This window comes from Xenopus laevis, chromosome 1L (assembly GCF_017654675.1).
Source record: "Xenopus laevis strain J_2021 chromosome 1L, Xenopus_laevis_v10.1, whole genome shotgun sequence".
NCBI lineage: Eukaryota > Metazoa > Chordata > Amphibia > Anura > Pipidae > Xenopus > Xenopus laevis.
Window position 1 is genome coordinate 216,836,798 of NC_054371.1, and position 288,358 is coordinate 217,125,155.

Genomic DNA, 288,358 nt, shown 5'->3' on the forward strand with positions numbered 1-288,358 from the left:
TCACCCACTGGTGTCCCTGATCTAGTGGTTCACACACCACAGGGTCCTAACACCACTATTTCTCCTCATTGGAGCCACAGCTGCTCTCTAGATACCCTGAGCTTCCTTTCACTCCTAGAGCGACTATCACAGTGACTACTACAACTGTCTAAACTTAAATCTCGAAAAACCAGGGGAAAAACCCAGACCACATGGTGCTAACCCTCTTTATATTATCAAACAATGCCACCTAGTGGACACACTAGAATAATCCCAATGGACCCAAGAAGGGAGACATAGCTGCCTGTGCATACTAAAGGACCACCTAGGTGTCCAAATACTAAAGGGGAACTGCCTGAGTAATTTAACCCAAATCTCAGGGTCCCTATCCGTGCTTTTAGAGAAAATTAGTTTAACTGTGGTTTCAAACAGCTTTAATAAATTGATCTTTAATAGATAGACCTCCCCATGCTCAATTTTCTAAATTTTTTCCTTGACCCTCTTTCCAATCACATCTTATAGCTAATTCCCCATTATCTGCCTAGCAACCCCTGGTAACTCCCCAGCCAATAAATTTACATTTCCTAAATTACCAACAACCCACATTATGGTTGCATACTATCTTCTCATAAGAGGAAATTCCTTAACATGATTTCCCCTCCACATTATGAGTGTATAAATCATTCTGCCATTGAGAAACTATGACTGGGTGGATAACAGTTACTCTTCTTCTGTAACCTCGGACTGTTAAACTGATGTTATCCATTTAGCTTCTGAGACACTGTGTGTGTGACCCAAATGTGAAGTGAAAGATTTGCAATGAGCCTTAGGGAAAATGTGGTGACCCATAAAACACTTCACTTATCATAGTATAACATCTGAAGTTTCATCACCTTTGGCAGTAATTAGAAGGTTCGCACTAGGACAATTACAGTATATTTTACAGCAGAAGGATGTGTTAGGATTAGATGTACATTAAATATGTCCAAATGCCCCTTTCCCCCCTTAAAATGTCATATTTGTATCAAGTTTAATGACAACCGTCTCATCGTTCTGACATTATGCTGTGACTGTTATGGGGAAGAAGAGGTTAGATCTTGTCAGACTGAGGGGTTAGAAGACACAAACCAGCGAGACATGACAAATGATGTTATTGGAATGCAAGAGTTTATTTTCAACGTCTAAAAACTGCGGAGTGGAGTAAAAATGCTCTGCTGATGTTTAAGGGCACACAATTTGCTCACTATGTACTTGATTTAATATATGTAAATACATGTAAATGGACAGGCTATGGGTTCAGGATATAAATATCTTTGCTAGGAGGGAGATAAAATGTGTGTAAAATGTAACTTTATTTCATAATTAACTGTAATTCCACACGATAGTACAAAAGTCATGGAGGAGGGCTCATGGCTAACACGTTTTCTTGGTTCCCATACGAATTACCCATGCATAAGCCCTCTTGGCGTTTGGTACTACCCATTATATTTCTTAAGACATTGCCAGTTAACTTCAATAGTTTTCAATGGATTCCAGTTATTCAGATAATTAGATTCTTAAAATTCTCTAAAGGCCCCCATACATGGGCCGATAAAAGCTGCCGACAGACCGATTATGCAAGGCAGCTTATTGGCCCTGGGCCCACGATCGGATCAGTCCGATATTGCCCACTTCAATGTGGGCATATCGGGGAGAGATCCACTCGTTTGGCGACATCGCCAAATGAGTGAATCTCTACGTCTATGGCCACCTTAAGATTATCCTGGCTCTTAGTCTGACCCACTATACAGCGAAACAAGACAAGCTTTAAGTCTGAATATCCTGTTACAATTGTTTGGGGATTTTATGGTGTCACAGAGGGCATTGATTCATCTTTTTATTCTACGGTACTACATATAACCTTCCAAAGCTCTTCTTGTAAAATGTGTTCTATATTGGGTACTTAGCTATTGTGTGAGAGAGACTGATCTTTAAATTAGTGGTATATTTATTTAGGACATCCATATCTTAAAGGAGATACCGAGCCAATGGGATGTTTAGGGATGAAGCATCTCTTCCCAGTCAAGCAAGACAGATTGAATAGTAGAAGAATCCTATAGAGTCCAATGCTCCAGGTATCCTTATGTTTATTATGCTTTTTTTTGGAACTCTTGACTTTCACTGTAGCGTATCAGTCTATTCAGTTATTAACATCTCTTTGACATTGTCAGGCATGGCTACAGTGGAGCGGCTGGCAGGGAGGAGCCTAGGTGCTTGGTAACATGACGTCTTCATGTTTGGTGTTAGAAGAACCAGAAATACTTAATTAACTGAGAATCAGATTTAATAAGGAACTTAAACAGATGACATTGATGAAAAATATAACCTGAAGATAAGTCCATATAACAAGCCAGACTGCAAGCTGAAGCAATTCTGTGTAAACAGGCGAGAGGTCTTTAGCGGGCTGCAGGTAATACAAGTCCGTGGAACAGGCTAGGGGTCAAAACCAGGAGATCAGAATAAAGGCTGGGTAGCAGAAACAAGAAATTAACAAGACTGAGGCACAAGCAGGAACAAGAAGACAAATCAGGAGCAAGGAACAAGGCAATCAGGAACTTGGACACACATTCTGTTTCTCAGTGCACTTTTGCCGAGGTCCACGCCATGGTTTTTAAAAAAGCTGACCACTGCGTAAATACGCTTAGCTGGTCATCAATAAGTTTTTGTTTGACTTCCTCTAGATTACAATTCACCACTGAGAAACAGCATGTGTGTCCAGGACCTGAGACTCACAACAGGAAATTAAACAGCTCCTTCCTGCCCCAAAATTCAAATATGATAAATCCCTGGACTGAGTACCCATTTTTTTCAACCCTGGTCTTTCAATAAGCACCACGCAAACCCAGAAATGCCCAGATCAGAAGCAACACATGACTGAGGAAGGCAGCAGAAATCCACGCCGCCCCACCAGACCATCAGGTAATTTTTTCACACCAAGCCCATCAAAGTTGATGAAGGATAATAGATATAAATACATAGCAGGAGAGCTATAGTACAGGTATAGAATCACTTATCTGGATACCTGATATCCAGAAAGCTCCGAATTACGGAATGGCTGTCTCCCATAGATTCCATTTTATCCAAATAATCCACATTTTTAAAAATGATTTCTAGTGATGGGCGAATTTCGCGAAACGGCGAAAAATTCGCGAAAAGGCGCCGGCGTCTCGTTTTTGACGCCGGCGCCCGTTTTTACGACGCCGGCGCCCGTTTTTGACGCCGGCGCCCGTCTTTGGCGCCGGCGTCCATTTTTTCGGAAAATTTTTTTTGACGCCTGCGAATTTTTGCCGCAAATTTTCGCGGGCGTTTCGCGAATTTATTCGCTGGCGGCGAAACGCGAAAATTCGCCGCAAATTCACGCCTGGCGAATAAATTTGCCCATCAATAATGATTTCCTTTTTCTCTGTAATAATCAAACAGTAGCTTGTACTTGATCCCAACTAAGATATAATGAATCCTTATTGGAAGCAAAACCAGCCTATTGGGTTTATTTAATGTTTACATGAATTTCTAGTACACTAAAGTCATGAAGACCCAAATTACGGAAAGATCCATTATCCGGAAAACCCCAGGTCCCGAGCATTCTGGATAACAGGTCCCATACCTGTACAGCATTTAGGTATATTCCACAATAAGCAGACATGCATTCTGTAAGTTAAAAAATATCTTGCTTTACCATCTCATTTTCAGAGACAAATTAACTCCAAAGAGTGTGAATTCTTAAACAAATTTCATAATGAACTCATGTGCACCAGGAGACTGGCCATCTTGCTTATTGACTTCTTCTTGGTGATCTCTTTATTGACACAGCTGATAACATCCTAAACCAGTGACTGCCAGGTTATTATTGACTTTGTGAGGCATATAATATTATTATATGTGAGGCAAGCTCTTCCAAAGTATTTTTGATCCGTGCATTAAACAGCTTTTGCCCCGCCACTTCTTTTTTGATAAAATTCTGAATTAATTTAGGAATACATTTCTAGTATGTTTCTAGTATATTTTGTGTGTTTTACGTGGGTGAACTCCTGTGCCCAACTACCAATTTATGCCTGGGGTAAAGAATTCCTGAAGACAGGCCAATTCCACTTCGTAAGCGTGGGATACAATTTTCCACTAAGCATCAGAAGCTAAATTTAACTGGTTTTGAAACTCACAGTTAAATCATCCTTGAAAGTCTCTGAAAGCATAAAAAATGTGCCTCTTAACCTATTGTAAAATGTTTTCCAGCTCTTTCTTTTATAATTTCATGATGGGCTTTGAGTCCACCTAAGGGAATAAATGTTAAGATTTAAAAAGATATATTACATTGTGCAGCCAATGTGTCATTTATATTCATTTAAAGTTCTGAGTCTATAAATAATTAAATGTTGTTTTACTTACTACTGCCTCTTCCTTTGGCAGTCCTCAGTCACAGTCACGTCTAAACTAATTTGTTCCTAACAGGCTCCTGTCCAATGCTTCTTTGTAAAAATACTCCAACCGGGTAGTTGCATTCTGCACTGGAAGTCTGTTTCTTGACCTTGATTTATTGCAGGGCTTCCTGAAACATAAATCAATCTCTCTTTGATACCCACAAAATTTGATTTGCATAAAACTCAGAGAAAATGGGTTTTGGTGGAACAAAACACTAAGGAGCATTTTTTGCTCAATTAAAAAAAAAACAGCAATAACAATGAAATTTGTTTAGTTTTCTGACTGTCCATTTTCAGGGTTTATGAATTTAAAAAAATAGTTGAAAATTGAACATATTTTGCAACTAAAACATGACGACTGTCTGTAGAGGTCAATGAGATGTGTATTTTGAACATTCCAGTTATTATATTTTTTACCTTTTTAACAGAAGAAATGGACCAATCCATTGTTGAAAAAAATACATGCTAGTGATCAAGAATACATTTCCAAAAAAAAAATCTGATTTAAAAATCAGTTTGTTGTCAATTTTTTTTATAAATAAACATTTCAGATCACATATTTCGAGTCTTATGATACAGAATTTTCAAGAACAGTCTCGGAAATCTGAATTGAAATATTAGGTCGCAAAAATTTGAGGTTCTATGCAAGTCAATGGGAGGTGTATTTTTAACATTTGTTTTGAACAAAAAAAGTGATTTTTAGCATTTTTGCATAAAAATGTAATTCCAATTGTGACAAAAAAAACAAATCAATGGGAGGTGTATTTTTAACATTTGTTTTGAACAAAAAAAATGATTTTTAGTATTTTTGCATAAAAATGTAATTCCAATTGTGACAAAAAAACAAATTAAAAAATGTATAAAATGCACTCTAAAAGGGATTTATAGGATAGGATTTACATGATGACTACATTTTTTAAATTAACTTTATTATTAAGTATTAGAAACATTGTTGTGGATGCATCTGCAATAAATGGAGTTGAAAGATTTTAAGGAAAAAACGACTATATATAGAGGAAAGGGTTGTTTTTAACTTCTCACTTTTGTTTTTGTTATGATCCAACATTGAAATATTACCAACAATGATAAAATCACAATATCCACAGAATATTCATGTTCATTATCTCGTTTAATGACCCATTTCTGAATTCCTTGAGGTTTTTAACAGGGTTTATATTTAGATATCAATGTTCCAGACTGAAACAATCAGGGGCATATATATCAAGGGTCGAATTGAGAGTTCATGGGAAAAACTCCCATAAACTCCCATGGATTCAAAATTCTAATTAACAATGAAATTATAAATGAAATTTAAAAAAAAAAAAAAAATCTAATTTTTAAAAATCAGGTGAATGGAATCGAATGGCAAACTTGAATTGAATTCGAATCAAATTCAAATCGAATTTGAATAAAATTAAAATCAAATTCGATTCCATTTTTTTCTCCAAGAACCTTGATTTTCAGGAAAGCTGCAAATAACTCCAAATTAATCCCAGGTCATCCCCCATAGGCTAAAACAGCAATTTGGCAGGTTTAAGGTGAATAGTCAATTTGAATTCTTAAAGGGCCAATTTCAAAAATCAGATTAGAATTCTTTTTGAAAAATCTAATTGCATTTTAACAATGCCCTAGTCGAATTTGACAGTTTTGGCCATAAAAATGTTTTATTCAAAAATTCAAATATTTACTTAGACCCTTGATAAATATGCCCCTTAATGTTAGACTGTAGAATACTGTATTATCTGTGTATAAAAGGTCACAATTTATATTCAGGTCTACAATACTTGGTATATGAACAATAGTACAATACCGTAATTGTGTTAATTAATTAAAAAACAAAAACAAACTCCAAATAGCTGTATATATTAAACATTTCGAAAACTCTCTGTAGTTTTATGACATTATTATTGTTAGAATGTGTTCTTGCACGGATGAACTAAAGTTTGTTGGCAAGAATATAAGGTGGCTGGTTCTAAGGCAATGTGACTGAGCTGTACCATTTGTGTTCTTAATAATGGGCAGAGTTTTCTTGGACACATGTTCATGATTTCCCATGGTTTCTTTTTTCACACGCTGACAAAAATATGTCAGAGGGAGAGGTGTCATGTTTGTAAAATCCCTACAGAGAGAGAAGCATCTCAGTCTTACAAGTGTGTAGCCCATAGAAGCGTAGAAATCAATTTTACTGGTAATAGTAAAGAAATGACTAATACTTTCCCTCAGACATGGCTAATTTTGCATTAAGAGTTTTCACTTGCTGTTCCAGCTGGCTTCGCTGGTATAAAAATCAGAACAAAACCATTCTGGAAAAAACACAGCGAGCAGTCAACATCTCCGTGCGAGGATTTTGCTTAACATCTGCATGGCTTCCACACGTCTCGGCATCTGGTGGCTGCTGGCCCTTCTTACTCTCCCATTTTGCCTTTGTCAAGATGAGCACATGGAGGTGAGGAGAAGATTTAATAAACCGGAGGCCAGAGTAGTTGAAAGTCGTCACCAACGGAAGAGCAATAATGCTCCCAGCAGGGAAGTGGTAGGACAACTGGACCAACTTGTTGAGGCTTTTGCCAATAATTCGTCAGCAGACACAGTGTTGATGAGACACGAGGTAGATGATCTAGAGCAGCCTTCACACAGAGTCCAGGTACTCTGAATTCATATTTTCAGTGTAATATTCTATGAAATGGATTAAAATGAGCTTAGGAACAGTTCTACAGACATGTACCACCTCAATCAAGTTATGGTTTCCTTGTACTCTGTTCAGCATGATGCAGGTCTAATGTTCTTAGCTGTTAATGTCAATTATTAACATTTTTTCTGCTATAAAAAGTTTAAAGCTGGAATTCATTTTCCTTTATATAATTAATTAGATCTTGTGCTATAGCCCATGCGCTCCTGGTAGAGTATATTGAGCTGCTGACCTTATAAAAAAGGCTGCTATAATAACAGTTACTTCTGTTCTTCTAGCTAAAGTTGTTTTCTGTAACTAGATATATATATATCCTGTATATATACACATGCTGTGACCTACCTCAAGGGCACGCACCTGGTAAATTATTAAAAACTATCTTGAAGTAAAGAAGGTCACTTAGGTATAGAATGCTGTGTCTCCTGGAGCTGGATAAGTAATTACAGAATGTGTAAGATAGATAGAGTTTTACAGTTCATGAATGATGATAGACTGTATTCCAAGTAGGTTATGTTTGTGTAGCCCATGACATATTATGTTTGGAAATGTAGATATATAGGTTTGGGGTATTTCTCGCTTCTCTATCTTTCTTTCTTATTAGTCTTCCTCTCTTTATCTCTAGATATACATACAGTATATACAGCAAGGTGTCCTGCCCTGACATTTTAATCCATATTTGTTTCATTCTCAAGGACAAATGACAGTGAATAATTACACAAGTTAATTCTAGTGATGGGTGAATTTCTCCCGTTTCGCTTCCGCATTTTGACACCGACGTTAAAATCAATGGGCATCCGAATAGTGTTGACACGCAATCGACTTTTCCAACGCGAGTCCAACATTTTTTGACTGCCTCCGAATTTTTCCAGGAGTTTCCTAAATTTATTCACCGGCAGCGAAAGCAGAAATTCGCCGAGAATTTTCGCCCATCACTAGTTTATTCCCATTGTTACTGTGTATCAAAAATTGCAGTGCCATTATCAATGACATCTAATCCAAGATAAGAGCTGATGCAAGGAATACATAGATATTATTTTACAGATAGATTGAACGATGGACAGTAGATATAAATATCAACTGCTTTGGCATTTCTTTAACTCCAGACATATTCCCATATCCTCAGCATGTCAAACTCCGAGCCCTCTGGCGGCTTATCAATTCCCAACTGATTTGCGTTTCTCACTGACATTCCTGTCATAGTCAACAGTTAAAATGAAATCAGAGGTTTTTTTTTTCTAAAGAATGTAGCTGTGGAAAAGCTCTATGGTAATTCAGAAAAAAATGCATTATTAAAGTGATACTGACATGAAAAATTAATTCTTCATGTACATTAAGGGGCAGATTTATCATAGGTCGAAGTGAAAATTTGAATTAAAAAATTTTTAATTTTTATTTACTTCGACTAGGGAATAGTCCAAAATAATTTAAAAAATTTGAATTTCGAAATGTATCATGTACTGTCTCTTTAAAAAATCATATGGATGGAGAGATGTTGACCACAACAGTCGTTCTCTGTTTAGGTTGGTTAGCCATGTGCATAAAAAGTGACATCTAACTCTATAAAGTCCTGCAAACCTGTTTGTTTTATAGAAGGCCTGGTCAACATTGTTCTTATTTTTATTCAAAAATAGTATATAGAGTTAATGCTATGTCATACATCTGCTTCTTTATCAGCAGAGTTCCATCACAAAAGCTTATTTCTGGACTGCCAGGGGTTCTTTAAACAGTCCTAGATGTGCAGGAATTGAAGAGATTAAAGTCAAGTTATCTCTGACATCCACCAGCTTAAACACAGAAGAGTTATTGACTTACTTGAACTCTTTAAAACCTGAATTTTTGGGTAAAAACTACAATAAAGTACAGGGCACTATCAATAACAGTCATAACTATATGAAATTGAAGTCTCATCTAATCTACCATCTGATCAATACAAACCCACTTACAATAGCAGCCAGGCACACACACTCATTGACATCGTGTTCTCAGAACTTGAAGTCTACTTATTTATACAGTAGATTAGAACCCATGAGTTATGGATAAACATTGATTAGTGAGGCAGACATCCTGCAACAGGTAATAATTAAATATAATAAAGTGTAATTTATCTTGCAACTGGGGAAGTAAAATTTCAATTAAAAACAGCAATGTGCAAGTTGATTTAAGCAATATTCATTACAGAATCACTCCAGGAAAAAATTAAACTATTGTCTTTTGGAGGCAGCACGCACAGTGCCTTGCCAGAAATCAAATTCGCAATTACATGTGCTTTTAATCAAAAGGTAAAACAATGAAGTCATTCTGCTTTTTTGTTAAATAGGAAATGTTTTCAAAACAGCAAGCTACATAGGATATGCTTATTTGAGGTTAGTCTTTGAATTACTGTATGTGTTATGTAATGTATAATTTTGGAAGATACAGCATCTGAAGATTAGTCTTCAAGGTTCACACTATGAAGTAATACTTTTGTAAATCAATGAAACTTGGGTCTGTTGCAGAGTAGAACTTTTAGAGTACAGTGTACAGTTACATTGGGGGAAGGGAGGAGACATTCACATGTTTTCATTAATAGGTTGCCCACCAAAGATTAATGAACCCATACCAACTACATCAAGCTGCCCTTGAGAACCTTAACCAGAGAAGAGCACTGGCAGAGAGCTCTTCTTCAGCAACACCTTTTTCTAAACAATCTCAGCACCCTAATTAGAAAAAGCACCGTAACTAGAGGAAAGAGTCATCTAACATCTGCCTCTTCAGTGGAGCTCATGGTGGCTCTAGAAGCACTAAAATCCACAAACTCAGCACCCTAATTAGAGAAAAGAGCCTCTTACCATCTACTTCTTCGATGGAGCTCATGGCTGCTCTAGATCTTACTACCTAGGACTATTTAAAATCCACAAACACAGCACCATACCTAGAGAAAAGAGCCTCCTTCCATATACTTATTCAATGGAGCTCATGACTGCTCTAGGCCTTACTTCCTAGGACTATTTAAAATCCACAAAACAGCACCATAACTAGAGAAAAGACCATCCTTCCATATACTTATTCAATGGTGCTCATGGCTACTCTAGACCTTCCTACCTAGTACTATCTAAAATCCAAATACTCAGCACTGTAACTAGAGGAAAGAGCCATCTAACATCTGCGTCTTCAGTGGAGCTCATGGTGGCTCTAGAGACAAACCCAGCACCATACCTAGAGAAAATAGCCTCCAACCATATACTTATTCAATGGAACTCATGGCTGCTCTAGAACTTACTACCAGGACTATTTAAAATCCACAAACACAGCACCCTAACAAGAGAAAAGAGCCTCTTACCATCTACGTTTTGAAATAGAGCTCATGGCTGCTCTAGACCTTACTACCTAGGACTATTTAAAATCCACATACACAGCACCATAACTAGAGAAAATAACCATCTACCATCTGTCTCTTCAGTAAAGCTCATTTCTTCTCTAGATTTTACTTCCAAGGACTATTGAAAGTCCATTCTGCATAGTAGCCCCCACAGTAGCCAGTCAAGGGAGCCTTTTGCTGCACCTGAAATGACACTCACCTTGCCTTTCATAAGCATTTATACAAGGTGACTGGTCTTTAACACACATAACAGTTAATACAAGAAGACTGAATTTTTGCATATGGAGGAATATTACTAATCCCCCAATTTTATAACAAAGGCTGTAAACTATGCGTAGGCTGAGAAATTATGCAGGGCACATACTTACACATATGCAGTCACAAGAATAAATATCAATGAACATTCATTACTGAATGATATCAGACAGCCTGTAGTCTGATATTAATAAAAGTAACAATCAGGGGTTACTAAGCCCTTGTACTAGCCGTCCATATGTATTATATGCATTCTGTTCCCTAGCATATAGTATAAAGTTACCACATGCTAATCCAGTACTGCAAGAACTAGTACCACTAGAATATACTGTATCTCAATATAGTTCCAATAAATTCCATACTACATGCTTATTAACTTCCTTGTATAGCCCTTTACTATGACAGTCAGAGTTTCACAAACAATATTTATATGTCTCTATTCATACTTTGAAATTGGCGTCTTGTGAGGTTTTCTTTTCTGTCAATATTTCATTGGACACACTATTTTGCAATTCAGTTTATTCCTATACTTAAAGATCTCCTCAGTAATGGCTGAGAGAACAAGCAGCACAAAGAGGAAGGAGCTCATTAGACACAGGGCACTTTCTTTCATGAAGAATGCCTCTAAATTGTTTATCTTTCACTGTCTCTTGACTCATAAAGGTCAGTTATGACGTTGGCAATACATTTCACATCATTTGGCTTAATGGTAATGGGGACATAATTAACTGATTAGTTAATTTTGAATAATTTTTAAGGTGGCCATAGACGTAACAATTACGATCTTTCTTGGAAAAGATGTTTCCAAGAAAGATCGTTCGTTTCAACACGGGTTTTCAACACAGGTAGAGCTGAATGGTCAGATATACAGGTACAAACAATAGAATTCTACCTGTATCTGACAATTCAGCACTAACAATGTATGATGTTTGGGTTCCTTCAAGGGCACCCGATCAAAAGTTTCCGTCCAGCCCGATTGACGAGCCGACCGTCATCCAAGTCTTCTGCCGGTATTGGTCGGCTCTTTTCCCACCATACACACATCGAATATCGTATGAAAATTCGTTTCATACAATGTTATCTGTGCGTCTATGGTCACCTTAACATAGAAAAGTTACTGCTTTAGAAAATTTTGCCCCTGCTGACGTGATTATACCCAAATCCCAATAGAAAGCCAATATAATTAATGTCCTTATCGAACAACATATCCACTTGAGTCAAACTTGTATATCTGGAACATCAAAGTCTTGAACTCAGCACAAGATCACAATTTTACTTGTACCTTGACACAATTAAGACCGCTGACAGTCTAATTAACTGCATTATAAAAGTGCAGCCATGCATAGAGAGACCATGTCATGATCAATTAAATTGGGTATTTATTAGATGTATTAGGTGATGCTCAAGTCACAACAGGTTTTTTATTTTGCAGGCACCCTATGGGTTCCTATAATGTGTCAACTTAAGTCTCAGATAGGCATTCAGTGAGTGGATCTAGCAAATGTTTATGGAGGGCTACCATCATTTTAGAGCAAAAAAAGGTTTATGTTTGGAAAAGTGCAAGTAGACATCAGTGTAATTAGCTTAGTGAGAGATGCCATTGCCAATTCTGCCACTGAGATGATCGTGAAGAATATAGACTGATAGAATGTAATGAAAAGCAAGTATGTGGTTATTTCAAATGTTTTTCTGGTGAGACAAGGGTGGAACCTATTGCAAGTAGGTAATGTTCCTCTTGGATTAATGGAAGCCCTTAGACATCCACAGCTAGTGATAACATCCTAATTTTGTACTTATAACATTCATAATTCACCATCATGTCCCATCTACATTTTATAAAAGGAGGGCTCAGCATATTTGACTTCTCCTAACCTCTGAAGGTGCTGGGCTGAAGCAGAGACTTAAATGCAGGAGGTTCCAAAGAGCAAGGTATCCAACAGAGCAGGCCTGTGTGTTCTACAGAGTCTAGCTTTGTATACTTTATCATTTAAGAACTTGGTAAGGTGTCCTATTCAGGAAAAACCAAGCTATTTTGGAGGCAACCAACCATTGCTTACCCAGAAATCATCTTGATAGTGTTATCTCTGTCATGAGTATATCCAGGTGCTGAGTAAAGGGAAGACTTTTATGACAAAGGTAGCATGTTAATAAATGGCAACTGTAACATCAAACGAAAGATCTGTCATGTCTACCATTGAACAATGAGTTATAGCAATTTCATTTGTAACCCCCTTTCATATTAAAATGATCCAATCAAAACTGTATGAACCAAGATTTGTGTAAAGTTGTGCTTTTAATGCAACCTTTCACTTTATTTTTTTTATTGACGCTTAAATAGTTAACTTGGGTGGTATATCTGGAAGCCTTGATGCCTGTAGAGGCCCTCAGCAGTTTTCTATAAACTGCAGGTCAAGAGACATTTGCAAATACTTCTTTGTATGGCCTAAACATTTAATATTATATACTGTATTTAGTCTGACTTGAAAATATGTTGGCATCAAACAGACCAACCACAGGTTTGAGAGTTAGTAATGTATCGGCTGGGCCTATTACAGGTTAAAACCACTGATATTGTAGAGTTGTGTACACAAAACCAAAGAAGGTAATGTCTTTCCATGTTTTTTTAGACACCACAACAGCCTGAATGTAACTGCTGCAGAGGTGAATTTGGATATCGATATCAACAACCAGTTCCTGGATCTCCTGGCTTACCTGGACCTCCTGGTATACCAGGTATTTTTAATAATATGTTACTTCTACTGATTTCAGACTCAGTTGTGCAACTACTATGGATTGCAGTCACATTCTTAGGAAATATTCTACTATCTCCAACCCATCAGCGAAGCAGGTTCATGCATTGGTATAACTATGGAGGAAGTAGATTCTAATGAGGGTTCCAGAAGAATGGGAGAGGCCGGTGCATATTTTCATCTTCCAAATGAATTCTGTCCCTAGAGGTATTTTCAGCTCAGTACCATTTGCTATTCTGTTCATTAAGAATGAACAGCAGGCAGCAGAAACATTTCTATGTAATGTGGTAGTTGTACTAAATTCTTACTAACGTTCTTTCTGGATAAAAGTTGGTGTTTTATTTATTCTTTTTTTCTGGACTAAAGGCTCTACTAAAGGGCTACATGAGGATAGTGCAAACACAAGCTAAAAGCAAAATCAATGATAACAAAAATGTATTTTCCCTCCTTAGCTAAGATTGTTTAGCAGTAATCCCTCCTGTTAGTAATAGAAAAAAAATCTCATACTGCAAAAATTGTGGTTTTAAAATATGGAATTATGTGATCTGACTACTGGCAAAGTAAGGCTAATGGACAGATGTACGGAGATTAAAGGGATCCTGTCATGGGAAAACATGTTTTTTTCAAAACGCATCAGTTAATAGTGCTACTCCAGCAGAATTCTGCACTGAAATCCATTCAGGGCAAACAGATTTTGTTATATTCAATTTTGAAATCTGACATGGGGCTAGACATTTTGTCAATTTCCCGGCTGCCCCCAGTCATGTGACTTGTGCTCTGATAAACTTCAGTCACTCTTTACTGCTGTACTGCAAGTTGGAGTGATATCAACCCCTCCCCCCCCCAGCAGCCTAACAACAGAACAATGGGAAGGTAACCAGATAGCAGCTCCCTAACACAAGATAACAGCTGCCTGGTAGATCTAAGAACAGCACTTAATAGTAAAAGCCCAGTCCCACTGAGACACATTCAGTTACATTAAGTAGGAGAAATAACAGCCTGCCAGAAACTAGTTCCATCCTAAAGTGCAGGCACAAGTCACATGACTGGGGCAGCTGGGAAACTGACAATATGTCTAGCCCCATGTCAGTTTTTGAAATTGAATATAAAAAAATCTGTTTGCTCTTTTGAGAAATTGATTCCAGTGCAGAATTCTACTGGAGCAGCACTATTAACTGATGCGTTTTGGAAAAAAACATGTTTCTCCATGACAGTATCCCTTTAAGATATTTTATGAAAAAGTGTTTCTCCTTGAGATTGTGATTTTCCTGTGAATTGTATGAATTTCCTCATGGTTTCTCTCTTACACTTTTTGGAAAATGCAGGAAAAGCATTTTATCCGATGGACACACCATCATTTAATGTATTGGGGACTTTGGTTTAATAAATGCATTCAGTATGAGCCTGCAGTATATTCATCTCTTGTCTGAAGAATGTCTAGGGTGTCTTTGGGCTTCACATAAAGTGAAAGATTCACATAAAATGTAATTTCCCGAGGGCCCCCCTACCCAAACCACATTGCAGAGGGGTTGAAGAGCCACTGAATCTTCTCTTGCCACTAAATCTTAGACATATTGGAAAATTCCAATATGTGCCACTAATTTCATATTTTTAAACCACAGTTTCTGCAGTATGAGTTTTTTTTAACAGAAGGCATTACTGTTTAGCTAAACAATCTTAGCTAAGGAGAGAAAATACTTTTTTGTTCATTGATTTTTCTTTTAGCTTGTGTTTGCAGAATCATCATGTAGTCCTTCAATCAAGCTCTTAGTCTAGCCCTAGTATTGCAGAAGCATTGAAAGGCACCATCTTGAGCCGCTCAATCTTCTCTCACAAGTCACGCGGAGCATGTGCAGTTGAAGCCATGCCCAGATCAAACTTCAGCTACACATGTTCAGTGTCACACTGTGGATACCCAGCAGACAAGGACCCATCAACACACTGTTGTTGTCTGTGTCTGGTGGAATTTTGAAACCTACCTGATAGATTTCTACCCAGTCTCCAGCTAGATATCAGTCAAGGAAGCCCTCCCGAGGGCTGAATACATGGGCTAATCATCTGTCGAGTCCATCAGGAGGAGCAGATTTATTTGTCTATGAATGACCAGCCTTATTGACTCTGCTTTCAGATTCAGAACTTGGCAAAGACACTGTGCAACTGTTTAAAGTCTAGCATTGCCCGTCCTGTGAGGTCAGGCCACGGGGCAGGATAAACTACCCACTAACTGTCTACAGGCATGTTCCCAATTGACCCTACTAATCAACACATAACCCAATGACCACACATTGGAAAAGTGTAAGAAGCTGTAGCAGCAAAGCATTCTGCTAATTAAAGACGCTTTTGGCATTAATGAAATTAACTGCCACGGGATCTATGACACTAGTCTATTTGCGACAAGGCATACACAGGGGATCTATGTTTTTATTAAGGGGGTGTTACCATTGCTTGGCTCGGGCACTTGGCTCGGGCAGTGCCTCCACAATACAGTATTTGCTCATTTACCAAAAAAGGGTAGTAAAGTGATTAACTGTCAATAGACTGGCAAGGGTTAAAGCACAATTTTGGCCTATGATTGTATTTAAAAGAGCAATCATTATGTTTCTTTCATTGTGTCAGTTTGTTCTGCAAGCTTGTTGCTTACCCACACATCCAAAATTATCTGCTTGTAATAAGTGGTTCACTTTTGATTTAAGCTTCCCCAACTAATCTCCATATTGTCAATTATACAGTAAGTATCTGGAGATGCCCTCACTCAATCCCTAAGGGCCTTTTAACATTTACAATGAATAAAGCTTTTGGCTCCCTCTCTTCAATCACGTCTCCGCTTTTGGCACTTTTCATTAACACCCATTAGTCGCATGGCCTCTATATACCATCTCCCCATCAGACATCTCTCTCTCTCTCTCTTATGAAATTCCTGTTTGTTTCCCCCGAGAGGTATAGCTATTCTTTTGTCTTCTATTTTGCACCAGATTAGGTAATTTTATAAATCAATAGGGATAAAACATACTGCAGATATTGTCTCCTTTGCTGTTTTTCCTCTGGAGAATTCATGAAAATCTTATGAATATGTATTTTTAATAGTAGTAACTGCATTTTATAACATAGCCATAGCCATACCTAGATTATCCACTCTAGAGATGCCCTCCAAGAACACTATTTGAATATGATAACACACAAGCTCATACACACAAATATTAACAAGCATTCCCATTGACATTTAATACAACTTAGTCTTTCAACAACACCATTTTATAATCATCCAGTCATTTCTGATCAAGCAACCTCTAGCTGGATTAAACTTGATTTGAGTTAATCCATGAGATTCAGGCAATTTGGTCAACGATGCTTGTGATCAAAATTGCATTCATATTCATTTAGTCTCAGCCCCTGTGTCCCTGGCAATCAGAAATTAGGGATGCACCGAATCCAGGATTCGGTTCAGGATTCGGTCAGGATTCGGCCTTTTTCAACAGGATTTGGATTCGGCCGAATCCTTCTGTCTGGCCGAACCGAATCCTAATTTACATATGCAAATTAGGGAAGGAGAGGGAAATCGCGTGACTTTTTCTCCCAAAACAAGAAAGTAAAAAATGGTTTTCCTTCCAACCCCTAATTTGCATATGCAAATTAGGATTCGGATTTGGTTCGGTATTCGGCCGAATACTTCGTGAAGGATTCGGGGGTTCGGCCGAATCCAAAATAGTGGATTCGGTGCATCCCTATCAGAAATACAATGTAAGCCTTAATGTGTATTCTCATGCTCATGAAAAGTGAAGAAAAACTAGTACAGGTATAGGATCCCTTATCCGGAAACCCGCTATCCAGAAAGCTCAGAATTACGGAACGTCTGTCTCCCATAAACTCCATTTTATCAAAATAATCCAGATTTTTAAAAATGATTTCCTTTTTCTCTGTAATAATAAAACAGTAGCTTGTACTTGATCCCAACTAAGATATAATCAATCCTTATTGGAAGCAAAACCAGCCTATTGGGTTTATTTAATGTTTAAATTAATTTCTAGTAGACATAAGGCACGAAGACCCACATTACGGAAAGATCCATTATCCGGAAAACCCCAGGTCCCGAGCATTCTGGATAACAGGTTCCATACCTGTACATTCATTCAATGAACGTGAATCTGTGCTTGTTTTTGGACATTTTGTCAGCCAAGGGGGAGGTGAGAATGTAGGACTTTGTGCTTTTATGGATGTCTAAATGGACATCCAAACTTTAAAATTGAACTACTTGGTGACCAGCCTTTTGGCTGGGTACAATAAACTTGTGACTGGTGAAGTGGTAAATGGGCCCTGATATTTTGTGTTGTTAGAAGAGAAATACGTATTTTTTAAAAAGCCCAACCATCAATTGTCCAGTTACTCTAATCATAGTTGAATCATTAGTCAAAAAGTAATTAATAATGATCTCTTGTAGGAAATCATGGGAACAATGGAAACAATGGAGCTACAGGCCAGGAAGGGGCAAAGGGAGAAAAGGGGGACAAAGGAGATATGGGACCAAGGGGTGAACGTGGCCATATTGGTGTAAAAGGAGAAAAAGGTTATCCTGGAGTCCCACCAGAGCTTCAGGTAAGTGACAACAGTCAACTGGCTGCTTGAGAGAAATATTGTATTATGCATTATCTGTCTTTAGTTCAGGATCGTTAAGTTACATTTCATTGCACACACTTCCAGATCATGAATTTAAGAAACACATAACATTATACATCCATGAAAGAGACAGAGACACCCAGTGTAACGTCAAGCTGGATGTTCTTTGATAGCACCTCAACCACTATCAGGGTACATTGAAATATTTCACTTTTGAGTGTTTATCCTTCTCTTTCCCAGTTGCACTGCCTTTTCACAGGAGGCGACTAGTCCCAACCCCTTTGTTTTTCTCCAGATTAATTCTATCTCATATACTTTATACAATGCTTTCCCTGTCTAACCATAGGAAACTGAAATTTGCCTGAGTATTCAATATGGGGTACATGAGAACCCTGTACTTATGACCTGATCAGGGCAAGGTTTAAGTGAAGACCTAGACAGGGTCGGATTGGGCGGGTGGGAAAAAAACCCTGTGGTCCCTAGCATGGCCGCCATCAGGGGGGCACAGGGGGTACTACTGTACCGGGCCCGGACCTGAAGGGGGGCCCGCAGAAGCGTCCACTGAAAAATTTTCAGGGGGGGAGAACAGACGCTCCAGCTGCGTGCGCTCTCTCTCCTAAGGAAGAAATGCAGACTCGCCTCTACTCACTGATTTACGAGGCTGCAGTGACAGCTCTGTCCGTGCTTCAAATACTTGTTGAGTTGCAAACTCCCTCCTCGCTCGATCCTCCCTCCTCAGCTCAGCCCCTCCCCTCTTAGCCCTCCTCCGTGCTCAAGGCTGACACGAAAACCCTAGCTCACAAGCTGAACACAGAGCACGGAGGAGGGTTAAGAGGGGAGGGGCTGAGCTGAGGAGGGAGGGGCTGAGGGCTAAGGAGGAAGGATCGAGCGAGGGGGTTGTTTGCAACGCAACAAGTTTTTGCAGCATGGACGGAGCTGTCACTGCAGCCTCTTAAATCAGTGAGAAGAGGCGAGTCTGTATTTCTTCCTTAGGAGAGAGTGCAGCAGCCAGGGCGTCTGTTCTCCCAATGTCCCAAAATGGATCCCAGGGTCTCCCCCACTCATCCCTCCTCCTTCCTCTCTCTGCCTCACACACTCAAGGCGCATCCAGGGGGAGAAAGTGCCCCCCTTTTGCCCCTATGTACAGGGCCGGACTGGGGGGACCACCGGGACTGCCATCCAGGGCCCCCCGGCCGGCCGTCCAGGCCCCCCCCTCTCCACCCTTCCTCCCCATCTCACCTATTGCAGTGCCCAGGGTTGGACTGATGGGCCCGGGGCCCAACAGGACTGCCGTCCAGGGCCCCCCCACCCCTCCTCACCTATTGCAGGGCCATCGGGCACACAAACGCTGACATCGCTGCCCAGCACACCGCGCATCACTGTGCATGCGCGCACGTTGCCGCACGTCAGGAAATTTTTATTTTTAAACTGGGATTGGGAGAAGGGGATCTGGCCGACGGGGGCCCATGAGGGTTTGGGCCCACCAGGTTTTTTTCATGGTGTCCCGCCGGGCCAGTCTGACCCTGCCTATGTGTGGATGCCCACTGGAGCCCAGCTATGCTGCCCTTTTTGAAATAGCAGGGCCCCCCTTGACCACAGTGAAGCCGCGCCACCTCTTCCATCTGAAAAGCCGAATAGCTGAAGTCCTGAAATTGGCGAAAAGACCCAAAGTCCTGAAGCGGCGAAAAGACCCGAAGTCACGAAAGAAGGTGTAGTTGAAGTCCTGAAGCCACGAGTTCAAATCCCCTGCCTGCCAATGTATTATTGTAATACTCTATAGGCCCCTGCCACCAATGTTTTTTTTTAAATTTTCTCTGGGGCCCCAATTTTTTTTACTTGTAAGGAGAGGCCCTGGCGCCAATGTTTTTTTTAAAATATTCTCTGGAGCACCAATTTTTTTTTTTTACTTTTATGGGGGCCCAATGTTTTTTTTTAAAAAAACTTTTATGGGGGCCCTGGCACCAATTTTTTTAACTTATAGGGGGGCCCTGGTCACCAATTATTTATTTTAACTTGTAGGGGGGCCCTGACCACCAATTTTTTTTTTTAAAAAAAACTTTTTTGGGGGCCCTGGTGCCACAGTTTTTTTAACTTATAAAAAGGGGCCCTGACCATCAATAGCTTTTTATAACTTGTGTGTGTGTGGGGGGTCACCTTTTTTAGTGCTGATGTCTGGGTGGTAAAGTGGGCGGGATCTGGGGTGGGCGGGGTCCAGGGGGCCCCGAAAATTTTGTTGTACGGGGCCCCGTGATTTCTAATGGCGGCCCTGGTCCCTAGTCCTTGTGGACCCCGCAACCCAGACCTGTTCCCTGCTAGAAATTTTGTGTGCTCTGCCTCAACCTGCCTCAAAAGAAAGAAGTTGAAGGTACAAGCGGCAGGGGGAAGGTTGCAGTGGTGGGGGCTCCTGAGGTGGCAGCCCTGATGGACCTGGACAACCCAGTCCAATCCTAGACCTAGGGGGGAATTCACAAAAGTGTCGGGAACGAAAAAATGTCTTTAAAATGTCGTAGAAAGTGTCGTAGCAACAGCCGACAAATTCACAGAGCATTTCTCCGCCAATTTTCCGACATGTACGACACTTTTGAATTAGTGTCGTTAAAAGTGGGCGTGGTTTTTTCGGCGCCACTTTTCCCGACATTTTTAAGAATTACTTGTAAACTCATTTTTTTTACCGACAATTTTTCAGACACTTTAGGCTCTCCAAAACGAAAATGTCTGTCAAATTGTCTTTTGAAAAGTCTTGGTAAATGTCGTTTGTACGATGAAAAGATATACGACATTTTAGAAAATTGACAGACTTACGAGACATTCAGAGATGGTAACATCTGCCTTTGTGAATTTGCCGTTCATACGACATTTTACAAATTTGTCGACCGCCACTTCTGGTTTACTTATTTTACCGACACTTTTGTGAATTCCCCCCCTAGAGTAGGCAAAACCAGCAAATTGGTGCATGGCTCATGTATAGATAAGTGCAAGTAGATGCTATGTGTACAGTGTTTTAATGGATGCAAATCGACACCCATTTATGTACCTAATAATTGTAAGTGAGCTACTGTGTCTTAAAGGAGAACTAAAGTCTAACTAAAGAAATAGCTAGAAATGTTGCACATGATGTTTTGGGCTTCTGTACCAGTCCAAGGCAACCACAGCCCTTTAGCAGTAAAGATCTGTGTCTCCAAAGATGCCCCAGTAGCTCCCCAACTTCTTTTCTGCTGATTCACTGCACATGCTCTGTGCTGCTGTCACTTACTGAGCTTAGGGACCCACTCACAATATACAGTACACATAGAATAGAAATGTCACAATATAAGGCTGATTAGTAATTAATATAGATAATTACTACAGGGCAGCACAGAAACCAGTGCAATTAGCATCAGAATTTAATAATCAGCCCTGTAGCATCATCTTATATTACAGACAAACCTCATTTTCTGCTGGATAATTAGTGACGAGCCCTAAGCTTAGCTTCTCAACAGCCAATCAGAGCCCACTGAGCATGTGAGTGTCACAGACACTTTCCAAGATGGTGACCCCCTGTGACAAGTTTGAAGTCCTGGATCATTGCTGCTATTGACAAGCTCAAACTTTAGCCTCGTGCAATAAGTTCAGTATATAAAATATAGCATTTTTAGCCATATTTATTTTTAGGTTTTAGGTCTTCTTTAGATAGGTGAAGACAGTTTTACTATACTTTAAAAACTATACGTTAAATGGACATCTTACTGAGTCACATGGTTCCCCAGATGCTTCATTTCAATGTTTGACATGTCCTATTGCTCTTTCTGTGGATGTATTTATTAGCTTATTTTGCATTTCTATCATTTTGGAGACTGGTACCCAGTAGTGATGGGAGAATTTGCGCCGTTTCGTTTCGCTGAAAAATTTGCGAATTTTGCGCGAAACATCGAAAAATTCGCGAAACGCCGCCGGCGTCTCGTTTTTGACGCCGGCGCCCATTTTTGACGCTGGCGCCTGTTTTTGACGTATTACCAGGCCTGTCCTTAGCTGGTGGTTTCCAGGCTAGGGCTGTGAACTGCTGGATACCTACGGGTGAAGGTGATGCCATAATAATGAATGGGGGTGTGCGATTCCAATAAATGTGGAACTCATCTGCCCACCTACTGAGCTGGAAAATCTCCAGTCAACAAAATGAATAAATCCGCAAAACGCCCACGAAAATTCGCGTCAAAAATTAGCCGGCGGCAAAAAGAAATTTTCCGAAAAAACGGACGCCGGCGAATTTTTGACGCCAATTTTCGCGGGCGTTTCATGAATTTATTGGCTGGTGGCGAATCACGCAAATTCGCCGCAAATTTGCGTCTGGCGAATCAATTCGCCCATCACTAGTACCCAGTAATGAAAAAGCAATCTCCTTTATGCTGGATCAATGTTCATGACATATTCCATTCATTTTGTTGACTGGAGATTTTCCAGCTCAGTAGGTGGGCAGATGAGTTCCACATTTATTGGAATCGCACGCCCCCATTCATTATTATGGCATCACCTTCACCCGTAGGTATCCAGCAGTTCACAGCCCTAGCCTGGAAACCACCAGCTAAGGACAGGCCTGGTAATACAAATTTACCAGCAATACAATTGCCTATGTTTCCAATTTACTGGCAATACTCTCTGCCCTATGGCCAGATTTAGCCTTGGCAAGGTTATGTAAAACTCTATCATGCTATAGAAAATGTATTCCATGCTTAGCAACTGATTATCATATTCATTCCAAGCCGTGAACCAATGAATCTGCTCTGCAAACCTCTTCTTGGCTGTCGGCAATGGATCCATACAGTTTACATAGAGCTCAAGGTCTGCCATTGATACAAGAAATATTTTTTTTGTAAATAGTCTTATACCAATGAAAGTCATTATGTTAATATAAGCAAATGCTTCTACTGACTTCTAAATATAAATATAATAACTATGTGAGATACAATGGATACTGTACTACATTAATGTTCAGTACGATATCAGTATTAGAAGGTTATTCTTCTAGGGTCAATGCTCTTGTTCTTATTGTTCAAAACAAGTCCAACAAGCAAGGCTTGCAATTTTAAAATATAAACATATTTTTTTATTGGTTGTACAGGTATGGGACCTATTATCCAGAATGCTCGGGACCTGGGGCTTTCTGGATAACGGGTCTTTCCGTAATTTGGATATTCCCACCTTAAGTCTACTAGAAAATCATATAAACATTAAATAAACCCAATAGGCTGGTTTTGCTCTCAATAAGGATTAATTATATCTTAGTTGGGATCAAGTACAAGCTACTGTTTTATTATTACAGAGAAAAAGGAAATAATTTTTTAAAATTTGGATTATTTGATTATAATGGAGTCTATGGGAGACGGCCTTTCCGTAATTCGGAAATATCTGGATAACGGGTTTCCGGATAACGGATCCCATACCTGTACCAAACATTTCAGAATGTTGACATTCAAACACTTCCCTGTTAAAGCCGTTGGCATTTCAGAACAATTCTTCTGCAGAAGGAGAAGGTTTTCATTTACATTCCCCTTCCTTGTTCTACCCTCCTCTATAGTAATGCTGAGCAATTAGGAAGGAAGAGGCTCATTATGCAGAGTTAATTATTTTTCTTTTAACTTATTCTGATGATTGCGGAGGTAGGTTATAAGGATTAAAATGGATTATTGGGGAAAAAAAGACAGAATATATAAGGATTTTCTTTTTTTAATTAACAGATCATAGGGGCCATTACAGAGAACCTTGAGAACTAAGGGGTGTATAACAACACCCCTTAGTGCTCATTTGAAATCTTGGCTGCACTCATTTGTTTGCACTTTAAACCCTGTGCTGATAAATGACTCATCCTATGTTCATTGAATACCCTATTTATTTGACTTCAGTCAGGCAGTTATTTTTGATATCTGTTCTATTCACTATATCCAAAAGGCTGCATCTTTCTAGGCTGTTTAAAGGGGTGGTTCACCCAGAGGGGCAAATTCACTAAGATGCGAAGTTGCGCCAGGCGCAACTTCGCGGCACTTCGCCAGGCATAGTTTCGCCAGCGCTCCGCAAATTCACTAAAATCCGAAGTTGCGCTCAGGGGTAGCGTAAGGTTGCGAAGTTGCGCTAGCGTTGTTTCGCTATGTAAAGCGAAGTTACGCTAGCGAAGGCTAATTTGCATACGGCGCCAAATTCAAATTTCAATGGAGGAATACGTATCAGCACTACAAATGCCAAGAAAACCTTCAAATCATCAAATAAAATTTTTATTTTGCCCTACACATGTGCCCACTGTCTAGGTAAGTTGCCATGAGTCAGGAAATGTAGGGGGGAAGGAGGGGAGCCCCAAAAAAGTTTTCGATCTTTTTCAGCCTATCACCCATAATGTAGAAAACACGCCAGCGTTTTTTGGGACTTAGAAAAATTTTTGACTTTTTTTGAAACAATCCCTATTTACTCTATTGCGCTTCGCCAGGTCTGAGGTGGCGAAGGAAGTCTAGCGTAAAAGGTAGCGTTCAGTACACTGCGCAAGTTAGTGAATTTGCGTAGTTACGTCGCTAGCGAAAATTCGCCTGGCGTAAGGGTGCGAAGTAACACTAGCGAAACTACGCCAGCGTTCGTTAGTGAATTTGCGCAGTAACGAAAATGCCAAATGCTAGCGAATAAACGCTAGCGTTCGGCGCTTCGGCGCTTAGTGAATTTGCCCCTTAGGGTGGTGGCATACGAGGAGATTAGTCGCCCATCGACTACGGGTGACTAATCTCCCCAAATGCCTTCCCACCGGCAAGAATACGAATTGGCAGCGGGATGGCACACAAATCGCTTCGGATTTCCGAAGTCACCCGAAGTTTCCTTGTGAGGCAACTTCGGGCGTCTTCAGAAATCCGAAGCAATTCGTATGCCATCCTGCCAGCGATTCTTATTCTTGCCGGTGGGAAGGCATTTGGGGAGATTAGTTAGGTGCTCAGCAAATCTCCGCGTTTGCCACCACCCTTAAGTTAACTTTAGCATGTTATAGATAAGATTCTAACGTTTCAATTAGCCTTTCGTTATTCTTTTTTTGACAGTTTTTTAATCATTTTCCTTCTTCCTTCTACTCTTTTCAGCTTTCAAATGGGGGGGTCACTGACGCCATCTAAAAAACAAATGCTCTGTAAGGCTACAAATGTATTGTTATTGTTACTTTTTATTACTCATCTTTCTATTCAGTCCCTCTCCTATTCATATTCCAATCTCTTATTCATATCAATACATGGTTGCTAGGGTCATTTGGACCCTGGCAACCAGATTGCTAAAATTGCAAACTGGAGAGCTGCTGAATCAAAAGCTAAATAACCACAAATAATGAAAAAACGAAAACCAATTGCAAATAGTCTCAGAATATCACTCTCTACATCATAGAAGGTGAACAACCCCTTTAAGAAAAGGTATGAATGTAAAATGCTTTTAAGAACATATTCTGAGCTGATACATATTCTGAGCTCCTGTCTAGCAAAATAATTATTTTGATGCCTCAATTGCTGTATACCCATCTCTTTGCCTCTTTTGAGCAAAATCCAAATATTTTGTAAAATATATATATATATATATATATATATATATATATATATATATATATATATATATATCTATATATATATATATATATATATATATATATATATATATATCTATATATATCTATCTATATATATCTATCTATATATATCTATATCTATATATATATATATATATATATATATATATATATATATATATATGTGTGTATATATATATATGTGTATATATATATATATATATATATATATATATATATATATATATATATATATATATATTATATAATATATATATCTGAATTATTTTCAGAAACTGGTCATTCCTATTGATATTAATATAAAACACACAGAATATTTTTTTTCATCTAGTTACTGTTAAATATTACTGCTTTCTTTCTTTGTATTCATTCAGCTCCCCATATAGAGGAATAAACAGGCAAGAACACTCATAAAATATAACAATAATGCAGTTAGACAGAAATTATACAGTAAATATCATGTACAATAAAATGCTGGTAAAATAAAATGAGTAAAGAAACATCTTCATTATTTCGATGAATAATTTTTCTAGGGCTCGGATAATTTCCATACAATTAAGACTGTGTGCGCAGAAAAATAAAATATTTACCAACTACAGAGACCAAATGAAATAACCATCTGTTTTATTATCGATCGCTGTGCAAAAGGACCAGCGCTTGGGATACAAAGCAGTGAGAATTCTACATGATAATTAGCCAGGAGAACCTGCGGGAAATTGTTTCCTATCCGTATGTTTAGGCACAGGGAAAAATGATTCTCAGTGAGAGATAATGGAGATATTTTATACATTTTTTATATATCTACCCGTCTCTCTAACAATTATGGTGATTGTGTTTCCCCCAAGCCAAATAGATTTTATTTTGGAAACGCTTGTTGAGATATGATTTTTTTTTTTTTGTATGAATTTTGATGGCACTGACTGCCCCGTGTTTATTGTAATGTAATAAATATATTAGAGGGTTATTTACTAAAATCAGAATTTATCTCATAATATTAATAAATAGAAACCACAACCAAACTCCCATGCCCAATTTGACCATATTTATTAATTAAAAAACTCAAATTAATCGGATGGGGAAAAAAACTGATAAAATCGAGCAAAAATCCAAATTGTCCTTTTTCCCCAAATTGTTAAATTTTAATGGGGTTTTTGCCCAAAAATCCATTTTTTGTTTTCGATTTCCGGGCTAAACACAGATCATACCACAATAACATCAAATTGAGATAGGTGCCTCTTCCATTAACATATACAGGACCTCGATAGGTCTGAGATGGTGGATTTTCGGATTCAAGTTTTTTGCAGCATTGGGGTATAATAAATATTGAAAGTGTTTGCCCCAAAAAGTCAGACCAGATAAATTCGAGGTTTAGTAAATAACCCCCTGCATGTGGGAGGGTATATATATATATATATATATATATATATATATATATATATATATATATATATATATATATATATATTTACACAGCAGAACCCCCATTTATTTATTAAACCTGTTTATTTTTTTCCTGGTTGAGTTTTTAAAGGGGAAAACTCGAATTTTTAGAGGGAAAAACCCAGCATTTTTAGAGATTTATTATACCCCAAAGCTGCTAAAAATCCGAATTCAAAAATACTCCTGTCGAGGTCATGTAGGAATCAATGGTAGATGTCCATTTTACAATTTAAAGGTGTTGTGATCTGTGCTAGCTTTCATACGACGAGTTTTTTGGGAGACAAATCGAAAAAAAAAAAAAAATCATATTTGGGCTTTAAATTCGAAAAAGTCGTATGATTCGAATTGTCGCAAGATTTTGTGGAAACTGTTCCCGAACTTTTTTTTTTTTTTTAATTTTCGCACTGATTTTTTGATAAATTTGTTGAAATAGTGGATGGGAGTTAGGTCAACTTTGTTTTAATAAAGAAAATTAGATGAATCTGAGTTTTCATAAATAACCCCTTAATGTCTACATGATTTTTCTAGTAGACTTAAGGTATGAAGAACCAAATTACGGAAAGATTCATTATCCATAAAACTCCAGGTCCCCTATCTGTATACTATACAGGCAGAGAGTTATCAGTGTAGACTTAAAGGAAAACTATACCCCCCAAACAATTTAGGTCTCTGTAAAAAGATACTGCATAAAACAGCTCATATGTAAAACCCTGCTTCATGTAAATAAACCATTTTCATAATAATATACTATTCTAGTAGTATGTGCCATTGGGTAATCATAAATAGAAAATTGCCATTTTAAAAAATAAGGGCCGCCCCCTGGGATCATACGATTCACTGTGCACACAAACATACCAACAAACCATACATGTTAGGTCACATGAGCCAATTAACAGACAGAGTTGTGTCTTTTGCTTCCACACTTCTTCCTGTTACAGTTAGAGCTGCAGTATTTCTGGTCAGGTGATCTCTGAGGCAGCACACAGACCATCACGAAATGGTGGCTCAAGGCAAGAGATGTAAAAGGGCAAGATTTACTTAAATATATATTCCAGTTTGGTAAGATTCTTTAATATGCCACTTAATATGATATTAACTATCTGTTGCTTTAGTTTTCATTTTGGGGGTATAGTTTTCCTTTAACTGAAAACATACCCCAAGAATTGGGGCACCACCCCAAATAAGCAATGGATTATAAGAGTAAGAGTGATGTAAATTATTGCGAATCTTTCTCAACCCATAGTCTGATTCATGAAACAGGTTCTTATTGATTCCTTTGTATACGGTGCCATTTCCAATACTGGATTTACTCACTCCAATAAACGGTGGTTTTCATTGCAATGCATGTAGAATCCATGGGGTTGTACTGCCAGTTATTCATGTCTCGAAATCCTTCATATTATTTTTTATAACAGTCTACCCAGTATTGACCGGCTGTCTGAGAGGTTGGACATTGATAATTACATAGGGAAATCTATATTTTGAAATTCTAAAGGGCGATATTCTGTCTCTGGTTCTTGTCAATAAAAGAGTGAAACTTGCATATTCTGGGAAAAGGTAGTTGAAAACCAAACTTCTATTAGTGTCTAATTTCTTGCTTTTTTGGACTGTGTGCAGACAATAAAAACTGGGGGCTTTTCCAGAAGTCTGTGTGATCTTACTTCAGCTTCTGGTCTCCAAGTGTCTTCCTGGTGGCTCAGCCAACTTGGTTGCTCCCTGGCCTATGATGTATAAAGCTACAGGTTGAGATAAGACATTTCATGATGGTTTATTATTACTACTATCTTGATAAATCTGACTAAATCCTGAGCTTAATGTAGAACAGCAAAACAGATTCTGGGTTGCTCCGTCTCACCTTCCAGCTTCATCGTGATGACATTTAAAATGGCATTTTGAAATATTACAGATATTTATGTAAATGTGAAAGATGCATATCTGCCTCGGAGTAAGGACACCTTTCAAGCACTGGGAAATCTCTCCCAAGACTGGTATGTCTGAATTTATAAGGGAAAAAACAACATTCCCGCTGCAACTGTGGTTCTAATGAATATCTGTACAGGCAAAATGGACAGTGTCATCCAGTGTATTTATCCATAAAGAGGGACAAATTGTCTTAGATAGATCCTAAGATTGGTGGATATCCACTCAATGAACAAAACTCAAAGTGATAAGCATTTGAGCCAGGGGTGTCCAGCCTACACTTATTTACTAAAATCCAGATTTATCTCATATTTTATTTTAAAAAAAACCACAACCAAACTCCCATGCCCGATTTTAGCCTATTTATTAATAAATGAACTTGATTTAATCAGATCTCGGAAAAACGCTATAAAATCGCGGGAAAACCTGAATTGCTCGAATTTTTTGGGCTTTTTCCAGAATTGCTCAAATTTTTCGTGCTTTTTCCCCAAATTGATGGAATTTTTTGGGCTTTTTCCAGAATTGCTCAAATTTTTCGTGCTTTTTCCCCAAATTGCTGGAATTTTTCAAGTTTCTGCCTGAAAACCAAGAAAAAGTTGGACTTCAATTTGAGATAAGTTTCTCTCCCGTTGACACAGGACCTCGACAGGTCTGAGATACAGCATCGGGGTATGATAAATCTCAATTTTTTTTATTTTTTCCTCTAAAAATACGAGTTTCTTAGTAAATAAAACTAAAATATTTTGAGATTTTAACATTCTGATTTTAATAAATAACCCCCGCAATGTTTTATGAAAAGGGCTACATAGACATAAGGCTCACCTACAGCTGTAAAGGACATGGTTGGACAATCCATTCATGGTATAAGGAGTCACCTTATACAGTACAGGCATGGGGCCTGTTATATAGAATGCTTGTAACCTGGGATTTTTTGGATAAGGTATGTTTCTGTAATTTGGATCTTGATACCTTAAATCTACTACAAAATCATGTAAACATAAAGGAGGTTATTTACTAAACCACTTAAACACAAAAACTTAAATTTTTTGGGATCTATTATCCCCCGAAGCTGCAAAAAGTCAGAATCTGAAAATCCTCCATCTCAACCCTGTCGAGGTCATGTATAAGTCAGCAGGAGATGTCCCTTTTACAATTTGAAGATATTGTGGTCTGCGCTAAGTTTCGCCTGATAATCAGAAAAATTCAGGGTTTTCAGCCGATAACCCGAAAAATCAAGCAATTCGGGCATCAATTCTGAAATATTGGTCGATTGGTCGAGCTTGGTTTAATAAAAATAGGAGATAAATCAGAGTTTTAGTAAATAACCCCCTAAATAAACCCAATAAGGATTAATTATATCTTAGTTGGGATCAAGTACAAGCTACTGTTTTATTAATACAGAGAAAAAGGAAATAATTTTTAACATTTGAATTATTTGAATAAAATGGAGTCTGTTGGAGACAGGGCCAGAACTAGGGGCAGGCAGAAGAGTCACGTGCCTAGGGCACAGGACCAGTTGGGAGGTCAGAGTAAATTAGAGATCATATCAAGGCAGAGGTCAAGAATCAAAAATGATCAAACAACTAACTTCTCTCCACGAGGCTTCAAGAAAGGAGATTGCACCTTGCTTGGGCAGATAATCTCTTCAGCTTCCAGGTTTAAATAGTTGTCAACAACAAGTACACCAATATAGTTGAGAACTGGAGGAAGCAAATTGCACAAGTGGGGCTCATTTATGAACACTGCACAAATTTGCAGGGCAGTAACCCAAAGCAATCAGTTGGTGATCAGCTTTATGCAGAAAAAAATGATTGATTGTTTATAAATAAGTCTTAGGAGGTTATTTATCAAGGTCCAAATTTATCTCAATATCGGCTGCTACAAACTGCGATCTAACCCAATTGGGTCTTTAACACTTATTTATTATTAAATTTTCCCGAAAATTACCCGACAGCTCCGAAAACATTGTGAAATTGCCCGAAACCCCGACACAACCAAAAATCAATGGGACTGTTCCCATTGACTTTTATGCAACCTCGACAGGTTTGAGATGCCGTGTTTTATATTTTTATAGCCCTCGGGGTTTAATAAATTCCAAAAAAAAGTTTTTAAGCCTATTATTACACAAAAAAATCACAAATTTTTCAGATTTCGGGGAATTTTGGGTATTCAGAGCTTAGTAAATAACCCCCCAAGTGATGCAAAAACCACATCAAAGATGGTCACTAAAATGAAATTGGCAGCCAGCTATCTTTGCTAAATGATACAGCTTATTTAATTCCTCCATGGGATGCAGGAATGTAATCCCATCATGTCTTTCTAAATCCAAAAGCCCCTGCTGCCTCCTGAAACAGCAGGATATTTGCTTACAACATCACTTTGCAGAGCCATATAACACTGTTTTACTTTATGCCCACCTTAAGGTTTGCACCTGTCTGGTGGGACATCCTCTTCTCTTCTTCAACTATGATCCCCCCACTTCACTGACTGACAAAAGCCCAATCAAAACCTTCACTTTTTGCAACTATTGGCAGCAGCATCAGTGTGGATGTGCTAGAACATGCTCTTTGACATGCATGCATTTCCTCTTGGTGGGTTGCTTGTGTGATAGAATTACAGCAGATGTTAAACTGTCACTTCCATCAAGTCAACGTTTCATCTATTAATGATTTTTTGCCATCTGCTGCAGACGCGATAAGATCTTTCATAAATCTGAAGCCAATCCAATTCCTTTCTCCTTCAGAATATATGCAGTCAGGTAAGGGCTGTTGCCATTTCTTAATATCACAACTCAAAATTATTAGAATATTACCAAACGTAAATAGATCATCTGAATGCAGAAATAGGAACTTTATTCAACAATAAGGGCAGAACACAAGTCAGAAATGTCCTTATTGTAAAAATATGTACCTGGGTTTTACTTAGAAGGCAGCAACTCAGGTTTAATCTCCTTCCAACAGTTGATCAAGAAATTACAATATTTTGTACAATTTTAATTTGAAAGTACTGGTAGATCTGCTTTTGGGTGCAATTCATATACATGTATGGGACCTGTTATCCAGAACGCTTGGGACCTGGGGTTTGTCAGATAATGGAATTTTCCCTAATTTGGATCTTCATTATAACCCCAAAGCTGCTAAAAATCCAAATCCAAAAATACCCCACTCAAACCTATTGAGGTCATGTAGAAGTCCATAGCAGATGTCCCTGAAGTTGTTTCTTGACATTGTGATCTGCGCTGGATAATCCGATTATCCGATCCGACAGTTGGGGGCCCATTTACTTAGCTCGAGTGAAGGAATAGAATAAAAAAACCTTCGAATTTCGAATGTTTTTTTTGGCTACTTCAACCATCGAATTGGCTACTTCAACCTTCGACTACGACTTCGACTTTCGAATCGAACGATTCGAGCTAAAAATTGTTTGACTATTCAAATATTCGTTAGTCGAAGTACTGTCTCTTTAAAAAAAACTTCGACCCCCAACTTCGCCACCTAAAACCTACCGAGGTGCAATGTTAGCCTATGGGGAAGGTCCCATAGGCTTTCTAACAATTTTTAGGTCGAAGAAAAATCGTTCAATCGATGAATTAAAATCCTTCGAATCGAACGATTCGAAGGATTTAATCGTTCGATCGAACGATTTTTCGTTCAATCGTTCGATCGAACTATTTGCGGTAAATCCTTCTATATTCAAAGTCGAAAGATTTACATTAACCCTCGATATTCGACCCTATGTAAATCTGCCCCTTGGGGTTTTCATCCGATAAAATCAAGTTTTCATGGCGACAATTCGATACAGTCGAGTTTTCGGAGCATCAATACGAATTGACACTCGATTTTGTTCAGCCTTTTTTAGGAAGAATTATTGATAAATTAGTTAAATTAGTGGATGGGAGTTAGGTCGACTTTGTCATGTGATAATTAAGATTTGGATTTAGGTTTGGATTTAGTTGAAATCCAAATCCTGCTAAAAATGCTCAAATATGGCTTTCCTACCTTTTATACACCCACTACTGTTGTCTGTTGTCCAACTGAAGCTGCATCTGTAATTTATCATTCAATCAATGTATCATTGCATTTGAAGCGTTTGATTTATTGGGGCATTGCATAAATATGTGCCCCTCTGCCCATTATAGACACACAGGGGGATCACAGTATGTCTGGAGCACAGGCCACATAAACACAATTAGGACATCTTATTATATGCTCCAATAGTTATTTACATTACATGTACATTACTCATTATATTTCCAATAATCATCCATCTCCCATTAAAAAAGAATATTACCACTCAGTTCTTTATTTTTTTTTTTTTCACAGATAAAGGAATGTAAATACACGGGAACGCAATTATCATCTGTAGCAAATTCATTTCTATAAAAGCTCCTTGATTAAAAGCCGCGTTTGTGTTTCTGAACAATTAAATCAGCTATTTCCAAATGATATTGTTGGATTGTTGAACGCAGGGTTGGCTCTAACAGAATGAATTAATGCAACTGCTGATTAGACTGAATGAGTTTCATTTCATTGACTCCAAGATCTTTTTTTTTTTAAAGGGAAACTTGCAATAATGATGCCTCTACAATATTATGTATAGATTATCCATCATTCACATTAGTTCCTACCACAGTGGAATTTACAATCTAACTCCCCATCACATACTGAGTGTGACTATACGGAAGTGCAAGGAGCACATGTTGCCACACGTACCTTTAATAATTGGGATTTTTTTAAACTGTGGCCAAGGGCCAAAAGTACTTGTAGTTGTAAATCAACCCTAATATGTTGTTGCACAGTTATTGGGGGAGCCTTTTTTCTATTAACTTTACTGCTTTTATTGTGCTTTTAATCAGAGGGAAAAACACAGAATGACTAGGCATGGCCCATTATACTTCAAAAGAGTAAATAAAATGCTTCCTGATTGCATTATGGCTGTTTGCTGTTGGTAGGTGCTGGGAGTTATACAACCCAAGGCCAGTAGGATGGAAGTCACTTATATAGGGGCAGATTAATTAAGATTTGAGTTGTGTTTTCCTTGAAAATGTGAGTTTTTGAGTTGTATTTTTTGGTCAAAGTCACATTTTTCGGGTTAAATTTCTTTATTTGAGATTTATTATACACCGACAATGGAAATAGCTCGAATTCGAAAATACACCATCTAAAACCTGTCAAGGTCATGTAGGAGTCAATGGCATAGCTCCCTTGAACCATTCGAAGAGGTTAAAGGAACAGTTCAGTGTGAAAATAAAAACTGTGTAAATACAGTAGATAGGCTGTGCAAAATAAATAATGTATCTAATATAGTTAGTTAGCCAAAAATGTAATGTATAAAGGCTGGAGTGAACAGATGTCTAATAAAACAGCCAGAATCCAACTTCCTGCTTTTCAGCTCTATAACTCTGAGTTAGTCAGTGACTTGAAGGGGGGTCACATGGTACATTTCTGTTCAGTGAGTTTGTAATTGATCCTCAGCATTCAGCTCAGATTCAAAAGCAACAGATATGACCCATGTGCCCCCCCCCCCTCAAGTCTCTGATTGGTTACTGCCTGGTTACCAGGGTTACCAGTCAGTGTAAACCAAGAGAGCTGAAAAGCAGGAAGTAGTGTTCTGGCTTCACTCAGTCACTCCAGCCTTTATACATTACATTTTTGGCTAACTAACTATATTAGAAACATCTTTTATTTTGCACAGCCTGTCTATTTACCCAGTTTTTATTTTTACATTGAACAATTCCTTTAACAGTCTGTATGATATTCAAAACTTTTTCGGAGGGTTTTGCCTGAAAACATAAACAATTTGAACTATTCAAGTTTTTCCCCATGGAAAACTCGATTAATTAGAGGTTTCAGGTTTCGGGGCTAGAACTCGCAGTATCGGGTTTGTCCCATTCAAGTTTTTTCTTAAATAAGTTACCTTTCTAGTTAATCTAAGCTCATTCGAGGTATAAAAAAACTCTAACACTTGACCTTTGATAAATAACCCCCTAGTGTTACTATCAGTCTCTTTCTATTCTGTCAACTATTCTTTCTCTGCTTCTAGTTTGCTGCCTATAACTGCTGTAGTGCCGGATCCCAGAATTGAAGGGTCCTGAGCAGTTGCTCCCCTGATTACACCCCTGATAAAGACCAATGGGTCAAGTGTTGAATTTAGGGGCGTGTTTCTAAGTCCTAGAGGAGGACTGGTACTACATAGTCTAATATTCCAGGCTTAGGTCCCTGACTCACACTACGAGGCCAATTTATGAAAGTTCAAGAGATCGACAACGAATGAAGTATTACAATTAGGGGCACATAGAATGTTTGTTTCTCTGAATTGCACTTTTTAACGCAAACTAACACATTTTTCTCATAGTTACTTAATCCACGATTTTTGGTATTGTATCAAGTGTAGAAAATATAAAATCTATGAATACAAAAGTACGGCAATTAAAAGCTGTCGAGGTCAAGTAGAAGTCACTGGATGTTGCCTTTCTTTTCTGGCAAAGATAAACCTTTTGTTGGTGGTTATCGAGGTTTTTCAAAACGCTCATTGTCATGCGAATTTTAAATTAGATCATGAAAAATTCAGTGTTTACAAATTTTTTGACAGCTATTTTGGTTCCTACTTTCATGGCATTGGTTACTAGGTGGCGCACAGGTTTCAAATGTGCAAATGTGGTGCGTCTAGATGCTTAACCTGTGCGCAAGTCACCAAGACCAAATTCTTTTTCTTAGGTCTAGTGTAACGGGACGTCAATATACCATCAGATGGCACATTAAGGGGCAGATTTACTAAGGGTCGAATATCGAGGGTTAATTAACCCTCGATATTCGACTAGGAACTAAAATCGTTCGACTTCGAATATCGAAGTCGAACGATTTAGCGCTAATCCTATGATCGAACGATCGAAGGATTATTCGTTCGATCGAACGATTAAATCCTTCGAATCGAACGATTCGAAGGATTTTAATACAACGATCAAAGGAATATCCTTCGATCAAAAAAACTCAGGCAAGCCTATGGGGACCTTCCCCATAGGCTAACATTGACTTCGGTAGCTTTTAGCTGCCGAAGTAGGGGGTCGAAGTTTTTCTTAAAGAGACAGTACTTCGATTATCGAATGGTCGAATAGTCGAACGATTTTTAGTTCGAATCCTTCGATTCGAAGTCGTAGTCATAGTCGAAGGTCGAAGTAGCCCATTCGATGGTCGAAGTAGCCCAAAAAACACTTTGAAATTCGAAGTTTTTTTAATTCGAATCCTTCACTCGAGCTTTGTAAATGTGCCCCATAGAGTTCTAAGAGTTATAACAAGTTATAGTCAGAGTTATAGGAAGGTGGATTAGGATGTTCTTTAACCTTCATCCAACCATAAACTTTAAACTTGTTTTGGTCTATTTCACCTTATGCCCTATGTTTGTGATACTGTAGCTTCTAAATACCTTGCTGTTCTAGCCCTTTACCATCCCTCTCCTGGAAAGGAACACGGGTGTGCTGGTATGTCTGGGATTCTTTGATCCACAGTCACCAACCAAAATCCAGCTAGCGATTCACTATTTTGTAACAGGTGTTGGTTCCACCTGTTAGAGAAGTGCACATGGAAAATGTCTCAATGTAAAAGTACTACGAGTTATATGGTGGAAATAACAACTGTCTAACCTCAGTACCTTGAGGCTAGGTCCACAGAACACAGATATTAGCCAGCGGAGAAACGAAGGCTAAGAATCCACTGCCCCACTGCTGTTTTTCTTCTGCTTTGCTGCTTTTCTTCTGCTGTGCTGCCTTCACCCAGAATAATAACCTCTGCTCGGGGTGCAGGCAGACATGGCTGATTTTGACACCAAAATGTGAGGTTTTGCATCATAATCCTTCAGGCCTGCAGAAGAGAAGGGGAAGCAGTCGGGCAGCAGACTCTCCACCTGCAGAGAATATGTGTTGTGTGGCCTTCGCCTTATACAAACATATCCTAGAAGCACTGCAAAAGGGTTAAACATTGGTCCATTCTCTTCTGAGGTAGAAGGTCTATTTTTGCCTTACATCCCATGGTTGATAACGATTTTAAACATCTTGCTCTGGCCCTTCCCACCCAACATTGAATCTCCTGGAAAGGAACAAGTCACAAAATCCAAAATCACCAACCAAAATCAAGCTGGTGAATCTTTAACTTGGATATGCCAAGATAAAAAAGATGATTGTCTCAACTTCTTAGTGATTTTTCTTGGAGATAATTTCTCACCACAATGAATGGAACGGCATAATACATGCCAACCCATCTGTACCATGGAAAATAGCATCCAACTACATTGTTATTCTCAGTGCTTAGAGAACACATTGGAAATTAATTTATGCGTTAAGCCAGAACACAATGTTTTATAGATTTATTTAAAACATTTATATGTAGTGCGATAAATTGTTTAAACAAGGACAGAAAGTCATGGAGTCTTCATTTTGCTGAGAAGATCATAGTTCTTCCCATACATATCAATATGCTCCAGGCATGCCTGGGATTTCATTTCCATTTCAATCTGTCTCCTGTGGATTCCCATGTGTTGCAACAATGTAATACATTGGTTTCATTAGTGTAATTTTGTTTGTTGTTGGCTTTCAAGTGCAATGGGGAGCAATTTAGCCCTAGTAAAGCTGTTGGCAAATCAATAATCTCTAATGTATTTTGGTTTAGCTCTAGTCTAGAGGCAGGACAGTACTCACTGGTGTCCAAACCTTGACTAAATGAACCTAAGTGAAACCTCATTATTTATGAACCAACATATTGCTTTTAGTGATAATGTCTGGTAGTGGTACACTACAGCAAAATGATTTTGTGGACCCCCAAAACTTTGTCAACATATACTGAAACTTCTGTGACCCAAGAACTTTTAGGTTTTACATTCCATATTGTTACTTCTCTGATCACAGCATACTTGGTAATTGAAAAGTATATGTATTCATCAAATGTACATTTCCAGTTATATAAGACACCCGTGTGACTTTAAAAGGGGTGCATTTAGTTGACACAGTTTAGGACATGACAGGACATTTTTCTTACCATGGATTAAGTAGGATTAGTGAACATGTAGATCAGAATTTTCCTATAGAGGATTCCAGTGCTTTCATGTCTTCATGATATTCTACTTCTATTCTACATTCTATTGATTTAAACAATTGGACTAATTGCCCTGCTTACTTACTGTCATGTCGTGTTACTTTGAAGTGTTGATGGTTCTTTTTTTACATCTAATTATCTCTCATTCTACCTTTATTCTTCATGGCAGATAGGCTCAGCTTCCCGGATAATAACTCACAGGGAGTTTCATATTTATTGACTTTTTCCGCCCACATTTGAATGATATAGCAGAACGTGGGTGCGTTGTATTGCTCTTTATTTATGTTTCAAGATGGATGCACAAGTGGGATTAAGTGGTGTTAAATGAACTGTCCTTTTTGTCTAAACAATACTATATAACTCATTTAACACTTTCACAGGCAAGTTAAATAATATAGTTTTAACTGTTTTTTGTTCTGGTATTCTATTTCCATTTAGACTGGTCATATATGGGCTGTTACTTTAACTCTGAATGATTGTCCTCCAGTGCCAAATGGTTAGATATTGTCATACTGGGTCATCCACACAAGTGGCTAAATACTATAGAACTGATCCGTTCATTGTGGGCAAAGACTGATACAAACTGACTGGACATGAAAGTGACCTGTACCTGATGACCTATTTACCAGCCCAGAAGAAGCATCAGCTCCCCGAGAACACAAGCACTGCTCAAATTCAGAACTACACTTGCAAAAGTGGCCAAGGCTCAATCAACACTTTCTTCATAACCTTTAGCTTCTCCCACCTTACAGGCAGTTCTTGGGTATTACCCAATACCCCATGGTGTAGTATGGATATTTTCTGTTGCCTCGTGTATAAAATGGGGAGATACCCCATTCTTCTTCCTTTCTTTGTACTTCACCTAAGCAAAGGGTGAAAGTGTTATCAGGTGTGGGGTTGTGGAAAGTCTAAGTACTAGATGATTAAAACCTCTAGGTAAGGTGGCCCAGAAATACCCCTGTGTAAGACAGTCAAGGCAAGTTAGTAAGAACAGTACTGTGCTCCACCAAGAAGAGCTAGTATGGGGTTAGTAATCCCCAGATGACACCTTCCTAGTAAAGGAACCACAGTTGGTTGGACTATTATTGACCCCTGGAAGGGCTTCCACTGGATGGTATCCAGAATCACTGTGTCAACCCTGTTGGTGAGACTAACCCTTCTATCTGTTTTTTCTACCTACCTCATGGAGCTCAATAATCTCATGCTCATTATTTTTGGATCTAATGTCTCATAATTTATTGTACCAAATAAATACCTTGTCCTATTTAGTGTTCAACAGACTTTCATAGTATACTCACTGGTGCCCTCCTCATTTCTACTGGTTCAGAAGCTTCAGTTGCAGTTGAGCTATTACACCTTTCCTCCAAACAATTCTAGCTGAGAATGAAGGTCACAATGTAAACAATGCTCTACTGTTCAACACCTGTGATTTGAAGGGAAATAATGTACTCCCCTCCCCCTAACTTTTATCAAATTAAGGTGCAAATGTTTGATCACAGAATGCAGAGCAAGCAACTGTACCTTCATTTGAATACAGATGTATGACCAATAGTTTACACATCTGAATTCAGTTGGCACACGGAGCGCTTCATTTTCCTAAGTCTCACGTACTTGCCTCATGAGGAAACTTTGGGCGACTTCGGAAAACGAATCGCTCCATGTGCCTGCCGCAAGACAATTTACATTTTAGCCAGCGGGAAGGCAGGGGAAGGCAGATCGGGGATATTAGTTGCCGAGAAGAAGAGGAGATTTGTCACCTGCCGACTAATCTCCGTGAATCTGCTCATCTGGCCAGACCCTAAACCTACAGGACTGTGCTTTGCACTGTTTTTCAGATTCAGCACAAGGTGCAAAAATCAGGGTGCATTGACATTGCACAGGAGCACAAGTGCTTCATGGATGGGTCCCAAGGGTGCAATTTTGCGACCATGGGATTTGTAAATGAGGCCTCAGCTACACATTCTTTTAAAAAAGAACTGCAGAAAACGAACTTCTAATATATTGTTGCCTTAAAAATTACACTCCCCCCATTGAACTTCACTGAAACACTTGCACATAAATACTGCGCTTGTCAATAAACACAGTTCTGCTGATTATATCCAGAAGGACACACATGATACTGACCTCTTCATTCTGGTTAGAGTTGTAAGGCCAATCACTGAAAAGATATTGACTGTTAATCTCCAACCAGCGATATTTACAGATCCATAGTCTCAGCACAATAAGAGAGAGCACTTACTGAAGTTCTGCCTTTTAATCACTACCATGAACTGCACACAATAACGCTGTCATATTAACACTGGCATGAAGCACAGGGAGGTATAAATACTCCTCAGTTCTCATATACGAGAAAAGACAATATCATTTATTGTAATTTTGCACAGAATGTTCTTTTACTGTCTATGGTATTTATGTTCCAGTCATAAACAAAAGGCCTTTTTCATTGTAATCTCAAAAAAATTGTGAAATGTAACTCAATGCATTATGATCAAAATAAATGGATGTAGGTAAATTCTGGTTATTTCATCCATAAATTGTAATTATAGTATACTAATGGGCTTTGGGTTGTTCGTAACTGTATTAAATCAAAAATACGAAAATGTGGTGAAAATAATAAAGGAGAATACACTCACAGTTCACCTCAGTCCCAAGGTGCAAAGACCAAAAACACTGTATCCAAAAGGATGTGAGGATCTCCAAAAATAAAGAAACAAATGTAAAAAGTAGAAAAATTTATTAGAACATGAAGACCTAACGCGTTTCGTGCCTATTGGGGCACTTACTCATAGGCTAAATGGCACACCCCTGTACACATGTTATAAAGGGGCTGTGACCAATCACAAAACTACGAACACATGTTACTACTCCATACAATTATATGTTCACTGCTCTTACTGGGGGACCCATCAACGTTCACAAGAGTGTAGATAAAACCTTGTTCTATGGAAACCCATAGTGAGGATACAATTCTATAAAGTGAGGATACAATTCAATAAAAGGGCTAGCCACATCAACACTTTTCAGCTACATACAGATGGCATTATGTAACCTGTATCTCTTGGATTACTAATCTATTAAGTGAGTTATAAAATTAAATACTCAGCAGGAACATTGCTTCCCTTTAAGATATTAGCTTCTCCTACAGGGAATCCAAGTCTGCTACAAACTATTGGCCTTAATATTATTCACTCTTGGTTAGTTCATCATAACAAGTTACTAGAGCACCAAAGGTCAGACCATGGAAAGGAATTATAATCTGAGCACGTACATATACACATCTCCTGCTCAATGTATTTATCTTTTCCAAGAAGCTGTGCCATATAACATTTATTACCTTATATCATTATTATTATAACATTTATTCAATCAAATGGAGCACTGAGCACCACAAAAATGTTCATTTATTTCACAGGTAGCGTTTATGGCCTCCATGGCAACCCACTTCAGCAACATAAATAGTGGAATCATTTTCAGCAGCGTCGAAACCAATGTTGGAAACTTTTTTGATGTGATGACAGGCAGATTCTCAGCCCCAATCACAGGTGAGTGACCGCTCAACTACAATAGGAGGAAAATATAAATAGAAACTGACTGTCACTACTTATGAAACAGCAGAAAGTATTGAGGAAGAAGGAAAGTATTGAAGGTTGCAGGTATGAGAAGGGTTGTGATTGAGGAAGGACACTGAACTTGGATGTAGAGTAGAGGGATAATAATTTAAACATTTATATGCTATATAGGGTCTTATATATTTGAATCCACATTCTCAGATTATTAGGCAATTTTTGATATCTGGCTGATGTCTGACTGAGCCAACTGTAAAAATTCTGGGCAAATTACCCTGAAAATGTTGCTGACCTCTGAGTGACATGTGGCTGTCAGCTTATATCATTGTAAATACACATTTATTCATTTTCAGCTTCAGAAAAAACTCAAGCATGGTTATATACAGGACCATTTATCTGGTCTCTATTTCTCCTTTTTATACCTAATTGGAGCATTGGATTTCCTGGCATTAAATAATTCTTAAAATGTGCAGTTTGTTTTCTTTTAAACTTTATTGTAGGTGTGAAACATACAGCTGCAGCCTTGTCTTCTCTTCAGCAAATGAAGCCAAGGCATGGAGAGGTCTTACTTCTACTGGTGGACCTCGCCATTAAAGTAATGAGGAATAAGTTATACACTAAATGGCAGGGTGTTGGAAGTTTCCTTAAATGAGAAGGATCTAGGGTTTTTTTGTAGATAACAAGTTGTCTAATTCTGGGCAGTGTCATTATGTGGCTAATAAAGCAAATAAAGTTCTGTCTTGCATTAGTGATTGGCGAATTTGTCTCGCTTCGCCAAAAAATTAGCAAATTTCCTGCATAATTTACAAAACAACTAAAAAATTGGTAAACACTAATTTTGATGGCAGCTACAATTCTGATGCCGGCAACAATTCCGATGCACATTAAAGTCAATGGGCATCTATTAATTGTCGCAGGCGTCAGAATTGCCGCTGGCATTGGAATTGTCAGAATTTCGCTGTGAATTTGCACCGGGTGAATAAATTCGCCCATCACTATTTTGCATAAAAAGAGCATTAACTCAAGAGATGAAAACATAATTCTGCCTCTTTATAGGTCCCTGGTGAGGCCTCATCTGGAGTATGCAGTGCAGTTTTGGACTCCAGTCCTTAAGAGGGATATAAATGAGCTGGAGAGAGTGCAGAGACTAAGTGCAACTAAATTGGTTAGAGGGAGGGAAGACTTAAATTATGAGGGGAGACTGTCAAGTTTGGGGTTGTTTTCTCTGGAAAAAAGGCGCTTGCGAGGGGACATGATTACACTTTACAAGTACATTAGAGGACATTATAGACAAATAGCAGGGGACCTTTTTACCCATAAAGTGGATCACCGTACCAGAGGCCTCCCCTTTAGACTAGAAGAAAAGAACTTTCATTTGAAGCAACGTAGGGGGTTCTTCACAGTCAGGACAGTGAGGTTGTGGAATGCACTGCGGGTGATGTTGTGATGCTGATTCAGTTAATGACTATAAGAATGACTTGGATGATTTTTTGGACAGACATAATATCAAAGGCTATTATGATACTAAACTCTATAGTTAGTATAGATATGGGTATATATTATTTATGTGAAAGTATGGAGGGGTGTGTGTATGGATGCTGAGTTTGATCTCTTTTTTCAACCTGATTTAACTATGTAACTATGTAACATGAATGAATTTTGTTACAACAGTGCCACCTGCTGGTCATTTTCCCACCAGTCTGACCACCAAGTAGTCAAGGAGGTTGTCAGGAGAAAGAAAGAGGCTGCTCTGAAGTTATTTTGCTTAGAAAATATTTGAGAAACGTTTCTATTTTTTTCCTAAGCAGAACACCAATGCAGAGTCTTTCTTTCTCCTGACAACTTCCTTGACTACTGGGTGGTCAGACTGGTGGGAAAATGACCAGCAGGTGGCGCTGTTGTAACAAAATTCATTCATATTAACAGTACATGTATCCTTTAATATCTTGGATTTCAAAAAAAAAAAAAATGAATGTACATTGCAAAAGTGCTTAGAATAGCACCCTCATTAATTTTATATTCACTTATTTTTAAGGTTTACTTATCCTATAAAGATACTTTTACCAAATCTTTATACAGACTTGTCAGTAGAATGGATCTGCAGTGGACGGGTCAGTAATTAAATTAGTTGGCCAATGACCTGCACTGGCATGTGGGTAGTCATCCATTTTTTTTTATTATTGCATTTGTTTAGTTTAACACTCTGTTTCTTGCATCCATCTATCCTCATACAGGTATATATTTCTTCACATTTAATATGCTGAAGCATGAAGAGGTTGAAGATGTCTATGTGTATCTCATGCATAATGGCAACACCATCGTGAGCATGTACAGGTGAAACCCTTTTCTATATTTATTATAAATTAAAAAAAAATTTGTAACCTACAGAGCAATTGTCCCCACCAATGGCTTGTGAGCAATATATTGCTCACCATCCCTTTGAATGTTTCTCCAAGGGACCTCAAAACAGGTGCTTCTTTTTGAATTCTAGGCTTGGAGGCAAGTTTTGGTGGCATTAAACCAGGTGAACTGCCAACCAGAACCTCCTGTAAGCTGCCAGTCTACATAGGGGCTACCAAACATCCAATCATAGCCCTTATTTGGTACCTTCAGGAGCATTTTCATGCTTGTGATGCTCCCCTACTCTCTGACTGACACTCAGTGGATGGAACTGGGCTTACTAAGGTAATAAAATGTAGTCATGCATACTAAATTTGTTTGCCGCCACTTTGTGGATAGGTCTGACCCAGCCATTTGGCTTCTAGGTCAAAAACAATTTATAAGGGGGAAGGGGGGCTTGCAAGTCTGCAATTACTAAAATATGTGGTACTTGCCCAATTGGATATTCTAACCATTCTAATTGTTATCTGCTTAAGCCAACTACAGGTTCCAAGTTCACTTGGACAAAAAACTAAACCATGAACATGTGAGCTTTTAGAACCTTGTCTACTATACAACTATATGAGCAGTTTTAGCTTTAAAAATAATCCTAATAAGATGATTACGTCAAGACAGCCAAGCTAGAAGGCAATGTTGCCAGAATTCCTTCTACATTGCATGAAAAGCAAAAGAGTATCTCCTTGCGCTAAATGTTCTACATGGGAACTCCATCTATGAAACGTGTACGTGTTTCTATGCTTTTTTTTAATTCTTTTGTGCATCATTACTGACCACAAAAATTGGTAAAAAGAAAATATATATTTAGTATGAAATAGAACAGATTGCGGTAGAGTAGGCAAAACTCATTCTCCATAGATTAACTTTGTTGCTTGCTACATACATTTCCAGGTTGATTAGTAACCTCTACCCCCAAGTGTGTGTGTGTGTGTATACAGTATATAACCCTACCTGCTGCTCCCATATAGCAGAGGCTGCCTTAGAGTGAAGAGGTCTACTGTGACCCAGTGTGCCCATCACAACTTGTGTGGATGGGGTGTTTGTTTGTAGGCTGTATCGTGGTATAACAGAAGATGTTGCAGGCACATAATGGTCTGTACCTCTTTCTTACACATAAGGAGCAAGGCTAAAGGGCTTGGACCTTAAGAAGAAAAAAGAGCTCTTTAAAGGCCTACTTCAACTTAAATTACATTTTAGTATGATTGTAGACAATGTTAACTCTATGCTAGGGCCACCCAAATCTAAACTTCCTCCCCTCTTTCCTCATGTTTCCCCTTTCTTTCTGAATTATTACCTTGGCATGTATGAGTCATCTCTACTAATAATGAGGTATTTCTATATCCAAAGTCTTAACATTTACTCCCTTAACATCTGCTACAGGAACAGATGCATCCATCATTGTAACTAAATGCCACTAACATGCCAGCCGCCCAGCCTCAGTGCCAAGAGTTAGTCATTGATTTCATCTTCTCTGCATCACTGCCCACAGTCTGTCTCTCTGTATCATCTACCTGTCCATCATCATCATCATCATCATCAAGATTCAGGATTGTCTTTTATGCTTCCTTGTGATTCCTTTTAATTCTCAGTGCTTCTTGCTATATTCTTTTGCATTCTTAATTAGCCCAGAGTGTCTATTGTCTCCTGTCCCTTGACTAACTACAATTGTCTTTAATATACTGCAATATAACATATGGTTCAGCTGGCATTACATGGTGTAAACCACTTGTTTGGCAAGGTTAACAATTTCTGCCTGATTTGTTTACACATGTGCTGGGACAAGTTGGGCTGATCATACAGGGGGCTTATGGAGACATGTTGGACAACAACCACTCAATGCTTCAATGCAGTCCTCATTCACAGGAACTTTCAAGACTGCCCTATAGATATCTACCTGATTTTTGGCCAGATATTGGTTGGGAAGACTTTCCCATACATAGGCCAATAAGCTGCTGACCCCATCTGGAGGGACTATTTTATTAGGTCATGTATGGCTACCTTGCTAGATAGAGACTTCCATTTTACTGAATAGCTCTTCAGCCACCCTTATCCCTCTCAAATTTAGTTTAAAGGCTTTACATTCAGGGCCGTATTTATATACAGGCACCCTTGGGCCTGTGCCTAGGGCGGAAACTATAAAGGGCGGCCCTTGGGTGGCTATACACAAGAGGTCGGAGACCTGTGAAGAAATCCGGCAGCTTGGCTGGGGGGGGGGGGTCGAGGGGCTAGGACAGCATTTTTTCCACATTGATGGTGATAATGACGCCATACACAGCCCATTCTTCCCTATTCTCACACTAAGCCCCACAGCTTTGCCTTAAAGGGATTCTGTCATGTCAACATATTTTTTATATTCAATTTTGAAATCTGACACGGGCCTAGACATTTATTTAGACATTAATTTCCCAAGTGTCCCCAATCATGTGACTTGTGCTCTTATAAACTTCAGTTATTGCTATAGTAGAGTGATATCACGTACCCCCAACAGCCTAATAATAGAACAATGGCAAGGAAAGAAGATAACAATTGAGTGACACAAAATAACAGCTCCCTGGTAGATATGAGAATAGCACTCAATAGTAAAAATCCAAGTCCCACTGCAACTCCTTCAGTTACATTGAGTAGGAGAAACAATAGCTTATCTAAAAGCAGCTCCATAGTGCAGCACTGGCTCTTTCTGAAAGCACAGGATCAGGTAAAATGACCCAAGATGGCTACTTACACACCAATATTACAACTTACAAAATACACTTGTTGGTTCAGGAATAACATTTTATATGGTAAAGTGAATTATTTGCAGTGTAAACTAACCATGAATATCATGACAGAATCCCTTTAAGGTTTGTGAACCAATGAACCACAGACATGAGGCATACTGTACCTTGCATCTGGCATTTAACATGCCCTTATGATTGGTACTTTTACATTTCTTGAAAGTAGAAAATAGATAAAAGTGATAAAATGGAGAAAATAGGTTTTTGAATGCAGTGTTTCCCTGCATATTATCATAGGACTTGATCTGCTTTTAATACATGACCTATAAAGGGTTAAGGGGTGAGGCAATAACATCTTTTTGTTGTACAGTAAGGGCAAAGACGCATCTCCTCTTCTTTGGGACGACTAATCTGCCTCCCCTGCCTTCCTGCCTGCTAGAATGAAAATCGCCGGCGGGATGGCACTTGGAGCGATTCGTTTTCCAATGTCGTCTGAAGTTGCCTCGCGAGGAAACTTCGGGCGACTTCGGGAAAACAAGTGCTCCAAGTGCCACCACGATTTTCATTCTAGCCGGCGGGAAGGCAGGGGAGGCAGTCCGGGGAGATTAGTCGTCCTGAAGAAGAGGAGATTTGTTGCCGGGCACACAGAGTGTGTATCTGCCCTAAGAATGTCAAGACATCAATATGCCCAAAGTTGACCATTACTTTTGTTATTACTTAACCCTTATCTGATTCCTCTTAAAATATGTTTGTAAATTGTACAATTTCCTTTTAATAATTGCTGTTGTTTAAGCTATTTCTTTTTGAGTGCAGATTTTCTCTGTAGAAATATCTATTTTTGTGCATGCAGAAGTCCATTTCAGTCTGTTCCTGCAAAATAATTGAAAACGTCTTTGTGAGATTGCCAAAGTTATTACTTCTGATGATTAATGCTGACAATATGTATAATGGATTATTAGAGGAGAATATAGGAGGTCCTGGTTCAATCATCTATGCCCTGTAGGAGGATGGTTTCAGCAATGGCCCAGGGATTGTGTGACTGTGTCCTGCCCTTAGTTTGTATAATGAGATGGACTAACAGGAGGCCAGAAGGGATAAGGTCAAAGTAAGCCTCCAATAAGTAAGGAGTCCAGTTCAGCTAATCAAGACTCAGATAAGTTGGGGAAAGGGACACATGAATGAGGTTTAGACAGTGGATAGTAGATAGTTCAGCTTGCAAGGCCCTCATCAGCTTGTCCTAGGAGTACTATTTAGGTGGTAGCTATTCCAACCTTGACTTAAGTCTAGGGAAGCTCAGCTGGAAAGGGACTCGGGCTATTTCTACACCCTGAGGGTATCTGGACCACTAAAGGGTATCTCTCTAATAGTGAGCTTAAGCCAAATTTCTCTCTAATAGTGAGCTTAAGCCTTTACAAATTCTATTGCCTATGGGTAAAAGGCCTTTATCTTTTTTACTCGCTTTATTATTAAATATTGACTTGCATTTTGTCACACTTCCGGGAGCCCTGCTGCTGTTAATAAAACCTATTGTTGGTTAGGACAGCAGAACAAAGATTTCATTTCTGACATCATAAATCAAAAAGTCTACATACAGTAAGCAAAATTCTATACATTTACAAACCGCAATATGTATAAGATTTGTAACTAAGAAAATCTATACAAAACTTTGAATTTTATTTATTTGTAATTCCTTCAACCTAATAAACACTTTTTTTTAAAGTTTTTGTTTTACATCTCCCTATTTTCTAGACCTTTTCACAATAAATTGTATCAAATCATAAAGAACACAAAAAATGTAATTTTGTATGGCCCTTGGAGGCAAATGCCAGGGCACTTAGGGTCAATTCTAAGGTTTGCTGCTCATAAGGCTATATACCCTTTGCTTACAGTTAGTAGAACATTTCCCACAAACACATTCCAAAGTCTCCCAAGCAGTATATGACCAGGGACATTTCCTTCTGACACATTACTCCTTGCAAAATAGTTTTCCCTGCAAATACAGCCATGCATTGTTATCAAAATGTCCCAGGCAATAAAATTATTCAAGTATTTCATACTTTCCTCCATTAACTTGCTTGCCCAATCTTTCAAGGCTAGCAGAACAAAAAGGATTCTAAAACTCCTGTACAACTGATTCCTGAAAAACAATGAAATGTCTCTAGCCCTCGTTTTCCTATCTTGATTGTTTTAGCACTTAGGAAATAAGCAGTAAGAAATATCCATGTCATATCCTGACTTCTTCAGCCTTGCCATCCTTTCTTTTGTCTTTAAGAGCAATGCCCAATTTCAGGCACAACTTTCCCAAACAGCACTCAATACTTGGCTTCCAACTTTTCATGAGCAACTTCTGCTTCTCATGAGGCTTTGAGCTGACCACTGTATATAAATATTGAATAATATTTACAAAATATCATGTATTGGTGCAAAAACTACTATATTGAAAAATATATAAATATCTTATACTTCAACATGGCAGGATCACCTCTCATTTGCAGACCCCAACCAGAACATGGTGGTTGATGCCTCTGAGTAACTACCAAGGCAGCTTTAATATCTTAAGGCTTTGAGATAACCCCTCTCACTTCATCTACATATATATATATATATATATATATATATATATATATATATATATATATATATATATATATATATATATATATATATATATATATATAAACTGAGATACAGACACCCTCTAAATCCTTCCCCTAAAGTGTCCACACAATCCCCACCTTAAAATTATTACCATATTACAACATTAGGATGAAGATCTTTACTCCATTATACAAGTTTCCAACCAACCTGAAAACATACCTAGCCAACAGGTCCATGTGGTTTACCCAACCATAGTCAAGGTCTGGCATTGCATTGCTCTAGGGCCTTTCTTAGTGTGAGGACTGTCCCAAGAATACTCCAACCCAGTGTCATGCAGAATTCAAAAATGAACATTGCCTGTTAGGTTAGAACATGAGGGGAAGACACCCGGGCCAGCTTTTCAGACTTTTTAGGTTTAGGGTCTACTTTTCAGCAGGCATCCCCTCCCCCAGTATAACAACAGCGTTGCTCTAGTTCCATGAGTATCCAGTACACCATACACCATATCATCATCCAACCTAAATATAACCCAAGGAATTTAGAGCTCACTTTCAATCCACTACTTTGCCACCCACCTATATAATTTGCAATCAGAAAAAAGTCCCTTGTTTATCCTATTTACTTCCCCACATTTTGAGCTGTGATGCTACTGACTGTAAGAATCAACTTACCTGGGATTTTTCACATCCTTCACATACAGAAAAGCAAACATCTCTTTTATACTTATTCTATGCTTATTATTTCAGCTTATTTCACTTGTCTATGCCTGGGTTCTTCATGCCAATGAGCTGCTGCGTATGAGGTTTGTTGGTGATTCAATTTAGTTATAATTTATTCAGACTTCAATGTGTCTCTTTTAGAGGACACTTGACTGAATGCTGCTGCTATTCTGGATTTCCATGACTTGCAGAGATGTTTCTCATTATCCTTGTAGATGTTTCTGTGTGTATTACCAATGCAATTTTTTGCAGCATCTCACACAGCTCCAGCACAGTTCAATATATTATTATACCTGTGTGTTCTTTACTCAGTCTTGGCAGATTTTCATATGATTTGTGTAAGATGTTCTAATTCTCAGTGCTTATTTGTCATGCTCTCAGTACAATGCAGGGTAGTCAAGTAAAATGAAAAAGGCAGACACCCATTACTTGCATCCTACTTCCCATACAAACAAATCATTAGTTGGGCATCTGATCCATGGGTCCTGGGTGAATGACTGGAACATAATAGAGGCCTCTGGAGACCTTTCAGGAAAGGACCACATCAATGCATTAGAATGGTCCTCAAACAATGGAATTTTCAACTCTGCCCAATTAATATCCTGGCTAGATATGGACCAATAAGCTGCTGTCTAGCTCAGCAAGGGTTAAGTTGTGTTTTTTACAACATGTTGTTCCAGGATTATTCTACATCACTTTGATTTTGGAACTGATGTATTCATTAGCAACATCTCCATGTTATATGGGCAGAATACTCATGTCAACATACTGTATAATGCAAATATGCAATATGTTCTTGCTGGCTTATACTGAATGGAAGTGTGCAGCAGAGAACCATCTTTGTATATATTTATATATTTCATTTCTCCTACAGTGCTGTTCCCATAAATTCTAGGATTATTATTATTATTATTAACATGTATTTATATAGCGCCAACATATTGCGTAGCACTGTAAAGTAAATGTGATTATACAACTAAATGACATGAATTATATACATAGAACATATGGAGTAACAAACATCACAATCAATACAGGTACAAAAAGGTGAGGAAGGCCCTATGCATAGGCATACAGTCTAAAGGGAAGGGAGTAATACACAAGGTGTGGGAGTGGGCAAGATCAAATTAAGTGGGTGAGAAATGTGGTATTGTATGTGGTGTTGCGTTTGGTAGTTAAGCAGAGTGAGGGTAGGCTTCTCGAAAGAAATGCGTTTTCAGAGATTTCTTGAAAGCAGAAAGGTTGGGAGAAAGTCGGACAGACCGTGGGAGAGAATTCCAGAGGAGGGGTGCAGCCCTTGCAAAGTCTTGAATGCGAGCATGTGAGGAGGTAATGAAAGAAGAGTTGAGTAGCAGGTCAGTAGAGGAGCGTAGTAAGCGTTTGGGTGAGTATATAGAGATGTGTTCAGAGATGCAGGGTGGGGCAGAGTTATGAAGTGCTTTGAAAGTCAGTGTCATTAGGATAACAATAACAAGTCAGCATATATGAGGTTTACTAGATGTTTTTGAGCTGTACAACTCTATTACTAAATGAAATATCAGTTATAAAGTTGAATTGGCTTTACTTGTAATGTTTACATTGGAGAAGAACATACGCATTGGTCCTTTAACATACATCTAAAGCCTAAACATGAACACGGTTAAACATGAATTTTATATAGATGGAGATCTACTGGGGTTATATTATGAGGTTGTCATGTATGGCAAACCCAAACCCCAGGGGAGTGGCTGGATACCTGTCTAGGTGTGCTCTTCTGCCTATAACAGTCACCTTTGGCTTTGGGCCTGGTCCTCAGCTACTTGGGTGCCGCCAGAACATACTGCATGCGAATCCAGTACTCCCACAGGGGCAGGCAAGAGTGCCCAATATATACTCTGAGAAGGAAGTGGTAAGGAAGGAGCTGGATGTAGTCAGACAGGCTGGGTCAGAACCAAAAAACAGGAGTAGAGGCAACTCAAGGTCAGGAACAAGCCGCAATCAGATCCAGGATGTCACCCAGGGGAAGGTAGGAGAAGACAAAGGACCGACATTCACAGGGAACAGAGCACCTAGTACCAAGCAGACTTGACCTATAACAGGCAGGGAGTCAGTGCAGGGGGTTTTATAGCCAGATTAATGACTAATACTGATCACCTGTGGCCAGAAACAGGCCATGCCTACTTGCAAATACAGGGATACTATTAGCAGTGAACCAGGACCGTGGCTCTCTGCTCATATAGGGGCAAATTCACTAAGCGCCGAAGTGCCGAACGCTAGCGTTAATTCGCTAGCGTTTGGCATTTTCGTTACTGCGCAAATTCACTAACGAACGCTGGCGTAGTTTCGCTAGTGTTACTTCGCACCCTTACGCCAGGAGAATTTTCGCTAGTGACGTAACTACGCAAATTCACTAACTTGCGCAGTGTACTGAACGCTACCTTTTACGCTAGACTTCCTTCGCCACCTCAGACCTGGCGAAGCGCAATAGAGTAGATAGGGATTGTTTCAAAAAAAGTCAAAATTTTTTCTAAGTCCCAAAAAACGCTGGCGTGTTTTCTACATTATGGGTGATAGGCTGAAAAAGATCGAAAAAAATTTTTTTGGGGCTCCCCTCCTTCCCCCCTACATTTCCTGACTCATGGCAACTTACCTAGACAGTGGGCACATGTGTAGGGCAAAATAAAATTTATATTTGATGATTTGAAGGTTTTCTAGGCATTTGTAGTGCTGATACGTGTTCCTCCATTGAAATTTGAATTTCGCACCGTATGCAAATTAGCCTTCGCTAGTGTAACTTCGCTTTACTTAGCGAATCAACGCTAGCGCAACTTCGCAACCTTACGCTACCCCTGTGCGCAACTTCGGATTTTAGTGAATTTGCGGAGCGCTGGCGAAACTACGCCTGGCGAAGTGCGGCGAAGTTGCGCCTGGCGCAACTTCGCATCTTACTGAATTTGCCCCATAGAGTAGAGGTTATGCAGACAGCATAAAAACACCAGGTCACTGGTTCAAACCCAGGCAGGATGTTACAGAAGCACAGATTTCAGCCGCTATTGGTCCCTTGTAAGTTGGAGAATTTGTTTCTTTGACAAGAGAATGAAATATATTTTATATAAAATGTTCATTTCCTTTCCATTGCAGCTATGAGACCAAAGGGAAGCAGGACACCTCTGGGAACAGTGCCGTGTTAAAACTGGCAAAAGATGATGAAGTTTGGCTCAGAATGGGGACGGGTGCCTTACATGGGGATCATCAACGCTACTGCACATTTTGCGGATTTCTGCTCTTTGAGACTAAATAAAACAATCCGGGGATAATGGCATTTGTTCTATTACTGATGTGCTTTGTGGACTCACTGGATTAACACAAAGTCAATTAAATGATGTTGAGCATGATAAGTATGTATGGAAATGATGTCTTGAACAATAAAAATGTAAATTTTTGCAAAGCCTTATGTAGATTTTTTTTTCAGTCCATAAGGAATTTAATAATTCATGGCAAACACAAACATTCTGACTAATTTTGCCTCCTTACAAAAAAAATCTGCCCCATCCCTACCAGGCACATCAACATAAATTAGTTTATGAATTGTTAACCTAATGGCTATGGCATATGCTTTGCTTTGTTCAAAACTCCCCAGCTAATATCCCAGGCATGGGATTTCTTAACTGGAAACTCAATATCTAGAAAGCTCTGAATTACAGGAAGGACATCTCCCTTAGAGTCTATTTTAATAATTAATTTTTTTTAAATGATTCGTAAATCTCTGGAATAAAAAAACAATGCCTTTCGCATCATGGTAACAAAGCTGCATATTGGAGGCAAAATAATCCTTTTGGGTTTATTTAATATTTAAATGGCACCTTTCATGAAAAAGTTGCCTCCCAAACTGGAGCCTCCTGCAGTGTAGCTGGGGGAAACAATATTTTTTTCCAAAAAAGTTTTAGCGGTGAGCGCTAAGCCACCTACTCCAAGTGGGAGCTCCCGGTGTGAGTTGCCATGTTGGATGACAGTGTAATGAGTGAGTCACCCAACATGGCTGCCACCAATGTAGGTGGCTTTGCAGTTGCAGAGGACATGTTTTATTGTAAAAATATCTATTGTTTATCCCTATGAGAGTGCGTGGAAATGCAGTGTAAAAACTGAGCAGAATCAGAAGAAAATATATGTAACTTGCAATGGTGCTGAGAAGAGTGCTCTAAGCAAGTTTTCATAATTTTTTGGAGGGTTTACATTTCTTTTAATAATCAAAAACAATGATTATTATTTTCTGGAGTTGCAAATTGTTATACCAATATAGGGGTTTCAGAACCCCAATATTTAGTAATAATTGTTATGACAATGTGCGGCTTAAAGGATAAGTAAACTTTAAAAATAAGTGAATGTAAAATTGATGAGCACTTTTGCATCATACATTCATTATGTATTTATTTTTAACATAAATGAATTTTGTCACAACAGCGCCACCTGCTGGTCATTTTCCCACCAGTCTGACCACCAAGTAGTCAAGGAAGTTGTCAGGAGAAAGAAAGAGGCTGCTCTGATGTTCTTCTGCTTAGGAAAGAGTTGAGAAAAGTTTATATTATGAGAGCACTGATCTCAGCAGCAAATAACAGAAAAGTGTTTTGAAGATTTAACACAATGTCAGAATATATATCCACATAATATGCCAGATGCCAATCTGATGGATTGCTGCATTATTACCTTTTTAGAAAGCAAGAAGCCATTAAAAAAACAATACAAATAAAATGACCTCTGGGCAAAGTACATCATAATCAGCTATAAAATATAGATGAAATGCATTGCATGATGTATACCAAATCCTAATGTTTGTTTGCTCTGTTGCTGTCACTTTGTGCTGCATGGTCTACGAATCAAATCTATGAATCCATATTAATATCTATTAAATATATAATTGCATAAACCATTATAATCGTTGGAAACAAAAATTGTTTCCCTTAAACCTACCATGAAATTTCCTTGCACTGGCTAAGGGTAAAGCTATAAGGTAAAGCAAGATTGGATTCTGTTGTATGCCAGAAAGAAATTAAATCCCCCCTTTTTAGGCTATGTGTTTTTTTCCACCTGCATAGAAGTGCAAGAGGAGATAAGGCCATCCCGCTGGTGATATTGGGAGTGAAATTGCCTGTAGTTATGTAAATAGGACAAACTATGACCTTCAATCTTGAGCATTTTCAGGCTGTCCTCTCTGTGCAATGGATATAATTGAAGTGGTTGGGACAGTGGTCATAGGATCTGCCACATCTGCTTTTAGTCTTGGGGGTTTAAGGAGAAGGAAAGTCTTTTTGCACTTGGGAGTGCTACATGTTAGGCACTCCCAAGTGATTGTATTTACTTACATAAAATCAGGAGCACCAGCCCAGTGAGCATAACAGATTGATCCTCTTCCATCTTCTTCTTTCTTCAAATTTCTCAGGGCAGACGCGTGCGCAGTAGAACAAAATAGCTGACTTTTTAGTTAAAGTTTGGCTTTTCGTTCTACTGCACTTCGCTCCGTGGTGCTCACTGCAAGAACTCCGGGCCAGTACAGTTTTCTGCTGATAGGAGCACCGGCCCAGGGGTTTCAGGTATGTAAATACAATCATTTGGGGGTGCCTAACATTTGGCACCCCTAAGTGCAAGACTACTTTCCTTCTCCTTTGATGTAATAAAAGTTACAACAAAAATAGCAACAAAAAAAAATTAAATAAGTCTAGTAATCTATAGCAACCAGTCAGATATTCGCTTTCAAATACGTTTGTAGAACTGATGCAAACTTTTGGATTTCCTTACATTAACACCATACACTCTTTTATTACATTAGCCCTATAAATTAGATCATTTTAATTCTATAACCGATGATCCTAAATTTGTGATTTTGGGTGAATGAATATAACATAAACCATGCTGTAGTCTGTATTCTCTTGGCAGCTCTAGACCTGGTTTATATATATTCTAATTAGGTATGACTAATCACAATAGCTTAATCAAGCTACCTTTGCCATATTCTAAGGTCCTTGACTTCTTTAATCATCCCCTTGACAATGATTATGGCTTCCTCTGGAGATGTTTATTGCTGTTTATTGAAGTTTTTTTTCAAGAGAACAGAACAACCCTCTTGAACACATTAACTAACCTGGGTTCCAAGAGCATCTGGGGTTTACACTATTTATGATTATGAACAATGTTTAGTTACCCATGAAAGTGGTTAAACTAGATGTCCTAAGGCACTGCTAGAGAATCAGTAGAAAGCTTTGGTTCTGCCCTCCTACTTGCTCAAATAGACGATTTCTTTGAGAGGATGAAGACATGGTTGAAATAACCCTGTCTAATCCATTTTAGGAAGAGACCTTTGGTTAAATGTAAGTTCTATCAGCCTTTAAACTTGTCTAATGCCCCACTAGTGAAGTAATTAGGATTTCCTTGAGAACCTGAGACTCTGGTATTTTCTGCTAACCGATTGATGTCACATAAATGATAAAAGATCTAATAAAAACAACAGAATGGAAGGCACAGAGCACCATTTATCAAGCCACTTAAGGGCACATTTAGAGTCTATAGAAACCCAATACAGAAAAGATTTGCAATATGGCCCTTAGCATCTTGTTGAGTCTAGTGAGCTGCAAAGTGCAAAGTTAAATACACAAGGGTGTCCTGTACCTATTGCATGCCTTTAACCATCCGTTAACCTTGTATCCCATTTACAATCAGATGTACATTTTGCACCATTATTGATGCACTGCATGTGTATGTAGGGGGATGCAAGACTTTGAGGAGCCTCCAAAGCCTCCACTGAAATTTTGCAAAAAGGGAATTCATTTTAACGTGCACCTTATCACCTTTTTTTTGCAAAGGTTATTTTTGCCCGTGCTGTTGCTCCAGTTGGTTTCTGCAGCAAAATTCTTGGGAGATAATTTCCCCTAATCTAGACCAATAACCACGTTCTTCTTTAAAACCAAGAGCACTGGAAAACACTACATATTCTGAATGTCTAAACACAAGAGGATTTGGCTGCATACATTGTCTATGACAAACGTATAATTTATGATGCCCGCTATCTTTATTTTGCATGATGCCAGATTTGATTTCTGTCCAGCCCATAAGTTATTGCAGCTTGGTGCTCAGCACTCTAGAGAAAGCTGAAATTCCAGGAAAGCTGATATTCACATTTCACTGGTTCATGTTAAAACAGCAGCAAAAAATTAGCAAAAGAGTAGCGGAGGCACAAAGCATGGAGAGCAGGATGTGTTTCACATTTCTCATCATGATAGCTATAATAGATGATGTGCTTTTTTAGGGATTGACTCATCTCTTTCAGTTTTAGCAAATCTATCTTTCTGTTTCTTAAAAATGATTTTTCCTTTAGGAGTAGGATAACAGGACAACCACACATTAATCCCATGCAAAAACCCCTTCCTATATTCTCTAACAGGCACAATAAAACAATTGGAATAACAAAACAATATGGAAACCACACAAAGACATATATAAAGATTTACAGGGATGTCAAGTCTGCGAAAGAAATAAGCTACAGAACCACATTGTATAAGACTGGCCAATCATAGTTTTCAAATTAAAATATGTTTACATGACCATAAATAATATCATTTAAATCATATTTAGTTCTTCATTCTAAAGGTTTGATCAACAATAACAAACATATTTGCCTAAGTGTCAAGCAAAGTAAGGGGGCAGCAGTTTAGGTGTCTTTGTGCCCCATTTTTGGGATGCTTAATGCTCATTAGCCCATATCAACAAACTTTGAGCAGGCACTCTGAAAATTAATTAAAATATGTTTATTGAAAATCACGGGGCAGATATATTAAGATTCGAGTTGTTTTTTGAAAATTTGAGTATTCAAGTTGTATGTTTTGGTCAAAACTCACAAAAAATTGAATCGATCGAGTTTCGAATATTTGAGATTTATTATACCTTGACCCTAGAAAATACACCACCTAAAACCTATTGAGGTTCTGTAGAAATCAAGGGCAGAGGTCCCTGGAACCATTTGAAGAGGTTAACAGTCTGCTTGATGTTCAAGCTGTTTTCAGAGGGTTTTGGCTGGAAACTCGAATCTAGAGCTCGATTCGATCAATTAGAGTTTTTTTCCGAAGAAAACTCGATCAATTTGAGTTTTCGGGTTGCGGGACTCGACCTCGCAGATTCGGGTTTTTGCTATTCGAATTTTATATCATTCCAGTTTTGATGTAATTCGAGTTAAATCGAGGTAAAAAAAAAAACTCTAAAATTCAAACTTTGACAAATCAGCCCCTACATGTCCATACGAAAGCCTGACACATTTCATGGACTTTGAGTACATGATTTATAGCACAAAATGCAGCTGGCTTTTTTTATGGATAGGTAATATTCAATATATTTTCGTATATATCGTATATATATCCAGTGTCAGACTGGCCCACCGGGATACCAGGAAAGCTCCCGGTGATCCAAGGTGTCAGTGGGCCCTCATGCTGATAAACATTTGGCTTATTTAATGGCCATTCCCTATTTCTATGAGAATAAAGAGGCTAAATAGATAGAACAATACGTTATAGTATGTAAAGAAAAGAGAATAGGAGAATAGAGGTTGAGTAAGGAAAGGAAGAAAATAATACTTTGAGTGGGCCCCTGGTGTCCCAGTCCGACACTGTATATATCTTATTGAACTGTCAATGTTGGAATATTTGAAATGCCTGCTCACTATTTGTTGACATGGTGTAATCGACTCCCTCTGGCTGTAGGTTTGGGGCAGGGCACTCAAACCCAACAATTTAACTGGCGAGTCACATCTATGGGATCACATACTTATAATCATCCTGGCACACATGGTGGTTTCAAAATGTTTCAAGATAATATTTGCCTATTTCTACTGTATATATACATATTTATTGTATTAAATGACAAGTTGCATGGACTGGATTGGGTGTTATTGATCTGGGAGAAGAAACCACCTTTTGTGCTCCAGCCGAAGAACTGCAACTTTTTCCTACACATAGTAATGGGCTCTTACACTGCATGAAAATTCTCCAATCTCAAATTCATCACTCATCATTAAATTGGGTTCTATATTTAACCCTATTACTAAAAACTGACAAGAGGAATAGGTTATATAAAAAGCTTCCTAAAAAGCTTGAATTCCTGTGTGCTTGAAGGATCTCCTGATCCCTGTCCACCCAGCTTTCCAGATGCCAAAATCATTCCAAGTTCAGTAACACCTCTCTTTCTCATTGAACTTAGATTTGCTATATAGTGACCCTATAGTAGGAAGCCTTGACAAACTTGATGCTCTTCTTTTGTCACATGTAGACCAGGAACACAAATGGATGGTTAAAGCTGGATAGATGTTTCAGACCTTTATACTAGTGAAAATGACGGCAATTGACAGAGAGCAATGGCCTACTGAATGTCTACAGAGTCACAGATACACATATTCAAGGCCACTGCTGGACATGTGGTCTACATGATTTAGCTAGAGCAGTGATCGCCAACCAGTGGGTTGTGAATTACATGTTGCTCCCCAACCCATCTGCTGTTGCTCCCAGGGGCCTCAAAGCAGGTGTTTTCTGTTAATTCCAAGCTTGTAGGCAAGTTTTTAAGGCACAAAGACCATGTGCACTACCAAATAGAGCCTTCTGCAGGCTGCCATTCCACATGGTGCTAACAAATAGCCCTTATGTGGCATTACCAGAATTTTTCATGCTTGTGTTGCTCCCTAACTCTTTTTATTTTGAATGTGGCTCATGGGTAAAAAAGGTTGGAGATCCCTGAGCTACAGCTATTAATGCAGATGGTATGGACAAGTGTGTTCATTGATAGACTAACTGTAAGGATCCCTGGTGGTCTAGTGGTTAACGCTTACCCTGGTGGTCCAGCGGCTACCTCCTGGGCATGCGGGGGCCCTCGCCATGCCTCTGGCGGGGACACCCGCCGCATGCATCTTTCCTCTTCTAAGTCCGGTTCCTCTATGGCGCTTCCTGGTTTACACGCAGGCGTGATGACTTCATCGCGCATAGGCGCGAAATTCAAATAATATAAAAGGGGAATTCAGTTTGTAGCAAATTGCCCGTTGTTAGGTTCTATTTAGTAAGTTCCTAGGTGCCTGCTTAGGTTTATTCTATCTATTTACTGTGTATTGACCCTTGCCTGCCTGCTTTACTACTCTGACCTCCAATCCTGACCCTGCCTGTCTGTGACTACACTGATCTCTCCAATCCTGTTCTTCCGACTTTTCTACGCTCTCCAATCCGATTCCGGCCTGTCTGATGATTCTCTGCTTGTGCTGGCCCGGCCTGCCTGTTCCTGGTGGTGTTCTTCCTTCCAGTATCCTGGTGAGATGATCGTGCCCCTTTCCTCGTCCAGAACCGTTAGCTTTGCTCCTCTCTCAATTAAGACCTGACGGCATCTGATTAGCCGAGGGCTCCTCCTGAGGTGAAAGGCAGCAGTTAAAGGCAGAAGTGAGAGCCGAGACCAAGGAGTTTAGCTTGGGTTATGGATATAAGGTGCGGCGGGTGCCGTAAGTAACACTAGCATTCCAAGGATACAACATTGCCTACAATATAGAAATATAACTGTAGGGAGATGCACAGAATATAAATATGATTTGTAAGTGCTACAAACAAGGCTCTAGATCAAAACAAGATAAAGCCATAAACTGTTCCTGGAGGATGCGCCATAAATATTTAATGTAAACCTGTCCCAAAATTACAGGAAAGTGAAATATACAACATCATTTGTTCCTCTGCAAGAACTAAATTGCAACTGGCAAAACTCTATTGTTATGGCATTACCCCATTAATCTTCAGCTCTTCCGTAGAAAGAAACATGCCTCGCGAAGAAAACTATGCAGACACATCATTCGTCTATAAAGCTTAATAAAGCCGATGAGAAAAAGGAAGATACACTTTCGTAAACTGTAATGGATGGTTGTGTCACTAAACCAGAACAGCATTTCCACCAAAGTACAGAGTTCCATCCTTCTGACAAAATTCTACTCTGAAGTTTCTTCAATAAAGTGGCCAAAGTTTAATGAAATGTGACTATATATTGGGATAATCAATTATCAATTATTTACTAAACCTTGATTTTTTTCTGGTTGGGCTTTTTGGGGCAAAAACTTTTCGTGGGTATTATACCCAGATGCTGAAAAAAGACTAAATCTAAAAACCATGGCAGGTGTCCATGTCCTAATTTGAGGATATTGTAGTCTATGCTGGGTTTAGCCTGATAATACGAAACATTCAGGGCTTTCGGGCGATAACCCAAAAAAATCAAGCGATTCGGGAGTAAAGTCTGATAAATTCATGCTATTTGAGTTTTCGGTTGATTTTATTGAGTTTTTTCCCGACCCGACTTTTTATAATTATTTTATTGATAAATAAGATAAAAACGTGGATGGGAGCATTGTTTAATAAAAAAGTTAGATAAATTTGGATTTTAGTAAATAACCCCCAAGTGATTCAGTATGTTTGAAGTAGATGGGTTTCTGCCTGTTCGATGCTGCTGTCCTGTTAGAAAACTGCTGTTAGTAGACTGTAATGCAGTGATCCCCAAACAGTAGCTCGTGAGCAACATGTTGCTCCCCGACCCCTTGGGTGTTTCTCCCAGTGGCCTCAAAGCAGGTGCTTATTTTTGAATTCCTGGCTTGGAGGCAAGTTTTGGCTGCATAAAAACCAGATGCACTGCCAAAAAGAGCCCCCCGTAGCTGCCAGTACACATAGGGGCTACCAATAGTCAATCACAGCCCTTATTTGGCACCTCCCAGGAACTGCCTGTGTTGCTCACCAACTCTTTTTACAACTGAATGTGGCTCATGGTTGAAAAAGGTTGGGGACCCCTGCTGTAATGGAAGCCATAGATTAAAACAGCACAGAAGCTTAATGAAGCTTATCTCTGAGTATCTCTGAGCGAAGTTTGCCTTTATGGCACCAATTGCATATAGATTGGGTTAGTGTCCATCTTATCTATTGTTCTAAGTATCTGAAGAAACTCTGTGACTCTCTATTATCTTTTAGGCTTCCCAAGTACAAGGGCTTACATTATTGGAAATTAAAGCAGTATTTTCAGATTGTTATCTGAGTTGTATTGATTTTGTAGAATAAATTTACACTACATTAAATGGGAGACACTCTACCTTTTCTTGCTTTAAAGTAGCTAAAATAATGAAAATTTGCACTATTCCAACCTATTATTTTAGTGGTCTAGCTAAAGAAGGATCTTGGAAAAAAAAACAAGCAATTGCCGTGCTACATGGTCTTTTTAAAGAGCATTATGGGGCAAATTCATCAAGGGTCGAATATCGAGGGTTAATTAACCCTCGATATTCTATTGGGGAATGAAAATCCTTCTACTTCGAATATGGAAGTCGAAGGATTTTGCGCAAATAGTTCGATCGAACGATCGTAGGAATAATCCTTCGATCGAACAATTAAATCCTTTGAATCGAACGATTCGAAGGATTTTAATCGAACGATCGAAGGATTATCCTTCGACCAAAAAAACTTAGGCAAGCCTATGGGGACCTTCCCCATAGGCTAACATTGGGTTCGGTAGCTTTTAGGTGGCGAACTAGGGGGTCGAAGTTTTTTCTTAAAGAGACAGTACTTCGACTATTGAATGGTCGAATAGTCGAACGATTTTTAGTTTGAATACTTCGATTCGAAGTCGTAGTCGAAGGTCGAAGTAACCCATTCGATGGTTGGAGTAGCCCAAAAAACACTTCGAAATTCGAAGTTTTTTTGCTTCGAATCCTTCACTCGAGCTTGGTGAATGGGCCCCTATGTGTTCAATTATATTTTATAGCCAAATACCGATGAAGATATATCACCTGGGCAGGAAAATTCTAATATACTGTAGATCTTACTTTATTTGATAGGAGGTTCTAAAATTGCATAGATGCTTCCAGGCATCACATTTTCTCCTATACTATAGTAAGGGTTTGCATGTATAGGTATGGCACCTGTTATCCAGAATGCTTGGGACCTGGGATTTTTCCAGATAAGGGGTTTTGCTGTAATTTGGATTTCCATATCCTAAGTCTCCTTACATATCTTTTAAGCATTAACTTAACCCAAAATAATGGTTTTGCCTCCCATAAGGATTAATTATATCTTAGTTGGGATCAAGTACAAGGTATTATTTTATTATTACAGACAAAAAGGAAATGATTTTTAAAAATGTGAATTATTCGATTAAAATGGAGTCAGTGGGTGATGAAGTTCCTGTAATTCAGAACTTTCTGGATAACAGATTTCCAGATAATGGATGCCATATCTGTATAAAGAAAGCTGAGAAATGTTTGCTCAATTGTAGCGGAATCTTTAGAGCAGATCAAAGATTTAACAAATCATAAATTGTACAGATTTGTAGGGATTTAGAGCTGATTGTGCTATAGTAAGTGAAGAGATGGTGATTGTGTGTTACATAGACCTTCCGTTCTATGATTTAAGAAGAAGAATTTCCATTATAACTGAATAGAGCTTATTCATATGTACAGTATACATCTCAGGCTTTTTATTTATGTAGGAATACAAATGCAAACCATTGCTGCACATACTGTAGCAAAATACCAGCCAGGGACTGAATAAAAAAAACCCTTTTTCTAACCTTGTCATCGAGACCCTAATGAAGAATAACTGCCCCTATACAATATAATCTAGTGACTGTACAATTTCTTTTGGATGGTAGCCAGTCATCAGATATCAGAGAAGATGAAAAGTAACAATGAGTTGACTTTATTTAGCATGCCCTGAAATACATTTGGATAAAAAACAAAACCAATATTGTCTCCTTTACCTAGGAAGAAGGGTAAAAGGGATTGAGAATTAGGCATAGTGTCCTATTAATTATATATACAATAATATCTGAAAGATTGCAATATATTAAAAAAAAGTATATACAGTTATCCAACGGCTTTGTAAGTAGGCATTGCGGCATTGGCTTGGCAGTAGAGTTGGTCTTTGGTTATACTTTGAGATTTCTTGCTGTTTGAAAGACAGTAGAATGGTCCTAAGGTTAAAAAAAGAGACACACACAATGGAAGCAGACTCTATAGTCCTGGTGCCGTCTGCTTCCATGATCTACAGCTAAACAAAAGTAGCATGGGTGTAGATGGTGGCCATAGAACCCACTATGGAACTCAGCTTCTTGCTACTGAAACAGTGGCACAGTAAAGGTGGCCATAGCCGCATATATAATATTGTACGAAACAAATTTTCGTACAGTATTTGGTGCGTGTATGGTGGGAAAAGAGCCGACCGATATCGGCAGAAGACTTGAATATTGGTCGGCTCGTCCATCGGGCTGGACGGAAAATTTTTAGAGGGTGACTTTGAAGGCAAGCTAATATTAAATATGCTACATCTTAGTAACATCCTAACGCTAATGACAAAAAGCAACGTATCGATTCTCCTTGGCCCTAATGAGCCTATATAAAATAAAATTCAAGATGGTGAGGGTTATTTTGCCATTTTTCAAACTGAAAATTTTCAAGCTTATCAATTAGATTAAAACTTTCATTGTTTTATTTCTATGTAAATTAGTGAGAGGTGTATTTTTAACAGTTTAACTATTTGATTTTTCAATTCTTAAAAATTTAAAAATTAAAAAAAAATTAACAATTCTTTAAAATTTTAAAATTTTAAAAATGGAACAATGTGAGCTTTTTGTAATTATGCTGGTAATCAATTTCTTAATTTTGAGCATTTTCAAACATTTGATTTTATAAAAATGAATTGAACAATGCAGTATATGTTGAAAATGAAATTTTATCCAGGTTCTTTTGTTATGTTTCTTAACTGTGTTAGCAATTGAGAAAAGCTTAACTTCAATTTTTATTTACGGTAGCTTTCAAATTCCTAAAGGGAACTCAAATTTCAGATTGAATAATTAGGCCTTCCTGGGGCAAATGTACTAATTTTTAAGTTGCAATTTGATGATTTGTTGAATTTGAGGCAAAATCTGAATAGTAGTGATGGGCGAATTTGCGCCGTTTCGCTTCGCCGAAAAATGCGCGAATTTCGCAAAACTGCGAAAAATTCGCGAAATGGCGCCGGCGTCTCGTTTTTTACGCCGGCGCCCGTTTTTTGACGCCGGCGTACATTTTTTCGAAAAAAACATTTTTTTGACGCCGTCAAAATTTTGCAGCGAATTTTTGCGGGCGCTTCGCGAATTTATTCGCTGGTGGCGAATCGCGCAAATTCGCCACGAATTCGCACCTGCCGAATAAATTTCGCCCATCACTACTGAATAGTTGTATTTCCATAATATTTGTTTATGGAGTATATAAAAAAAAATGAAAATCTTGCTACATAAAACCTGCCAAGATAAAAAAAACAAAGAGCAATCAAAAAAGTGTCAAAAGGAAATCAAAGGAAAAAGGTGAGCACAGATTAAAAAAATATGAGCATGAATAAGAAGCCATGATCTTGCTATTGTAAAATGAAATCATTCGTCCCTAAGAGCTTCCAATTTAAAGCTTCCAAGTTAACCAATCATAGCAATATATTAATAACTAAAAGTACATCTCAGATTAGAACTTGTTACAACTCACTGGTATCCATATTTATATTTTATCTTTTTCAGATAAGCCTTTTGTCATTGTCACTCAGAGTTTGGGCCGGTACCACTACATGATGAAAGGTTTATAAAACATTGGTGGACCATACCTTGTACTGAAAGGCCAACGAAGTACAGATTCTCAAATGTACTCAGAGTTTTGTTGTATAAATTACAATATGTCAACACAGTAAGACTTTTATGTGTAGATTGCTATCCAGCTGGATACATATTGCAATATAACATCTAAATTACTTCCCAGCAGGATGTACATTGGAACAAGATATATTCGGAATTGTTAGCCCATGTGGACATCTAATGAGCTCTGAAGCATAACATTTCTTGTTAGAGTGCTTAATAAGTCAATGCTTAACTGCCAATTGTACAGTATATTGACTCCTAAACAATCTTCATATCCTAATATGCGAATGTGGTTCATTTGGCTCATGCGTCATATGGGAACCATAAGCCATATAAGTTTTCATGTTGCATAAAATATACGTTACTTTGAATTCTGGAGATTACTGTAAACTGCTCTCCGTTGTTTAGTTATTGTTTTGATGAAGTCTGTTGGATCTATCTTGACGTTTTCTTGAATTCTCAAATATTAATTGAATAACTAATGCAAATTCTTTTAGCAAGTCTTAAGTGCAGTTGAATGAGCTCTTAATGGGACTCCTCATTTGCTACAATACTTATTTTAAAATATAAGTAAACCCATTTTAGATCTAATCTAATTAAACAAACACTGCACTGTTTTTAAATTATAGTTTCCCTTGTAATTCTAATGGAAATTATTGGATTTAATTCATGCTGTGCCTAATTTATGCAGGGGAAAACAGACCAGAATATCATATGAATTTCAAACATTTTACCAACATGGTGTCCCTTTGCTTTTGGTGGCATTTTTTTCTACAGGGAATATTTTGCAAAGCAGAAGCCTAAAGGACAAGCTAATTATTTTCCATCAATACATATTGAAGGGTCAGACTCTTTCTCACATTTTCATTAATTAAATGTCTTGCACATGGAAACGTCTTTGAATACTGTCACACTACTCTTTTTTAATTTGTATCATTGTTTAATATCCTCTCATGCTCAAATAATTGTTTTATAGGGGTGCCTGATAAAAACTCTATAAATACAATATGTGTTGAGAATGTTCTTATTCTGACATTTGCTAAATAATGTAATACATTTTTTTAGGAAGAGTCGCACAGAGCTAGAAATAAATCTGTCAGTCTACCGCACACACATCAGTTTTAAATTATTCATGTTCTCTTATTCTAACACTACTAATTTCAGGGCATCTCAAAAAAACTTACTTTGGTTTTAGGAAAACTTTTTGCTGGACAGGAGGTCTAAGATACATATGAAGAAAACTCCCTACATAGTCAGTAAATTAACTGGTGGGATTTGACTTCATTCTCATATGTCCACTTATAAAAGGGACCCTAAACTTTGAAGAAAAAAAAGCAAATTTAACCAGAGAAGAATTCGGTCTTTAAGTAATTATTAAAAACTTTAGTCACTCTTAGGGGCAGATTCACTAAGGGTCGAATTTCGAAGTAAAAAATACTTCGAAATTCGACCCTCGAATTGAAATCCTTCGACTTCGAATATCGAAGTCGAAGGATTTAGCGCTAATCCTTCGATCGAACGATTCGAAGGATTTTAATCCAACGATCGAAGGAAAATCCTTCGATCAAAAAAAGGTTAGCAAGCCTATGGGGACCTTCCCCATAGGCTAACATTGACTTCGGTAGCTTTTAGCTGCCGAAGTAGGGGGTCGAAGTTTTTTTTAAAGGGCAAGTACTTCGACTATCGAATGGTCGAATAGTCGAACGATTTTTAGTTCGAATCGTTCGATTTCGATCGAATTCGAACGAATTTAACCAATTCGATGGTCGAAGTACCCAAAAAATACTTAGAAATTCGAAGTATTTTTCATTCGAATCCTTCACTCGAGCTTAGTGAATCTGCCCCTAAGTCTTCAGATGCCAGGGGGACAGCTGGTTGAACATGAAATACATTTAAAAATGAATCTCCGAGTAAAAAGTTCATCTCTGTCCCTTCCAATAAGCAAATTTGATTACTGTTGCCCATATACGCCCCCTACAGGTCTTTAATGTCAACAGCATCTTTGGCCAGTTTAGCTAACCAGGTAGTGGACTAAATTAGGTTGAGCTGCAGACTGCATGGGTGCAAGTGCTGCATTAATAAGCAAATGTGAACCCCATAAACCGTGTGGAACTGGGGCGTCCGGGGCCCACCAGAAAACTTGAGACCATGAGACTTTTCTGGACTATTTGACTTTTGTATCCTTCCTATCAACAGCCTGAATTTCTGTCTGATTAATCCAGCTATTTTCTTTTATCATTCATATTTTTATTCAATCTGGTTTCTTTTTATATTTAATTTCTAAATATATTATCTGTCTATTTCTTAGTATATTATCTCTCTATTTTAATATTTAATAGATAATAATGAGCTTTTCATTATGGTATAAAATAGCCCCTTGAGTCTGATTGAAAACTATATGAAAAGTATATGTAGGGACCCATGAGGTTAATGTGCCCCTATGGCTTTAAATCTATACACTTCCTGATCTTCCTAGTTGCTGGGCAGATTTCCATGTAGATAGTTGTAATTTGGATAGTTGTGCTATTGGCCAAGAGGTGTTGTGACCACTTCCTGTCACACTTTGATATAGTGAGTGAGAAGGGGTGGATCTTCCTCTTTGGCTCCTGGTGTCTGACCCATGTGGATGTTTCCATTGAGCCTGGGTACACCAAGGCCCAGTACAGCTAAGTTGCCCTAGAGGGACCTGAACCTCTAGAGAGAGAGATATACGTCGGGGAGCAGGGACCCCATGAACGAGGCCAGCTAGAGATAGGATACTGCCTGTAATAGTATTCTCTAGGAGAGTAAGATAGTGAGGGAAGATAGAAAGAGCAGCTTTGTGCTCCATCAAGGATTGTAGCAGGGAGTAGCTTGTAGTTGTACTATACCACATTTCTGTTTCTTCCACTTTGCAAAGGCCCAGCCTTAAGTGTTAGAATCAATTGTAACCCCTTTTCTAGTATACTAGCTGGCTGTTAACCCCGCTGGCCTAAATAGTCCAAAATATAAAACGTTGGTTTCGAAAAAATGAGGAAAAAAAATTTCTTCCTTCATGGCGTACATACAATGAGCAATCTTTCCCTATGTCGAGATTGAAGTCAATTGCAATGACATTATGTTCAAGATTAGCAAATAGCGTTCACTGCTCAAGAATAACAACTGGACAATCAAGTTACCATAGTTATCAAAAAAAGTTCCAAATGATTTTAGAATGTAAAATAAGTTAAACAGAAAATTAATAAAATCAGAAACTACTGTAAAGTAGCAATTAATCAAAAGTACAATTATTCTTTCCAAGTGAAAAGCAAATCCACAAGATGTCTAGTTTTATGATTTTAAGCTATTTTTCCTTCTATAAAGACAAAAAGGTTCCTGTAAGAACTGCGGTATCATTAACTGAAAACTCTCCTTACAAAATATAAAATTAGACAGGACTCATTGTTCCCTTTATGATAAGTCACTTTCATTTACCTTGGAAAAAGTGTAGAGTTTGCTGAAGGAATGGCCTTTCAAAACATTCAGGTTATTGAAGGAAGCATAATACAAAAACATTAACTTTTTTTTGACAGAAAATGCTGATGGTTATTGCACAACACCAGTTTTTTTACACTGAAGACACAGATACAGTATATCTCATGTTTGTACAGTCGCCTGGCTATTGAAGTACAAGTAGATCAGGACTCCAAAGCTCAACCCATGTTTAAAATATTTAAATGATTAGTTCATCACAGAGAACAAAAGAATTTCAGACCAGTGATTGGGTGAAATAGAACTGGGATAATATGACTGGAAAAAAATGTTTTGGTTGAGACAAATGCTGGATAATTTACAAAATATTTCGCTGAATACTGAACTGAATCCAATCTGTATATTCAGGTTGAAGAAATTTACATTATCACATGACTTGAACACTAGGGATTAGATCACGTCCAATACCTCCAGCACAGTGTATGCCTATAAATAAAATAGATTGAGGTATTGTGTCCCAGGAAAAGTAAAAACACAAACGTTGAAATAACATTTTCATAATTAAAGCAAAATATCCTGCATGGGTCTGTTTTTTAAAACCAGCACCCAACCTATACCCGATTTTTCCTGGCCCATGAGTGCTCCGTGTTCTTTATGCTGATATTACTTTTTGCGGAAGCACCTGGTCTTTTTTGCCTTGTTCTAGGGATGAGCATGCTGCTTTTTGGACTCTATTTCTCTAAAACCATGTGTCTCATTCGGCACCCTAAATCCAGAACCAGTGCTGAGCTCCCTGGTCTCAGCTCTTGCTTCTACCTTTAACAGTCGCCTTTTACCTCTAGAGATGCCCTCGGCTAATTGGTTGCCGCCAGGTCTTATTAAGAGAGGAGCAAAGCTACAGGTTCTGGACGAGCAAAGGGGCACAATTGTCTCACCAAGGATACTGGATGGCAGGCCAGACAACACAGTGTGGAACAGGCAGGCCAGGCCAGCACAAGCAGAGTTAGAATAGTCAGACAGGCCAGATCAGGATTGGAGAGTGTAGAATAGTCAGACAGACAAGGATCAGCTTGAAGAGGTCAGAATAACCAGGCAGGCAAGGGTCAAGATACAGAGTACAGAGATAGTCAGACAAAGAAAGGGTCAAATACCAAAATACTGTTTGAATTTCGCACCACAGCGCGATGACATCATCACACCAGCGTTGTTGCGCCTATGAAACCCAGAAGTGCATGCCGCGCGCGCCATAGAGGAGACTGGCGCAGGAGGGAGACAGGCACATGGGGCGGGCGTCCCCGCTTGAGATGTCCCCTCTGGACACTAACCCACCAGGGAAAGCCACTGGACCACCAGGGTAAGCTCTATTCATTACACCATAAAAGATATATATATATATATATATACATATAGTAGTCCACGAAAGCTATTTTTCATCCCAAATATGAAACATATTGTGTGTTGTGCATTGTGCAGATCTGTTACTCTAATGTACCAACGGAGATCTGTCTTTCTATGTGCAGTTTTGTGTCAGAGTCTGTTATTTTGAAAGACAGTTAGCACTAAGACTAGGGTTTAAACACCATGGTGATTAACCTGTTCAAGTTCATTTTTAAATATGCCAGCAATAGAGAGGGGAAAAGTTTTGTTGAGATTTTTTTTTTTGCGATCTGATTTTTTTTTCTAAATGAAAACTGATAAATCGGCCTCTAATAGACAACAAAGAAACTGCCATACATTCTGCAAATTCTGGTGTCTTGTTAATAATCCATCATGATGATATGAGATGATTACTAGGCATTGGGCCAGATTTTTGAAAGTTCGTAAAGTTGGTTCTCCGAATCTTACTTTTTAGTGCAAATGAGCAAACTTTTCTCATAGTTGCTTAATCCATGATTTCTTTATCAAGTGTAAAAACCATCAAATCTAGAAGTAAGTCTTGCAAAGGTCAGCCTTTCCTTCATGGTTTTAGAGGTTTTTGGAGATCGAAACATTCATTGTCGTAATCATTTTTTGTCCGTTCACAAAAATGTTGTTGTTCATGACGGCTGTTTTTGTACTTTTGTATTTGGATCTTAATCAGCATTCATGGTTTTAGAGAAATATAGTAAAATTGTGGTTTCAAAAACCTCTAAACCCACTGAAATTCGACCTTTAATAAATAGGCCTCATTGAGTTATAATCTAATACATTTCAGGAAATGGGAAATGTTAAAAAAATTAATGCAACCAAGACAAAAATCATAAAAAGATTAAAAAAAAACAGATGTGGAACAGAACAAAACACATTGCAAACGGCAGGGCATTAGAAAACAGAACTTCTGTAGAGATGAGCATTCAAGAGTCAGATGAACCAGAAACCAAATTGAATGACTAAATAATTAGAAGTAAAACATTTGGAGGCAATGAGTGGGGATGCTTTATGCTTTTGTATCAAAATATAAATACACCTATTCATTTATTCACATTGCTAGCAAAATTAAGGGTTGCTTCCGAAGAAAATAGTTGCTCACAAGGGGATGTGCTAAAAACAAGCAACACACAGTATATACAGGGAAACAAGGTTATGATATTTCATTTAAATACAGAAGGGGTTCTTCACAGCAAGAGCATTCAAATTACAGAATTCTCAGCCAGGGGATCTCGTGATTTCTATGCATTTTAAAAGGCAGAGTCAGAGTATCCCGTGTTCTTGTAAGTAAATTGTAGAGGAAGGAAACTGATACAGAGAGAAATCAAACTGACATTTTTTTTTAATCCTGTCTCGGGGACAAAAATCAGATTTAAATTAGATCTATTCAACATGAAGATTGAAAGCAACAGAATAATTTAAAAAAAAAAAAAGGTCCTACAAAGTTGTTTAGGCACTTTGATCCTAATAACGATGTAAAAACTGAATTGGATCTATAGAGCCATGTTCAAAAGGCATGCTTTAGGCTATCTCTGATGGTGCTACGGCCAACCGCTAAGCTCCTTCTCAAGCACTTCTCAAAGGCTATAGAATTCCATTTTGAATAAATGACTACTAACCAAGGCTATGGTCTCCATTAACATATGCATGCAAACCTGTGTTGTAGCTATTTCAGTTTGGGGACTGTACAACTGAAATTACTTAAGAAAATGTGCAGTTTTTTATGTTTTTTTTTTTAAATTATTAGCTTTACATTCTGCCTAAAGTAAAACAAAAATGTTTTCTAGGGTCAACCACCATTGGCCTTCAAACAAAGAATGCATGCATTAGTAAGATTCTTTTTAGCAAGAGCAGTGACATATTATAAAAATAATGGTTGTGAGGCAGGTATTACTATAATACTAGCTCAGAGCAGAGGCTTATGAATGATGTTCTCCCATGATGGTTCTTGTATCAATAAACTCATAACATGGTGGACCCAGTGTATAGGGCTGTTGTTATTATAGGTATTGTTTATTAAGGAGGCTTCTGTGTAGCCCAAAATATGTTGTTACTCTATTGCTTTTTAGATAAAAGATTTGCACAAAAAAAAAAAATATTTTGGGGCAAATTTATTAAGGATCAGGTTGTGTTTCCATGAAAATGTTCAAGGTTTTTTGGTCAAAAATCAACATGAACTTTTTGAGTTTTTTTTTCAAAATAATTTTTCCTAATAATTATAGTCCGACCATGGAAATAGCTTGAATCCTTAAAGACATACAGTATAAACCCTGTCAAGGTCATGTAGGAGTCAATGGCAGAGGTCCCTTGAACCATTTTAAGATGTTAATAGCCTTTATGATGTTCAAGTTTTTTGATGATCAATTTGAGTTTTCGGGTTGTTAACTGAGACCTCACTGATTCGACTTTTTTCCATTCAAGTTATTTCTTAAATTAGAAACCATTCAAGTTGTGAGTTCATTCGAGTTTAATGGAGATATAAAAAAACCTCTAAAATGTGACCTTTGATAATTAACCCCCTTAATGTATTGAATTATAAATACAAAAATAAAGAAAATACGAGTAAAACATTGTCATAGGTTGTAACTGTTAGAGAGAAGTGAAGAAGCTCGCACTCACAGGACTTATCAAAATCAAAAATGGTGTTTATTTCAATATAAGTAACTAACGTTTCGGCTTGCACTCAAGCCTTTCTCAGAGTGCAAATACAAACATTCATCAACCTTTTAAACCCAAAATGGCGGGAAATTAGGGGTAGTGACGTCAGCTGACGTGTGTGGGGAATTTCCACTGTGCAGACAGAACATCAAGTGTGGGGAAATTCCACTGTGTAGTTAGTAGTTCAAGTGAATGAAAAGCAATACATAATAAAGATACAATAGTGTCAATTACAGGCAATATACAAATGTAAACAATCTGTTACTGTTGTAGGCAAAAAGTGTCCGTTTACAATAAAAAGTCTAATAACCTGAAGCGCAATAGACTCAATCCTTGTGTGCGCTTTTGGAGAAGAAAACTCAATATACGGCCAATCACATAGCATAATAGCAGTACAGTTACATGTAGAAGCGCAACGTTACCGGCTCTCTACGGAGCATCTGGACCTCTGCATAATGGCGGCTCCATATTCCACGGCTTGCTTACCGATCGCCTTGGTTTTTGGGCGACAATTCGAAAAAGTTGTATGATTGGAATGGTCGCACGATTTTGTCGAGACTTTTCTTGCATTTGCAATTTTTTTTAGTAAATTAAGCCAAATCGTGGTTAGGTCGAATTTTCATTTTAAAGATAACGAGACAGTACCGTAACTAGAGGGGGGCGGGCCATGGTGCGTGACGTGCAGCCGGGCCCCGCCCCCTCCGTACGGCCGAATTGCAGGGATTTTAGTGGCGCGCTGCCGGGGGGCCCTGAGGGGGTGCGGGCCCTGGTCCGCTCGCACCCCCTGCTCCCCCGGTAGTTCCGCCACTGTAATGAGATAAATTCCAGTTTTAATAAATACCCTCCTGAAGGTGTTGTTCATTCTAAGGCAGGATTTTGGTAGGTTGTACTATATACTTTGTTTCTCCAGTGCTTTATTCCCTTCAAAATACCTGGGGATCATAATGATGTATTTACCTTATCTCTAACATGTCATTTAAAATAACAAATAACAGCTTGCCGTTCTCTAAGACCAGCTAAATCAAGTATAATCCCAGTGAGACCTGTAACATAATACAGGTATGGGATCCATTATCCTCAAACATGTTATCCAGAAAGCTACGAATTATGGAAAGGCTGTCTCATATACTCATTTAATCCAAATTTTAAGAAATGATTTCTTTTTTCTATGTAATAATAAAACAGTAACTTGTACTTGATCCCAACTAATATATAATTAATCCTTATTGGGGGCAAAACCAGCCTTTTGGGTTTGTTTAATGTTTACATGATTTTATAGTAGACAAAATCCAAATTACAGAAAGATCCATTATCCAGAAAACCCAAAGGTCCCGAGCCTTCTGGAAAATAGGTCCTATACCTGTAATATATTTCCAAGGTGGCAATAAAGGTGTCACGCGATGATCCCATACACAATATCTAGCCTATAATATCCTTATTGCAAACACTCATCTCGCTCTATCTCTTTTCTGATATCTGTATCTGGGGTGGAATTAATGTTATACCAGCAGTTCCTTAAATGAGGATCACCATTTGTTGACAGGTTAACATTACAAACCTGCCCCTCTTTCATCTAGGGGTTATTAAATTAACATTGTGTTTGTCCTCTATCTAATTAAATTGCAAAATGATGTTGTTTTGTCAGCAGTTAGCAGAGGGTGGAAGCTCCAGCAATTATATTTAGACGGAGAACATGTAGCTTAAGGGGAAAATATCATGGGACAAACAATGAAGACAATCTTTAGGGAATTAGATTAGTGTTAAAACATTTATTTATATTGTTAAATAAAAAAATAAAACAAGTCAAAGTAAATGGATTATATTTGCACCTAAAAACCTTGTATCACTGCCTCATGTTCTGTTAACCAGATATGTGGAAAAGAAATCTATAAAAATATACATTATAACAGGTATAAATGTTATAATAAAATAACTGGGGGTTCATGATTAATTTGAAAAGGTGTTTTATTATAAAGCTTTTTATGTCTTGGTGGCAGGTCCCCTTTAAGGGTATAATCAAAAGGAACAATTCTGCAATGTGACATAATGTGAATGTGGTTTGGTGATTCCTGGGGTATCCAAAGCAAAGGCATTGGGAGGGGACAAAACACAGGGGGGCTTATTTATCAAAATCCAAATGTTTTTGAAAACAATTTTCGGGCTTTTCCTCAAATTTTTAGAATTTTTGCCAGAAAAGTCCAGTCAGATTTTCCAGCGCAGACCTCAGAAACTTCCAAATAGGATAGGGACCTCTCCCACTGACTTATATTCAACCTCGGCAGGTCTGAGATACCGGATTTTGGATTCAGACTTTTTCCATCCTTAGGGTATACTAAATCTTGAAAATGTCAAGTTTTTTCTACTAAAAATTCGGATTTTATACTTTTTTGACTTTCGGACTTTAATAAACAACTCCTACAAACCTCTCCCTATTCAAAGTCAATAAGACATTCCAAAATGGTTCCAAGGCTCCCATGTGGTCCTGTATTTTTCATCCATATGTTTGTTCGATCATTAGGCAGAGCAAGGCGCTACATGTTTCCCCCGTGTGCCACTACCATAAGAAAGAAAACAAACCCATATATTATTGAAACATATACAAGCTGAAAGTGGCTTTTTCATAAATAATTTTACATTGCAACTTAGTAAATCAAATATTCCAACACTACTCCCATTGACTAATTATTAATGTGCCTAAAAATGTACAGCGGAGTATGCATTTAACGTGTGTGATATGGGCTGAACATGATTACCTAGCATAGATAGGGTTAATATTCCCTCCCGGCCGACCATACCGCCCCTCTGCATGCACACGCGCAATCGAATGCACATTTTTCGGAAGCATGAACACGAGATGAGGAAGCGCTAACTAGCGCACATCACAAGAAAGTGCACATGTGCAGAATAGCGCACATGCTGGATTTCTCCTGCAGTTGGGGGGCAACAACTGTTCGAACTAAGGGAAGGTGTCAGAAGAGGTAACTGCCTGACGCCCCTCTACCTGCGCCCTAAGCACATGCTTTTTCTGCCTACCGCTAGTTCCGGCCTTGTTCCCTCCCAATCAGGTAATTAGATGGCAGCTGAGAGCAGAGCAGCTAGTGCAGGTAAAAGGAGTGTGCTCCCACACCTATGGGCTCTTTCTTGAGTGTACAGAGGAGATGGTTCTTTCCTGTGTGTCTGGAGGAGAGGTCCTGGTTGACCCTAGTGTTTGAAAGGAAGCCTCAGAGAGGACCAAGGGACCTATGGAGCCTGAGACAAAAATACGGAGTGTCTTAGCCTAAACTTGAGAGAAAGCAAGTGCCATGTGGACTGTCATTGTGCCTGGAGAGGGGCAGTGTTTGGAGAAAGTGACTTGTAAGTAGACTGGGTGGCCTGGCTAATTGAGATGCATTATCTCTGAACTGTGAGTAACAGGGGGATAACCTTGTGGAGGTCCAGAGTCTGGGAGAGGCCCTGGGGAAGTCAGGAAGACTACAAGCACATTGTCACGGCCGGCACCCAAAACTAGAACAAATGCCAAGGACCCTGGTCTCGGCTCGGCTTCACCAGTAGTGTGACCACCTTTGGGCTTCGGGAGGAGCCCTCAGCTTAATTGGGTGCCACCTGGACTTAACGAGGGGTGCGAGGCGTTCTGGCTGGCAAAGGGGCACAACCGGATAGCAAGAGTCTTTGGGCAGAAGGTCAAGGACAAGGCGTCTGGTGGAAACGGAACAGACCGGATCAGGACAGGCAGATAACAGACAGACTGGATAAGGCAGAAGGATGGTCAGAGAGGCTGGGTCGAGGCAGGCGGATATCAGAATCGTCAAACAGGCAAGGGGTTAAGCAGGAAGAGTTGTCGTAGGCAGGCAAGGGTCAGGATACAGAATGCAGAATAGTCAGGAACAGGCTGGGTCAAATACGGATAATCAGTCAGGATAGCAAATTCAGAAACAGGTAGCAAAAGCTCAGGAAACCACAGGATATGATCCTATAACGGGCACTGGCTACAGGTCTGAATGGGCCTTAAATAGGAAACCAATTGGCGCCAAAACGTGCGCAATTTCGTGCCGTTTTGCGCTGGCGCATTCACGCCAGTGCGACTGCGCCTTTAAGAGGCGCGCAGGTGCGCCGCGCGTGCCCTAGTAACCAAGATGGCGCCGGCAAGGGCAGGATAGGAGCGGCGCAGCGGGCGTCTACGCCAAGGACGCGGCGTGGACCCCGCTGCCCACTAGACCACCAGGGTAAGTTTCTTACACACATCTACTCTATATGAGAGACTGTGATATTTTTAATGTCATGTTGCCATATGAAGGCAAACACCTGTTGATGTGTTTTTTCTGTTGAAAAATTAAAGGCACTGTTTTATTCTTCTGCCTCTTCTCTGCATAAGAAACTCACTTGTCTACCTATATATATATATATATATATATACAGTATATATATATATATATATATATATATATATAATATCAAAACAGGGGGGTTGTGGGAGCACTCTAAAGGCTTTAAAGTATATATATAAGTATAATAAATGCTATTGCATATGTACCCAAAACAGGGGTTATTTTGTTACAAAGTTATGAGGTCAAGGTAAACCCCGAATGGCGGTCCCTAACTTGTTTTATATTTTATGTGCATTTTAGCATTACCTGTAATCAATGTCCATTGAACGCTGTTTTGATATTGTATATTTAGCCAGGAGCTGTGGCATAGCTTGAGTGGTTGTAGCACCCCATACCCCCCCTTTTAACTAGTGGTGATCCTATGCTTTTAAAATTGGGCGTTTGTTTTGGGAATATCTCTCCTTTAAAAGCCTGATTGCTGGCTGGGGAGGATTTAGCCCTAGAAAAAACAGCGTTCAACGGACATTGATTACAGGTAATGCTAAAATGCACATAAAATATAAAACAAGTTAGGGACCCCCTGTTTTGATATTATATATATATATATATATATATATATATATATATATATATATATATATATATATATATATATATATATAATATATATATATATATATATATATATATATATATATATATATATATATATATATATATATATATATATATATATATATATATATATATATATATAGAATTACAGTATATATAGTCTGTTTCCCTATAAGTTATTTATTTGTTGCCATTGGTATGTAAATAAGTGGAAAAAGCATTTGATCAAGTATGTGTCTCTGCGTGTGAAGCTCCCATTTCTTTACTGTCAGTTACTTTTGTTTATCGCTATCTCCTCTAAAAACACATTTACTGTAAGACATTTATCAACGTTCTCCCACTCAAGGGACTGCACTTTATTGCATGACATGCAGACGGGCAAAAGAGAGAATGTACAAAAGCAGAGACAGTGATGCCTACAAAACACAAGTATCGATAACTTATCACTTATCCAAGCTTATTAGCATTGTTCCAATTAAACTCCCCTGGAATCAAAATAAACCAGGCTTAATGCACACACGATGTTGATCTATTTGTGCCTGCCTGGCCTTGATGTATTAAACTGCCATGCATTAGGCAAAGAAAGAAATCATTACTTGCAAGTTATTTATGGATGCATCTGTAAGACATCACCAGCACAGAATATTATCACAGAAATAATTTCTAGCTGCATTTTCCTATCGCTGTTCATTAGACCGACATTTTTTTATTAGACTTGATGCAGGCGATATTATTTCAGCCTGGGCTTTTCCCCCTTGATGCTGGAAGATGTGCAAAAGGGCACAGTTATTAATTCACGAGGAATCCAGCCTCACAATAAATAAATGGACAAGGCAGAGAACCTTGAAAAGGTTATGTTATAAGCAAGCATGTAGTCAGTGATATGAATCTATTCAGATACACAGGTTCAGTTCTTCTTCTCGCTGTGCTCTCCTCTATCCTCAGCCTCCCTTCACTCACATCAGTGGCATTTTCATTGAATTCAGTGGATGATTGCCTTTTTTTCTACATTTGTTATCATTTAGTTGTTCTTTAAAATTGTTTACACCGTTAAGTTCTCCAGCAGAAGAATTAGCTGCAGTTTTGTGATTTTGTGAACTGTCAAGTGCAGATTTTATGGTTGGCTAAGAAACTGTATATACATGTTTATATATCATTTAAAGCCATTAGGGGTCCACTGGAGTGCACCCCTTAGGGCTCATTCCCTGGCTGTGATCTGTCCCTGGATTAAAAAACTGGTGTGACTTGCAGACTGCATCATCAGGGGGGTCTAGGTCAGCTCTGTCCTTACCACTTGCCATATGGCACACAGTGAGTACAAGGTCTATTGTGGCCTACAGCCTCTGCCACTGCCTAATTAATTAGGATGCATACGGGCCTCCCCCCTTGCCCTCCTCTCATGTATACAGTGCTGACAAGCACAGGCATCATTGTATTCATTGGGAAATGGAGTGCAGAGACCTCCAGCTATTGTCCATGGGCAAATAAATTAATTTAGCAAAGTGTATCTATTGTTTTGCACTTTGCACTCTACCATAATATAAAAAGCCCTATTGTGTTACTTAAAAAGATAATTTACCCAACTTTTGGCATGAGCTCATTCAGTTGGGCTTATCCAGAAAGGGTACAAAAACACTGGGGTCCCCAACCTTTTTTTACCCTTTATTTCCATGGGGGTGCCTAATAAAGGCTGTCATTGGCTATTTGGTAGCCCCTATATGGACTGACAGCCTACAGGAGACTCTGTTTGGCAGTACTCCTGTTTGTAATACAACCAAAACTTGCCTCCAAGTCAGGAATTCAAAAATAAGCACCTGCTTTGAGGCCACTGGGAGCAACATTCAAGGGGTTGGTGAGTAACATGTTGCTCACGAGCTACTGGTTGGGGATCATTGCCATAGTGGATAGTGCACTGATTCTCTGAAAAGCAAAAGGAAACTCAAGTCCAGATCCATCTTTTCACAATAGGTGGAGTTGCTCTCGTATGTGAACTCGTTTGAACTATTTACCACGTCAGAGTCTGCGTAATTTAACTTCAAATTTCAAAATTGCCTGATTGTTACTAAACTTACAGTCAGTTTTTATGCATTACGTCCCAGCCTGTGTTTCAACTTCATTGTTGCCAGCCAGTTTTTGGTTTATTATATGACCAATCATCGCTTGATTCAATGCAGCTAACCGGTCCTGTCATTATAACAAAGAATTTCATTCTACTTTGGGAAAGAAGCTTGTGTAGGTGCCGTTTGATGTAGAATGCTGAATACTCCTTCTACATTGGTCTTGCCACCCAACCTACATGCTCCCTTTCAACATCTGGATTTAGAATGTTTAAGAGTGGGCCCATATTTCATATTTATGAGAGCCCCGGTGAGACATTGGTGCTGGGGGATGTACACCAAAATATTCAATGGAGTAATAAACACCACTTTGATTTCTGTACTACAGCCCCACTGCAGTACCCATAACAACCAATCAGCAGCTAGCTTTGATCAGTCCATGGCAGGCAGAATAACAAAAGTATTCATTTTTTAGCTATTGGTTACTACAGTGTATTTCATCCTGACATATCAAGGCAGAGAGGACGCTTAAAGTACTTTTCCTTGCACAGGTATAGGTCATATTATCCAGAATGATTGGGACCTGGGTTTTTCCCGATAATGGTTCTTTCTCTAATTTGGATCTCCATATCTTATGTATTGTAAAAAATCATTTAAAAATTAATTAAACCCAATAGGATTGTTTGCCTCCAATAAGGATCAATTATATCTCAGTAAGAATCATGTACAAGATCCTGTTTTTTTATTACAGAGAAAAAGGGAATAATACTTAAAAATGTGAATTATTTTATCAAAACCAAGTCTATGGCAGATGGCCTTCCCATAAATTCTGGATAATGGTTTCTGGGTCACGGATCCCATAGTTGCATACAAATCCTTTATTTGTATATAACTTGCTGTACATACTTTGTAACATCTCATTATATCTGACCTTGTTTCATCATTGAAATTAGCCATGGACAAGATTTTATAATGTGCCAGACGTCTTTCTCTGTCCTACTTTTCATGCCATTATCAGGTACGCCGGTGCATATACTGTAATAACTGGCAAAAGATGCTACACTCAAATGCTTTCCAGGGTGAAAAGAGAATAAAAGGAAAGCACTTCCCTAGGCAGCTGGTATGCAAGTGCATGGTAAGAAAATATTCTATATATATAGAAAAATAGAAACCAACTCTGTTTAGGGGAAGTACTTTGCATTTCAATTATACACATTTGTTAAAGGGGTAATGTAAACAGAGAAAGACCTAGAGAGTTTGGAAACCCCTGAATCAGTTAAAAGTGCACCTATAATCATAAAATTGATCCCACATTCTGGTTGGGGGAAACAATTGTTTTTTCAGAAAAAAAATACCCCTTGCATTTGCTTAGCCGCTTAGCAGCAGCCATGTTCCTTGATGCGTATGCGCATAATGAGTGGAAGCTGGAACACTAAGCTTAGAGGCCTATTTATCATAGGTCAAATTTTAGTGGTTTTAGAGGTTTTTGAAACCACGACTAAACTCACAAACTCTAAAACAACGAATGTTATGGAATTGATTAAAAGATTCAAATTAAAAAAAAAAATACAAACGAAAAATAATAACTCTTAAACCTCTAAACATTCAAGTTTTTCTAGCAAAAACAAATCTGAAAACTTCTAAAAGTCCGGATTGTTTTAAGAGGGTCCAATAGGATCAGTGCAGCTCCCAGTGACTTCCATAGGACAACTTGACAACTTTTACCTGGCTAAGTTTTGTATTAGTGGTTTCTGTGGTTTTTCCACTTAGTAAATCTTGAATTTTTAGAGCTTTAAAAAAATAAATAAATTAAATAGGAAAACCACAAATTTTTATAGATTTGCAAGAAAAAAACTTTGATTGTTAGTAAATGGGCCACTTAGGGGGTTATTTATCAAAGAGCAGAGTTGTGTTTTTCACAACAAAATTTCAGCTTTCGAGGGTAGTTTCAGTAAAACTCAAATTTTTCAGGTTAAAAGAAACCTCGAATTTTTCGAGATTTATTATGAAAATAAACCATCTAAAACCTGTAGACAGGAGCGATCCAGTCCATTCTGCCGCCCCCCCCCCTCCCCACGGTACTCACATTTTCAGAGCCGGAGGGAGTTGGGCATCCAAGTCGCCAATGTAGAAAGCGCAATTGTGCTCTTAGCACTAGTAGAGCCGAATTTCCGGGTTGAAAAAAACTGAATTTCGGCTCATAGTTACCACGAGTGCCATTTTTGCCGTCTCTGGCAACCTCATCGGCGGAGTGCTCCTGCCTGTCGAGATCATGTACAAGTCAGCGGCAGCGGTCCCTTGAAACATTTGAAGTTATTAATAGCCTTCATGGGTTTTTTTTTTAGGGTTTTGCCCGAAAACTTTGAGCAAATCTATTTTTTTGCCAGCGGAAAAACTCGATCAATTAGAATTTTTGGGTTGTTAACCCAAACTCGCAGATTGGAGTTTTTTCCAATTGAGTTTTTTCTTAAATAAGAAACCATTGAAGTTGTGAGTTCATTCGAGTTCATTTGAGGCATAAAAAACTCTAAAATTCGACCTTTGATAAACAACCCCCTTAGAGTTTGTGAGTTTTTAAAAACCTCTAAAACCAAAAAAAAAAAAAAAAAACCTTTGATAAATAGGCTTCCACAACTGCAATAACCTGGTAGTATTTGTGGCGTTTATGTTGTAAGAAATAAATAGGACAATATGTAAATATGGTATGGGATCAATTATCTGGAAACCCATTATCCAGAAAGCTCCCAATTACGGAAAGGCTGTCTCCCATAGACTCCATTTTATCCAAATAAAGCAATTTTTTAAAAAATGATTTCCTTTTTCTCTGTAATAATAAAACAGTAGGTTGTACTTGATCCCAACTAAGATATAATTAATCCTTATTGGAAGTAAAACCAGCCTATTGGGTTTATTTAATGTTTACATGATTTTCTAGAAGACTTAAGGTATGACAATCCAAAATACAGAAAGATCTATTATCCAAAAAACTCCAGGTCCCAAGCATTCTGGATAACAGGTCCCATAACTGTACATTATATTGCTTTAGGCTAAACCTGTGCTGTAACCTTGGCATGGAATTGCAAACTATAGTTTATATATAACCTTGGCATGGAATTGCTGCAGTTTATAGTTATATAAACTGCAGCAACTTTGTAAACTCAATTATTTTAAATTGAAGGACTCTGACATGAGTTTTCCACTTATTGTTACTGGAAATAAAAATATTTGTCTTATTATATTTTTCTTTCATTATATCGTATATAATTATACCTATAATGGGCTAATTCTGTCTCTCTCTTGCTTTTCAGTGCTAAACCTTTGATTTTGCGCACAAACCTGATAAATGCTTCCCAGGCCACATTTCTGCACAGCAGGATTTGTATTTTACAGATGGCAGAGAGTGCTTTAATCTTATCTACATATAATAGATGGCAAAGAGCCCATTTCGTTGGATCGTTTAATTCCTTTCAAATTAATTCATATCAGTTTTCATTAACGTTTAGCACATTGCTTTCCTTCTTCAGCGAACTTTATCTCCGCCCTCGGTATGCAGTAGGTATATTTGCAATGATTAATTATTAAATGTTCCTTTCCATTAAATAGGATTGATATCCAGCTGTTACAACAAAGTGATTCTGAACAGCTGTTCTTTATCTCTGGTCTGTAGCAATGGCAGCCCTTCTCTTAATCATCCTCCCCATTGCTGGTTTTTATCTGACAGTATCTCACTAATGCTTATCTTCCTTTTGCATTGGGTCATTATTCTCCTCTTCTAAATTTCAAGGTTTACAAATCTAAGAATTAAAGTTTGACAGATACATTTTTGGCTAGTTATGTCAGGCTAATATCACACATGAGAGTTTTCAGTTTTTAATCCCCAACCAGTAGCTTGTAAGTAACATGTTGCTCTCCAACCCCTTGGATGTTGCTCTCAGTGTCCTCAAACCAGGTGCTTATTTTTTAATTCCAGGCTTGGAGGTAAGTTTTAATTGCATAAAAAACTAACTAACTAGTGCCAAGCACAGACTCCTGTAGGCTGCCAGTTCACATAAGGGCTACCAAATAGCCAATCACAACCCTTATTTGGCACCCATGGTGCTCCCCAACTCTTTTTACATTTGAATTTGGCTCATGGATAAAAAAGGTTGGGGACCCCTGCGTTAGATAAAAGACCTGCACTTTAGCAGGTTTCCCATTGAAATTAATTGGAGTAATAGAAGCCGGTCACAGACTTCCCCCATCCATTGTAAAAAGCCTCCAGAGATACTGCTACTTGTAACATTAGCATTAACATTTTAATACGTTATAATACAGCTAATTCAATTAGCCTTCATTTTTTGTGATGGGAGCCGACGCCCGTTTTTTAAGCCTTTCGCCAGCGAATTTTCGCGGCCATTTGGCAAATTTATTCGCACAAATTTGCCGCAAATTCGCACCTGGTGAATAAATTCGCCCATCACTATTCATTTTTTCTTTCTTTTATAGTTTTTGAATTGTTTTCTTTCTTCTTACTCTTCCCTGCTTTCCACTGGGGGTCACTGACCCCATATAAAAAACAAATGCTCTGTAAAACTACAAATTCATTGTTGTTGCTACTTTTTATTGCTCATCTTTCTATTCAGGCCCGCTCCTACTCAGATTTCAGTCTCTTATTCAAATCAATGCATGGTTTCTAGAGTAATTTGGACCCTAGCAACCAGATTGTTGATATTGGAATCTGGAGAGCTGTTGAGTATAAAGCTAAATAACTCAAAAACCACAAAGAATTAAAATTAAAAACCAATTGCAAATTGATTCAGAATATCAATCTCTGTTTAGCTAATTTAAAGGTAAGCTAAAGCCCTAAAAACAACTACAGGTATTTTCAAATAAACAAATGACATGATAAATCTGCCTCTGAAAATCCCATACAAGTGAATAGAGATTAAAACAATACCTTAACTAAGCTGCATTGGTGGCAAACAATCCTAGTGGGTGTATTTTATGTTTAAGGGATAAGTAAACCTGAAAAATAAGTGAATGTAAAACTGATGAGTGTGTTATTCCAAGCACTTCTGCAATGTACATTCATTTTTTTTTAATTCCAAGATATTAAAGGATACATGTACTGTTGACATTAATTAATTTTGTTATAACAGTGCCATCTGCTGGTCGTTTTCCCACCAGTCTGACCACCAAGTAGTCAGGAGAAAGAAAGAGGCTGCTCTGATCTTCTTCTGCTTAGGAAAAATTTGAGAAAGGTTTCTAATTATTTTCCGGTAAAGTTGCTGTACCTTGTTAGCCAGTAAAAATGTTGCACGGTAACCCTTTTGAAATAAAAAAATAACAAAAGTGGTATAAGGTGATACCTTTATTGTTGGTCATTTGACCTATGAGCTGAATGTTGTATATGTACCAGAGAACACCACAGCTTCATTGTAATCCGCTTGAAAAAGGAACTAAAATGTTCTGAAAGTTGCTATGATTATATTAGTTAGCCAATAAAGGTATCACCTTTATACCACTTTTGTTATAAAATGACCAGCAGGTGGCGCTGTTGTAACTGGTGTAACAGTACATGTATCTTTTAATATCTTGGAATTAAAAAAAAATGTGAATGAATGAACATTGCAAAAGTGCTTAGAATAGAACCCTCATCAATTTTTTATTCACTTATTTTCAAGGTTTAAGGTGGCCATAGATGCAAAGATCCGCTCGTTTGACGATGTTGTCAAACGAGCGGATCTTTCCCCGATATGCCATTAACAGGCATGGCTATATCGGGGGTAATCTGATCGTTCGGCCGTATGGCCAAACGATCAGATTACGATGTGCCATGAGCTCCGGCGGGATCGGTCGGGTCAAAATCAAACCTGACTGATCGACCAAACGACCGATCTCCGCCGGGCGAAAGATGTCGGCACACGCCACACACGATCCGAAAATCGAACTAATCCTCGATTCATACGATCGGATCTGTGTGTCTATGGCCACCTTTACTTATCCTTTAAGTGATTTTTAGCAGACTTTAGGTACATCAATCCAAATTAAGAAAAATTCTCTTATCCGGGAAAACCCCAAGTCCTATGCATTCCAGATAATGTATCCTATTCCTGTATATATTTATTTTTGGGAACTGAATGAGAACATGTGAAAAATTGGGTCATTTTTCACTGTAATTCAGCAAGTCCCTTATCAAAAAAACTAAAATCAGATAATATTGAGTTGTTTTTCACTTCACGTAAGATCACTCCATTAACAAAATTCTATTTAAAAAAGAAATGACAAAATCTTTCTTGAAGGTCTATTTCCTAATTTCTGTAACAGACAAGTCCCTAGATATCAATTTATAGTTCAGATTAAATCTGGGCACAAGAATCCTTTAAAACTTCAGCAGAACAATGAATACTGCATAAAGTCAGATAAATCAGATTGCATTCAGCTCGGCAGCATATCAAACTATTTTGCCCATATTTAACTTAAACTCTTTTTCTTAGTTGGAGAGAGAGAAACTGGGTTCGTTATTTGAACGGCAACTCAATTTTCTTTTAGATTATTCATGAAGCAGAGAATTTGGTAGCATCAAAAAGCAATCCATGAACAGGAGGAATAGGAGAAGAATCAGATAGGGCATTTGTTAAAATAGTTTGGGAGATAAAGCAATAGTAGCTATTATATGTTTTTTTATGACAAATTATACACTTAAAATGTAGGGAAGCCATTGGAAAGGTTATTGTCCATACAAGGGCAGAATTAATCTGTTGGTTTAGGCCCTCTTCCCCCTCTGACAGGCCAACAAACTGCCCGAAAATCAGCCAGATCAGGCAGGTTTGATTGATAGGAAACCGTATCGGCTCATTGGTGAGGTCTTTGCTCTAATGGCTCAAATTTCAACCATCGTAATCCAATTGTTGCTTTAGATAAAGCCCAATATTATCCACTTTATGTAGGCATATCAGAATTATAGGTAGGAAATAGGAAATATAGGTAAGAAAGTCCTTGGCAAAAAAAGTGCATCTCATAGTGTATGGTACCCTTTACTGTCACTATTACAATACTAACAAGATGGGGCAGGGGGTTATCAGTAGATTCCTTCCTGAATCCTAGAAGGAAATCTGACCAATCCCTGGATTCAATTTGGACTAAGAGTTATTTTGATAACCTGTATATTATCAGCTGATAAAAAAAACATCCAACCCTTTTGTGAAACTATCTAATGTATCTGCAAGTATGTCAGGGCTTTGGGTATGGTGCAAAGGACTTAGCCTACCCCAAATCAGACCAACCATATTATTATTATTACTAGGTATTTATAAAGTATTAACGTACTCCAGAGTACTCCAGTGCACTGTATAATAGATGGTGTGTACGCTGTACAAAGATTACATATAAAAATATGACTGATACAAGAGAAAATGAGGGCCCTGCTCAGTGTTTACATTGGAAAGCCTTATATTGGTAGTCTTCTCATACAAACATTTCACCCTCCTCCCTATGCAGGCTTGGCACTGAAGGCCAAAAGCATGGTATCTGAAGGATTATATAATTAGTTAACATAAAGGCAATGGTCAGGGCAGGCAGGAAGGTCAGAAATTATAGCATATTTTAGTGACCTCAGGAACTTTGCATGAAAGAACTACAAGTGGGCCATGAACCTATATTCTGAATTTGGTGTTGGCCAGTGTGCTGACATAGTCTTCCTCATGCACACTGGCGACATCACTGGTTTGTGCTTCAGTCAGCTATGTGACATTACACCCCTTCAAGGACAGAATTCCACAACTTCACAGGTCTTAATCTAAAAATCCTTTTTGACTTACCTGAATGGATGCCCTTGTGCCTGCCGGAAGGATCTACTGGCGAACACATCCCAGTTTAATTTACTGACCCTGTATATTTATACAGTACATAGTTGATCATATCCCCTTTGTAAATCCTCTTCTCCTCTGTAAATGATCCCAACCTTTTCATGACAGAGACCTTTTATAGGCTTTATCAGCTTAGCCACTCTTCTTATGTCTTACTCTATTTCATTACTATCCCTTTTGAGCAATGGAGGCCAAAACTGCACTGCATAGTCTAGATTGGGCCTTACCATTGCTTTGTAAAGGGGAGATATGACCATTTATAACTTTTAAAAATGCTCACAACCTTGCTGATTGTAGACTTGGGCCTTCTCCATCAAGGATTTTCTTACTCCGATAAGATGCACCTTACATTTATCATCACTGTATCTCAAGTTGCCAACAGAGCAGATAAATGTTTGTGATATTTATTTATCTATCTCATTCCCAATGAGGTAATCCTTTTCCTACCTTCCAAACTTTTAATATTCCAACATCTACATCCTTTTTAGCCTGCTCCTAAGAAACTGTTGCGGTTTGGCTCTTGTACACAAAACACAAAAGAATAGATTCCCCAGAAGACACAAAAACTCAGTTTTGTAAAGACATATTGTTCTTTCATCCAGCATTATTGCCCCGGTGATAAGAAAGATGAAAATGCCATTTTCAAACCATAAGCAACATCTACACTATAAGCATTGTCCCTCCAAAATCTTAGTAGCTTGTAAGGAAGATGAAAGCCCTTATTGCCCTTGTTTCTTGAGTCTCAGGCGGCCAGCAAGGAAGCATTTCGATTGAACCGGCAACAACTAAATCCTTTTTTTCATTCTCTTGAAGTGTCAAAGTGATTGGATCAGTGGCACCAACACCGGCAATATTTTTCTGTAGACACAAGGGAACAAATTCCCTTTTCGTTACGCTCAAATTTTGCGCAGCTACTTGGAAAGCCAGAGAATACTATTATTATTTTCTTTTTCAAGTTCTTTGAGATAGTAGGATAAAATCTTGTGTTGGTAATAGGGTTCATAGCACAAGTGTTTGTATGACAATAGTAAGCTGCTATTCCACAGTAGAGAGAATAGTGATAAGATTACCATTTTTATCTTTTTCACAGTCACTTTGTACACGTGTGTATCTGAATATAAATGTATACAAGATTGGAGGATAGAACAGTACCACTAAATATTAAAAATAAAAATGCCTTTATTGAAGTACTTGGGGCATTACAGCGATGTTTCAAGCCTCATTCGGCCCTTTATCAAGCTCAACTGACAATACACACGCGCATAAACCTGTTATCCAGAAAGTTCAGAATTACGGGAAGGCCACCTCTCATAGACTCCATTTTAAATATATAATTCTAATTATCAGAAATCACTTCCTTTTTCTCTGCAATAATAAACCAGTACCTTGTACTTGACCATACCTAAAATAAAATTAATCCTCATTTGAGGAAAAACATCTTATTGGGTTTATTTAATGTTTAAATGAATTTTAAGTAGATACGGGGCAAATTCCCAAAAGGGCGAATTTTTTGGCCAGCGAAGGCTCCAACACACTTCGCCAGGCGTAATTTGATTACCACTACACTAATTCCCAAAAAAGAGAAGTCGCGTCTCTGTAGCCGAATGCTGGCGAAGTTTCGGTATCATTAATTAGTCAGCGCAAGCATTTCATAGCGAACTTTCGCTAGCGTTCATTTCTGCCTAGCCGAAACTTTGTTAGTACTCTTACGCTTAGGTCAATTTGAATAGGGTGGGTACATATCGGTCTTATATATAAATTTACTAGAGATGGTGCAAATGCTTGAAGTGGCCAAATGTCCAAGGTAGCAAAATAAAGGCAGCAAAACAATGCCCTAGACATGAGCCCATCCAAAAACAAATGTGGCATGCCCCTCAAATGGTTGTAAAAAAAACGTTAACACAAAAATCTTCAATAGTTAGAACTTTTGAAGGCAATCCCGCTTTAAAATATGAAAAAACTTGTTTTTTTAGAACTTTTATGACTTTTTGGCATACAGGATATAATGTCACTGGCATAAGATTGAGGAAGATGTAGCTTCATCATATCAGTTCGCCAGGTCTAAGGTGGCGAAGGAAACTCTGGCGAAAGAGTTAACGCTCTGTAAAATTCGCACTTTAGTGAATTTGCAGAGTAACGATGATCGAAAATTAGCCTGGCGATAGGGTGCGAAACTACGCTAGCGACAGTCTCTTTCGATAGCAAATTGTCCTCCACCCCTGTTAGTAAATTGTCAATAACCCTGCAGATGATATTTCTGGCGAATTTCTGCTAGCGATGGCCTGTTCGGCCTTTAGTACATCTGCCCCATAAAGTATGAAGATCCAAATTAGGGAAAGATCCCTTATCTGGGAGACCCTGGGAGACCTGAACATTCAGGATAATGGGCCCATACTTGTACTAGAGTAATACTCAGAGTTGCTTGTTTGTTTTGCCTTCTATTGTATAGCAATGTATGGAGAGCAGGACATGGGGAAAGCTGGCCCAGGCTGACTATTAGAAATGCCATTTTTGAAAGCTGAAAGTTGAAATACCATTTGAATTAAAGACCCAGAACTATCAATAGTATAAAGCTAAATGGCGTCATTTGATTGCACAGATGTCTTTTGACAAGCTGTTTCTATATATAATAGCCACCTGTCTAGTACTGCCAACCCCTATTTCTGTAAACAAAAGCAGCCAGAGTAGCCCTTCCAACATTTCCCCTATGTCTGTCCCTATAATTTAGATATCTATGTGGTGCTACCAGTCCAGATTCTGTAGGGGAATTGTGCAGACAGAATTACACTTCCAACCACTTATCCTTGTATTTGAACCTGTACAGTATATTAGTGCTAGTAAATCCTTACCTATTTCCATAGAGGAAATGAAAGCCGAGCAGATCCTTCTAGCACACTCTGGTGTCTCTATCCCTATGTAATAGGCTCCTATTTAATGCTATGGCCCCTAGCCATAAGGGCAAAAGAAAGCAAAGTAGGCAATAACCCTTCCATCTAAACCACTTTCTCTTGGTTCTGTCCCTATATATTAGTTACATCTTGTTATATTTAGTGCTACAAATATCTATTTCTCTAGGGGAAAATGAAAGAAGAACATGAAACCCTTCAAACATGTTTCCATTGATTCTGTCCATATCCATTAGAATTATGAGTGCGATTTTGTCTGTCTGTTTTTAGGAAAACACAACTCGACAACATTCCAGTACAACAAAAAAAGTCACATGCCAGTGAGAATCTTTGTCCCATTCGTTTTCAATGAGATTGAAAATCTCGAATGTTTTAATAAACTGGGAAAATAAATAAATAAATAAAGGAACATTCCCATTGACTTCTATACAACCTTGCCAACTTTTACTTGCTGAGTTTTGTCCTACAGTTTATCAAGGTTTTATTCTTTAATAAATGAAAACAAAGAATATTCTCGAGTATATTCATACTAGTGTTTTTACTCTGTGTTTTTTCTCGAATCCTGAAAAAAACTAAAACTCAATTTTTGATAAACCCGCCCCTAAGATCCAGCAGAAGCTAAAGTGAACCCATTTTGATGCAGTGGAATACTTAGGCAAAACAGCATCCATTTCAAGGACTTGTTTCCTGTACCCCAATGCCAATGAATAAATAAAGACTTTAATATTAATTGAGAGCTGATACCTTGAGTTTAAGAATAATTTCACCTGCATGATACCTGCCTATTCAATGGAACATTCACTTATTATTCATATCAGTGAAGAACAAAGACTCTTCCATCTGTGAAAGCAAATTGATCTAAATAAGGACCTTACCCCTCCTGCCGTCTTCCCCCCTGCCTCTCAAAAACGGCATCCTCAAGATTTTTCATCTGCCGAATGAGGATTGTAATAATGTTACTGAATCTATAATTCTCAAACACCTGTCCGACGCACGCAACAAAGTAATCTCTGCACAATTTTATGAAGCAGCAGATTAATCCCCCTTTAGATTCGCAGCTCGGAACGGGTGTTAAATTGAGCCCCACAGGCACGGGGAAAACAGTGCTGTTAAAATACAACTGTTCCGGTTAAGAAGAGTGATCCTTAACAAGTTGCTTTATGTGACAGATGAAGTGACATTTTCTAGAACTTGTTCCTTGAAATTATATTCTTTTATCTATGTTGCCGATATATGTTTATTTTTAATGGCCTCAGATACAGTACATTATGTGCAGATTGATTACTAGCACTCAAGTCTGTATGTTTGACAATTTCAGACATTTTTACCCAGGAGGATATTTTTATTGACCCAGAACATTAAGGAGCAGCAGCCTTTATCACATGGACTTAAGTGAATGCAAGCTGTTTTCTCTGTGTATCACCATCTACAACAGAGAGTGGAATCAAGGTTTAATATAAGCATTCCCTGGATAGAGTATTTGCTCATCCTCCTCTATCTAGCGGGGGGAAATCAGAGTCATGTCACTGCCATTCCCTGGATGGATGCCATGCTCATCTGATCTATGCCATATAAACAAGAAACCAAGGTTGGTTTCAAGGCCACCTTTTACCCTAAAATATTTTTCCCCACCAAATGTGTGGGCTAATAGAGCGTGCACTCCAGTTTGGCGTAACAGTAGCAGCCATGTTCGGGCACACGCATGCACAAAATAAGTGAATACCATAACTTGCTCATTATGGGCAAGCTCACTGCACAACATGACCGCTTGCACCAGGAGCTTCAGGAGCGGGGTAAATTTTTTTTTAAAGAAACTACTGTTACCCCCGACCGGAGTGTTGGCTCTATTAGCCTGCATCTTTGGTTGTGGCATATATTTTAGGGCAACAGATACCCTTTAAGGTAGTGAAAGGTCTTTGTCCTGGCCCTCAGCATTAGGCAGCCCTTGGCAAGACCAGGACTAGGAGTAGGCATGTACCTAGGGCGCAAAGCGGTGGGGGCACCAGGCACATACCTTTTCTGTTGCCTAACCCATGTCCGGTCCCCTCTCTCCCCGACTGCGGCTGATATTTCTGTCTAATTGCGCTTCTGCGCATGCGTATGCACTGTCTCATACATGCGCCCATGAGTACCATTTCTCATATGCGCGCGCTCAGCCAGCGCCGTGACCGCCCAGGTTGCCTAAAGTGTCTGTCAGGCCTGGCCCGTCTCTGGCCCTTGGGCATAAAAGACAAAGTATATGTAGTTTGACAGTTGTTAGTGTAATAGTATTATTAGTACTGTACATACTTCAGGGATGTCCAATCTCAAAACCTCCCTCCGTTGAAGTTCAAAGGTTGCTTGCACACTTATTGAGGAGATCCGAGCTAAATTCTGCCAAAATGTGCATGACATGTCCTAACCCTCCAAAACACTGTGCCCAAGCCCCACTCATAACACCCAAAACCAAGAGGTTAGCCAGCATATGATTAGCACCTGTGAGAACATATTTTAGGGTTGTGAGACAGACAGGTAAGCTACAAAGAACAGGTTTCACCCAACCAGTGGGAAAAGTTCCCAGTAGGTGCCCCTTCAGTTAGGGCTAAAAAGTTAGAAGAGAATCCAGGGTGGCTTCAGATTAAATGGCAGGTGTTATGGCAGAGATCCATCCTAGAGTACCTGGCAAGGTTTGTGTGATGGGTTCAACCCCATAGAGGGCATATAAATAGAGGTTCCCTTGTGACAGCATTGGAGGCTGATTGTAGAGACTAGACAGAGAAAAACAAACACTAAAAGGCTTATGTATCAAAATTAAAATTAGTGTCATGTTAGAGGTTTTTTTCTACAGGAATTGGATATATTATCCGGAAACCCTTCATCCAGAAAGCTCCAAACTACAAGAAGGCCATATACTTTAAAGTAAAAATTACATCACTGATTATAAATAACGGCATCACCATTTATGAGTACAGGTATAGGATCAGTTATCCGGAAACCTGTTATCCAGAAAGCTCCAAATTAAGAAAAGGCCATCTCCCTTAGACTCCACTATAATGCATTGATTCACATTTTATAAATTGATTTCCTTTTTCTGTGTAATAATAAAACAGTAGCTTGTACTTGATCCCAACTAAGATATAATTATTCCTTATTGGAAGCAAAATAATCAGATTGGGTTTAATACAAGTTCAAATGACTTTTAGTAGCGTTAAGGTATGGTGATCTAAATTATGGAAAGATCCCTCAGGAGTTTTAGTCCAGAAAGAAAAATTGCAGCAACAATTCAAATGCATACATTGATAAATCACCCCTTAAGTGGTTGTGGATATGAAAGAAATGGGAGGAACTTTAATAATGATGATTAAAATAATTGTTTTAATGTGATTTGAGTTCTGGGTTACTGGTAACTGGTTATTCTATGGTAACTAGGCTCTCAACTGTAAATAGAAATTAACCTAATTTATTGTTGGACCTAAGAGAAATATCTGCTGTTTTCAGAATGTCATTAAGGAACGTTCTGTGTTCTCTGAATCCATTATTACACTATTGCCTGACTGCCACAGGTTGTGCAAGATACTCCCCAATTACAGAGCTCATCATGTTCACTTCTTCACTATATTTGTGTACCTGCTCTTGTAGTCATCTTTTCAACTAAATGTATTCTGTGCTGCACCATTTGCACTATAATCTGGGCCCAATGTAAGTATTGGCAGCTCAGGCAATGATGAGATTTAAAGTGATTTCCTTGCTGGCTCTCCTGTAAAGGTTCAGTAATGGGATCCATTTTCAGAAACCCTTTATCCAGAAAGCTCCGAATCATGGAAAGACCATCTCCCATAGACTCAATTTTATCCAAATAATCCACATTTTTAAAAATGATTTCCTTTTTCTCTGTAATAATAACAGTAGCTTGTACTTGATCTAACCTAAGTTATAATTAATCTTTATTGGAAGCAAAACCAGCCTATTGTGTTTATTTAATAATTACATGAGTTTCTAGTAGACAAGGTACAAAGATCCAAATTACGGAAAGATCGATTATCCAGAAAACCCCAGGTCGGAGCCTTCTGGATAAGAGGCCCCATACATGTAACAGTAATTTATAAATATGTAATGTGACAATTACCTATAAAGACTTCCACATATCTTAGTTATTAATGGAAAATATATTTTTAGTGATTCGCGGCTAAATTTCACTTTTCGGCATCCGCAAATTTTTAATCATGAACCTGCAGCAAAAATTAGAAGTGAGAAAAATTTGCTCAGACAAAAAAAGTCACCGCAAGAAAAAACACCCATTGACTTTAGTGCATTTGGACAAAAAGTCGCCAAAAAAGTCGGAAACAAAAAAAAGTCACTGCTAGAAAAAAACCCGCAAATTAACTTTAATGGATTTGGAATGAGAAAAAGTGTTGGGCTCGTAACAAAAATTGACGCTGGTAAAGAAATTTGTTTTCTAATGACTTCAATTCATTTTCCATATTTTTCACAATTTCGCTCATCACTTTATATTTTGGTTAAAACTTTGAAGACAGGAACTTGCACATGGAAAGGTTGTTGGTGAAGGAGTTAGCAGGGAACAGCAGAGGGGAGAGATTAGCCAAAGCAAGTGTCATACAGTGGTTGAGGGAGTGGATGCTAGTTGTCAAGGCTCAGAAAGGGTGGGTGTGCACTGGTGGCTCTTGAGTAGAGTTTGAGTAGAGGGTGGTCAGAAAGGCTGCAATGCCAATAAGTGTTGACTTGAGTACCAGTACTACTTGGCTTGACTCTAGCTGGCCTATAATAAGTTCTATATGTGCTGCCGAAATGAGTGACAAAAAGATAAAGTGGTGCCATGCTTCTTTTATCTAAACACCTCACAAGTAAGAAATCTCCATTACTGCTTCTTCTGTTCTTGATTCTCACAAATGTATTATATCTCACACCAATTTTCTTTTCAAGCTGTGCAAGTTTCCCATAGGATTTTATTAAATGGATTTACAAACCCAAGAACGATCAAAGAAGTTCATTGATTATTTCACTGAGGTCCACTGAATTATTTATAAAAGGGAATAGCTAGTGTGTTCAAAAGATTGAACGCTCCTCTTTAACTCTCTTGATCAGTGGGAGACATGCTTTTAACTAAAGGTGGCCATACATGGGCAGATTTTAAATGTTGATTAGGGTCCTTTAGAATGATTGGGCAGCTTATCTGCCAGTGTATGGGGCCTGATGGGCCTACCAGACCAATATCTGGCCAAAAACGGACATGTTTGATTTGCCCGCCGATCAAGGACCACATTGGCTATTTGGTGTGGTCCACATTCCCGTCGGCTGGTATTCCTGTCCATTTAGGTGGGCATATCGGGGGAAAGATCCTTTCATTTTGGCGATCTTGCCAAACGAGCGGATCTTATAGTGTATGGCGGCTTAAGATGAAACTAAGGGAAAATGTCTCAAACTTTTATAAATTTAAACCTAAGTATCTAAGTTATTAAAGCCCAGTATGGCCTGTGTTCCAATCAATTAATTAGACTTTTGCTGAGGATCACCCTGTTTTTAACAAGGTACTCCTTATCTGCAGGCCAGTTCTGGTATGAGTTGCTTCCAACCTGTCACAAAAGCTTTAGAATGGTTGGGCAGGGGGATAAGGCCCGGCTCACGGCTAGAGTTTCAGTTTATCCTAAAGCTGTTCAGTTGGGTTGGAAGTTGCTTAGTGCACAACTGCTTGGGGGCCTTACCTAAACTGTTGCCACAAAGTAAGACTATTCAGAAGAATATAATTTATTTTGCTGTAGCTGGAACCAGGGGCCCTAGCCTAAACCATGAAAAACAATTCCAATTTTACTGTTGGCATAATGTGTTCAGGCAGGTATCGTTCACTTGGGATCAGCCAAACACCGGCAACAACAACACAGATGCCACCTAATAGTGACACTGCCCTTTGTGCACAGCGATATTCGGATGCTGTTGGCGTCATTAAATCCTCTATAACACAGGTTATGTATCTTTTTACTAAACTTTAGTTGTTGTGGACCTGCAACTTTGGCTGTTTAAGGGCTTCAGGGAGTATTAATTAATGAGCAGCTGGAAGGTCACATGTTGGAGATCCCAAGATCACATTGCTAAGATCACAATAACCATTTCAAGATCAGGCCTCTTATGGGAATGGTTTTTGTATCCTTTAGTACAGTGGTTATCAGACTTTTTTTGTTCAAGCCTCCCAATTAAAGTTCTGACATATTTTGAGGGCCCCTTAGCCAGTTTACAGAGACTAGATAAATCACTGGGTGGTGTTGTTAGGCACCCCCAGTGATAATAGTCACTTACCTGCTACCCCAGGCTGTCGCTCTTCTTCTTTAAAGCGATACTGTCACTAAAAAACTATTTTTCAAAATATTAAAGTGCATTAAAAGTTACCTATAGGTTATGCTGATTTAAAGAGAGCACCAGTATGGGGTACTCTTCACTGAGTAAACTCAACAACACCAATTAGGACTGCTTCAACTCACCACCACTTAGCTGCTTCCCTGTGATGTCGGGTGCTCAATCCGCAGTGTCCCCACTGCCACAAATGTATACACGAACAGATGGACGGCACTCCGATAAGAAACAGGCTTTTTATTGCTGGGCACTGTGGAAATACATAGGCCTTACGCGTTTCAGGAATTATATGCTAATTTGAACAGATAATTGTATGTAATATCCAAGGTCGAAAGGGGTCTCTTTCTTTCTTTTTACCCCCTTCTCCTCCTCTTTTGTTTTATACATTTTAGCAGAGTGTGGTTGTTTTTATTAATACAAATAATATAATAAAGAAATAGAAGATGTGCATTTTTAACTGTAACAATCCAGACAACCAATAGGGGTCGCTGGAAACCTATTGTATATAAGGCAAATTTTCGATTCACTTTGTAAGCCTATGATTAAGGGAAGGTGTTCCCGAAACGCGTAAGGCCTATGTATTTCCACAGTGCCCAGCAATAAAAAGCCTGTTTCTTATCGGAGTGCCGTCCATCTGTTCGTGTACTCTTCACTGAGTGCCTCACTGCCATCTCCCTACCAAGTGCCCTCCTGCAACTCCTAGTAGTGTGGTGCAGTTATTGTAAAGAAGCCCGAGCCCAGGGAAACAGTTAAGCTACTAGAATCACTTAGGGTGAAGACACACAGAGCAACTAGTAGCAACTACTTGTCATGACTACAGTATAGACAATAGTGATAATTGGCTTTGCTAAGACATTACAGGGGAAATGTAATAAAATTCACAAGTTCAAAACTTTGCGAATAAAAATTCGCCTGTCACAATATAATTTTCTTTGTTAGGCTTTTATTGCATTGAAAATCTTAATTGGGCATTGCAAACCTTTAACACCTGCTCTGGAGTTCCCTTAAATATTTTTGTCGCAAAAAACGGTTTGTGATTGTGAAATTTTATTACATACAAGGGACATTTTTACCCATCAGGTGCCCTTTAACAAAACCCCTTGGCCTGCCCCGATTGCGCTGGAAATAAAAACTGTGTAAATAGATCGGCTGTGCAAAATAAAAAAATGTTTCTAATATAGTTAGTTAGTCAAAAATGTAATGTTCAAAGGCTGGCGTGACTGGATGTCTAACATAATAGCCAGAACACTACTTCCTGCTTTTCAGCTCTCTAACTCTGAGTTAGTCAGCAACTTGAAGGGGGCCCACATGGTACATATCTGTTCAGTGAGTTTGCAATTGATCCTCAGCATTCAGCTCAGATTCACAAGCAACAGTTATGAACCATGTGGCCCTCTTCAAGTCTTTGATTGGTTATTGCCTGATAACCAGGGTAACCAGTCAGTGTAAACCAAGAGAGCTGAAAAGCAGGAAGTAGTGTCCTGGCTATTATGTTACACATCCAGTCACTCCAGCCTTTATACATTACATTTTTGCCTAACTAACTATATAGAAACATTATTTATTTTGCACAGCCTATTTATTTGCCCAGTTTTTATTTTTACACTGAACTGTTCCTTTAAAGGTTCCTAAAAGTTTGCAGCCTCAGTAATTTCCGCTTCCTTCTCCTTTAAATCAGATATCACCACAGAATCAGCAACAGAGCTTTCATGAATTATATAAGGAGGAGGCATGTCCCATAGTGAAGCTGTCAACGTAGAACAAACAGCTGGAAATGAAATATAAGACTGGGAAAAGCCATTACATTGAGAGAAAACTGCACAACACTCAGTGAGCGGGAAGAAAGTGACACTGACAGACATTTGCTGGGTCTGGGAGCAGCAGAGAGACAGTGGGTGGGACAGAGACAGGGGCGGGGCTTGTGTTCCTATTGCACAGCGCTGTTTGTCTCTCACAGACGTGACCACTTCCTATGAGAACGAAAGGACACGCCCACCTCTCATTTCAGCCCAGACGCTGAGCAGAGTGATCTTTCCTGCTGCAGCCCTGCTTTAATTACGTGTATAAGAGGTAACACGCGACTAAAACCAGTTTCTTTGCTGCTGCTCTCTGTACTGTGCGCTTCCAGGGAGGGCTTTGTCAAACAAGGCGACGAGAAGGGGGCAAAGTGCCACTTCAAACATGGAGTAATGTCTTGTCCTTGTGTGTGTCCTGCTGGAGTCTGAGAGGGGGGGCAGCTGGAACTATTCAGCTGTATAGGGGTGTCCTGTCCTTTCTGCTCATGTTCTTCTTGTGCTTTTTATTACAATACTTGATTTAGTTGTTGCCTGAGCCACCCCATGCCAGTGCCAATGTAAATGCAGGAAGCAAGAATGGGGGACCCCTGGGGTTTTGGGGGTGGGGGATGAGTTTTAACTGTGCCCCCCTCTCTGTGGTTACCTCTCAGCAGATATATTTACCTACTGGATATGGCTCATATTCTCTCCCTTTTGTCTAGTACAGTCACTGCTATTTCTCTCGAGAGGTTCATTTAGCAGGGGGTGCAAGGTAGAGTCCTGCAGCTGGTCGGGTACCGCAAAAAAAGAGGCCACCCTGCGGAATGAGGGGAGGAGGGAAGTCGCGGGTTGGGTTGCTGGTATCATCTGAAATTTATTATCTTATGTAATATTGTCTATATTTTACTCCTTTTAAAGTTTTACAAAACTTGTTTCTGCCCACTTTTGATGATGACACTTCTGGTTTACAGCACCGTCACTTCCTGTTTGATGGTGGTCGGCGGGTTGCGTGTCGGGTTGTGCATAAGGCAGTTGCGGGTCTGGGTCGGGTAGCGGATCATAGTGGGTAAATATGCGGGTTGCAGTTCGGGCTGTGAAGTTGGGTCCTGGTCTTAGAAATCGGTTCTGCGCAGGATTCTAGTACAAAGTCCTCTGGGTTCTGCGTGTGAACTGTATCCAGCACTGAATTTAAAAGTAGCAAAGAAGAGGCAGTCAGTACAGAACTTCTTTTGCACCCTGTGGCCATGCTATAAATGACACAAGGGGGCCATAGACGCACTGATAATATGATACAAGTACGATATTCGGTGCGTGTATGGTGGGAAAAGAGCCGAACGATATCGGCAGACTTGAATATTGGTTGGCTAATCGATCGGGCTCCTTTGAAGGCACCTAAACATTGGCCGTTGTTAAACTGGCCATAGACGTGCAGATTTACCTTCATATCAGACAAACGATATGAAGGTGCCATTTTCCGACCTGCCACTAACCATTCAGTAAAAGAACAGATCAGACAATGTTCTGCCCCTGACAGCAATCGTGTGAAAGTTATGTCCGACAAAAGCTGGTGATCAGTCTCCCACTGATATTGTCAGATCGGCAATACATGCAGAGATATTATCGGTAGCAGACAGAGATTTTCGACTGAACGACCTATCGACATCTCACGAAAAATGACACTCCACACACAGCCCGAAAATCGTACGTAACGGAGATTCATACAATCAAATCATTGCGTCTATGGCCAGCTTTAGTGCTGAATTGTCAGATACAGGTAGAAATCTATTGTTTCTATCTGTATATCTGACAATTCAGCTCTACACATGTGTATTGAAATGAACAATCTTTCCTGGAAAGATGTTTTCCATGAAAGGTTGTAATTGTAATTTCTATGGCCACCTGTGCCTCCCCCAGCCAAACACAGGCAACAGTGTATTCATGAGGAACAAGTCTTTGTGCTTCATTTTGGAGGGCAGGTTGCAAGTGAGCAAATATTGCAGTTTGTGCCCATTTTTTGCACTTTTTGCCCTGCAATTATGGAGCATCTTGTACATACATAAGGAAAACGTAAAGTGGACATTCATTGGCAAATTTCAGCTGCCAAGTCAGACTGAATCGACAGCTTATCTACCTGTGTATTTGGCCCCACGACACGGCTGATTAAAGGGGTGGTTCACCTTTAAGTAAACTTTTAGTATGTAATAGAAGGCCATTTCTAAGCAACTTTTCCATTATTTATTTTTTATAGTTTAATAATTATTTGCCTTTTTTTCGTCTGACTCTTTCCAGCTTTCAAATGGGCATCACTGACCCCATCTAAAAAGCAAATGCTATGTAAGGCTACAAATTCATTGTTATTGCTACTTTTTATTACTCGTCTTTGCATTCAATCCCTCTCCTATTCATATTCCATTGTCTTATTCAAATCAGGGCATGGTTGCTAGGGTAATTTGGACCCTTGCTACCAGATTGTTGATAATGCAGATCTGCTGAATAAAAAAAGCTAAATAACTCAATAACCTTAATTAATAAAAAATGAAAACCAATTGCAAATTGTCTCAGAATATCACTCGCTAACTTTCACCTTTGAAAGCTAATTCAAAGGTGAAAAACCCCTTCAACCAATATTTGGTAAATCTGTCAGGTTGGAAAATCAGACAGGGCAAGGAGAGTGTCAGCATCTTGATTCCATGTCCGATTGTCTCCGTAGTTCACAATGGTTGACTATAAGGCCAACGATCAAATCAAATTTGGCCCAGCAGCATATGGCCAACTTTTGGGCAATGATACATAAGGTAATTGGAAATATTTTGCTGCCTGCATGATTTCCAGCTCAGCAAGTGGGCAGTAAAATGCTTAAAGTTTGTCTTCTTTTGTCTTGAATGGTATTCAAGGTAGATTTCTTGTCCTGCAAATTAATTGGCCTCTTTAGAGTATTTTCAAGCATTTTGCTTCTTGCCCTTGAAGCTGGAAAATTTAAGTTCACAGTTGCATTCCAGGATCATTGCCCTTATCCAGGCTGTGAATGTTGTTATGCTCGTGTGTTCAGAAAACAACATCTTATTTTTTGATGTGCAAAGAAGTCCCAATATTACTATTGAATAAATAATACTCCTTTCATTTTTCCATTAGCGTGTTGGGTTTCTGTGATCTTTTATTCAGTATGTATAGAATTGAAATTTTGTATTCATTCCTTTTAAAGCACTTTGGTCATATTTCAATACATATGTGCACGTACACAACCTAAGGCATATTAATCATTGATAAAATTGCCTTGAAATCCCTCTCTGCTGTTCAAAGTTCCACATCTGCTGCAATAAAACGGCAACTAATTCCTCACCGGAATTTCTACAGCCCTCTGTGCTCTTAAAAACTTTTCAAAAAATGAATTTGATCATCGCTGACCTATAAAAAAACAAAAAACAAAAAAAAACCAGCAAACAGAATGGGGCTTTTGATTTTCTGTTTGGAAGTATCTTGAAGAAAGAATAAGTAAAGTGGATACTGTCATACGAGAAATGTTGTATTCAAATTTATGTATAATATATATAATATATTATTGTATATATTGTCGCTCGTCTATCGATATGATTCTCCACTAGGGATATATGATTCTCACCCACAATGAGTAAGTCTCTCTTCGATTTAAATAAATACTTACTCAAATCGAGCTGATACTAATTTGTCGGTGAATAAATGCCAGTACAAAGCAAAACACTTAGGTTATTAATTAATTAATGGTTGAATTGTTGTTTTCCCGAAAAATTTGAGTTCTGGAGGATAGTCTCATTAAAAATTCCAATTTGATATCTTGAAGTTGCTAAAAGGCCAAATCTGAAAATACTCCAGCTAAAACCTATCGCGATCATAAGATATAATTTATCCATATAGGAGGCAAAACAATCCTATTGGGTTTATTTAAAGTTTAAACGATTTAAAAAGGTTTGAAGGTTTAAAAATTAGAAACCTTTCTCAAATCTTTCCTAAGCAGAAGAACATCAGAGCAGCCTCTTTCTTTCTCCTGACAACTTCCTTGACTACTTGGTGGTCAGACTGGTGGGAAAATGGTCAGCAGGTGGCGCGGTAGTAACAAAATTCATTCATGTTAACAGTACATGTATCCTTTAATATCTCAGAATACAAACAAAATAAGTAATGCATGTACATTACAAAAGTGCTTAGAGTAGCCCCCTCATCAGTTTTACATTCACTTGTTTTAACGGTTTACTTATCCTTTAAAGGCAGCTGTTAGAATTGATACAATAGTTGCTAATACTCCACAGATACTGCTGAGAAATGTATGCACCTGAATTACTGAGTTTACAGACAGAAAAACCAGATAAAACTTTATACTTTGGAAAAACTGTAAAAAATAAGAAGCTTCTTTCTGTTGATTTAGTAGGAAAAGATCATAGCAGAGTCACATTAAAGTAAAATACCATTATAGAATTTAAACTGAATTAGAAATGTAATTAGCCTTGGCTGCTGTTGGCTGAATGCCAATGCTGGGTTTAGGTTTTTCCTTCCACTCTCAGATTAAGATACTAAGTCTAGCTAACATATAATTTTAACAAGCATTTCATGAAAATTAAAATATGTGCTCAACTCAGAGGATTTTCCTATTGAGTATTTGTATTTCCTCATTTAAATGCTGTGTTAATTATTCTTAATACCTTCTGTTTTAGTATTTGTTATAAATTCTTGCCAGTTTGTAATAATATGTTGCATCTATATTCTTTTTGCAACGGGAAGGTACTGATAGGTAGGTTGAAGACTGTCAGCCTCTCACCCCAGTACATTGCCTCTGACATGCTGCCAGCCTTTAAGTAATAACTTATAAGCTGCATTGTCTCTTTACTTCACTTCTTTGATTAATTTGTTTCCAGATCAAGATTTCTTGACATTTTATGAGATGATGACACAATGGTGATTGTGATGACTGTGCTAAGTAAAAAATGTGACTCCCCTTCCCTGGGCAGTTACCCATAGCAACCAATCAGTGACTGGCTTTTAACAGGCAGCTGTCAATTGAACAATGAAAACAAACATTTGTATATTTGTGTTTATAAACGAGCTCCAGAGTGTCAAAAAAAAAAGGGAAGGAGAGATTCACATTTTTTACTTAGCACAGTAACCATTGTGTCATGTGTAATTTTTGAGACGTCTAGTACAGGTATGGGATCCGTTATCCGAAAACCCAGAAAGCTCAAAATTACGGGAAGGCCATCTCTCATAGACTCCATTTTAATCTAATATATACAGTTTTTAAAAATTATTTTTCTCTGTACTGAGAACACAATGTCTTGTACTGAATATAATTAATCCTTATTGGAGGCAAAACAATCCTATTGGGTTTAATTCATGTTTGATTTTTTGTGTAGACTTAAGGTATGGAGATCCAAATTGCCGAAAGATCCCTCATTCAGAAAACCCCAGCTTCCGAGCATTTTTAAAAGATCCCATACCTGTATCGAAGCCAAATTTAACCTAGGACTGTTTCTATGAAGATTCTCATTTATCCAGGTTATGATATACAGTATCTAGTAGAATTAAGTCAAAGGAAACTGGACATTTAGAGGTTTTTTCTTGAAAACATTTCACCACTCATCCGAGTGGATTTTCCAGTTCAACTGAAGAAGCCACTTGGGTGAGTGGTAAAACGTTTTCAAGGAAAAAAACTCTAAATGTCCCGTTGCCTTTGACTTAATTCTACTAGATACTGACCTAGGACTAACTTTTAAATGTATTTTCAATTCATACTACTTTTTTTCTTTAAAGGAATGGCTTTAACTGGTATTCGTGTGCTGGAACTGGCTGGTCTTGCCCCTGCACCTTTTTGTGGAATGATTCTAGCAGATTTTGGTGCCAAAGTGATCAGAGTAGATAAAGCTGGTAGCGGCACAACAATGGACACCTTGGCACGAGGAAAACGATCTATAGCTGTGAACCTCAAGAGCCCAGAAGGGATCAGTTTATTGAAGAAACTCTGCAAAAAGTCTGATGTCTTGATTGAGCCTTTCCGCCATGGTAAGCTGGACATCATCAATGGATCAGCCCACGGTCCAGACATTTGTAATATTTCTACTCTTAGAGCTGAATGATGTAAGCAAATGTCGGCTAATAAAGAGGAGCAAATGTTACCTATGTTACTTAAAGGGATACTGTCATGGGATTTTTTTTTTTTTTTTAAATGCATCAGTTAATAGTGCTGCACTGAAAGCCATTTCTCAAAAGAGCAAACAGATTTTTTTAATTTAAATTTTGAAATCTGACATGGGGCTAGACATATTGTCAGTTTTCCAGCTGCTCCCAGTCATGTGACTTGTGCTCTGATAAACTTCAATCACTCTTTTCTGCTGTATTGCAAGTTGGAGTTATCTCGCACCGCTCCCACCCCCCACCCCCAGCAGCCTAACAACAGAACAATGGGAATGTAACCAGATAACAGCTCCAGATAACGGCTAAATGCTTGACTGACAGGAAGAATCTGGCACAGTTAAATGGTGTTGTCCGCTTATACTATGTGGCCACACAGGGTAAGGGTTTAGGGTAGGGACACACTGGACGATTTGTCGCCAACGTTTTTAAAAAGCAAATCGCGGCGACATATCGCTTGTTTTGTCTCTGAACAAAACCAAATGAAAGACGCCAGCTCCTGTGCCTACAGCGCGTTTGTGAATCGCCTGTAGCTCCAAAACGCACTGAGACCCTTTTCCGAGCGATTTATCAGAAATAGCATGTACTTAGAAAAGCACTGAAATCTCCTAGACACGCACACACATACAGATAAGTAGCAGCAATTGTATTCAAATTACAATGCGAACGCAATGACGCAAGAACGCAAGCACGTAAAGACGCCAGGTTACAGCGGGAAGCACAAACCGTTTCCGGTTTGGGTGGAGCACGTACCGCACAGAGTAATGGGATACAAATCGCTCTGTGCCAATAGTCGCTGTCAATCGTCTGTTCGAAAAAGACGATCGTCTTGTCGCCACGATTTACTTTTTTAAAACGTTGGCAACAAATCGTCCAGTGTGTCCCTACCCTTACATCCTCCTTATCACAGTGTTGCTGCTTCCTTTCATGTTCAAGTATGTGACTATACAATAACAATCCTCTGCTTGTCCACGGCACTGCAAACCTCCTCCTCTGTGCTGCTCATTTTTTTGTTGTTGTAAGGGCAGAGACACGCTGCAATTCTGGGAGATTAGTCGCAAATCTCTTCTTTGGGGCGACTAATCTCCCCAAACTGCCTTCCCGCTGGCTAGAATGAAAATCGCTGGCGGGATGGCACTTGGAGCGCTTCGTTTTCCAAAGTCACCCAAAGTTTCCTACTGCAGGAAAGGGACATGCATATATAACCTAGTTATAGGGAATGAGTTAAAAACACCATCTGGAAAAGAAACAAACCTGAGCAGTGTGGGAGAGGAGATTTTCAGAAAGAGGAGGCTTTTGTTTTTTGCAGGAGTGGGTGTGAGATAAGCTGAAAGCAGTAGTACTCATCCCCTACAGGAAGTAGTATCCTTCTCCATATGAGGAAGTGGAGTATTTTTTTTTTTTAAACTATATATTTTACTATTTTTTGGGTTTACATCAGTAATTTTGTAAATTAATATTTATTTTTGCCATAAAAGTAGAGATCTAAGAACTAAACTAGAGGTGTCACTATCACTCTTAAGTAGTCAGTCAGTAGTATTGCTAAAAGAAAAGTTTGATGATTTTCCAACCACAGTAAAGTTTATAGCAAGTGTTTATCCATATTATTCTTTAAGGGGGGTTATTACATTAGCCAGATCTTTTCCTGAAATCCTAATGAAGCTGTAAACCAACCAGAAAACAGCTGTGAGCCATAAAATTAACTAGACACAGCCAGATTTAATTGGGGTACACGTGCAGACTATCCAAAATTCTGTCTAGAAACTGCTTTCCTTTAAAGCTTCAATGTATTTATGTTAACTTAATGTGCTATGGCTATGGCCACCTGATTCCAAAATAACCAGCAGTTATCAAGGAGGAGGAGGATGCCACCTGTAGACGGCCATCTTTGAGATGCTCCTGTGAGACGCTAATCAGAAATCGCAAGGCCCTGCATTGAAAATCCACAAGTCTCAAAAGTTGTCCTGCAGCATTCCACATCTGATTGGGGCTGATAGTTTTATTAGCTGGTTTGCTTTCAGTTTCTTAATGATTGAGTGAAGGGGTAAAGTACTTTCGTTTATCCTGAACATGGGCTGCAAGTTTGTAGTAAGGGATGGTGTTCTTCCATTGTATTACAAGACACCTTTTCACCAGGTTTTGTGTGAAGGGATCTTTTTAGGGTTTGCTGTGTCCATCGTTGTCCGTGAGGAAACATCATAAGAAGGTGTTTGATGGTAGCTCCAAGCAAACGAGGCTTCTGAATAATATGAAAATTAAAAATAAAATATAAGGGTATTGAGTAGAATAGTAGGACAACAGCATATGGGGGCTAATACACGAACGGTCAAATTTTTGGCAGTGATAACTACACCACACTCAGTGCCACTTCACCAGGTTCAAAATCGTTACCACTTTGATAATTCACTAAAATGCGAAGCTGCATCTCAGCAGCCGAACGCTGGCGAATTTTCACTAGAGTTACTTCGCCAGTGACAGCATTTCCTAGCGGATTTTCATTAGCGTTCATTTCTGCCTAGTGAAACTTCGCTAGCACTCTTGCACTTTGTTCAATTTAAATAGCACATTGTATGGACATTTTTTATTAGTAATGTTGGTGCAAATGTTTGAAGTGGCCTCTTTTTAAAACAAATGTCCAATGAGCCATAAAAAAGACAGAAAAGATCATTTAATGCCCTAGACATGAGCCCACCCTTATATAAATGTGGCATGCCCCTCAAATTAGTTAAAAAAATTTGTTCACCCATAAGTCTTTAATAGTTTGGACTTTTGAAGACAATCCCGCTTTAAAAAAAGAAAAGTCGCTAGCGTTTTTTTTTTTTTACAACTTTCATGCATTTCCGGCATACAGGATATGATGTCACTGACATAAGATCGTTTTATCAGTTCGCCGGGTCTGAGGTGGTGAAGTAAACTCTGGCGAAATAAATAAATCTGTAAAATTCCCCCTTTACTGAAATTGTGGACTAACAACCTTGGCCAGAGGGAAAAGTCGTCTGGGAATAGAGTGCGAATGAACGCTAACGACGGTCTTGTTCACTAGCGAATTGTCGCCTACACCTGTTTGTGAATTGGCGATGTCCCTGCGGATGAGATTTCTGGTGAATTGATGCTAGAGCTGCCCATTTCGTCCTTTAGTGAATCTGCTCCATAGTGTGTTTCCATTTATCCACCCCTGATTTATATGTTCAGTTAGCATAAAAATATAATCTGCTGTTATTAGTGATGTGCGTGTTGACCCAAAACCTGCAGTGGTCTGAGGGTTGACCAGTGGTTGGGCAGATTTGTGTTGAAATGTGGCCAGCCATTGCAGATTAGGGTTAGATGTGGGTCAAAAGTACTGTGTCCAAAAGGAATGTGAGGGTCTCTAAAAATAAGAAAACAAATGTAAAAAGTAGAAAAATTTATTAGGACATGAGACCTAACGCGTTTCGTGCCTATTGGGGCACTTACTCATAGGCCTATGCTCCTGAAGATTCCCTGTCTTGAAAGCAGAATACAGAACTAACGCCCAGACGAGATGATGTGGGCACTGGGTTCTACAATACCAACATGTTGGTGGGTTAAAGTAGACCTGTCGACCAGACATAAAAAGCTGTGTGATAAGAGCCCTTTTCAAATTAAACATGAAATCCGTATTTTTTTTTTTTTCAATTAAAGCATTCATTTTACTCATTTAAAAATCTCAGCTGTCCATCAAATATTGTCTGCCCCTCCTCTATGCCTTAGGCAATTACATCCACTTTCCATTCGGCACTTACTAGATCTCAGTGCTCTCCCCACATTCCCCCTCTCTCTTCACTATTTAATTGTGTAGCCAGTGCATGGGGGTGGACATCAGGTCCCCCATTCTGGAGCACAAACAAGATTCTGAGATGATACAAGGCTTGCCTTAATAACAATGTCCACAGAATGACTCCTACCTGCTTGCTATAATTATGAATTCCCAGACTGAAGGAAACAAGATTCAAATAATTTATATAGTGTAATTAAAGTTAATTTTGCTTGACTAATGTTATAAAATAGGATTTGGAATACTTTTTTTTGGGTGACAGGTCCCCTTTAAGGTTTTGTGGGTTTAAGGACAGGCGCAGGTTGGGTTTTTCCTGACCCACACATCACTAGCTGGCACTTCTGAATTATACAAACTGCTTTTGAGGTTGATTTACATTCCTTGCTGATGCCTTGGGTATTGTGTTACAGGTGTCATGGAGAACCTTGGGCTGGGCCCCGATATCATGCTTCAAGAAAACCCACAACTTATTTATGCAAGACTCACTGGATTTGGTCAGAGTGGAAAATATGCAAAAGCAGCTGGTCATGACATTAATTACGTCTCAATATCAGGTATAATGAAAATGTTTGGATTTTTTTGTGTGTTGATTATCGAATCCCAACCAGTGGCTCACAAGTAACGTTACTCACCAACCCAGTGGATGTTGCTCCCAGTGGTGCTTATTTTTGAATTCCAGACTTGGAGGCAAGTTTTGGTTGTATAAAAACCAGATGTACTGCCAAACAGAGACTCCTGTAGGCTGTCAGTCCACATAGGGGTTACAAAATAACCAATCACATCATTCTTTTTTACATTTGAATATGGCTTATGGGTAAAAAAAGGTTGGGGGTGTTAAAGGGCAAGTCAACTCCAAAATGAAAGAAAACAGAATCCTAAGTAATTTTCCAATATATATTTATTAAAATGTTTCAGTGCATTTTGCAGCTATTTGCAAAAACTATTGCTATTGAAAGCAGCATTTGCATAACTTCTAGTTGTTAAGAAACAAAGCAAAAGTCTTCATTCCCCAGCAAAGTTCTGGTCTGTTAATCAGCTGCCTTGTCTTACATGGTATCAACAGTCTAATAGATAATAGACAGGGACAGAGACTGCTTTCAATAACAATACATATATAAATAACCCATAGAAAATCTGTAATGAATGTGTATTGCAAAGTTGCTTAGAATTATGTTTTCTTTTATTAGGCACATTTTTATTTTGGGGTTGATTTTCCATTTAATAATAATGGGTAAGTAGGGCTTGTACATGGAGGGGCAATTAAAAAAAAAAAAAAAAAACTACTGTTACCCCCAACTGGAGTAAGGGCTCTATTAACCCGCACCTTTGTTTGGGGATAATATTTTTTTTGACAACAGGTGCCCATTAAGAGAGGACTGGTCTGCAAAGTTGCCCGTTCCACTACAGTGGTTGGACCCTTTACTGTAACCAGAAGAAGCAACTTGTCTGTAAAACTACCTGTCACCCTATGGTGGTACTTCTGTGAGCTGCTACATGAGAGAGTCGTTGGTTCTTGCAGCTGCATCTCGAGAAGAAAGCGCCAAAGAGAGGACAATTGTGTTCCATTAGTTATGTATAAACACTCACTCATTCTAGCATTTCTGCAATGTTTTAGGTTTGCTGTCAAAACTGGGAGATAAAAACAGTCCAACTCCCCCTCTGAACTTACTGGCAGACTTCGCTGGTGGTGGACTCACGTGTGCATTGGGAATTGTCATGTCACTGTTTGAACGCACGAAGTCGGGCAAGGGCCAGGTCATTGATTGTAGTATGGTAAGTCATATTCTGATATTGGTATTTGATACAGCATTGTCATTACTTGTTCTGCTGCTGTGAAAGCAATAGTTTTTGATTACATTATCATGTTATTTTTTGGGTTGAGTGTTTTCTAATATACTTTTTTTTGTTCAGACACTTTTAGCTCACCTCAGTGCTCTCCTCCCTGTAGCAACAAACTCACTGGACCATTTTCCTCTGCTGTCCTGATGAATGCCTACCTCAATAAAAATAGGACCTTAAATGTCTTTTTTCTACTTCTATACCTTCTATCTCACAGTCATTGTCCCTTCCCAGAGACTATTATCCCACTGTTACTATAGGCACCATCTCTCCCTACAGTACCTGCTATCCCACAGTCACACTCCCTTCCCAGAGACTATTATCCACTGTTACTATAGGCACCATCTCTCCCTACTATACCTGCTATCCCACAGTCACACTCCCTTCCCAGAGACTATTATCCCACTGTGACTATAGGCACCATCTCTCCCTACTATACCTGCTATCCCACAGTCACACTCCCTTCCCAGAGACTATTATCCACTGTTACTATAGGCACCATCTCTCCCTACTGTACCTGCTATCCCACAGTCACACTCCCTTCCCAGAGACTATTATCCCACTGTTACTATAGGCACCATCTCTCCCTTCTATACCTGCTATCCCACAGTCACACTCCCTTCCCAGAGACTATTATCCACTGTTACTATAGGCACCATCTCTCCCTACTATACCTGCTATCCCACAGTCACACTCCCTTCCCAGAGACTATTATCCACTGTTACTATAGACACCATCTCTCCCTACTATACCTGCTATCCCACAGTCACACTCCCTTCCCAGAGACTATTATCCACTGTTACTATAGGCACCATCTCTCCCTACTATACCTGCTATCCCACAGTCACACTCCCTTCCCAGAGACTATTATCCACTGTTACTATAGGCACCATCTCTCCCTACTATACCTGCTATCCCACAGTCACACTCCCTTCCCAGAGACTATTATCCCACTGTGACTATAGGCACCATCTCTCCCTACTATACCTGCTATCCCACAGTCACACTCCCTTCCCAGAGACTATTATCCACTGTTACTATAGGCACCATCTCTCCCTACTGTACCTGCTATCCCACAGTCACACTCCCTTCCCAGAGACTATTATCCCACTGTTACTATAGGCACCATCTCTCCCTTCTATACCTGCTATCCCACAGTCACACTCCCTTCCCAGAGACTATTATCCACTGTTACTATAGGCACCATCTCTCCCTACTATACCTGCTATCCCACAGTCACACTCCCTTCCCAGAGACTATTATCCACTGTTACTATAGACACCATCTCTCCCTACTATACCTGCTATCCCACAGTCACACTCCCTTCCCAGAGACTATTATCCACTGTTACTATAGGCACCATCTCTCCCTACTATACCTGCTATCCCACAGTCACACTCCCTTCCCAGAGACTATTATCCACTGTTACTATAGGCACCATCTCTCCCTACTATACCTGCTATCCCACAGTCACACTCCCTTCCCAGAGACTATTATCCCACTGTTACTATATGAACCATCTCTCCCTTCTATACCTGCTAACCCACTGTCCCTTCTTTGATTGATTGCTGATTATAAACCATTTCATATACACAATACACAGATGTCTGAGCGTGTGCGTTTATCTCATGCAAGCTCTTTCATTTTAAATTGTCAGTTTTCATAGAAATCCTGTTACAGACAGCAGCACAGTTTATTAAGCTTAATGGTAGCTAGGTGTCATTCTGTTCTGTATTCAGTGGAGAATGGAATAAATGGCTTTAGACGCAACATTAATGCTGATTGTGGTTATTTCTTGGTGTATAATATAATCCGCAGAACATGTCAGTGCCTAACTATCAGTGTGAACCTTAAAACTCCTATTTGCATTGCTAAGCGAATAAGCTCACAGGTGAGTGACAGCAAAATGTGTAAATGTGTATTTTAAAGACATCTTAACTGATTGCAAAATACCATAATACCACTTCTATCTTGTTGTCAAACATCAACTTCTATTTTGGTTGTCATAAATTCAGACGTGTATTTAATGATCAGTTGCTATGGGCTACTGGACCTGGAAAAATGTGCACCTGTAACTGGATTAGTCTAAAACAGTATTATTATTCTTTCAATACAGGTATGGGATCCATTATCCGCAAACCCGTTATCCAGAAAGCTCTGATTTATGCAATGGCTATCTCCTTTATAATCAAATAATACACAAAACAAAAACTGTGGTACCGTGTTGGCTAGTAGCAAAAATAACAAAAAAACAAACAAATACAAAAAGTATTGTAGAAGTGATACCTATATTGGCTAACAATAAAAATAGATTGCAAGCTTTCGGAGCACCAAGGCCCCTTGTTCAGGCAAAATACAAATGAAAGCTAGAAAGGCACAGCATATATTCTGTTAGATCAGTGAAAGGTATTCATGGGCAATAAATTAGGAAGTTACAGATAGATAGAGATCAAATGTAGAGATAATACAATAATGCAAATTATTAAAAATAATTTCCTTTTTCTCTCTAATAATGTTACTTGATATAATTAATCCTCATTGGAAGTAAAACCAGCCTATTGGTTTTTTTTAAAAGTTTACGTGATTTTCTAGTAGACTTAAGGTATGAAGATCCAAATTACGGAAATATCCGTTATCCAGAAAGCCCTAGGTCCCAAGCATTTTGAATAACAGGTCCCCATACCTGTATTTTGGTACTGGTCAGAGAAGTGGATCAACTGATCTTATATATGTTTTTAGGTGTGTATGTGTACAGGTATGGGACCTGTTATCCAGAATGCTCAGGACCTGGGGTTTTCCGGATAACGGATATTTCCGTAATTTGGATCTCCATACCTTAAAAATAAAACCCTGTATGAATGTTGTGCCTCCAATAAGGATGAACTGTTTCCTAGCTGGGATCAAGTACAAGGTACTGTTTTATTATTACAGAGAAAATAGAAATCTTAGTCTGTGGGAGGTGTCCTCGTAATTTGGAGCTTTCTGGATAATGGGTTTCTGGATAATGGATCCTATACCTGTAGTATAAAATTTACATTCACTTTAGAGACAATATTTTCATTAGGTGGAAGGTGCTGCGTACCTTGGATCCTTTGTTTGGAAGAGCCAGAAACTGGGCCTGTGGAGTAACTCTCCAGGCGAAAATATGCTGGATGGGGGATCTCCTTTCTATAGCACGTACAAGACAGCGGATGGGAAGTTTATGGCAGTGGGTGCCATTGAAACCCAGTTCTATGCAGAATTATTAAAAGGTAAATGACAAAATATATCTATTTGTGCTGCCTCTAGATCTGAGACCCATTACAGCGTTGAATTCTAGATCTCCTGAGATTGTGGTTCTGTTCATGACTCCCCAACAGCGCATGCATGTGACGTGAAATAACAAATACACAAAGGCCAATCTGATATATTGAAACAATCATCTGATCCATGCAAAGTCATCATCCGCGAACTGTGAATTATTCTCTAATAAAATAAAGATAAGGAATTGTTTAAATTGAACTTAGTGAAAGGTCAGGCTGGATGGAGAAAATGGGATTTGCAAGCCTTTGATAATTCTCATAATGCAAACGAAAGTTGATTTCTAATTTTCATTTACTTAAAGTTTGTGTATCATATTTTTCTTGAGAGGAAGAAGGAAGGGAACAGCTGGTGGCATACACTGAATTAAGTTGTGCGGGAACAGTGAGTGAGTAATTGGTGTAGTACAAAGGAAGAAGCAAAAATTGGTCACTGTTTTAAGACCATGTCCACATTAATGGTGGTAGTACACCAAAAAAACTAAAAGGTTGCGGCTCACTGCAGTGATATGACTCATCACTCATATTTGAAAAATGTAAGTCATATTAATACATAACCTTTTAATGCATATGCCTTCTCCTACCCTGTGGATAACACAGCACCCCCCAGCACATGATTAAACACCCTAGGGGCCCCAGGTAGTATTGGGCAGGCAGGGTCTGGCACACACAGGGAGCATAAGGCAGGCAGAGTATGGCACACACATGGAGCATAGGGCAGGCAGAGTATGGCACCCACAGGGAGCATAGGGCAGGCAGAGTAAAGCACACACAGGGAGCATAGGGCAGGCAGAGTATGGCACACACAGAGAGCATAGGGCAGGCAGAGTATGGCACACACAGAGAGCATAGGGCAGGCAGAGTAAAGCACACACAGGGAGCATAGGGCAGGCATAGTATGGCACACACAGGGAGCATAGGGCAGACATAGTATGGAATACACAGGGTAGGAGTAGGACAGGCAAATATTATTGCACACAAAGGGAGCATATGGAAGGCAGAACAGAGCAGGAGACAGGGAAACCTATCCGGACCACTCTAAGATGTACTACATACAGTGACACAGTGCTGGTGCCCCTTAACCATTTTGTATGAGTGACTATATGGGCCGTTTCAGTCTGGGTCTGAGGTGTGAACAGTACAGGGAGCATAGGACAGACAGAATATGGCACACACAAGGTGCATAGGGCGGGCAGAGTATGGCACACACAGAGCATAGGGCAGGGAGAGTACAGCACACAAAGGGAGCATAGGGCAGGGAGAGTACAGCACACAAAGGGAGCATAGGGCAGGCAGAGTATGACACACAGGGATCATAGGGCAGGGAGAGTATGGCACACACAGGGAGCATAAGGCAGGCAAAGTATGGCACACACAGGAAGCATAGGGCAGGCAGAGTATGACACACGCAGGGAGCATAGGGCAGGCAGAGTATGACACACACAGGGAGCATAGGGCAGGCAGAGTATGACACACACAGGGAGCATGGGGCAGGGAGAGTATGGCACCCACAGAGAGCATGGGGCAGGCAGAACTGTGAGACAATGCTGGTGCCCCTCCAGCAGGAGCTAACTGTCTGAATTTGAGGTGTATACAATACAGGGGCCAGTTAATCTCATTACTGATACATTTTGTACTTAAAGGAGAAGGAAAGGTAAAAACTAAGTAAGCCTTATCAGAAAGGTCCATCTAAATATACCAGTAAACCCCCAAAGTAATGCTGCTCTGAGTCCTCTGTCAAAAGAAACACCACCTTTCTTTCCTTCTATTGTGTACACATGAGCTTCTGTATCAGACTTCCTGCCTTCAGCCTAAACCTCATTGCCCTGGGCAAGAGCATGCTCAGTTTGCTCCTCTCCCCCCACCCCTCCCTTCTCTACTGTAATCTGAGTCCAGAGCAGGGAGAGACTCAGGCAGGAAGTGATGTCACACCACATTAATACTGCAGCTCCTATTCTAAACAAACAGAGAGTTTCTAGAGCTTTTTACTCAGGTATGGTAAAATATTCTACAGAATAAATATAGCATTCTAGCTTGCACTATTGCAGCTAATCTATTGGCAATAAAATGCCTCCGTAGCTTTCCTTCTCCTTTAACAAAAGGTAAGCAGTCACAGCAGGCAGTTGTGTGGGGGCCACACAAGGCAGGGCCGCGGGCTGACAGTTGGACAGCACTGGTCTATGGCATCTTTCATCAGCCCCTCTGGCATTCGGCAGAATCTACACATACCAGACTGCAATATATTGATATATTTTCAGCATGTCTTTTAATACTTTTCCATGGGGACCAAAGACTCACAATCGATTATTCTTTAGGATACTGAATTTTCAAGTTATCCGTGCTATCCATTTATTTTTAAGAGTGATTTATTTTTATTCAATTCTCACTTGAATTGAAGAGACTTCTTTCCAGAGAACATTTTGCTCTGTGCTATTAGAACATTTAAAAATCCAAGTACAGTTAGGCAAGTGCTGTGAAGTTAAATGAGGGATTATTCTAATTAAGCCCCACACTGTTACTGCTTGCATGAGTAGGTAGTATATTCATGTATTTATCCGCTAGATTGCGTTCGGTGTTCCAGTGTTCCCTGAGACGAAAGAAAACTTTTCTGTCTGCATTAATAGTAGTTAACAAATAATATGCTGGGGATACAAACATACAACTACTTGTTATTAGCTCTCTCGTCTTAATTGCACATAAGAGTGTATTTTATATAAATACCTTGGTGATAGCTTAAAGGAGAAGGAAAGGTTAAAATTAAGTAAGCGTTATTAGACAGGTCTATATAAATACACCAATAAATCCTCAAAGTAATGCTGCTCTGTGTCCTTTATTAAAATATACACAGCGTTTCTTTCCTTCTATTGTGTACACATGGGCTTCTGTATCAGACTTCCTGTTTTAGCTTAAACCTCCAGGGCTTGGGCTTGAGCATGCTCAGTTTGCTCCACTCTACCTCCCTCCTCCCCTCCCTGCTGTAATCTGTGCCCAGAGCTATGAGCGAGCAGGGGGAGACTCGGGCATGAAGTGATGCCACGACTTCTGCCTTCGACTGCAGAGTCCTGAAGTGCATTGTGAGTAAATTCAAATTATTAACATATTTAATCAGTATTGATTACAAAATACACGTCTTAAAATTCATTATTGTGTCCAAATGGTGTTTACACTTTTATATTTCGGATATGGACATTTTGCACAGCTGGATTTTTCCACATAAAGGCAACATTTGGACACAATAATGAATTTTAAGACGTGTACTTTGTAATCAATACTGATTAAATATGTTAATAATTTTAATTTACCCGCAATGTGGTGAAAGGTCAATGTATGACCTTTGCACACTTGATAAAGGGCCTAGCCGAAACATGAAGTGGAGCATTTTCCCCAATAAAAGCACTGTCGAAGTTTACTGCCTTGGATTTGTCTGCATTCTAATACAATTTTGCTTGTTTTAATTTGGGGTGTGGACACAGGATACCCCTGCAGGAGAATCTATTAATTAACCGGTGCTGGTGAGCTACAGTTACCCTTATTTTTCACTAGGAAGTGATGTCACACCAAGCGACTATGGCAGCTGCTTTCCTAAACAAACATAGAGAGTGTCTAGAGCTGTTTACTCTGTTATGGAAAAGCATTCTAAAGAATAAAAATGGTGTTCTAGCTTGCACTATTGTGGCTAATCTATTGGCAATAAACTGCCGTGGTAGCTTTCCTTCTCCTTTAAGTGACTATGTTGAGAAAGAGTTCCTTTAGCACTACTTATTGACAATGTCCCTCCCTCTCTGTAAAATGCAACTTGCAACTTGCTGGTGGGAAATGTGTGGTGCAAAGTTGCCAAAAGTGTCCTGGCTAAAAAAACTTTTACTTTGGAAAGTAGCCACACCGCTCTTGTTTCCCCACCAGCAAGCTCTGCACTGGTAAAAATGGGCTGTTTGTTTCAGAAAGACTACTATAATTTATATAAACAAGCTGCTGTGAAGCCATGGGGGCAGCCATTCAAGCACAGGATACACAGTAGATAACAGATAAGTACTACTATAGTTTATATAAACAAGCTGCTGTGAAGCCATGGGGGCAGCCATTCAAGCACAGGATACACAGTAGATAACAGATAAGTACTACTATAGTTTATATAAACAAGCTGATGTGTAGCCATGGGGGCAGCCATTCAAGCGTTTCGTGTCTACCAGGGACGCTTAGTCATAGGCTTTAGCCCTGGTTGACACGAAATGCGTCAAGCCTTGGTTCTTCATTATGGAGAATAAAATGTAAGCTTTTTAACCTTTTACAATCTGACTCCAGCTCTACTACTTTGTGGGTCCAGGCTTGTGCCAGCCTCTTCTGATGTTTCCTCGTGCTTGCTCCCTTTGCTGAAGGTCCAGGGTGCATGCACCCTGGCCCACCATGCATAGCGATGAGCTCATCTAACGCACTTAATATACTCCATATACTGGTTTCATATTTGTATAGTTTGCTGGAAAAAAGAGACAGGTTCCAAAGCACATAACAGATAAGCTTTGTGCAAAACATTGATATCTTCTTTGTAACCTGTGTCTTTTCTCATTTTTCCCAGCAGCTTGAATGGCTGCCCCCATGGCTACACAGCAGCTTGTTTATATAAACTATAGTAGTACTTATCTGTTATCTACTGTGTATCCTGTGCTTGAATGGCTGCCCCCATGGCTACACAGCAGCTTGTTTATATAAACTATAGTAGTACTTATCTGTTATCTACTGTGTATCCTGTGCTTGAATGGCTGCCCCCATGGCTTCACAGCAGCTTATTTATATAAACTCTAGTTGTCTTTCTGAAGCAAACACACAGCTTTTACCAGAATTGAGTGCAATTTGATAACTTCCTTCCACAATGCAAACATGACTTTCCAATGGTTTGTGTGCCTACTGCATGAAAGACTGGGTGGGTCACATCAATGCAACATACAGTACCGGGTGCTGTAGAATAAAACATGATCGGATACTTAGCTGAGTTTACCGAAAGTATTTTCCCAGTATTTTCCTTATTCTACTCCTCATTGGCATCACACTGTTGATTTCAAATGCCTGTTATAATTGAGGTTAATGTTTTTAAACAGGACTTGAACTTGATGCCTCTGAATTACCCCATCAGATGAGCTTCTCTGACTGGCCCGAAATGAAGAAAATCTTTGCACAAAAGTTCAGAGAGAAAACACAAGCAGAATGGGGCAGAATCTTTGATGGAACAGACGCTTGTGTTACTCCAGTTCTTTGTTTTGATGATGTTGCTTTGCACCAGCACAACGAGGAACGTGGATCTTTTATATGTGATGATCAAGGGGAATTAAGCCCTCGGCCTTCTCCTGTTCTCTCTAGAACACCCGCAGCTCCCACTTCCAGCAGGGATCCCTTGGTAGGAGAACACACACATGAAATACTTGCAGAATATGGCTTCAGCGAAAGAGAAATTTCTGATCTCCAAACCTGCGGAGCAGTTGCAAGGAACAAACCCAAAGCTCACTTGTAAAGAACATCCGTATCAAGGTTAATGATTCAAGCTTAAATTGTGATATAGGAAATTACTGATTGACGGTAATCAGCATACAATTCATTATTGAGTTTTAATCTACATTGTCTCTAATGACGTCCTTTAAGGAAAATCTGATGTTTGGTGCGCTCCATAAAAAAGACTTTGCAATATTCTGTTGTAAGAATAATATTTAATGACAAAATTAAATGAACTAAGAACATTTTGTAAATCTAGGCTCTCATTGAATCTTTCTTTGGCTTTTTTTTATATATAAAATGTTTCAAGGGTATATTTATTGAGGGACACGCTCTCGCTTTGAATCATTAAGCCTTGTTGGCTAAATAACACATATTTTATTGATCTTCTTAAGTCAACCCAATTGAAATGTATAAATAGTCGTGGTTGTATTGGAGATGTGCTGAATCTGGCATTTTTGTGTTTGGTCAAACAAAGAAACCATTCTGATAGCACTTTACTTTTTCATTGTACTCCTGTGCAGGCCATTCAAGTTCTTCCACTCTTCTTACTGCAAACCAATTCTGCACGACCCTCATTTTGTGCATGGGGACGTTATTGTGCTGAAAATTAAAAGAGCCTTCCCTAAACTTATGCCCCAAAGTAGGGAGCACAGAATTGTCAAGAATATATTTTTGTATGATCTAATGGCACATTTGTTGGTAATAATGGGGTGCCCACATGTTTTTGGCACTTTTTCCCATGTAGCACAGGGATAGGATCCCTTATCCAGAAATCCATTATCTATGAAGCTCTGAAATACGAGAAGGCCATCAACCCATAGAGCAGTGATATCCAACCAGTAGCTTGCGAGGAACATGTTGCTCTCCAGCCTCTTGCATGTTGCTCTCAGTGTCCTCAAAGTAGGTGCTTATTTTTGAATTCCAGGCATGGAAGCAAGTTTTAATTGCATAAAAACTAAGTAAAGTGCCAAGTAGAGCCTCCTGTAGGCTGCCAGTCCACATAGGGGCTAACAAATAGCCAATCACAGCCTTTTTTTGGCACCTCAAGGACTTTTTTATGCTTGTGTTGCTCCCCAACTCTTTTTAAATTTTAATGTGGCTCGTGGGTAAAAAAGGTTGGGGACCCCTGCCATAGAGTCTACTTTAAGCTAGGGAAGCCCCGAATCCAGGATTCGGTTGGGGATTCAGCCTTTTTTAGCAGGATTCGGATCCAAAACCGAATTGTAATTTGCATATGCAAATTGAGGCGGGGAGGGAAATCGCATGACTTTTTGCATTTCACCATCTGCAAAATTTTTCACGAAACTGCAGCAAATATTTGCTGCAACAAAAGAAAAGTTGCAGAGACAAAAAAGTTGCCATAAGAAAAAAAAAAGCCCATTCGTTATGCATTTGGACAAAAAAAGTCGCCATAAGAAAAACGCCCATTGACTTTAATGTATTTGGACAATAAAGTCGCAGAGACAAAAAAGTTGCCTAAAGAAAAAACTCCCGTGGACTTTAATGCATTTGGAGCGAGAAAAGTTGTTGCACGCGCGACAACTTTCTATGATAAACTTAACTATGATAATAGATCATACAGCTGTATAGTAATTTAGGTTAGAAAAACACATATTTCAAGTTCAATACAGTCCTATGAAAAAATTTGGGAACTCTTAATTCTTTGGAGTTTTGTTTATCATTGACTGAGCTTTCAAAGTAGCAACTTCCTTTTAATATATAACATGCCTTATGGAAACTGTAGTATTTCAGCAGTGACATAAAGTTTATTGGATTAACAGAAAATATGCATTATAAGAAAATTAGAATAGTGCATACATTTGGGCACCCCAACAGAGATATTACATCAATACTTAGTTGAGCCTCAAATGTAACAGCCTCTAGACGCCTCCTATAGCCTTCAATGAGTGTCTGGATTCTGGATGGGGGTATTTTTAACCATTCGTCCATACAAAATCTCTCCAGTTCAGTTAAATTTAATGGCTGCCGAGCATGGACAGTCTGCTTCAAATCATCCCATAGATTTTCCATGATATTCAAGTCGGGGGACTGTGACGGCCATTCCAGAATATTTTACTTCTCCCTCTGCATAAATGTCTTTGTAGATTTCCAAGTGTCTTTAGGGTCATTGTCTTGTTGGAATATCCAACCCCTGTGTAACTTCAACTTTGTGACTGATGCTTGAACATTATCCTGAAGAATTTGTTGATATTGGGTTGAATTCATCTGACCCTCGACTTTAATAAGGGCCCCAGTCCCTGAACTAGCCACACAGCCCCACCGCATGATGGAACCTGCATCAAATGTGACAGTAGGTAGCAGGTGTTTTTGTTGGAATGCAGTGTTCTTCTTCCTCCATGCAAAGCACTTTTTGTTATGTTGTGGCTGGTCTAAATGAGCTTTTGCATACAAAAAGCGAACAAAGAAAGGGCTTCTTTCTCATCGCCCTGCCATACAGATGTTCTTTGTGCAAATTTTGCTGAATTGTAGAACAATGTACAGATACACCATCTGCAGCAAGATGTTCTTGCAGGTCTTTTGAGGTGATCTTTGGGTTGTGTGTAACCATTCTCTCAATCCTCCTCAAATGGCGCTCCTGTATTTTCCTTGGCCTGCCAGACCTGGGTTTTTCAGCAACTGTGTCTGTGGCCTTCCATTTCCTGATTACATTCCTTACAGTTGACAGTTTAAACCTCTGAGATAGCTTTTTGTAGCCTTCCCCTAAGCCATGATACTGTACAATCTTTGTTTTCAGATCTTTTGAGAGTTGCTTTGAGGATCTCAATCTGTCACTCTTCAGAGTAGAGTCAAACAGAAGCACAACTTGCAATTGGCCACCTTAAATACCTTTTCTCATGATTGGACACACCTACCTATGAAGTTCAAGGCTTTACGAGCTAATCCAACCAATTTGGCGTTGCCAGTAATCAGTATTGATTGGTTATATGCATTCAAATTAGCAAAATTCCAAGGGTACCCACATTTTTGTACAGCCAGTTTTTCACATCTGATTTAATATCATACAACTGAATACTGCTTCACTAAAAATCTTTGTTCAGAAAACACCCCAGTACTCAGATGTTACTGGGAAATGAAAGACATACCACTGTTATCTTTTTTGTTGAAAGTGGAGTAAATTATTATGCAGGCTGAGAGGGGTTCCCAAACGTTTTCATATGACTGTATACATTTTATAGCTTTTTGGAAACCCAAGATGAGAGGTCTAATACTGTTTCATATATATACTGTATATATATATATATATATATATATATGTATATATATATATATATATATATATATATATATATATATATATATATATATATATATATCTTTTATAAGGCACCTTCTTGGTATTTATGACCCATCTGACAATAAAAAATGAACCAAGAAACATCCTCAGAACAAAATATCCCCATTTGAGGAATGAGTTTAATTCTAGTCTGACGTGATTTATAGTGACCTGAACCCTATCTCCAAACTTGAATGCTGACTGATCCATTCCCAATAGCAATGCCTTTGTAGACTTAATACTTTGCTACTAAACACTTTTCAGAACCTTGACAGATGTGGACCATTCTAATAAACTAAAATAGGGCTTTAAGTACTGCACGTGGATGACAATTAATTAACCTCTTATAATTAAACAGGTCGCACAATGATATTCTAATGAACTGGCCTAAATTTAAAATTGCTTCCTTTTTACTCTGATCTGTTTTACATGGTTGGCAACTTTTAGCTCATTTTCACATTATGAAATAAGACTACTTGGTTTATGCTTACAGTATTTAGAGACATTATTCCAGTTCCCTCATACAGTGAAGAAACCAAGGCTTAGTTGCTTGCTGTCAGGAGTTTTCAGACCTTGACTCTTTTCTCTACTATTGTTATTGTAGTGGGGCTTCTTCTGTTCTTCTTTACACAATTAATGCCGCATCCTTTAATAAATTACTTAGTTATTACTATTTTAGCGCATTTTTTTTTTCCTAAGCATTTCAGTAAAAAAAATTCATTTTCTCCAAATCTCTTCAGACACTAATATAGGAGAGGTTTCTAAGAGAACCTATTTTTTGTAGGTCTTTAAGCTCCATCTATTCTGAAAGAAGGCTTGAGAAGCATGTCCATTAAGCTGTTCCTAAATACCAGATCTGTACTGTTGTGAGAGTATAGAGCTTTCTGCTAAAAACCATTGCCTGATATTTTGTCTGGTAACATAAAACTAGGTCTTTAAAATGTAACTTATCTTCTGGAGTGGGGAAGAATTGATTGTCTAAATCCACCCATGTGATTTTTCTAGAAGAACAAGAATTCAGAAGAAGCATTACCTCCCCACTCAGCTGACTGGTGTTTAATTACTCAGTAGATGCACACATTCTGGTAAACCATCAACTTTGATTTCTCTGTAAAAATGTTTTCAAAACATTCCTCACATTAAGGAAAACGTTAATACATAGGAAAAATGTCAAAATGATGGGAATCCTTTTGGATTCTAGTTAGATATGAGCTAAATCAGCCCCCTTCAATATATGAAGTGTTGGACTGGCCCACCAGATAACAGGAAAACTCCCAAGGGGGGGGGGGGCAGGTGCCAGTGGGCCCTCATGTTTCTAACCATTTGGCTTATTTCATGGTCATTCCCTATTTCTGTATGGGAACAAAGAGGTAAATAGATGGAAGGGTTATAGTTTAATATGTAGAGAAAAGAGAAGAGGTGAATAAAGAGGTTGGGTGAGGAGAAGAGGAAAAATAGTTTGGGCCATGGTCTAAGGTTTTCTGAGTATACTGAGTATATGTTTTAGTCCATCCATTTCATATCAAAGGCTTGGGCCTGCTCTATTGCTCTTTAGGGAATCTACATTCCTGAAATGCTTCCAAATGACTAGGAACCAAATACTTGTTGTTGGACCAACAGTTTTATCTTTTGTCAACAAGAAGTTCTTTAGTAAAATCTCATGTGTTAATAATTTGTAAGTAATGTATCAGTGTTTGCAGATGACACAAAACTATCCAGCCCAATTAATTCCATCCAGGATGGGGCCTCCTTGCAACAGGATCTTGACAAACTGGCAATCTGGGCAGCTAAGTGGCAAATGAGATTCAATGTTGATAAATGTAAAGTCATGCACCTGGGATGTAAAAATATCCCCTTATACCCTTAATGGGACTGCACTAGGCAAATCCATTATGGAAAAGGACCTTGGAGTCCTTGTAGATGATAAACTTGGCTGTAGCAAGCAATGCCAGTCAGCAGCATCAAGGGCAAATAAGGTCTTGAGCTGTATTAAAAGGGGCAGAGATTCACGGGAGGAGGGGGTCATTCTTCCACTGTATAGAGCACTGGTAAGGCCCCATCTAGAATATGCCGTACAGTTTTGGTCTCCATCACTCAAACAGGACATTATTGTATTAGAAAGGGTACAGAGAAGGGCAACTAAGCTGGTAAAGGGAAAATCTTAGCTATGAGGAAAGACTGACCAAATTGGGGATGCTCACGCTGGAGAAGAGGCGCTTATCTATAATAACTATGTATAAATATATAAGGGATCATATAATAATCTCTCTAATGCTTTATTTACCAGTAGGCACAAGGTCACCCATTCCGATTAGAAGAAAAGAGGTTCTGGCTAAATATTGGGAAGGGGTTTGTTACAGTGAGAGCTGTGAAGATGTGGAATTGTCTCCCTGAATCAGTTGTACAGGCTGATACATTAGATAGGTATAAGAAGGGGTTGGATGGTGTTTAGCAAGTGAGGGAATACAGGGTTATGGGAGATAGCTCATAGTACAAGTTGATCCAGGGACTGGTCCCATTACCATTTTGGAGTCAGGAAGGAGGCAAATTAGAGAGGCTTCAGATGGGGTTTTTTTTTCCTTCCTCTGGATCAACTGGCAGTTATGCACATAAAAAAAAGTTAAAAGGTTGAACTTGATGGATGTGTGTCTTTATCAACCTAGCTTACTGTTACTATGTATTTCAGGACCTACAGACATAAAATAATGGTTATGTTTGTATGTTACAGAGTTTAAGTCAGTATCAGACATTAATAATGCTGATTCCAAAAACTCTTAAAAAGAATGCAAAGTATAAGATTTCCATAGGGAAACAATTAACGAAGCAAAAGGACCAGGACTTCCTGTAGAAAACAGAGGGAGATACAGTATACTAGTAGGGCATTCAACCCTATGGGTCTCTATGTACTATATGAGGTTTAACATATCCAGATTTCAAGTGTTCTGGCACTTATTTGGTTCACTGGGATTATAAAGCCTTTTTTTAAGACGTGATTAATTTATGAGAACTACGCGATTCTTAAGGAAGGAACAAGCCCAAGAGGCAATTTACTGCAAAGTGCATTTATTCACACGAGATGTTTCAGGTGTCGAACCCTTTATCAAGTGACACTTTAAATGCACTTTGCAGTAAATTGCCGCTTGGGCTTGTTCCTTCCTTAAGAATGTTGTAGTTGCACTATTAACATCTGGACGGGACGTGGAAGGAAAAGCCGAGCATAAAGGAGAGCTGTGCATGGGCTAATAATTGTCTAATTTATGTGAACATGCTTATTTTATGATTTTTTTGGTAAACACTTTATTGATTTCACTAGGGAGCCTAATAAGGGCCCCAAACTAGCAATGCCGATACAGATGTCCTCATGTTTATACTAACAATGTGTCTGCCATATAGAACAAGCATCATCATTAAAGGGCCAACATGCACTAGGCTTGTTCCTCCCCATTCCTGAGTTTTGCTCCAGGTTGCAGATACTGGCCTAGAACTAGCCATAGACAATCTTGCTGCCAGTCCCTTCATTTTGGTTTCATTCTCATTTTTTTGCACTTTGTTTAATAAAATCTTTATCAGAGGGCAATGGAAAAAGTAAATCTACATATTCATACTGGCACATTAGGTCCTTCACTGACTGAGATAAGTGGAAGCCTAACTGTGTAATATTTACAAATCTGACCTGCTTTAAACATACAGCAGCACATTGAGAAGTGCCAGGCACATTAGCAGGAACTTTCATGTTTCTGCCGCCGGTAACATTGCTATCAAGCACATTAATCATTTTCAAGAGTGATTGAATCACCTCAACGATAGACTGATTAACTGCATTGGGAATGATCCTTGCTGTATACCCAGAGCTCTTATAAGAATAAAGATAGAGGCTACGATTGCAGCCTGTGTGTCAGCAGTTTTAATTAACAGTATCCCTTGTTGTATATAGATGTTCCCCCTGTATTTTCATCCAGGCTTCCTTTTGGATCACAAGATGAGGTATGGTGGAAGGAGCACAAGTCCCTAATGTTGTTGCTTAATATGGCTTCTTCCTCTCAGCGTTGAGTTTTTGGGAAAAACCCTTCCAAAAAACTTGAACATCATGAAGGCTATTAACTAGGGATGCACCGAATCCACTTTTTTGGATTCGGCCGAACCCCCGAATCCTTCACAAAGGATTCGGCCGAATACGGAATCCGAACCCTAATTTGCATATGCAATTAGGGGTGGGAAGGGGAAAACATTTTTTACTTCCTTGTTTTCTGACAAAAAGTCACGCAATTTCCCTCCCCGCCCCTAATTTGCATATGCAAATTAGGATTCGGTTCGGCCGGACAGAAGGATTCGGCCGAATCCGAATCCTGCTGAAAAAGGCCGAATCCTGGCCGAATCCCGAACCGAATCCTGGATTCGGTGCATCCCTACTATTAACATCTTCAAATAGTTCAAGGAACCTCTGACATTGACTTCTACATGACCTCGACGGGTTTTAGATGGTGTTTTTTGGGATTCAAGCTATTTTTAGGATTGAGGTATAGTAAATATCCAAAAATTTGAGTTTTATTTATAACCCGAAAATGTTTTGACCTAAAAAAAAACCTTGAAAGCTCGAAGTCTCATGGAAAATACAACTTAAACCTTAATAAATAACCCCCTAACTGTTACCCATAATCATGATCATCAGTGACTTAGTTTAGTAATGGGAAACAGCAATTCTTTCATATCAAACACAGGAGTGGTTGTAACTTGCAGAGAGAGATTTAAAGAATTGTCAGCTATATGGGCAAGATATGTCAAAATGACCAGAAAACTGGGATTCCGCAGAAAAACCCTTAGATTTTCTTTCATTTTGGGAGGAGTTCCCCCATAACTACATGTGCAGTACACTTTCATAACTTGAGCTTCTATTATTGGCAGTAGCGATGGGCAAATTTATTTGGTAGGCGCAAATTTTTGGTGAATTTTTTGCAAACGCCGACGCCAGTGACAATTAAATGAACGGCCATTGATATTAATGACCGTCAAATTGTTGCCGGCTTCGGAATTGTCGCCGGCTTCGGTTTTGACGCCCCGCGAATTGATGTCTTGTTTCGCAAATTTTTCGCCATTTTGCAATAAATTTGCACATTTTTCAGCAAATTGAAATGGGACAAATTCGCCCGTCACTAATTGCCAGTGTTCGAAGGCTAAGGGGTATATTTATCAAAGAGTGAAGTTAATAGTGAAGTTCCGCCACTAGAGTGAAATTCCGCCACTTCCCATTCATTTCTATGGGGTTTTTAAAGACATATTTATCAAAGGGTGAAATTTCACTTTCACCCATTGATAAATACGCCTTTCAAAATACCATAGAAATGAATGGAGAGCTGCGGAATTTCACTCTAGTGGCGGAACTTCACTCTTTGATAAATTTACCCCTAAAAGGGAAAGTCGCAAAGCTGTATTGCTTCAAGTTAATGAGCAATTCAGCAGGAATGCATTACATGGCTTGTATGAGCTTAGGGACATATAAGGCTTTTTCTGCTGAATCCCAGTTTTCTGGTCATTTTGACATATCGTGCCCATATATTTTGTGCGAAATGGCGAAAAATTAGCGAAACAAGGCATCAATTCGCGGGGCATCAAAACCGAAGCCGGTGACAATTCCGACGCCGGCAACAATTTGACGGTCATTAATATCAATGGCCGTTCATTTAATTGTCACTGGCGCCGGCATTTGCAAAAAATTCACCAAAAATTTGCACCTACCAAATAAATTTGCCCATCGCTACTGCCAATAATAGAAGCTCAAGTTATGAAAATGTACTGCACATGTACTTTAGAGCCCCAGGTGTAGTTATAGGGGAACTCCTCCCAAAATGAAAGAAAATCTAATGTTAAGCACCTTTTCTACTATACATCAGTTAAAAAGTAATTTGTAAGTGTAGCTACTTCTTACTACCCCAGAAGTTCTGAATACACCAGAGCAACACCTTCTGTTCACCCCTGGCATGCTGCTAAGTAATACAGAGTGGGACCATTTGTAGCAGCCTCAATACATGCAGAAAAAGTGATTTTTTTTCACTATTTCAGAAGTAAAACATTGTTTCTAAATCTATGCTATCTTACACATTTTCTCTTATTGTTGGTAGAGAAAGTAACTCGTTTTTGGCATTAATAACTAACAACTAAAGATTAAGGGGCACATTCACCAAGCTCGGGTGAATGAATAGAGGGAAAATAGCTCGAATTGCTAGTAGTTTTTTGTGATCCTCGACTATCGAATTGGCGTAAATTCGCCTGAGTAGAATGATTCGCATAGATCGAGCGGAAAAACGCTGTGACTATTCGCCCATTCGATAGTCGAAGTACTGTCTCTTTTAAAAATCATTCGACTGCCTACTTCGCCAGATTAAACCTACAGAATTGCTTTAAAAGCCTATGGGAAAGTCCCATAGGTTTCTTTTCTAAGTTTCTGATCGAATAAAAACGCATTAGATCGATCATTCGACCGGATGAAAATCCTTTGATCGAATATTCGATCGTGCGACTATTCGCCGGGCGAATATTCGCCCATTCGACTATTCGCCAGCGCGTAAAAAGGCATTCGATCGATCATTCGATCAAATGAAAATCCTTCGATCGAATATTCGATCGTGCGACTATTCGCCCATTCGACTATTCGCCAGCCCGAATTCCCTATTCGATTCTATTCCCCAGTCGAATTTCGAGGGATTTAACCCCTCGAAATTCGACCCTTGATACATCTGCCCCTGACTGTCTTTTTTTTTTCTTGTGATATTGTCCTTTAATGCCTGTGAAGAGGTTTATCTATACTTAAAAAATGAATTATTAATATTGCTATGTGTTATAACATGAAGCATTAAAATATTAGAACCAAGATGCAGAGTGCAAGGAAAAAGCAGAAAGGCATGAGGAAAGAAAATACCATTAGTCACTAGAATAATAAGCAACTTGTATGACACACTAGGGATACATATTGTACAGTGTGGAGTGGGAATAGCATTACACATGACTTGGTAATCAGTGGGATGTCACATTACGCACATAACAATTTAAACTTGCTTGGCTTTCTGCTGGGCAGGTCCATCCATTAGTGGGTTGAGTTTGTGCTCCTGCTGTTGATGCAACCCGTTTAGTGAAGCTTTTAGTTATAATCTTTATTGTGGTGAAAGGTATTTTCAGATGGCTTTTAAACCAAACAGTTGTGGGTTCCTTGGTTGAGTCCATAATTCAGGGGAAAGCAGCACTCAACTAATAACAGTTATTTCCTGAAAGATCTTCCTTTGTAAAAGAAACCCCTTTATAAGAGGCCACCAAAACTCTACATTGCATAGTTAGATGTCTATAATATTGTCATATGGTCACCGTTTCTCTAGCATGAAACCGCTTCATATTGTCAGAAGCAGCAGACACTCAGTTGAGGTCCAACATGTTCAAACTTTAGCTGAAACGATTCCAACCTAACGTGTAGCTGATTCAGGGGAACATGCTCCAATTTGCATCTGAAGGGGAATACATTCCTTTCTTTCTCAGGGTTTATGGCACACAACGTATAATTTATGTCCACTATGTGCAGTCGCACAACTTTGCCATAGTCTCTTGGGCATTTGTTAAAAGGTGCTCGTGTGAAAAGCAACAAAACAACCTCTGCATAGTTGCTCTCACATCTCGTGATCCATGTCCTCTTGTGTATCCTTCACAGTGCGGACAAAGTAACATAGTAAGTTAGTGTAGGGACCCCTACTGGGTAATCTGCCCTGCAGCTTTAAGGCCCCCACCTTTTTTCTTAGAGTGATCTGCCAGGAGAGAATGACACTTCCCTGCTACACTGCTATATAGTGTGTGTAGGGAGTGGCCTCTTCCTCTTTTGCCTCTGGATGTGATTCCAGCTGGATGTGCTCAGGGGGACTGAGTGCAATAGGCCCAGAAGAAGTCATGTGTCCAAGTCGGGGACCAGGTAACCCCGTGAATGAGGAACAGATATACTAGGGCAGACTTGTCATAGTCTCTCTAGGAGAGAAAGGCAGAGAGGATAGAGAGAAAGAGCAGCTGAAGCTCCAACAAGGATTTGCAGTAAGGGAGTAGCTTCCCAGAGGCTCTGTGTGTTGCCTCCAGTCAGGGACCTCAGTGAAGAGGGACTGTAGGGTAGAAGCTGCTTTCCTGACAACTTCCAGGAGGGAAAGGTTGTACTGCATTTGCCTGTGTACTCTCTGTGTGAGCCTTTGATCTGTGTGAACTCTCAATATGCTGTTTTCCTCAACTCCTGCGTGACTACTGAAACCTGTGGTCATTTGCCCTTTTTGGCAAAATAAACCGTTTCTGTTTTACTGCAAGAACCTCCTGGCGCCCAAGTTGTTTTTGTGTGCACAGTAGCCTGGGGGGATGTAGTTGCACTACACCATAGAGGGAACACTTCCACTTAGCGAAGGCCCTGCCCTGGGTGTAAGTCGTGTGTAACCCATGCTCTAGTGTTCTAGCTGGTGAATTATCCCGAGTGGCCCAAATAGGTGTTACATTAGGTTGAAAAAAAGACGCATATCCATCATGTTAAACCTTTTAAGTCTGTATAAAACCTAACTGCTAGTTGATTCAGAGGAAGACAAAAAGCCTCTACAATTTGCCTGAGAGGAGGGAAAATCCATACAGACTCAAAGATGGCAATAGGACCAGTCCCTGGATCAACTTGTACTATGAGCTATCTCTCACAACCCTGTATTCCCTCACTTGCTAAACACCATCCAACCCCTTCTTAAAGATATCTAATGCAGGGCTGTCCAACTGGCGGCCCGCGGGCCACATGTGGCCCTCCATATCAAATTCTGCCTGCTGTGTCTGTTTACCATTTGTGAGATTTAAAAGGTATCACTACAGAGATTAACTGGCCCCTGCATTGTTTAATCAAATTCAGACTCTAACCCCCTGTATTGTTCAGACCTGTGATCCCCCTGTATTGTTCACACTTGTGACACCTCTATTGTTCCTAAAGCCTTTACTGTTCACACCTGAGACCCAGACTGAAACTGCCCACATTGTTCACCTATTCACAATTTATTCAAAATGCTAATGGGGCACCAGCACTGTGTCACTGTATGTAGTACATATTAGACTGCTCCTGATTTTCCTGTCTCCTGCTCTGTTCTCTCTTCCCTATGTTCCCTGTGTGTGTCATACTTGGCCTGCTCTTTGCACCCTGTGTTTGCCATACTCTGCCTGACCTATGATCCCTATGGAACATAAGCCTGGTATTTGTTCTGGGGGTTTGTTAACATTTGAAAATTGTTGTATGGGGCCCCTAAGGTGTTTAATCATATGCTGGGGTACTGTATTATACACAGGGGAGGAGGAGGCATATGTATGTCTTAATATAAATTAACTTTTTTCACATATGAGTGACATCCCTGCTGGTGCCAGGCCAAGGTAGTTTGGCACCCCAGGCAAGAGGTTCAATCAGATGGTTTTTAAATAAAGCAAGAAAATGTACAACACTTTCATTTATATTACTGCCCCCTGTACCTGTACCAGCAAGCCCAGCAGCCATCCATCATACAGCCCTCCATCAGCCATCATATTGCCCCCAATCTTTACCTGTGCCAACAGCAGCCAAAAATAAATTAGATCCACCGGACTAAGTGACCATGATTACTGAAACAAATGATTAAAAAAACGCTTGAAAAAAAAAACCCCATTAAAAGTGTGCCCCAAAATGATAGCATCCTAGACAGCTGCCTACTCTGCCTGCCTAGTTCCAGCCCTGATCCCTGCAGTGAATACTAATAGTGATGGGCGAATTTGCACCGTTTCGTTTCCCCTAAAATTGTGCAAATCTTGCGCGTAATGGCGAAAAATTCGCGAAACAGCGCCGGCGTCTCGTTTTTGACGCCGGCGCCCGTTTTTGCCGTGAATTTTTGCGGACGTTTCGCAAATTTATTCGCTGGCGCAAATCACGCAAATTCGTCACAAATTCGCGAATGGCGAATAAATTCGCCCATCACTAAGCACTAACCATTTGGTTTTTTGGTGTGCTATTAATGTGGACGTGGTCTTGCGGTAACATGGGTGTGGTTTAAAGTGGGTGTGGTCTAAAAATAGGGCGTGGCTAACACTGGCTTCCATTATCAGCCCTCCTCCATGTAGAATAGAAAAATTCCGGCCCTCTGTACCATATAAATTGGACAGCACTGATCTAATGTATCAGCCTGTACCACTGATTCAGGGAGAGAATTCCACATCTTCACAGCTCTCACTGTAACAAACCCCTCCCGAATATTTAGGCGGAATCTCTTTTCTTCTAATTGGAATGTGTGACCTTGTGTCAGCTGGAAAGACCTACTGGTAAATAAAGCATTAGAGAGATTATTACATTATCCCCTTATATATTTATACATAGTTATCATATCTCCCCTTAAGTGCCTCTTCTCCAGTGTGAACATCCCCAATTTGGCCAGTCTTTCCTCATAGCTAAGATTTTCAATACCTTTCACCAGCTTAGTTGCCCTTCTCTGTACCATCTCTAATACAATAATGTCCTGTTTGAGTGATGGAGACCAAAACTGTACGGCATATTCTAGATGGGGCCTTACCAGTGCTCTATACAGTGGAAGAATGACCCCCTCCTCCCGTGACTCTATGTCCCTTTTAATACAGCTCAAGACCTTATTTGCCCTTGATGCTGCTGACTGGCATTGCTTGCTACAGACAAGTTTATCATCTACAAGGACTCCAAGGTCCTTTTCCATAATGGATTTGCCTAGTGCAGTCCCATTAAGGGTATAAGGATATTCTTAAATCCCAGGTGCATGACTTTACATTTATTAACATTGAATCTCATTTGCCACCCAGACTGTCAGTTTTTAAAGATCCTGCTGCAAGGATGTCACATCCTGGATGGAATTAAAGGAAATCTATACCCCCCAAACAATGTAGGTCTCTATAAAAAAGATATTGCATAAAACAGCTCATATGGAAAACCCTGCTTCATGTAAATAAACCACTTTCATAATAATATACTTTTTTAGTAGTATCATCGGGTAATCATAAATAGAAAATTACCATTTATAAAATAAGGGTCGCCCCCTGGGATTGTACGATTCACGGTGCACATAAACAAACCACATGTTAGGTCACATGAGTCAATTAACAGACAGAGTTGTGTCTTTTGCTTCCACACTTCTTCCTGTTACAGTTAGTGTTGTAGTATTTCTGGTCAGGTGATCTCTGAGGCAGCACAGATAGAGTCACGAAATGGGGGTTCAAGGCAAGAGATGTAAAAGGGCAATATTTACTTAAATACTGTATATATTCCAGTTTCGTAAGATTCTTTAATATGTCACTTAAAATAAAAAAAAATCTGTTGCTTAAGTATTCATTATGGGGGTATAGTTTTCATTTGATTGGGCAGTATGTTTTGTGTTTTCTATTGATGCAGTGGAATAGACTGTTAGGCAAAGACATCATTTTGACACCAATTGCTGGAAGTGACAAAATCTGAATACCAAATATTTTTCAAATTCACGTCAAAGTGCTTTGGTCACTTCACCACCTCATGACCACTATTACCCTGGAATTATGAGGGAAATTGCTGCATTGTGGGTAAAAAACATGGAGACATTGCAGTTTACACACTGCGTTCATTTTAACTCTTAAATGAGCTCTATGGTGTTTCAGTGGAAAAAACACCACTACCACTAAGAATAGCTTTATTTTTGGTTCTTTTTTTTTTTTAGCAATGACTAGTGATGGGCGAATTTGGGGCATTTTGATTCGACAAAAAATTCTCGAATGTCTCGCGAAACAGCAAATGTCTAGTTTTTGATGCCTGCATCCGTTTTTTGATGCTGGCGAATTTTCACCAGCAGCGAATCGCGGGAATTCGCCGCAAATTCGCGCCTGGCGAATAAATTCGCTCATCACTACCAATGAAACGAATATCATCCATCCCTCACTTGTCACATGGTGTAGATTTTGGCCTGGAAATGTATATCGAGCATTTTTGCCTTGAAATAAACTCCATGTGGCAAGATGCCACTCATGGCTTTGCTTAAACAACAGGGCTTCCTGCTTTTCAGCTCTCTTGGTTTCTACTGATTGGTTACCAGGCAGTAACCAATCAGTGACTTGAGGGAAGGCCACATGGGTCATATCTGTTGCTTTTGAATCTGAGCTGAATGCTGAGGATCAATTGCAAACTCACTGAACAGTTATGTCCCATGTGACCCCCCCCTTATAGTCACTGACTAACTTAGAGTTAGAGAGCTGAAAAGCAGGAAGTAGTGTTCTGGCTATTATGTTACACATCCAGTCACTCCAGCCTTTATACATTACATTTTTGCCTAACTATATTAGAAACATTTTTTATTTTGCACAGCCTATCTATTTAAATATTTACTATTTTTACACTGAACTGTTCCTTTAAATAGATAGTGCGGCTCATTTATAAACATTGGGCAAACTTGCACCTGGGCAGTAACCCATAGCAACCAATCGGTGATTAGCTTTTTTCAGCCAGTTGCAGGTTGAGAACACTGAAATCAATCATCTCATTGGTTGCCATGGGTTACTGCCCAGGCAAATCTGTCAACTGTTTATAAATAACACCCAGTGATGTCTTACAAGCCACCGGCGTGTGGCCCTAAAACTAGAATTCATCCATTCCCTGGAGGAACCTTGTATTTTTTTCCCTGGCTAAAGCTTTTAAATATGGTAAATACATTACCCATTGTGTCCTATTTAAACAAACTATGTTTCCATATGACTAATTTGCTTTTTTCTCTGGAAAAATAAGACTGTACCCTATTTTATGATCACTAATATGGTATAAATCCATGTAGGTGGCAAAACAATGCTTTTGGGCATGGTACTCTATTTTAAGGAAAAACTTATCCCTTTTCTGGAAAAACCCAAATTTATTTCATCAAAAAAAAAGCTTGTCACCTAAAATCTGTAAAATGAATTAAAGGGAAACTATTCCCCATTTCATATGAACTCATTCAGTTGGGGCTAGGTATAAAACACCATCATCTGAATTGCCACAAATAAATATAGATTTTTTTTTTACACAGACTTACCAAATTACATAGGCTGAAAGGAACCCATGTTAATTTCGCAACCCCCCTAACCGTTAGCTCACAGTGTAATGCAACCCCTCCTTCACCTTGTTCCATTGTAAAGGGATGGATTCTGGGAGCTGAAGCCTCTCAGCTTTTTCTGTTTCATGTGCAGATTCTCTGGAAAGCAGAGATACTTCAAATCCCAGAATCCTTCACTTCACAAAGAACCACGGAGAGGGAGGGGTTGAATGACTACATGAGCCTAAGGCAAAGGGTGGGGAACTGGTCCCTGCAGCACAGGCAGACTATCGTGCTTTCCTTTTTATTGTGAAATCAGGTTTGTCTGTGTCAAAAAATAAATGTTTAATTAAATCTATTTTTGGCAGTATAGTGTTTATTCACCTTTTCTACATAATCCCAACTGAATGAATTTATGAAAAAAAAACAAAAAATATACACATTTAAAGTAAGTAAGTGAATGTAAAATTAACGAGGGTGCTATTCTAAGCACTTTTGCAATGTACATTCATTATTTATTCTTTTTTAATTTCAACGTATCAAAGGATACATGTACTGTTAACATGAATGAATTGTGTTACAACAGCGCCACCTGCTGGTCATTTTCCCACCAGTCTGACCACCAAGTAGTCAAGGAAGTTGTCAGGAGAAAGAAAGAGGATGCTCTGATGTTCTTCTGCTTAGGAAAAAAATTATAAACCTTTCTCAAATGTTTCCTAAGCAGAAGAACATCAGAGCAGCTTCTTTCTTTCTCCTGACAACTTCCTTGACTACTTGGTGGTCAGACTGGTGGGAAAATGACCAGCAGGTGGCGCTGTTGTAACACAATTCATTCATGTTAACAGTACATGTATCCTTTAATATCTTAATTATTTGAATTAAAAAAAATAAATAATGAATGTATATTGCAAAAGTGCATAGAATAGCCCCCTCATTCATGTTACGTTCACTCATTTTAAAGGTTTATCCTTTAAATGCATGCGGATGCCTTCTTGATAATGAAAACAAGTAGATATTCATATTTAATGTTGCGTTTGTAATTGAAATGCAATAAATGAGAATGAAAGTGATAAGCTTTGTTAGCTAACTGAATAGATTTATAATTGCATGCTTTCAGTACCATTGTTCTACTAAAATATGGCCCATTGATCAGCCATGTTTATCTGCAAGCAGAATGAATATCTTCATACAAAGTGTTCTGGATATCTTCGTGGATCATTTTCCAGGCATGAAACAATGGAATGCAACCATTAAAGTTAGTATTCATGGGAAATCAGTATTAACTGTGTGCCAATATTGCATTGTATGATTTCCAGAGGGGAAGGAATGTGCCCAGGAAGAACACTTATTACATTTGGGTAGAATGGGTCAGAAAAATAGGTGTGGGTTCATGTGGCAATTGCAAGACTTCATTATCTTTAATTCAAATACAGTTTTGTTTTGACCAGTGGCTCTTGAGCAACATGTTACTTACCAACCCCTTGGATGTTGCTCCCAGTGTCCTCAAAGCAGGTGCTTATTTTTCAATTTCAGGCTTGGAGGCAAATTTTGGTTGTATAAAAACCAGGTGTAATACCAGCCTCCTGTAGTCTGCTAGTGCACTAAGGGGCTACAAAATAGCCAATTGCAACCCTTATTTGTCATCCTCAGGGACTTTTTTCATGCTCGTGCTCCCCAACTTTTTTTTTACATTAGAATGTGGATTATGGGTAAAAAAGATTGGGTATCCATGTGATACAAAGTAGGCAATGGTCTGTATATAATACGCACTGCAGATACCCAGAAGAACCAAGGAAAACAAACAACATTAAGCATTTTTTTCTTTAGGCTGCCCAAAATATTTCTCCAAGCAAGGAGTAACTCAACAATGTGCTACTATGTAGTAGAGTGGTCCATGTTAGGAACATAAGAAAAGTCCTTAGCCAAAACATCTGCTCTCAGTCATACAATCTCTATGTAATGTGCCTGTTCTGTATCTTGCCTGTGTTTGTAATTCTTCGGGAGGCTGCTTGCTCTTTCCTTTTCTGGTTACCCCATTTCTTATCTTACGGCAGCTGAGAGAGATCAAACCGAATGATTAACTCCTATGTTTTAATACCATGATATAGTGGATTATAGGACTGAGCTAGTTCGTTGCTGTTGATTTCTGATGTCTGTGATAACTGTGATATGCAGAAAAGTTTATATCAAAAACGATATAAGTCCCAAGGCCTCTTCAAGTAAAAAAAATTAATTTATTGTTATTCACATTAAAACAGTATCTAGTACATACTACCCCACATATCCCACCTTACGCGTTTCGCACCCTCCGGCGCTTAGTCATACCTAAGGGTGCGAAACGCATAAGGTGGGATATGTGGGGTAGTTTGTACTAGATACTGTTTTAATGTGAATAACAATAAATTAATTTTTTTTTACTTGAAGAGGCCTTGGGACTTACTGTATATCGTTTTTGATATAAACTTTTCTGCAGTTGGAACTGGGGCGGGTCCCTTGGACCTGGTTGAATAATTATATGGACTCCCGATTTTGAATTGAAATATGTGATAACTGTGATATCATATTCACATTGACGAGGCAACAAGCGTAGTGCTGGGTGGAACTATTTCTAATTAGGCTTCATTTAGCTGTTTCCATCGGACCCTGCTGTTCAGCACCATGCTTGGGATCAATGAGCCTAAGACCAGTCAGGTCCCTTTTATTGTCATTCTGTCTTCTTCCCTAACAGACTCCTCTCCTTTATAACTGCTGTGGGTATTTTTCCCATCCATCAGCAATGAAAAATAAATATCTGTATGGCTTGTAGTATATTGAACATAAGAGCAGTGCTGATCTGCTACATACCCAATACCAGCGTTTTTTATTTTCTACTGTGGAATTGTACCCTAGGGCCATAAAAGTGTCATTTAAAATGCCAAAATTGCTTTCTTGTTGGGGCTGCCTGTGGCTAAGGGAAACATTCCACCCATGTCATTATCCTGAATTATACAATTCTACTGCTGTTCAGAGGCTAGAATGAAGGACTGGCTGATTAGAGTGCAATTAGGCTCTAATCTATATAATATAATCTGTCTACAGTGCACAAGAATCATAAATATTTTATCAACTATAGTATATACTCATTCATGGTGCCAAGTGATGCCATCGTTTATAATCAGTGATGTACTTAAGCAGGGTCGGACTGGGCCAGCGGGACACCAGGAAAAAACTCAGATCCAGACCTGAACCCCAGCCGGTGCTCCCCCCGGTCGCTGATCTCCTTCTCCCGACACGCTGCAGGTAGGTTTTTAATTTACAAGCACTCAGGGAAGGGTGAGTGCCGGTAGCCCTTGTAGTGGGGTGTGGGGCACGGCAGGGGCCCTTGTAGTGGGGTGTGGGGGGACCCACTTACCAGCCATGACCCTGTACTTAAGGTATGAAGATCCAATTTTTTTGGGAAAACCTCAGGTCACAAGCATTCTGGATAACAGGTCCCATACCTATCTAAGGCGAGTGGCAGCAGTCCCTGTAGGTAGGTGTGGGACCCCTTGGGGGTGCATGGGCCCCTGGGGTGGCAGCCTCTGTGGGTCCTTCACCCACCAGCCAGCATACCTCTCAACATTTTGTAAATAAAAAGAGGGACAAAAAAGTTGCCGCTCGTAGCACACCCATTTTTGTGGCCACATCCCCTAATTACCATGTTCTTTTCATAAAATTTGGCAGGTTATAAAAGTTTCAACACATTTCTGTGTTTTTTTTCCAGTTATTACAGTTTTGTTAATCAAGGTGAATTGCCCTCTAAGCTCTGAGTCTAACTTCTCCCAAGGGACCTGTTATCTTATATTCTTACAATTACTTATTTGCTTATCTCAAAATTGTTACAAAAGTATCTTATATGTTGCTGTGGCTGTTCTGGGCTCTTTGCCAAAAGCCAATTAAGTTAGAAACATTGTTTCTTTTTCTGGCTGTTCAGTGCAGAGAAAAACTGGACTTTCCAGTACAAATGTGGGACTGTCCCTTTAAAAATGGGACAGTTGGGAGGTATGAGCCAGACCCTGTACTTAAGGAGTACATGAAGATCCAATTTTTTCTGGAAAACCTCAGGTCCCAAGCATTCTGGATAACAGGTTCCATACCTATATAAGGCAAATGGCAGCAGCCCCTGTAGGTGGGTGTGGGGGGTGCATGGGCCCCTGGGGTGTCAGCCCCTCTGGGTCCTTCACACACCAGCCAGAGCCTGTACTTAAGGTATGAAGATGCAATTTTTTTCTGGAAAACATCAGGTCCCAAGCATTCTGGATAGCAGGTCCCATGACTGTATAAGTATATTAGAAGTCACCTTGGGGTTCCATGGCCTTCCACCTCATCCCTTTATGTAATCATTGAACTCCTCATTGACTATGACTATATTTTATAGCAGGAGGTACACCATAGGGCAGATTTATCAAAGGTCGAAGTGAATTTTCAAATTGAAAAACTTCTAATTTCAAAGTAATTTTTGGGTACTTCGACCATCAAATTCGACTTCGATTCGAATTGAAAAACCTTAGAAAATTCGACCACTCAAATCAAAGTACTGTCTCTTTAAAAAACGTCGACTTTGACCCTTCGCCACCTAAAACCTGCCGAATTGCTGTTTAGCCTATGGGGGACCTCTTGAACCTGAGGCTTTTGGGCAAGTTTTGAGAAGTCAAACTTTTTTTTTTAAAAAAAATCCTTCGAATTGTTTGATTCAAAGGTTTAAATCGGTCGATCGCACGATTTTACTACGATCGTATTTCGATCGAATACGGCCGTTTTCGATGGAAAAATTACTTTGACTATCGAAGTACTCAAATTCGATGGTCCAATCTCGAAAAATTCGATCCTTGATAAATCTGCCCCCATGTGTCCAGGCTAAAACTTAATTCAGTGACTCTAATCCATAAAATAATGACGGAATCCCTTTAATTATAATGATAAATGAATCTTTTTATTGTATTCCATCAACACACCTGGCTTTGTTTCCAGAGGCTTTAATCACTGATACAGATGAATAAAATACGCACACAGTTAAAGTGCAGTTTGAGCTCCTGGCAATGCAGCAGGAGGACACACAAAACACAAAGGGAATTAGCACTCTATCTGCAGGCACATTTGGAGCCCTTTAATTACGCATTTATTAGAAAAATCATCTCTGTCTCATGATTGGCTTTGAGAATTTCTCATGCAGCTCACACATCACAGGGATGTTATAACATGAGATATTTATACTATAATGCACTGACTGGCAACTCTCCAGCCACGGTTATTACACTACGGGTATGGGACCTGTTATCCAGAATGCTCGGGACCTGTGGTTTTCCGGATAACAGATCTTTTCATAATTTGGATCTTCATACTTTAAGTCTACTAGAAAATCATGTAAACATTAAATAAACCCAATAGGCTGGTTTTGCTTCTAATAAGGATTAATTATATTTTAGTTGGGATCAAGTTCAAGCTACTGTTTTATTATCAATTTTTAAATATTTGTATTATTTGGATAAAATGGAGTCTATGGCAGATGGACTTTTTGTAATAAGGAGCTATCTGGATAACAGGTTTCCAGATAACAGATCCTATACCTGTACAACTTAATGCAGTACCTGAGAGATTCAAGCTTGTGGTGGAATGCTGGGACTGCCAGAGCTACCATTAGAAACCCAAGTTCTCTTCTTGGGCCCCTTGTTATGGATCTCCAGGTCATGGAACTCCATTAGAAACCCAAGTTCTCTTCTGGGGCCCCTTGTTATGGAACTCCAGGTCATGGAACTCCATTAGAAACCCAAGTTCTCTTCTTGGGCCCCTTGTTATGGAACTCCAGGTCATGGAACTCCATTAGAAACCCAAGTTCTCTTCTGGGGCCCCTTGTTATGGATCTCCACCAGGTCATGGAACTCCATTAGAAACCCAAGTTCTCTTCTGGGGCCCCTTGTTACATTTTTTAATGCAACCTACATTCTTTAACTATTGGCTCTGACAATGACTGGATCACGTGCAGTTGTACCACCTGTACCCACTCCCTGGTTTGCCTCTATGTAGGTCCAAGAGTTTCCCTTGCCTGCTGCAATGTCATCAGCTTCTTTGTTCTATTAACTGTATACAGGTATGGGACCTGTTATAAAAAATGTTCGGTACTTGAGGTTTTACAGATAACAGATCTTTCCAAAGTTTGGATCTTCATACCCTAAATCTACTAGAAAATCATGTGAACATTAAGGGGCAGATTTATCAAAGGTCGAAGTGAAAATTTGAATTCAAAAAATTAAAATTATCAAGCTATTTTTTGTGTACTTTTCAAAAAAATTGAAAATTCGAATATCGAAATTTATCATGTACTGTCTCTTTAAAAATTTGACTTCGATCATTCACCATCTAAAACCTGCAGAATTGCTGTTTTAGCCTATGGGGGACCTCCTAGAACCTATTTGGAGTCAATTGGTGGACTTTGAAAAATCAAAGTTTTATTTTAAAAAAAAAACTTTGAGTCGTACGATCCGAATGCAAAATTACTTCAATTCATACGTTTCGAATTTGCCCGAATTCGAACGAATACGGACTATTCACCAGCAAAAAAAAAAACTTTGATTTTTTTAATACATTTCGGTTGGCCAAATTTAGACATTTTTTTATACAGGTCATGGAACTCCGAGGTAACTTCTAATATCCTCATATTTTACAACTGGGGTACTTTATTTATTATAATACACAAATTTCAATGAGTCATGTGACAGAAATGACATCAGAACTCACCGTTTATAACTGATGACATCAGAACTCACCGTTTATAAGGATATAATTTACAGGATATTCATGGCTTTTGTGTATTATAATAAGATATTCATGGCTTTGTGTATTATATAGTGGATAATGTGCCCCCTACTGTAATTTATAAAGATATTACAAGTCACCGAGGAGTTATGTAACCATATAACCATTTATACAGGTCACATAACTCCGAGGTGACTTCTGATATCTTTATAAATTTCTAGTAGGGGGTACATTATGCATTATAATCTACATTTTGTGGGGGGTTCGGAGTCGAAACTTTGGTCGCCGGTGTCCGTTTTGGGCACACTGGCGTCCATTTCGGACTCACGGCGTCAAATTCCGACACAATGCGTCAAAATTCGGCGGCCCCTGTTGTAAACGGCGTGAATAAATATAAGAATAAAGGATATTAAAAGTTAAATATAAGGATATTAAAAGTTACCGAGGAGTTTCATGACTATATAAAAACACGAGGCCGAAGGCCGAGTGTTTTTATACAGGTCATGGAACTCAGAGGTAACTTCTAATATCCTCATATTTTACAACTGGTGGTACTTTATTTATTATAATAAACAAATTTCAGTGAGTCGTGACAGAAATGACATCAGAACTCACCGTTTATAACTGATGACATCAGAACTCACCGTTTATAAGGATATAATTTACAAGATCTTCATTACTTTTGTGTATTATAAGTAAATAATTCTAATTTTTAAAAATGATTTCCTTTTTCGGTGTAATAATAAAACAGTAGCTTGTTCTTGATCCCCAGGTCCTGAGCGTTTTGGATAACAGGTTCCATACCTGTAAAGGCATAAATATACAAACAAATTAATAATGAAGAATATTTGTTTAACAGATTTATTAAACATCCACTATTGTTCAATTGTAAATGGTCATCAGTTTTCTGGCCCAGTGGCCCCTCTGATACAGGGGCCCCATGGTGTATGTCTTGCCCTTGGCTTTTTGAGTTGTCTCAGTGGTAGAACGGGCTGCTTCCATAACAGAGGACGTAATTATAAGCAGAAAAATGATGGATTAGCGTAGAAGATTATATCTCCCAGCACAGAGATCAAAGGGCCCATTCAGTAGAGCTATGAACGCCTGATAGAACATTTGTATACTGAATGAACTTCAACAAACACACACATGGGTTTTTGTAGCCGTCACAATGAGTTGCAAATCTGTGCAGCATGGTCACGCGTAGAGTTCTTGGAGTCAGGCTGGCCAGCATCCTCCTGTTCTGTCTTTAGGGTAAGTTTTAAGTGCGTGATCAAGGAGAATGGTATTTGGACATATTTTGGAGGTCTCATGATGCTCCTCTTGACAGTCAGAAGGAGAGAAGGAGGAGGAGAAAAAAAAGCCATTGATCAGAAACGTGGAAAAATACTTTAATTTTATATGGCTAGATTTTCCTTCGCCCTACACCTTTCAATGTTTAAAGAAGTAAAGCTCAAAAAGTAGGCTAGAAATTCATTCTGTACCAGCCCAAAGCAACCACAGCCCTAGCGGTAAAGATCTGTGTCTCCAAAGATGCCCCAGTAGCTCCCCATCTTCTTTTCTGCTGATTCACTGCACATGCTCTGTGCTGCTGTCACTTACTGAGCTTAGGGACCCACTCACAATATACAGTACACATAGAATAGAAATGTTACAATATAAGGCTGATTAGTAATTAATACAGATCATTACTACATGGCAGCACAGAAACCAGTGCAATTAGCATCAGAATTTAATAATCAGCCCTGTAGCATCATCTTATATTACAGACCAACCTCATTTTCTGCTCAATAATTTGTGATAACAGCTGCAATCCCACAGTTACAATCCCTTCCCAGAGACTATTATCCACTGTTACTATAGACACCATCTCTCCCTACTATACCTGATATCCCACAGTCACACTCCCTTCCCAGAGACTATTATCCACTGTTACTATAGGCACCATCTCTCCCTACTATACCTGCTATCCCACAGTCACACTCCCTTCCTAGAGACTATTATCCACTGTTACTATAGGCACCATCTCTTCCTACTATACCTGTTATCCCACAGTCACACTCCCTTCCCAGAGACTATTATCCCACTGTTACTATACTGTAGGTACTACTACCATCTCTCCCTACTATACCTGCTATCCCACAGTCACACTCCCTTCCCAGAGACTATTATCCACTGTTACTATAGGCACCATCTCTCCCTACTATACCTGCTATCCCACAGTCACACTCCCTTCCCAGAGACTATTATCCACTGTTACTATAGGCACCATCTCTCCCTACTATACCTGCTATCCCACAGTCACACTCCCTTCCCAGAGACTATTATCCCACTGTTACTATAGGCACCATCTCTCCCTACTATACCTGCTATCCCACAGTCACACTCCCTTCCCAGAGACTATTATCCACTGTTACTATAGGCACCATCTCTCCCTACTATACCTGCTATCCCACAGTCACACTCCCTTCCCAGAGACTATTATCCACTGTTACTATAGGCACCATCTCTCCCTACTATACCTGCTATCCCACAGTCACACTCCCTTCCCAGAGACTATTATCCCACTGTTACTATAGGCACCATCTCTCCCTACTATACCTGCTATCCCACAGTCCCTTCCCAGATGCAATAATTATCCACATTGCTACTGTAGGTGCATTATTAGATAAGTTAAAGTTGGGTGATAATGTGGCATAGTATAAACTCCACAGGCTTTCATAAGTACAAGTTGGTATGAATTCCTGCTTTGTAGCTCAAGTGAGTATAAAAAAAATCTCTCCTATAGAATAAAATAAAAACCGTGTCCCCTAGTGGCTAAATTATAGCACAATGTGTCAGGATGACATCTTATCTCTCTCACATAATCACTCAACTAATAAATTAAAAGAACTTAATTCACTTAACCGGAATAGCCAAGCAACATATTTTCCCAAAATCTAAAATTGATCAGTCTAATGCTTTTTTAATACACCCGTTATGTTCCCTTCGCTCATACAATGTATTTACATTTATTACACTGCTTGTGTTTTGGTATCAAGGATTTCTGGAATCTGAGGCATGAAAAACTTTGTAAAAGGAGCAAAGTGGCTGCCAGAAAGTTAAATCGTTTAATCCGGGGCTCTCACATGATTTTGTAATTGTCCCCCCCCCTCCTCTAACTTGTGATCTGTCAGTAATGAAAGGATTGGTGTCTGGCTCCTTACAAAACCCTGTGTTGATCTTACAGTTCCTTCTACAAGTGGCAGAAGATCAATCAAGTACTGCAGGGAATTTCTCCAGCCAAAATGACTCTCTCCAAAGAAGTGGAGTATCAGACTCCACAGAAACAAGTTTCCAGCACCGGTTTGTACCCCAGTACCAAAGATGTGGAATTCAGTGCTAGTTTGGAACAGATGAATGGGGAAATTTTCCAGTCAGTGGAGCCTCCCAGAAGATCTACGGGCAGGTTGATTATGCACAGCATGGCTATGTTTGGAAGGGAATTTTGCTACGCCGTGGAGGCAGCCTATGTAACCCCTGTGTTGCTCAGTGTGGGTTTGCCCAAGAGTTTGTACAGTCTCGTCTGGCTCATCAGCCCCATCTTGGGTTTCATTCTCCAGCCAGTTGTTGGATCTGCCAGTGATCATTGTCGGTCTCGATGGGGGAGAAGGAGGCCTTATATCTTATGTTTGGGGATCATCATGGTGCTGGGCATGACCCTCTACCTCAATGGAGACACTGCAGTAACTGGTATGGAATATCTGGGGGTAGGGAGGGTGTTCTCTATTCAAGGGTCAGTTTTACTCATCAACAATCAATGAGAATGTTGTTGTTTAATCCCCGTCTGATCTAGTTCATTTTTGATTGGTTGCTAGAGTAAACCCATTAACACCACGTTGCCCCAACTACGGCTTCTTGTTTCCTTTTCTAACTAAAAGTCAGGCAATAAACCCCTTTCTGGCAAAGTAATAACAAGTGCAAAGTTTGCTCCAAGTCTATATTACCCCACTTTCTTTTTGTTGAACTCTGATAATGTGCAAGTAATGCTGATTTACAGCTTTAAAACTGGACACACATAAAGGCTAATTAGCAGCTCATTTAGATGCACAATGCTTGGGTTTGATGCAGTTTAATTGCTAATTCATATTGCAGACTTTATGCATGACTGGTTTTAAAGGCAACTAATCGTTGGCTTGATTTCATGTCTTGGCATGGAATGGGTTTATAAAATTTAAATGATGGCCCCATTCAACCCCCCAAAAATATTTATATCCACCAAAAACAATAGTGATTGTGTGGAAAACACAAATTGAAAATGAGAGACAATTTGACTTGGTAGCAGGCACAGAGCAGAGGGTTGTACCAGCTACTACAGAAAATGTGAGTATAAAGGGGAGACTAATCATATACAGTACCTAGTGACTCTCTTGCCAAAAATACTACAGGTATGGGATCTGTTATTCAGAAACCGATTATCCATAAAGTTCCAAATTGCAGCATTTACATTCCCTATAGAGGACTATTATAACTAGTGATGGGCGAATCTGTGGCGTTTTATAACAATTCTCTATGTTTTTCTCTATAATAATAAGACATTACTTATACTTTGGTACCTTGGTAAGTATGATGCATACATCCACACAGTTCTACATAGTTCTACATAGTTAACTCAGTCCCTTTAAATTGCAACATGCTGCAGCTCTGTACACCTGACATGCATTCAGATTATGTCAAAATAGATAAATGCAGGCTGAACTACAAAACAAAACACTCGTGTTTAGTAGTAAACTACCAAACAACCAGGATTTGGATTTCATTATTCTAAATGCAGTAGACCAATCAGCATTAAGTTCACAGTCGGCACAGGTTTCATAGTAACTAGTAAAAGGGAGAGGGGCAATAGTGAAGCAAATGGAAAGGCCACTGGAGCACTTGAAAAATCTGGGAATCTTATACACTCACAACACCCCATTACTGCTTCTTAGGGTCTAAAGAGAAAATGTAGCCACAGGCCCGGATTTCTGGCTTGGGCGCCCCTGGATCCTAACGCACCCCCCCCCCCGCGCATTCCTCAGGAATTTCACGTCCCCAGGGCTCCTTGGATTACGGCTGGGCTGCATGCAGCCCCTAAAATGTTGCTTCCCTCTGCACTAATCTGGGTCTGTGTAGCCCCACCCCCAAAAAAATCCTGGAAAATAAAAACTACCCGGTGTGCAGAGCACAGAGCAGTTAACTCCTGTATCAGGTTTGGTGAAACATGCAAAAAAGCCACAGCTTATATTTAAAGGAGAATGAAAGGCTTGGTGCATTTGGGGGTGCCAAATGTTAGGTACCCCCAAGTGATTGTATTTACTTACCTGAAACCCCGGGCGGGTGCTCCTATCAGTAGAAAACTGCACCAAAAGAGGATCGCTCCGTGATGCTCACTGGTATAATACCGGGCCAGTGCAGTTTTCTGCTGATAGGAGCACCAGCCCAGGGTTTTAGGTAAGTCAATACAATAACTTGGGGGTGCTTAATATTTGGCACCCCCAAGTGCAGAATGCCTTTCCTTCTCCTTTAAAGGGCACAGGCACATTAGAACCAAGTAGGTCCACCCTGTATAAACCACTGTCCAGCAACACCCACCATTTCTGGATCAGCAATGCCGGCTGAGCTACCTGAACTGTAACATCTCCAGATCATGGGAAATGTCTATTAAAAAATCAGTTTTCAACCAGTGCTGCCAACCAACTTGCATTTATTGGCCCTAATTCACACCCCTCATTTCTCAAAGAGCAGGTAACCTTACAAGGGGATTGTAGTCCATGTGGTTTGCCCTAAATAACACAATGAAAATGAATTGATTACCCTGGTTTGTATCCCACATGCTAAACCATAGGAAACATAACTTAATGCACCTGCCCAGTTCTTGTTTGTACCGGGGGAAAAAAAATATTAGGCTGAGCAAGCAGTCCAAAAATAATTTACTGTATATCTAAAAAAAAAAAGGCATTTAAAAAAAAAAGCAATTATTAAACATCTAATATAGTTTGGGTGCATGTTTTTAGTTCAATGGCAGTTCCCCTTTAAAAGTATTGTTCACGTTTAAATTAACTTTTAATAAGATGTAGAGAGTGATAGTCTGAGTCAAATTGCAATTGGTCTTCATTGTTTAATATTTGTGTGGTTTTTGAGTTATTTTGCTTTTTATTCAGCAGCTCTCTAGTTTGCAATTTCAGCAATCTGATTGCTAGGGTCCAAATTACCCTAGGAAACCATGCACTGATTTGAATAAAAGACTGAAATATAAATAGGAGAGGCCTGAATAGAAAGATGCGTAATAAAAAAGTAACAATACATTTGTAGCCTTACAGAGCATTTGTTTTTTAGATGGGGTCAGTGACCCCCATTTGAAAGCTGGAAAGAGTCAGAAGAAAAAGGCAAATAACTATAAAATCTATTACTAGGAATAGGACATTGTGTAACATACTAAAAGTTCACTTAAGGCACATGTGATCCAGATCCCTGTGCTTTTGGGAGCTCACTGTCACTAGACTTTTTGCTAGAACTTGGAGCTTTACAGTTCTACTTTTCATTGTACCTACAGGCCCAGTCACTCCTTCTTAAAGGCACAGTGAGCAATCCCATATTCCATTTGTTGCCTACAGGGGATGCTTGACAGAAATGGCTAAAAAGCTGAAAAAATGCAAATTAGTGATTATGAACATAGGTTCTAAAGTGCACACGTGTGGTTGTCAATGGCTTTTTACTTTTCCAATATGTAGTAGGTTTCTTCTGGCAACTGTGTAAATGAGCCTTTATATGTCTTTTCTGCCTAACTCCATCCTGCTGTTTTAATACCTCTCTGGTTGCTAATGTCTGTGATCCTAGTGATGATAAACTAATCTATATGATTATTTAATATATTGTTTTTCCATAATCCAGTATATTGCCCTTGTTTTGCTCACTGCAGCCTTTCAGTAAACCATGCAAATCTGGTTGTTCTTTAATTTCGATGTTATCATTAAAATGCTGAGATTAAAAATTAAAGTGAGCATCTGCATACATCACTACTTCTCCTTTAGGGCAGAGACACACGAGGAGATTTGGGGAGATTTAGTCACCCGGTGACAAATCGCCTCTTCTTCGGGCGACTAATCTCCCCCAACTGCCTTCCCGCCAGCTAGAGTCTAAATCAGCGGGATGGCACTCCGAGCACTTCGTTTTGCCTCACGAGGAAAATTCGGGCAATTCGGCCGCAGATTTCGATTCTAGCCAGTTCGGGGAGATTAGTCACCCGAAGAATAGGTGATTTGTCGCCGGGTGACTAAATCTCCCCAAATCTCCACGTGTGTCTCTGCCCTAAAGGAGTGCATGGGCAATTAAGAATCCTTGGTTATTTATTTACAGCCATTTGTTGCCCGCAGTCAAGTCAAGAGCTGGTCAGACAAATCACAAGCCCCTTGTGAATCTTTTAAACCATGTGACACTCATGTGATGCCAAATTCAGCCGATTTGGGAGTCAGGGGAATATTTTTTTTCAGTAACACTAAAGCCTTGTCTTTTTTTTTTTTATTATTATTTAAATGTTTTATTGGTTTTCAGTAACAATTAGTACAGACATAAACTATCACCAATATAGACTTTGTAAAAACCCCGTTTGGTTAGGTTATGCAAGTCAGCAGTCTGATTTCTTCAAAACATCATAGTGTCATACAGCATTTGATGCCTGGTAGGAAATTGATAGACTATAATAGAATAAAATTAGGAAAATCAAATTCTTTTTTTATGCTGCAATGTTTGTAGTAGTCTTGAAGTAGCCTTTAAAGTAATTTTGGTGTGTTGTAGAGAGTGATATTCTGAGACAATTTGTAATTGGGTTTCATTTTTTATTTGTGGTTTCTGAGTTATTTAGCTTTGTATTCAACATCTCTCTAGTTTGTCATTTCAGCAGTCTGGTTGCTAGGGTCTAAATTACCCTAGCAACCATACATTGATTTGAATAAGAGACTGGAATATGAATAAGAGAGGCCTGAATAAAAAGATCATTAGTAAAAAGTAGCAATAACTATAAATGTGTAGCCTTACAGAGCGTTTGTTTTTAGATGGAAAGAGTCAGAAGAAAAAGGCAAATAAATTAGAAACTATAAAAAAGAAAAAATGAAGGCCAATTGCAACGTTGCTTAAAATTAGCCATTCTATAACATACTGAAAGTTAACTTAAAGGTGAAACACCCCTTTAAAGGGGTGGCTCCCTTTTAAGTTAAATTTCATTATGGCCAAATTATTAAATTAAAATTATTAATTGGTCCTCATTGTTTTTTAATTATTTGCCTTCCTCTTCTGACTCTTTCCAACTGTCAAATGGAGGTCACTGACCCTATCTAAAAAAACGAATGCTCTTTAAGGCTACACTTTTATTGTTATTGCTACTTTGTATTACTCCTCTTTCTATTCATAACTCTCCTATTCATATTCCAGTCTCTTATTCAAAACAATGTATGGTTGCTAGAGGAATTCAGACCCTAGCAACCAGATTGCTGAAAATGAAAACTGGAGAGCTGCTGAATAAGAAGCAAAATAACTCAAAAACCACAAATGATAATCAGAATATCACTCTCTACATCACACACACATGAATACTAATAGTTAAATTAAAGGTGTATAACCCCCTTAAAGTCACAGTGTTCCACATTAAAGAAAGATCCCTTATCTGGAAAACTGCAGGTCCCAAGTATTTCAGATAACAGATGTAATTTTTTTTTTTTTTACCTTATTTAACCTTAAATGGAAAAGAGTATTATTTATAAACATCTCTTGGCATTTAAGGGGTTAACGATGGGGTTTATAAACCTTTTCTCTGTTCTCTTTCAGCCGTTCTCGGGACCAGTGCAGAAAAAACGACCTGGGCGATAGTGATTACTATGCTGGGAGTTGTCGCCTTTGATTTTGCTGCGGATTTTATCGACGGGCCAATCAAGGCGTATTTGTTCGATGTGTGCTCACACCATGATAAGGAAAGGGGGCTTCATTATCATGCGCTCTTCACTGGTAAGTGCTCCCCTCTAATGCCTTCCCATTCCCAGTGCTGGATTCCTAATCATTTCATCTTCAGCCGGAATCATGTGCCTGAATCACAAGCCCCTGCTCGGTATAGCAACGCTGCCACTCATGAGCCAGTGAGTCTGACACAAGTAATAACCACATGCTTTGAAGACGAGTTGAAATGCTGCACCTACTTGAACACACAGCTCTTTGATGTGTTTTATATTTAATAGGATATTTTCCATTTCCCAAAGCTTCAATTTCATTCCCATCTGTTGTAGCCTCTAGCTGCTCTATGTCAAAAGCCGTACATAGCGAATCCTAAGGCCACACATTGGTCATAGATTGACTCAGAGAGGTGATACAGCAAGTGGGTGTAAGGTACAAACCTTAAAGCTGGCCATAGATGCAAAGATTTGATTGTACGGATCTTCGATTTGTACGATTTCCGGGCCGTGTGTGTCCCGACATTTTTCATGCCATGGCAATCGGTCGTTCAGACGATTGGACAGGTTAGAAAATTTCTGTCGGCTACCGATAATATCTCTGCATGTATTGCCGATCTGACGATATCAGTAGGAGACTGTCACCAGCTTTTATCGGACATAACTTTCATACGATTGCTGTCAGGGGCAGAACATCGGCTGATCTGTTCTTTTACTACTTTATTTGATCTGAATGGTTAGTGGCAGGTCGGGAGATGGCACCGAACTCCGATATGAAGGTAAATCTGCACGTCTATGGCCAGCTTTAGGCACCAAGCTTGCTTTTGAGCTGTTAATGGCCAGATATTAAATATATTGTGCTTTTAAGTAATCTTTACTCTTTACATGACATAGTACATGCATTGTGCTCCACCCTGGGCAGCCCTCCAGCTGCTGGTTTTCTGGAAGGGCAGGAATACTGTTTGCTTTGACTTTATACAATCTGGGTGGTCCCTGGGGATGGATATGGATAAAAGTCCATGATTTTGTGTAACGACTATATACAGAGCATAGTTGGCCAAAGGGACATAAATGAGTGATTTGCATGTCTCTGCCCATGATGCCTTATGGGAGAATCAAAACTCTTATTTTGGAATCTAGGCAGTGCTGTGTGTATGGCATGAGACAAGTAAATACCTTCTGATTACAGAAGACTTCACTTTGCATGCAAATTGCTAGTGAAGGGCTTTTTGGCTCCTTTTAGCCCTACTCACCCAGAGCAGGGATTTGCAATCTTCACCACTCCAGACCCACAGTTCACACTCTAAAATTCACACTCTTGTCCAAAGACATTTTGCAGGGGCCCCATACTTTCACCACTGATAGAATCACTCAATTTTTTCCCTGGTCTGGTGATGCCAGTGGCAGGCCAACTTTCATTGCATGCGTGTGCCGACGAGCACCAGTGGGGAGACCCCAAGGGTCCAGGGAACTATTGAAACTGCCAGGGCCTGAACTAGGGGAGCGCAGGCAGAAGAAGTACGTGCCCAGCACCCCGGGCACTATTGTGCCCTAGGAGCATGCCTCTTCTGCCTACCACTTGTTCCGGCCCTGGGTGATGCTCTTTGGAAAAAAGTGCACTGGCCTGGGGTTTTGTCTATTGCACTGCTGCACAACCTTTGTACCCTTCTTACCCAGGTAACGATGCACCTTAGTTAGAATTGTGCATGTGCACATGTGCATGTCTACAAGTCTAAAGGCTCAAAGTAACCCTAGGAATAGGGTTGCCACCTTTTCTGCAATAAAATACCGGCCTTTCTTTATATTTATCTTTTTTCCCTATTAATAACATTGGGATCAGCCATCATTTTTACCGGCCAGGCCAGTAAAATACCGGCCAGGTGGCAACCCGAGCTAGGAATTGTACCTTCCCAGGGCAAAAAGTTAGAGATTTAATGCACTTGAGGTTAGTGATTTAATACACCTAGGGGTGCATGGCAATATTTGTACAAGATGACTTGAGATCAAAAACACTTTACATGACTCATATGCGAATATAGGTGCTAAATTGTACAGTTGCCAATAGCAAGCATTCATGTTGTAACGCTTTTCTGGCCTAATCTGCCAATTAGGAGTTAAGGGTGACCAGCTAGATAGTGAGCATGGGTTACAATGCGAATCTTCACCCAGGGCAGAGCCTTCGCCAAATGGAAGCTTCCCCTTTAAACTATAGTTGAACTACAACTCACAGGCATTTAAGTGCAAATAGAAGAATGGACGCCAGGAGGTTCTTTTAAAAGGGTTAAACAGGAGCAGATTTATTATGCCAGAGGCAAATGACCACAGGTTTACTTACAACAGTTCTGAGGACACAGCAGATGGAATCACTTTGGACAGTAAAGGTTCACAGTCAAACAGATGCGACTCCCAAAAGATATTGCAGATAGGTGTATGTCAACTCCCAGTTCAACCGACGTTGCACAGTGAGGGGATCGGGATCAATCAGGTAGGGGTCAGGTAGTCCTTTGCTCACCTACTGCCCTAACAACTGAGTTCCCTGCTCTAAAGGCAAACAGGCCTTGTGGGAAGCTACTCCCTACTACAAATCCTCGTTGGAGCGACAGCTGCTCTTTCTGCTACACCTCTCTGTCTTTCTCTCCTAGAGAGAACTATAACAGTATCTTACTATTTTAGCTGGTCCTCGTTCACGGGGTTACCTGGTCCCCGACTTAGCACTAAAGGTGTCAGGTCCCTTTAGGGTAAAGGCTTTACTGGGGCCTATGGTGATCCCAGGCTCAATGGAGATTCACCTAGCAGCAGCACCAGGAGCCAAAGAGGAAGAGGACACTCCCTACACACACTATATAGCAGTGTGGCAGGGGAGTGTCATTACACTCTTTGTCCAATAGGTGTGGGTGTTACACTTTGCCAGTTACAAGGGCTTGGCCCAATAACAAGGGAAAAGAGAACTACATACAAAAGGTAGGGGATTAACTCTATAGGGATAGGATATCCTATAGGTCCCTACATACACCCGGGGGAAAAATCCATTTCGTCCCGACAATGGTGAAACGATATAGACACAATAGTAACAAAGTGAATATATAAGTGCAAACCAACAATACCATTGAACATCACTCTTCTGGTATCCTCTCCTGAGGAATACCTGGTAACAATGGGTACTGTGGAGAAAAGAACAGTAAAGAGCAAAAGTGCAATACTGTATTGGATAAGTTTCAGTGCAAATAACTTCAGTTGCATAACTTTATTACATTCATGAGATCCTTAAAGAAACACTCAGGCACTTAACTTACGACACTTGAACCATCCATAGTGTATCAGGAGGTCCAGGCACAGGCTTGGCTGAAAAGAAAAATTAGCATAGATTTCTTTTCACACATGAACACTCATTTTTATTGCAGTTGAGTTACATGACCCCACCATAACCAAAAGCTTTATTCATATCACACCCCCCCCCCTACCCAAGTGTACAAAGTCACTGAGAGCCACTTGGGGAGTAGTAAGGTGAAGAATAAAGGTGCTACTCAGCGAGTAGTTAGAGGTAGAAGAGTTTTTGGTGGGGGCTCAGCAGTCTTTGTCTCATGAACCCAACTATGTACAAGTTCCAGACAATGTTCAGAAGTCCAGAAATGGAACAATGAGTGAACAAAACAATGAAGAAGGCCCAAAACTTGGGGCATCAATCTTGAAGAACATCAGGAAATGAAGAAGGCCCAAAACTTGGGGCAATCAAACGACGTCCTCAAGGGTAAACAAATCATCTCTAAGAGGAATTCTCACTCTTAGAGGCATACTGAAAAGTTACAACACACAGGGTCCAGCCGGATCCACTGTGGACAGCTTAAGAAATCATCCCATACTTTTCCAGGGTATGTTCATAGGATAGATAGTAAGAAGGGTGAGGCTTATCTACCTTCCCTCCATTAGGCAGAGTGGTTGACAAGCTGAAGAAGCGGTCCTCTTGAAACTTCCCACAACTTTTAACATGGTGTTTTAGGATGGTACGCCCATACCACCATTCGCTGAGGGTGTCACAGAGGAAGACCATGTCACGCTGCCGCTTCTGTGGATCGCTTTGAAACAATCCCTTGGGTCCCACATCTGTTTTCCTTAGAAGTTCTCCATAAAGCCATTCTTCCAAATTCTTCTCTACTTCGTCATAAACCCACTCAGGTGCATAGGGCATTGGATATCCCCAACGGTCACGCACACGGGCATTGATGATGCGTTGCACCCGTGAAACTGTGCGTGCCTTCTTGGGGTCGGCCCTTCCCTGAGCGACCCAGAAACCTTGTGCCTCTGGAGAAAGCAAGGGTGTTGACAAGCAGGCAACAGGCTGCTGAGAACTGGAATGCTCTGATGGAACCACTGTGGATGAAGCCTCATCCTTTGGTGCAGTGGTTGGCTTTGGAGTAGCAGACCTAGGCATGGCAGGCTTGGGTGTGGCCGGCCTAGGAGTGATAGGCCTAGGTACAATATCAGGGTTCCTGCGCATAGTACTCCCCCTCCCTCTGGGTGGAACACGTGTTTCCCCACTCTTTGGGGCTGCATCCCCACTAGCGCCTACTCCAGGTGAAATAGACAAAGCTTTTATAGGAACGATCAGGCTTTGCTTGCTGGGTGGGCACCCTGAGGAGAAGTGAAGAGGATATGCGGGAACAGGTGCAGGAGCAGAGTCTCCTGACACTGAAGACAGTCCATCTGTGTCTGTAGCGATGGATTTTGTCTTTATGCCCTTTTTAGGATCAGCATAAAGTACATAGGGACCTAACCAGCACTCGTGAAAACAATGGGGGCACGATGAGTGGAAATTACAGGTCTCTGTGGATAGCTCACGGGTACAGTGCCCGCAATAGGGAACAACTATCCGGTTATAGTGGACATTTAGTTTTTCTCCATATGTCCCGGCCCAAATATATCTAAGGCCAAAGTCTACTTCTTCTATGTCCTCATCCGAGAACAGCGGAGCCCCAGATAGGTTTTCCTCCGCATCCGCCCAACCTTCCCAAGAATGGTCAGCCATAATAATAGGGAAAAGTGTTTACCGGTATGAAGAAATGTAGACAGTCCTCCACTATGCCCGCAGCCGCAGGGCAGTCAGTAGTGAAGTCCGGAAGGTCTGCACGTGGATGGGCCACAGCCGTGGTCCGTGATGGTGCAGCACCTTGAACAGGAGCGATGTAGAAATCCTCCGGTTTGCTGAAATGAGAAAACGGTAACAAGCAGGTACCGCTTGGAGTGAAGAGTGGAAGTGCGGGGGAAACTTCGAGGCAGCCGCCGGAAGTCCACAGGCACAAACAGGTGGAGTAGTGAAGCACACGTCCTCTCTCTGCAAAGTCTCTTCACAAAATGGCGGCGGGACGTGACGTCAAGGACCGCCTTACTCCCAAAGCGCGCCAACAGTTACTGCGCGGGAAAAAGATTGGCGCCAGCGAAATCTCGCGCTCGCGAGACTTGAGCTATGGCGCAGGCTCGTGTATCGGGAATAGAACCTCCAAGCCCGAACCCACGGCCCTGAGATACTAGGGGAAAAATACCTAGCAAATTTAGTAGAAAAAGATGTGCAGGCAGCCTTTTGCCAATCAGGTCCGCCGCCTGTCACGAAAATTTAAAGCGACAGTGCACAAAAACACTAAATCACAAAAATACAAAAATAGCCTGGATTTAGGGGCGGGGCCCCACGTTGGGCGCCAAAATGTAACGCTTTTCTGGCCTAATCTGCCAATTAGGAGTTAAGGGTGACCAGCTAGATAGTGAGCATGGGTTACAATGCGAATCTTCACCCAGGGCAGAGCCTTCGCCAAATGGAAGCTTCCCCTTTAAACTATAGTTGAACTACAACTCACAGGCATTTAAGTGCAAATAGAAGAATGGACGCCAGGAGGTTCTTTTAAAAGGGTTAAACAGGAGCAGATTTATTATGCCAGAGGCAAATGACCACAGGTTTACTTACAACAGTTCTGAGGACACAGCAGATGGAATCACTTTGGACAGTAAAGGTTCACAGTCAAACAGATGCGACTCCCAAAAGATATTGCAGATAGGTGTATGTCAACTCCCAGTTCAACCGACGTTGCACAGTGAGGGGATCGGGATCAATCAGGTAGGGGTCAGGTAGTCCTTTGCTCACCTACTGCCCTAACAACTGAGTTCCCTGCTCTAAAGGCAAACAGGCCTTGTGGGAAGCTACTCCCTACTACAAATCCTCGTTGGAGCGACAGCTGCTCTTTCTGCTACACCTCTCTGTCTTTCTCTCCTAGAGAGAACTATAACAGTATCTTACTATTTTAGCTGGTCCTCGTTCACGGGGTTACCTGGTCCCCGACTTAGCACTAAAGGTGTCAGGTCCCTTTAGGGTAAAGGCTTTACTGGGGCCTATGGTGATCCCAGGCTCAATGGAGATTCACCTAGCAGCAGCACCAGGAGCCAAAGAGGAAGAGGACACTCCCTACACACACTATATAGCAGTGTGGCAGGGGAGTGTCATTACACTCTTTGTCCAATAGGTGTGGGTGTTACACTTTGCCAGTTACAAGGGCTTGGCCCAATAACAAGGGAAAAGAGAACTACATACAAAAGGTAGGGGATTAACTCTATAGGGATAGGATATCCTATAGGTCCCTACAATGTCTTTATTTTTATTTTCCAACTTGAAATAGATTGTTTTAAACTAAGTGCTGCCTGCTTGCTACTGGCAGCTGCACTTGTGCAATCAGTGTCATGTCACAGCTTGTTGAGGACTCAACCATAAACAGGGTTGGACTGGGCTGGTAGGACACTGGGAAAAACTTGGAAAAACTTGAAGGGCCCAGATTCGCTACCTTGCCGCTCCCTGATCTCGTTTCATGGCCCTCATCACCTCACTTCTTATAGGAAATAAGGTATGCGCAGGGCAGGGGGTTACTGAAGGGTGTTTGGGCCTGGGGTTCGGACCACTGGCAATCTGGCATGGCAATCCAGTGGTCCCGAACCCCCAGTCCGATACTGGATATTGTGATCTCTAACAAACCAGCGTAACAGTAATACTGCAAAATGCAAACATTTTCTGGCTCAACAAAGAAGCAAAGTTTCAGGAAAGTGAATTTTAGTACCTTAAATATTAACATGCCAGTGCATAGCTTAATTGTTCTCCGCTTAAAGCACAGAATAGAAATGATTCTCCTTAAAATGATATTAAATCGTTAGTCAGATGGGACATGTGCATCTTTTATTACCTATAAAATTAGAAATTAGAAATTGAATTTATCTCTTCACTTGGAAACTAGAAAGAATCCTGGACCTAATATTTCCATTTTTATGAAATACCCTTATAGCCTAAAGACCCTCGCTTGAATTGCTTCTTATGTGGATCCACTTCCCTTTCTCTAGAAATGCTGATCAGAAAAGTCTGCCCTACTACATTGGTGAGCTCCAATGATGATAAAATCAGTCTGTAGTTCGGATCGGATCAATAACTGCTCTGGTTGTGCTTTAAAAGCCAGTGGGTAAGCTTAAGTCTAAAGGGTATTCTGTGAAAATGGACATTTTTGGTGTGATATTGGGTTTCCTTCTAAGGATCCCTTTTGCTTGTATACAAAGGAGGAGAGGGCAGCCTCACTCAAAATGCATTTCTTGTTTCTTCACTCGCAAAGACTAATCCCCTAAATATTTATTGGTGGTAAAACTAAAACATGTGGGCTGAAAGTACAGTTATTGGAAAATGTTTTCAGGGGATACCAAAAAAGCAAATGTGCTTAAAGGAGAAGGAAACCTACAGAGGCATTTTATTGCCAATAGATTAGCTTCAATAGTACAAGCTAGAATTCTATATTTATTCTGTGGAATGTTTTACCATACCTGAGAAAAAAGCTCTAGAATCTCTCTGTTTAGGATAGGAGCTGCAGTATTAACATGGTGTGACATCACTTCCTGCCTGAGTCTCTCCCTGCTCTGGGCTCAGATTACAGCAGAGAAGGGAGGGTGGGGAAGAGGAGCAAACTGAGCATGCTCACGCCCAGGGCAATGAGGTTTAAGATGAAAACAGGAAGTCTGATACAGAAGCCCATGTGTACACAATAGAAGGAAAGAAATGCAGTGTTTCTTTTGACAGGGGACTCTAAGCAGCACTACTTGGGGGTTTACTGGTATATTTAGATGGACCTTTCTGATAAGGCTTACTTAGTTTTAACCTTTCCTTCTCCTTTAATCATTTTTCTCAGTATATTCAATAGAGGAGCCAGCTTTACATGATGCACCCTGTAGTAGTAGTACAGATGGCTGTGCTCAAAATATTTTTCTTGAATGTTTCAGCAAAGTCAGTGTAAACCTGGCCCCAGATCTGATGGAGAGCTTAGTTTAGTTTCAGACAGGCCATTATTTCAGATTTTCTCAGATTCCCATGTACCTAGAATGGCGCCAGTGGATTAGATGATAGTTGATGTAATTCCAATACCAATGCATGACCTCAAACTGGTAATTATGGGCCTGTCCAAGGAAACGTCTGTAAAGAGACCACCTTTAAAGGAGTTATTCACCTTTAAATTATCTTTTAGAATGATGTAGAGAGTGATATTGTGAGACTATTTGCAATTGGTTTTCATTTTTTATTATTTGTGGTTTTTGAGTTAATTAGCTTTTTATTCAGTAGCTCTCCAGTTTGCAATTTAGGTTACAATCTGGTTGCTAGGGTCCATATTACCCTAGCAACTTTGCATCAATTTGAATAACAGACTGAAATATAAATTGGGAGAGGCCTGAACTCATATTTTTAGTCAGTCTGCACAAATGAGGAACCAGCTAATGAAGGTTTCCTTTTTAATAGTCCCAATTCTAGTAATACAACTAATGATGCATGGTTCACATATGAGGAAATTCAAAAGAGACTAGAACATGTTAAGATAAACAAAGGTCCGGGGCCAGATGGTATTCATACCGGGATACTTAGTGAGCTTAGCTCTGTGATTGCTAAACCTCTTTACTCAATTTTTCAGGATTCACTGAGATCTGGCATAGTGCTGAGAGACTGGCGAATTGCTAATGTGGTGCCTCTATTCAAAGGGATCCCGTTCTCAGCCTCAAAACTATAGGCCAGTTAGTCTGACGTTAGTGGTAGGAAAGCTTTTCTAAGGGTTAATAAAGGATAAGATACTTGACTTTATAGGAAATCATAATACGAGTGTATGCCAGCATGGTTTTATGCGTAATAGATCTTGCCAGTAATAGATCTTTTGTAGATAACAAGTTGTCTAATTCTGGGCAGAGTCATTCTGTGGCTACTAAAGCAAATAAAGTTCTGTCTTGCATAAAAAGGGCATTAACTCAAGGGATGAAAACATAATTATGCCTCTTTATAGGTCCCTGGTGAGGCCTCATCTGGAGTATGGGGGCAGTTTTGGACTCCAGTCCTTAAGAGGGATATAAATGAGCTGGAGAGAGTGCAGAGACTAAGTGCAACTAAATTGGTTAGAGGGATGGAAGACTTAAAGGAAAACTATACCCCCCAAACAATGTTGGTCTCTATAAAAAGATATTGCATAAAACAGCTCATATGTGAAACCCTGCTTCATGTAAATAAACCATTTTCATAATATACTTTTCTAGTAGTATGTGCCATTGGGTAATCATATATAGAAAATTGCCATTTTAAAAAATAAGGGCTGCCCCCTGGGGTCGTAGGATTCACTGTACTCCCAAACATACCAACAAACCATACATGTTAGGTCACATGAGCCAATTAACAGACAGAGTTGTGTCTTTTGCTTCCACACTTCTTCCTGTTACAGTTAGAGCTGCAGTATTTCTGGTCAGGTGATCTCTGAGGCAGCACACAGACCATCACAAAATGGTGGCTCAAGGCAAGAGATGTAAAAGGGCAATATTTACTTAAATATATATTCCAGTTTGGTAAGATTCTTTAATATGATATGATATGAACTATCTGTTGCTTAAGTGTTCATTTTGGGGGTATAGTTTTCCTTTAAATTAGGGTAGACTGTCAAGGTTGAGGTTGTTTTCTCTGGAAAAAAGGTGCTTGCGAGGGGACATGATTAGATTTTACAAGTACATTAGAGGACATTATAGACCAATAGCAGGGGACCTTTTTACCCATAAAGTGGATCACCGTACCAGAGGCCTCCCCTTTAGACTAGAAGAAAAGAACTTTCATTTGAAGCAACGTAGGGGGTTCTTCACAGTCAGGACAGTGAGGTTGGGGAATGCACTGCCGGGTGATGTTGTGATGCTGATTCAGTTAATGACTATAAGAGGGACTTGGATGATTTTTTGGACAGACATAATATCAAAGGCTATTGTGATACTAAACTCTATAGTTAGTATAGGTATGGGTATATAGAATTGAATTAAAAGTAGGGAGGGGTGTGTAAATGGATGCTGGGTTTTCATTTGGAGGGGTTGAACTTGAACTTTTTTTCAACCCAGTTTAACTATGTAACTATGAATAGAAAGATTAATAATAAAAAGCAGCAATAACAATACATTTGTAGCTTACAGAGTATTTGTTTTTTGGATGGGGTCAGTGACCCCCATTTAAAAGCTGGAAAGAGACAGAAGAAGAAAGCAAATCATTTAAAAACTATAAAAAATAAATAATGTAGACCAATCAGAAGTTTTTTTTTTTTTTTAGAATGGGTCATTCTAAATCATACTAAAAGTTAACATAAAGGTGAATTACCCCTTTAAGAGGTATTAGTGGAGGATGGCATTATAAGTAGTAATTAGCATGGCTTTAGGAGGTAGGAAGGAGGAGGAGTAGTGATAGGTCGAATAAATTTGCCTGGCACAAATTTGTGACAAATTTCCGCGTTTTGCCGCCAGCAAATTTGCGAAACTCCCACAAAAATTTGCCGTCTAAGATTTGCTGGCATCAAAAGAATTTGGACACGCGTCAACACTATTTGGATGCCCATTGCAGGGCCGGAACTAGGAGTAGGCAGAGTAGGCACGTTCCTAGGGCTCAAAGGGGGAGGGGTGCCAGGCACGTACTTACTCCTACCCCTAGTCCGGTCCCTTCTCTGCCGACTGCCCACTTGTTCCCAATTCGCGCATGCGCAGAAGCGTTTTCTCGCGCATGCGCAGAGGCGTTTTCTCGCGCATGTGCAGAATCGTCTTTTCGCACATGCGCAGAAGCGCTCAACCAGCCGGCGCAGCAGCCGGGCAGGCTGCCTAGGCCGCTTGGCCCGGCTCTGGCCCATTGACTTTAACACTGGTGTCAAAATTGACACACAAACACACTCACGTGCACACCCGAGCCCTATGAAGTAATAGACCCTGTGCTCGGACCCTAGGAAGTCGGCACTTCCGCAATACAACAGGAACGAAGAAAACAGGTACCGGCACACAGATGCAATTCAAGTAGGGGACTAGACCCTTACGTGTTTATTAAGTCGACACAACGTTTCGGGGGCAATTCCCCCTTCGTCAGGTGATGACGAAGGGGGAATTGCCCCTGAAACGTTGTGTCGACTTAATAAACACGTAAGGGTCTAGTCTCCTACTTGAATTGCACCTGTGTGCCGGTACCTGTTTTCTTCGTCAAAATTGACACAGGCGTCAGTTTTCGAGTTTCACAGATTTTTCGCTGTTTCACGAATTTCGCAGGACATTAGCAAATTTTCCAGCGAAGCAAAACGGGAGAAATTCGCCCATCACTAAGGAGGAGATAATGTCAGTGTTTTATTTTATGAAGTAAGTAGGAATTTGGACAGAGGGGTTGCAATGTGTGTGATATACAGGTTCCTTGCCTTTGCCAAAGCATTTGATGCAGTGCCACAATGTTGTCTACTTTCTAAACTTATTTACGGACATATGTACTAAATTGCACAAGTGCAGCTGCCAATAGCAATGAACCAGCCGTTTGTCTTGGACAGTCTAATGCAAGTTAGAAAATGAATGCAAATACCTACTGGCAATCTGGAATTAAATGATGAAGCAAAGCACACAAACCCTACAGTATATTTACATAAATGATGCCTGACATGTGAATCCTAATGGCATTTGTGCAATTTCTCAATTTTCTCATAACACAATGTCAAAAAGGAGCATTTCCATATGTAATACTGATTTTATTTGTCTGTAGTTGTATTTATTTGCTTGGCACCTAACTTGGGTATATGCTAATATTGGCTTTCACTGCCCTCTGGCACGGAATATATTTAGATAGACAGCTATATTATGTTTATTGGAACTCAGTACATACAAGCAATAATTTCCTGTGCAACCGTTTATCTTGCTTCATTATGTCGGCTGCATCTAATCTGCTCTTATAAAGAGATTTTCAGAGGTGCAGATACTCAAAGCCTGGAAACAGACCAATGCTAAATAGAAAAGACAGTCCCTCTACATCAGCGATCCCCAACCAGTGGCTCATGAGCAACATATTACCCTTGGATGTTGCTCCCATTGGCCTTAAAGGAACAGTAACACCAAAAAAATGTTTTTTAAAGTAATGAAAATATCATGTACAGTTGCCCTGCACTGATAAAACTGATGTTTTTGCTTCAGAAACAAGACTATAGTTCATATCAACAAACTGCTGTGTAGCAATGGCGGAAATTTCAAAAAGTCTATATGGCACAGGCTAAATAGTGGATAACAGATAACACCATTATGTTCTACAGAGCTTATCTGTTATCCTTTTCTCCTTTGAACGGCTTCCCCCATTTCTACACAGCAGCTTACAGTATTTATATAAACAATAGTAGTGTTTCTGAAGCAAACATACCAGTTTTACCAGTGCAGGGCAACACTGTATTATATTTGTATTACTTAAAAACACTTCTTACTGTTCCTTAAAAGCAGGTGCTTATTTTTGAATTCCTGGCTTGGAGGCAAGTTTTGGCTGTATTAAAAACAGGTGTACTGCCAAACAGAACAAATTTTGCACCACCCAACATTTTTCATGCTTATGTTGCTCCCTACACACGGCTGTTTTCTCCTGAACTCCCCTGCGTTGCGTTTTCTTCCATTCAGCCGCAGGGGAGCACAGGAGTAGACGCACTCAATTATTGTGAAGGGGGCTGTACTCCTACAGTTGCATGTAAGCGGCAAATGCAGGTGGCATTTCACAATGCTGCGGCGCATACATGCGTCTGTGTGAGTACAGCCCCCTTCACAATAATTGAGTGCGTCTACTCCTGCGCTCCCCTGTGGCTGAATGGAAGAAAGCACAACGCAGGGGAACGCAGGAGAAAACGGCTGTGTGTAAGAGCCCTTACTCTTTTTACATCTGAATGTTGCTCCCGGGTTAAAAAGTTTGGAGATACTACATGTGGTGCAATTTACTCAGAATAGACACCAAGTGGTAACAATAGAATGCAATAGCGGAATTCACTAACAGAGTTTTGCAGCAACTGGTTGACCGCAATACACTTGGGAGCAGCATGGTGCCACCTTCAAAACAAATCTCAGATCCTACCTGTAGAAGCTAGTATCTGGTCTAACCTTTTATATATGTATTAATAATTTTATTTGTAAAGCGCTGTTAAGGAGCTGCAGTGCCATGTAATGCATAAAAATACAATATATAAAATTACACCAAATAAAATACACACAGGGAGGACAAGTCACATAATAGATATAATAAATATGCTCAGTACACAATGCTAATATAGGACATCGAGCTTAAGTGCTATGTTGTAAGAGACACAGTAGGAAGGAGGTCCCTGCTCCGTAGAGCTTACAGTCTAAGTGGGTGGATGGCTAACATACAGACATAAATTGGTTAGGAAAAAAGTGCACAAGGTAAAGGCATTATCCATACCTCCCAACTGTCCCGTTTTGAGAGGGACAGTCCCGATTTTAACAGCTCAGCCCATAGTCCTGGATTGTTACTGAAATGTCCCGACTTTCTCTTTGCTCTCCTGCACTGAACAGCCAGTAATAGATATAAAGTTTCTAAAATTAAGAATTGGCTTTTGGCAGAGAGCCCAGAATAAGTGGCAGGTGCACTTGGATACATTTGTAACAATTTAAGATAAGCAACTATTGTAACTATTTAATATAAGCAAAGAAGTAATTGTAACAATTTAAGATAAGCAGGTCTCCTGGGGAAACTGACTTGCAGCTTAAAGGGCAATTTCACCTTCATCAGTAAAACTGTAATAACACATAAAAAACACAGAAATGTGTTCAAACTTTCATAATAAGCAAAATTTTGTAAAATGAACATGGTAATTAGGGGGTGTGGCCACAAAAATGGTTGTGGTCAAAACATTTTTACTGCAATTTTCTATTTCAAAAATATAGGTACCAGGACTAGACTAATGTTCTTATGCTACAAAAGATAGGGAGGTCTATCAAAGGGTAACGTCAAGTCATTAGATCTATTAATGTTTTATGCCTGAGATCATAGCTATTTTTCTAACAACATTAAGAATAGAGAGGTCCAAGATCTGAAGCCCATTGCTTAGGTTGCAGCAGCAGAATTTTAAACCCTTAATAGGATTAATTAGTAGGGTAATTTAATTTACTTAGCAACGCAAAGGTACGAAGCCCTCAGCAGTTCTCCATAAGTCATATAATGAACTAGACCTTCATACTCAGTCCATCTAATTAGAGCTGCATAGCAAATGAGAAGACCATAGGGGACATTTACCATCAGATCCTGGGTTGCAGTAGCTTCAGGGTTTTCTAGCTTCAAGGTTCCACAGCTTCAATAAGCGAAGTTGAGTATCATTCATCAGACTAGAAGGTTGGAGTCAGCTTGGACCTTAATTAATTGCTTCAGAATGTGCTTTTCATTCAGTACCTGCATCTGCTGGCATGTAAATGACCCATCATATTTAGATATTGTAGATAACCCTCTCAATATCCACCCTTCATTTTTTTTAACTAATCTCCATAGAAATAATTCAAAGAATTGCTTTTATGAATTCTTTTATGAATTACGTGGTTTTGATCTTCAACTATCAGAATAATATTCTGTTGTTTGTTAGACAGGGTAACGTGTTCTGACGGGCTTGTTTTTTTTGGCCAGTGTGAACGTCTGCTCTGTTATTCGATATACTGAAAACATTTGGACATTTTTTGCTTCGCTGCATTTCTGAATATAGAAGGTTGCTAGAAAAGTTGTCACTGCCCGAGGCAACTTCCCTTTGGAAAATTGTGACGATACACTTGTTTCATGGACGTTAGACCTGTATCAGCACTGAAATTCTCTCCAGTCTGATGAATGGAATTAACATGTATCCTAATGTATACATCTGTATGTTTTAGTTATAGAGCAGGTGTGAGTTTTTCATAGAGGAGTCCGATGTAGTTCAGCAACATCTAAAGGGAGGTATATTTTAATATAGAATATGGGCTATTAAAGGTCAACTTGCAACACAAGGACATTGGTGTTAATTCCAGGGTCCCCTTTGTGTAGTGGTTGTGCACACTTTTCGATTTAAGCCTCCTAAAGGGGTTGTTCACCTTTGAATTAACTTTTACTATGATGTAGAGAGTGATATTCTGAGACAATTTGCAATTGGTTTTCATTTATTATTGTTTGTGGTTTTTGCGTTATTTAACTTTTTATTCAGCAGCTCTCCAGTTTGCAATTTCAGCAGGTTGCTAAGGTCCATATTGCCATAGCAAACATGCACTAAATTGAAGAGACTGGAATATTAATAGGACATGGCCTGAATAGAAAGATGAGTAATAAAAAGTAGTAATAAGAGTCAAAACATAGTAAGTTAGGTTGAAAAAAGACACACGCCCATCAAATTCAACCTTTTAACTCTATTTTAACCTGCCTAACTGCCAGTTGATCCAGATGAAAGCTAAAACCCCCATTTAAAACCTCTCCAATTTGCCTCAAATTCCTTCCTGACTCCAAAATGGCAATGGGACCAGTCCCTGGATCAACTTGTACTATGAGCTATCTCCCATAACCCTGTATTCCCTCACTTGCTAAACACCATCCAACCCCTTCTTATACCTATCTAATGTATCAGCCTGTACCACTGATTCAGGGAGACAATTCCACATCTTCACAGCTCTCACTGTAACAAACCCCTTCTGAATATTTAGCCAGAACCTTTTTTCTTCTAATCGGAATGGGTGACCTTGTGTCAGCTGGAAAGACCTACTGGTAAATAAAGCATTAGAGAGATTATTACATTATCCCCTTATATATTTATACATAGTTATCATATCTCCCCTTAAGCGCCTCTTCTCCAGCGTGAATATCCCCAATTTGGCCAGTCTTTCCTCATAGCTAAGATTTTCAATACCTTTCACCAGCTTAGTTGCCCTTCTCTGTACCCTCTCTAATACAATAATGTCCTGTTTGAGTGATGGAGACCAAAACTGTACGGCATATTCTAGATGGGGCCTTACCAGTGCTCTATACAGTGGAAGAATGACCCCCTCCTCCCGTGAATCTCTGCCCCTTTTAATACAGCTCAAGACCTTATTTGCCCTTGATGCTGCTGACTGGCATTGCTTGCTACAGCCAAGTTTATCATCTACAAGGACTCCAAGGTCCTTTTCCATAATGGATTTGCCTAGTGCAGTCCCATTAAGGGTATAAGTGGATATTTTTATATCCCAGGTGCATGACTTTACATTTATCAACATTGAATCTCATTTGCCACTTAGCTGCCCAGATTGCCAGTTTGTCAAGATCATGTTGCAAGGATGCCACATCCTGGATGGAATTAATTGGGCTGGATAATTTTGTGTCATCTGCAAACACTGATACATTACTTACAACACCCTCCCCTAAGTAATTGATGAACAAGTTAAATAAAAGTGGACCCAATACCTGAGGGACCCCACTTAAAGAAATAAGATCACACAAAAGAAGGCAAATAGTAAAAACTGAAAAAATGAAGGCTAACTGAAAAGCTGTTGAGAATTAGCCATTCTATAACCTGCTAAAAATGTGTAAAAAAAATTGCATATTTTTACACATTGCATTGTTGTAGATGGGACAATTTGCCGCAACATTTTGCCCATGCTGAAATATTAGAGCAAAATTTTCCACCTTGTGTGAATGGTGCATAAGTTGTATCCTCATCGTTATGAGTATCCTTACTCAAATAATTGGCCAATGTACTAGGGGAAAGCCTATAATACTATAGACTTATGCTATGTCTGTGTACAAGCTAAAGTATATAAGAAACAAATCAAGTTGTCAATAGAATGAACCATGCTATAGACTGGTTCAACTGACAATGCCTCCAATGATATCGTGCCAAGTCAATGCCCCCTCTTAGCTTCTTTGAATAATACTATATACATAATAGTGGCACCATTGAATGGGATAAGAGCTTGTGGGCATTGTTCTGTAGGCAGACTAGGCTTCTCAGGCGAGGCTAAGGAAAATGGCATAGGGAGGGTTGTTTTCAGGAACTTTCAGCACTGTTTTCAAGCTGCCAAAAAACATGAAGCTTAAGAACCCAAAATTACCCTCCAATAAACTGCATCATATTCAGCTGAAGCTCTTCTGCAAGCCCAGGTACTAAGCCAATGCCACCCGACATGTGCCTGTAGAACCACTTTTACGTCAAAGGGGAGTGACTATTGGAACTTTGGTGCCACATTTTCCAGCTTCTTCAAAATGTTCAAAAGTGGCTTGTCTTCCCTTTGAAAACACCAAGATGAGCCAGTAGTTCAGATATAGGACTTGTTATCCAGAATGCTCTGAATCAGGTTTTCCAGGTAAGGGATCTTTCCATAATTTGGATCTCCATACCTTAAAGGGGAAGTAAACCTAGTCAGCGCAAACCCCCCACCCCCCCTCCCGTTTGTTGCCCACCCTCCCTCCTCCCCCCTGGCCTACCCGTCCCGCTGGGCAAATGCCCCTAACTTGTTACTTACCCTTCTGCGCAGGTCCAGTCCAGGGAGTTCACCGACGACATCTTCTTCCACGCGATCTTCTTCCTGCTTTAAACGGCGCATGCGCATTAGGATCATTTCGCCGGTACGATCTACTGCGCATGCGCGTGACTTTTGGCGCTTGCGCAGTAGATCCGTACCGGCGAAATGATCCTACTGCGCATGCGCCAAAACGCCGTTCACAGCAGGAAGAAGATCGCGTGGAAGAAGATGTCGTCTGTGAACTCCCTGGACTGGACCTGCGCAGAAGGGTAAGTAACAAGTTAGGGGCATTTGCCCAGCGGGACGGGTAGGCCAGGGGGGAGGAGGGAGGGTGGGCAATAAACGGGAGGGGGCGGTGGGGGGTTTGCGCCGACTAGGATTCCTTCCCCTTTAAGTCTACTAGAAAATCATGTAAACATTTATGATGGGCGAATTTGCGCCGTTTCGCTTCGCCGAAAGTTTGCGAAACGGCGAAAAATTCGTGAAACGGCGCCGGCGTCGCGTTTTTGACGCCGGCGCCCGTTTTTCCGACGCCGGCGCCCGTTTTCGACGCCGGTGCCCGTTTTCGACATTTTTTCGGCGAATTTTCGCGGGCGTTTCGCGAATTTATTCGCTGGACGCGAATCGCGCAAATTCGCCGCGAATTCGCGCCTGGCGAATAAATTCGCCCATCACTAGTAAACATTAAATAAACCCAACAGGCTGGTTTTGCCTCCAATAAGGATTAATTATATCTTAGTTGGGATCAAGTACAAGCTACTGTTTTATTATTACAGAGAAAAAGGAAGTAACTTTTAAAAATTTTAATTATTTACTTATAAAATACACAAAAGCCATGAATTTCTTGTAAATTATATCCTTATAAACGGTGACTAGTGATGTCATCCGCTATAAACGGTGAGTAGTAATATAACTTTTGTCATATGACTCACTAAAACTTGTGTATTATAATAAATAAAGTACCCCTTGTTGGAAAATCTGAGGATAGTAGAAGTAACCCTGTAGTTCCATGACCTGTATAGAAAAACTTGTGCTTTTATATGGTCATGGAACTCCACTGTGACTTATAATATCCTTATATTTTACAATAAGGGATATTTTATTCTCTATTTAATGGAGTTACTGATGTGCGGGCTGACCTGATACCCGCGGGACCCACGGGTTTACCAGCGGGTCGGGCAGGTTCGGGTCGACCTTGCAGTGCTCCTCGTGCCACCTTCAAATGCCGGCATCCGACTTCCGGGTTCCGGTTTTATAGTCTTGCGTCTACTCCCCTCGCCCCTTTTGTGATGTCATTGTGACATCATCGGCGGGTCTACAAAAGGACCCCGGAAGCAGGCGGGCGAGGGTTGTTGCAGGGCGGGATAGGGTCCATCACTAAATGGAGTCTATTGGAGATGACCTTCCCATAATTCAGAGCTTTCTGGATTACAGATTTCCGGATAATGGGTTTTCAGATAATGGATCACATACCTGTTCATAAACATATAAAGAGTCTTTAGAGAATAAAAGCAAATGTAAAATAAATTTAAATCCAGCTTTTCATATTTCCATTGGGAAAACCAGTATGGAAAACAGAAAATGAAGGTAATGGCAAGAGCCCAGCACTTCCAATATTGTTAGCAAAAATGTACTTTATCTTGATATTCTCATTATTCTCGTCAATATTTTCTTCTCTCGTGGCAGAATCTAAATCCGAATTGAATCGTTATCGACTTTACCTCCTGGGCCAGTTTCATTAGAGGCTAAATCAGGAGTTTATTTATATAATCTACATGTTTATATATTATTGTCAGGGTGGATTTATTCTACATTTCTATTAACCACACTATTGATTTTCTATTTCAGCTTTCGCTATATTTCTGCTGAACATTCTTATCTGTTTTGTGTAATCCCCTAAACCTTTATCTGCTTATACTGGGCTCATGGTAATTTAAAGCCTAACAAATTGAGCGTACATTAAGCTTGTCATTGGTAATTGTATTGCAATTTTTCAATGACTTCAGGCAAGGTTACCAATGAGGCATATCTGATGCACTACTTGATTTAGATGCAGATTATGTGGTTTATCATATTCTTGGGAAGAAGAACATCTTGATTTGTTATGGTTGAAAACCATGCATCTCATTTACTAATATCCAATATGTATGAAGTGTCTCCAAGTTTGAGAAGGTTCTGCAGAGGTGGTAGAGCATATCATATATATCGATAGAGATGCAGAGGTTCCTACTCATTAGAACTGGCAGTAACAGGAGACCAGTGGCTCATACAGTGCCATACTGCTTGGCTAACCTTGGTTTATTATTGCTAGTGCAAATTGGACAGTCTATGTAACATCTGGATACATTGCACTTGGATGGTTTGGAGATTACCGCTATTGGGTGGCATGGCTGCTCATGTGTTGCCTTCTTCAATTGGTGATATGTACTGTAATTAGGGAAGCACTAAATCCATATTTTATGGATTTAACCTAACACAGAATCCCTTGCAAAGACTTCGACCAGCTGCAGCACAAAGCAGAAGTGCTAAAGATGTTCTAATAATAATTTCTCCAGTTTGCCATTTCAGCAACTTGGTTGCTAAGGTCTAAATTACCCCAGCAACCATGCACTGGTTTGAATAAGAGACTGGAATATGAATAGGAGAGGACTGAATAGAAAGATGAGTAATAAAAAGTAGCAATAACAATACATTTGTAGCCTTACAGAGCGTTTGCTTTCTAGATGGGGTCAGTGACCTCCATTTGAAAGCTGGAAAGAGTCAGAAGAAGGCAAATAGGGAAAACTGTAATAATGAAGGCTAACTGAAAAGATACTAAAAATTATTATTAACATGTATTTATATAGCGCCAACATATTGCGTAGCACTGTAAAGTAAATGTGATTATACAACTACATCACATGAATTACATACATAGAATATATGGAGTAACAAACATCACAATCAATACAGGTACAAAAAGGTGAGGAAGGCCCTATGCATAGGCATACAGTCTAAAGGGAAGGGAGTAATACACAAGGTGTGGGAGTGGGCAAGATCAAATTAAGTGGGTGAGAAATGTGGTATTGTATGTGGTGTTGCGTTTGGTAGTTAAGCAGAGTGAGGGTAGGCTTCTCGAAAGAAGTGCGTTTTCAGAGATTTCTTGAAAGCAGAAAGGTTGGGAGAAAGTCAGACAGACCGTGGGAGAGCGTTCCAGAGGAGGGGTGCAGCCCTTGCAAAGTCTTGAATGCGAGCATGTGAGGAGGTAATGAGAGAAGAGTTGAGTAGTAGGTCAGTAGAGGAGCGTAGTAAGCGAGTGGGTGAGTATATAGAGATGAGTTCAGAGATGTAGGGTGGGGCAGAGTTATGAAGTGCTTTGAAAGTCAGTGTCATTAATTTGAACTTGATTCTGAAAGGTAATGGAAGCCAGTGCAGGGATTGACAGAATGGCGAGGCAGAGGAGGAGCGGTTGCTGAGGTGTATGAGCCTCGCAGCAGTGTTCATTATGGACTGGAGAGGTGACAGTCTCTTGAGGGGGAGGCCAATTAAAAGAGAGTTACAGTAGTCTAGACGCGATATGATGAGAGAGTGAATAAGAATTTTGGCAGCGTCTTAGGTGATAAATGATCGTATTTTGGATATGTTCCTTAGGTGGAAGTGACATGATTTAATAAGTGACTGGATATGAGGAGTGAATGACAGGGCAGAATCTAGGATAACCCCAAGGCACCGGGCCTGGGGAGAGGGGGTGATAGTGGAATTGTTAACTATGATGGATACTTCGGGGATGCTACTGGTGTTAGTTGGAGGAAAGAGAACCATTTCAGTTTTAGAGAGGTTTAATTTAAGGTAGCGTTGCGACATCCAGGTAGAGATTCACAGTAATAAAGGATATCAAAGGCTTCGGTAGTCCGCTCCCTCTGCCGGTTCCCAAAAGGGTCTGTTCTCCCTCAGACTTGTATAGAAATCCAATCCAGAATTACGGAAAGAAACCAGCGCTCATCCAGCACGAGGTATAGACAAACAAAGGGGCAAGAAAAATGATTCCCATATAGTGTAGTATTTTTACATGAATTTAGTACACCACTTTGTGAAATTAGAGTACTTCTAAAAAAGTGCCCTTTTCAAATTATATTATTTGCCGTGTCACTTATTAAAATCCACACAGTGAAGTGAATCTTATGTGAGGGTACTCACGAACGTTTAAACGGAGTTTAGGCGTTTAGAAAGATAGTTTAACGATCATCTTCCCAATTCTCTCCAGATTCTGTGGCTTTAAAACAATGCGCTGACATAGTGTAAAATCATCACTTTTTTAATCCCAAAATAACATTGAAATCACACTCACAATGTTGCTGTTAAAATTTTCGCATTAAAAGAAAGTCACCACTTCGCCGTCTATTGGAATCACCAGGCAGTCAGTGTAGATGGTTTAGCCGGCGTCTCGACCGCCTCGTGTATCCCAGTGCGCTCGTGGATGACGTCACTGCCCGACGCGTTTCGTCTTCTGACTTCCTCAAGGGCTTCAAAGCTGTCAGTGCGCATGTCGCCTTATGAAGAGACGGCGGATCCGGTTGCGTGCTCCTCCCTTCCGCTTCTCTTGTTCTATTTGTTTGCATGTTGCTATAGTAACGTCTTCCCGGCCCAAATGTGTCTAATCTTCTGTACGTTACCATGACACCCAGCGGATTTCTTCCATCGTAGAGGGAGGGTTTTAATTTCCCTCACTGATGGATCAATATATCACTATGACATATACCTTTTTGCCCACTTCGCTATAAGAATATTCAAAAGATTCCCACATACAGCATGAACAACATATTTGTAACTCTAGGACATTTAGGCCATTTCATTCAGATATTATAATACAAATTTCCTATTCCCATTGGATTATAGAAAGGCTCTCAAATTGATGTCTACATTAAGTCCTTTAGGTGTAAAGGTTTCTAAGATGTAAATCCAACGGCTTTCACACTGTAAGGTGGTTTTTACTAGATCCCCCCCCCCCTCTCCATCTATTTCTCACTTCTTCCACCCCCCAGTATTGTAGACAGGCAGGATTCATTCCGTGGGCATCCTTAAAGTGTTTAGAAACGCTATGTTTCTCATTCCCTTTTTTTATGTTATTAACATGTTCTCTAATCCTATCCCTCAACATTCTATTTGTTTTTCCCACGTATTGTAGTCCACATGAGCATTGTAGGCAATAGATCACATTTTTTGTTGTGCATCTAATGCTTTGTTTTATTTCAAATTCCCTTTTATTTACTTCTGAAATAAATTTTTTCTTTTTTTTCCCATATCTACAAGCCGTGCACAGAGAACATGGGTAAAAACCGGCCCATGTATGTCCCTTGTGAGTTTTCTTTGCCCTTTTGTGGTACAGTGGTTGTTGGTTAAAATTTGTTTCAGATTGTTCGCTCTTTTGAATACCACTTTGGGTTTGTCTGGGATAATGTTTTGCAATTCTATATCGATATGTTGGCCGGACATGGTGTGTATGAGGAATGTTGGCCGGACATGGTGTATATGAGGAATGTTGGCCGGACATGGTGTATATGAGGAATGTTGGCCGGACATGATGTATATGAGGAATGTTGGCCGGACATGGTGTATATGAGGAATGTTGCCCAGACATGATGTATATGAGGAATGTTGGCCGGACATGGTGTATATGAGGAATGTTGGCCGGACATGGTGTATATGAGGAATGTTGCCCAGACATGGTGTATATGAGGAATGTTGGCCGGACATGATGTATATGAGGAATGTTGGCCGGACATGGTGTATATGAGGAATGTTGGCCGGACATAGTGTATATGAGGAATGTTGGCCGGACATGGTGTATATGAGGAATGTTGGCCGGACATGGTGTATATGAGGAATGTCAGCATGACATTTTGAGCCAGCGCTGCTCTTGGATATATAAAATGAACCCTCCAGCCTCTAGTCCTGAAGTCTCTAAATCCAATGATCTGGCAGAGACAAGACCCACCGCTGGGGTTTGAAAGACAGGAATGTTTCAATTGAAGGGCTTTAGGGATCACGTGCTCATGGTCAGAAGGTTGCAGCCTTTGATCACATGAATAGCAGATGATTCGTCTTTAAAAGAATTCCCTTGTGGCGTTTGCATCAAGGGAAAGAAAGGCAAACTAATCCAATGAAACAGCTACACACGTGTCTTACAGTCCTTTTGCTTTGCAATTACATTGAGGCACATTTATCAACGGTCGAATTTCAAGTTCAAGTTATAAACCCCATGAACTCGAAAAAGCGACCAACCGAAATTTATAAGAAAATCCTAATTTTTAAAACTCAGGTGAATAGGATCGACCTGAAAACTCGAATCGAGTTTTTTCTCCAAAAATAACTTGAATGTCAGGAAGACTGCAAACAACAAATTGATCCCTGGGCATCTTCCATGACTCAAACAGCAATCCGGCAGGTTTTAGGTGGCGAATAGTCGAATTAGAGTTCTTAAAGGGCCAGTGTAGATAAATCTCGAAAATTGAATTTGAATTTTTAAAAAGCTTGAATCTAATTTTAGTCGAATTTGACAGTTTTGGCCATAAAAAACTGTCAGCAGGCACAAACTAAGAAACTGTAAAACAGGAGTCTCCTGCCGCAAAGGGGACAAGCTACAGCTCCCCCCCTGCAGCTTAACTCACCAAATTGTATCCCAATCGCCATTGGCAGTGCAAAAGACCCTAAAGCTGTGACACAAAGGGGCATATTTATCAAGGGTTGAATTTGAAAAACTTCAAAAACCAAGGTTTTTCTTGGCCAAATAGGTCAGTTTTTGATCGGATAGGTCCGTATTCGGCTGAATCGTATGAATCGAAGTTATAGTGCATTCAATCAAATTCGTATCTAAGTTTTTCCCAAAAAAAGCTTGGATTTTTCAAAGTCCACCAATTGACTCCAAATAGGTTCTAGAAGGTCCCTAATAGACTAAAACAGCAATTCGGCAGGTTTTGGATGGCGAATGGTCGAAGCTGAATTTTTAAAGAGACAATACACGACAAATTTCTTTATTCGAATCTTTAAAGTTTTTTTCAAATTCAAATCGAATTTGGACTATTCCCCTAGTCGAGGTTCAACAAAATAGCTCAAAATTCGATTTTTTTTTTTTTACTTCGAAAATTCACCTCGACCTCCACCTCGATAAATCTGGCCTAAAGTCATGAGAGAAAAATTGATTAGCTATAAACATACCATTTTTTATAAACATCAGTACAACACATATTAATTGGGGCGGATGGGAGGAAAACTGTTCTTCCTAGGCTTTATCATGCCCAACTGATGTGGCCAGCTTTGCTGTCTGGTAATCACTCCTAAGCCCGCCCCCACTGGTGACCAATGGGTTAGAGCAGCCATTTACACCTGGGTTTCTCCCAGCATCCATAGTCCACCTTCATCCACTTGGGGATTGGTGTTGGTGTTAGTTTTCCAGCTTTCAAATGGGGTCACTGAAAAAAACAACTGAAAAAAATAAAAAACAAATGCTCTGTAAGGCTACAAACTTATTATTATTATTATTATTATTATTATTAAGACTTTTTATTACTCATCTTTCTGTTCAGGTCCTTTCCTTTTCATAATCCAGTTTCTTATTCAAATCCGTGCAAGGTTGCTAGGGTAATTTGGACCCTAGCAACCAGATTACAAATTGCAAACTGGAGAGCTGCTGAATAAAAAGCTAAAAAACTCAAAAAAACACAAATGATAAAAAATGAAAACCAATTGCAAATTGTCTCAGAATGTCACTCTCTACATCATACTAAAAGTGAACTCAAATGTGAACAACACCTTTAACCATTTTGTTTTCTTTTTTTCCTAAGCTTACCCCCTCCATTTATTTCCCTGCATCCAAGTGTGGCATGGCACAAATGGATGTGTCACCTTTACTCAAGTAAAGAGATAGGGCTTACACTTGTTAAAGGAAAACTATACCCCCAAACAATGTAGGTCTCTATAAAAAGATATTGCATAAAACAGCTCATATGTAAAACCCTGCTTCACGTAAATAAACGTAAAATAATAATATACTTTTCTAGTAGTTTGTGCCATTGGGTAATCATAATTCATAAATATAAAATTGCCATTTAAAAAAATAAGGGCCGCCCCGTGGGATCGTCGATTCACTGTGCACAAAAACAAACCATACTTGTTCGGTCACATGAGCCAATTAACAGACAGTTGTGTCTTTTGCTTCCATACTTCTTCCTGTTACAGTTAGAGCTGCAGTATTTCTGGTCAGGTGATCTCTGAGGCAGCACACAGACCATCACGAAATGGGGGTTCAAGGCAAGAGATGTAAAAGGGCAATATTTACTTAAATATATATATATATCTGTTTGGTAAGATTATTTAATATGTCACTTAATTTGATATGAACTATCTGTTGCTTAAGTGTTCATTTGGGGGGTATAGTTTTTCCTTTAAAGGACATGTAAATCCCCTACAAAAATGAAATCAGTGAACGACCTCTTTGAAATCTTAAGATACCTGCCACTCTGGTTGTTAAAAGGTTAACAGTAAGGCTGCAGCGTCCCCTGTTATCCAGAATGCTCGGGACCTCGGGTTTTCTGGATATCGGATCTTTCTGTAATTTGGATCTTCATACCTTAAGTCTACTAAAAAATCATTTAAGTATTAAATAAATCCAGTAGGCTGGTTTTGCCTCCAATAAGGATTAATTATACTGTAATTGTACATAATTGTATATGGCGGTAGGTAAGTTCCAGCAGGTTCAAGCTCCAAAAGATCCCTGTACCTACCTAACTGTGCCAGGCAATGAGCACCCGTATTGCCCTGAACTTGCGCATTGGGCACAATTTTACATCCTTCGTGCTCTTGCACTTTTGTTCGGGGTATTAGTAAAGTAAGGGAGTTAAATATGGAAAATTGAGAGTTGTGTAAATGCCAAGTTCAATTTAATCAAGAGTAATAAGTATTGTTCAAATAGTGATAGGCGAATTTATTCGCAAATGTGCCGTTTCAAAGTTTTTTCGGAGATGGTTCCGATAAACGGACGCCCATTGACTTTAATGGGCGACGGCATCCACTTTGATGCCAGCACCCATTTTGATGCCGGCTAATTGTTGCAGGCGTCAAAATCGCCTTTTCGTGAATTTTTCTCCAGTTTCCCGAATTTTGCTGGAAATTTGCGAAATTCGTGGCAAAACGGGATAAATTCGCCCATCACTATAAAATAAATTTACTGGCAAAAGTGAGAAAAAAATAATCTCTGGGTCTCATCTGGTGTACATTAATTAATGTAGCTTGAAGCGGTTAAACCGATGGTGACCAACCATCCAGAATTTAATTCTTATTCAAGTACATTCCATGAAGCAGAGACTGAATGTTCCTGCGAGGAAAGAGTTCTCAAATAAAACAAGAAAAAGTAATGAACGTACTTCCTTCATACAAATATAGCAAATGATCCATTTAAAGGAACAGATTGCAGAGATGACCCATGGTGTACAGAATTCCTTTCTTTTGACTTCAATGCATTTTTTTTGCCGTTTTGGGATTTTTATCTTAATTCAAATCTGTGAATTGTTGAGGTTGTTCTTAAAGGAGTGGTTCACTTTTACATTTAGGATGTTATATAATGGCTAATTCTAAGCAACTTTTCAATTGGCCTTCATTTTTTTTTTTTTTTTTTTAGTTTTTAAATTATTTGCCTTCTTCTTCTGACTCTTTCCAGCTTTCAAATGGTGGTCGCTGACCCCATCTGAAAAACAAATGCTCTATAACGGTAAAAATGTTTTGTTAATGCTACTTTTTATTACTTAACTTAATATTCAGGCTTCTCCTATTCATATTCCAGTCTTTTATTCAAATCAATGCATGGTTGCTAGGGTAAGTCGAGAGCTGCTGTATAAAAAGCTAAATAACTCAAAGACCACAAATAATAAAAAATGAAAACCAATTGCAAATTGTCTCAGAATATCACTCTTTACATCATACTAAAAGGTGAGCAACCACTTTAATTTTAAAAAAAAAAACTTGAATTGTAAAAATCACTTAAATTTTGCTAGGACAACTCTCATAGACTTTTTCATAAACTCCCCAGTTTTTAGTTGCTGATTTTGTGATCAAGTTTTTTTTGCTCTTAATAAATCTTGAACATTCAAATATAATATAAATATAAACAGGAACTTACTGCACCAGTAAACAAATGATTTATGCTTTCAAAGTTGGCCACAACGGGTCACCGTCTTGTAACTTTCTTAAACATCTTTGCTAGACCAAGACTGTGCACATGCTTAGTGAGGTCTGGGCTGCTTAGGGATCATCATAAATGATCAAAACAGCACAAGTCAAATAATATCTGCCAGAAGACGATACAGCAAGACTGATTAATAATCAGAATATTCAGACTGCACTGGGTCCTGTGTTGTCATGTAATCTAATGTGGATTTTATAGTTTTTGTATTGTTTAATAGAAACTTTCTCCAACTCTGCAGAACCAGTGGCTGCAGCAAAATAATCCTCCAAATAGAATCCCAGTTTATCTGTTTAAATCTGGCTCCATGATCTTTGTCCCTGCAGCTGGAGTTGGAAACAGTAAAGGGGTTGTAAAGGCAAAAATAAAATCCAATACAAATCTTTACACATTCGCCGACAGATCTACAGGGAAACAAACAAAGCTGCTTGAGTTCTGCATGGCTGGGAAGTAAGGTGGGGGCTCCCCCTGCTGTTCATAAGTATGATTGTTTCCTTGCAGAGCAGTTAGGGACCGTCTGACAATTACTATCCACAGCAGTAAATGAAGTGAGAATTTCAGGTTTCTTATAAAAACGGTACACATTTTTTAATTAAAGTATATTGGAGATTTCTTTTTCATTAAAGAAAGTAAAATTGGGATTTTATTTTTTTGCCTTTACATGCCCTGAGTTTTAGAAAACTCAGATTGTGAAAAAAACCTTTTCATTTGAAAGTTATCTCCCCCCTCCCTAGTGTGAGCTCAACAGATAATCATGAATATCCATTGTTAGGTCACAAGATGACTCATATGACCATTTTGGGTTATCCCATAGCTCAGGTTATCTTGATTGATGTGACATATGTAGGACATTCTGTAGGTTTTAGGGAAGGCATGTCGATAGGTTTTAGTCCAACAAGAAGCCCATCACTGCACGCCTCACCCTACTGACTTATACACATGTATGCACAAATACTGTAAACACGCTTACTGATCTACTAAAGCCTCCCTGTTTTAATGTAATTTGTTTTTTCATTGATATCATTTAATATACAATGAAGGAAATAGGAAGCGTTTATGTAGGTCTATTAAACCATTTCAACCAACTGGCTGTAACATTTTGTAGCCCCTTGCAGTCAAAAAGTAAGCAAATATACAGTAAGATTGGTAGTTATTGGCTACATTTTAATGTAATGTTATGGCTTCCTACAGTTTTTGCTTTAAGTGGCAAAGGTTCTTTACGTTTTAACTTTTTTTGTGCCCTGCAGGTCTTGGAGGAGCTCTGGGTTATCTGACTGGTGCTATGGACTGGGGTTCAACTTTCCTTGGAAGGATAATGGGATCCGAATTCCAGGTCATGTTCTTCTTTGCTTCCGCAGTCTTTCTGATTTTGCTTGTGGTGCATTTGTGCAGCATTCCTGAAATCCCCATTGCAGACGAGAAGCAGGAATCACAGATGCTACTGAAACATGACCATCTGGGGGCTTACGGGTCAATCGATAAAACCCAAAATGGCATTTTAAAAACAAAGACCACAAGATCATTATCTCAGGTGGAAGAAAATGACTCCAGTGACCGAGAAGAACAGGTGAGTAGCTTGTTGTTTCTTTTGGTTTATTACGATTTCCTACAAAGGCAATAAATGTATTTCAGAGAGAACTTAGTGTTTGAATACTGGAGGGCAGCAGGGTCGCTAACCCTGTGAAATGATTACAAATATAAACCGTGGTTTTGGTATATTGCATAATAGATCACTGCGGAGAATCCTTATAGTTTTCTCAGAGCTAAACTCGAAGGGAGATTTTGTAGGATGGTGTCGGATCGACAAAACACAAGTCACATTAGTCAATATATAATGGGACTGATAGAAAAATCTGTGTAAACGACATGGACTTTCTATCCAGTGCAACACGACTGTGCGGATGGGAATGCAGTATGCCGTGCCTTCATCCGACGAGATAAAATCTGATGGCGTCTTACCGCTGATTTTTTCCCCCCCAATTTTTCCCACTGACTGTCGGATGTAGATGCACGAAAAAACGACACCATCTGACTTTACATTCTAGCTATCGGGATAAGATTTCATGACATCCTACAAATCTTGTGGTATTACATTGTGTTCAGATAAAATCTGACCCACAAAATCTGATCAAAATCCCCCATGTAGTTTTACCCTTAGTCCCCTAAAGGAGAAGGAAAGCTACAGAAGCAGATTATTTTCATTTGATTAGCCACAATATTGCAATCTATAAAACTATATTTATTCTGTAGTATGCTTTACCATACCTGAGTAAACGGCTCTAGAAGCTCTTTCTGTTTGTTTAGGATAACAGCTGCCATATTAGCTTGGTGTGACATCACTTCCTGCCTGACTCTCCCTGCTCACTCATAACACTGGGCTCAGATTACAGCAGGGAGGGGAGGGGGAGAGGGAGAGAGTAGCAAACTGAGCATGCTCAAGCCCACAGCCCTGGAGGTTTAAGCTGAAACCAGGAAGTCTGATACAGAAGCCCATGAGTACACAATAGAAGGAAAGAAATGTGGTGATTCTTTTGACAGAGGACTCGGAGCAGTATTACTTGATTTTAGCCTTTCCTTCTCCTTTAACGACTAGTTTATTGCTCATGTGTTTGATGTTCATCACTGGCCAGAGGCTAACAGTGGACCTGGATGATCAGCATTCTTTCAGCCACTAACAATGTGGTGTTTGGGTTTCTTTGCTGCAGTAGATTAGAAGGGATGGTAACCCAGTAGATGGGACCCCTGACTCAGATCAGTAACAGAGTCACAAACCAGCAGTTCATCACTCCAGCATTGTAACCTACAGCAACCATTCAGCTATTAGCTCCTATGGAATGATAGCAGTAAGACTAGTCAAAGCAAAATAATGATTGACGTGAGACTGCCTACTATTTTTATAAGTACAGGTATGGGATCCGTTATCCGGAAACCCTTTAACAAATTCTATATACCCATATTGTTATTCATACTACGAGGTACATATCCACAGTATTTCCCATATATCTATATATATATATATATATAATCCATGTAAATTGGATCCTCAAAACTACTAGAAAATCATGTAAACATTAAATAAACCCAATAGGCTGGTTTTGCTTCCAATAAGGATTAATTATGTCTAAGTTGGGATCAAGTACAAGCTACTGTTTTATTATTACAGAGGAAAAGGAAATCATTTTTAAAAATTTGGATTATTTGATTATAATGGAGTTCACGAGTGATGTACTAAAAAGACTTTGGAGTGCGGGACCTCTATAAGATTTATACACTTAAAATTGACCCATATAGATATATATGTATATGTGTGTATGTATGTGTGTGTATATATATATATATATATATATATATATATATATATATATATATATATATATATATATATATATATATATATACTACTACAAGAAGGTCCGCTCTCTCAGGACTTATAAAAATCTTAATATTTATTATAAATGACTAACGTTTCGGCTAGGTCCCTAGCCGAAACGTTAGTCATTTATAATAAATATTATGATTTGTATAATTCCTGAGAGTGCGGACCTTCTTGTAGTAGTTATGGATAATTTATTGGCACTCCACCCAGGCAACCCTTGTGTGTGTGTGTGTGTGTGTGTGTGTGTGTGTGTGTGTGTGTGTGTATATATATATATACAAAGTCAATTGTGGTGAGCGCACTCTTACCGGATTTTTTTAGATGATGGGTGCGTTGGTCAAGTTTTTTGCATATGTAGTAAAGAATGGACCCGCACTCCAATGTTCTTAGTGAAAAAAATGATGTGTTTTATTCACAATGCATAGGATATGCATTGTGAATAAAACACATCATTTTTTCACTAAGAACATTGGAGTGCGGGTCCATTCTTTACTATATATATATATATATATATATATATATATACACATACATACATACATATATATATATATATATATATATATATATATATATATATATATATATATATATATATATATATATACATATATACATACATACATACATACATACATACATACATACATACATACATACATACATAACAAGGGAAAGTTGTGCTCACCACTAATTTTTAAAAACCATTAAGCGGGGTGCAATGAGGCTGTGACCACAAAATACATATAGTCAAATACAAGAGTCCTCTGCACTCAACCCATTATCAATATATTTAAGACAGAGACATTTTGTGCATACTGCTACTGAAAAATGCCTTACCCTTTAAACAAAACAGGGATTGTTTGTCCATATATTGCAATATATTTAAACTGGCCAACTACGTCAAAGTCATCCCATATCTGGCCCGTCCTACGCTTAATTTTGATCTGATTCATTAAGAATTCTATTGCTTCATTATACATTTTACAAAGGGACTAAGTTTTACCTGCAACTCACTTGCTGCTTTCAAAGTAAAACTCCCAAACTTGGCTGCCCTTTTATTAGACACCAGTGGGATCACCTGACTATAGCTGGGAAGGGTGGGAGCTACAACATGGAGCTGGTCACTGCTCCTGTATAACTATAACAAACAAGGGACATAGTTGGCCAGCTTAAATATATTGCAATATATGGACAAACAATCCCTGTTTTGTTTAAAGGGTAAGGACTTTTTCAGTAGCAGTATGCACAAAATGTCTCTGTCTTAAATATATTGATAATGGGTAGAGTGCAGAGGACTCTTGTATGTGTTTGTGTTTATATATATATATATATATATATATATATATATATATATATATATATATATATATATATATATTGTATGTATATATATATATATATATATATATATATATATATATATATATATAACAAACAAGGGAAAGTTGTGCTCACCACTAGTTTTTAAAATCATTAGGCGGGGGTGCAATGAGGGTGTGACCACAAAATACATATAGACAAATACAAGATTCCTCTGCACTCAACCCATTATCAATATATTTAAGACAGAGACATATAGACAAATACATATAGACAAATACAAGATTACATATAGACAAATACAAGATTCCTCTGCACTCAACCCATTATCAATATATTTAAGACAGAGACATTTTGTGCATACTGCTACTGAAAAATGCCTTACCCTTTAAACAACACAGGGATTGTTTGTCCATATATTGCAATATATTTAAGCTGGCCAACTACGTCAAAGTCATCCCATATCTGGCCAGTCCTATGCTCAAAAACTAGTGGTGAGCACAACTTTCCCTTGTTTGTTATAGTTCTACAAGAGCAGTGACCAGCTCCATGTTGTAGCTCCCACCCCCTCCAACTATAGTCAGGTGATCCCACTGGTGTCTAATAAAAGGGCAGCCAAGTTTGGGAGTTTTACTTTGAAAGCAGCAAGTAAGTTGCAGGTAAAACGCATTCGTCCCTTTTATAAAATGTATAATGAAACCATAGAATTCTTAATGAATCAAATGAAAATTGAGCATAGGACTGGCCAGATATGGGATGACTTTGACGTAGTTGGCCAGCTTAAATATATTGCAATATATGGACAAACAATCCCTGTTTTGTTTAAAGGGTAAGGCATTTTTCAGTAGCAGTATGCACAAAATGTCTCTGTCTTAAATATATTGATAATGGGTTGAGTGCAGAGAAATCTTGTATTTGTCTATATATATATATATATATATATATATATATATATATATATATATATATATATATATATATATATATATATATATATATATATATATATATATATATATATATATATATATATATATATATATATATACACACACAAAATCCCTCCAATGACGGCACTCCAGAATCAGTCACGCTTGAGTCAGTAGATAACGATCATAAAGGTTTATTATGACGAAGCTTTATATACCCTGACGAAGATACCTGTGTGGTATCGAAACGTTGGTCCACCCTAATAAACCTTTATGATCGTTATCTACTGACTCAAGTGTGACTGATTCTGGAGTGCCGTCATTGGAGGGATTTTGTATGTGTTTACAGACTGGCACCCGGCCCTTGCAGCATTCATGGTCGTGCGTTCCTGCTCGTTCAGGTATATATATATATATATATATATATATATATATATATATATATATATATATATAACTCAATGAATGGACCCGCACTCGTTCATATTCAATGAAATAAATGTGTCTTTATTCACAGGGTCATTTCCAACGTTTCGGTCCTCTCTGGGACCTTTTTCCTTGAAAAAGGTCCCAGAGAGGACCGAAACGTTGGAAATGACCGTCTGAATAAAGACACATTTATTTCACTGAATATGAACGAGTGCGGGTCCATTCATTGAATTGTACTATCAAACATTGACCAACGCACCACCATCGATTGAATTATATCCGGGAGGAGTGCGTTCACTGTACTGACTGAATATATATATATATATATATATATATATATATATATATATATATATATATATATATATATATATATATATATATATATATATATAGTGTGTCATGTTTGCTGTGTGGCAGAGCTGATGGCAGAGAGCGCAAGCACCAGTGACCAAGTGACGTAATGAAGCCAGGGGTGGTAATGAAAAAAAAAAAGGCTATCGGCTACAGGGAAATGGAGGTGATATATGGCGAATGGCTACATGAAAATAAAGTGACAAATGGCAAGTCCTGCTCTTCAATATGTTCTCTGTACCTGGATTGCAGGCAATATACTTTTTGGCATGTTACAGCCGAGTGGCCCACCTGGCCGGTCTCACAGTAAGTTGTAACTGGTGGGTTACTCTTTTTATCCACACTCACTAAGGGCTACTATCCCCGACTTTCGTTCATTCACTTATCACAAGGCCGGTTTGTCTATGATTACTTGTTATTCTGATGAATGGGATTCACTGGGAGATTGGCACTGATAATGTAGGTGACTTGCTCACACCCACCACCTACGTCAGTCAAGTTTTGACGCTTTCTTTTTGTTTGATGTGGATAAATATGTTTGTTTGTATATAACCTGCACAATTCTGAATCTCTCACCTCATGCTATTTACTTACACAGCCCTTCTATCTGAAGTCTAGGTAGCCCTCTGCTCTTCCAGTGATGGTTAATGGAACTCTACTAATCCGTCCTCTGCCTTCATAAACAAGAAAGCGTTTTAGTAGGTTGGAATGCCCACTAGGTTTTCAGTCCATCAAGTGGACATTTCTATTAATAGGTATAACCAACATGTAAACACCATAATTATTATAAATGTGATAAGATGCCTGGAAGCTTCCACTAAGTTAGCCCAGTATATGAAATGCTAACATTGTGTCACACAACCTTTTACATTTTCTAATTATGAACCTTGCTGGAGGCTTGGCACAAAGTAAGATTTCATTTGTTCATTTTACAGATTAAAACACGTTAATAAGAAACATTAAGAAGGTCTTTATGGTTAAGAAAAGTCTTAGGCGTATACCAATTATTAAATTCAAATATTTTCAAGACTACATATCATAATATAATTATTCTGAAAAAAAATATATATATATTTTTTTTAAATTATCTAGCACTTGCGTTTACTGCTTGTGTTTTTATCAGTGAATATATTGCACTCCTTTTTAATGTCTGTTTGCCATGGTTTCCCAGCTGAACCTTATGCTAGTGCTGGTATAATCTTTTAAATTACTGCTTTACGGTCAAGAAAGGCCTTTTTAATCCTTGCAAGATTTATAGTTACATAGTTAATTTGGGTTGAGAAAAAGAGACAATAGTCCATCAAGCTCAACCCCTCCAAATGACCAAAAGTCACTCTTGTAGTTATAAGTAGAATCTGCCAACACAACATGGCAGGGAATTCCCCAACCTCACTGTGTCCATCATGGAGAACCATTTTCTCTGCTTCAAGTGAAGGTTCTGTTCCTTGTTCTAAAGGGGGACTTGTTCTTTTTTTGTGGGAAAAAATAACGATTCATATTAATAATATCTTCTCTGATTTTGAGGCCACTCCTACTTCCATGGTTATCAGGTGTCACTTTACAACACTTCAACTATCTGTACTGTGTGGATTAGTTGGAGCCCTTTTTATGCACTTTTTTTTTTTAATAAAATAGTGGGCAATGGAAAGTTCTCATTGAGCTGGTGGAGTGATCCATCTCAAAACATAATTGACCCAGTTCCTCTAGTGCAGTTCATGAAAAGCATCCCGGAATGAACTTGATTGTTCACTGTTACAGAGAGCCGCTATCACAAAGCACGGGAAAGTAATGTCGGCATCGAACCGATACTTTATTCATTGGGAACAATGAGGACATCTTTGCTGTTTCAGTTCTTGATTATACGTTTCTGTGGCTGGCTTTGCTGAAAGCACACAAGTGTAGAAAATGCAATTGCAGGCTATTTTATTAAAAAAAAGAAAATCTCAGGGTGATAGTAAAAAATGATACCCCTAAAAAAAAAAGGCGCTGTTGGAACTTTTACAATGGAAACTGTTTGATCAACTACAGTACATACCACTAATATATCTGTAATCCTTGCTTTAATTTGCATGCAATTTACTGTTAATTGTTAGGACTTCTGTACATGTGTTGTCATTTGTCATCTGAATTCTTATTTTTAATTCAAGATTAACACAATTTACAACTACTAGTTTACACTGGCCCAATTATTGGTTAATCTTTACAAACTAAAGGTGACCATAGACGCACAGATAATATTGTACGACACAAATTTTCGTACGATATTCGGTACGTGTATGGTGGGAAAAGAGCCGACCGATATCGGCAGAAGACGTCGGCTTGTTGATCGGGTGCCTTTGAAGGCACCCAAACATCGCCATTATTAGTGCTAAATCATTAATCGGTAGAATTCTATGGTTTCTACATGTATATCTGACGATTCAGCTCTACATGTGTGTATTGAAACTAAAGATCTTTCTTGGAAAGAAATTGTTACATCTGTGGCCACCTTAATAGTCAGGGTCAGACTGGGGGGCCCGGGGCCCACTAGGGCTGCTTTCCAGGGCCCCGCTCTGCCCACACCCCCTGCTGCGCCGCTGCACCATTGCCGCGATGTGCATGTGCACAATGTTTTACACCAAGCGCCGGCAAAAGCGAAGTTGCGGCAGGAAGAGTCCTGCAAATCCGGGTGCAGATCCAGGCCGGCGGGGCTCACAAGAGCTGGGGGCCCACCAGGTTTTTTACGGTGTTCCGTCAGCCCAGTCCGACCCTGCTAGCAGTCCACCCCCATTATCTAGGCCAGTGGTTCCCAAATGGACTTGAACAGTGACAGAAGGATGCTCAGCCTGAAGGCCTTTTATGATGAGAATTGGAGAGAAGGGAATGGTTCTCTCCTAGACACATGGCAGCCGAGTCTAAAGGTCATTTATAGTAAGATCTTGTGTAAATGTTCTTGGAGCTATGGCTATGACATTTTCCTATATCTGTAACCATCTGATTAGCCAACAGGGGCCTTGGTCAAAGGTTTGAACTTCAAGTAGGGCCCTGAGCAAAGGTTGCACGTTTAAGGGGGACCTGGACAAAGGTTGTAAAAGAGTAAATTCGCCAGGCACAAATAGCGGTGAATTTCCGCATTTAGTCACCAAGGAATAAATTCACAAAAAGTTTGCCGGCGAAAAATCCGGCACATAAAATTTTTTTTAGCTCGTGTCAGAATAGTCGAATACATAAAAAATGCACGCGCTTCAATATTATACAGACACCGCTGACTTTTAATGCATTTGGACCAAATAGGCACGTGTATAAAAATTGTTGCGGGCGTCAAATTGACGTGCGTTCATTGACGCGGGCGCCCATTGACGTCAATTCATTCGCAAATTTTTTGCCATTTCATGAATTTCGCGGTAAGCGGGACACATTTGCCCATCACACTAGTTGGACCTTCAAGATGGGCCTTGAACTGAAAAGGTTTGACAGTCACTGCTCTAGGCCATATTCAGAAGTGAAAAGCCAAAGGCAGGTCCAAAAGAATACCATGAACTTGATGCTATGTCTATACCATAAAGACAAAACATGATTGCATTGTTTCCATGATTTATTTAAATAAAAATAGTAAAAAAAAAAAAAAAATGACCACCTAAAACCTTCTGAGAACCACAGAAGTTAAATGTGAAGTGTAACTTTAGCGTTCAGATTGATTCGTTTGATTTTCCCTTTCATCACAATTTTTTTTTTTTTGTTTGCTATAGCAACTTGTTTTCATGACTAAATGGGATTAAAAGAAATGTGCAAAAAAAATTCTCGATTGCCGGGAAAAAATGCTGTTGTGTCAACGTGCAATTATTAATGATTCTGCCTCTACTTTTTTTTTTGTAGTAGTAGTAGTATTTCAACATTGTAGATGTACTGTATGTGATAACCTGGAAACCCATTATCCAGAAAGCTATGAATTAGAGAAAAGCCATCTCCCGTACACTCCATTTTAATCAAATAATTCTAGCTGGATTTAAATGTGTTTTCTGTTTGCTTTAACACTCTAAGGGCTCTTACACATGAGCGTTTTTACCTGCGCTCCCCTGTGTTCCGTTTTTTGGCGTTCAGCCGCAGGGGAGCGCAGGAATAGACGCATTTCATTATTTCAAATGGGGCTGTACTCACACAGGCGCATGTAGGCGCCGAACGCAGGTTGAGACGCAACATGCTGCATTTTTCCTGTGTTCGGCGCCTACACGCGCCTGTGTGAGTAGAGCCCCTTTTGAAATAATGAAATGCGTCTATTCCTGCGCTCCCCTGCAGCTGAACGCCGAAAAATGGAACGCAGGGGAGCGCAGGTAAAAACGCTCATGTGTAAGAGCCCTAAAGGCTATATATATATAACGGCCTGAAGACGGCTCGAGTAGAGGAACTGAAACGTTGAAATAAACTTTTTTTTTGTATTTATTTGAAGTCCTTGGAGTGCGGTTTGTGATTATTGATAATATATATATATATATATATATATATATATATATATATATATATATATATATATATATATATATATATACATACATACATACATACATACATATATATATATATATATATATATATATATATATATATATATATATATATATACATACATACATACATACATACATACATACATACATACATACATACATACATACATTAAACAAAAAGAGAGATCAGCACTCGCAGGTCTTAGAAAAATAAAAAATGATTTATTGAAGAGTTATGGACTGACGTTTCGGCTCCACCAGAGCCTTTCTCAAAGTAGCATAACAAACAGTGAAAGTTGTTTAAATACACTTACTGGCAGGAAGAACACAGCAATGATCACATGTGTGCATATTAAACGACTCATTAAATCAACACGCTGATGTTGCAGTCTATAATACTGAAAGAGTTAAAATTTAAAATGGACCCATGTCAACCCTAAGCAAAAAATACTATGGGGTATATTTATCAAAGACTGAAGTTAATAGTGAAGTTCCGCCACTGGAGTGAAATTCCGCCACTCTCCATTCATTTCTATGGGATTTTTATAGGCGTATTTATCAAAGGGTGAACTTTCCCTTTCACCCATTGATAAATACGCCTTTCAAAATCCCATAGAAATGAAGCTGCGGAATTTCACTCTAGTGGCGTGATAAATTTGATAAATTTTGATAAAGTTACCCCTATATGTATCCAAGTTACAGGTAAGAGCAAGTACGAATAAAAACAAGAACAATATGTAACATTATCATCACTAATCATTGGTAACTTTGTATCCTTTTCGTAAAAGATCCCACATTGTTGATAAACTCTGTGACTTTTAAACACAGTGTTTGAATTACTACTGGCTAAGGAAACAACAATGGACTTCACAGCAACGGACATTTCTCTCTGATCCTTGATGAATTGCAGCAGCCTGAATGCACACTGAGGATACACCATATTGTTCATCTATTCAGATTTCCCAGAATGTTCAGCGACTAAGCGCCATGATTATACCCACACAGAGCTCCGGCACCTTTCTAAGGAGGGGGCCCTAGAATGCGAGTTGGGCATCAACTCCCTTTATGGTCCACTATACCCTCACATGAAGGGACACCAGAGGAGTATACCAGTGGAGAAATGACGGAGATGTTGGGGCAGAGGTGGACCACGTGCCGAACCTAACAATGGGGTGCTCCATGGACAGACCCACCTCCAGTGCAGTCCGGGTTGCATCGGGAGTGATGATTCCAAGCCAGGGTATGTAAACCGGGACAGACGATTGTTCCTTGGGCGCTGATCGGGCGCGTCCGACACACAGCAGGCTTGTATATAGTGGACATAGTGATTCACTGACATGGGAGGACTGTTGGGGCTTTTGGTCGCGCTGCAGCTTGTGACAAGAGATATATGCTCAGGGAAGGAGTAAAACCGCACTAGCAGACACCCGTGCGGTGTAATAATTACATGACTCACACTTTAACCCCTGAAGGCGGACTGGGGGACTCCATATGTACACATGAACCTTTAAGGATTTACCATCTGATCTGTGTACTGATAGCAGACAATAGTGTATCAATTATTTGATAACTTAATAATTGCTTCATACACCCACAAAAGGGGTTATATTGATTTAATCCTTTTTCAGGTTTTGATTTTTAATCTCTACACAATTATTGTTGTTCTATGTGTTATAGGTGACCTATTGGGTGGTATCACATTAACTAAAATTATGGGGAGATCACGGAGTTAATATTTGTAGCTGCAGAGGGTGATATATTTATTTATACTGAGTTTGTATAAAAATGATTTTTTAGCACTTATTTTGATGTACACACAGTGGGTAGAATGACACCTTTGGGATATAGTTTTAGATAAAATAGAGTAAAGGACTCAGCACACATTGGTTAATTAAAGGGATACTGTCATGGGAAAAAAAATTTTTTTCAAAATGAATCAGTTAATAGTGCTGCTCCAGCAGAATTCTGCACTGAAATCCATTTCTCGAAACAGCAGATTTTTTTGTATTCAATTTTGAAATCTGACATGGGGCTAGACATATTGTCAATTTCCCAGCTGCCCCAAGTCATGTGACTTGTGCTCTGATAAACTTCAATCACTCTTTACTGCTGTACTACAAGTTGGAGTGATATCACCCCCTCCCTTTTCCCCCCCAGCAGCCAAACAAAAGAACAATGGGAAGGTAACCAGATAACAGCTCCCTATCACAAGATAACAGCTGTCTGGTAGATCTAAGAACAACACTCAATAGTAAAAACCCATGTCCTACTGAGACACATTCAGTTACATTGAGAAGGAAAAACAGCAGCCTGCCAGAAAGCATTTCTCTCCTAAAGTGCAGGCACAAGTCACATGACCAGGGGCAGCTGGGAAATTGACAATATGTCTAGCCCCATGTCAGATTTTAAAATTGAATATAAAAAAATCTGTTTGCTCTTTTGAGAAATGGATTTCAGTGCAGAATTCTGCTGGAGCAGCACTATTAACTGAATCATTTTGAAAGTATCCCTTTAAGGAAGACGTATATTGGTTGGTTATCTGTTAGTACACGAGGGAGATGAGTGACAACAACGTGTGAGCGACCTGTACATGCAGGCCCCCAGTAGTATAACATTGTAATTGCATTATATAAAAAATCATTCACAATACTGAAGCAGACCTCCCTAGAATTAGGAAAAGGGCATAAAAGTTTGGCAGTATTAATATGTATAGTGAATATATTTATAAGAGAAGTTTAGTTGGGCAATAAAGATTTTTTAGTGAGCAGAGAAATCGAGGATCAGCAGATGAATACCCATGAGCCATTGATTAGACCCTTTTTTTCTCATTTTTTAACATGTTGTAACACAGGTCACAGGGTTTATCAACAATGTGTGATCTTTTACGAAAAGGATACAAAGTTACCAATGATCAGTGATAATAATGTTACATATTGTTCTTGTTTTTATTCGTACTTGCTCTTACCTGTAACTTGGATACATATAGTATTTTTTGCTTAGGGTTGACATGGGTACATTTTAAATTTGAACTCTTTCAGTATTATAGACTGCAACATCAGCGTGTTGATTTAATAAGTCAAGAATTCTGAATAACAGATTCCATATGTATATAAATACCAATGCAAAAATAAGTGTTTGCGCCAGGATAAATCTTCTTATCATAGACTTTTATAGATGATGGCAAATATGTTCTCAGCCCATATTCACAGAGGACAAAAAATGTGCCGCAGTTAATTGCAAAAATACAATAAATTCCACATCTACAATTTTCCAAATTTAGACTATTTTTTTTTTCCAATTACAAAAATAAAATGGTGCCATTTTCATGCAGGTTAATTTAAAACAATGATATACAGACTAAAAAACATAGGATAAAAATTAGCAACAGTAAATTCCAAAAATACAATTTGCCCACTTAAAATACGGGGAAACATTTAGAATTTTTAAACAAAATTTTTTTTTTCCAATTGTAACAATAAAATTGGTGCGTTTTCATGCAGGCTACTTTAATAAAATGATTTACAGACTGAAATACTTGGAAGCCAAATATACTATTTCTTCGTCTTCTAAACTTATTGCTGTATAGCTTATTGTTTATATGTCTGAGAGGAGTTTGAATTTTCCTTTTAGAAACAGTAAAAGGAATATTCCCCAAGGCTGAGAAATGTTTTTGAGTGAATAAAAATAGTCACCTCCAGAGATCTAGAAAATCAAGGAACAAGCTGTTTTGCCGTTTTTCTTGCTGATTAATTCCCCCACCGTTCCATGTTTCTTTTTTCACATTTCCTTGGGTGTCCCCTGTTGTTTATACTATAGCTGCAGCGTGACATTTTCTGTCCTTGAAGATTAGCCGTAGTCTTCAGTTACTGTAAAATAAAAGTCACCCTCTCCATACTGTACAATTGCCTGTACAGATATTGAATATTGGTATGTTCAAAAGTAAATCTGAATTGAAAATATTCAGTATGTGCTCATAATGAGCTTCTATGTAGCTTAAAGGAAAACTACACCCCCAAAATGAATACTTAAGCAACAGATTTTATATAAATTATATCATATTAAGTGGCAAATTAAAGAATCTCACCAAACTGAAATATCTATACTAAAGTAAATATTGCCCTTTTAGATCTCTTGCCTTGAACCCCCATTTCGTGATGGTCTGTGTGCTGCCTCGGAGATCACCTGACCAGAAATACTGCAGCTCTTACTGTAACAGGAAGAAGTGTGGAAGCAAAAGACAGAACTCTGTCTGTTAATTGGCTCATCTGATCTAATTGTATAGTTTGTTTGTCTGCACTGCGAATCATATGATCCCAGGGGGGCGCCCTTATTTTTTTAAAATGGCAATTTTCTATTTATGATTACCCAATGGCACATACTACTAGAAAAGTATATTATTATGAAAACGGTTTGTTTACATGAAGCAGGATTTTACATTTGAGCTGTTGTATGGCAATATTTTTTTAGAGACCTACATTGTTTGGGGGTATAGTTTTCCTTTAAGGCAGGGCCGGAACTAGGGGTAGGCAGAAGAGGAACCTGCCTAGGGCACAAAAATGTGGGGGCACTGGTAGGTGCCTGTACAAGGCTCTTCTGCCTACCCCTAGGCCACATAGGCCCGGGCCTAGGGCGGCACATTTTTGGGGGCGGCATGCCGCCCACCCGCTCTGTGGGGAGCCTGTGCTCCCCAGTGCTCCGGCGCTTGCACGCTGGTGCTTTTGCGCCAGCGTGTGGTAGTGCGGGTGCTAGGACCGCGCGGAGCGCTCGGCCTAGGGGCGCCCGCCCAGCGAATCCGGCGCTGCCCCTAGTTTAGGTTCACTCTCATCTGCAGCTCTTGCCTACCCCTGTCAATCGCCCCTTTCTCCTTCTCTCTATCCCTCCTCTTTCGGTTGCCGTTCCTGATTTTATGGCGTGCACACACACGCGCGTGCAGAAGGGGGGGGGGTCGCAGATAGTCGACCGGGTTGCCTAGGACTCCCGCTCAACTTGGCCCAGCCATGGCTTAAAGGAGAATTCAGCCCTTAACTAAAAAATACCCTTCCCCCCTACCCCACACAGATCCCCCCCCCAGCCTTGCTGTCCCCCCGGGGAGATGTCCCTAGCTTTGTACTTACCACTCGGTGCAGGGATTGCAGGGATCGGAGTTCACAGCAGCCATCTTCTGGGTCTTCGTTTCTTCTTCTGGTGCTTCAGCAATTTCGGTCCATTTCGGTGCATGCGCAGTTGTCGCAAGCTGGGAAATTTCTCCAACTACACATGCGCTACCACACCGTTCTCGTTGTCAGATTACCGAAGACCCAGTAGATGGCTGTCATGAACTGCGACCCCTGAATCTGCACCGAGGTGTAAGTAAAAAGTTAGGGCCATTTCCTGGGGGGGGGGTAGGTGGGCTGGGGGGGAGGAGGTCTATGTAGGGTAGGGGGTAGAGTTTTTTTAGTTAAAGGTTGAATTCTTCTTTAAGGACAAGCTCTAAGGCAGTGACCCCCAACCATTGACTCACAAGCAACCAGCGCTGTTCCTGTATATATTGCCACCTGAGGCGGCTCCAGTAATGCCGCCCCCCCAGCCCGAATCCATTTCCGGGGGGAGGCAGCAACGCTAGTGCGGAGAGTGCAATTGCGCACTCTCGCCCTAGTAAAGCCTGAACATGTTGCTCAACAACCCCCTGGATATTGCTCGCAGTGGCTTCAAACCAGGTTCTTGCTCTATTTTTGAATTCCAGACTTGGAGGCAAGCTTTAGTTGCATAAACACTAGGGGGCAGATTTATCAAAGGTCATGTACTGTCTCTTTAAAAATTCGACTTCAACCATTCGCCATCTAAAACCTGCCTAATTGCTGTTTTGACCTATGAGGGACCTCCTAGAACCCATTTGGTGTCAATTGGTGGACTTTGAAAAATCAAAGTTTTTTTGTGGAAAAGCTTTGATTTGAATTCGATCGAATGCGATATTACTTCGATTCGTACAATTCTAATTCAGCTGAATACGGACCTATTCCATTGAAAACGGACCTATGTCAAAAAAAAACCCTTAATTTCAGTGGGTCTTTTTGAATTAGAATTCTGAAGTTTTTCAATTTCTAAATTCGACCCTTGATAAATATGCCCCTAGGTGTACTGTAGGCTGCCAGTCCACATAGGGGCTACCAAATACCCAATTAATCCCTTACAGGAACTTTTTTCATGCTTGTGATGCTCCCCAACAAATAATTCTGGCGAAGATGGTGGTTAACTCCATTATGTCTAATGGCCACTCATATTTAAATCATTCTGATGAAGAATTCCTCCAGACCAGTGGTTCTTTGACTACTTCTGTTGAAGCCCAGCTTGGAGTTTCTTCCAAGAAGACCTTTAAATTCATGTTCTAGGTATATCTAGGAAAGCAAATAGGAATTCTACCCACATCTCAACTTAACTGGCCTTCAGGCTGAGCCCCTGCCACTGCTACAGGTCTGCCCCATCTTTGGAAGCAACTGTAAGGCTCATAGGTAGCATTTGTTGTACCTGGTTTGAGTCTACAATTAACTTACCATCCCTAGACTGCTGCCATTAATCTGAATGGGTAACATGCTCCCCATGGCAGATGTCGTGATTGTAGAAGCCATTCTTCCCTGACGGCACCATCTGATCTGTCCTAGGCAGCCCAATTCCCATTCAAGCAGTTGTAAGCAGCAGAGATGAGAACTTTGATCACTGTTATATATCTCTATGGGCAGGTGGCCAGAAGGTTGATCCTAAAGTAGCATGCAGAAATAAGAAGCAGCCACTGAAAAAAACAAATAAGAAACTGATTATGAGCTGTGCATCCTGGACTATAGAAAGAAGAACCTGAACTATGTTTCAGACTCATAACCACTTGTACAGTGAGATGGTGTTCCTGCAACTGTAATTGGAGAATAAAATTCTTGGGCTTGGGTCACTCCACTGGACACAATACTTTATTATGATGAGGGCTGGGGTTAAGTTCACTAGTAACCAAATAATATTTATTTTCTGGTACGAAATGGGATTCTGTACCCACCAGTGATTGGAGCATTTGTCCCGTTTCGCCGGAAAATGTGCGAACTTCGGGAAACGGTGAAAAATTTGCGCCTGTGTCAATTTTGATGCCAGCATTAAAGTCAAATGTCGTCTGAATAATGTTGACGCATGACGGTTCGAATCGAGTGACTATTCCAAAATTTTTTTACGCTGACGAATTTTCGCCCATCACTAGTACCCACCACAAGGCAAATGGAAGCAATTTGGTTACAAAGTTTTATCACTAACTCAACAGAAATAAATGCCTCAATACACACACAGAACAATTCTGCCAGCAATTACTAGAATATCTATGCAGAGAGCAACAGGTGTCAAATGTGCAACCATTCATAAAGACGAATCATTATTTTATATATTATAATATGTCTGCTCATACACCCACAATGACCCCAAAAAACATAAGCTATTACCAAGAATGAGGAATAAATTGTGTGTTAGTGCTCATATGAGTCGCGGGTTATGTCCGGATTTTTACAGTTATATACTGTACATAGATATGACAATAATAATATATATATAGCTGTAATCAGATTGCACTCTCTCTAACTCATGCTGCTGTAATATGGCTGTATGTCAAAGAACAATAAATCAGTAAAAGAGGCAGCAATAAAGGCTGAAAGGTTGCGAGGATTGTGCTCCGATAGGAAGAACTGTCATTTTGTGAAGGCTAGTCTTAATAACAGGGAAAAGTGATGGTTTTCATAAGCCATTAAAACTAATGTTCATTTGTAGTATGACAGCCGGCAGCACTATTCTGAAAAAAAATGGCATTTTTTTCTTTTTTCCTTTTAAACATTTACATTTTTTGTTCTGCGGCTATCTGTCTTGCAGTGTCAAACCCTATTGCTGGGGAGTTTTGATCAGGGGCGTAACTATAGAGGAAGCAGACCCTGCGGTTGCAGGGGGGCCCAGGAGTGTAGGGGGCCCAGTGAGACCCTAATTAATTAGCAATTTTAATATATTCTTGGTAAAATAGGCCAACTTATAAATATTTTGGGGCCCTAAATTGAATTTGCTATGGGGCCCAGTAACAACTAGTTGCGCCACTGGTTTTGATGGTGTAATACTCTTTGAGTATTAATAATGGACTGTAGGCAGCCATATTAGTTCATTATGCATGTGCTTGCAGATTCACCAGTCAGAGGCTTATTTATTATATAGGCCTGTGCCTAGAATGTCCAGGCCCGGATTTGTAGCAAGGCCATGAAGGCCCGGGCCTAGGGCAGCAGGATTTCAGGGGCGGCATGGCGCCCCAGCCACGTCAACTGCCAATGCACTGCGCGCATGGAAAATTGCAGTGCAAATAGGGACAAGTGAAGTGTGCGAGTGGGCGTGCGCGCTTACGTGTGTAAGCTACATTGCCAGTAAATTTGTTATACCGGCCCCGGCCTTGGCAGGTGTTTTACTGGCTATGCCGGTAAAATACCAGCCTGGTGGCAACCCTAGTTGTGCCATGACATCACATCCGCTGAAGTCATGCACAAATGGGCGCTCACAGGTCCCTAGGGCAGCACCAGGCCTAAATACACTACTTACACAAGCACAGCATCATGCAAGTACTTTAAGGCACCCATTGTCTCAGTCATTCAATTCTCATCCCCGCTGTCCTCAAGGACAAATCTTTACCTCCTATTCTCCCGCTGAATGATATTCTGACATCAGCCACCAGGTGGCACATTAATGCATATGTAGTGATGCTCTACCCGCACCCGACTCTAACACACTGCTCCTCCACCCAAATATGACCCTAACCCGGCGCACCTCTGACTGTATAGATCCGCCCCCGACCTGTCCCACCACAATGTCACTTTAGAGGGCGGGGCCAAGCAGGCATAAGTCTATAAAAGACACACACTGGAGCCAGCACAGGAAGGTTTGCAGGCAGGGAGAGTGGAAGGAAAAAGCTTAACCCGAACCTGCCAGCGACCCAACAATGGTGTGTGGAAGTTTGTCAAAACCTGCCCAACCTGCTGGTAAAACACCTGACCTTAATTTGCAGCAGTCCAGAAGATTTTTAAAGGTGGTTGTTTACCTGTAGAGACGTTATTTAGCTTTTTATATAGCATCTCTCTGCTTTGCATTTTCTTATCAATCTGGTTGTTAGGGTCCAAATTACTCTAGGAACCATGTATTTATTTGAATAAGAGACTGGAATATGAATAGGAGAGGCCTGAATAGAAAGATGAGTAATAAAAAGTAGCAATAACAATAGCCTTACAGAGCATTTGTTTTTAGATGGGGTCAGTGACCTCCCCCCCCCCATTTGAAAGCTGGAAAGAGTCAGAAGTAGAAGGCAAATAATTAAAAAACTATAAAAAAGAAGGCCAATTGAAAAGTTGCTTGGAATTAGCCTTTCTATAACATACTAAAGTTGACTTAAAGATAAACTCTAGATTTTTGGAAAGATAACGGAGGCCTGGCCTGTCTTTACTGCCTGCCATAGGGTAGTTAGGGGGAAATAGAGGAAACACATACATGCCTTTCCCAGCCCACTGCCTAATGCAGGTAGCTCTCTAGCCATAGTTCTCTGTGCCCTGAGAGAGAGCAGACACTAAAGGGCAAATTCACTAAGATGCGAAGTTGCGCCAGGCGCAACTTCGCCTCACTTCGCCGCACTTCGCCAGGCGTAGTTTCGCCAGCGCTTCGCAAATTCACTAAAATCCGAAGTTGCGCACAGGGGTAGCGTAAGGTTGCGGAGTTGCGCTAGCGTTGTTTCGCTATATAAAGCGAAGTTGCGCTAGCGAAGGCTAATTTGCATACGGCGCGAAATTCAAATTTCAATGGAGGAACACGTATCTGCACTACAAATGCCTAGAAAACCTTCAAATCTGCAAATAAAAATTTTATTTTGCCCTACACATGTGCCCACTGTCTAGGTAAGTTGCCATGAGTCAGGAAATGTAGGGGGGAGGAAGGGGAGCCCCAAGATTTTCGATCTTTTTCAGCCTATCAGCCATCATGTAGAAAACACGCCAGCGTTTTTTGGGACTTTTTTTAAACAATCCCTATCTACTCTATTGCGCTTCGCCAGGTCTGAGGTGGCGAAGGAAGACTAGCGTAAAAGGTAGCGTTCACTACACTGCGCAAGTTAGTGAATTTGCGTAGTTTCGTCGCTATGCGAAGATTCGCCTGGCGTAAGGTTGCGAAGTAACACTAGCGAAACTACGCCAGCGTTCGTTAGTGAATTTGCGCAGTAGCGAAAATGCCAAACGCTAGCGAATTAACGCTAGCGTTCGGCGCTTCGCGCCTTAGTGAATTTGCCCCTAAGGGTGTTATTTACTAAACTCCGGTCGCACTTTTTGGGGCAAAACCCAAAATCTTTTTTTTATTTTTAAAACTCGAATTTTTTGAGATTTATTAAAGCCCGATGCAGCAAATAGCCAGAGTCTAAAAACCTGGCATCTCAGACCTGCCGAGGCTGTGTATAAGTCAATGGCAGAGGTCCCTACCCTATTTTTAAGTATATGTGGTCTGCGTTGGAATTAGCCCGTAAATCCAATCATTGCAGACTTTTCGGGCAAAAATCTAAAAGTCCGGCTTCTCAGGAAAAAATCAAGCGATTTTTTTTTTTTTTTAATTTACAAAAATAAGATAAATTTGGATTTTAGTATATAGCCCTCCCCGTGTGGAAAGCAGAAATGCAAAAAGTACAGATTTGGTGCTAAATGTTTGCACTTTGTATAGGCTTTGTAAATTACCCCTACTATAAACCACAGCTAAGAGTGTGGCTTAATTTGTTTGTAGTCGAGGGCTGCAAAATAGGAGAATAAAAGGGGAATAAAAGCCGCACTCACAGGACTTAAAAAATAAAAAATTGATTTATTTAAAAATTGAGAAAGGCCTTGGAGGAGGCCGAAACGTTGGTCATATATATTTTTAAATAAATCAATTTTTTATTTTTTAAGTCCTGTGAGTGCGGCTCATCTTTTGTTCTCTATTTGGATTTTTCTGATTCTGCACCCAGGCATCTTTAACACTGTTGTCGAGAGTGCCGGTATCTTTGTGTGTGTGTATATATATATATATATATATATAAAGAGCACTTTGAGAAAGGCTAGAGTGCTAGCCGAAACGTCAGTTTTTTGTTTAATAAACACCTTTTGTTTTTCAATTAAGACCTGTGTGTGCTCGCCTGTTTCCAGATATATATATATATATATATATATATATATATATATATATAATTTGCATTTAGAATAATGTATAAGGCAGGTTCACCTTTTATTCTCCTATATATATATTCATCCATCAGTTGACATAATTGCACGGCAGGTGAAACCTGAGGTTCTTATTTTATAATTGCGGTTATAATGAGTTTTTTCTATATTTCGCATTTATTGGATTTGTGCTCTGCAAGACCATAAAATTGTTCTATTCTGTGACTGTGTAAAGCTACTTATTGGGCCTAAACCTGATAATCCAAGGGCACTATACACATTTAAGCACATTTCTATATAATAGACATAGTTACAATAAATTCATGATTAATGGAGGCTAAAAAATATGTATGTGAAACTTTTAAAAGAACATTATACAGGTATGGGACCTTTTATCCAGAAGGGGTTTTCCTGATAAGGGGGTCTTTCTATAATTTAGATCTCTATAATATAAATTTACAAAAAATAATTAAAACATTAATGAAACCCAATAGACTGGTTTTGCTTCCAATAAGGATTAATTATATCTTAGTTGGGATCAAGTACAAGCTACTGTTTAATTATTACAGAGAAAAAGGAAATCATTTTTTTTTAAAAATGTTAATTATTTGATTAAAATGAAGGCTATGGGAGTTGTCTTTCCCGTAATTCGGGTTTCTGGATAACAGATCCCATACTGTTACTGCAGTCTTCTATGTAGGAGTGTAAAAGTTTTGCCGACCTTTACGTCCTTTGGTCCCGTGGACATAACTTAGTTGGCTAGATTGGGTCCTCATTCAGTTAGAGAAGGTAAACTGTTTAATTTTTTTTCTGTGTGAAAGTATTGTACTGACGGTTAAGTGACTGGCCAGTAGATGTCATATATTATAAAAGGGGAAGACCTCATGCGCTCAGCCTCTTTGGGCTGCACACTTGCAGGGTTGGAATGGGCTGGAAACAGGGAAAAAACCTGGTCAGCCCTCGCTCTTGGGTCCAGGGTCAGACTGGGCCGGCGGGACACAGGGGAAGGTTCCAGAATAGGTGATGTAAGTGCAAGGGCAGATCTGTTATAGACTCTATGGGGCAAATTCACTAAGTTGCGAAGTTGCGCCAGGCGCAACTTCGCCGCACTTCGCCAGGCGTAGTTTCGCCAGGGCTCCGCAAATTCACTAAAATCCGAAGTTGCGCACAGGGGTAGCGTAAGGTTGCGAAGTTGCGCTAGCGTTGATTCGCTATATAAAGCGAAGTTACGCTAGCGAAGGCTAATTTGCATACGGCGCGAAATTCAAATTTCAATGGAGGAACACGTATCTGCACTACAAATGCCTAGAAAACCTTCAAATCATCAAATAAAATTTTTATTTTGCCCCACACATGTGCCCACTGTCTAGGTAAGTTGCCATGAGTTAGGAAATGTAGGGGGGGAGCCCCAAAAAATTTTCGATCTTTTTCAGCCTATCAACCATCATGTAGAAAACACGCCAGCGTTTTTTTGGGACTTAGAAAAAAAATTGACTTTTTTAAACAATCCCTATCTACTCTATTGCGCTTCGCCAGGTCTGAGGTGGTGAAGGAAGTCTAGCGTAAAAGGTAGCGTTCAGTACACTGCGCAAGTTAGTGAATTTGCGTAGTTTCGTCGCTAGCGAAGATTCGCCTGGCGTAAGGTTGCGAAGTAACACTAGTGAAACTACGCCAGCGTTCGTTAGTGAATTTGCGCAGTAGCGAAAATGCCAAACGCTAGCGAATTAACGCTAGCGTTCGGCGCTTCGCGGCTTAGTGAATTTGCCCCTATGAGAGGGAGACAGGATCAGGAGTTATTAAGAGAGCAGCCAGATGTTCTGACGAGGAGGGTTAGTACCCTGCAGTGACCAGGCCACCAGGTTAGGGACTCAAGTGGTCAGGCTCAGGGATAGAGAGATCTTTGGAGAGTGGGACCCCTGTAAGATTTGCCTTCCGCACCAAATGCAGGCAATACTACCTCTGGGGTGCTGGGAATACCCATCCTAATAGTTGTGAGTATTTGTGGGAAGCACTTACAGATCATTTGTGTGACTACAAACAGCACAAGGGGGGGGGGGTATTACAGTTCAGTCTGTCCTGACCCTGGGCGGAGGCACGCCATTTTATAGTTCACCTGCTCTCCCATATAGCGGAGGCACAGGACTCCTGTAGCGCCACATGCAAGAAAATGCGTACTAGACAGGGTTGCCACCTTTTGCAACAGTGGAGACTGGGCAGGGCTGTGACGGCTGTGATGTCAAGGACTGGGGCCGTGACGTAGGTGGGAGTGTCTGTGATGCCAGGGGAGGGGCTATGACGCCGCGATTGGCCGATCGCCATGTCAATCAAGGGGATCCTGCTTGGTTTTCCAAATAAGGAAGTAAGGAAATAAGGGCTGTCCGGGTCAAAACCAGACAGGTGGCAACCCTAGTGCTAGATCTCATGCAGTAGCAGAAGAGGACTATATATACATTAGGAAAATACAAAGGGAATGTCTAATAAGAGATACAGTAATACGGGTTGAACAATATTGCTCTGGTGTTGCACCTCTATAACTGCTTTATAGTTTTTATCCTATTTACAACATACCAAAGGCTGGCACCCCAAGGAAGCGCCCTATATAGCAAATACTGCCCTGCCCAAGAGAGATGATACTTGAGATGACTGCTATGATGCACTTAAGGTGGTTAAGACTGTGAAGTGCAGCATTTAATGTCCGACATAGTAATAGACCCATTTGAATGTGATTTAAATTTAGAGTACATATTCTCTAATAAGGAAAAATATTGCTTTAAATTTTCTCTAGATGACTGTATAACAGCAGGGTCTACGGCAGCCACACAAGTAGGGTTGGTAATGCCTCTATTTTGTTGCTTTTACAGTTATGGCTCCTGCACTCATGTTGTGCACTTGTATCTCCCTCCCACCAATCATGGACGTGTTTATAGAACCAAGAATAACATTGCCCAGCTGAGAGGCTCCATCCAGCATAAACTGCCCGCACTTTCAATCACGGCATGTTCTCGGCAATAGCCATAAAACTGATTCTTCAGGCTCAATAAGGAGAGCAATTTGTTCCCTGTTTATTGCAGAAATATCATAGTCAAGTCAAGATTCTGGCAGTAAAAATTATAGTTAATGCAAAAAAAAAAAAATGATAAGCTAAATAAAATCACTTGTAGAATGTTTATTATAGCCACAGGAATGGGATGTACTTTACAGAATTATACGGGAATCTATTTCCATTACGGTCCTAGTAACACATTTGCAGTGTAAACCATATCAGCCAATCAGAGACGGGCTTTTTTCAGCCAGCTGCAGGTACAACAATGAATGCAACAATTTGATTGGCTGCCTTGCGTTACTATCCATGGGTAAATTTGCCCATAAATGATCCCCATTGTCTTCATTTTCCTGATTTTTTTTTTTCCCCCTGTAATAATGATTTGTATTTAATGGTAACCAACCTAGCATAAACCAGTTCTTAAGGGTAAACTAGTTGTGGCAGATGCAGTTTGCAGATATGCTGGAAATTTGGGGGAAAAACCACTGCATTATGGTAATTCGCATTTACTAATAAGCTCCATAGAAAAATCCAGTTTGCAAACTTTATCCAGCTTGCATGTCTCATTACAGTGAGCCATATACTGTATCTTGAAAAAGATAAATTTTGGCCTAAAAAAGTGTTTTAATTTCCCTTTTACTACAGTGTAGTGATGGGCGAATTTGGCCCGTTTCGCATCGCAGAAAAATGTATGAATTTCCAGTGAAATGTGCGAAATTTTTAGTGATGGGCGAATTTATTCGCCAGGCGCGAATTTGCGCGATTCGCCGCCAGCGAATAAATTCGCGAAACGCTTGCGAAAATTCGCTTGAAAATTTTTTTTTTCGGAAAAAATCTGACGCCGGCGCCCGTTTATTACGCGGAGAATTTTTCGGGTGAATTTTCGTGGGCGTTTCGTGAATTTATTCGCTGGCACCGTCGTCAGAAACGGGCGCCGGCGTCAAAAACGAGATGCCGGCGCCGTTTTGCGAATTTTTTGCAATTTTGCGCGAAATTCGCGAATTTTCCGGCGAAGTGAAACGGCGCAAATTCGCCCATCACTAGAAATTTTCCCAAATTTATTTGCCGCCAACGAAACAAGTAAATTTACCCGCAAATTTGTGCCTGGCGAATAAATTCGCCCATCACTACTACAGTGTCCTATAGAGTCCAATCTCTTTTTTGTTTTTCTAATATACAGTTAAAAGTAGCATCGGACTGGGGGCATTTTCCTAAACAGGTATGGGACCTGCTATCCAGAATGATTGAGACCTGGGGTTTTCCGGATAATGGATCTCTCTGTAATTTGGATCTTCATACCTTAAGTCTACTAGAGATACATGTAAACCTTAACTAAACCCAATAGGCTGATATTGCTTCCAATAAGGAATTATATGCCTTAATTCCTATAATTAATTATATCTTAATTGGGATCAAGTACAAGCTACTATTTTATTATTACAAAGAAAAAGGAAATTATTTTTCAATATTTGGATTATTTGGATAGAGATGTCGCGAACTGTTCGCCGGCGAACTTGTTCGCGCGAACATCGGGTGTTCGCGCTCGCCGGAAGTTCGCGAACGTCGCGCGACGTTCGCCATTTTGGGTTCGCCATTGTTGGCGTTTTTTTTGCCCTCTCACCCCAGACCAGCAGGTACATGGCAGCCAATCAGGAAGCTCTCCCCTGGACCACTCCCCTTCCCTATAAAAACCGAAGCCCTGCAGCGTTTTTTCACTCTGCCTGTGTGTGCTGAAGAGATAGTGTAGGGAGAGAGCTGCTGCCTGTTAGTGATTTCAGGGACAGTTGAAAGTTTGCTGGCTAGTAATCGTTTTGATACTGCTCTGTTATTGGAGGGACAGAAGTCTGCAGGGGTTTGAGGGACATTTAAGCTTAGGTAGCTTTGCTGGCTAGTAATCTACCTTCTACTGCAGTGCTCTGTATGTAGCTGCAGTGGGCAGCTGTCCTGCTTCTGATCTCATCTGCTGACTGCTGCAATAACAGTAGTCCTTGTAAGGACTGCTTTTATTTATTTTTTTGTTGTTTTACTACTACTACTACTACTACTACTATAAGAGCCCAGTGCTATTAGTCTAGCAGTGTTGGGGAGTGGGACTGGTGTGCTAATCTGCTGCTCCTAGTAGTTCAGCAGCACCAACTTTAATTTTTTTTTTTAATATTCATTTTTTTTTTATTTTACTTTTTTTTATTTTACTACCGCTGTAGTAGTGTATAAGTTGACCTTTTAGGCATTATTTGCCCTGTAGGCATTATTTGCACAGTGTTTTCTTCAACCCGCCATCTAGCTGTGTGACCTTGTTCACATTCTGTCTAAATATCCATAATATTACCGTCTCCAGAAAAAACACCGGAGTGACTTTTTTCAAGCAGCCATAATATATTTTACGTAATCCGTATCCACCGCTGTAGTAGTGTATACGTTGACCTTGTAGGCATTATTTGCACAGTGTTTTCTTCAACCCGCCACCTAGCTGTGTGACCTTGTTCACATTCTGTCTAAATATCCATAATATTACCGTCTCCAGAAAAAACACCGGAGTGACTTTTTTCAAGCAGCCATAATATATTTTACGTAATCCGTATCCACCGCTGTAGTAGTGTATACGTTGACCTTGTAGGCATTATTTGCACAGTGTTTTCTTCAACCCGCCATCTAGCTGTGTGACCTTGTTCACATTCTGTCTAAATATCCATAATATTACCGTCTCCAGAAAAAACACCGGAGTGACTTTTTTCAAGCAGCCATAATATATTTTACGTAATCCGTATCCACCGCTGTAGTAGTGTATACGTTGACCTTGTAGGCATTATTTGCACAGTGTTTTCTTCAACCCGCCATCTAGCTGTGTGACCTTGTTCACATTCTGTCTAAATATCCATAATATTACCGTCTCCAGAAAAAACACCGGAGTCACTTTTTTCAAGCAGCATTCATATATTTTACGTAATCCGTATCCACCGCTGTAGTAGTGTATACGTTGGCCTTGTAGGCATTATTTGCACACTGTTTTCTTCAACCCGCCATCGAGCTGTGTGACCTTGTTCCCATTCTGTCTAAATATCCATAATATTACCGTCTCCAGAAAAAACACCGGAGTCACTTTTTTCAAGCAGCATTCATATATTTTACGTAATCCGTATCCACCGCTGTAGTAGTGTATACGTTGGCCTTGTAGGCATTATTTGCACACTGTTTTCTTCAACCCGCCATCGAGCTGTGTGACCTTGTTCCCATTCTGTCTAAATATCCATAATATTACCGTCTCCAGAAAAAACACCGGAGTCACTTTTTTCAAGCAGCATTCATATATTTTACGTAATCCGTATCCACCGCTGTAGTAGTGTATACGTTGGCCTTGTAGGCATTATTTGCACAGTGTTTTCTTCAACCCGCCATCGAGCTGTGTGAGCTTGTTCACATTTTGTCTAAATATTGATAATATTATCGTCTCTAGAAAAACCACTTGAGTTACTTTTTTTCAAGCAGCATTCATATATTTTACGTAATCCGTATCCACCGCTGTAGTAGTGTATACGTTGACCTTGTAGGCATTATTTGCACACTGTTTTCTTCAACCCGCCATCGAGCTGTGTGACCTTGTTCACATTTTGTCTAAATATTGATAATATTATCGTCTCTAGAAAAACCACTTGAGTTACTTTTTTTCAAGCAGCATTCATATATTTTACGTAATCCGTATCCACCGCTGTAGTAGTGTATACGTTGACTTTGTAGGCATTATTTGCACAGTGTTTTCTTCAACCCGCCATCTAGCTGTGTGTATTATCGTTTCCAGAAAAACCAACTGAGTTTTTGTTGTTGTTGTTGTTTTTTTAAAAATAATGCCAGGCAAAGGCAGGCCGCCACGCAGAGGCCGTGCTAGGGGCCGTGCTGCTATGCAATCCTGTGGCCCTAGCAAATTGCCCAGTTTTAAAAAGCCAATGACCCTGAACTCCCAAAATGCTGAAGAGGTAGTTGACTGGCTTACACAGCACACCCCATCCTCTACCGTTTCTAACTTTACCACAACATCCTCCTCATCCTCCACTGCTATGGCCACCCCACGTAACACTTCCTCCACCACCGGTGCCCCTTCTTCACTGGGGTCAGAGGAGTTATTTTCCAATGAGTTTCTTGAACTGAGTAATGCGCAACCATTATTGCCAGAAGAAGATGAAGGAGATGAGGACCTTACACCAGATTTAATTCTGGCAGAGAACACGATAGAGATGGACATAATGAGTGATGAGGAGGAGGTCCCCGCTGCTGCTTCCTTCTGTGATGTGTCAGAAGAAATTGATGCATCTGAGGAGAATGATGATGAGGAGATTGATGTTTTGTGGGTGCCTAGTAGAAGAGAGCAAGAGGAGGGTAGTTCAGATGGAGAGACGGAGAGTCAGAGAGGCAGTAGGAGAATAAGACTTAGAAGAAGCAGGGAGGACAGCCCGCAGGGATCAGCAGGGCAACAACATGTATCGGCACCTGTGTTCAGCCGGCCAACGCACCCGCCATTGCCGCCAATACCGCCAACTCCGCCAACTTCTACTGTTACCGCCAGATCGCACACTTCCAAAAAGTCAGCAGTGTGGGATTTTTTTAATGTGTGTGCCTCTGACAAAAGCATTGTAATTTGCAATGAGTGCAGTCAGAAACTGAGCCTTGGTAAGCCCAACAGCCACATAGGTACAACTTCTATGCGAAGGCACATGAGCGGCAAGCACAAAGCACTTTGGGAGCAACACCTCAAAGGCAACAGGCAAACTAAAAGCCACACTCCTTCTGGTCCAGCATCTTACTGCTCTACCTCTGCTCTCCTTGACCCGTCTGAACCACCCTCCACTCCGCCTTCCACCTTGACCACCTGTTCCCATTCCCAGTCATCTGCCACCAGCCAAGTTTCTGTGAAGGCCATGTTTGAGCGTAAGAAGCCAATGTCTGACTGTCACCCCCTTGCCCGGCGTCTGACAGCTGGCTTGTCTGCACTCTTAGCCCGCCAGCTTTTACCATACCAGCTGGTGGACTCTGAGGCCTTCCGCAAATTTGTAGCAATTGGGACACCGCAGTGGAAGGTACCCAGCCGCAATTTTTTTTCTAAAAAGGGAATACCACACCTGTACCAACATGTGCAGAGCCAAGTTACCGCATCTCTGTCACTTAGTGTTGGGCCAAAGGTCCATATGACTACTGACGCATGGTCCTCCAAGCATGGTCAGGGCAGGTATGTCACCTACACTGCCCACTGGGTGAACTTGGTAATGGCTGGGAAGCAGGGAATGGGTAGCTCAACAACAACAGTGGAGTTGGTGTCACCGCCACGGATTGCACGCGGTTCTGCCACCACCTCTACTCCTCCATCGCTCTCTACCTCGTCTTCTTCTTCTTCTTACTCTGCTGCTGGGTCCTCCTTCTCCTCCTCCACACCTGTGCACCCCCAGCTCCCCCTAGGCTATTCGACGTGCCAGGTACGCCGTTGTCACGCTGTCTTGGGGATGACGTGCCTGGAAAGCAAAAACCATACCGGATCTGTACTCCTGTCATCTCTGCAGTCACAGGCCGATCGGTGGCTGACCCCACACCAACTGCAGATCGGAAAAGTGGTGTGTGACAATGGAAGCAATCTGTTGGCAGCGTTGAGACTAGGCAATTTAACACATGTGCCCTGCATGGCACATGTGTTAAATTTAATAGTCCAACGTTTTGTCTCCAAGTACCCAGGATTCCAGGACGTTCTCACCCAGTCCAGAAAGGTGTCGGCCCATTTCAGGCGTTCCTACACAGCCATGGCACGCCTTGCTGACATTCAGCAGCGCTACAACATGCCAGTCAGGCATTTGATTTCTGACAGCCAGACTCGCTGGAATTCAACGCTCCTTATGTTGGAACGTCTGCTGCAACAACAAAGGGCCGTCAACGAGTACCTTTTTGAACTGGGTGGTAGGACTGGATCTGCACAGCTGGGGATTTTTTTCCCCCGTTACTGGGTGCTTATGCGCGATGCCTGCAGGCTCATGCGACCTTTTGAAGAGGTGACAAATATGGTCAGTCGCACCGAAGGCACCATCAGCGACCTAATACCCTTCGCTTTATTCCTGGAGCGTGCCGTGCGACGAGTGACAGATGAGGCTGTAGACCAGCGTGACGAGGAGCTGGAAGCGCACGATTTCTGGTCGGAATCACCAGAACGAACCCAGGCACCTGCTGCAACGCAGGGAGAGGTGCCAGAAGTGGAGTCAGAGGAGGAAGGTGGCTTTGTGGAGGAGGAGGAGGAGGACCAACAGGAGCAGGCTTCCCAGGGGGCTAGTGGTGACCTTTTGGGGACCCCTGGTCTTGTACATGGCTGGGGGGAGGAGACCGTGGATGATGCAGTCCTTGATAATGAGGAAGCGGAGATGGATAGCTCTGCATCCAACCTTGTGAGAATGGGGTCTTTCATGCTGTCATGCCTGTTGAAGGACCCCCGTATCAAGAGGCTTAAGGAGAAGGACCTGTACTGGGTCGCAACGCTACTAGACCCTCGGTACAAGCATAAAGTGTCAGAAATGTTACCAACATACCACAAGTCCGAAAAGATGCGGCATTTACAAACCAGCCTGCAAAACATGTTGTACAATGCTTTTAAGGGTGATGTCACTTCAGGAACTCATCAACATTCCAGGGGCAGAGGTGCCAGTAATCCTGCCACGAGCACACCTGCAAGGACAAAGCCCTTTGGCCAGTCTGTAACGTCAGACATGCAAATGTTTTTCTGTCCAAGGCAGCGCCACAACCCTTCTGGATCCACCCTCAAAGAACGCCTCGACCGGCAGGTAGCGGACTACCTGGCATTAACTGCAGATATCGACACTCTGAGGAGCGATGAACCCCTGGACTACTGGGTGCGCAGGCTTGATCTGTGGCCAGAGCTGTCACAATTTGCCATGAACCTCTTGTCTTGCCCAGCCTCAAGTGTGCTCTCAGAAAGGACCTTCAGTGCAGCAGGAGGGATTGTAACTGAGAAGAGAACTCGCCTAGGTCACAAAAGTGTCGATTACCTGACCTTTATTAAAATGAATGAGGGGTGGATCTCGGAGGGTTACTGCACGCCGGAAGACTTGTTCTGACTTCTATGCAGCTGTCCTTCTCTTCAAGCCTCATGACTCCACACACAGCTGTCCTTTAGCGTCCTCCTCCTCCCTCCGCCACCGTTACAAACTAGGGTGCAAACCCTACTGGTTTAATTTTTTCTGGCCTCTGTGCTTCAGTGGCTGCAACCAAAAAACTGGGCAAACAATGTCTACAAGGTCAACGTATGGCAAAAAATGACTATTTTCAGCATTTATATGGCATATTTTTTCTGGCAACTGTGCTTCAGTGGCTGCATCCAAAAAATGCATATTTTCTGCATTTATATGGCATAATTTTTCTGGCCTCTGTGCTTCAGTGGCTGCAACCAAAAAAATGCATATTTTCTGCATTTATATGGCATAATTTTTCTGGCCTCTGTGCTTCAGTGGCTGCAACCAAAAAAATTTATATTTTCAGCATTTATATGGCATAATTTTTCTGGCAACTGTGCTTCAGTGGCTGCGACCAAAAAAATGACTATTTTCAGCATTTATATGGCATATTTTTTCTGGCCTCTGTGCTTCAGTGGCTGCGGCCAAAAAAACTGGGCAAACAATGCCTACAAGGTCAACGACGTTGACCTTGTAGGCATTGTTTGCCCAGTTTTTTTGGCCGCAGCCACTGAAGCACAGAGGCCAGAAAAAATATGCCATATAAATGCTGAAAATAGTCATTTTTTGCCATACGTCGACTCAACGTATATGGCAAAAAATGACTATTTTCAGCATTTATATGGCATATTTTTTCTGGCAACTGTGCTTCAGTGGCTGCGACCAAAAAAATGCATATTTTCTGCATTTATATGGCATAATTTTTCTGGCCTCTGTGCTTCAGTGGCTGCAACCAAAAAAATTTATATTTTCAGCATTTATATGGCATAATTTTTCTGTCAACTGTGCTTCAGTGGCTGCGACCAAAAAAATGCATGTTTTCTGCATTTATATGGCATAATTTTTCTGGCCTCTGTGCTTCAGTGGCTGCAACCAAAAAAGTTTATATTTTCAGCATTTATATGGCATAATTTTTCTGTCAACTGTGCTTCAGTGGCTGCGACCAAAAAAATGCATATTTTCTGCATTTATATGGCATAATTTTTCTGGCCTCTGTGCTTCAGTGGCTGCAACCAAAAAAATTTATATTTTCAGCATTTATATGGCATAATTTTTCTGGCAACTGTGCTTCAGTGGCTGCGTCCAAAAAAACTGGGCAAACAATGTCTACAAGGTCAACGTATGGCGAAAAATGACTATTTTCAGCATTTATATGGCATATTTTTTCTGGCAACTGTGCTTCAGTGGCTGCGTCCAAAAAACTGGGCAAACAATGCCTACAAGGTCAACGTATGGCAGTTGTTTAAAGAGAACAGCAGATTACTAGCCAGCAAAGCTACCTAAGCTAAAATGTCCCTCAAATCCCTGCAGACTTCTGTCCCTCCAATACAGAGCAGTATCAAGCAGATTACTAGCCAGCAAACTTACTATCATCTGTCCCTGAAATCACTAACAGCTCTCCCCCTACACTATCTCTTCCAAGCACACACAGGCAGATTTTTCAGATACATTTTTGCCCTTGATCCCCCTCTGGCATGCCACTGTCCAGGTCGTTGCACCCTTTAAACAACTTTAAAATCATTTTTCTGGCCAGAAATGTCTTTTCTAGATGTTAAAGTTCGCCTTCCCATTGAAGTCTATGGGGTTCGCGAACCGTTCGCGAACCGCTCGCGTTTTTGCGCAAGTTCGCGAATATGTTCGCGAACTTTTTTTCCGACGTTCGCTACATCCCTATATTTGGATAAAATAGTCTATGGGAGGCGCCTTTCCATAATTTTGGATAACGGGTCCCATACCTGTATAATGCCTATTCTCAAATTCTTTTATCTACAGTATGTTCTGTAAAGCTTTTTATCTGCATTATGTGTTGGGAAAAAGAGCCGGAGTTTTATATTCCTGTTCTTTGTTACCCCTTGATTATTTGACTGGATGGCTGCGTTTATAGAGAAATGTATTGTGGGTTTATGAAGAGAACAGGACATTGTAGAATCTCAGCACGAGATAGTTACAAACTAGGAAATCAATAACTGTCTCCTTCTCCCTCAGCCTCACCAGTATCTACAAGGGCAACCAACTGTTAGCCAGTGATTTTTATAAATACCTGATTTATCAAGGGTCGAAATTTGAAAAAACAACAACATTTATTTAAAACATTCTAAATTTTTAAATTCCGGTGAACAGGATCGACCTGCAAACTTGAATCAAATTCAATTAGAGTTTTTTCACCAAAAGCAATAATTGTTTTCAAAAGTCCACCTAACGACTCCAAATTGATTGTAGGAGGTCCCCCCTAGTTTAAAACACCAAATCCGCAGGTTTTAGATGGCGAATAGTCAAATTTAAATTCTTAAAGGGACAGTACATAATATAAATAAAAATAAAATAAATAAAGTTCAAAATTCGAATTTCACATTTTTTTTGAATTCTAATCAAATTTGGAGTATTCCCTAGTCAAATTACACTATAATTACCTCAACATTTGAATTTAAAAATTCAAACTTTCAATTCGACCCTTGATAAATCTACCCCTACCTGTATAAACAAGTCATCGCAGTGTAGGACTAGGGTGCCTGGGGCTGCTATATCAGGGCTGGTCCTCTGCCTCAGTCCTGAGCTTGTGCAGCAGTCAAACCCAATGCCAACCCACTGCAATCTCAGCCCTCCCACTACACACACTTTGTGCCTGTGATTGCCCACATTACCCAGTGGGGAGCGGACCTGGGTTGGCGGGGCCCACCAAGTTTTTTCCTCAGTATCCTGTCCGCCCAATCCGACACTGGGCCACCTTTACTTACAGTAGACCTTTGGGCCGGAACTCTGGGTAGGCATAAGAGGCACCTGCCTAGCGCGGAACATTGAGGGGGTACTGGGCAGGTGTCTGTTGAAGGGCCCTCTGCGTACCCCTAGTCTGGGTTTGCTTGCTTCCTGCTTGTCTCATTTCAGCTCATCCCCTTCTCCGTGTGCAATGTCACTGTGCGCACATTAGTGATTGCCAAATTTATTTGGCAGGCGTGAATTCACAGTGAATTTTCCGCGCTTCACTGACTGCGAATAAATTTGCGAAATTACCGTGAAAATTCGCCCTGACAACTCCGACGCCGGCGACAATTAATAGGCCCAATTGAATTTAAAGTGCTTCAGAATTGTCGCCAGTATTTGACGCCAGCTTCAAAGTTTGCATTTTGTGAATTTCGTGGGAAATTCGTGATTTTTTTTTTGCGAACAAAACAGGAGAAATTCGTCCATCACTAGCGCACATGCAAGCATGGAGGGGAGCGAGGTGGCCGGCCGGGTTGCCTAGGGCTCTTGGTTGGCTTAGCCCACCTCTGGTAGACCTCCAGGTGTTATGGGCTATAACTTCCACTAGTAGTACTTCACACCATGGATTTGTACATCGGTTACACTATTAATTTCTGCAATACTATATTATTTACAATATGGGCTGTATTCTGACTTACAGGACCACTCATTGGAGAATGTGAACCTTCGGCAATATGACTAAACGCTGACAAGAGCAGACAAGGGGTGAAGGTTGTTCTCATGCCCTGGAACCCCCTAGTGCAGCCTGTTGGCATAACACCCTGTTTACAACAAATATAAGATCCTTGGCAAGCTATATTAGAAACTTAGGGATGCAGAATGCCAGTATGTAGGAGACCCCACTTCCAGGAAAAAGGAATGCAGAGCTCTTGACCAGAGCAGTGTTTTATTAAAATACATTGCTACGAAATATGTTGGCGCTATATAAATACATGTTAATAATAAAATACGAAAATACCCCAATACGGCTCCACCTAGCCCTCAATTGAATTTTTTATATATGATTTATATATCATATGAAGGTTGTTCGCCTTTGAATTAACTTTTAGCAGGTCCACATCTGTGGCAAGGCCTGGGCCTAGGGTGGCAAGATTATAGGGGCGCAATTCAATATTATCTGAAGCACTGGGTAACACCTTATCCCCAGTGCTACGGAGGGTGGCTGGGCATGTGGATGGCCCAAGTAGAAATTCGGGTCTGATTTTTAGGGGCAGATTTATCAAAGGTTGAAGTGAAAATTCAAATTAAAAAAAAATCTGAATTTCAAGATAATTTTTGTGTACTTTGACTAGTGAATAGTCCAAATTCGATTCGAATTTGAAAAAAATTCCAAAAATCTCATTTCAAAATTTATCATGTACTGTCTCTTTAAAAATTCGACTTAGACCATTCGGCATTAATTATTTATGGTTTTTGTGTTATTTCGCTTTTTTTTCAGCAGCTCTCCAGTTTGTAAATTCACCAGTCTGGTTGCTAGGGTCTAACTTACCCTAGCAACCATGCATAGATTTAGATAAGAGACTGGAATATGAATAGGAGAGACCCTGAATAGAAAGATGAGTAACAAAAAATAGCAATAACGATACATTATTAGCATTGTTTTAGATGGGGTCAGTGACCCCCGTTTGAAAACTGAAAGAGGCAGAAGAAGAAGGCAAATCATTTAAAAACTAAAAACATTAAATAATTGACATTAAACCAATTGAAAAGCTTCGTAGATTTGGACCATTCTATAACATACTAAAAGTTAACTCAAAGGTGAACCACCCCTTTGATGGCATTGTTTTCATGTGTGCATTTAACTGTATCTTTCCTATGCTTCTGTTTTAGGTGCAAAAACGAATGACTGTTAAATCGCTGATAAATGCCCTTCTAACGATGCCCGCTCATTATCGCTACTTATGCATCAGCCACTTAATTGGATGGACCGCTTTCCTTTCTAATATGCTGTTCTTCACCGACTTCATGGGCCAGGTACCTCTACTTTCCTATATATATATATATATAATACACAAGATACACATATCTTGTAAATTATATCCTTATAAACGGTGAGTTCTGATGTCATCAGTTATAAACGATTAGTTCTGATGTCATTTGTGTCACATGATTCACTGAAATTTGTGTATTATAATAAATAAAGTACCCCCAGTTGTAAAATATGAGGATATTAGAAGTTACCTCGGAGTTCCATGACCTTTATAAATACACTCGGCCTTCAGCCTCTTGTTTTTATATGGTCATGAAACTCCTTGGTAACTTATAATATCCTTATATTTCACAAGAGGGGGTGCTTTATTCACTATATAATTGTCTTACTTTCTTAAATGCCATATAATCAGTAGATTATCGTTAGAATGTGCCTTTATCAGTGGTACTGCTAATGCCCAGTGTACTGATCAGAACCCAAATCCTGATGTCACCACCAGGGGGCTCAATAAACACTAGAAGATAGTGATGTGTGGGTTGGGTTTTTCTCGACCTGCACCCGTCTGCAAACCCGCCTTCCCTCCACCCGAGCCTGACTTCCGGGTTCCTTTTATAGACCCACCCTGTTGATGATGTCACAAAAGGGGCAGGGAGAGCAGGCGCGCGTCTATAAAATGTCAACCCAGAAGTTGGGTATTGGTCCGGCCCGCACATCACTACTGGAAGATGATCTTCTTCAAAGGTAGAGAAGTTAGAGGAGACAGTTATCCTGAAACTTTCATAACAGCCCCATATAAGAGCCCTCTACATTAAGGGGCAGATTTATTATGTGGTGTAAAAAAATAAAAGTCACCAAGCTTCACCATGTAAAAAAACAGGGTCATTTTTTTTACACGTTTTTTCTTAGTTACTTCCGACCGGAAGCAATGTAAAATAATGGCAGCAAATCTGACATTCGTATGGTGTAAAATTACACACATATTGATAAATGTGCCATTTATTTTACACGGTTTATTACACCGTTTTGTTTCTTTTTTTGGCGAATTTTGTTTTACACAGCATAATAATTATGCCCTTAAATATGGTCAAAGTCCCACAGATACGTTTGTCAGTATGAATTAAAATAACTTTTTTACAGTTACAAATATAGAAGCTGTGGGGAATTGGACCCATTCTTCCAGCCTAAAGGTGGCCATGCACGGGCCGATAAAAGCTGCCGACAGACTGTGTCGGCAGCTTATTGGCCCGTGTATGGGGGCCCCCGACGGGCTTCCCCGATCGAGATCTGGCTGAAAGTCGGCCAGATCTCGATCGGATGGGACAGAAAATCCTGTCGGATCGCGGCCGCATCTGTTAGTTGATGCAGTCCCGCGATCCGACCACCCGTTTGATGAATGCTAGGATCCGATCGTTGGGCCCTAGGGCCCACGATCGGATCTGCCCGATATTGCCCACCTCAAGGTTGGCATATCGGAGGGAGATCCGCTCGTTTGGCGACATCGCCAAACGAGCGGATCTATCCATGTATGGCCACCTTAAGACTCGTTACTGCACATTGAATGCGTTGAGTAGAAATGGCAGCAATAAATGAAACACTTAAGGCAGAGACACACGCTCAGATTCAAGGAGATTAGTCGCCCAGTGACAATTCTCCTTTTCTTCGAGGCGACTAATCTCCCCGAACTTCCTCCCGCCGGCTAGAATGTAAATCGATGGCTGGAAGGCAATCGGTTAGTTTTCCAAAGTCGGTTGAAGTTCCCTCACAAGGAAACTTCGTGGCGTCTTCAGAAAACGAAGCGCTCAGAGTGCCATCCCGCTGGCGATTTAGATTCTAGCCGGCGGGAGGCAGTTTGGGGAGATTAGTCACCTAGAAGAAGAGGCGATTTATCGCCGGATTACTAAATCTCCCCAAAGATGAGCGTGTGTCTCTGCCCAGATTTATCAAAGGTCGAATTTCGAATTCATGTGAATTTTTTTTATTCTAATAAATTCGACTATACTTGAAATTCGAATGGGAGGTTATTTAAGAAAAAATTAGTTTGAATTCGAAACAATCGAATAGGATTGATCCGCAAATTTCTCTGAAAAAAAATTTGAATGTCAAGAAGGCTATTAAAATCTTTGACTTCTACATGAACTTGGCAGGGTTTAGGTGGTGAATAGTCGATTTCGAATTTTTCCCAGGGTCAAGGTTTGCTAAATCTCAAAATTTGAGTTTTGACCAAAAATACAATTCGAAAATTCTAATTCTAATTTGCTATTCAACATTTAAAGGATAAGTAAACCTTTTAAAATAAGGGAATGTAAAATTGATGAGGCTGCTATTCTAAGTATTTTTGCAATGTACTTTCATTATTTATTTTTAATTAATTTAATAAGATATTAAAGGATACATGTACTGTTAACATGAATGATTTTTGTTACAACAGCGCCACCTGCTGGTCAGTTTCCCACCAGTCTGACCACCAAGTAGTCAAGGAAGTTGTCAGGAGAAAGAAAGAGGCTGCTCTGATGTTCTTCTGCTTAGGAAAGATTTGAGAAAGATTGTTGAATCAATATGTTCAATTGAGACACACACAAGGCTTGTGTATTTTGAGTTTGCTGTTGCTATGTAGGAATTAAGGTTTCAGGGGGATCTTTCATCAAGAAGCATAACCATCAACCTCCTACAGATATTCTTTCTATTCCATAAAGGAAATGTGTTATCATTCACAGACTAAATACAAGAAACAATATTCACGCTCCCTGCGCTTCTTTGTCCATTGTTAATTCCCAGATCGTATACCATGGAAATCCATATGCAGAACATAACTCCACGGCATATCTTATCTACGAAAGAGGAGTGGAAGTAGGCTGCTGGGGTATGTGTATCAATGCAATCTCCTCGGCTTTGTATTCATGTAAGTACCTTTTAAACATTATAACCATGTGACTCCTCAGTCTTCCGAAAGATACATAGTAAACAACATGTTGTGTGGGGAAGAGCTCGAATGAAGGACTATTGATAAGAGGCAAAAATAGCCATAACAGAACTCGGAAATCTAAAACTTCCTGTATAATATTCCCTTTAAATATCAACCAATGATCCCCAACCAGTGGCTCATGAGTAACAAGTTGCTCACTAACCATTTGGATTTTGCTCCCAGTGGCCTCAAAACAGGTGACTATTTTTGAATTCCAGACTTGGAGACAAGTTTTAGTGCATAAAAACCAGATGTACTGACAAACAGAGTCTCCTGTAGGCTGCCAGTCTAAATAGGGGCTACCAAATAGCCAATCACAGCCCTTATTTGGCAACCCAGGAACTTTTTGCATGCTTATGTTGCTTTTTTTTACATTTGAAGGTGGCTCATGGGTAAAAAAAAGTTTGGGGACTCTACCTTAGTGGCTAAATCTTTTACTTAAAAAGAGAAAAAAAAGAGGGTCATTTGCCAAGAGTTCCATATTCTTCCACTGGCATCTGGACTAAAAAGTGTCATCTCAAAGGGCATGTAAAGTCTAAAATAAAATAAGGCTAGAAATGCTGTATTTTGTATACTAAATATAAACATGAACTTACTGCACCACAAGCCTAATCAAACAAATAATTTATGCTTTTAAAGTTGGCTACAGGGGGTCACCATCTTGTAACTTTGCTAAACATCTTTGCAAGACTAAGACTGTGCACATGCTCAGTGTGGTCTGGGCTGCTTAGGGATCGTCATAAACAAAGCTGCTTGAGTTCTGCATGGCTGGGAAGTGGGGCGGGGGCTCCCCCTGCTGTTCATAAGTATGATTGTTTCTCATCTCAGCAGTTAGGGACCATCTGACAATTCCTATCCACAGCAGTAAATGTAGGGAGAATTTCACTGCATACAGTCAGGTTTCTTATAAAAACGGTACACATTTTTTAATTAAAGTATATTGGAGATAGGTTTCTTTTTCATTAAAGAAAGTAAAAATGGGATTTTATTTTTTTGCCTTTACATGCCCTTTAATAATGTACTGTGATTATATATTGTGAAAATAGAAACCATTCTGTTCATTCTGTCTGTCCATAAAATCAACCCTTTTAATGTGTTTTGACATTTTAAGTAAATAAAATAAAAAAGGGGCCTTTTTATTGGGGGAAAAAATGAAATTACCACCTACTCAAATTGTTTTCATATTTTTTCAGCCAAACATTAAAAAGACTAAAATTTGAAAATTTATAAATCTGCCACCCCATACTGAAAATTTGTAATTAAAAAAAAAAAATGCAATACAGAAATGGGATCCCTTATCTAGAAATCTATTATCTAGAAAGCTCCTAATTTCAGGAAGGCCATCTCCTATATCTTAATATTGTACTACCGTATATATGTTTATTGTGAAAAGATAAACAGTTCTTTTCATTCTATCTGTCAGTATAATCAACTCTTTCAATATGTTATATTTTTGGCATTTTAAGTAAAAAATAAGGGGCCCGTTTTATTGGGGAAAAAAAATCAAATTACCACCTATTCAAATTGTTTTTGTATTTTTTCAGCCAAACATCAAAAAGACTAAAATTTGAAAAGTTATAAATCTGCCACCCCATACTGAAAATTTTTAATCTGTCAATACAGATCTAGGATCCCTTATCTGGAAACCTATTCGCTCCTTATTTCAGGAAGGTCATCTCTTATAGAATCCATTTTCTGCAAAATTATTTCCTTTTTCTGTTTACGGGTCTGGCCACACTGGCAGATTTGGGGAGATTAGTCGCCAGACGACAAATCTCCTCTTCTTCGCAGCGATTAATCTCCCTGATCTGCCATCCCTGCCTTCCGCCGGCTAAAATTAAAATCGCTTTGTTTTCCGAAGTTGTCCATAATTGCCTCACAAGGACACTTCAGGCGACTTCGGAAAACAAAGCGCTCCATGTGCCTGCCCCCAGGCAATTTACATTTTAGTCGGGGGAAGGCAGATCGGGGAGATTAGTCGCTGCGAAGAAGAGGAGATTTGTCGCCTGGCGGCTAATCTCCCCGAATCTGCCCATGTGGCCAGACCCTTAAGAAAAAAAGGAAATAATTTTTCTGAAAATGGACTCTATAAGAGATGGCCTTACTGAAATAAGGTGTCAATATCTCAAAGGTGAACCACCCCTTTAAGGTATGGTGATCCATTTTATGGAAAGATTCCTTATCTGGAAAAACTCAGGTACCAAGAATTCTAGATAATAAATCCCATACCTGTATGACATTTATTATAAAGTAATAAATCTAAGTTATGGGAAATTTTTTACAAAATTATTTACAATATTTCCTTCCTACTGACAGACCTTCAGAAAGCACTTCTTCCATTCATCGGATTGAAAGGCCTATATTTTCTGGGCTACCTTCTGTTTGGGCTTGGTACTGGATTTATTGGGCTGTTTCCCAACGTTTACTCCACCCTAGTCCTCTGCTCACTTTTTGGGGTGATGTCAAGTACATTGTACACTGTGCCATTCAATCTGATTTCAGAGTATCACAGAGAAGAAGAGGTGAGTTTCACATTTGCGAGTCTTCATATATAACTTTTTGATTTATCTCTGTATATTTATGGCTATCAGCTCTATCAACCAATTTGTATTGTTGTGTGTGTGTGTGACCCTGGAGATAAAACCAAGCCCAGTGCTCCGTCTTTTCCAGGCTTCTTCATGTCCAATAAAAGGGACAGGGCTAAGAAGTTTAGTTGTGCTTAGAGGGGGTGGCAGATCATGGAGTGAACCATGTACGTGTGGGTGCATTTGGGGAATCTCACAAATAAACCCGTTGGCATAATAAATACAGCTTCATGGTCCAGTTATCTCATTGTATTTTGGGGCAGCTAGTCACTTGCTTCATATGAGCCTCAACATTTTTGTTGGGAAAAATGTTTTTAATCAATAACATTATGAGTGCAAGTTTAAGCAGAATTGAAAGTGTAGACTGGCACACTGGGATTCCAGGAAAACAGGGTTCTCCTGTTTCTTAACATTTGGCCTATTTAATGAACATTCCCTGTTTCTATATGGGAAAAAATACTATAAAATAAATGAAAGGATAGAGTATAATATGTACAGAAAAGGGACTAGGAGAATGAAGAGCTTGAGTAAGGAGATGGGGAAAACTAGTTTGGATAGTGGACCCATGGTTTAAGGTTCTCTGGTGGGCCCACAAATAATAAAAAATGAAAACCAAAGGCAAATTGTCTCAGACTATCACTCTCTACACCAGTGATCCTCAACCATTGGCTTATGAGTAACATGTTGCTCACCAACCCCTTGGCTGTTGCTCCCAGTGGCCTCAAAGCAGGTGATTATTTTTGAATTCCAGGCTTGGAGGCAAGTTTTAGTTGTATGAAGCCCAAAATGTACTGCCAAACAGAGACTTCTGTAGGCTGCCAGATCACATAGGAGCCACCAAATAGTCAATCACAGCCCTTATTTTACACCCCAGGAACTTTTTGCATGCCTGTGTTGCTCACCAACTCTTTTCATTTTGGAATGTGGCTCACAGGTAAAAAAAGGTTGGAGACCCCTGCTCTACATCATAGTAAAAGTTAAGTCAAAGAATTAGATAAGATGAATAAAATCGTATCCAAAACCTGACAGTTAAGAATCAAGTGCAATTCTCTCCAAATGCCATGGGGTAATTTACAGGGGTAAATAACATTGGTCTGAGCACTGACATTGGCTAATGTAAACATTGAAGTCCAGCGGTTTATTTAAAGGCATACCAAGATAATACTAAAAATAATATTATCTTAGCGCTTGTGCACTTCCTCCCCTGATCTTCATAACTAAGCCATAGGGTTATATGAGACCTTCCTAAAGAGACAACTATAAAAAACAGATGACCAATTGGTCCACTAGTTAAATGGTCAAATAAGATAAAAAAATATAGGGAGCATGGTGATTGCTTCTTGTGGTTAGAAAGTATTGGCTTCTCCTTGATTAATTTCTAGGGTGTTTGGGAAATGTTGAACTTATGAATTTTATTTTAGTCAACCTAACTTGCGATGATGTATGATATATATATATATATATATATATATATATATATATATATATATATATATATATATATATATATATATATATATATATATATATATCCACTTGTCCTACCTAGAGCCTGAACCAATGAATCTGCAGAGAAATGGGAGGCCAATATTACCCTTTTTCGTTCTGGTCTACCAATGACTCGTTACCATGGGGTGGCTTTGGCCAACTTGATTTTCAATCCCTACCGACTAACTGTAACTTGATAGGATCTGTCTAAACTGCCATCAAAAGCATATGTTCAACAGACTATATTTCAAACCCCCAGCTCCCAATTCTTTGTGCTGCTTAACAATAAAAACCCACTTCAGTCTGACGGATTTCAAATAAATGTACTATATTTGATATGCTGATAAATTTGTGTTTAATGAAGTGTTCAGGACTGCATCTGTGGAAAATGCTTTTGTGCCTCCCGAAGTCCTGATATTTTAGTTTATAACCATAAATTTATTGCAACCAGTGTGCTTTTCAATTTCAACAGCAAAGTAATAAATGATGGTGAGGCATCTAAGGAACGGAATAATGCAGTGGCTGTTTGTACCAATGTCTTTGTCAACAGAGCAAACCTTAGAGACTTTAAAAGTAAAACATATACGTATAATTCTGTGAAGATATGGAACACATAGTTAATGCTACCTGCTAATTGGTTTACTGCTCCTGGGCTTTTTATTACATAACCCACAGGTAAAGGGATGGGAAATAGCGAATGGCAACGCTAGATACTATATAGGTGTCCACTAAACAGGATCAGAGACAAGAGGTAAGTGTTGGAGGGCTTACTCTATGCTCCAACAGAAATTGGGACTGGTAGCTTTTCTTATACTTCTCCTATATATTCATAGGGCTTAGATAGGAGCCTAAGGGAAAGAGACAAGGAATGTTTGGAATAGTTACTCTGACTAGTGATGGGCGAATTTTTTCGCCAGGCGCGAATTGGCTTTGCGGCCAAAAAAATGGACTTCGGCGCAATTTCACCAAAAACGGGACACCGGCGGGCAAAAAAAAGGCTGGCGTAAAAAACGGAAGTCGGCGTAAAAAATGAGGCTGCGACGTTTCGCAAATTTTTCGCCGTTTTGCGAATTGCACAGGAAATTCCTGAATTTTTCGGTGAAACGCCCCAAATTCACCCATCACTAACTTTGACCTGTATTATTATTATTATTATTATTATTAATAATAATAATAAATAATAATACAGGTATGGGGGCCTGTTACTCAGAATGCTCGGGACTTGGGGTTTTTCGGATAATGGATCTTTCAGTGATTTGGATCTTCATACCTTAAGTCTACTAGAAAATCATGCAGACATTAAATAAACCCAATAGGCTGGTCTTGCCCCCAATAAGGATTAATTATATCTTAGTTGGGATCAAGTACAAGTTACTGTTTTAGTATTACAGAGAAAAAGGAAATATTTTTTAAAAATTTAGATTTTGTCAAAATCAGAACTTGTTGGATAACTGGTTTCTGGGTATCAGGTCCCGTACCTGTAATAATAATAATAATGGTAGCAGTAATAGTAGTAGTATGATGTATTATTATTATGATATATTAAATAAACATTGCTCTACGTTTGTCCATGTGTACCCTCAGTATCTTACCTGTAAGTCTTTTTAAAACGGGGCATGGACTCATACAGTAGCTGTGGGAAGCCCACTGCTTAGAGGTAGCATTAAAGAGCCCATTATTCCTGTGCTATGCCCCCAAGCACAATCCAGCTTTTCCCCGTGGTGAGAGGATGCCAGTTAAATGAAGCACAATACAAAGGATAAGAAATGAAAGCACATTTTTCCTCTGTATGAACTTTAAGCTCTACATTGCTAAAAAGGATGCCAGCTGCGTAGGCGGCCATGCTGTCTTTACAACAATGCCACGTTCAGAGAGTTTTGTCTTTTGTGGGAAAAAGTATAGAAAGAAAGTAAATGTATAGTCTTATGGTCCATTCAAGCAATTGTAATCAAATAAACATGGTGGTCAAAGGGGTTGTTCACCTTTAAATGAACGTTTAGTATGATGTAGAGAGTGAGATTCTGAGACAATTTGCAATTGGTTTTCTTTTTTAATATTTTTGTGGCTTTTGAGTTATTTAGCTTTTTATTCAGCGGCTCTCCAGTCTGTAGTTTCTGCAAGCTGGTTGCTAGGGTACTAATTAACCTAACAACCATACATTGTTGTCAATAAAAGACTGGAATATTTTTTGAAAAATAAAAGAGATTTAAAAAAAAAAAAAAGACTGGAATATGAATAGGAGAGGCCTGAATAGAAAGAAGAGTAATAAAAATTAGCAATAACAATACATTTGTTGTCTTATAGAGCATTTGTTTTTTAGATAGGGTCAGCGACCGCCCAGCTGGAAAGAGTCAAAAAAGAAGAAGGCAACTAATTCAAAAAATTCTATCACATATCAAAAGTTTTTTTTCTTTTTCCTTTAAGGGGTATGTACCTTGGTGGAATGATGGTGCAAGTCCAGGGGTGATCCTGGCCCCTCTGCCGCCTGAGGCAGCAGCAGTTCCTGCTGCCCCCCCTCCCCCAATAATTTGCTCTTAAAGTACCAGGAGCAGTATTTTTGCTGCCCCTGGTAGCTAGTGGAGCGCTGCTGCCTGAGGCGACAGCCTCAACTCGCCTCATTGGCGAAGCACCCCTGTGCAAGTCAAACCAGAAAGAGAAGAAAATTAGGCTTTTAACAGAGATATTGATATTCAGAGAACATTTTCAGTTGGTTTTCATGTTTTATTTTTTGTTGTTTTTCCGTTATGTAGTTTACTTTTAGCTTTAGTTTTTTTCAGCAGTTCTCCAGTTTGGAACTTCAGTAGCTGTCCAGTTGCTAGGGTCTTGTTTACCTTAGCAACCAAGCAGTGGTTTAAATGAGAGACTGGAATATGAATAGAAGAGGGACTGAATTGAAAGATAATGAATAAATAGTGATGGGCGAATAAATTGGCCAGTCACAAATTTGCGGCGAATTTCCACATTTCATCGCCGGCGAATAAATTTGTGAAATTGCCGTGTATATTCGCCAGCATCCAAAAATTTTGGACACACGTCAGAAAAGTCATCGGGTCAAAACCATCGTGCGTCAACACCATTCAGTTGCCCATTGACCTTAACAAAGCCGTCTAAATTGACGTGAGCATCAGAATTGACACTGACGTCAACATTTGCGTTTCGTTTAGAAAATTTCACTGGAAATTCGGGAATTTTTTGGCGCAGCAAAACGGGACAAATTCGCCCATCACTATGAATAAAAACTAAAAAATAATAACATTTTAAGCTTCCAGCCTGGGATAGAATAAACAGTTTTTATAAGAGACATTTGCCCACTTGAATGAAAGTATAAAGCAGATTGTGTGCGCTGGAAACAAAGCAAACTCAATGAAGATTCTCTTTTGAAGGGATGTAACTGGCATTAATGGCATCAGACTTTATCAGACTTCCACTTTGCTTCGTTTGTTTTTCTCGCCCACTCTGGATGTAATAAAACATTCCGATTTAATGCAATTGATGCAGAAAGGCTTATTGTTTGGAAGAACGACCAGCAGAGTTCTAATTAATGTTCTTATGATACAAAATTGCAGTTGTGTAACAGGGCTATACGTGGTCATGTTTTAGTCAAAATGTTCTGTATTTTAATATTGGAAAACAGTAAATTGCCTCTTACCCACAGATTCTTTGTGCCTCACTGTTATAACAGAATGTTCCTGCCTGGATTGTACAACATACATAGTATTGCAATACAAGGGGTTATTTACTGATGCCAACGAACTAAGAGGCACAAGAGCAGCCCTTTAGTGCTCCTTAAAAATAAACCCACTTGCACCCAGAGTATAACTTCCCTCTGCACCTTCAGTCCAAAAAGTCCAGCAGAGTTGGCGCAAGGTGGTTGTATCATTATTGTCAATCACAGAGTTAGCAGTAAGTACAGGGTCTACAAGCACCTCCAGAACTTTTGTGTCTAAATGCAGTATCAGAATTTGTTTCAGGGGCCCATCCAGGCTGCCACCTCAAAGGCCCCTAGACCCCTTTTCTCGGTCGCAAATTTAGCATCTCGCCAATGATGCACCCCACCCATGTCTTTCTTATGCTTAATCACTGGCGAGTAGGGATGTAGCGAACGTCGGAAAAAAAGTTCGCGAACATATTCGCGAACTTGCGCAAAAATGCGAGCGGTTCGCGAACGGTTCGCGAACCCCATAGACTTCAATGGGAAGGCGAACTTTAACATCTAGAAAAGACATTTCTGGCCAGAAAAATGATTTTAAAGTTGTTTAAAGGGTGCAACGACCTGGACAGTGGCATGCCAGAGGGGGATCAAGGGCAAAAATGTATCTGAAAAATCTGCCTGTGTGTGCTTGGAAGAGATAGTGTAGGGGGAGAGCTGTTAGTGATTTCAGGGACAGATGATAGTAAGCTTGCTGGCTAGTAATCTGCTTGATACTGCTCTGTATTGGAGGGACAGAAGTCTGCAGGGATTTGAGGGACATTTTAGCTTAGGTAGCTTTGCTGGCTAGTAATCTACTGTTCTCTTTAAACAACTGCCATACGTTGACCTTGTAGGCATTGTTTGCCCAGTTTTTTTGGACGCAGCCACTGAAGCACAGTTGCCAGAAAAAATATGCCATATAAATGCTGAAAATAGTCATTTTTCGCCATACGTTGACCTTGTAGACATTGTTTGCCCAGTTTTTTTGGACGCAGCCACTGAAGCACAGTTGCCAGAAAAATTATGCCATATAAATGCTGAAAATATAAATTTTTTTGGTTGCAGCCACTGAAGCACAGAGGCCAGAAAAATTATGCCATATAAATGCAGAAAATATGCATTTTTTTGGTCGCAGCCACTGAAGCACAGTTGCCAGAAAAAATATGCCATATAAATGCTGAAAATAGTCATTTTTTGCCATATACGTTGAGTCAACGTATGGCAAAAAATGACTATTTTCAGCATTTATATGGCATATTTTTTCTGGCCTCTGTGCTTCAGTGGCTGCGGCCAAAAAAACTGGGCAAACAATGCCTACAAGGTCAACGTCGTTGACCTTGTAGGCATTGTTTGCCCAGTTTTTTTGGCCGCAGCCACTGAAGCACAGAGGCCAGAAAAAATATGCCATATAAATGCTGAAAATAGTCATTTTTTTGGTCGCAGCCACTGAAGCACAGTTGCCAGAAAAATTATGCCATATAAATGCTGAAAATATAAATTTTTTGGTTGCAGCCACTGAAGCACAGAGGCCAGAAAAATTATGCCATATAAATGCTGAAAATATAAATTTTTTTGGTTGCAGCCACTGAAGCACAGTTGACAGAAAAATTATGCCATATAAATGCTGAAAATATAATTTTTTTTGGTTGCAGCCACTGAAGCACAGAGGCCAGAAAAATTATGCCATATAAATGCAGAAAATATGCATTTTTTTGGTTGCAGCCACTGAAGCACAGAGGCCAGAAAAATTATGCCATATAAATGCAGAAAATATGCATTTTTTTGGACGCAGCCACTGAAGCACAGAGGCCAGAAAAATTATGCCATATAAATGCAGAAAATATGCATTTTTTTGGTTGCAGCCACTGAAGCACAGTTGCCAGAAAAAATATGCCATATAAATGCTGAAAATAGTCATTTTTTGCCATACGTTGACCTTGTAGACATTGTTTGCCCAGTTTTTTTGGTTGCAGCCACTGAAGCACAGAGGCCAGAAAAAATTAAACCAGTAGGGTTTGCACCCTAGTTTGTAACGGTGGCGGAGGGAGGAGGAGGACGCTAAAGGACAGCTGTGTGTGGAGTCATGAGGCTTGAAGAGAAGGACAGCTGCATAGAAGTCAGAACAAGTCTTCCGGCGTGCAGTAACCCTCCGAGATCCACCCCTCATTCATTTTAATAAAGGTCAGGTAATCGACACTTTTGTGACCTAGGCGAGTTCTCTTCTCAGTTACAATCCCTCCTGCTGCACTGAAGGTCCTTTCTGAGAGCACACTTGAGGCTGGGCAAGACAAGAGGTTCATGGCAAATTGTGACAGCTCTGGCCACAGATCAAGCCTGCGCACCCAGTAGTCCAGGGGTTCATCGCTCCTCAGAGTGTCGATATCTGCAGTTAATGCCAGGTAGTCCGCTACCTGCCGGTCGAGGCGTTCTTTGAGGGTGGATCCAGAAGGGTTGTGGCGCTGCCTTGGACAGAAAAACATTTGCATGTCTGACGTTACAGACTGGCCAAAGGGCTTTGTCCTTGCAGGTGTGCTCGTGGCAGGATTACTGGCACCTCTGCCCCTGGAATGTTGATGAGTTCCTGAAGTGACATCACCCTTAAAAGCATTGTACAACATGTTTTGCAGGCTGGTTTGTAAATGCCGCATCTTTTCGGACTTGTGGTATGTTGGTAACATTTCTGACACTTTATGCTTGTACCGAGGGTCTAGTAGCGTTGCGACCCAGTACAGGTCCTTCTCCTTAAGCCTCTTGATACGGGGGTCCTTCAACAGGCATGACAGCATGAAAGACCCCATTCTCACAAGGTTGGATGCAGAGCTATCCATCTCCGCTTCCTCATTATCAAGGACTGCATCATCCACGGTCTCCTCCCCCCAGCCACGTACAAGACCAGGGGTCCCCAAAAGGTCACCACTAGCCCCCTGGGAAGCCTGCTCCTGTTGGTCCTCCTCCTCCTCCTCCACAAAGCCACCTTCCTCCTCTGACTCCACTTCTGGCACCTCTCCCTGCGTTGCAGCAGGTGCCTGGGTTCGTTCTGGTGATTCCGACCAGAAATCGTGCGCTTCCAGCTCCTCGTCACGCTGGTCTACAGCCTCATCTGTCACTCGTCGCACGGCACGCTCCAGGAATAAAGCGAAGGGTATTAGGTCGCTGATGGTGCCTTCGGTGCGACTGACCATATTTGTCACCTCTTCAAAAGGTCGCATGAGCCTGCAGGCATCGCGCATAAGCACCCAGTAACGGGGGAAAAAAATCCCCAGCTGTGCAGATCCAGTCCTACCACCCAGTTCAAAAAGGTACTCGTTGACGGCCCTTTGTTGTTGCAGCAGACGTTCCAACATAAGGAGCGTTGAATTCCAGCGAGTCTGGCTGTCAGAAATCAAATGCCTGACTGGCATGTTGTAGCGCTGCTGAATGTCAGCAAGGCGTGCCATGGCTGTGTAGGAACGCCTGAAATGGGCCGACACCTTTCTGGACTGGGTGAGAACGTCCTGGAATCCTGGGTACTTGGAGACAAAACGTTGGACTATTAAATTTAACACATGTGCCATGCAGGGCACATGTGTTAAATTGCCTAGTCTCAACGCTGCCAACAGATTGCTTCCATTGTCACACACCACTTTTCCGATCTGCAGTTGGTGTGGGGTCAGCCACCGATCGGCCTGTGACTGCAGAGATGACAGGAGTACAGATCCGGTATGGTTTTTGCTTTCCAGGCACGTCATCCCCAAGACAGCGTGACAACGGCGTACCTGGCACGTCGAATAGCCTAGGGGGAGCTGGGGGTGCACAGGTGTGGAGGAGGAGAAGGAGGACCCAGCAGCAGAGTAAGAAGAAGAAGAAGACGAGGTAGAGAGCGATGGAGGAGTAGAGGTGGTGGCAGAACCGCGTGCAATCCGTGGCGGTGACACCAACTCCACTGTTGTTGTTGAGCTACCCATTCCCTGCTTCCCAGCCATTACCAAGTTCACCCAGTGGGCAGTGTAGGTGACATACCTGCCCTGACCATGCTTGGAGGACCATGCGTCAGTAGTCATATGGACCTTTGGCCCAACACTAAGTGACAGAGATGCGGTAACTTGGCTCTGCACATGTTGGTACAGGTGTGGTATTCCCTTTTTAGAAAAAAATTGCGGCTGGGTACCTTCCACTGCGGTGTCCCAATTGCTACAAATTTGCGGAAGGCCTCAGAGTCCACCAGCTGGTATGGTAAAAGCTGGCGGGCTAAGAGTGCAGACAAGCCAGCTGTCAGACGCCGGGCAAGGGGGTGACAGTCAGACATTGGCTTCTTACGCTCAAACATGGCCTTCACAGAAACTTGGCTGGTGGCAGATGACTGGGAATGGGAACAGGTGGTCAAGGTGGAAGGCGGAGTGGAGGGTGGTTCAGACGGGTCAAGGAGAGCAGAGGTAGAGCAGTAAGATGCTGGACCAGAAGGAGTGTGGCTTTTAGTTTGCCTGTTGCCTTTGAGGTGTTGCTCCCAAAGTGCTTTGTGCTTGCCGCTCATGTGCCTTCGCATAGAAGTTGTACCTATGTGGCTGTTGGGCTTACCAAGGCTCAGTTTCTGACTGCACTCATTGCAAATTACAATGCTTTTGTCAGAGGCACACACATTAAAAAAATCCCACACTGCTGACTTTTTGGAAGTGTGCGATCTGGCGGTAACAGTAGAAGTTGGCGGAGTTGGCGGTATTGGCGGCAATGGCGGGTGCGTTGGCCGGCTGAACACAGGTGCCGATACATGTTGTTGCCCTACTGATCCCTGCGGGCTGTCCTCCCTGCTTCTTCTAAGTCTTATTCTCCTACTGCCTCTCTGACTCTCCGTCTCTCCATCTGAACTACCCTCCTCTTGCTCTCTTCTACTAGGCACCCACAAAACATCAATCTCCTCATCATCATTCTCCTCAGATGCATCAATTTCTTCTGACACATCACAGAAGGAAGCAGCAGCGGGACCTCCTCCTCATCACTCATTATGTCCATCTCTATCGTGTTCTCTGCCAGAATTAAATCTGGTGTAAGGTCCTCATCTCCTTCATCTTCTTCTGGCAATAATGGTTGCGCATTACTCAGTTCAAGAAACTCATTGGAAAATAACTCCTCTGACCCCAGTGAAGAAGGGGCACCGGTGGTGGAGGAAGTGTTACGTGGGGTGGCCATAGCAGTGGAGGATGAGGAGGATGTTGTGGTAAAGTTAGAAACGGTAGAGGATGGGGTGTGCTGTGTAAGCCAGTCAACTACCTCTTCAGCATTTTGGGAGTTCAGGGTCATTGGCTTTTTAAAACTGGGCAATTTGCTAGGGCCACAGGATTGCATAGCAGCACGGCCCCTAGCACGGCCTCTGCGTGGCGGCCTGCCTTTGCCTGGCATTATTTTTAAAAAAACAACAACAACAAAAACTCAGTTGGTTTTTCTGGAAACGATAATACACACAGCTAGATGGCGGGTTGAAGAAAACAGTGTGCAAATAATGCCTACAAGGTCAACGTATACACTACTACAGCGGTGGATACGGATTACGTAAAATATATGAATGCTGCTTGAAAAAAAGTAACTCAAGTGGTTTTTCTAGAGACGATAATATTATCAATATTTAGACAAAATGTGAACAAGCTCACACAGCTCGATGGCGGGTTGAAGAAAACAGTGTGCAAATAATGCCTACAAGGTCAACGTATACACTACTACAGCGGTGGATACGGATTACGTAAAATATATGAATGCTGCTTGAAAAAAGTGACTCCGGTGTTTTTTCTGGAGACGGTAATATTATGGATATTTAGACAGAATGTGAACAAGGTCACACAGCTCGATGGCGGGTTGAAGAAAACAGTGTGCAAATAATGCCTACAAGGCCAACGTATACACTACTACAGCGGTGGATACGGATTACGTAAAATATATGAATGCTGCTTGAAAAAAGTGACTCCGGTGTTTTTTCTGGAGACGGTAATATTATGGATATTTAGACAGAATGTGAACAAGGTCACACAGCTCGATGGCGGGTTGAAGAAAACAGTGTGCAAATAATGCCTACAAGGCCAACGTATACACTACTACAGCGGTGGATACGGATTACGTAAAATATATTATGGCTGCTTGAAAAAAGTGACTCCGGTGTTTTTTCTGGAGACGGTAATATTATGGATATTTAGACAGAATGTGAACAAGGTCACACAGCTCGATGGCGGGTTGAAGAAAACAGTGTGCAAATAATGCCTACAAGGCCAACGTATACACTACTACAGCGGTGGATACGGATTACGTAAAATATATGAATGCTGCTTGAAAAAAGTGACTCCGGTGTTTTTTCTGGAGACGGTAATATTATGGATATTTAGACAGAATGTGAACAAGGTCACACAGCTCGATGGCGGGTTGAAGAAAACAGTGTGCAAATAATGCCTACAAGGCCAACGTATACACTACTACAGCGGTGGATACGGATTACGTAAAATATATGAATGCTGCTTGAAAAAAGTGACTCCGGTGTTTTTTCTGGAGACGGTAATATTATGGATATTTAGACAGAATGTGAACAAGGTCACACAGCTCGATGGCGGGTTGAAGAAAACAGTGTGCAAATAATGCCTACAAGGCCAACGTATACACTACTACAGCGGTGGATACGGATTACGTAAAATATATTATGGCTGCTTGAAAAAAGTGACTCCGGTGTTTTTTCTGGAGACGGTAATATTATGGATATTTAGACAGAATGTGAACAAGGTCACACAGCTCGATGGCGGGTTGAAGAAAACAGTGTGCAAATAATGCCTACAAGGCCAACGTATACACTACTACAGCGGTGGATACGGATTACGTAAAATATATTATGGCTGCTTGAAAAAAGTGACTCCGGTGTTTTTTCTGGAGACGGTAATATTATGGATATTTAGACAGAATGTGAACAAGGTCACACAGCTCGATGGCGGGTTGAAGAAAACAGTGTGCAAATAATGCCTACAGGGCAAATAATGCCTAAAAGGTCAACTTATACACTACTACAGCGGTAGTAAATAAAAAAAAGTAAAATAAAAAAAAAATGAATATTAAAAAAAAAAAATTAAAGTTGGTGCTGCTGAACTACTAGGAGCAGCAGATTAGCACACCAGTCCCACTCCCCAACACTGCTAGACTAATAGCACTGGGCTCTTATAGTAGTAGTAGTAGTAGTAGTAGTAAAACAACAAAAAAATAAATAAAAGCAGTCCTTACAAGGACTACTGTTATTGCAGCAGTCAGCAGATGAGATCAGAAGCAGGACAGCTGCCCACTGCAGCTACATACAGAGCACTGCAGTAGAAGGTAGATTACTAGCCAGCAAAGCTACCTAAGCTTAAATGTCCCTCAAACCCCTGCAGACTTCTGTCCCTCCAATAACAGAGCAGTATCAAAACGATTACTAGCCAGCAAACTTTCAACTGTCCCTGAAATCACTAACAGGCAGCAGCTCTCTCCCTACACTATCTCTTCAGCACACACAGGCAGAGTGAAAAAACGCTGCAGGGCTTCGGTTTTTATAGGGAAGGGGAGTGGTCCAGGGGAGAGCTTCCTGATTGGCTGCCATGTACCTGCTGGTCTGGGGTGAGAGGGCAAAAAAAAGCGCCAACAATGGCGAACCCAAAATGGCGAACGTCGCGCGACGTTCGCGAACTTCCGGCGAGCGCGAACACCCGATGTTCGCGCGAACAAGTTCGCCGGCGAACAGTTCGCGACATCTCTACTGGCGAGGTCCGGGGAGAGCAACATCAGTTTTTGGTACGTACAGTGTAGCTTGTCTGGGTCAGAGGAGCCCACCAGGTTTTTTCCCGTTGTCCCATCAGCCCAGTCCAAGGCTGTCTAAATGACATGTAAGTTAAGGGACAAGTGGAGGCACATATATGCAGGCAGCACTGTATTCATTGGGGGGTGACTGAGTCCCATCACTCTTTCTTGGAGACTTGCGGCAATTTTTCAATGTGCACAAAGTGAAGAAAATATGGCCGATTGTACCAGTTAAAATTTGTGGGTGCAGATATGCAAGTCTAATCTACGCAACATGCATGGAGATGGTGCAGGTAATTCCAGTCTTGGTAGGACAGTGCTCTGTAAATAGACAACATATTTGCAGTCAAGCAAGAGCTGACTTGGAGAACAGTCAAACACACAGACCAGTTATTGTGAGAAGAGACAACAGAAAAACAGGGGCTTATTCATGAATACTGGGCAAATTTGCTCATGAGTAACCTATGGCAACCCATCAGATTGTTGCATTCATTGTTCTACTTGCAGCTGGCTTTAAAAAGCTAATCACTGGTTACTATGGATTACTGCCCATGGGCAAATTTGACCGGTGTTGATAAATGAGCCCCTTATGTCTACATGGGGTAAAATATATAAGAACTGTGGTGTCTTAAGAGTTTTGAAATCCTGGTGCTTCTTTTATGTAAAACCCTATCCTTTTAGAAGATTTTTTACATATGTATATTTGTATTCTTTTCATTTCACTTTTACTTAATGGGAAAATAGACTAATATGTTATATTGGCTTGAGGTTTTCTTGTAGCCTTTCTGCTTTCCTATTCATGCTCCTGCTTTCTCTTTCCCCCTTCTTTCATCATTACTTCTTCTCCTAGTACCTCTTGTGCTTTAACCTTTGGTCAAGATCTCGTGTCTCCGCAATTCCCAAACTATAGGCCTGGCCCTTAGAGCAACCTCTAACCATAGCTGGGGGTGGTCGCCATCCTTAAGGCCAGTTAGGCGTAGGTTTGGAAAGAATGATTATTTACTTTCCTGGATACTCCTGGAATCCCAGATAAGGTCATTTAGGATGAGTTATTATGGTGGGCAAATTGGCTTTTATAGATAATCTTGAAACAATGGTGAATGTTCAAAACATCAGTGATTTCACATATCTGCATCTTAGAGGGTTCCATAATCAGATGATCAACATTCTTTCTCTTCTGGTTTCTATTCCACCCCCAGTTCTCTTAGCTTCTCACTACTTCTCTTCTGTTTTATCTTCCACTATGTTTTTCATCTGGCTGCTTCACATCCAACTATTCACTTTTCCCCTTCTAACTTCATCATCATCACCATCACTGTTGTTGATTTATATAGCTCCAGCAAATAACACAACACTGGTTATTTACCTTCTCCCACCATATGTTCTTCCCATTATTCTCCCACCATATGTTCTTCCCCTCATTCTCCTATCATGTGTTCTTCTCCTTATTCTCCCATCATATGTTCTTCCTCTTATTCTCTCATCTGGAATCATCTCTTCTTCTGACTGTTTATGGTGCAAAGCCCTAGACTTCCTAGTGCACGAGCTATCACCCTAAAGAGCACAAAATGCTCTACAAAGTTACACAACACTGTTTATTGATCTTCTCCCCCATATGTCTTTCCAGTTCTGTCCCCCTTCTGGAATCATCTCTTCTTCTGACTGTTTATAGTGCAAAGCCCTCTGAGTGCACAAGTTATTTTTCGACCATCCTAAAGAGCAAAGAATGCTCCAGCAAGTTACACAACACTGGTTATTTATCTTCTCCCACCATATGTTCTTCCCCCTTCTGGAAAAAATCTCTTCTGAATGTTTATAGTACAAAGTCCTATTCTTCCACTCTGAGTGCACAAGCTATGCTGCTTCCACTCTAAAGAGCACAAAGTATTTAGAACTGGGTGCAGAATACCAAAGGGGTTATGTAATATAAGGCACTAAGTTTGCCTAGGGGCAGTAACCCATAGCAACCAATAAGCAGGTAGAATTTGCTGGTCACCTGTTGGTTGCTATGGGTTACTGCTCCAGGGCAGGGTTAGTGCCTTAAATTACATATGGGGGCAAGACTATAAAGTCACAGTGTCAGACATGAAGAATGAATGTGGTTGAGCTTGTTTAGGGAAGTGTCACTTTAAGGTGTTTTTCAGTATGTTCTTCATAGTGAATGATATAAGTTTGTTGGTATGTGTGTTGTGATTGGGATTATTGGTGATGAGCTGTAATGTTTAATCATTGAAATTTGGAGGGGGAGATTGCCACAGCCAATGAGATCACAGGATCTTTGCAGTTTTTTATTATTTAGATGGAAATATGACAAATCCCCATATCTAAAGCCGCAGGCTTTGCAAAAGGACAGTGCAATTAAATCTGCAGTTGGTCTTGTTTCATTTGCAGTATTGAGTATATTTGTGTTCTTTATATAAAGTATTATGGCTTTCTTTAAATGAATGTGGAAATAAGTTCCACACTAGACCAGAACATTAACGAAAATTACAGTTATCAGTGAGCCAGGAAATATCTCTTTGTCCACATTGTATTTTTCAGGGAAAAGATTGATTTGTTACTATTTATTATTTTCGCAACACAAGTGCCTGTGTCTATAATTTAGATAAAAATCTCTCATGTTGAAAGAGGCCATTGTAAAAAAGCTAGAAAATATAATATATATCACGTTGGTCACACATACATTCATTCAATCTGCATCTTTGATGGAAATGTAAAACTTTTCTTATGTCAAATAGATTATGTTTGAAATGTTTAAGAGCACAATTGTTCTTTTTGTGCTCTCCCCCCCCCTCCCCATGTCCAACCTCTTCACTAAGGTGTTCCTATATTTTCAAAGCTATAGGTGGAAAACTTGGTGTGAGGTTCCCAGTGGATTTGGGACTCCATTGGATCAAGTAGAATGAAATAACCTAAAGCCATCCCTGGTGCTGGGTGCAATAAGTAGTTATTTATAGACCAGGGCTCATTTATGAACACAAGTGCAATGTGCAAAGTGTAATTTTAGGATTAAGTCCTTGTTTTTTACCCAGAGTGCAACACTTCCCCTCCCTTCCCCCATGATTTCTCAAGATTAATTGCTGCCATGTTTCTTCCAGGGCTCCCTTTGCCTTTTGTTGTTACACCGACAGCTTAATTGGGCTATAATGGATATAAATCACTCACAAGTTGCGGCACATGCTATCTTATGCAATTTAGTTGGAAGTCTTTGGAAAATGCTGCATTGTGGGTAAAATGTCTAGCAATTCGTGCTGCCATTTAGAAAATGTAAGCTATAGGAGGAATGCAGGTCCGTAAGCCATGGCTGCTGTTCCTAGGGTTGCCACCCGGCCGGTAAAACACCTGCCAAGGCCGGGGCTGGTATTGCAAATTTACCGGCAATGTAGCTGCCGATAAATTTGTAATACCCCTAACAAAAGCCCTTGGGGCGCCCTCAATCCACTCAAAACTTACCTTTTGCCTCCTTCTGGCCATCGTGCACTGTGGCTCTGCCCCTTTTATGGCACATCCTGCCCCCTTCTACATCAGGTCCCACCCCTTTTTATGTCATGGTCCATCCTTTTGTTCCCGCCCCCACCACCGGTCGGTGGAAATTTTATTAAAAGGTGGCAACCCTAGCTGTTCTTCCAATTGTGTTGTGCTTTTGTGATATGGCAACTGTTATTGTAGTAAAGTGGCAGCAATTTAGTTATTTAAAAAAATAAACAAAGTTTTAATTCCATATTTTTTCCCGGTTTTATTTTATAGCAAAACACGCAGCCCAACGGGAAGACGCCAACGCCATCAGACAATCGAGGGAAAGGAATCGACTGTGCAGCGCTCACCTGTATGGTGCAATTGGCTCAGATCATTGTGGGTGGCGGCCTGGGATTCCTTGTCAGCCTCGCCGGGAGTGTTGTCGTTGTTGTCATTTCTGCTTCAGCTGCATCGTTGATTGGCTGCTGTTTTGTTGCTCTGTTTGTTCGATATGTGGAATAGTAAAGTGTGTCTCTGCTGACTTTTCTCTTGTGCTACAAGTTTTTTCATTTATTGCCAAGGAAGGGATGTTCGCTCTAAGTTGTGCACTTGCCTATGTACATACAAATAATAGGGCCCACATGTAAATCCACATTGGCTCGGGCTGCACCTCACACCACTATGTGCCCTGTTTTTAAAAAATGTGCAGAAAAAAAAGTTCATGGAACCTAAGAGAATATTGGCCAAAAGCCCTACTGTATGGCAAAGCCACTGCAAATAGAATTCATCCGTCATCAGTTAAAAAAAAGAATAAACAAATACTGAAGTTTGTAAAATGGTGAGTCTTTTCTATGAATTCTTCCAGCCATTACTGGAACTGGAGGGTAAAAGAAGACAAAATAATTATTAGAAAATGTTGCACATGTTTTACTTTCTTCTCTAAGGCAAGTTGCATCAGCAAACCGCTTTACAGAAATAAAGGGAAAGTCCTGCAACGGGATTACCATACAATTATTTCATAATGTTTCCTTTACTTCATCCTTGAAGAAGAACCAAACCATAAAAAGAATTGGCAGATGGGCAAATCTGATGCATTTCTTTTGACGAAAATTCGCCAAACGGTGGAAAATTCGCCAAATGCATTGAAGACAATTTTGTTCACACATTGGAGTCTATGGGCATTTTTTTTTTTTTCGGCGAAACCTGGCGAAAATTTTTGTTTAACAGAGGTTCCGTTTAACAGTAATGCTCCAGGCCTTCAGAATTGTGCATAGGAGCTCACCATCTTGGATCTTGTTAGGCCATGTCAGAAACACACTTATATTTAGGGGCCGATTCACTAACTTTGAGTGAAGGATTCGAAGTAAAAAAACTTCGAATTTCTAACTGTTTTTTGGGCTACTTCGACCATCGAATGGGCTACTACGACCTTCGACTACGACTTTGAATCGAAGGATTCGTACTAAAAATCGTTCGACTATTCGACCATTCGATAGTCGGAGTACTGTCTCTTTAAGAAAAAATTCGACCCCCTAGTTCGCCATCTAAAAGCTACCGAACTCAATGTTAGCCTATGGGGAAGGTCCCCAAAGGCTTTCCTAAGTTTTTTTGATCAAAGGATATTCCTTTGATCGTTGGATTTAAATCCTTCGATTTTATTGTTCGATCGAAGGAATAATCGTTCGATCGCACTATTTGCGCTAAAATTCCAGTCGAAAATCGAGGGTTAATTAACCCTCGATATTCGACCCTTTGCGAATCGGCCCCTCGATATTCGACTGGGAATTAAAATCCTTCGAATATCGAAGTCGAAGGATTTTAGCGCAAATTGTGCGATCGAATGATCGAAGGATTATTCATTCGATCTAACGATAAAATCCTTCGAATTGGATGGCGAACTAGGGGGTCAAAGTTTTTTCTTAAAGAGACAGTACTTCGACTATCGAATGGTCGAATAGTCGAACGATTTTTAGTACGAATCCTTCGATTCGAAGTCATAGTCGAAGGTTGTAGTAGCCCATTCGATGGTCGAAGTAGTCCAAAAAACACTTCGAAATTTGACGTTTTATTACTTCGAATCCTTCACTCGAAGTTAGTGAATCGGCCCCTTAGTGTTCTCTAGGCAGCCTTTGAGAAGCTAAATTTATCTCAAAAATAGAAAATTAGGGTTTCCCTTCAAGCTGATGCTACAGGGCTAATTCTGATTCAAAAATACACTGGCTTTTGAGCTGCCATGTAATGAGAATCTAATTGCAGGCAGATCTTCCTTGCTGAAGGGCTGCAGGTCACCTTGAGCTGGTACAGAACCTCAAAACATGATGTTTGGAATTTTTAACCTAATTTAAGTAGAGTTTTGAACCAGACAGCCCTCCCCAAATACAGGTGGTTACCCTATAAGCAAGTCGTCATCTTATATGTCCATGTGTGGTGTCCACTGATTTCTGGACAAAAAAATTATCAGATATCTATCAGGGAGGTTCGAGAATTGATGGCTGATCAGCTTGCTGATGTGACCCTTGTTTTACAGGTCTCCAAAGGCCCTTCTGTATGATCTGATCAAAGCCTCCCAGGCCCGCTGCATGGGTTGCCAGTTAAACAGGGGGTTGAAGTTGATTAGTGTATCTAATACACCTACACGATTTCTGAAATAATGTATTTGCAGATGCTGAACAGACATTTCTAATATATATATATATATATATATATATATATATATATATATATATATATATATACTATATATATATATATATCTATATATATATACTATATATATATACTATATATATACTATATATATATACTATATATATATATATATATATATATATATATACTATATATATATATATATATATATACACTATATATATACACTATATATATATATATATATATACACTATATATATATATCTATATATATATATATATATATATATACACTATATATATATATCTATATATATATATATATATATATACACTATATATATACACTATATATATATATATATATATATAGACACACTATATATATATATATATATATATATATACACTATATATATACACTATATATATATATATATATATACACTATATATATATATATATACACTATATATATACACTATATATATATATATATATATATATACACTATATATATATATATATATATATATATATATATATATATACACTATATATATATATATATACACTATATATATATATATATATACACTATATATATATATATATATACACTATATATATATATATATATATATATATATATATATATATATATGCAGATCAAAGAATACCTACAGTTCCAGAATATCTCTCTGATGCAATGGAATGGGACATTCATTATGTGTGTTATATATTATGTCACCAAGCCTTTGGCCTTAACCTCAAAACATTTATATAATGAAACGTTATCCCTTAATTCCATGCTGTCTAATGACTATGATCATATTTTCTCCATTCTCTAGTACTGACGTCAGTCTACAGTTTTACTTGGGATTATGTTTCCTTTGAGAAACTCAGCATGTTGGTAATTCTTTTATGATGATGGGATCTATTCTCCAGTCATTTGATGATAACATGAAGTCTTGGTGCAGAACAGGTAGCTTGGGTCTCCTATTTATTATTGTTTGAGCTTCTTATGGAGTTAAGCTTCTTTTACAGCTAATCAGATGCAAACACTGTCAGTACATGGGTATAAGAGTTGAAGGTTGGACACACACACTATTCTGTATCTGCTTTGCAATAGGTGTCAGCGTATCTCATGGTTGGAGTCTAATGAGTTGAGCTTCTTTCAGTATAAGCCTTTATCTACCTCAAATGTCTTCTTATTTCAAAAGGGTTTAATAAAACAAACAAATGAAAAAGATAAGAACTGTGCAAGTACATATCATGGAGTATAGATTGGTGAAAAGACATAGTACATTGGTTATTCAAGTATAAGGTCACGGTCATAGTAAAGTCGCATTCACAGTTCATTTAACTGTATGCTTAGCTCAGTAAAGTACAATTGTTGAAGATATGACAGTCTCTAGTACCTAATGCGTTGGAGTCTTCCTATGGTTGCCGCCATTTTCATACTTTTGGGCGCAACCTCTGGACAGATAGGTAAGTTTGATAAGGGGAAATGAGGTGTCCACTGTTTCCCTCTATTCCTTAAGGGTTGGGGATGTAGTCCACAACCACTTCTTAACTATCAGTTATCAGTTCCTATCAGTATAGAATGGTTCAGAACATAGTTCTTTGATTGTTTTCATGATCAATATCATACATTATTCCCATCAGGCAAACAAATTGGTGGAAGTCAAAGTTGGCATTTTAAGTCAAACACCATTTTCCTCCAATAGTGGGGCATGATCAAATTATGTGGAGGAGTGGGTCTCTGCGTTCTTGGTGCCTTAGGCAGGTCACTCTGTTCCCTTGCTGGAGTTTGGTTAGGGGCTCCGATGAGTTATACAGTTGATGTAGAATTTTGAACTGTATTAATCTATCTCTGGATGAGAAAAGGTAGTCGTGTCCCTTGCCTCAAGGCTCAGACTGGTCACCGTTTCTTTCCATTTTTTAAAGAAGGCTTGAAAGGAGATGGTTTCATGGCTATTAGACTTTGTTATAGCCTGGCCACCAACTTGCATTGGTCAACGGCCCAGAGAGTTCTTTGGACTAATCGGTCAGAATTTCTTGAATTTATTTAATATATTATCTCGCCCTAGGTGCTAGACAGTTTACCTGCAGATGCTTGAATTGTTGGTGAAAAGCATATGGTAGTTGCAGGTAGACAAAGAATGTAGGTAGGCTTTCAGGTTTGGCTGATTTGATGAAGGTGCCTTCTTGAACTAGTTCTGCCAGCAGTGATAGGCGAATTTGTCCCATTTCCGCAACAAATTTACGAATTTCCCATGAAATTCCTGAAACGGCGAAAAATTTAATTTTAGTTAACAAACTGGAGAGATGCTGAATAAAAAGCTAAATAACTCAAAACCCGCAATTATTTAAAAAAAACTAATTGCAAATTGACTCAGAAAAATTAGAAACCTTTCTCAAATCTTTCCTAAGCAGAAGAACATCAGAGCAGCCTCTTTCTTTCTCCTGACAACTTCCTTGACTACTTGGTGGTCAGACTGGTGGGAAAATGACCAGCAGGTGTCGCTGTTGTAATAAAATTCATTCATGTTAACAGTACACGTATCCTTTAATATCTTGGAATTAAAAATAAATAATGAATGTGCATTGCAGAAGAGCTTAGAATAGCACCCTCATTCATTTTACATTCACTTATTTTTAAGGTTCACTTAAGCTGGCCATAGATGCAAAGATAGATAGTTCAAATTTTCGAACGAACTTCCCCATCTCCCGACCTGCCACTAACCATTCCGATCAAATAAAGTAGTAAAAGAACAGATCAGCCGATGTTCTGCCCCTGACAGCAATCGTATGAAAGTTATGTCTTACCAAAACTAGTGACAGTCTCCCACTGAATACTGTACGATCAGCAATACACGCAGAGATATTATCGGCAGCCGACAGAAATCTTTTAACCTGTCCGATCGACCAAACGACTGATCTCCGTGGGACGAAACATGTCGGGTCTCTCCACACACGGTCCAATCGGATCTTTGCATCTATGGCCAGTTTTATCCTGTAAGGACTTTTGAATAGTTATGGGCGAATAAATTCTCGCCAAACGAGAATTCACGGCTAGTGATAGGCGAATTTGCGCGAAACTGCGCTGGTGTATCGTTTTTGACGCCGGCGCCCGTTTTTGACGCTGAACACCGGCGTCGATTTTTTTTGGACGCCGGTGACAATTTTTTTTTTGACGCCGGTGAACTTTTGTCAGCGGATTTTCGCTGCCGTTTCTCGCGCCGGCGGTGGATCGGGCAAATTCGCCGCAAATTCTCGCCTGGCGAATAAATTCGCCCATCACTATTCACGGCAAATCTCTGCGTTTCACTGCCGGCAAATACATTTGCGAAACTGCAGCAAAAAAAATTTTGACACCCGCGACAATTTGACGCACGCATTAAAACTGTCGTGCGTCAAAATTATTCAGATGCCCATTGACTGTAAAGTAAATTGTCGTGGGCGTCAAAATTGCTGACAACTTCAAAATTGTCGTTTCAGTAAAGCGAAACTGGACATTCGCCCATCACTACTTTTTAAAAAAATAATCTCCCATGTCTGGTTACTGCAGTCTGAAGCACTGGGCAAATTGAAGGTCTGCTTGTTAGTCTATGGCTTTGTAATAGACTGTGTATAAGTCCCAACAGTAAAGGATAGATAACAAAATCAGCTGTAGCTTCAAATTAATTGGTCTTTGTAAGACTAGACTAAGAATTGCATTTGCCTGATTGGAATGTGCGCTCGAAGGCATGTTCGTAGAAGTCCGGAAAACCTAATGATTTGATAAAAAAACAAAAGCTATGTCTATTGCTGGAGGCTGTACAGACTTCTCATTATTCCTGCAATATTAATTTTCTTCCATGCTAATACAGAAATGAATGCATGCGGTGGCCCAGCTTGATGTGTATTTTGGGAGGCAAATGATAAGTTGGATTCTGTAGGGGGAATTTAATTACATACTTACAGAGGCTACAAGGCCGCTACATGGTCAGTTCAATTCTTCATTACTCTCCCAATACAACAGCATCTTTTGCATTTACTTGCTCGCTTCTAATTTTCTTCAAAACCCCGAGCATGCTAATCTCAATATGGACTTATTTCCAATAAGAATAGAGTAGTTACATTTAATGGACATGTAATATTAAAATGTGCCTTATTACTTCCCCTAACCTCCTTTTCCAAAGCAGCAATAGGTTGGTTTTGACCAAATTTATGGGGGCATAAAAAAATTTTTTTTAGTGCTAGTGTTTAAGATAACAAGGTGCATTCACTCATTTATGCTAAAACAGAATTGACAGATTTGGTATGCTTTGAGAAATACATTAAAATTGTCTTTTCTGTGATGCATTTTTTTGGCAGGGGAATGAACTCTTATCAAATAACTTTTATTTAAAAAAAAAAAAAAAAAACTCTAAATCTAGGATTTAAAGGACCAGTAACATCAAAAAATGGAATTGTTTTAAAGTAATGAAAATATAGTGTACTGTTGCCCTGCGCTGGTAAAACTGATCTGTTTGCTTCAGAAACAATACTATAGTTTATATAAACAAGCTGCTGTGTAGCCATGGGGGCAGCCATTCAAGCACAGGATACACAGTAGATAACAGATAAGTACTACTATAGTTTATATAAACAAGCTGCTGTGTAGCCATGGGGGCAGCCATTCAAGCACAGGATACACAGTAGATAACAGATAAGTACTACTATAGTTTATATAAACAAGCTGCTGTGTAGTCATGGGGGCAGCCATTCAAGCACAGGATACACAGTAGATAACAGATAAGTACTACTATAGTTTATATAAACAAGCTGCTGTGTAGCCATGGGGGCAGCCATTCAAGCACAGGATACACAGTAGATAACAGATAAGTACTACTATAGTTTATATAAACAAGCTGCTGTGTAGCCATGGGGGCAGCCATTCAAGCACAGGATACACAGTAGATAACAGATAAGTACTACTATAGTTTATATAAACAAGCTGCTGTGTAGCCATGGGGGCAGCCATTCAAGCACAGGATACACAGTAGATAACAGATAAGTACTACTATAGTTTATATAAACAAGCTGCTGTGTAGCCATGGGGGCAGCCATTCAAGCACAGGATACACAGTAGATAACAGATAAGTACTACTATAGTTTATATAAACAAGCTGCTGTGTAGCCATGGGGACAGCCATTCAAGCACAGGATACACAGTAGATAACAGATAAGTACTACTATAGTTTATATAAACAAGCTGCTGTGTAGCCATGGGGGCAGCCATTCAAGCACAGGATACACAGTAGATAACAGATAAGTACTACTATAGTTTATATAAACAAGCTGCTGTGTAGCCATGGGGGCAGCCATTCAAGCACAGGATACACAGTAGATAACAAATAAGTACTACTATAGTTCATATAAACAAGCTGCTGTGTAGCAATGGCGGAAATTGAAAAAAGTCTATATGGCACAGGTTAAATAGAGGATAACAGATAACACCATTATGTTCTACAGAGCTTATCTGTTATCTGCTGTGTAACCTGAGCTTTTTCTCCTTTGAATGGCTGCCCCCATGGCTACACAGCAGCTTATTTATATAAACTATAGTAGTGTTTCTGAAGCAAACACACCAGTTTTACCAGTGCAAGGAAACACTGCATTATATTTTTATTAGTTTAAAACAATTTCATTTTTTGATGTTACTGGTCCTTTAATTCAGCCAAATCTCAGTGGTTTTGTCCAGATTTGTTGTTGTTTCCCAAAAGGACCGCAATCTTGAATGTTTATAAATCATCCCCTTTAGCATTTAAGGTCCCTCAAGTGCTGGACAGAGTTTGTCTAGATTATATCTATTACTACCCGTGTCATTGTTCAGTGAGCCTTGGAAAAGCACAAGAATGTCCATCCCCTATGGAATACATTACATGGTCGATAAAATCTGGATTTAATTTTGTCATCATTTTAGCTGCATATTTGATGATATGTAATGCCTACATAGGCGCCTTCCCTCAGATGTTCAACCATGACAAACTGCATGCATAAACTGCTATAATTAAATTCTAAGGGAAATAGAACAAAGCTCAAAAGTATTATGAAATAAATTGCAAATAATAAACAACATAGTCCTTAATGATCAACAGAAATGCTGGTAAATTTCCTTGCGTTAACCCCAGGGCATTATAGGAAATTTTATTGTTAGAAGCGCCCAATCAGTGAAGTCGATTTCGGAGGTAAATTGATGTTGTCAGATGGAAATGAATAAACATTGAGGGAGTGAGAGGATCCGTATTAATGTAAGCTGCATGGCTAACCTGGAAACTCTTTAGCAAAATCTTCCAATAGATGGAGAACAAATTCGATTTAACTTCTACTGGGATTTTTCATTTCCCTAATACAGTACTGAAAATGCAGACATAAATCATTTCATCAAAGTCTAAGGAAACAGCGATTCCTATGTAAATTTTCTCCTAAAACAAGTTTACGTCATGCAAAAATTATTGTTACTCAGATATATCACAGACCAATTGGCCAATCTTGCTTTTATTTTAATAATGTGAGCAGATTTTATTTCCCTTGAATTCCACATGGCACGTTCCACTTCAGAGCCGTTTCGTATTGATGCCTCATTTTTAGATCCACTTAACCTGAAATACAAATTGATCCAATATAAAAACACATTTGGCTTCCTGGTCTTATAAAGGCCTGCCATACACTGCCTGTTTCACAGCAGAGAAACAAGCTTTTAAATCATTATATTTATAAAACACTAAATTATTCTGATTTTGAAACCTATTAAACCCTTTTTTCTTGCTGGAAATTTGCACAATGTTTTCACAGAAACAAGCCAAGAAAACTAAAAATTAGTGATGGGCGAATTTGCGTAGTTTTTTGATGCTGGTGGTGGTGGCGTCGTTTTTTTGACACCGGTGTCCGGTTTTTTTTACGCCAGCGGGCACTTTTGACGCCGGGGTCTGTTTTTTTCAACACTGGCGACATTTTTTTTTGACGCCGGCGAATTTTCGCTAATTTATTCTTTGTCGGTGAATCGCACAAATTCGTCCCTGGCGAATAAATTCGCCCATCACTACTAAAAGTGTAATTGCATAATGATTAATGTATATAAATATATGGCATGTAGTAGAAAATCCACAAGATTTGAGCTAGAAAACTGGCGAATATATGTGTGAAATACACAACAATTTCAAAGTCCAAATATATATATATATAGTGGAATATATAGCAACCAATGTTCTCTTCTTATGGCTGCAAAATGTGTTAATGTCAGGAGCGCTTCGTTCCTCATCCAAGATGGTGGTGCCCAGCGCCGCGCGCTAACGGGACATCAGCCCGCTGTGGGACGGAGCGAAATTCGAAAAGAAAGAACTTCCAGGTCATTGGTTCGATGCCTGATTATAGGAATTGCTGACTGGGTGTTCCTAAATTTCTATATTGCTGATTCCTGGATTCCTGTCCCTTTGCTAAGACCCTGATTCTGATCCTTGCTGCCTGCCTATTGAACTCTTGCCAGAAACCTGACTATTGACTATAGAATTTCATCAGCTTTTACATTGCAATTTTTCATGCAAAGTTTGCATTTTTTTTCTTTAATAAATGGCGACTATTGGAGTTTTGAGTATATTCACATTCTTATTTTCTTAACTGTTTTTTCATTTTCAATGTGAATGCATCTGCCCCTATGAACAACTAAGAGGTTATTGGTGAAGTTTGTTACTCTAATTGTCACCTCTGGCAACCAATCAGCAGGTAGCGTTTACTGGTCACCTGTTTAAAAAGCATCTTATTGGTTGTTATGAGTTACTTCTCCTGGACAAATGTTGTGCCTTTTATTACATGTGGGGGATACTCGAGTATAAGCCGCCTCGGCTTGTACTCAAGTCAGCTAAAAAGTTGCTGCTTACTCACTGATTGAAGCGTGCAGTGACTCCTCCGTGCTGCCCATACTTCTCCCCCCTCGTGGCTTGATTCTGCTTCCTTAGCCCTCAGCCCCTCTCCTCTCAGTTCTCGTCACTCAGTACTCTCCTCCTCAGCCCTTCACCTTTTTTTTCCGCATAGTGCGCAGGAGATGTGGGGAAAATGTGTGCGCATTATTTTTAATAGGAGCGCTCGAGATGACAGTTGGACGAGGTGCGCGCTCACTCTGTGATATGAGCGCGCACCTTTACAGGGAGCGGAGGCGCGCGTCTTTTCCCTTTGTGACGTGCCCTGCTTCCTTTGTGACGCATCGTTTTGGGAGGGGCTGCAGCTCTGGAGTTATACTTTTTAAATATGGCGCCTGTCAGAAAGAAGAGAGGCGAAGCGTGGCTCAATCTGTGGAGAAAAGGTAGCACAAGATTATTGTAATTGTGTAGTGTATTGTGTCCTATGGCTTGCAATGATTAAAAAAAAGGTTTTTATTTTAAACATTTACTTCTCCTTTAACCCTCCATGCAAGTTTGTGAGCTACCGTTGTCATTTGAGCTTTGAGCACGGAGGGGAAGGGCTGAAGAGGGAGGACTGAGTGATGAGAGCTGATAGGGGAGGGGCTGAGGGTTAAGAAAGCAGAATCAAGTGAGGAGGGGGGAGTATGGAAGTATGGGCAGCATGGAGGAGTCACTGCATGCTTCAGATCAGTGAGTAAGCAACAACTTTAAAGCTTTAAATTGGTCATGTCCTAAAATTTATTTCTCACCCCTAGGCATATACTCGAGTCAATAAATTTTCCCAGTTTTCTTAGGTAAATTACGTACCTCGGCTTATACTTGGGTCGGCTTATACTCAAATATATACGTTGTCCCTTCCATTCCTCCATGAGAAACCTGCATACATGACTGTGTATGCTGGGCTCAATTTATTCACAGCAAGGTTAGAAAGAACACCCTACAATAACATTCCAGGTGTATTCCAGCACAAAAAAAAAATCATTCCCCGTGCCATTGCCATAAAGGTTAGGTCCCACTCACTGGTTTTAGTGGGTGCATCCTCAAAGTTTTGGAACATCTGTTTAAAGGTGCGATCATCCAAGGGGCACATTTACTAACGGTCAAATATCGAGGGTTAATTAACCCTCGATATTCGACCATCGGAGTAAAATCCTTCGACTTCGATGTTTGAAGTCAAAGGTTTTACCACAAATACTTCGATAGATCGATCGAAGGAAAAATTGTTCAATCGAACGATTAAATCCTTCGAATCGAATGATTCGAAGGATTTGAATCCATCGATCGAAGGATTTTCCTTCGTTCGGAAATTGCTTAGAAAACTTATGGAGAAGGTCCCCATAGGCCAATATTGTAGCTTGGTAGGTTTTAAGTGGCGAAGTAGGTAGTCCAAGTTTTTTTTTAAAGAGACAGTACTTCGACTATCGAATGGTCGAATAGTCGAACGATTTTTAGTTTGAATCGTTCGAATCGAAGTCGTAGTCGATGGTCGAAGTACCCAAAAAAAAAGATTTTTAATTCGAATCCTTCACTCGAGCTTAGTAGATGTGCCCCCAACTGAAACTGCTTTGCTCAAGATTTATTTATTTATGTTGCCAAAAGAATGTCCAATCACAAGGAAGTGAGAGACGTGGGATCATGAATATCTGTCACTAGTATCCAATCATGAAGTCCTGATTTATACCCACTTGCCCGATCTGTACTCATTAGCCCTGTATTTGAGTCCTAATTCCAGTAGAGTGATTTAACAAATTGCCACTTACATTCTATATACAATCTGATTCTGATAACTGTAAAATTATGTTAAATCTAAATTTTCTCTACTTTCAGGGCACCACGATGACCCACCCAAAACAACATGGGGTGCTGACCTGAAGGTTAAAGGGGAACTACCACAAAAATGAAAATTTAACATAAGCTTCATAGTACTGAAATAAGAAACTTTCTAAATACAATCAAACATTCTGTACTGTTTCTGATATAAGCAACTGTTTGTCTTAGAGATACAGACACCAGAACTTAAACTCTTTTTACATCTATCATAATATATTAATTCTAACTTTGCCATAAAGTATTTGCACAAAGCTTTTACATTACCTGTCTGATGCCCCATGTTCCTGTATGAGGGGGCTGCCATATTTGTGCAGCAGGAGTCCATTAGTATTAGAATCTCGAAATGACAGACTGAGATGGGACAGTCATGTTGGCAAAACAGTCCGGTTTAGAAACTTTAACTATGTTTCATAATACATAATATGCAGGGCCATTCCTGCCATGAGGCAAGGTGAGCACCTTGCCTCAGGCGGCAGTGAATGGCCAGTTACAAGGGGCGGCAAAAAGCCGCCTCCTTTAACTTTAAGAGCTGAATTTCCGTTTTTTAAACCGGAAATTCGGCTCTCCTAGCGCAGAAAGCGCAGTACGCGCTCGTTGCACTAGCGATGCAGCCCCTTTCGACCCGCTCCGACGCTAAACTTTTAAGCGTGGAGCAGGAGAGGTGGGCGGCATCGGGGTTGCTGCCTCAGGCAGCAGCAGCCCACGGATTGCCCCTGATAATATGCCATCAAAGTTACTTTAGCTTTATTTTCTCTCTCTTTCTTTAATCGACCGCTCCACTGGATTGAGACAGGACCGACTCCATCTCTTCTCTCTCCCTCTTCATTCCTTTTCTCCAAGTAAATACTTCATGTTATTACATAACTGTTAACTACTTATTCTTCTTAAAATGTTAAAACTCAATAAAAACGATTGAAAGAAACGTCAACTAACAATAACTTAGATGAATAAACGATCAACATGACCTATAGGTAACTTTTCATGTAAATTCATATTTTAAAAAGGAGTTTTTTAGTGTCAGTATCACTTTAATACTTAATGCAGAATTGGGTGTCCGATATTCATTGACAGTTAGATCCAATATATCTTTTAGGGGACTTCTTTTCCTAGCAGATGTAATAGAGCTCACTCAAATAACTGATTCCAGTACAAACAAAATATAACAATAAAACTGACTTTGGCACAAATTCTGCATGTAGAGAGACAGGATTTCTGGTGATTACAACAGAGTAGTCTCTGGTATATATCTTCTAGGCAAAAAAAACCCTTCTAAAATATTTATTGGATTTAACTGTCATTCAAAATCAGACTGCCATTAGCTGCATGAAAACAGAATAAAGAGAGACAGATGCTGAGAGGGGGATAATGAAAAATAACTTGAATATTTCAGAAACAGTTTTTAAATTTTTAATTGATTATATTGTGAACATTTCTTATTTCAGTGTAATGAAACTTATAGTAAATTTTAGTTTTCCCCTTTAAGAATCCCTGAGCAAAGCAAAGCCTAGAGCAAAGACGTAAAGGGATGGTTCACCTTTAAGTTAACTTTATGTTATAGAATGACTGATTGTAAGCCACTTTTCAATTGGTCTTCATTATTTTCATATTTTTCAATTATTTTCCTTTTTCTTTTGACCCTATCCAGCTTTCAAATAGGGGTCACTGACCCCATCTAGAATCAAATGCTCTGTAAGGCTACACATTTACTATGATTGCTTCTTTTTATTACTACTCTTTCTATTTAGGCCCTTTCCTATTCTTATTCCAGTCTCTTATTCAAATAAATGCATGGTTGCAAAGGTAATTTGGCCCCTTGAAGCTGATTGAAACAGGAGAATTGATGATTTTAAAGCTAAATAACTAAAAAACCACAAATAATAAAAAATGGAAACTGCAAATTGATTCAGAATATCAAACTCTACATCATACTAAAAGCTAATTTAAAGTTGAACAACCCCTTTAACAGTTTTCTTTAAAGGACAAGTAAACCTTAAAAATAAGTGAATGTAAAATTGATGAGGGTATTATTCGAATAACGTTTGCAATGTTAATCGGTATTTATGTATTTTTAATTCCAAGATATTAAAGGATACATGTACTGTTAACATAAATTCATTTATTTCTGACCACCAAGGCCAGATTACCTCTTCACTCTTTGCAGAAGTACCATTCCCAGTATCTCTGGCCATAGGTTTCCACCTAAGTAGTCAAGAAAGTTGTCAGGATAAAGAAAGAGGCTGCTCTGATGTTCTTCTGCTTAGGAAAGATTTGAGAAAGATTTCTAATTGTTTTCCTAAGCAGAAGAACATCAGAGCAGCCTCTTTCTTTCTCCTGACAACTTCCTTGACTACTTGGTGGTCAGACTGGTGGGAAAATGACCAGCAGGTGGCGCTGTTGTAACAAAATTCATTCATGTTAACAGTACATGTATCCTTTAATATCTTGGAATTAAAAAAATAATGAATGTACATTGCAAAATTGCCTATAATAGCACCCTCATTAATTTTACATTCACTTATTTTTAAGGTTTAAGGTTCACAATGCTTTTCATTGTCCTCATGAGCGCAGTTCTTTACAGCATGGAAAGCCAAGGCATTGAAACGGATGTTAGCTTTAGCAATGATTAAGCAAAGACTACTTGACACGAGCTGATGTAATGGATCGGTGGAACTCAGTCATTAGGAAACAAAACACCATTGAGAGCTAATAATGCATATGAGTTACATGCTTTGAATGTATTTGTTCAGCTGTGTGTCTTATCGTGGTATCTGTTCCATGTAATTAGCCATGTTTGATTTTATTACAATACAGATATGTTCGCCGTTGAGCAGAAAGGTTATTTCTTTTCAGACGTGAAGCTGCATATATATAAATATATAGCCTTAAAATGTTCATGAAGTTTTGTCTATAATTGTATTGGAAAAATCTATGCTGCTTAATGGAATACTAATGTGTAATGTTACAGAATGTAACACCATAAGTCCTCTCAGAGACACTGAGACATAAAATGTGCCTATTGGGCTCACCCCTTACATTTTCTCCATACTGTACGGTGTTTTACTGTTTGTGCCCTATGTGGTTGCCTATTTTTGCCCTATGTGGTTGCTTATTTTTGCCCTATAATGGTGTTTTTTTTTTCCTATATAGTTGTCATATTTGCCCTATGTGGTTGCCAATTTTTGCTCTATGTAAGTGTCTATTTTTGCTATATATGGTTGGCTATTTCTGCCTTATATCGTTGGCTATTTTTGCCCTAAATGTTTGGCTGTTTTGCCCTACGTAGTTGTACATTTGTGCCCCATGTGGTTGCCAATTTGTGCTCTATATGTGTCTATTTTGTCCTATATGGTTTTCCATATTTGCCCTATATGGTTGGCTATTTTGTCCTATGTAGTTGGCTAGTTTTCCCTATATGGTTGGCTGTTTTTACCCTATATGGTTGGCTATTTTGCCCGATATGGTTGGCTGTTTTTACCTTATATGGTTGGCTGTTTTTGCCCTATATAGCTGTCTATTTTGCCCTATACTGTTGTCTAATTTCGCCCTACTTTTTGAGCCATTTTATAGTATATAGTTGGCTATTTTTGCCCTATATGGTTGGCAATTTTGCCCTATATGGTTGTCTATTTTTCCCTAAATGTTGGACTATTTTTGCCCTATATCTGTGTTTATTTTGCCCTATAGGGTTGCTATTTTTGCACGGTTGGCTATTTGGTGGGCTATTTTTGCCCTATAAGGTTGGGTATTTTTTGCCTAATACAATTGGCTGTTTTTGCCGTATATGGTTGTCTGCTTTTGCTCTATATGGTGGGCTATTTTTCCCTATATGGTTTGGTATGTTTGCCCTACATAGTTGACTGTTTTTGCCCTATATGGTTGGATATTTTTGCCCAATATCGAGGGTTATTTTACCCTATATGGTTGGTTATTTTTGCTCTATATGGTTGGCTATTTTTTCCCTATATACAGTAGTTGGCTATTTTTGCGCTATGTGAAGGGCTATTTTACCCTATGTAGTTGGCTATTTTTGCCAGATATCAGGGTCGGACTGGAGCATTGGGGGCCCACCGGGGCTGTAACACAAAGGGCCCTCCTGACAGTCACTGGGGGCCCCCTGCTGACTTCAAAACTCTTGCACCCGCCGCGCATGTGCGAAGGCTGATTGCCGTTCAGGGGAGCAGGTCTGGGCCAGCAGGGGCCCATGAGAGCCAGGGCCCGCTGTTTTTTTTGGTTTGGAGCACCCCCTTCTGAAAAGACAGATTGGGTCTAACTGGGTATATAAGGTCACAAAACAGAAATAGAAAATAGAATATAGAAGAATGAATCCAAATTTGCACTTTGCTCACTGTAGATAAAAGATCCCTACTACTGTATATAAGCAGTGTAATACTAGAAAAAAATCTCAGCAATTTTTTTTCAAGGCCTTACATTTTCATAAAGGAAAACGGAAAACTCTACCCCCTCAAACAATGTAGATCTCTATAAAAATATATTGCATAAAACATCTCATATGTAAAACCCTGCTGTTTGCTCAAGTATTCATTTGGGGGGTATTGTTTTCCCTTAAGACACATGAATAGGGTTGCCACCTTTTGCAACTGTGGAGACCGGGCAGGGGGGAGGGGCTGTGACGTCAGGGACAGGGCCGTGATGTAGGTGGGGGTGTCCGTGACATCAGGCTTTCCGGGTCAAAACCGGACAGGTGGCAACCCTACACATGAAGTAACGCAGGACAGTGTATTTAGTCTGAGGAAAAGCTACAGCTGCTACCCATTTGCTTGAATTGGAAAGTGTCCCAACTATGGCAGACACTGGCATTAACAGGAATGATCTTTTTGAGGCTCTCAGTGATATCCACCTACCAGTGCTAGTGTCTGCCATGGGTAGTGTATTTCCAATTCACGGTTAAATAGTAAAATATGTGCTTGGTTTCTGAGAAATGGCTTTTTAAAGGGTTTGTTCACCTTTAAAGTAGGTTATAGAATGGTCTTCATTTTTTTTCCTTTTTTTTATAGTTTTATAACCATTTGCTTTCTTCTATATAAAAACAAATGCTCTGTAAGGCTACAAATGTATTGTTATTGCTACTTTTTATTACTCATCTTTCTATTCAGGCCTCTCCTATTCATATTCCAGTCTTTTTTCAATGCATGGTTGCCAGGGTAATTTGGACCCTAGCAACCAGATTGCAATGTAGCAGCTTCTAGGCATTTTGTATCCTTGTTTTACAAGAAAAATTTATATTTCGGTATCTGGCCAGAGTGATGGAAAGGGAAAGGCGTAGGAGACAGTTTAACCCCATGAACATTCCTCAGGTTTCTTTTTAAGCATCGCCAGAGACATATGTTCCTTCCGGTTGCTCTGTGCCCAGGAGTTCTTATAATCGACACAATGTGCTGCCTCCTCAGCAGTCTGAGTACAAAATGGTAAATATTGTCCTTTAAACAGCATTCCAGAACATCCATTCTCTGTCCAGTGCCTACGACTCATCCCTCTATAGAGAGCAATTTGATTTACCTCTTACTGACAAAGTGACATCACAATGCAACATGAAATTGAAAGAATCTTCTTCATTCCTCCTCTCTTATTTCCTGAAATTAGATTTTTGTAGAAATGAAATGATTTTAATTAGGGCCTCACGTTATCCGCTCCCCCTATACCCATAACCTTGTGGTTAATTAGTTCCAATTTAAATTGTGCCTCAGGATCTCAGTTAAACCACAATAAACCGCCTATATTTTTACAGATTACGATTAAAACTGTGAAATTAATGTGAAATCTGTCAAGTTTATACTAAGTGGCATGTAAAAAATGCCAGTTATTTTGCCTTTGCATGCATTACATGTTTTGCAAAACCATTCGTGCACTTGGGGGTGCCAAATGTTAGGCACCCCCAAGTGATTAAATTTACTTACCTGAAACCATTGGCTGGTGCTCCTATCAGCAGAAAACTGCACCGGCCCGGGGTTATACCAGTGAACACCACGGAGCGCTCCTCTTCCAGCTTCTTCTTTCTTCAAATTTCCCGGGGGAAATTCCTGCGCAGTAGAATGAAAAAGCCAACTTTTTAGTTAGGAAGCCGGAAAAGGATCTCACCGTGGTGCTCACATAACTCCGGCCGGTGAAGTTTTCTGCTGATAGGAGCACCGGCCCAGGGTTTCAGGTAAGTAAATACAATCACTTGGGGGTGTCTTACATTTGGCACCCAAGTCCACGAAGACTTTTCTTCTCCTTTAAGATATTTAGAGACGCAAACACCAACAGAAGGGCGGTCCCGTGCACCACTGATCGGCAGTTCTGATTTGGGGTCTGGAGTCTGAGTCCAACCCGGGACTAAGTGCGCTACTTTTTCTTTGGGTACTTTGGTTTCCTTTCAAAAAAGCTACAGGCAGGTAAATTCTTTTTTTTAAAGGGATTTATCTCTTTCCTGCCTATGTTTTTAATTTAGCATCCGTTCACTACTAGTGATGGGCAAATAAATTCGCCAGACACTAATTTAAGCCGAATTTCTGCATTTCACTGCAAGCAAATTAATTTGCGAAACTGTGGCGACAACTCGACGGTGAAAAATCCCCTGCATCAAAAAAATATGTTGTGTGTCATAATTGTCACGCATCAAAATTATTTAAAATTATTAGAAATTATTAGAAATTATTCAAAATTGACTTTAATGCATTTGGAGCAAAAATTGTTGCTCGCGTTACAATTGACGTGCGTCAAAATTATTTTGATGCCCCTGGACCCCCCCACCTCAGCCACAATCCGCCCTCTATTTATTTACTTTATTTCCTCTTCTAGCGGCCGCAGTCAGGGCCAGGCAGGAGGTCAGAGGGCAACTTACGAGATTTTAGGAAGGGAGCGGGACTGGGTCGGCAGGGCCCACCAGGTTTTTGACCATGTCCAGCCGGGAATCAGAGAATGGTGTCGCTGCTAGTGATCAGAATTTTTGGCAGGCATAGTTTGTGGCAAAATTTTGCATTTAGTCATCTGCACATTATTTTTTGTTGAACCACAGGAGAATGAAATAATGATAAGAAAATGTTTGCCATAAAAAACTCACAATACAAACTGCCAACACAAAAACAAAATGCAGTGGAAAACCCCCATTGGCAAAGCATTTTGCTTGAAAAAAAGAGCCCAATGCATTTTGTGTTAGAAAAAAAAATGACACAAAAAATGCGAAAATGTGTATTTGGTGAATTGACTACGGTTTGCGATTTTTACAGTTTCACAAATCTTTCCTGTGGTTTTCACAAATGTTTTGACAAAACTGCACATTGCTCATCACTAGACATTGCTCTTGGTGGTAACCATAACAGGGGACAGTAAGGTTAGGGTGGGGCATGGGGGGCAGGGTAACTGAGCTAAATGAAAAAAAAAACTGGAGAGGCTCTAGTTGCCCTTTACAGAAGAAAACATATGCAATAACACTTTTATTTACTAAAATCCAAATGTATCTCATATGTTATTAAAAAAACATAACTAAATTCCCATGCTTGATTTGACCTTATTTATTAATAAAATAATTAATCAGATTTAAAAAAAAAACTCGATAAAATCGAGCGAAAACCAGATTCACTCAAATTTCAGGCTTTTTTCCATGAATTTTTTCAAGTTTTTGCCTTAAAACCTTGAAAAAGTTGGATTTTCCTTGAGGAAAGTTGGGCTAAACCTACCGAAGACCCCGATAACTTCAATCTGGGATAGGTGACTGTCTCTTTAAGTTATACAGGCCCTCAACAGGTCTGAGATGGTGGATTTTTAGATTTGGGCTTTTTGCAGCATCGGGGTATAATAAATCTCGAAAAATTCTAGTTATTTTTTCTCTAAAAATATTTGTGGAAAAAAATTACATTTTTTAAAGTGTTACCATTTGAACTTTAATAAATAACCCCCTAAATGTTAGCTAATGTCACAGATACAGTAGTCTTCCAACAGGTACCTGTGTATTGTCAGTAAAGGTGATATAACATTTAAATGCCGCTTTATAAAGAGATAAGATAGAAACACAGACTGCCGGAGAATGATTTGGCTGAAGCAGCTTTTGTGTCGTTGCCTAAAATCCTTTCTATTCCAGCCTGTTCCAGTGAGCAGCTGTTCGCAGAATTCATCACATCTGTTCCATGAAAGGAATAATTCTGTATTTGTAGAAGCTGAAAATAACATGTTTTAATTAAAGTTGAAAACAGGTATGGAAGAATAAACAAGCGTCAGACGATGCAGTGTCTCTCTAAAGAGTAACAAAAACATAAAATGAGTTATTGTGCGAGTGAGAAGAACTAAAAATTGATATGGGCGTCGAAATTGACGTGCATCAAAATATTTTTGACGCCAATTGACTTTAATGCGTTTCGCGAATTACTTGATGAGCATCATGAATTGGAAGATACATTATCATCATCATCATCATAAGGCGGGGTGGTGAAGAATAAGACAGAAAAGGAGTAACATTAGCTTATACAGGTATGAGACCTGTTATCCAGAATGCTAGGGACCTGGGGTATTCCGCATAATAGATCTTGCTGTAATTTGGATATTAATAACTTAAGTCTACTAGAAAATGGTTTAAACATTTAATAAACCCAATAGGCTAAATTTGCCTTCAGTAAGGATTAATTATATCTCAGTTAGGATCAAGTACAAGCTACTGTTTTATTATTACACAGAAAAAGGGAATGGTTTTTTAAAAAATTTGCTCCGGATGAGACCAATTATTCTTAGGGGGTGAGCCTTCTCAATGGAGTGGAGGCAGAGTGTAATACACTGTAATTTGTAGTATTATAAAATAATGGGTGCCAGTAGTTCTTTGAACATGAACCAGTTTATAGCCTACGAGTAAGTGCTCCAACAGGCACAAAACGCGTTAGGCCATTGTCCACTATGTCTTAATAAATACTTTTGTAATTTTTAAACCATCTTTGACTGTTTTTGGAGGGACTCACAAGTATTGTTGTTATTTCTGAGAACTAAACTACCCCTAAGGGTCTGGCCACACGGGCAGATTCAGGGAGATTAGTCGCCAGGCGACAGATCTCCTCTTCTTTGCGGTGACTAATCTCCCCGATCGGGGAGATTAGTCGCCTCAAAGAAGAGGAGATTTATCGCCTGGCGACAAATTTCCCCGAATCTGCCCGTGTGGCCAGCCCCTTATAAGAAAAGCCCCATCTACTGCCCAAGATAATCCGCCCTCCCTGCTTTCTCCCCGCATATTACATTATTTCAAAAAGTTCCCTGACTATCATTCTCACTAACTTATGTATTACAGAGGAGAGCATAGGTGGCATCTTCTGCATCCATTTTCTTCTGTAAGGGACCGGCAACTATCTAGGGTAGTAGATTGGGTTTTTCTTATTGGGGGTTTCATTCTCCTTAAAGAGCAGCCAGATTTGTCCAAATTGCAGAAATGACTGGACCCTGCTGCCCATATGTAGTGACGTAAAATCAATTTGTTCAAAGTTCAGCTGACAGTTGGCTGCCCTCATTTCACGGTATTACTGCAGTCAAGTATTCTGTAAAGCACTTATTGAAATAAAACCCACTCCACATCTTAAATAAATCTTTACATGTCCCCACATTGCTCTCTTGTGACGTCAAAGATAATTCAACTTCATAATAAGCCATCACTATAGATGAGTTTTCAGGGTTGATGACAGTCAGTTAAATGACATGAGTGGCGGATTAAGAAATGTATAGCTTTTTTTTTATACAATTACAAAGCTTAGAGTAAGTCAGCCGGGGAAGGGTTTTTAGAAAGAGAAGAGAAATTAGTGTTTCATGGTAACGGTAATGCTGCCATGGACTTTTTCATTTTTTATTTTTTTTTATAAATTGATTTGACTTGCTTAGAGGCCATGTAACATTTACTGCTTGAGTATCAATATTAATCTTTAATTAAGTAGAGTAAAAAGTAATAAAGTGAGTTCCCTGAACCGTTCCAGAGCCTGGTAGCTATAAACAAGGCCACCATTTGAATTTGTGGGCCCCCGCACAACAAATATTTCTAGGCCCCCCTACAAGTAAAAAAAATCGATGGCCAGGGCCCCCTACAACTTAAAGAAAACCTCCATTGGTGGCCAGGGGCCCCTACAAGTAAAGAACCCCATAGGTGACCAGCCCCCTCCCCCAAGTTAAAAAAAACAATGGTTGCCAGCCCCGCTGTTTAACAAAAAGGACCCCCAAATTAAATTAAAAACACTGGTAGTCAGGTCCCCCCAACAAATAAAACAAAAAACATCAGTGGCCAGCCCCCCCACAAGTTAAAAAAAAATTGGTGACCAGACCCCCCCCATAAAAGTTTAAAAAAAACCATGGGTGGCCAGGGTCCCCACATAAAGTTAAAAAAAACAGGGGCAGATTTATCAAGGGTCGAATTTCGAAGTGATAAATACTTCGAAATTCAACCAATGAATGGCTTTACTTCGACTTCGAATAACGAAGTCGAAGTTTTTTTCACCAAATTCGACCATTTTGCAGTCAAAGTAAAATTGTTTCATCCATCGATCGAACGATTTTTCTTCGACTTCAAAAGACGTAGAACACTGCTCCAGAAGGTCCCCTTAGGCTAACATAGCACTTCGGCAGGTTTAATTTGGCGAGTTATTGAACTCAAAGTTTTTTTAAAGAGACAGTATTTCGATTTATTGAATGGTCGAATATTCGAACGATTTTACTTCGAGTCGAAGTCGTAGTATCCTATTCGATGGTCGAAGTATCCAAAAAATTCCCTCGAATTCACTTCGACCCTTGATAAATCTGCCCCTTGCTGCCCAGGGGTTTAAAAAAAACAAACAAAAAGATGGTGTTAAGTAGAATTTACCTTTCTTCTTCCTCAGCTCCTTTAGTCGACTTTCGGAGCCTTTTGTCTACTTTTGCCGGTGGGTCGGCTCTTACTTTCGCAGTGGCTCGGCTCCTACTTCGGTGGATGAGTGACACTCAACCTTCCGATGGCGGCCCTGGCTATAAAATTCACCTTTGTAGAAAGTCTTAGAAAACTGACATAACAAGCTGCTTCTCTCTAACTTTAACACATTGAACATCTGAAACATATAAAAATACTGTATGAGTTTTAGGCTTTCTCATCACACTCTCATCTAACACTGCTGTTTGGTTAATACATTGGCTATGCTACAGCCATTCATTGGGAAGAATTTCCCCAGCATCCGGCTTTATTCTTCTTTCTTAGGTTCTATCACAGCTTGGGACAAAGGTTTCCCAAAACTAAAACCCTCCCCCTATATGTAATAAAGGGCATCACAGCTGTAAAAATGCAGTAATCCACATAAACCAATAAAATGTATTCTTTTAACGATGTAACCAGTAAATGCTAACTGCTGATTGGTTGCTCAGGTTGCTCAGCAAGCAGCCAACATACTGGGGTCCATCAGTCAGAATACAGAGATGGGTTTCTTTTAATTGCTCATATAGATCATTTTAGCAATTTGAAGCTTACTTCCCATATGTAAATAAAGTTTGCCCAGTAGCAGTAGCCCATAACAACCAATAATTTCAGAAGGGTTGCCACCTTTTCATTGGATAAAGTCCAGGTACTGTAGGTGGGTGGGCTGTGATGTCACAGGGGCGTGAGTAGTGATGTTATGGGAAAGAACGGATGATGTGGAAAGGCTGGGCCATGACATCAGGGGCGAGGTTGTGACATGGCGAATAGAGATTGGCCACGTCAGGTGGCAACCCTACTTAAACACATGACCAGTAAATTGCGCTGACTGCTTGCTATGGGTTACTGCTTCTGGGCAAACTTAATGTTTTTTTTTTTCACATATGCCTATTTTAATATGCATGCTGCATCTTCATCCGACAGTCGTGTCGCGTCGTATCAACAATGTGACACGATCCGACTATAGCATTACTTACCTTATTTCCGTCGCATCCAACGTGACGCCTGCGTTTTTGTGCATCATGTCGGATCACGGCGGAATCGTCCGTGGAGTCCTGCCCTAAGCATCAATGGAAACCATCCTTTCATACACTCTGTCATTATATATTCACCAATCATTCCTCTCCTGTTCAACTGCAGCTCATCACCTGTAGTTTGAACTGGAACATCTGTTACTGTTCCTGCCCAAGCTCCTTAACAGGTAAATTAATCCTTTCACACCCAGCAACAGGGTCGGACTGGCCTGCTGGGACACCAGGAAAAAACCAAGTGGGCCCCAACCCTCATGGGCCTCCGCCGGTGCCAGACCCCCTTCTCCCCATATTCGTTTGCACATGCGCCTTCATTTATGCGATGTTTGAGATGAAAAATAATAAAAGTGATGTAAAGCTGATGCCTTTATTGGAAAACGAATATGATAACATTTCAGTTCCTTTTTCAAGCTGAATTCAAAAGTGCTTTGATATATATTGTATAAATAATACAGTATTCTGGGTACAAGTCAAGAGACAAAGAGGAATATACAGTACATTTGTATAAACTGAGCTATAGGCAGAGGCATACATATGTGGATGGTTTCTATGCTAAAGAGATACAGACTTGAGTTAAAGCAATACTGTTGTTGGAAAACATGTTTTTTTCCCCCCAAAACTCTTCAGTTAATAGTGCTGCTACAGCTGATTTCTGCACTAAAATCCATTTTTCAAAAGAGCAAACTGATTTTTTATATTTAAGTTTGAAATCTGACATGGTTCTAGGCATATTGTCAGTTTCCCAGGTGCCCCCAGTCATGTGACTTGTGCTCTGCTAAACTTTAGTCTCCCTGTACTGCACATTGGAGTGATATCACCTCCTCCCTTCCCACCCAGCAGCCCATCAGCAGAACAATGGGAAGGCAACCAGATAACGGCTCCCCGGTAGATATAAGAACAGCACTCAATAGTAAAAGTCCATGTCCCACTGTAACCACAATCAGTTACATTGAATAGAAGTAACAATAGTCTGTCAATAGGCAGTTCCACAATGCAGCTCTGGCTCTTTCTGAAAGCACATGACCAGGCACAATGAGATGAGATAGCGCTACATACCAATATTACAACTAAAAAAAATACACAATGAAATGTTATATGGTAGAGTGTAAACAGTGTAATTTAGAAATTAAAACTACACCATAAAAATTATGACAGAATCCTTTTAGTCAGGTATTATTCTCAGTACAGGAATGGGACCTATTATCCAGAATGTTTGAGACCTGGGGTTTTACAGGTAAGGGATTTTTCTGTAATTTCAGTCTCCATACCTTAAGTCTACTAAAACATCTTTGGAAACATTGATTAAACCAATAGGATTGTGTTGACGTCAGTAAGGATGAATGATATGTTAGTTAGGACTGAGTACAATGTACTGTTTTATTACTACAGAAAAAAAGGGAAATAATTTTTAAAAATTGTAATTTATTAAAATGGAGTCCCATAATTCAGAGCGTTCTGGATAACAGGTTTCCGCATAATGGATCCCATACCTGTATGTAATCAGCTTGAGAGAAGGAACCAAAGCTTGAGCTAAGGCTTGAAAATTCTACACTTCTCTTAGGTTTACTAAAGCCTTAGGGGGGAAAAATCCATCATCGTAATTTAGCAATCTTTAAAGAAATAGTAAGAAAAAAGCAGAGATCACTGGTCACCTCAGGCTGTTCATTTCTATGAAATACCCTTAAACTCCCAACATGGGGATGTGTCACTCTCATAAATATTATATTATCAAATGTATTTCTAGATTTATCAGATCAGAGTTCACACATTGATGATGGGGAGTATAATGGTGGTACAGTAATAAAATAGCAGGTGAAATTATTCTTATGGTTTAACACACATTAGGGCTCGTATTCGATTATTAGGTACAAGAATTGACTCCATCAAATACTCATTACGCCTATATGTGCTCCTCTGGAAATAGCCATCAGGGCCTACCATAAATTAAAATAAAAATAATATGTAGCATTTACTTTTATACATTTTATACATGTTACAGATTCAAAGAGGATTCCTTTGAGTCTAGGAGATTTAGTACAATATATGGCGCATGTAGACCATAACAAAGGAGATTAGTGGAGTGGCTTTAGAGATGGAGAGTTTGAGCAGATGAGCAAATGCGCACAATTGGTTCTAAAACAAGAAGAGGGAATTCATGCACATACAGTTTTTATTCTATAAAGAAAATGTAAAGAATGAAAAATGTAAAGTATATAACTATATTTATAGAAAGACATGGAGGAGCACACCCTAAACTTATATAGCAACGTGCCTGGTAAATAAAGTGATATAATACTTGTGAAAAAAAATCAAGATTTATTGAGAAAATGGAATAAATCCAATTTTTCAATAAATCTTGATTTTTTCACAAGTATTCCAGTTCAGTGCGGTACTACTGTATGTCACTCGAGATATATATTTATATATATCCAGGGACCCTTCGCCAATGAGTTGAGCTGAGGCTCTCGCCTCAGGCGGCAGCGCCCCCACTAGGTACCAGGGGCGGCAAAAATGCCGTTCCTGGTACTTTAAGAGCCGAATTTCTGGAAATTCGGCTCTTCTAACGCAGAGAGCGCAATTAGGCTCTCTGCGCTAGCGTCCTGACCCTCTCTGCCATCCTCATGTACCCCCTCAGACGCAAGAAGGTAAAAGCACGGGGGAGGGGGGGATGCAACTGCTGCTGCCTCAGGCGGCAGAGGGGCCAGGATTGCCCCTGTATATATCAGTTGTGTTTTGGGGGTTTTGGAGATAATGTTCAGGGTTATGTGCAGCGTTGGACTGGGGTGTCTGGGGTCCTCAGGGGCCCCAACACCTTTCCCCGGGGCTCCCCCTGCTACAGTCGTGAGGTCCTCCAAGGCCTCCGCAACAACATTCCTCTCCTCCGCGTACTTTGTAGTCTTTATTGCGGCCATAGTCAGGGAAGGTCAGGGAAAAGCACAGATCTTTTAGGCGGGTCTAGGTCAGAAGGTGCCCATCAGGTTTTTTCCCGGTGTCCTGCCGCCCCAGTCAGAACCTGGTTAAGTGTAAATTCTTTGTACCCCTGGAGCATTATTTCCTTATAATACACAAGAGCATTGAATATCCTGTAAATTATATCCTTATAAACTGTGCTTAGTGATGTCATCGGTTATAATCGGAGATTAGTGATGTCATTTCTGTCACATGACTCGCTGAAACTTGTGTATTATAAATAAAGTACCCCCTGTTGCAAAATATGAGGATATTAGAAGTCACCTCGGAGTTCCATGACCTGTATAAAAACATGTAACTCCTCTGTAACTTACAAGATCCTTATATTTTACAAGAGGGGGTACTTTATATACTTTTATTATAATATATATATATATATGGAGCAGGAGAATACTCACACATCTGTGTACCATTATGTACCATCATTAGATATCATAAGCGATCCTTTCATCTACTACAATCTAAAATAGCTACTTTTTTAGATTTTAGACATTGCTTGTGTAACCCGCGTTTCTGTCACACCGATCCACGTGACCCTCTGGCTCACACACTCAGCCAGTGTAGGGATAGTCACTGCAGCAGGTATAAGGACCTGAATACATTAGGCAGAGACACCATAACTTTATAACATTTTTATTGATGTGCATAGTGTTGCCACCTGGCCGGTATTTTACCGGCCTGGCCGGTAAAAATGATGGCTGATCCCATTTATATTAATAGGGAAAAAAGATAAATATATAGGAAGGCCGGTATTTTTTTCCAAAAAAGGTGGCAACCCTAGATGTGCACCTGTCAGGGAACCTGTAAAACATTAAGGAGAACACTCACACTTTCAGGTACATCACAGGCCACCAGCTAAAGCACTGAGCAACAACAGTGATCGTATACAGGTATTGGACCTATTATCCAGAATCATCGGGACCTGGGTCTTTCCGTAATTTGGATCTTCATGCCTTAAGTTTACTAGAAAATCATATAAACATTAAATAAACCCAATAGGCTGGTTTTGCTTCCCATAAGGATTAATTATATCTTAGTTGGGATCAACTACAAGCAACTGTTTTCTTACTACAGAGAAAAAGGAAATCATTTTTAACATTTTGGAATATTTGATTATAATGGAGTCTATGGGAGACGGCCTTTCCGTAATTCGGAACTTTCTGGATAACGGGTTTCCGGAAAACGGATCCCATACCTGTAGTGGATTTTACGTAATAGAAAAACTTTAACACATAAGTATAAAACATACTTGTAAAACATTAAGGAGAGCACTGGCACTTGCAGGTACATCACAGGCCACCAGTCCACCTACATTACAACAGGCCGTTGAGATGTTTCACTACTCAGTTGAACTGAAGACGCTGCTCGGATGAGTAGGAAAACGTCTTCAATGATTAATCAGCAAGTCCAGTTGCTCTAGATTTACTTCTTCTAGATATACCATGACCTGGGTGAATGAAATCCTTCATAGACATAACCAGAGAGGAACTTTTTGCCCATACAGCCATCAAAGTGACAAGGGGAACGTGGCATGGCAAATATCTGTTTTACTGGATCTAGAAAAGCCTCCATTTATTGTGTCTCTGTACACACAAGCATGCCTTTTCTATAATGAAATAAATTCTGTATACAAGTATGGGATCCGTTATTCAGAAACCCATTATCCAGTAAGCTCCGAATTACGGAAAGACCATCTCCCATAGACTCTATTATAATTAAATAATCCAAATTTTTAAGAATGATTTCTTTCTTCTCTGTATTAATAAAGCAGTAGCTTGTACTTGAGCCCAACTAAGATATAATTAATCCTTATTGGAAGCAAACCCAGACTCTTGGGTTTATTTGATGTTAACATGATTTTCTAGTAGACTTAAGATAGGAAGATCCAAATTACGGGAAGATCCGTTATCCGGAAAGGTCCCGAGCATTCTGAATAACAGGTCCCCTACTTGTAATTTGCAAACTGTGCTAGATGCACAAATAAAAATATCCCCATCTTACAAAAAGGTAAAGGTAAAAGCTATTTAGTCCTTCTAAATAGCTGTTTAGAAGAACTTTGTGCTTTATAAAACATACATGTATTTCTTTTGTTACTTCATACATTTGTCTTATGGAATCACCCTCCACTGCCCTAATCTTCCGCCATTTTTTCCCATTTTAAATGCCCCAAAATGTTCATATTACTGTATGGAGACTCTCCATAGTCATGTTCCAGAACTGCTACCCTCTTCTCTCCTAGTACAGTAGTGTCCTCCTTAATAAGTAAAATTCTAACTGTCCTATAGACATTGAATATAAATTTAAAGATAACCAATATAACCTAAAATCACACCATGGCGAGAACCTCTGTAAGGACTCACCCACTCTCCTGCTGACTTTTCTTTATTTACTGTATTGTGTTCAGAATTCTCCTGCTCCCCTTTAGAAGATTTATACTATTCCAAGCAGAAAGTTTGTTGACTTGTTTTGCAACAATTGTTGTATGTTATAATGTACTAATGTCATTTATATTGATCTTCCAATATATCTGTATGTTTATCCTTATATGTCAATAAAAACATTAGAAGATATTTATTCTGCATGTTGATGTACCCCATTTGACCTATGGGGCATTATCTCAGCATCTGTCAGTTCGATGTCTTGACTTAATAATGCTTTGATTAATGTGCGGGATTTCTACATCTCTATCTTAGCAGCATTGTGATTTGATAATAGTGTTTGTGATGAATACATTATGGACTAGCTGTCAGTATGGAGTTTCTTGTTGTTTATATTTCCACTGATGATAATTTCTGACTTTCCTTTTACTGTAGAACATACATTAGGCAGACGCTTTGTCTTGGATTCCTGTAGTGTTGTACCTTCACCTAAGAACCTCTTACAGATCAACCTCCTGTTAGAATGTAGTCAAGAAAGAGACTGAGCACATTTCTTCCCATTTTTGTACAGGTATGGGACCTATTATCCAGAATGCTTGGGGTTTTCCGGATAAGAATTAATTCTGTAATTTGGATCTCTATACCTTGTCTACTAAAAAATAATGATGCCTGTAAATAAGTGCTGGGTAAGCATGAAAGCGTTAGGCTTTGTTATGGGGCCTAATTAAGATGCATTTTTAGGATTTTTTGTTTGTTCTTTAAAAAATAATTTAGACATTAATTAAACCCAATAGGATTGTTTTGCCTCCAATAAGGATTAATTATAGCTTAGCTATGATCAAGTTCAAGCTAACGTTTTATTATTATTAAAGCGAAAAATCATTTTCAAAAATTTGAATGATTATATTATAATGGAGTCATGCGGGACACGTCGTTCCTATCTTTCTGGATAATGGGTTTCCGGACAATGTATCCCACACCTATGTTAAGGACAGTGACTGATAAGCTACCCTTGGGCCACTGAGGAATACTTACTTCCCATTGGGCATAGGTTATTGACCAGCAGGGCCACCATCAGAAATCACATGGGCCCGTACAAAAAAATGTTCTGGGTCCCCGTCCCAGCACAACACCAAATCCCACCCACCCCAAATCACAGTAAAAAAGCCACACATTCATCCGAGCTAAAACAGTAAAAACACACCCCCAACAAATTTAAAAAGACTTTGGTAGTCAGGGCATCCCTACAAGTTAAAAAAATTGATTGGTGGCCAGGCCCCCCTTCCACAAGTTAAAAAAACAAAACATTGGTGACCAGGCCCCCCCCTATGTTAAAAAAAACATTGGTGGCCAGGACCACCCACAAGTTAAAAAAAAACAAAACATTGGTGTCCAGGGTCCCCCATAAAAGTTACATAAAAAACATTGGTGGTCAGGGGTTGAAACAAAACAACAAAAAAAGACCATTGGTGTTCAGTGGAACTTACCTTTAAAGGTCTTCTTCATTCTCCTCTTGTTCAGCTCCATAGGCTCCTTTTTCTCTTCTTGGGCTCGATTCGTCAGCTTCAGGTCCTTCCGGCAGCTTCTGGGCTTTCCGGCGGCGGCTTGCGATTCTTCGAGACTTAAGGGGGGCCCAGCAAATCCAGGAAGTGTAGCACCGCCAGCCCCTTCATGCTTCAAAAAACACAGGGCTCGGTGCAGCTGTACCTGCTGTGCCCCCCTGCTGACCAGGGACTGTCTGAGCAGTAAAGGAAAGTTAACCTTTTAAGTCTCCTGCAGGCTGATTTCCATTAACATCATTAGAAAATGATATGAGCCAGCCTCCAAGGGAGGCAGCTTGAGAGTACTGCTCTGACTGGGCCACCAGCCAAAGAGGCTGTTGATAAAGATTGAGACCTATTTAAGCTAGAGACGTTGGGCTCTGTTGAGGATGTTGTGTGCATCACACAGACTATAATGGATCAACATATGTTGGACAATAACTCCTAGAAGAATCCTGGGAAGAGACCATTTTTAAATATTATCTGAGCATCCTGCTTGCCTATGCACTGCATTTCTCTCTGCCCCAAACTATTACCAATGTTAGCTCTCCTATGGACCTATGGTATAAAGTGACATTTACTGATCAAATACATTCCCTGCTAGGTTTTAAAAAGTCCAAATAAAATAACTGCCAGGAGACATAACTATCCATTCCTCTTTTTAGTTCCAAATGAAGAAATGTTCTTCACCCTTAAGCAGCCATGCTTGGCACTGTCAAGAATCGCAGTACAACAGAAGCTAAATTTAGTTTTATTATCTACTAGTCAAAGCTGCCCAGTGAACTGTAAGACACATGTTGTACTTTCAGCTTCAGCTGTATTTTGCAGAATTTGTGCCGTTTCGCGAATTTTTGTGGAAGCAAAATGGGTCATATTCGCACATCACTAAATACAACAAATGCTTATACCAAGAATGGGCAAAGACATTGAATTCTTTGAATGCAATATCTGGAAACCATCTATCTCTATGTTGTATGTGTGTTTATTGTTATGCCGTTTTTCATAGCAACATTCTCCTTTCTTCACACAGTACAAAATAAAGATACATCTGTCATTTGTGTGACAAAAGATATTAGTTTTCCTTTACATTGAAAAAACGTTGTTGGAAGGAAAGTAAATGTATACAGGGAGGCCCATTTACTTAAAGGGGATGTAAAGGCAAAAAATAAAATCCCATTTTTATTTTCTTTAAAGAAAAAGAAATCTATCTCTAATATACTTTAATTAAAAAATGTGTACTGTTTCGATAATAAACCTGACTGTATACAGTGAAATTCCCCCTCGTTTTACTTGCTCTGACTGCTGCAGATAGGAAATTTCAGAGGGTCCCTAACGGCTCTGCATGGAAACTATCATACTTTCAAATGGCAGAGGGGAGCCCCCCACCTTACTTTCCAGAACTCGAGCAGCTTTGTTGGTTGCCCTGTAAAGCAGCCGGCGACTGTGTAGAGATTTGTATCCGCAGACCCAGTGCAGTCTGTATATTCTGATTATTAATCAGTCTTGCTGTATCGGCTTCTATGGCAGATATTATTTGACTTGTGCTGTTTTGATAATTTATGATGATCCCTAAGATTAACCTCCCAACTGAAGCCCAGACCACACTGAGCATGTGCGTAGTCTTGGTCTTGCAAATATGTTTAACAAAGTTAAAAGATGACAGCCCCCTGCGGCCAACTTTGAAAACAAAAATTATTTGTTTAATTAGGCTTCTGGTGCAGTAAAATCATTTTTTAAAAATTTGGATTATTTGGATAAAATGGAGTCTATGGAAGACTGGCATTCCGTAATTCGGAGCATTCTGGATAACGGGTTTCCGGATAACGGATCCAATACCTGTACAACATTTCTAGCATTATTCTATTTTAGACTTTAGTTCCGCTTTAAAGTTACATTTTAGTGGTAGAGCTTTTTGAAACCACAATTAAACTCTATTTCTCTAAAATCACGAATGCCATGAAAAAAAGCTCCAAATTAAAAACTACCCCAATTTTTTGTGAATGAACGAAAACAAATTGTATGACAATTAACATTTTTATCTTTAGAAAACCACAATCAAAGGCTGATCTTTGCAAGAAAAGAAATGGAACTTCCATTGACTTCTACATGACCTTGACAGCTTTTACTTGCTGTACTTTTGTATTGGTAGATTTTAAGGTTTTTACACTCGATAAATTACAAAAAAAAAATCGAAGATTAAGTAACTGTGTTCGTTTGCGATAAAAGGTACAGTTTAGAGGGAAAAACAGTTTACGAATTTTCATAAATCAGCCCCCAAGACTTAACAAAAGGATCCTGTATCAATTTGGTGAATGCCACAAACATAAATTTCCCAACCAATGTAGATTTCCTTCTTCATCTTCTTTATTTTCAGTTTGGAAGAGGAAATAAAGGGGCAATATGTGGACAATACCTTGAACTCTCTTATTTCACCCAATCACTGGTTTACAGAGTGGGAAAAGTGATAAAAAGCAAACAGTGATCCACTACTGACAATGATTTCCCTCCAATAATCTACATTAAAGAATAAATACCTAAAAAGTGGCTGCAAAAGTCCCTGTCACGACCGGTACCCAATACCAGAACAAGTGCCAAGCACCCTGGTCTCGGCTCGGCTTCAACCGTAGTGTGACCACCATTGGGCTTCGGGAGGAGCCCTCAGCTTACTTGGGTGCCACCTGGACTTAACGAGAGGTACAAGGCGAGATGTTCTGGCTGGCAAAGGGGCACGGCTGTTACCAAAGTCTTTTGGGCCGAAGGTCACAGTACAAAAAGGATTAGGCAGAAGGATGGTCAGACAGGCTGGGTCGAGGCAGGCGGATATAAGAATCGTCAGGCAGGCAAGGGGTCAAACTGGGTTGTCAATCAAGGGGTTAAGTAGGAAGAGTTGTCGTAGGCAGGCAAGGGTCAGGATACAGAATGCAGAGTAGTCAAGAACAGGCTGGGTCAAACACGGGTAATCAAACAGACAGGATACAGATCAGATGCACAAGGGTTTAGTAAACCACTAGAAAACAAGTTATATCACGGGCCTCTGTCTGCAGTCAGAATGGGCATTTTATAGGGAAAGGAATTCGTGCCAAAAACATGCACATTCGCGCCAATACGCGCCTATAAACAACATGCAGGCGCGCCGCGCGCGCCCTAAGGAAGGCAAGATGGCACAGGAAGTGGACCACACGGCGGGCGTCCCCGCCGCCCCACTAGACCACCAGGGCAGGTAGGTTTTATTACAGTCCGCTTCTCGCGTTTTCACAAAACAATATTCCATAATCGATCCTTCACCCAACTAGTTAGTGATTGGTGGATGATCATAGAACAAGAGTTAATGAAAGTTTTATTTCAGGTGGACATTAAATCATCCCCCTCCATAAGAATTATGTTAAACATCAATGAATTTTCATGGAAGCCCTGATTTGACCATATACATAACAATCAATATTTTCTCAGTCTTGGTTTACTCACTCCAAATCCATGCAGAAAAACAAGAAAACCCTTAAGGTAATAAAAAAATGTATGACCCAGAGGTAAGGATTAAGGTATGCTACACTGCACATGCTAATTTTACCTTTCCCAAGGAGATACAAGAATTAGTTAAAATTCATATAAAATATATCTCTCCCAGGGGATGACTTAATCAACTCACTGCCTAAGTGTAAAACACACCAAGGAGAGGAATGTTCTCATGTAGATACATTTATACAACCCTAGGCCTATTTTACATTCTCTGTTCTACCGAAGAGACGCTTGTTAGTCATGCAATTCCCGGGTAGAGCCTCTTTCCAAGAAGTCCATTAGAGCAGCTAGTAGACGAGTAATTCCAGTTCATACATCGGTTTGGAATGATTCATTCACCTGTAGCCATCAGTTCTTAAAAGGATACTAAATGCCTACATACACTTTCGTCCAACAAGGACTTACTTAAGAATGTGTTCTGTATACATTAATATTGATAATTGTATAATAATATATATTATGAATGCTCCCATTCACCCCAAGGGGGGTAATTTTCAAAAATTGAAATAGTTTTTTTTCTCGATTTGAAATATAGGGGCTTATTTATTAAACCTCAAATTTTTCTGGTAGAGTTTTTAAAGGGGTGGTTCACCTTCAGGTTAACTTTTAGTATGTTATAGAATGAATTATTTGCCTTCTTCTCCTGACTCTTTCTAACTTTCAAAAGGGGGAAATTCGTAGTTTTCATAGCAAAAAAAACCTCTGAAATCTCAGAAAAAAAACTTTTTTTTTTTTTTTTTTTTTAAGTTTTATTGGGTTTTACCAACTTTGTTTTTTTGCGGAAAACACCAAACAATTCTGAGTTTTCGGGGGAAAGCTCCGAAGTTTGCCCGATCCCTATTTTTCCAGGCTTTTTTCTTCATAGATAAGGTCCATTCGGGATTTGGAGTTGCTCAGATTTCTAATTTAGAAATACTGGGATTTCTATCTTAGAAATACTGAGATAAATTCGGAACTTGGTTAATAACACCCCTTAGAGTTTTTCTTGAAAACGTTTCAACCACTCATCTGAGCGGCTTCTTCAGTTCAACAGAAGTGGAAGGGAATTCACTTCAGTTTAACCTGAAAAAGACACTTGGATGAGTGGTGAAACATTTTCAAGAAAAATTCTAAGGGGGTTATTTAAAAAGGTTCGAATAATTCGTAGTTTTCGGAACAAAAAAAAACTACGAATTTTTTTAAATTTATTAAAGTCCGATGGTCTAAAAACTCAGAATATGAAACCCAGGCATGTAAAAGCTCTCGAGGTCCTGTATAATTCAATGGGGAAGGTCCCGATGTCTGCACTGATGTCCATAGCAATATCGGATGATTTTGAGTTTCTGTGCAAAAAACTCTGAAATCTCAGAAAAAAATCTTAGTTATTGCCGAAAAAAATTTGGAGTTTACGGAGAAAGCTTTGAAGTTTGCACGACCCTATTTTTTCTGCCTCTTTTCTTCATAAATAGGATCCATATGGGAATTCTGAGTTGCTCGGATTTCTAATTTAGAAATACTAAGATAAATTCGGATCTTGATAAATAACCCCCTTTATGTCCAGTTGCCTTTGACTGAATTCTACTAAATACTGTATATCTGGGCTGTCCAACTGGCGGCCCACGGGCCCGCGATCCCCCTTTATGTGGCCCTCCACATCAAAGTCTGCTTGCTGTGTCTGTTTACCATATGTAAATTTGAAATGGTATCACTACAGAGATTAACTGGCCCCTGCATTGTTTAAACATCAAATCCAGACTAATCCCCTGTATTGTTCAGACCTGTGATCCCCCTGTATTGTTCACACTTGTGACACCTCTATTGTTTATATCATAAAGCCTGTACTGTTCCACCTGAGACCCAGACTGAAACTGCCCACATTGTTCACCTGTTCACACTTTATACAAAATGCTAATGGGGCACCAGCACTGTGTCACTGTATGTAGTACATATTAGACTGCTCCTGATTCCTGTCTCCTGCTCTGTTCTCTCTTCCCTATGTTCCCTGTGTGTGTCATACTTTGCCTGCTCTTTGCACCCTGTGTTTGCCATACTCTGCCTGACCTATGATCCCTATGGAACGTAAGCCTGGTATTTGTTCTGGGGGTTTGTTAACATTTGAAAATTGTTGTTAGTGGCCCCTAAGGTGTTTAATCATATGCTGGGGTACTGTATTATACACAGGGGAGGAGGAGGCATATGGATTTAAGGGTATGTCTTAATATGATTTAATTTTTTTCACATATGAGTGACATCCCTGCCGGTGCCAGGCCAAGGTAGTTCGACACCAGGGCCGGACTGGGAGTAAAAAGCAGCCCTGGCAAAAAAAATCAAAGCAGCCCACATAGAAATACATGCTGGTCTTTTATTTACACACGAATATATCTATATATATATATATATATATATATATATATATATATATATATATATGTTTTTTATATATATTTTTTTATATTATATTATAAGTCATAAACAAATGCAAAAGGAGTACATTTTAGTTTCTGGGCTTGTGCTAAAGGAGAACTAATAATGCATCCTATAAGATACATACCAATGGGCATTTCAATCTATGTTTGCTTATCATTTACAGTAGGGGGTACATTATCCCTAATAATACATGAGTGATACTCAGAGTTCCCTGTATAACTCAACCTGCAGCCTTGTGCCTTTATATGGTCACAGAACAACCCCTCAGTAACTTCTAATATCCTTATCATTTACAGTAGGGGGTACATTATCCCTTATAATACATGAGTGATACTCAGAGTTCCCTGTATAACTCAGCCTGCAGCCTTGTGCCTTTATATGGTCACAGATCAACCCCTCAGTGACTTCTAATATCCTTATCATTTACAGTAGGGGGTACATTATCCCTTATAATACATGAGTGATACTCAGAGTTCCCTGTATAACTCAGCCTGCAGCCTTGTGCCTTTATATGGTCACAGAATAACCCCTCAGTGACTTTTAATATCCTTATCAAGTACAATAGGGGGTACATGAGTGATACTTCGAGTTCCCTGTATAACTCAGCCTGCAGCAGTTCTAGAGTTGCCAACTGACATACCACAGGGACTCCAGTGTCTGTCTCTCTCCTGCTAACTGTTGCTGTAACCCTGCCTTTGTACTGTATCTATCTCTTCCTTGTTCCATTAGCCCCAGCACTTCATGGCACATAGTGGCCACCAACTATTTCATACTCTGACAGCCCACTGTCGCACGAATTACAGAAAGAAAAGGAAAGAGGATGGATCCTTTCTGCTTTATTTTTTTCAAATTCTCACTCATGCCCCTACATTTTTCCACCCTTCAGCATTTAGTTTTTCTTTATTCCAGCTTTCTCTCCGTTCATTACTTATTCTGCTTCCCCATCTTCACTCCTATTTAGTTTGGCTCAATATTTTTTATTCGATCAGCCTCTCCTCCTTTTGCTCCTATTTTTTTTTCCCAATTGTATTTTAAAAAATGGATAATTGAATGTTACTGTGGCAGGGAGCATTACATTCAGGGCTTCAGGCCCAGCACAGGCAGACCAGCAGTCAGCATACACAATATAATCCACACCTGTCCACAGCCTCAGTAACTACTGGGCAGACGTGGATCTGCTGGCTGCTGCTCTACAGTAGTGTGTGCTGCAGTCTGACTGTACGTACTGAGCTGATGCAGGAGACAGGAGACTGACAGGCCCTGTACTTTCAGCTTCCACACCACTCTGCACGGCAGCAACAGCAGCAGAGAGCAGAGACGAGTGGGAAGGGCGGGGCCATAGTTAGAGCTAGGAGCTGGGTCCTAGAGCCCGGATGCGGTGAAAAGTAAGTTCTAAATTAGTACTGTCGCTCGGGAGCGGCCCAATTAAACAAATATAGTGCGGCCCCTCGGGCATTTGCCCGAAAAATTACATTGCCAGTCCGGGCCTGTTCGACACCCTAGGCAAGAGCTTCAATCCGCGCCCCCCTGTCCTGCATTACCATTTCCCTCCTTACCATGATGGTTTTTAAATAAAGAAAGCAAGAAAACGTACAACACTTTCATTTATATTACTGCCCCCTGTACCTGTACCAGCAAGCTCAGTAGCCATCCATTATACTGCCCTCCCATACATGTGCCAGTAGCCATCCATTATACTGCCCCCTATACATACCTGTACCAGCAAGCTCAGCAGCCACCCTTCATACAGCCCTCCAGCAGCCATCATATTTTCTTTCAATAGTTTTTATTGTTATTATTTCCAACAAATGGAGAGGGGGTACAGAAAGAAGAGAAGGCGATAGGGTATATAGCGAAAAAAGGAAAAGAAAAAGAAAAAAAGTGGAGTTTGCCACACATTTGTTACATATGAATATCTGTATTCACTTATCGAACTATCACATTTCAGTTCCTCATAATATTACTATAAAATTCCTTACCGCAGTAATCCTTTTTATCAGTAATATTGTAATAATTACACTGCACACCCGGAATTTTACTCACTTTCTCTTCTATAGTGGTGCTGGTTATCCGCTGACCCGACAAGGCCCCTCAGCAACAGCAATTCCACAATCATGGATCCGCAGGAGGAAACCCCTTTCTTTTTATTTATATTTACCACCAATATCAACGTTTCGGGAGGTACAACCTCCTGACGAAGGGAGGTTGTAACCCCCGAAACATTGATATTGGTGGTAAATATAAATAAAAAGAAAGGGGTTTCCCCACTGCAGAAAAACTAGTGTGTGCGGATCCATGATTGTGGAATTGCTGTTTTTATCAGTAAGTCATAGAATATATAGACTACCCTATTGCCTGAATTCCCTTACAGCCGCTGCTCCAAAATATTGCTTTCGTACATCTAATTGGATGGGCATTTCAAGATATCGTGTATTGATCTCTGGGCTAAGTATTTGGGTACTATGCATGGTCAGTGGGTGTTAAGCACTTTAGCTTATGCCCTGGCTATGTTGTTTGTATGTTTCTGAATCTCTAAATAGGAACCACCGTAGACATGTGTCTCTGAATGATTGGTTTTGCCTTTCAGTTCTCGCTGAGAATTCTTCAAACTTTGCCAGTTCATTTACCTTACCCAGCCATTCCGAGAAAGAGGGTGGGGTGGTCGTCTTCCATTTGCTTGGTATAAGAATTTTAGCTGCGTTAAGCAGAAATCTTAGGTAGAATCAGGTGGCATATCCAAGTTCAGTAAGGAATGGGCTGGAGTACGTACCACTTCCCGACCTAGTATCTGTGAGCAAGCGTCCAGCATCCATTCCCAGTAGGGTCGGAGTAAATTGCAGTCCCAGAAAATATGTAAAAGCAGTGGCGTAACTAGTTGTTACTGGGCCCCATAGCAAATTCAATTTAGGGCCCCAAAATATTTATAAGTTGGCCTATTTTACCAAGATATATTAAAATTGCTAATTAAATAGGGTCTCACTGGGCCCCGTACACTCCTGGGCCCCCCTGCAACCGCAGGGTCTGCTTCCTCTATAGTTACACCCCTGTGTAAAAGTGTACCGACTTCTGTTTTACACCTCCAGCATATGTTGTTAGCTGTCAGGTGAATCTGCTTAAATTTTTGAGGTGTATAATACCACCTGGATAGGAGTTTGTAATTCATCTCCTGGATTCTACAACACCGTGAGCTGAAAAGTAGTGCCTTTATTCCTGTCCGATGTCTTCTTCTGTAAAGGTTCACGTCCAGTTCCCGTTCCCAAGGCTCTAATAAAGTTTAAGTGTTTCTTTAGGTCTCGCTGAGTTTGAAGACCATACAATGTTGAGATAGGGTGTTTGGGAGGGTCGGAGGCAAGACATAGTTGTTCAAAAGATGTAAGGTCTCTGTTTCCGCCCAGATAGTTATAAAAATGTTTAATCTGGTAGTATTGGTATTCAAGCAGATTACTGGTTGGTCTGGCTTGTCTCAGTTTCTCGAGGTCTGCTAATTGATTGTCTATCATGAGATGTGCCATTTGAAGGTGACCATCCACTAGCCACTCCTGGAATGAATTAGAGTTTAAAGCGGGTGGAAATGCTGGGTTATTGGTCACTGGAGTGAGAGGAGAAGGTGAGGTTGAAAGTTGCATCCGAGTCTTCAGCGTGTCCCAGACCTCCATTGTGTAATTTAGAGATGGGTGGGATGTGTGGATTATCCGACGGTGTATTTTATCAACCCATGGTAGGTGGATAAGGTGTGTACATGTGGACTGTTGTTCAATTTCAATCCACGCTTTGTCATCTAAATGATGTGACCGATCAATTATTCTGTTCTGGATTGCTGCTCTGTGGTATTGCAGCCATCATATTGCCCCCAATCTTTACCTGTGTCAGCAGCAGCCAGAAAGAAATCTGATCACATCATATTGCCCCCAAGTATTTATGTACCTGTGCCAGCGCCCAGCCCAGCAACAGCAAATATATGGCCCCCAAATCTGTACCTGGCTGTGCCAGCAGGAAGCTTCACACTTTCACAATAATAGAAAGAAAGTCTTGAGTTCAGTGCAACTGTGCGAGGCTGAGAGCAGCGAGAGTCACACCAAGCAGCCCCCCAGCTCTCTGCCTCTCTCTGACACCCATTATTACTATTACTTGCTGGCAGGAGGGAGAAGGTGAAGGAGGGAGATTCCACCTGACTGAGTGACCATGATTACCGAAACAAATTATTAAATAAACGCTTGAAAAAAAGAAAATAAAAAAACCCCATTAAAAGTGCGCCCCTCAATGATGGCATCCTAGACAGCCGCCTACTCTGCCTACCCCTAGTTCCAGCCCTGATCCCTGCAGTGTGCTGCTAACCATCTGTTTTTTTGGTGTGCTATTAATTGTCAGCATGGTCTTGTGGTAAAATGGGTGTGGTTTAAAGTGGGTGTGGTCTGAAAACAGGGAGTGGCTAACACTGGCTTCCATTATTGGCCCTCCACCATGTAGATTAGAAAAATTCCGGCCCTCTGTACCCTTTAAATTGGACAGCACTGCTGTACATCATGACCTGGATAAATGAAAATCTTCATGAACACTTTTCCCCGTAAATATTTGACCAAGTTCCAATCAGATATCAATTGTAGAGCTCATTATTCCCAACAATAGGCTGCCTATCCATTTGAAATCAGCCAAGTAAAGAACCAATTCAGGACTGTATATAGACAAATTCACTCCAATATGTGTATTATGTTGTCAGAAATGACAGAGACTATCTAGCGGTATTTGTGTTCCATTTTCTGTCAACATTGTACTGTAACTTACAATTTCCCTTTCCACTGGTAGGAAGCAGGAGTTTATACATATAAAGAATAACAATGACTTTCTATATGTCATTTGCATAATCCCCGCCACTCTCCAGCTGTTTTTAAATTAAATGAGACAGTGTGATCTAGTTCTACATTCGCTTGCTCCTGCCTGATAAATATAAATTCTCAGCCATTGTTCCGAGGATAAACTCATTGATTGGGAGATAGCCATACCGATGCCTTTCTTAGAAAGACTTGTTCAGAATGAACCCTTAACCTCACCGAAGTGACTTCATTTCTGCAAAGTATAATTAACCGGCTGAGTGGCAAATAATCATTGTCCCAGGATCTGAATAAGGTCAGATGATAATAACCACGTTACTCAGCTCATTTAGAAGGTGGTTGGACCTCTTTCTATCTGAACTTCAGTAAGTCATGGGGAAGGCTTGGTACCTGACCAAAAGCTTTTAGGATTTATTGATGATCATTTTTGTTTAAGAGACACATGCATTCATATCACACTGTGCAATACTGAGCATCAGCTCAATGTCACCTTTAGTACATTTCATTAAAGGCCTTTGAAAAATGCATAGAGACAAATCCAGAAAGGAGGAACTGAAGGGCCTACAGAAGAGTGTTTTTAAAATGTGTTTGTAATGAAAATATAATAACATCTGTCTCAGAAACCAAAAGTTTAGCCACTTTCTAAAACAGCTATTCTACTGTGTTATTAAACTCTGCTGTTTTGGGTATTATACCCTGATTTTCTGAAACAGGTGCAAAGTTTTACTAATTAAGTTGCCTATAGCAACCAGCTTGTAGTTGACTTGACATTAATTGCATTGGTAATTTTGCTTGTGAAATTGAGTACCAATGATATAACAATAGGCATCTGTGGTTTTATTTACAACCCTACTAGTGGAGAAGTGAATTTGACATTTCAGAGCTTCCCCATATCCAGTATAAGGAGCAAAAGAGAAAAGCCAAAGCTCAATTTTAATCCAAATTTTTAATTAACCAAAATTGTTTGGGAAAAGAATATTTCAGCTAATTTGATAATGTCTCTGTCACGGCCTGCACCCAATACCAGAACAGGTGCCAAGTACCCTGGTCTCGGCTTCACCAGTAGTGTGACCACCGTTGGGCTTCGGGAGGAGCCCTCAGCTTACTTGGGTGCCACCTGGACTTAACGAGGAGTACAAGGCGAGATGTTCTGGCTAGCAGAGGGGCACGGCAGGTAGATAGTCTTTTGGGCCAAAGGTCACGGTACAAATGGAGCAGGCAAGAGAATCGTCAGACAGGCCGGGTCGAGGCAGGCAGATATCAAGAATCGTCAGGCAGGCAAGGGTCAAACCGGGTAATCAAACAGATGGGGTCAGGCAGAAAGAATAGTCGAGATGCAGGCAAAAGTCAGGATTTGGATATCAGAATTGTCAGGAACAGGCAGGGATCAAAACCAGATTAACAGACTAAAGTTACACAGGAACAGACAGCACAAGGCTTCAGGAACCACAGAATCAAGATTCTATCACGGGCACTGGCTGGGAGACAGAATGGGCCTTATATAGGTTCAAATTTTGCGCCATACGGGCGTCAAAGAGCGTGCCTGCACCTTTAAGAGCCAGCGCCGGCTCATGGACCATGCGGCGGGCGTCCCCGCCGATGGCGCGGCGGGCGACCCCGCCGCACAGGTATTGTTACAGTCTCCTTGAATTAACTTTGCTGTTCTGTGCAACCATACATTTCCCCGGAAATGTCCTAGCCTAATGTAATGGTATTTAGAATATGACCCACTCTAAGAACCCAACTTGGACCAGGCCAGCTGCAACTCCCGGTGGAGGTCCTGTTTGCTGAAAACCCTGCATTGCCTAGAGAAGCAATCTGATTTAACAAGAGGCTATGTTTGGCTAGTGCGTGTACATTTTTATCTTCCTTGGAACCTTGCTTAACCGATACAACCGATTTTTTGACCAGGCTAAGTGAGATATCTTTTCCTTCAGGGCCTTTTCTCCTTTGTTCCTTGGACGTTAAAGATTTGTTTACCTCAATTCCACATGATGAGGGAACTGAGGTAAATGCATTTATTTATCCAAGTCCGATCTGCCATCTTATAAGATCATGTTTATTTGTCAATTGCTGGATATGGTTTTAACTAAAAACTATTTTGTTTTTAATGATGAATACTATCTCCACCTGCAAGGCTGCGCCATGGGTACCAACATGGCGCCCTTTATGCCAACATTTTTATGGATCATTTTGAAAAAACCCTGATTTTGGCTAAATTTGAGTACAAACACTTGATACGGGATTACATGCATTATGTGAATTACACTTTTTTTATATGGTCTGGTACCATGAAAAATTGGAGAAATTTGTTACCTATTTGAATGAGGCCTTTAGATGGATACCGACTGGACTTCACAATTGGGATTTCTTAATTAACCAATTATCTGCACTTGTGTGTATTTTCACTTAATTGTTAAAGTTTTAAATACCTTGTGCAGAATTGATCTGTATGCTTGACAAAGGGGTCCTCCCCGAAACGTTGCATCACGCAATAAACAGCAAGGGCTTAGCCCTGCCAGCAGTATCCCTGTGACTGTGCCGGTGTTTCTTCCAAATCTGCTAGATGTCAGCTTTCACATTATTCTGTGTTTATAAACATTTCTTCAACCTGTGCGTCTCGGAAGAGTTTCCAAGATGTGACTTATGATCCTCTGTACACCTCCTGTTGTAAGGAGAATAAAGTATCAGCCTTGTCTGCAGTCTCGTCTTGACTGGTAAGAGTTCTGATGGTTATTGCACCTTCATATTAAAGGAATTGTTCAGTGTAAAAATAAAAACTGGGTAAATAGACAGGCTGTGCAAAATAAAAAATGTTTCTAATATAGTTAGTTAGCCAAAAATGTAATGTATAAAGGCTGGAGTGATTTGATGTATAACAAGTCAGTCAGGACACTACTTCCTGCTTTTCAGCTCTCTTGGTTTACACTGACTGGTTACCCTGGTTACCAGGCAGTAACCAATCAGTGACTTGAGGGGGGGCCACATGGGTCATATCTGTTGCTTTTGAATCTGAGCTGAATGCTGAGGATCAATTACAAACTCACTGAACAGAAATGTACCATGTGGCCCCCCTTCAAGTCACTGACTAACTCAGAGTTATAGAGCTGAAAAGCAGGAAGTTGGATTCTGGCTGTTTTATTAGACATCTGTTCACTCCAGTCTTTATATATTACATTTTTGGCTAACTAACTATATTAGAAACATTTTTTATTTTGCACAGCCGATCTATTTACCCAGCTTTTATTTTCACACTGAACTATTTCTTTAAAGGAGAATGAAAGTAAAATGACTGGATGGTGCCAAATGTTATTGCCCCCCTCAGTGATTATAATCACTTGCCTTACCTGCCCCAGCCCGGGGTACTCATGTAGGAGCAGCATGTCAACTCGCTACTGTCTTCTACCTTCTATCTTCTTCTCTATGACTTGCTATGAACCATGGTGAATGCTGAAAGCTACAGGACTGTGTAAGGACCATATAATGCTATAAAGTGCACTAACAGTCATTCTCAAGACATACCATTCATAAAAGCATGGAAAAAATTGTCCCTGCTGAGCTCAGCCAGGAGAAGTGTTCTGGTGATTTAGCACCACATAACTGCATGACTGTAAGGGGGTTATTTACTAACCTCAATTTTTCTGGTCAGACTTTTTGGAGCAAAAACTAAAATTTGTCATGGAAAAAAGAAGATTTATTATAACCCAATACTGTAAAAAGCCCGAATCTGAAAATCCGCCATCTCAGACCTGTCGAGGTCTTGTATAAGTCAATGGGAGATTTCCCTATCCCAATTTAAAGATGTCAGGTTTTGCCTTATAAAATTTGGGGTTTTCAAGCTATAATCCGATTCAGGAGAAAAATCATACGATTTGGATTTTCGCTTGATTTCATTGCATTTTTAACCAATCCAATTTAATCAAGTTATTTTATTAATAAATATCTCAAAAATCAGGGATGAGAGTTTCGTCCAGCTTTTTTTATTTAAATTATAAAATGAACTGGATTTTAGCAAATAACCTCCTAAGTGTCATTTTACAGGGAGAGTGTGAAATTCTGGAAGAGGTTGTATTGGCAGATAAATAAGATAGGTTTAAGAAAGGGGTGTATACTTCTTTAGCAAGTGAGAAAATATAATTAACTTTGAGGATCCAGTCGATTCAGGGTTAAGTCCGATTTCCCCTTTGGTATCAAGGAGGAATTGTCCCTTCTGATGGAAACTAGAGACAGATCCCTACTCTTTCCTCTGGATCACATAGAAGTCAGGCAGGTTTCACTTGGAGAAAACTGATGAACTTGTGAATTTTTGCAATGTAACTAAATACTGTACCTATCCTCCGCTTGGAGAAGGGAATGTTCTGGAAACTTACTGTGTATTGCTTTTTTTTTTTATCTATTGCAATCAGCACATGGAGCAGGGGTGTAGATACAGAGGAACAGACCCTGCGGCTGCAGGGGGGCCCAGGAGGTATAGGGAGCCATATGAGGTCCTAATTATTGAGCAATTTCAATATACATTGGTAAAACAGGACAACCTCTGGATATGTTGGGGGTCCTAAATTTAATTTGCTGTGGAGACACCGTTCTGTTCAGTCTGCTTTAATCTCTCCCACCTCCTGTTCCCAGAACTACATTCAACATTAAGAGTGATGGGCGAATTTCTCCCGTTTCGCTTCACCGTAAAATTCGTGAATTTCCTGCAAAATTCACAAAACGGAGAAAAATTTGCCAAACTTGAAAACTGATGCCCACGTCAATTTTGATTTTGGCATTAAAATCAATGGGGGTCTGAATTGCGTTTACACGCGAGCGTCTTTTCCGACGCATGTCCAAAATTTTTTGACTCTGGACAATTTTCGCCGGTGAATTTTTGCGGGAGTTTCGCTGAAAATTTGCCGAAAAAACGCGTATGGTGAATTTATTCGCCCATCACTAAACATTGCACATCCATGTGTGAAGTGGAGTGATATCATGACATGCTTGGTCATTATGGTCATCTGTAATGATTATCCTCAGGGGCAAAGAGAAATCATCATTAAAATGAAAGTTGCACTGATTTAATCGTCATTTTGCCCAAGACCGTGTTGTTTTTTTACCCAAAGGGTCATCTACTCTACCCTACCTCATCCTATAGCCAGCCCATAAAATAAATGTTGCTCATGTTTCCATTGTTTTGGTAGCTGCTTGTATATTATATTTGTCATGTTTCTATCTTTTATGCTCCTCCACTAGATCAGTAAACTGCTTAGTTCTCTGATAGAACCATAGAAATATGAATGTATACAGGTGCACTGAGAATCTCCAAAGGGTACAATGGATCTAATATGGTGCTTAATTACATTGCAATGACAACATATATTTATTTTTTTTCTTTAAATTAAACCCTCCCAGATTGTTACAATAAGAGCGTATTTCCATTGGAAAAACTCATTAGTGAAGCTTGATTGATGGTGTCAGAGGTATACAGTATTACAGAAGAAGGAGACTGGGATAAATAAAAGAATATAACCACCACATGCCCCACCCTGAGAAAGACGAATCTAGAAAAATCTGGCATAGCCACCTTGCAAACCTCTAGGTGCTGTGATTTTGGGTCTAGTACTTCAACAAGAGAGGGATGGAAGCAGGTTGGACATGGAGAAGCCATCATTATCCTGAAAAGGAGTGCCAGAGTAGTGAGTAAAGACACTTTAATTACATCTGAGATGGAAGCTACAGAATTACAGTAACTAGCCTCAATAACCTGAAACATAATTTTGGAAATATCCTGAAATATTATAACTGCCATAGGTAGTGATGGGCGAATTTGGGCTACAGCAAAAAATTAGTGAAACAGCGCCGGCGTCTCGTTTTTGACACCGGCGTCTGTTTTTGGATGCTGGCGTCTGTTGTTTTTTTTACGCCGGCACACATTTCGCGGCAGTTTTGCAAATTTATTCACCAGCGGCGAATCGTGGGAATTAGCGCTTGGCAAATGAATTCGCCCGTCACTAGCCATAGGATTAGTACAGAGGGACATTTTCCTGCAGAGGAGCTTCATCTGTCCAAAACGTAGCCTCATCTGGCATCAACATGGTCACCAGCCAAAACATCCAGTGGTCAGTCATTATCAACCTAAAGTGTTTTTTTGGGAACCACTGAGACCATCATCATAGAAATGGAAGTCTTGACGTGTATTAGTTTGTAAGAAATGACATCACAAATGAGACTAAAAGGTTTATTCGTTCAAGAAATACCAGCCTGGTGCTTACAAGCATTGGCATCAGTGAACTGGACAACGGAAGCCAGCATACGGTCCATGCCCCTCACCTAGAAGAGAAAAAGTAGCAAACTTCAGTTTCATTATATTAAGCTACTAAAATCCCAATCTTGCCCTTGGCATGCTCAGCCTCCTTTCTGTTACCTTTAGGCAAAAAGATAATCTTCAACATGATCAGCCTAACGTTTCTGAGGAGACTCTTGTGTGCGTATGTTTCATTGCCTACTGTGTGTCTCAACTGTGTACAAAAAAAGATCTGATTTCCAGGGATGCATACACATATCCGCAGCTGTTTAGATAAAATCAATTTTAATGAGTGTCTTCAATAACCTCAAAGCTAGTCTTCACGGTGAGCAAAGTGTGAACAGGTTCATAGCCAATTACAAGAAGCACAAACAAAAGTCTGAGGCTGCGAGAGACACTTCCCAATTCATTTTACATTCTTAGAACCTGAGGTTAAGCATCTGGATACTGCAACAGACATCACTGTTAGATGGGGATTGTTGAAGGACCTTACAAATGCTTTGGAATTATACTAGTATCAGGTACATTGGATAATAGACAAATGACTTCCAATTACGCATCTATCTGACATAAAAAAAATATCTAAACCACAATGGATTCTTTGCCGTTAATGCATGCAAAAGGGAAGAGAATCAGGTAGCCCTCTAGTTTCTAAGGTACGTGTTGCATATGACACTGAGAAGTCATTTTTTTTGCCATAAGTATCTTAAACCCTTTGGTTGGAGGACATCAACACTATAGAGCATGGGCAAGTGGAGCTATTAAAAAGGGGTTGTTTGCCTTTAAATTAACTTTTAGTATGATGTAGAGAATGATATTCTGAGACAATTTGCAATTGGTTCTCATTTTTTATTATTTGTGGTTTTTGAGTTATTTCGTTTTATTCAGCAGCTCTCCAATTTGCAATCTGGTTGCTAGGATCCAAATTCCCCTAGCAACCATGTATTAATTTAAATGTGAGACTGAAATATGAATAGGAGAGGCCTGAATAGAAAAATGAGCAATAAAAAATATCAATAACAATAGATTTGTGGCCTTACAGAGCATTTGTTTGTAGAAGGGGTCAGTGACCCCCCATTTGATGGAATGAGTCAGAAGAAGAAGAAGGCAACTCATTCAAAAACTTTAAAAAAAGTTGAAAAGTTGCTTAGGATAAACCATTTTATAACATATAATAATAATAATAATAATAATAATAATAATAATAATAATATGGCATTATTATTAGCATTTATTGTTTAAATGGGGTCAGTTACCCCCATTTGAAAGCTGGAGAGAGTCAGAAGAAAAA

The 288,358-nt window shown here is 39.8% G+C and overlaps 4 protein-coding genes across 5 annotated transcripts in view; 3 read left to right on the forward strand and 1 right to left on the reverse strand.

The window, feature by feature from the left end:
* Nucleotides 1–6,117: 6,117 nt before the first annotated feature.
* Nucleotides 6,118–53,510, forward strand: LOC121395647 (complement C1q tumor necrosis factor-related protein 3-like). Its single transcript, XM_041569700.1, has 6 exons — nt 6,118–7,077; nt 13,363–13,468; nt 17,921–18,075; nt 41,525–41,654; nt 43,913–44,012; nt 53,227–53,510. The coding sequence occupies exons 1-6, from the start codon at nt 6,796–6,798 to the stop codon at nt 53,384–53,386; spliced, it is 933 nt and encodes a 310-aa protein (XP_041425634.1). The 5' UTR covers nt 6,118–6,795; the 3' UTR covers nt 53,387–53,510.
* A 45,817-nt stretch (nt 53,511–99,327) lies between these two features.
* Nucleotides 99,328–119,973, forward strand: amacr.L (alpha-methylacyl-CoA racemase L homeolog). Of its 2 annotated transcripts, XM_018252325.2 has the most exons (6): nt 99,328–99,455; nt 104,939–105,187; nt 109,520–109,663; nt 110,725–110,882; nt 114,013–114,199; nt 119,341–119,973. In XM_018252325.2, exons 2-6 carry the CDS (start codon nt 104,941–104,943, stop codon nt 119,748–119,750), a joined length of 1,146 nt encoding a protein of 381 aa, XP_018107814.1. In that variant the 5' UTR covers nt 99,328–99,455; nt 104,939–104,940; the 3' UTR covers nt 119,751–119,973.
* Nucleotides 119,974–146,092: 26,119 nt separating this feature from the next.
* slc45a2.L (solute carrier family 45 member 2 L homeolog) lies at nt 146,093–239,618 on the forward strand. Its single transcript, NM_001095910.1, is given in 7 exon segments — nt 146,093–146,581; nt 151,688–151,864; nt 181,066–181,385; nt 216,759–216,902; nt 219,634–219,757; nt 222,137–222,342; nt 239,102–239,618. Coding segments are annotated over 7 exon segments (1,647 nt in total). The 5' UTR covers nt 146,093–146,136; the 3' UTR covers nt 239,333–239,618.
* A 47,369-nt stretch (nt 239,619–286,987) lies between these two features.
* The window catches only part of rxfp3.L (relaxin family peptide receptor 3 L homeolog), a 5,001-nt gene continuing 3,630 nt past the window's right edge, over nt 286,988–288,358 (reverse strand). Inside the window, exon 2 of the mRNA XM_018266505.2 lies at nt 286,988–287,093. Within this exon, the coding sequence (XP_018121994.2) occupies nt 287,047–287,093 (47 nt within the window). The 3' untranslated portion in view covers nt 286,988–287,046. The remainder of the gene's footprint in view (nt 287,094–288,358) is intronic.

Excerpts from the sequence above, each read along its gene's own strand:
- amacr.L (XM_018252325.2), top strand. The coding sequence starts at position 104,941 with ATGGCTTTAACTGGTATTCGTGTGCTGGAACTGGCTGGTCTTGCCCCT. Across the intron at positions 105,188-109,519 it reads GATTGAGCCTTTCCGCCATG|GTGTCATGGAGAACCTTGGG; the intron begins GTAAGCTGGACA and ends ATTGTGTTACAG. Across the intron at positions 114,200-119,340 it reads CTATGCAGAATTATTAAAAG|GACTTGAACTTGATGCCTCT; the intron begins GTAAATGACAAA and ends GTTTTTAAACAG.
- LOC121395647 (XM_041569700.1), top strand. The coding sequence starts at position 6,796 with ATGGCTTCCACACGTCTCGGCATCTGGTGGCTGCTGGCCCTTCTTACT. Across the intron at positions 41,655-43,912 it reads ATTCTCAGCCCCAATCACAG|GTATATATTTCTTCACATTT; the intron begins GTGAGTGACCGC and ends ATCCTCATACAG. Across the intron at positions 44,013-53,226 it reads ACCATCGTGAGCATGTACAG|CTATGAGACCAAAGGGAAGC; the intron begins GTGAAACCCTTT and ends TTTCCATTGCAG.